Source organism: Erpetoichthys calabaricus, chromosome 16 (genome assembly GCF_900747795.2).
Source record: "Erpetoichthys calabaricus chromosome 16, fErpCal1.3, whole genome shotgun sequence".
Lineage (NCBI taxonomy): Eukaryota > Metazoa > Chordata > Cladistia > Polypteriformes > Polypteridae > Erpetoichthys > Erpetoichthys calabaricus.
Window position 1 is genome coordinate 36,933,950 of NC_041409.2, and position 288,358 is coordinate 37,222,307.

A 288,358-nucleotide genomic window follows, 5' to 3' on the forward strand; every position below is an offset into this window, starting at 1 on the left:
GCTTGGGGGAAAAATCCACCACATAACCTGACAGATGTGGCTTTGATACTGTAGTGTCTTTTTGTAGATTGCAGAAGAATGAAAAATACTTGAGAAGCATGAGGAAGAGTCCTTCACGGTGCAGAAGACCTTACGGATACAGCATTTGTAGAAAGTGTCTTCCAGAGAATGGATCCACACCGTAATAATATTCTGTGTTGACCCCACTATTCCTTGCAGTCTGTTGCTATAGCACATGATGCATTTTCTGTACCAGACCGTAATGAGGCTGGTCAGTACACTGCCGATGGTGCTTGTGTAACACGTGGTGAGAATCAGAGATGGGAGACTTGCTCACTTCAGTTCTCTTAGAAAGTGCTGAACCTTTTGAATTAATTTTTAGTTAATGAAGTGCTATTGTTAGTCCATGTGAGCTGCACACTGAGGAATTGATGCAGACTGAGATGTGGTCTGGGTGTTTTTTTCCTGATGTCAAAAATGAATTCTTTAGTCTTATCAATGTTGAGTGATAGCTTGTGGTCCCTACACCAAACGTCAGCTGTTCCATCTCCTCTCTACATGCTGACACATCATCCCTGCCTATCAAACCCAGTTGTGTCATCAGTGAACATGATGATGTAATTGAAGCTGTGTGTTAAGCCGCTTGAGGATCCCAAAGTCATACGTCCCAAACAGTCTCAAAAATGCCCACTAGATGGGAAAAATCCCATCAAAAATATCTGACTAGTAACACAGAGGGCTACATAAAGAAAGAGGTCTGAAATAACATGAAGCTCTGTGGAGCACAAGAAGGAGTTGCCAGCAGAAGAAATCCTAAGGGAATAAAGTCCCAACAATGCAGTAATCCAAAGGCGATGTCAATAAAAGAGGAGAAAGTCAAAAATCTAGAAAACACAATAAGCATAAGCAGAGAGAGAAAAGAAAAAAAACACTCAATGACTCCATGGTGCGTTTTATATGAATCGCCAGGACTGTGAGAAATGCGAGCCATCCCAGGAAGTGGTGGGCAGATGGGGAACCACCCACAAAGCACATGGAACGAAACAAAAAATACATAAATCCACAGAAAATAGTTCAATAACAATATTAACTTAAACAAAAGAATCAAAATTGAACAAAACAGAAATGGAGTGTTGTGACCCTTAGCGGTCACTTACGTTCTGTTAAATGCGAGCACAGATTGGACATTTGCTAAAAGGGAAAATTCCTGAAGTTCACATGAACCCAATTTTTACACTCTGTTCAATAATTTGTTTTGATGTGAAACATTTCTAGCCATGAATGCTTCATAGAACTCTTTAATCTGGTGTGAGGCAGCACCCCAAGGTGGCGAATGAGGGGTCTTGCCAAGCACATTAATTACGAAGCATTTCCACTTGAAACCACCAAATGTACAATGTAATTTAAATTTTTGACAGCTTTAAAGAGTAATTGGAAAAATGTTCAATTTCTCTCTAATCCATATCTCTGGATTTTCATTTTAAGTCCAGCATCGCCAGGAATGCCTTGTGACATTAAAATATGTCTGTCATATGCTTATAAGACAGTGCCAGAAATTGAACAGTCTACAAGAAGGCCTTTTTTGCTTGATATCTATTGAATTATTATTTCACAAGAGAAAAGGGGCTTTATGGGAACCTTGAAAGACTTGCACTGTCTGGCTTCTCCACCTGCTGTTCTTAACTGTTAAATGAGTAGACATTGAGGAGCAGCCATGAATAGACAAAGTACTGTCCATAACCAACATCAGCCGTGTTAAAATACGAAGTACACTGGAGTATAAGGCCAGCCATGAAAAGCCCCAGCAGTTTAAGTGTGCTCTGTGCAGTGCAATGTTTAACTTGTAAGAAAGTGTTATGTAAGGCCAGCTGTGTGTTTAAATGTGCCACCTGCTGGTGTGATTTATGCTGATTATTTAGTGTAAATTTTTCCTTGTATTGGGGGTTTTTGAGGTTGAGGATTCTGTTCCTTTTATTCATTGCTTGAAATTTGTAATGGTTTAGATTTTGTGTTTTGTTTTGCATTTTAGTTCCGCAGTCACTGCCATTTTCAGATTTTGTTGTTATGTCTGCTTCCTGGTGTTTCTGAAGATGTGGTGTCTGAAATTGGAAGCCATTTCTTTATCTGATCTGCGGATACCAAAACTCTCAAAAATACTTGTGTAAATTCTGCTCGCGTGTTACTTTAATTTTTGACTTTTTTGATTGTTCTCTCGACCTTGACTTTTGTCTCTTGTTTTGGCTTCAGTTTTATTTTTGCTTTTGAGCCTTTTTTTGTTGTTGTCTTGCGCACATCTTTGGGTTGTGCTCAAAAAGTTTATCTGCCAGTTCGCTGACAGAACAGCTGCTTTGTTACGTGAACTCTGTATTTATGTCGTTGCTCCTGTCTATATGCTCTAAGATGATGGTGCTCTACTTTCAGTGTGCACGTTTCTGGATATTCAAAAAAAAAAATAAAATCTGATGTGCTGCTTATTACAAAATAAGTCTTGGGGGTCCAATCTTTCCTTGTTTGAGGGTTGTGGCCACCTGGGGGCACTCGAGATCCCCAAACACACAACACAAAGGCTCAGAGACAGGTGTAAAAGCACAAAGGGTCTTTATTGCAGGAAATTCTTCCTTTAAGTGTTTCCCACATCACAGTCACATGTCCAATTATGCGCCAGGCAACTCTGTCTTCTTTCTCTCTCTGTCTCTGCCTCCTCCGTTCCTCCCACTACCCTTTGTCCTCCATCCTTCCGACTCTGGCTCTTGGAGTATTTATTGGATGCCACTTAAATGCTGTTTTTTTTTTACATATGTTTTCACAATTTTGGCAATTTTGCTGTTGGACCTGACATTGACTTGATGCGTTACTTCTTCACTCTCACGTCTTTTAAGATGGTGATGCGCATTCATGGAACCCAGCCTTCTGGATACTTTAAATCAGTACACGCTTTTGCTTTAGTTAGTAAGTTGCCTCTTCTTTGTCCTAAATCCCTTGGCCCATTGTCTCTTGTTCCTTCGTCACATTTTGGTCCACCTGGATTGTCTTTTTTTTCACTGTCGGGACACAATACAAAGAAACAGCAACAGAAGGCAAATCTGCAATGGCAACAGTCGCCATTCTTGGGCAGACTCTGCAGATCTACTGTTACTGCCAAAAGGCAGCAGCATCTGCAGAATTCATGCCAAAGAAGAATGAAGGTTGTGCATTTTCCCTTCTTAGTAGTTACTTGCTGTGTCGCTGTATATCAGTTCTGGGGTGCACTGCATTGGCTGCAAACAAGGATCCCATTACAATTTATTTCTTCAAAGGTCTCGTCAGCTTGTATAAACTGACCGAGTCTTTTCTTGATTCACTTCCATGTCTATTAATCCACTATGAGGAGGCTAAGGGGGTGCTGTGTTAAGTGCTTGGGAAATTTTTCAGCAATTTCCTACAGTAAGGGCAATTGCATTGTATTGTATCTATACAGAGCCTGTAGAGAGAGAGAGATAACTGTGTTACAGCCAGGACTGCAAGCAAGACATCACTCATTTATTCATATCTGCTCAGTATGACCCAATCAGACATGTGAAACGAATGGTGAGAAGCCGTCATTGAAAGTTAAGCTTATTAATGGACGGGGCACCCGGTGTGAACACTCAAGGAGGCAAAACTCCACGACCTGGAAATTGCAGTAAACACGCAGCTTAGCACAGCCCTGCCTGATGTTTGCCAGATGTGGCCCCAAACTGTTAACACCTCTGTTTCAGCAGCAGCTTCTCCGAGCTCTCAAGTGCTGGCTTTCAAAGCAAATGAGCGTGACTCCTGCCCTTTTCACTTCATGCTAACAACAGCGGGTCTGTTTTACTTTGAGGAGCACCAACTTTAAAAAAAATTGTTGATATTCCCAACTTCAATCAGCTCAGCAAATGAACTTTTGGGCCATGAAAGAAGCTACAGGCCAGCAGGCCTCACCTGGTATCAGATGACCTAGAAAAACATCCAGGAGAGAAATAGCAACTCCCTGTAATTGAATAAAAAAAAGAAGAAAATCCCCAAAGTGAATGAAACACCCAGCAAAAAGCAGCTGCTCGATGTGATGTGTTCATGTCGCTTCAGACTGGAAAGAGCACAAACCCACCCAAAGCCCCCACCGGGCAACCACAGGAAAGGGACAGCCAGCAAAACATTTCAGCTGCACAGCCTCATGTGGTCTCAATGGCTAGCAGCTCGCAAGATGAAAAGGCCTGCCTTAATATTAAAAATTCCTGGAGGTCCATAGTTGTCAGTTTACACTGTAAATGAATCAAACACGCATAGTGAAGCCGAAAGGAGCCGCCTGACTCCTCTTTGGTGACTCCATCAGCAGAAACACATTCAAATCAAATCCTTCATCTAGCACCGTCCTTGGTGAACACAATCTGAGCGTATGAGCAGGCGTTGAGAATCCCAGCTCAGACCTGAAAGCCAAGCAGCCTGCAGTTACGTGGATTCCATTTTGATTTATACTTTTTAATATTATATTTGAGATTTCACATCGACGCCTTTGTGTTTTGTGTTTTTATTACCTCACTATTGTGACTTATTTCTCACTTCTAATGTTGTTTTTCTTATTTTTAGACTTTTCAAAGTTAGATTTGTGATGTCACTTCAGCACCATTTTGTTTTTCTTACTGACATCCCCACCATTTTTCAAGACATCCAATTACTAACATTATTCTTTTGTAATACTTATCTTATCGTTTTGTTTGTGATGTCTTGTCGATTTTGGTTTGTTTTATATTTTTGTTGCCTCATCATTGTGACGAATTTCTCATTTTTGATCCTGTTTTTCTTATTTTTCTGCTTTTAATTTTAGATTTGTGGCACAACATTGTTTCCATTTTGTTTTGTGCATTTCTTACCTGCATCACCACCATTATTAAAAATACCTAATTACTAACATTATTCTTTTATAGCACATATTTTATCGTTATGTTTGTGATGTCATGTCGATTCTGTTTTGTTTTGTGGTTTTCTTACTGTTGTCATGACCACTTTTTTGATTTTTTTATCAATAATAATGTTGTTTTTCTTATTATACTGTTTAACCAATACAGCTATGTGCCACTTAAAGTCTGTTTGGGCACCTCCGACTGCATATACATCTGTGGTCCCATAAGGTTATAGTAGAGTTCAGAGAACAGGATGTAGGGGGTGTAATGGTGCACTTGTTTATAACGTGCCATTCGGTTCATCGGAGTGGAATGGTGGCTCTGAGGTAGGGATCTGCAGTGGCAATCGGAAGGTTGCTGGTTCAAATCATGTAAACACAAGAAGTGACTCCACTCCATTGGGCCTTTGAGCAAGGCCCTTAACCTGCAACTGCTCCATCCTGGGTATGACGTTAATCTTCATCCAGCCCTGCAAGGAGGCCCCCCAGCCTGCAGGAAAAAACTTGGGGATTGGTAGCAGGATTGGCATTCCATCAACTATAAAAAAAACATCCCACTGTTCCATGCCATCTGAACTAGTGTGGTGCTGAGGTGTCACCCGCCGCATGGCTGCACTTGGGTCCTAATCTGGGATCTTCAGGTGGTTTGTCATGTGGTGGGTGTATCAGCACATTTGGTTCGATGTGAATTGTGATTGAATGAATATAGTCTAGTCTAGCTTCAGCCGCACACAGGCATAACGTTTTTATGTACTAATGGTCAGTTGACTGAAACATTAGCAAATGAAGTAATACTTGACATGATACCGTGTGTCCTTTTCCTTATTCCTGTTTGTGGATGCAACTCCATAACAGTGTTGTAACGTAGCAACTCTATTAGCATGTGTTCAGTGATGTGACCTCGAAAATATGGCCACTGCGTAGTTAGAGCTTGAGGACCCCCCGTGTACTTCAGGTCTCCTGTATGGACACATTCTGGTTTTCTAGTGAACTAGAGTAGCAATGGGCAAAGTGTGCTGCCATTGTTTAACTGAAATCAGGAAATGTTCATGGCAGTACGTCAAACACGATTACTCATTTTGGCTGGAATCATGTTAATGTGAATATCACCAGCACAAGGGAATAAATAGCACAGTGAAATACAAACATTACTCCTTGTGCCACCTAAGTAACCTGTTCCTGGGCAAAAGCAATAACAAACAGCATTGCCTTTTTAATTTCTTCTGATCTCCGTCTAACTCCGTTGTAGATAATATAGATATAAAACACTGAGCCCCGGTACAACATTCCCTCTTGTCCATATTTCAGCCATGAGTCACACCAGCCATTTTTAAACAAGTACAGGCTGTAGTTGTACGTGACTTATCCAAGGCATCAGCCCTTGTTCTCACCACTATGTGGAAAAATGAGCTCACATATCCTCATATCGTCAAAGCACTGCACCTGCTGCTTCGGTCCCAAGCGAAATGGAGGTATAGTTAGCGCAAGCAGATCTACCCATTCTGCACACAATGTGGACACCTTCATTTTTCTTTAAAAAACATGAGAATAGAATGAATCAATTATTTTCTACATGCTGCACCCTTAATGGATCTTTATGTTATTATAGGATTTGTTTATTTTGTATTATTATGTACCAGTAACGGCGTACTGCACGATAACGTGCAGTGAATACACTTGACTCGAGCATTCCTAGTTTTCATCCTCTTTCTCCGTCTCTGTGTAGCATTCGTTTGCTGAGAGGTTGATGCGCTTGCTGCTTCCTGAGCAGCTCTTCTTTTCTCCACCTTAGCAGCCCGCTGCTTCTGTTATTTCGTTGGCATCTTTTCGCGTTAAAACTGATTAAGTTAGTTTTTGTGTTGCAATTACTTAGTACGTTTTCTTTAATTTTTCACTTAAGATGGCACTTAAGTCTTCAATCTGCCTCAACAATGATTAGTGAAGGTGGTGGGGAATAAGAACGGCGGCCAGACACATGCGCCGCAGTGCAGAGAGTTGAATCAACAATAAAATAAAATAAAAATAAAAAGAGTAATACAAATCATCGCCCTGAAAGAGGATAGTAGACGTCACGTAGTATATGTGTACCAAATTTCAAGTCAATAGGTGAAACGGTTTGCGAGCTACAGGTGATTTAAAATCCTGGACAGACAAACGAACAGCCACGGTAGCATATTATAGAAGAAGATTTGATGAACTTAAGAAGCAATATGTTATTTTTTGTAGGTTGCAGCAATATTAACAGACATTTTTTTTAAATAATACCTATCAATAGGTGTGTTGTTTAAAGCAGGGGTCCCCAACCCCCGGTCCGCGGCCCACTACCGGTCCGCAGCCGTCTGACAGCCGGGCCGCGAGAGAACTGCCGGCAACGGAGACTCACTCAGACTTTTCAGAACGCTTGGCGGGCGGGGCTTTGCAGCGGTGCAGAGAGAGGAGAGAGACCGAGGTGAGAGACTATTACAACAAAGTATTTTTATGGTCCCGACAGTTTCCCCATATGACACGAGTCTATAGAAATCACGTTACTACGAAGTACATTCCACAAATGCTTTCATTACAACGAAGTGACCTTGAAATGCTTGAACGAATCATCCACAGAGCAGTTAGATCTGTGGTCGCAGCTCAGATGTGCACGTTTGCACAACGATCCCCAAACAGAAACATTGTAAAAAAATCTCTTTCTTCGAACTTTCCTCGTACTGTTTTTTTTTTTTTTGCTGTTTTTGTTGTCTGTGGTTTTCAGTGATTCCTTTTGCTTATTGCTTGTCAACATTTGAAAAACATCCATTGGAATTTAACTCATTGTCACCCTCCTATAGAAACGGCAGACACGAAAAAAAGATTGCAGTGTTAATGTTTGTGATGTGCAAGAAAAATCTCAGATTGCAAACGTATGCGAACTGCTTAATAACTTTAATAATAATAGAAATGTTATGTAAATTGTGTATAAAAAACTGCCCCCCCAACCAACCCCCCCCCCCCCCCCCCCCGACCCCCCTGACCGGTCCGTGGAAAAATTTGCATCTAATAAAGTGGTCCTTGCTGTCAAAAAGGTTGGGGATCACTGGTTTAAAGAAAGAAAGGTATGTGTCTTTATTTGCATTCCACATGTGTTCAGGAAATTATGGCTAGTTTGCCACTCTTTACAAGTTAGTTTAAGTATTTCTTTTTTCAAGTTAACTTCATAATACATTAAAACAAATTTTATGTTCTCCATGTCTTTTTTTTCTTTCACTGTATCAAAAACGAATTGAACCGTAACTTCAAAACTGAGATACACACTGAACCATGATGACTTTTACGTACCACTACACCCCAGGACAAAGTGGATGTACCCGAATGTAGAAAACGCAACAGCTTCCCGCTCACAACATATGTATGTCATGTCTCTTTTGTACAAAGCAATTGTGCTGCGACTACCGTACTGCACTTTCTAAGTTTATTTTAATGTGAACTTTCCCTACTTACATGTATAACAGTGTGTGTTTTATCTCTTAGGCAGTGGCACCCAATCTTGCATATCACTGGTCCCTGGAGCATTGTAATGGTATCCTCCTTTATTTAGTCAAAACAGGCACACTGCAGTAGCCCATATAGCTTTGCTAAGTACAGTATATAAAATGGTGGTCACATAACATCCAAATAGCACAACATTGTATTTCACAGAATGTATCATGGAGGTTAAGCGGCGCATACCTGCACTTGTGTGACCTCACATTGCTACTGTTTTGTTTTTTGTCACCGTTTCTAAAGGGCCAAGATTATGGCCGAACTCACCATACCTTTTAATCCTTCATACAGCTCCGGCTCCATGAGTCAGCACATTATTGGCCGTCAGAGGAAGCAGCGAACACGACTTTGCTGGAAAGTCATCACATGCCCAGCGATTACCAGTCATATAAATCAACGTGGTCCTGATACAAGATCAGCAACTTCAGTCGGCAAGTCTTACGACTAGAAGTTTGCTTAACATTACGTCGGTTTTACGGTAGCTGCTGCTCAAGCTGGTGTGCGTGTTTCCAGAATGAGCAATTCCAGGTCTGTTCACTCTCTTTGTTCTGTGATTCCTACTCACCATGTGTCGGCATGGATCTTCTCCAAGCACTTAATGCTTCTGCCCAGATCCACAAAGTTGTGCCCATTAGGTTAATTGGTGAGTGCATACCACCCCAGTATGTGTAAGTGTGCCTGTTATAAATTGTGTCCCTGCTGTAAATAATGGACAGAACAGTGGCAGGGTGGCGGGTGTTTATTTTCCAGGTTAACCAGTAAATTTTGCAATTATTGTTTGCGGAGTTTGTCTTCAAGTACTTGTTTTTGCTGCCTTTTTCTGGTCATCTTGTCTGAAAATAATTAGCTGAAATATTATTTTCATTGGCTTCATGGAATTTCACTGGGTACAAGCTCCTGTTTTCCTTTCCCTGTAATGTTAAATATTAGGAGCCATTGTGCTAAGACAGGGCTGACTGAAGCTCTCAGTGACTGCATGCCAAAGCTTCACTGAGGTGGGCCTTTTCACTTCACCCTAAACCACGCTATAATATTATGACCTATTTCTGTCTTTCTGAGGAATAACTAATTGCCAGGACTGAACAAGTGAATGTTTCCAAACATCTAATGCGTCAGTAATGATTTGCTTCTCCATAATGGGTGGGAACATGTAAAGAGTGCCGTGACTTATGAGGGACCTCACTGTTTGCTGAGCGAATGGCCTTGTTACATGATTTGGCCGTCTAAGCATGCTCTTAAAGCTAAGAAACATCCCATCGAATTCTACACAGATCTGTGAATTCCCTCAAAGGAAGTGTGGACAAGGAGTTTTTTTCCCTTGACCCTATTCAGAAACGGCTTTGTTAGAGACAGTGCCAGATTTGCCACTTACAGGAGATAAATTTTAGCATAGCTGGGGGGGTGTTGTTATTCACCACACTAAATTGTGTTCCCTTCCTTGAGGTGGTTTCAGTTGCCATCTTAAGGATCACAGGACCGCTCAGCAAGTGAATGAGTAAAAAGTAAGATCCCTGTGCACCATGAGTGCACACGACTATGAAAGGAACTATACTTTGTGGAAATTTGATAAAGCAGAGAACAGAAATGGTGATAATCACACACCACACACAGATGGCCAAAGTAAGATATCTGTGGTTATTAATAACAGTGTTATAATTCAAGTGCCATTCGATAGCAAAGGTGGTGTGAGGCCTCCTGAAGGTTCCATAAGCCAGACCCGACCTTCCCAAAATTCCTAGAATCGGCCTCCACCCAACCAGTCAGACCTCCTAGCTGCACAGGGAGGATTTGGCCTACTTAGGCCAGAAATGAGTAACTGGCCTTCAAATGTCACAGAACTATAAAATACACAATCATATTCTTCAAGAGATGGTGACCATAATGTTGTGAACTGTGAGTAAGCACTAAAGAGTTTCAAAACACAAACTGCCAAACACTTCCAATAATGGCCACTAGAGGGGGATATCACCATCAAACCCTGGCTAGTAATAAGTGCAAGCAGTAAATCTTTGTAATATAAAAGATTTATTCTTGACAAATTATTTTTATATATATTTCTTCCAATCACAATGAAGTTCCATGGAGCACAAAGGCATATTGGAATTCCTTATAACAAGAAGGCAGTTAAAATCAAACCAATTCCAATACACATTCAAATAGCACATTCAAAACACAGAGGAGAAGATACAAAAATCTAGAAAATCACAAAGGACATTGAATTTATAAAAAGTACAAGAGTTCACCACTCCTAAGCAAATTCAAAATTAATCGTCGGGAACAATGGGAGACCCTCTGGATATGTGGGGTGGAAGGCCGTTCCTGGCGTTGACTGATAGGTTGCCCAGAGAAGGCACATAACAGAAGCAACGGTAATACTGCAAAATCGAATGCAAGGAAAAAAGCAAATCTTCTTCTTCTACTTTCGGCTGCTCCCATTTAGAGGTTGCCATAGCGGATCATCTTCTTCCATATCTTTCTGTCCTCTGCATCTTGTTCTGTTACACCCATCACCTGCATGTCCTCTCTCACCACATTCATAAACCTTCTCTTAGGCCTTCCTTTTTTCCTCATCCCTGTAGCTCTATTCTTAGCATCCTTCTCCCAATATACTCAGCATCTCTCCTCTGCAAATGTCCAAACCAACGCAATCTCACCTCTTTGACTTTGTCTCCCAACCGCCCAACCTGAGCTGACCCTCTAATGTACTAATTTCTAATCCTGTCCAACCTTGTCACACCCCAATGCAAATCTTAACATCTTTAACTCTGCTACCTGCAGCTCTGTCTCCTGATTTCTGGTCAATGCCGCCGTCTCCAACCCATATAACATAACTGATCTCACTACCGTCCTGTAGACCATCACTTTCACTCTTGCTGATATCCGTCTGTCACAAATTACTCTTGACTCTCTTCTTCAACCATTCCGCCCTGCCAGCACTCTCTTTTTCACTTCTCTTCCACAATCCCATTACTCTGTACTGTTGATCCCAAGTATTTAAACTCATGCACCTTCGCAATTCTACTCCTTGCATCCTTACCATTCCACTGACCTCCACTGACCACTGATCTCATTTACACACATGTATTCTGTCTTGTTCCTACTGACCTTAATTCCTCTCCTCTCTAGAGCATATCTCCACCTCTCCAGGGTCTCCTCAACCTGCTCCCTACTATCACTACAGATCACAATGTCATCAGCAAACATCGGTCCATGGGGACTCCTATCTAATCTTGTCTGTTAACCTGTCCATCACCATTGCAAATAAGAAAGGGCTCAGAGCCGATCCCTGATGTAATCCCACCTCCACCTTGAATGCATTTGTCATTCCTACCGCAGACCTCACCACTGTCACACTTCACTTATTCATGTCCTGTACAACTCTTACGTACTTCTCTGCCACTCCTGACTTCCTCATACAATACTACAACTCCTCTCGAGGCACTCTGTCATATGCTTTCTCCAGGTCCACAAAGACACAATGCAACTCCTTCTGGCCGTCTCTATACTTCTCCATCAACATCCTCAGAGCAATCATCGCATGTGTCCAACCTTTCATACAACTCATCATACCCCTTTTCTTTAGCCTTTGCCACCTCTCTCTTCCACTTGCGCCTTATCTCCTTGTACTCTTGTCTACTTTCTGCATCTCTGACTGTCCCACTTCTTCTTTGCCATTCTCTTCCTCTGTATACACTCCTGTACTTCCCCATTCCACCACCAGGTTTCCTTTTCCTACTTCCTCTGTCCAGATGTCATGCCAAGCACCCTTCTTGCTGTCATCCTTTCTACTTCGGCTGTAGTTTTCCAACTGTCTGGTAACTCTTCACTACCACCAAGTACCTGTATCACCTTCTCCCTAAACTCAACCTTGCAGTCTTCCTTCTTCAACTTCCACCATTTGATCTTGGCTCTACCCTCACTCTCTTAACTACACTTTCCCCTTCCACCACTTTGCAGTCTTCAATCTCCTTCAGATCAACTCTGCATAGGATGTAATCTACCTGTGTGCATCTTCCTCCACTCTTGTATGTAACCCTATGTTCCTCCCTCTTCTTAAAATACGTATTCACCACAGCCATGGCCATCCTTTTGGCAAAATCCACTATAATCTGACTTTCTTCATTCCTCTGCCTTGACACCATACCTACCCATCACCTCCTCATCTCCTCTATTTACTTCACCAACATGTCCATTGAATTCTGCTCCAATCAACAATTTCTGTCCCTTGGGTACACCGTTCATCACTTCATCCAACTCACTCCAAAAATCTTCTTTCTCAACCATCGCACACCCAACTTGTGGGGCATATGCACTAACAACATTCATCATCACACCTCCAATTTCCAGCTTCATAATCATTACTCTGCCTGACACTCTTTTCACCTCCAAAACACTCTTGACATACTGTTCCTTCAGAATAACCCCTACTCCATTTCTCCTCCCATCCACACCATGATAGAACAATTTGAATCCACCTCTGATCCACCTGGCCTTACTCCCCTTCCATTTAGTCTCTTGCATGCACAATATATCAACCTTCATTCTCTCCATCATATCTGCTAACTCTCTCCCCTTACCAGTCATACTGCCAACATTCAAAGTTCCTACCCTCAGTTCCACTCTCTTTACTTTCCTCCTCTCCTCCTGCCTCCGGACACATCTCCCCCCTCTTCTTCTTCTTCTTCTCCTACTTTGGCCAACAGTAGCCCAATTTCCACCAGCACCCTGTTGGCTAACAGTACTGGTGGTGGTCGTTGTTAACCCGGGGCTCGACCAATACGGTATGGAAATATGTATTATTGCCCGCATATTGATTTGGCAAAATTTTACAATGGATGCCATTCCTGACGTAACCCTCCCCATTTATCCAGGCTTGGGACTGGCACGAAGAAACACACTGGTTTGTGCATTCCCTGTGGCTGGGTTGCAAGGAACAATGCAAATAATTAACCATAAAGAAAATGAACCTAAAGGACATGAAATAAGGGGACAAACCCTGGCTGATATATAAATACATAAAACCTTTGGCTAGAAAGGGCGAGTGGCCAAGCAGACTCTTTAGAAATGAGAATATTTATTAAGAAAATCTTAAAAAGAATGAAAATGGCAAAAAAAAACCACAATTGGCATAAAAGACAATCTTAGGTTAACAAGTCTCATTACACAATACAAATGTCAAAATTAAGACTCGCAGCAGCAAAAAACAAAAAAACACACAAAATCCAGTCCTGGCTGTAATGTACTCAAAATAATTCAACGGACCACTGAAAGACCTGCTCTCAGCCTGTGAAGATAAAGGCTCAGGGTGGGCCTTCAGTGGTAACATCAAGGAGGCTCTGCCTTTTAAGGGTCCACCCACAAAGTACAAGGAACACAACAGGAAACGTGGCCACACATCGAAACTAAACTGCGTACTGATGACATATAAACAACATACGTGAGCAGAAACATAACAAATATCAAGCGTTAGCTCTGAGATGAAAGCCACATCTCCTACCAGAGTACCAGTTTAATTTGTTACACCATTCCAGATACAAAGCTTCATTTTAAACTGTAATTACAGTGGTTTGAATTTTATGACAGCTCAATCTGGCTCAGAGGACTTTTGAAGTTTATGATGTGACATTGAAAAAGTCCCATTTAATGTCACAAATTACAATATAATATACCTCCATCCTCTGATCCCCCACTATATTGTGAAATCAGTCCGATCAGGTTGGCAGCTGTTGATTATTTCTTATTATTATGGGGCTTACTAACTGCTACCCTGGTGTCCCCTTCCTTGACAATAACAAGACAGCACACTTATAATATGCTGATAAATGTGATTATTTTCACACCAAACCAAGACAAAAAATATAAAATTGTCATACATGTGAACAATGAGCATGACACAGTGTACACTGCACAAACAAGAGGTATCAGTCCAAAAAAGAATAATCCAGATGATATGCAAGTTCACTCTATAATCAGATGAAGCTCAGTTAAATGCAGTATGGAAAATGATCAAGCCTTCCAGATCAAAACCATATTTTATTCCCACCACATTTTCAATATCCTGCCAGAAGCCCAGTCCTCCAGGATAGCCCTCCCTAGTTTGTCTCACCATGACAAGTAAACAGTCCACCTCCGGATGGTCGAGGACAGGTTTCTGTACTCATAGGTGGTGTTTCCTCCAGCAAAATAAGCTTCTGTCTTCTCACACTTACTAAGGTCCTCTGAATTTGAAAATACTCTTCCTTCCTCCTCTTGTGTTATGAATCTCGAGAGTGCTGAAAACTTCCAAAATGGCCACCAGAAGGGGCAAACTTTCAAACCTGGGTAGCAACAAGACCAAACTTAGGATCTTTATTAAAAAAAGAAAGAAAAAAAAAGCTCAGTGGAGCACAAAAGGCAAAGGAGTTAAGGCAATAAGCAATAAGGCAGTCCAATGGCAAGCAACGTGCCAGTACTGAGTTCAAGAGGCAAAGTCAAAAACAGAGAGCAGGTTCAAACAATCACCACACCATAGGCACATTCAGAATGGACGTCAAGGGACTGTGGGTTGACCCCACCTTTATAGGGCTGAGGGCAGTCCCTGGTGGTGATAGGCAGGTGGCCCGCCTCTTGGGGAATCTCGCATAAAACTCACAGGAATGTTTTACTCCTGGATAGTTATATACAGAATGTTCAAGAGAGAGGAGATCCAGTGAACTGATAATATTAGCTTTGGTGGAGGGGAGTATAATATATATATATATTTACACATAAAAGTACACAGTTTTTTCCATAATATTTCCGATAAATCCAGTTGACCATCGACACTATAACCAAGACCCATAATCTTAAGAAATTTCCCAGGCAAAGCTGGCTAACACAGCTAGTGAAAAAAATAAAAAAAACAGTATAAAGTGTTTCAAATTCGAAACACAAACCAAAACCAGCAAACTGGTGCAGAAACAATGTCTGCACTTTAAAAAGTCCAAGATCTGATAACAAAGTGGTTCTAATTTTCTAACAATCCATGGTTCTGACCCAGCTGTTTCAGGGAAGGACCCCTGTCCCGTCCAGGTCTGTAGAAGAAAGTCCTTTTTCTTGGACAGAGTGAAGCAGCACTTTATAAGTAAAGCGGTGTCTTCATATACTGTAGGTAGTATTTCTCACAGGAAGCTGGAGTATTCATACTGGTTGTTGTTTCGATTAGGGATCTTTGAGCCACTCCTGTCTCTCATGAAGGTGAGAGCTGCAAAGTGCCCTTAGGGGGCCATCATCTGATGAAACGCTGGGTCCGGAATAGGAGGGTCTGCTGCGCAGTTTAGCGACTCCACACTAGTCTGATACGGTGATTGACATTTGTCCCTCAGTGTAAATAGCATACTGTATATTAGATAAATATACACTGAGGTGGAAAGTGGTTTGTGACCGTGAGACCATTATGGAAGGACAGATTGACATGCATTCCACCTGAGATGGTTCTTATTCCCTTACTCAGTTGGGGCAAAGAGAAATTGTATAGACAGAGCAAGACAGTTGTGGCAGTGCTTCTCTGGCATGGCTTCAGTTTGGATAAACACAGGACTGCATGTAAAGTGTTGTTCTGATGAGCTTCCCTGTTGGGATACATGAGTGCCATCGGGAGGCACTGCAGGGAGAGGAGTCCCTTGATTTATTTTAAATATGCCTAACCTGGAAGTGCTTCTGGGGGGCAAAGGTCTTGTACCATGTGGTAAAATGCATTTTAGGTTGGTGGCAGAGCACGAGTTTTTTTATGCTTTGGGTGGACATAGGCATACCTGGTAATGTGGACCAGCTGCCCCCGGGTGTTGATAAAGAAATTGGCTAAACATGAAAATACCCTTAAATAAAAGGGTCAGCCAGTTTCCTCATTAGCGCATTAGGGTTTGAACTTATACCCAGTTTTGTGTATTAAAAGATCCTAAGGTGTCAAAGAGCAAAGGAGAACAAGAAAGAACGAGAAAAGCCTGAGGTCAAGATAAGGAATGATATAAAAGAAACGAGAAGCTCAGGATCATGGCTGAGCTGGTGCTATAGTGTGGAGGCAAGTGCTCGGGAAGTGGCCTCAAGAGAAGTAAATGGACGGCACTCATGGGACAGAAACAAACATCCACTCCGGGTGGGCTCCCACTGCAGACAGAGGGATGGTGGCAGGAGAAAGTAGCAGGGCTCAGGGGATCTCCTGCTGCAGGCCATGGGATGATGGGATTGGAGGGATGACTGCGTTTGTCAGCAGGTGTCTCCTGCTGTTGTACAGACCAAAGTGAGTCTCAGGCACATGATTTTAGAAAGAAGTACAGAAAATTGGGATTTGTTTTAAATGGATCCTGACTGTGTTTTAACTGACCAGTTTGGATTATTTATTTATCTGTTTACAGTTTCTCCTCCACAAAACATTGTTTTAATTGGATGTTTTATTTAATTGAGAAGAGACTGCTCTGCACTGCACTTTGTTGCACACTGGAGGTTTGCTAAGTAACTATTCACAATGCACCATCTCTTGCTCTGTGTGTGTATGTGTCCTCGTTGTCCAGTTCATTCTTGGTCATGACTATCAGTGTTCCAGGCTCATGGAAGTATGCCATCTGTGGGAAACCCGGGCATTACACTCCAGTGGTACTTCCGGGTCCACCTCATTTCACTTTTAGAGTCAGAGTCAGAAGGAGGTGGACAATCCTTACCTGGAAGGAGTGGAAGATGTAAAGAATTGTGAATTGGAAGAAAAACTGGAATAGTGTGGTGGTTGCGTGTGATGTTAGGGGCTCTGAGTCGCCCCCTACAGGTCACAACACATGTATATGTCAATTAGAGAGGGAAAAATATTTGAAAAAATACAGTATGTATTTACATCAGCATTAGTACAAACATGTCTCCTGCTCGGTTCCATTCTGCTTGAGCACACTCGCTGTGTCGTATTAGCTCCATGTATTTAGAGCAGTGTTTCTGTCTAATTCAAGTGCTCCTCTCATAGGTTAACTTCTTTGATGGTGTTCCACAGCTCACTTCCTCACAAATTTACTTTTTTTTTAATATCCTCCATCAAAAATGGTGATGTGAAAGATGGTCAGTGATTTAAGCAATCTGCTTATTTAATTTAATTAGAAATTTGCTGCAACGTGAAGAGGAAATATGCAGCCTTTCAATATTTGGCCAAAGAATGTTCCTTGTGGGCAGCCGAGGCATGTCTGGGAGTATCAGATAGTTGAGAGCCAAGCGGGACGCAAAAAAGGGGGCTTTGTGGAGAAGGCTAGGGCCAGACCGAAAACCCAGACAGCCGCTTGCTGGCCTCTCTCAAAGCCCCATCTCACCATTACAGGTTCATTTGTCATAGCAGCTGGGCGCACGAGAACCAGTAAAAACTGGCTCATCTATCCCCTGACCTCGGTGAAGAAAGTGGCTCTTGTGTAGCGCTGAAAAACATTGCTTATCAGTTGACACTCCAGGAACTTGGAAGGCAATGTGGAGAGATGCATTATAAACGGTATTTTATGAGGTGTTTTCTTGTGTTTTGGCCTCTTCCTCAGTGGCTCATCTGTGCAAGTTTTAAAAGCAGTTGCAGTCTTAGTCCTCACTGTTTGCACCTGTGTCCACTTTAAGATCAAACAGAGTCAGCCCTCTACTCCCAGTGACTTTGAGTAGACATTTTCTTTAAAAGGTGTCCATCTTTAACAACTGACCTGAGGTACAGCTTTGTGGCCTCCCAGCTCCACTCTTAGTCACTCAAACTACAAGGTGACTTTTACAACCCTTGAAAAACTCAGGAATGGGCACTCTGTGTATGACCTTAGTGGCATTCATATTAAACTGCTTTAGTTTCCTAGGAAATCATTTTTTCACTATTTACCTTTACATTTTAAAGCAAAATATTTCTCTTCATTTTGAGCCTAGCAAGCCTAAGAGCAGCAAGAGTCACCTAGACTGTTAGAATTTCTTGACAGTGTTAACCCTCACTGCATCCATCCATTTTCATACCAGAGGGTCACTGGGAACTGGAGCCAAAGCTCATTAAATTATGTGCTTCTCACATTTCACCTCAGCCCGGGGCTGCATGTCGTCAGTCTCCGTAATGAGTGCAGAGTGAGCGGCCGTGCTGATGGATGTGAAACGACACTGGTGAAATGCTTCTTGTTCTAGTAAATCAGCGTCTACCGTGCTATCCACATCACTCACAATCCATACCCCCAGCACCTTTATAGGATGGAGCAGTTTCTTATGTGTACTTTATGACTTCACATTCTTGTTATGACCTTCCCCTCTCACTGGGAGAGTAAAAGAAGACTACACAGACTCCAGTAGTTGAAACTGATCCTGTCTGCCCCTTGAACTTTGTGCATCTCATTTTTACTTTGTTTATATGTTCAATTGCAGGACATCACCGGGGTACAACGCCTGTCACGTTTCATTTTTTTGCCAGTGCACAACACATATTGACCCCTTAAAAGGCTGAGCTGTTGGATTTGTTCAGGAAGTACACAACAGTCGAAGTCATACACAAAAGGAAACACCACGCAAGGGTCAAGCAAAGTATGTGGCTTCCACAACAACGTGACTAGCACGTGAATTACAACAACCTCTTCATAACTGTCCCCTCTGCCTTGGTAGAATTACTGGAATCTTAGCTTTGTGGAAACCACAAAAATCATCTGTAAAACATGAAAATCATCATTTTACTTCAAGGCCACTCGATTGTTTGTTTGGTTTCATTCAATGCCGGAGATCAGGTACTGTCTTTCCCTCTTTACAAGCATAATGTATCCCCGAAAACACCCTTGTAAGGCAAATTCTCATAACCAGCATTCATTTGAATGGGAGAAAGCATACGCATTCCTGAGTCCCACAAATGACATCCATTTTTTCTAAAAAAAAACACACGTTGATTGTAGTCTATGCTCAACCATATGGCTTTTACCGACTCCCCTTCAGCTTGTTTGTTGCTACTGTATTATGCAGTGCATACTGTCGAACACATAAGTATAAGGGGTATCTCATAGGTAAAGGTTTGGGTTGCTATGGAGGGAAAGAAGAGAGTGATGCATAGTTTGTACAGTTTCCGTTTCCTCTAGAATGAAAGAAAAGCCACCAGGATAAATGACATCACTTCCAGTATGATCACTACAGGCTTGTGTCTTCCAGTCTCTGAGAGATGCAACCAACACTGCAGCCAGAATTTGGCATTCATAGACGAATCGACTTTAGTGGCGGTTGGAGCTCCTATCTAAAGTTTAAAAACATTGTGAGAGCAGGAGTGTCACAGCGAGGGGACATCACATGGGGCATCCTGACAGAGCCCTAACTTTTCTTTGTTGTCCCCTTGTATTTTTTACAGTGGTGTAGTCAGCAGGATATTACCAGAAGAGATGAGCTTGTGGCGACAGTACCGGAAATGATGTCAGTCATCCTCCGGTGGCTTCTCTTCCATTCTAAAGGAAACAAACTGCGTTAATTCTGGTCATCACTCTCTCCCAGAAACAGCCTGGACCTTTATCTATAACACACTCCCAAGGCTCATGTGTCCAACAGTACTTAACATTTACAAATACGTACTATAATACTTATTGTTTATTTGTACAGTACTTTTCCTTTAATTAAAAAGAAATACAAGAACTGTACAATAAATATAGGAAAAATTACATTAATATCACACTTGGCAAACAGTTTGAGATTGAAGAGTAGAGGTGGAGTTGGTGGTGGTGGTGGTGGTGGCGTCACTACTCTGGGCTGGCTGATGATTGATTTGGTGAGAGAGAGAGATGGAAAGAAAAAAATAAAAGAGTAGGAGGTACCGACTTCTTCACACTCCATTGCTGGATTGTCCATGTCTTACTCCTTTTTCTCTTCTATTTCATTGGGAGGATGAGAGGGGCCAGAAGTTAGAGGTAAGGTCTTAGAATATGGTATTAGCAGCAGTAGTAGTAGTTGCCTAATGATATTATGCAAGTCTTCTTGGCTTCTGATAGCTTTCTTTCATTTAACACTCTGTATGTAGCAGTCAATAGAAAATGCTACACCGATTCTTGTAACTGCAAAAGGAAACTTTGTAATTTGACAAAGAGTATTAATTGATACTCATCGTAAGCACAAAACCTTGCAACTCGAACTCTCTAATCTTGGGGATACGTTTATACAGTGCCCTCCATAATGTTTGGGACAAATAAACATTTTTCTTTGATTTCCCCCTCTCCTCAACCATTTCAAATGACAAATCAAACAATTCCGACGTGATTAAAATGCACACTGCAGACTTTCATTTAAGGAGATTTGCATGCATTTCGTCACACCATGTAGAAATGACAATGTATTTTTCTACATGGTCCCCCCACTTCAGGACATCATAATGTTTGGGAAACTGGTGATTGTGATTCCTCAGGTGGGTTTCATTGCTTCATAAGATCCCTTGGCTTACTTCTACATTTTGGAGTTTGTAGTTCATGTTCAACATGAGATAAACCAATAAAAGTCAAAGAAGCCATGATAAGGCTAAAAAAACAGAATTAAACCATTTGAGACATCAATAAAAGCTTAGGATGACCAAAATCAACTGTCAGGAATATCATGGGACTAGTAGGCCAAGGAAGACCTCCATTGCTGATGACAGGTAAATCCTCACTGTGGTAAAGCAAAAGCCCTAAACAACAGATTAGAAAAAGTCTTCAGGAGGTTGATGTGTGTGTCAGAGACGGCTATCAGCAGAAGACTTCATGAACAGAATTACAGAGGCCACATAGCAAGGTGCAAACCACTAATTACCCACAAAAAGAGGATGGCCAGATTATAGTTTGCGGAAAAAAAAACTTCAGAGAACCTGCAGAATTCTGGAAAAAGATCTTGCAGACAGATGAAAAAAAGATGAACCTGCTTCAAAGTGATGGCAAAAGCAAAGTGTGAAGACGAAAAGATCCAAAGCAGACCACCTCATCTGTTAAACATGATACTGTAAGGATGTTATGGCTTGCGCATGTATGGCTGCCATAGGTCCTGGCACACTTCATTGATGAAGGAACTGCTGACGGCAGTGGCACAATGAATTCTGAGGTGTGTAGAAACATCTGATCTGCTCCAGTTCCAGTAAATGCCTCAAAACCCACTACTGATGCTCTGTGTAAGAAAGGACAGAGCCGACTAGACTTCCTTAGAAGGCTGACATCCTTCAACATCTGCAATAAGATGCTGCAGATGTTCTACCAGATGGCTGTGGCGAGCGCCCTCTTCTATGTGGTGGTGTGCTGGGGAGGCAGCATAAAAAAGAGAGATGCCTCACGCCTGGACAAACTGGTGAGGAACGCAGTGTTTCCGTAAGAGGCATTAGCTCTCTGGAAATGTGTTCTTTTCAATTGCGGTGTTTTAATAACCTGAATTTAAATAAAAAAAGTATTATCCCACCCAGCATGCAAAATGACGGTTACAAGCTTACACAACAAGTTAGGATAATTCTAGCTCTTTATTGACGGTTTCACGCGGCATTACAAACGGGAAGCTTATGACAGACATATCAAGCCGTGGGACTCTTGATCTGTGCAGTCCATCATTTTTCGTTGCCACGCTGAAAGGATTTTAGCTGGACAGAAGACATAATCTTCTGCTCGGCCTCGGACGGAAGACATACTCTTCCACCCGGAAGCTTCAAAGTGTTGGCCGTAGGTGTCCATCCTTATATTCAGTTGTTCCATGTTCAGGGTGCGTTTCTCTGGTTCCAAACAAGGACAGGAAGGATTCCAGCCCCACCTTCAAAAAATACAGGAGTAGCACAATGCCTATATACAGTTCTCATTCTCCCAACAAGGAAAGAAAATAGTGTACTGACAGAAGACAAAAATATACTGGTCTGTCTTTAGGCTGACTATTCAATTTTCCAGTTGTCTGTGGCTATCTAGTCCTGTGCTTGGCTCGGCAATTCTAAATGAAGATGCTGTGCCCTGTGTACCATATTTGGTCTGCCTGTATGAATGAGTCCATAACAGTGGGCACAGAGAATAGTGACATTAAACTTAATAAAAACACATAGTATAACAGGCAGGCTCTATTGCAGGCATGCAGCTAGACAGTTTGACATCTGTGGCAGAGCGATGGGCACTGAGCAGGCTCCTGTCAATCATGGAGAGTCCACTGTATCCACTAAACAGTATCATCTCCAGACAGAGGAGCAGCTTCAGCGACAGACTGCTGTCACCATCCTGCTCCACTGACAGACTGAGGAGATTGTTCCTTTCCCACACTATGCGACTGTTCAATTCCACCCAGGGGGGTAAATGTTAACATTATTCAAAGATATTTTTTGTCTGTATACCTGCATTGTTATCACTCTTTAATTTAATATTATCTTTATCAGTATGCTGCTGCTGGAGTATGTGAATTTCCCCTTGGGATTAATAAAGTATCTATCTATCTATCTATCTATCTATCTATCTATCTATCTATCTATCTATCTATCTATCTATCTATCTATCTATCTATCTATCTATCTATCTATCTATCTATCTATCTATCTATCTATCTATCTATCTATCTATCATCCTACAACAAGTTAATGATCCAAACATACTGCTGAGGCAACACAGGAGCTTTTCAAAGATATAAAATGGAAAATTCTTGAATGGATGAACCAGTCACCTGATTTAAATCCAATTCAATCTTCTTCTTCTTCTCTCGGCTGCTCCCATTTGGGGTTGCCAAAGCGAATCATCTTCTTCCATATGTTTCTGTACTCTGCATTTTGTTCTTTTACAACCTTCTCTTTGGCCTTCCTCTTTTTCTCTTGCCTGGCAGCTCTATCCTTAGCATCCTTCTCCCAATATACCCAGCATCTCTCCTCTGCACATGTCCAAACCAATGCAATCTCACCTCTCTGACTTTGTCTCCCAACCGTTCAACTTGAGCTGACCCTCTAATGTACTCATTTCTAATCCTATCCATCCTCGTCACACCCAATGCAAATCTTAGCATCTTTAACTCTGCCACCTCCAGCTCTGTCTCCTGCTTTCTGGTCAGTGCCACTGTCTCCAACCCATATAACATAGCTGGTCTCACCACCGTCCTGTAGACCATCCGTTTTACTCTTGCTGATATCCGTCGGTCACAAATTACTCCTGACACTCTTCTCCACCCATTCCACCCTGCCTGCACTCTCTTTTTCACCTCACTTCCACAATCCCCATTATTCTGTACTGTTGATCCCAAGTATTTAAACTCATCCAACTTCGCCAACTGTACTCCATGCATCTTCACAATTCCACTGATTTCCCTCTCATTTACACACATGCATTCTGTCTTGTTCCTACTGACCTTCATTCCTGTCCTCTCTAGAGCATATCTCCACCTTTCCAGGGTCTCCTTAACCTGCTCCCTACTATCGGTACAGATCACAATGTCATCAGCAAACATCATAGTCCACTGGGACTCCTGTCTAATCTCTAATCTCGTCTGTCAACCTGTCCATCACCATTGCAAATAAGAAAGGGCTCAGAACCGATCCTTGATGTAATTCCACCTCCACTTTGAATGCATCTGTCACTCCTACCGCAGACCTCACCACAGTCGCACTTCCCTTGTACATATCCTGTACAACTTTTACATACTTCTCTGCTACTCCCAACTTCCTCATACAATATCACAACTCCTCTTGAGGCACCCTGTCATATGCTTTCTCCAGGTCCACAAAGACACAATGCAAGTCCTTCTGGCCTTCTCTATACTTCTCCATTAACACCCTCAGAGCAAACATCACATCTGTGGTGCTCTTTCTTGGCATGAAACCATACTGCTGATCACTAATCATCACCTCACGTCTTAACCTAACTTCCATTACTCTTTCCCCTAACTTCATGCTGTGGCTCATCAATTTTAGTTAATTTTAGTTCATTTGTAGTTACTACAGTCCTGCACATCCCCCTTATTCTTAAATATCAGCACCAGTACACTTCTTCTCCACTCCTCAGGCATCCTCTCACTTTCCAAGATTCCATTAAACAATCTGGTTAAAAACTCCACTGCCATCTCTCCTGAACACCTCCATGCTTCCATAGGTATGTCATCTGGATCAACGGCCTTTCCATTCTTCATCCTCTTCATAGCTGTCCTTACTTCCTCCTTGCTAATCTGTTGCACTTCCTGATTCACTATCTCCACATCATCAAACCTCTTCTCTCTCTCATTCTCTTCATTCATAACCTAGCCTTAATCCCCTTCCATTTAGTCTCTTGCATGCACAATATATCAACCTTTCTTCTCTCCATCATATCGGCTAACCCTCTCCCCTTACCAGTCATACTGCCAACATTCAAAGTTCCTACCCTCATTTCCACTTTCTTTACCTTCCTCCTCTCCTCCTGCCTCCAGACACGTCTCCCCCCTCTTCTTCTCCTTCTTCTTCTTCTTCGGCCAACAGTAGCCCAATTTCCACCAGCACCCTGTTGACTAACGGTACTGGTGGCGGTCGTTGTTAACCCGGGGCTCGACCGATACAGTATGGAAATTTGTATTGTTTTCCGCATATTGATTTGGCAAAATTTTACACCGGATGCCCTTCCTGACGTAACCCTCCCCATTTATCCGGGCTTGGGACCGGCACAAAGAAACACACTGATTTGTGCATCCCCTGTGGCTGGGTTATTTAAATCTAATTCAGTAGGCCTTCCATATGCTAAAAAGAAAACTTTAAGGGGAAAAGCCCCCGAAATAAGCTTAGACTTTGGCTTAGACTTGAATCATCATTGCATGCAAGGGATCTGCGACCATGTCCTAAATATGATGGTTATAATAGACCTGTCTTTGCTGTGCCCTAAGCAGTGATTTCCTAGTTGGAAACAATTATTTCTAGTATAAGAATAATTAAACATGTACTACGAAGATATTTCAATGTTCCTTAAAAGTTTTGAAGAATCAGTATTCTAAGCTTACAGTTGGCTTGACATCTATTACAGAGCTGATCGTGTGGCGATTGGGTACTTGGAGACAGAAAAGGAAGGACAGGAATTGGGGGTTAGTACGTTTGAAAGAGACAATACTGCTGCAATAAATTATTTCATTGAAGGTCGCGCATGGCGTAGCAAGTATCTTGCGGGAGGCAGGGACAATCTCTGGATGGGGCGCCAGCTCGTCAATATCACTGCGCCACCGTGTTCCCATGTTTAATAACATGCTTTAACTCCTATCATCATGAAAATGATATCAAGTATACATCTCAATATTTTAATTATTGAGACAGCTGTAATATCACAAATGTAATGGATTCTGTGTCCTGTCAGACGAAGAGAAAGCCCGTTTCAGAAGCACATAGTGATTCACACAGATAGAGCACATAGAAGAACACATAGAATATGGCATTTTGCTTCTTTAGTTACGGTGGTATTTGAGAAACTAGTAAATTAAACAATTTTAAGATGAAGTTTATGATGTTCTACTTTAATGACAAAATAAACTACGTGATTAAAGTGGAAATTTTGAGATTAAAGTTGAAATTTCAAGCTTTTTTCCCCACTGTGTGCCTATTTTTTTTTCTTTTCTCTGTACCCTAATAAGTTTTCATATGACACTCAGAAGGTGGGCTAACACTCACCTTTTCACGGTGAGTTTGATATCTAACAACTTCTTTTTTATTTTGGGCACTGTGCGACTTTGTGAACTTGAGCTTTCGAGTTTCTCCAACACTCTATGTTACTTGATCAACTTCCTTTTGTTGTTTATACCACTGTTTAAACCAACAAATAGTATGTTTTCCTTGCCTCCACTTGGTATTCGCTGAAATTCTTCTATTTTCCCCTGTACTTTTGCCATTGTCTTTTCACAGAACACTGATCTTAAGGGCTATTTATATTGATTTCTGGGAGGATCTGGGAGAGGCGGAAGGCACATGCACAAGCGTTACATTTCACACACACCGGGATTTATGTAGCAAAAGAACGTGGAAGTTGGCGTACACACAGGTTTATGCATCTGGATTTTTTGTGCATATGCACATTTCTGTTTTTGTCTGTACGCCATGTTTTAGTGTGAATTCTACACACGGCGTTATGCATGAGGCCCCTGTTCTTTAAGTAGTTAATTGCTCTAAACCAGGCATGTCAAACTCACTACCATTGGTGGGCCACTTCGACTGCCATACGTGCGTCAGCGGGCCATACTGTAACAAATACTATTATACTATTATACAAAGTTACTGTAGCATTCTTTCCAATACTGAAAACTTTAAAAAATGTAACACATAAAGTTTAAAGTTAAAGAAAAGCAATTTATTTCCATGCGGTCTCCATACAACAGTGTAGAATTAGAGTCTTAACCTCTTAGCTAGGTCCTTATTATATTACTAGGCTCACCCTCCTTTTAAGGCGACCGACTTTTATCCTCAATTTGTGTGCGCTCCATGTGTACATCAGGCATGTAAGTGTAGGGAATGAGAACATCAAAGTGCCCAGTCATAACATCTCCCGAAAACCTAAGTTTTTTTTATCCCCTCGAGTGCCTGTCCAAACTTGGAGTGTAGGACTCCATAATAATATACTTGAAACTCATTGGGGAACAACTCTCCCGCTGCCATTAGCTCAGAAATGGTACCATAAGTTTGAGACTTTGACATTTCAGTGAGATACTGAAGCTCATTTGTTGGCCTATAAGAGATTCCTGACGGCATCATTCTAAATGGCTGAAACCTTGACCAATTACTTAAAACATGTCGCACAATGTCAGCCTGAATCTGTACCGCTAAAGACGGAGTTTCATGCACTAAATAAGCTATAGATGAGAATAAGCAAGCACCATCTCCCCTGATATTTACTACGCGGTGAGGCATTTGCACTCCATCAACATTAATTATTTCCAGAGACATAATTTTGTCTATTTTTCCAGTGCATCGCGCACAAAAGCAAAGGAACGATGGGAGCACCAGAACTCTGCTCACATCGCGTCGCTTCGTACCGCAAGCCGCAAGTAGTAAGTCTGTGATAAGCGGAATACCGCTACGCTTTGCACTCACGGGACGGAAGGACAATCCCGACCGCTTTTATATAGTGTCTTGATGATTGATATTCATTATATTATATTCATTGCTTATATAGGAGCCTTACAGTGTGAGATTTATTTCTTTTGTCCCGACACTTGGCATCTCTTGTTAGTAACCAGTTCGTCAATATCAGGCTTGAAATCTTGTGCAGCTGCAACTTTTATGAGGGATGAAAGGTGCTCGAAACGGTAAGTCTTGAGCGATGTGGGGTTTTGGTAGCTTTCATTAACAAAAACAATTGCTCACAATGGTAAGTGCTTCCGAACATTGACAGTACTCTAGATGCCAACTTACGGATCTGCACATACGAGGGTGGCAGGTAAGCATACAAGCCTGGCACACCAACTTCGTTGTATTTTGCCTTCAGAATAGAATCTGACTGCACTTCGATCAATTCCATTTGGATATTCTCAGGCGCATTCTCAACGTTGTAAGAGAACAGCGCAATGCCCTGTTTGTGTGAACTGAAATCACGAAAACGCTCACTGAATTCATTGCTCAGTAATTCAAGTTGGAAAACAAATCCTCCAAAAATGAAATTTTACTTTACTAAGTTTACTTCAAAGTTTATATTGTAAAATAAGCCGATATGCAAAAAGCCACCTGACCTACAATAATTATACAAACTCAAAATCACAAAAATATGTTAATAAACAACTCACCAACTTCTCGCGTCCACTTCAGATCTTCAGCTGTAGTCTGCACTAACTGTTCGTTATAATACTATCACAAAATTACATGAAACTAAAGCAAAAAACGTGAAAATATGCGAGCTATTACTACTCGTGATGGTCAGTTCTGCCCAGTGGTCAGTCTCAGCAGCCCAGCCAGTAGTGCAGCCTGCCAGGGGCGGCTCTAGGCTCGTGGCGGCCCTGGGCAGAGAAAGACTCGGTGGCCCCTTTGTCTGGCAATGTCAATATGGTATCTTATGAAAGCGTTGCGGACACTGCATATCCACCTCGTGCTCATGACACGCTTCTATATACGCGTGTCCGTAACTTGAAAACCAAGTGGCAGCCCATGATATTCTCATTACGGCAAAACATTATAATACTATATATAGCTTACTGCTCCGATTCTAGCGACATTTGTAAATACAGCGTACTAATTAACAAGAAACAGAATGTTTTTCGGCCACATTACCGTCAGCTGTGTTGTTATTTTCTCTTTCTGTTTTATATTCAACATATATTGGCGTGGCGGCCCCTGAGATTTGGCGGCACTGTGCAGGTGCACAGTTAGCACATGCCTAAGGCCACCCCTGTTGCAGCCTATGTTGCAGATGACGTTTCCGGTACCGTAATGCCATGGGAAAATGCGCTTTTGTCAGAAGGCAGAAGTACTGTCTTTTTCCGAAAATAAGACACTGTCTTACTTTCTTTTTTGGTCCAAAATACGCACTAGGGCTTATTTTCGGGGGAGGACAAAAATAAAAGTATATTTATATATTTTTATTTAATATTTATTTATTTTACACAGAATACAGAAATTAAAATTTATTCAATTACAGTCATGTCATCTTCTTCTGGAACATCGTCATAAATCAAATTCTGAATTCTGTTCTGATTTTCCTCCAAATCCATTTCCTGTTGAATCATTGGCCCGAATCTCTCATGTCTTGCAATACAGCTATCGTTAAATGAATACTTCTTGTCTAAGTAGCCTGTTCGTAGTGCATTGGAAACACAACTATCAGTTATTTTGTCCCATGAATTTTGTACCCAATTCACAACTTCCTGTAAGCCTCGTTTTACAAAATTACCTCGATGATTTCTCACCATTCTGTTTTCAATATATTCATTGATTTCCATCCGCAAATGATCCTTGAATGGCTTGTTTATTGCAATGTCAAGTGTCTGTACTCATTTTAACTGCGGTTAAAAATTATTCACTTTATAAAAAATAAAATGACGTATGAGGAAATAATCAGACTTACAAGACTGAAATGAACAAACGTTGTATCTGCACTGTCGCTCAATGTAGACTGCTGCCTTAACGAACAATTATTTATAGTGTGCGCCAACGACGCGTTCCATCGCATTCCGCATATGCATGCCCCCCTCCACCCCCTCCCCACCTCATTCGACCATACTCTGCGATACGCGCAACGCAGTACAACACAGCAGAGCAGAGCGGACACAATATTTATGTATTCATGCTGCCTTATGTTGTATTTTTAAGATAAATTCCAAGAATTAATTTGAAACGAACTGTAGAGGTAAACAATGAATTTCTCGGAATATTTTATTTCAAACATTTCTCTGAAATACGAGTATTAGGGAAGCTAAACATACTTAATACATCAACAGCATTTTTTAACGAATTCTTTTTTTCACATTATTTTAACTAGGGCTTATTTTCGGGGGAGGGCTTATATTACAAAAAGTTCCGAAAATCTCGATAGGGCTTATTTTCGGGGGATGTCTTATTTTCGGAAAAAGACGGTAAGAAAAGTCAATAAGTAACACCAAAAATGCAGAATGATTCAATCACAAACGATAGTAATCATTTTGTACAAGTTCAGTGCTAACTAGGATCTGTCATGCGGGCCGCACGGATTTCTGTTGTGGGCCGCGAGTTTGACATGCCTACTCTAAACAGTGACTTCCTGTTAGGAAATTCCTATTTCTACTATTAGAAACTGGTTTTGCATTATCAAGAGATCATGGAGTTACAGTATATTCACTTGTGCCAAAGCTTCAGTTTCAAGCTTGAAATACACTAAACAGTCCAATACAGTACAAGAATTAATCACAATTTTTAGTCATACTGTGATATGGATTTTTGGCCATACTGTCCACTCATACCACCCCTAACCAGTATGTACATCATACAGCAGAAATGGAAAATATAAATTGTGTGATGAATAGAGCTACTGGCAATGAAACAACCACATTATCCAGTTCATTAAGGATAACTTCCTGACAGGAAGTATGAATGTGGTGCTGCAAGGTGACCATCCATTTCCCTGTAGTTATCTTTAAGAGTCTTGGTGATGTGACTACCTCAGAAGATTCCGTGAAAATAATTAAGGTCAAAAGTGGCTTTTATAGTAATCCAAATAACAGTGACAAAGATTCATTTGAACACCTTCACTGGCATTGGGTCAGTTGGCAACCCCACTTTTACTTGGTCGGGGCCCCAACTTTGAGATCCTCAACCTAGCTGGAATGTAAATAAAAAACATTGATCAGAAAATGGATGTCTTTATAAAACATTTCATTATTAATCAACAGTTGGCACATATATCCAATCAAATGCAAATATATACAAAGTATAAATTACAACCAATTCATACATTTCTGTGTTGAGAGCCATGTGATATATTGGCCACAAGGAAATCCTATCCCATGGTAGAACAATTGTTTTAATTTTAATTTTACCATTAGCTTGATTCTCTATTCTGTTCCATCCTTCAGTTGATTGTTTTTCTCAGACATGCCAGTAAAGTGCTGCTAATTCATTTTTGTTTTGGTGAGATGGTCCTATTCGCCATTGCTAACTCTTAATTGTTCTCATCTGCCCTCGATTGTGTTCCTTCTATGTCTCCCCAGACTCCTTTTGTCTTCTTGTAGCTGATGACCTCTGCTTTTTATGTCAGCTTCTTCGCTTCCTCCAGTTTTCTCTTTATAACTGTGGAGTCACATATGGAAACACACTTCTGGCCACCACCACAATTTAGCATTCATGCAATTCAGGAGTCTCAAGTGTTGGCATATTTTGAATATTTTGACCCAAAACTGTCTCCAGAATTTGACTGTGTTGAGTTCACATTACAATTCCACTGTAACAAGGTGCCAATGTAGTCATCATCTGCTTTTTTTCTGTTTATACATCTGTAGCAGTGGTCATGGTAAGAATTAATTTAATTGTGTGTCTGTACCTGTTTAAACGTGCAAGAGCCTAATTGTCTGATCATACATTGATGTATTGGAGCAAATCTTATGATGCCTGCAGCGGGAATAATGACAGGAAAGGACCAATAAGAAACACGAATTGATAGTAAGGGGACGAGTCTAGGAAGGAATGAAGGTGTTAAAAACAGTGGTAATAAGAAAGTAAAACCGGAATTTTGTGGAAAAGATGAGATCCGGCAACAAACAGATATCGAAGAGGAAGATACAGACTACCTTATTCCAGCTAAAATGAAATTACTTGGAATAAGAACCATAAGCCTGTCTAAACCCTACTGGTAGGGCAAACTGTTTTTCCATACTTTCATTATTTGTAGAAGTAACATCCATCTGCATAGTCTTCACTATTCTCCATACAGTCCCACATTAAGTAATTTTGGGCATCTGTAGACTTATTGGAGTTTTTTTTTCTTTTTCATTTTTTATAATCATATCATTCTGGAATTGGTATAAATGTAAAGTATATTAATATACTTTTCTGCAGATCCACCTTTTTTGCACTTTTTCAGCAGAGAGCCCCATGCTCTCAAAATTCCAGCGTGGTAGGTTCAAACTCCAGCCCATGCACTGTTTATGTGGAGTTAACTCGTTCTTTCACTGTCTTTTAGCACCCCATAGTCATACAGGCAAGGTAAAGAAGCACACAGAGCAGCTCAGCACAAGCGAGTGTCGGAGTCTGCGTGAGTGTGTCCAGCAGTAGGGGGCCACAACACCCAGGGTTTGCTCCTGATTGTATCCCATGCTGCAAGGATGGCCTCTGTTATCACTGCTGAGGTTTTGTGCATTTTTTCTTGGCTTTGTCATTTTTTTTAGCAATTTTTAACTTCATTTTGAAACTGTGAATCCAGATATATTTCCTTTATTTTAAGGAGATTAATATTTGAGCCTTGTTTTAATTCTTTTTAATTTGGCCTTGAATGTTTATCACAGCAGCTTTTTGTTTTTAATGGGCACCATCATTTTAAAGAGCCGTTGCTATGATGTGACTGTGGGTTGCTAGAGGGCATGTCCCGGGGGTTGAGCCCTGTGATGTCACAGACATAATGGTAGTGAGCCTTTCGTCATGTTTGTGGGTGCTATCTGGATGTACTCATGAGTGTACTTGTTTGGAATTTCTGGTTCGCTAACTCTGGCTTGGCTCTTTTGGACTTTGGTTTTGAGACTTCTTTTTAGTTTGGATGAATGCTATTTAGTCTTTCTAGTAACAGAGTCATACATTGTTTTTGCACAGAATTGAAAATTGGAAACCAGTTTTGTTTAATTATTTTTGCTCATGTAGTAAATTTTATTGTTGTCGTTTTTATTGTATTCTAGAAATTATGAAGATCGTAGTTGCCCCATTTGGTGGCATAATGTTTTGCTATTATTGAGATATATTTAATTATTTATTACTTAACATTCTTCCGCAGCGACATTGTGTTATAGGTGTAGTCATTTTGGGGTGCCACATGTTGCTCAAGGGTGGTTACCAAAGGTAACCATCAAGGCAACCATATTTAAATCAGTATGTTTATATTGGTGACATAGCAATAAAGAATCACTTGTTGTAAAACAGAGAAACATTCTCTGTGACCTCAGTTAGTGATGGATATGAAATTTACCTTGAGGGAGGTTATTTCAAATTGTATATTCTCCTCTTTTAGGTTTCCATTAGTTGTTGTTTCTGATGGCAAAATAAATCCCAAATTTGAGTTATTGCAACAACTGCAGAGTCACACAGACTGGCAAGAAAACATCTTCACATCCGCAGCCTTCACATGTGAGTGCAGGTGGAGTTCAACATCAGTTTTAACTCTCCACTGGGTATTCCAATGAAAAATGTTCTGTGTTAGGAATAAACATACATTTATCCGCAGACCTTTCACAATCAACAACTAACAATAGCACATCAGTTGATGCCATTTTTACATCTCTTGAATTGGATTCTGCTTATTATGAAAGCTGCTGAGCCACCACAAGCCTTTAAAAGGCTCCGTTTTTACTACAGTACATGACAATGCAATAACGTGTGTTTTATGTGCCCTACTAATATATCTTATTACATTTCATTATCACTGTTTTTTTTAATATGACTCGTTTTTAAAGAATTATTTAATAAAGAAAAATGTCACTTTCTTTGATCAAGTAATTAGATAGATAAGGCACTATATGATAGATACTGTAGATAAATAGATAGACAGACATGAAAGGCACTATATAATAGATAGATAGATAGATAGATAGATAGATAGATAGATAGATAGATAGATAGATAGATAGATAGATAGATAGATAGATAGATAGATAGATAGATAGATAGATAGATAGATAGATAGATAGAAAAAGTGCTGTACAGCAAATAGATACGAACAAACTAATGAACTAACTAACTAGCTAATTAACCAACTATTTCACCCAGGGGAAAATTTAGCAAAAAATTAAAATGTTTTAACTTTGAAACAGTTAACTAAGCCCTGTGTTCATGATTGTTTCATTTTTTTAATTTTTTATTTAATTTTCTAGAATCAAAGTCATTTTGTATTGTGGGATTGCCTAATTCATTTTCAGCATTTTCAAACAGTGGACAATTATTTGTATCTTTCTTTTTGACAACATCCTGATTTTTGCAGGCACTGCCATTTGTGGCACAGTTCCCACTACACTGCTATAGCATTAGCTTGCTAATGTGTGACATTATTATCAAAATGGCATAAAAGGTCACTGCATATGTTTCTATGACTTCCAATATTAGGATAACAACAGAGAACCCTTTTGTGTGCTTTTGCTTTTCTTATTTATTGTGATTAACACGTTGACTGTTAAACGCGAGTTAACTCGTAGGAGGTGATCTACTGTGTGGACAGAGACCACCACCACCGCCACCTCCTACTCAGTTTCTCATAAGCTGTCCTCTGGGATTTAGTACAAACTACAAGCATATTTGTGAGCAATGGATGTACACTGAGTATAGCATGGCACCACAGAAACAGAAAATTTCACTTTGTTAGCTTTTTGTTATTAGCCTTATTTTGGATAACATTTTTCATAGAAACAATTTATATATGGAGAACTGCAACCATCTGAATATCTCTGGAAACTGCAACATTAGATTGCAACAAATTGTGGAGGATCTAAATTGTTAGACCCAGCCAAGTCCATACACAGATGATGTTCACAATGAATTTTCAGTTTCATTCACCAACTATTTGGTAACTCAAATAGATTGTTTTTAGAGTTTAGGGTTTTAGTGAATACAAAAATGCATTTAATTGGTAAATTAAGCTAATGCCCTGATTTTAGATTGGCACCAGGAACAGATTCACTTATCTTCATTGTGACAGTCAACATGTTAAACACTATTTTGACGTGGGCTTTAACTGCAATTTAGGGTTTTGTTTTTGATTTGGCAAAGAGATTGGTTAGAACTCTCACTTCCAAAGCTTTGACACACATTTATTTTCTGGTCCCTTTACCTTCCATCTGCTCTACAGAGCAACCTGAATATTGCGCAATGCATGCTAACTTGTCATTTCTTGGTTCCATTGTCTTCCTGCTGTCCTGTTTTAACTCATATTTAAGTGTTGATGGAGATAAATACCTCTGAACATGAACAGTAGAATCAGAGAGGAATCAACCTGATTTAAAGAAAAAAAAAGTTTCCATTCTTAATTTTTCTTAGGAAGAAATCATAAGTAATGACATTAAGAACTGTAGAGGTCAAGAGCCGCCAACCAGCTTCTGCATTGGTCAAAGCCAGGCTGCCACGCCATGCTGTTCTTTTACAATCCAGACACTGTCGATCACCCTGCCGCTCTGGAAAACACAATGCCACGGTGAGTACTGGAATGAACTAAGAAAATGGAAAACAAAGGTCTTTTAAGTGAAATTAAACAAAAAACTGAATACTTGAGTATTGCACTCCATGTCCAAGCAAGGCGGTTTCCTCTAGGGTTGTTCTGCTAAAGGTTAAATCTGCATTCTTATGCTGATTGCTTTCTTCCTTTTAGTATTTTTTATAACACATGTGCCTACAATCCCTTGACAGCTGCCAGCCGTCTATTTTTCATTTAAATTACCTGAATTTGTGTTAGAATAAGAAGCAGTCCTCCTGGCATTGCACACCATTTCAGTTTAGCTGACCATTCTGGAAGCCAAGCCACTTGCAGTTTGCCTGTTTTTTTATGAAGTCCATCAGTTGCACATAAAGGGCAAGGGCACATGTGGAGGTGATGCCAGTCCAATTCCAATAGGAAAGGCAACTTGTTTAAAGTTGGGGATATACTGGTGGTCCAGGACACTTTGAGGCAAAGCAAATTATTACGAAGTACACCACTTCCCACTGGCAGCACAGAATGCTAATTGAAGCTTCCAGTTGCTGTTTACTCAAAACATGGCTATTCAGCCTTTGGGTCTGCCACTATTTTAAAGGCTGTCTGTTTCTTCTTTTACTGTAGACAACCCCAAACCCCACTCAAATGACCCATCATGGACACACTTTTGAATATTAACCTCCTCCTGATAGGACAGTGTGAACCAGCTTTAGTCAGTCCAGACTCCACACTTCACGTTATCACCTACCTGGTCGTCTGAGACTTGCTCAATGTAGAGGTGTGTGCTGTTTAGCACCTGCATTCGTGTGTACCCATAATCAGTACTGCGGAATGCACTCCATTCTCGCGGCTTTGGGACAAACCCGTCATGTTCCTCTCTGCAACCCTATGGATGAGAACAGAGGTGTTATGATCTATGTGGTTTTCTAATTTAATTTTTCTTTTTTTCATTCTGATAAGGGACAACATCCTATGGAATTATGTGAGTTTAAGAATGCTTTGCCAGAGAATAGTCATAAAGAACAAACAAGATATCAGAAGCCTGAAAGGCAGAAGAATACCAAGTGACTGAACTGAAAAAGGGCAAACCATGAGATGTAAACCGAAAAGCAAAAGGCGAGTCAAGAAACCAAAACAACTGATTGCTACCTAACTACATTAGTCACTAACTAATAAGCAAACACTTGTTTTTATCCACTGAGGGTTAAGGTGTGTTGCCAGCATGGCCATATTTAACACGGAGGCAATTAGCTTGACCCCCGGGTTTACCCATAGTCACCTGAAAGATTCCACCAATCAGAAAACGCGAAGCACTAATGCGTTGCTGTAGCCATAAAACAAAGATGGACCATGTGATGTGCCGGTCGCGGTTTTGTGCATTTCATGGTCAAGTGACATATAACCGTAGAAAAAGATTAAATAAATAAAGAAATGTAAAAACATGAATCATGACAAGAGGCACACAGCTTTTGAGGATTTGATGCATTTCACCCAAGAGTACATAGTAGAGGTGACCTTTTTGACTTCTAACTGCCAAATACAAATGTTTATTGATCTTCTCTGGATTTTCATTATTAATATTTAAATTTAAATATTTATTTCTCTGTATTTCACATCATTGCATGTATTGTCCTGCCCATTTGGAAAATAATTAGTAAGCAATAAGAGACATGATTACTTCTGATTCAATCATTTTGCCCAGGGTTCACTTTGCTTGATCGCAGTTCCGTCCATTTGTGACTCTGAATTGGGCCCATTGTGGTTTAGCGTGGGTGAATAGCCCACAGAATCCTGTCTGGCCTAACAGCCAGTGCTGACAGGATGGGCTACAAACACCCCCAAATCGTGAATTGGATTAAGAGCATTTCATAATGTGTGTGTGTGTGTGTTTGTATCCTGCTCTGTAGCTCAATGGCTTCCTGTTACTTTATAGCACTGCATGAGCAAAGCACCATGTTGTCATAATCAGTTTTGGGCATAATCGTTTCACTTTTGGTCATTTGTTTTGCTATTACAGTTGTATTTTTGTATGGTTAATAATAATTAATGTTATTTTTGTGACACCATCGTGGCACACATCCAAAAACTCCAAGCATTTTGTATGGAGTATAAAGCCAGGAACACCCATTTTTCTCTGTTATTTTTTTAGATGGTAGCCATACTGTTTGTTAGTAACGGCGCTGGTTGCTATTTACATATTCATCACTGCTACCCTGCCATCACTTAGGATTTAAGGCAATTACCAGTGTCCAAACCTTTGGAATACATTTTTAAAATCTTTGCTTGTGATTCTTAGGATCCTGTTTAATATTTTTGTTGTTTCTTTTTGTCTGTTTATACCTTTTGGACTGTTTGTATTGTTATATTTGTTGTTGGGTCATTTTTATTTTTTAATTATCTGTACTATTATTATTATTTTGTTTAATGGGCAATGCGGTATTATAGGTTTATCAAGTCATTATTGTCATACTTACAGAGTACAGTGAAATTCATACTTGCCTGAGCTGATCAACATAAGCATCACTTCAGCACTCTCCAGTGCCATGAGTACTGAGTATGACTACCTTAGCTAAAAAAGTAGAAGGTGTCTGCATCTCTAAACCAATTATCAGTCATTAAAGTCATCTGAAGAATCTGCCCTTAAAATAATGTTTTTATTCTGCTCTTAAGGGATCGTACCAAGCATCTTTCGTGAGAATGCAACAAACAAAGCAGGAGACGAAATGTTAAAAGGGCTGGAAAATACAGTTGTCAGAAGAAAGTGAGATCAAAACCAAAAAAGCCCTAGAGCTAAAACTGTCTTTGGAGAGAAAAAAATGAAGCCAAAGTCAAAACCTGAAATTGTATCTATGATACCTTCATTAAAGCTACACTGGAATTCTTTTTAAGAGTGTTTGTAATTTACCAAAGGATACCGAACTAAACATTTGCTGCAATATTTATACTAGAAGGAAACCTGACATTACCGGCAGAGGTACTTCTAAAACACTGTTGAACAAAATGGCATTGGTACAACAAGAAACAGGAGGTTAAAATAAATTAAACTGATGAACCCCCTTCTACTTTAGCTGAATCATCTAAGGGTGACGTCAGAGCTAAGTCAGCAGTAGTACAAGCTGACGTGCCATTTTTCAAATGAGCAGCTTTAGTGTCGGCTATGGGAGAGCCTATAAAAAAGGCCACCCTGCCACAGTCACACCATCTAAAAGTAGTGCAGCTAAGCAAGCCATCCTCCTAAGGATTGTGAGCTTCCCAAAAGAGCGATGAAATGAGCAAAAATCCATTAGGTTAGTGGTCACAGACCCCTGTCTGCATTATCTTCAACTATAATTAATCCCATTAGAAAACAGCTGATAATTACGTTTACACAACAATTACACTTTTCAGATTTACTAAACCAGAACATTGTAATGCACTGCTCTGCTTGTCGATGTTTATGTTTTAACCCTGTTAGACTAATTAAACTTGCGACACAATGTAATCAGTTGCTTAAGACACATTTCCATACTTAACAACTAATCTTTACTAAGTAATTACTACTGATTACTAGTGTTAAATGACCAGATTCGTCAAAGCGGTTTTTGCTATGAATTTGCTGGTTTCATCAGTCACCTTATTCTCCACATTTTTGCCTTAAAATTCGCCATGCAGCTGGCTTGCACAAGATTGTTTTTCTCCAGTGGCTAATGGTGCTTTGCAAGCCCCACATGACATCACAGAGCTCTAGCAGCCATTTTAGTTGGGGATGTCACTACCCAATCTGGACTGCCTGCTCGATTTGCATGACGCTTGTGAAGAACTTGTCATACATGTGACTGTAAGCATATTCCACCTCGCACTTTATGGCATTACCAGATCTGCTTTGCACATGCATGAATAATTTTCAGCATATACACACATGCATGATGTCACTACCCAATCAGCACTCCAGCCAGGTTTGCGTTAAAAAAATAAAGAATCGATTGAGGTGTGCATTAGCTGACCATAAGGAAAATATTATTAAAATACTTTGTTCTGCATAGTTTTATTGTAATGTTGTGTCATTACTGCTCCTCACTATTTAGCGCAGATCGAGTAGCGACAGGGACAGACCCCAAGTATATAACACTAACGGGCACATCACAGACTCAGACTCAGGGAGGCATGGTGATGCAGTGGTTGGCACTGCTGCCTCACAGCTTGGGTTACATTTTCCTGCTGCAATAATAGTTGGCAGATGCTTCCCTAGCCCTCAGGGACACCATTGCACCAATATAGTCTACTCAGTGCTAGTTCACTTTCTCCTGCCCTTAGACCTTATTGTGTTTCACAGAGGTTTCCAGAATTCCTGAATATTTTTAGCTTTTTGCCAAACTCAAGGTGAAGCAAATTCAAAGGAGTTGGGTCATCACTACTGAATATTGTGCATTGTAATAATATAAAGAAATACAAAGAAAATTGACATCACTGCTGGTTCATCACATCAATGCTGTGTAATAACTTAGAGAAAATATTGCCTGTGCCAAAAATGATTTAATGTGAAAAGTTTGACGTCTTCATGTTTAAGTTGCTGATTAAATACTACCATCTGCTGTGTTTCAGACGGGGGTTCAAATTCATGTTTTAGGTCTGTTTTATTCATTCTTTATTCTTTTGTTTATGTTGATTATTTGCATTACTCTTTGTTTTTGATTGTGCCCCTCAGCTCCTGGTGGTTCATTTCAAATGCACTAGGGAGTTTTGGTGAGTTCTGTGATTTATTGATGTGCCTTGTGCTTTTTGTGATTTGTTCAGTGGCAGCTCGTTTATAGGCACTGTGGAACTGCAGCACCCCCTATTTCCACTTGATATTATCGATAACATTTAATATAATGTTTCCTTTTTTCTTTAATTCTTTCTTTATACTTGTACAATATATAATCCTTAAGCTTAATGTCAGTAGCCATCCCCCAGTTTATGAAAAAGATACAAAAATCTTTGTTAGGAACTGTGCGCTTCACAATTCCAGCGGCGTGGTGTTTGGCTGTTGTGCGCATGCGCACATAGGAAGCTGCACGCGAGGCAGCAAGGCAGAGAGAGCACTGTCGCTCCCGCAGTGCCGACCCTGGTGTGCTGGTGGAAGGTAGTGTTTTTTTTTTTCACTCCGCGTGTGTTGTGCTTAAAAACCGTGTACCATATTCTTGAATGTGATAAAGTGTAGAATTAGATTATTATCCTGCTTCCAGCTATTCTATTTGATTCATTTTTTTTCGGATTCTGAATAAATTTTCTTTTTATACATGTTTGTTTCCTTTTACACAATTTTAAAACAAAGGCTAAAAATTTTCTGGAGCAGCACCCCCACTAATTTTAGCTATGAGCCGCCACTGGATTTGTTGGATTATTTTTTTGGCCTTCAGCTCTGTTTTTTGACTTCACCTTGGGATTTTGCTTTGGGGCCTTGCATTGGATTGCCTTATGGCTATAGACAACCCCTTTATGCCTTTTGTGTACATCAAGAGCATCACATGTAGCATTATGGAAGTAAAACACACAAACAGGATCTTAACACAAGTCACCAATACAAATGCTTTTTATTGTGGGAAACGCTTCCTCAACAAGCTTTTGCTACCACAACCACAGTTATATGCACAGTAGCACACAGCAATACTCTTTCTTCTCTTTCAGCCTCTCTCTCTGCCTCCTCCACTCCTCCCAGAAATCTTTGTCTCCTTCCTCCCAACTTGGGCTCCTTTTAAGTAATCCCCGGAAGTACTTCTGCTGTCCCAAAGGTTTAGCCCAGGAGCACTTCCAGGAAAGGCAGGAGCCCCACAAAGTAGGCCTTGCTAGTCCCAGCAGTACACCCTGGCAGTACCCATGGAACCCAGTAGGGCTGAGCAAAATAACTCCAATCCCCATAATGCTCTGTGGGAATCTCTCGGGGAGACTATGCCCTGTGCATGCTCTCTCCCCCAGTCCTTCCATTCTAAGGGTCTCCCAGTAAGGTTTCTGGCTGTCCCTAACACTTTTTTATTTTTATAAAGTTTCTGTTTGCCCATTTATTTTTGGAAGCGGTTTTTAGATTTGGGACACCCACTGGTAAAACAGTCTGTGATAATCTCATTGCATTGTTATCAACTGATTTGCAAGTACTGACGTCACTGATAATCAGTTGTGTTAGAAATGTCATGCTCTGCTGACTGTTCTGACACATTGTAAAGTATTGGGAACAGTACAGTTGTTTAGTGACTTGATGGCAGATCATGAAAGGTTTCCTGGCCACCACTTTAACCTTTTTCTAATAAAAAACTCCTAGCCAAGGAGCTTGGAAACATGACTGAACTGAAGAAAAGGCATCAATATGTTTGTATGCCAGAGTTGTATCTGCCCGGCCGTTGGCACATTTCATTCCTGGATACATGCTTGTGCTGTCTTACTTTCTCACTAGTGCATGTTGCTAAGCTCTTGCCATGCAGGGCATATTCTCCTTAATTAAAAGATAAGTGTCTGTTTGTGTGTCCATCCAGTTGTTATGTCTCTGCCATTCCAACAGATCACACATCACAATCATTAACACTGCTTTTATGAATCCCATACCAAAAAAGCATATAACAGAGACACATTGCAAACATTAACTTGAGGTCTGCATTGATTATTTAGATTTCAACCTGTCTTAGAAGGATAGCACAGCTGGCTAACAAATAAAATGCTAAGTAGATACCAATAGTCAACAACTGCAGAAAATTCCTCCTGAAAACAAACTTGTCTGAAACTGTTTCAAGCATTTAGCGTTTGAAATGCATATCAGTTGTCCTCTAATGCCATTTGTTTCTTTTGTCATCTGCTCCATTTCTGCCCCTTTTTAAAATTGTTTGCATTACCTTTGAAATCTGAGTCGGACTGTTAGACGAGAGAAGGCTCCGGGCGCAGAAGTGTGAAAGCACCAAAAATCCCATATTTGCATTTTTTTTGACACGTCCTTACAGAGGTTATCTCAAAGTGCATCAGCCGTGACCTCAGGGAGTACTATGGCATGTCAGCTTAGACCCAGGTGCCTCTGCTCCTGGCATTTAGTCAAACATTCGGTATGGCTCCTTACCGCAGATCCTGTTATGATGTGCACTGGTGCTTTTGGATTGACATATGGCTGCTCCTTGCTGCCATTGAAAACCTAGAAAGAAGCAAACAGGAGGCTATAAATCAGACTTGTTCAGTTAAGAAACAGCCAGAAAATTCAAATGCAAGAACAGCACAAAAGTGGAGAAGCTAGTGTTTCCTCCACTCTATTTAGTTAAACACAGCTTTGGTCACATTCACAACAATTCACTTGCGAGGTAAGTTGGCTTGAGGCCCTGACTGCAGATTCGGCATAATACTCACTTAATACTCACCCAAAATATATAACAGAGAAGTTATGGAAGGGCATCTCCAGCAGGAATAGCCAAACACTTCTTTTAATAATGGAAGAAAATGTACACGAAGAACAGGCCAGAATCAAAACCAGGAGATCAATCACTTGAGTCATCGGAACCAAATCTGTTTGAATCTCCACAGTCAGTGATGACATCACACGACACAACATCCAGGATATGCCCCCTGGCAACCCATGTCATAGCAACAGGTGGCACTCACAAAACAAAGTAGTGAGGTTGAAAAATATAAAACAGTGATACACGAGTAAAGTTTAAATCAATAGATACAAAGTAAACACTGATGTATTTGGAATCTTCAGTATTCAAATCCTCAAAAAATGATCAGCATCTTAACACTAGAATTACTAAAGCCTATGAAAAAACTTGTAATCCTGGCCCACCTTAAACCCCTTTGCACCTCTCCGTCAGCGTCTTTTGTGTTGTAAATGTGTCAATCAACACAAGCAGCAAGCATCCTCCTATCCCATCTCCCCACCAATGCAGAAAATTCTCTCAGCTCAAGTCTGTTTACCTGCGTGTGAGTTGCTGGGAGTTGTATCGGGTAAATAATATATTGTTATTTGGAATACATGCATTCCATGTGTGTTCTGTGTCTACAACAATCTATGTAAACACATCGTTAAAACAGAAACTTTTTCAGAGTCAGAGAGGTGCGAACGGATTTAAGGTGGGCTGGAATTACAAGTTATTTTGTAGGCTTTAGTAATTCTAGTGTTAAGAAAAATTTGTTGGCTTTCGAAAAAGGAACAATGTCTACCAAGTCATGATGGACACATCCTATTTTGATTCATCTCCATTCTTTTAGGAAATACACAGGACCTCATTCTTGCCTCAAGTGTGCTTTTGTTCTTTTTCTTATCTTTTCACTATTTTTGTGTATATTTTGTTATTATCTCTTTGCTTTCTTTTTTATATTTTATTTCTTTGTAAAATTTGTTTTGTTGACTATTTTGACTATATTGACTATTTATAGTTCCTTCAGAAAGTCTTCAGACCCCATCACATTTATCACATTTTGTTATGTAGCATAACATAACATTGAAATAAGTATTCAGACCCTTCAATTAGTTGAATCCCCTTTGGCAGTGACTCTAACTTTACAAGCTTTACACTCCTGGATTTGGGGATTTTTCTGCATTTCGTCTCTGCAGATTCTCTCAGGCTTGGTCAGGTTGGATGAAAACCATCAGTGGGCAGCTATTTTTAGATCTTTCTAGAGATGTTCTTTTAGGTTCAAGTCCAGGCTCTGGCATGTCAAGTCGGGACATTCACCAAGTTGACCCTAAGTGTAGTTTTAGATCTTTCTAGAGATGTTCTTTTAGGTTCAAGTCCAGGCTCTAGCACAAGGGTTCCCAAAGTGGTCGATATTGACCCCCTGGGGTCGATTTGAACTTGCTAGGGGTCGATAGTTTCAATAAAAAATTTTGGGGGTCAACGACAGCAAAAATAGACCCCCTTACTACTGCTATTTGTTTGTTACTTCAAAATATCTATGATTCCAATAGGTACCTAATTAAGAAGTAAAATCATTTAAAAAAACACATTACATACCAAATTTGCGAACGAAAAGGTAAAATGTGTCATTAAAAGAGTCACACGTAAGAATGCATGAAAATACATGTAGCACAAACATGTCTGTTCATTGTCTTATGGAACATATCAAAGCAAGTGCGGATATGAAAAACCATTGCATGTAATTAGGGGGTCGACGGTTTTAAAAGTTTTTGGTAAAGGGGTCTGCGGCTGAAAAAAGTTTGGGAACCCTTGCTCTAGCATGTCAAGTTGGGACAATCACCAAGTTGACCCTAAGTGTGTTGACCCTTTGTGTGTAGATTTATTGTTCTGTTGGAAGGTGAACCTTCAGTCTACTCTGAGGTTCAGAGCACTTTGGAGCAGGCTTTCATTAAGGATATCTCTGTGCTTTCTCCATTTGCTTCCACCACTGTGCTTCACTGTTGAAGCAGTATTGCACAGATTATAGATGTGGTGCCTGGTTTTACTTCAGACATGGCACCTAGAGTTGAGGCTAGACAGTTGAATCTTAGTTTCATCAGACCAGAGAATCTTATTTCTCACAATCAGAGAGTCTTTTAGGTGCCAAACTCCAAGGGGGCTTCCATGTGTCTTTAATTAAGGAGAGGCTTCTGCCTGGCCACTCTGTCATGAAGCCCAGATGACTGGAGTGCTGCAGTGGTGGTTGTTCTTCTAGAAGTTTCTACATCTCCACAACCTGGATAAACCTTCTCTCTGCATGCTCAGTTTAGACAGGTGGATAGCTGTAGGAAGAGTCGTGGATGTTCTACTCTTCTTCCATTTAAGAATTATGGAGGCCACATTGCTGTTGGAAAACTTCAGTGTTGTAGGACTTTTTGTAGCCTTCCCCCGATTTGTGCCTCAACACAATCCTGTGTCTAAGCTCAGCAGGCAATTCCTTACACCACAAGGCTTAGTTTTTGCTCAATTGTGAGACCTTATATAAACAGGTGTGTGGCTTTCCTAATCAGTTCAGTCAGTTGAACTGACCACAGGTGGACTGCAAACAAGCTGTAGAACCATCTCAGCCATGGTCAATAGAATGGGATGCACCTGTGTCACATTTCAAGCGTCATAGCCAAGGGTCTGAATACATGAATCAATGTGATATTTTGGTTCTTTATTACTACATTTGTGTCATCTTCATATTTGTTATACATTTGCAAAGTTGTCTAAAATTCTATTTACACTTTTTCACCCTGAGGTATTGACTGTTGCTTGATGTGTGGAAAAAATGAATTTAAATGATTTTAACACTATCCTTCAACACAGGAACATGTGAAATAAGTGAAAGAGTCAGAATACTTTCTGAAGGTACTGTATTTGCTCTTGGTGTTTTGTGCATTTTCTGAATGTTGAGCCTAAGGGGGCAGGACCTCCTAGCAGAGCAGTTGTAGAATCACCCCCGGCCTTTAATTGATGCTGGGATTAATTTACGTCCTGCTCTCATTTAAACTGTCCTTCTGTGATTTCTGGTCTAGGGTTTTAGGATATTTCTAAAACATTCTGGAATTTTAACATTTTTAAATCATCCCCCCTCCTCTAACACACATGAGAAAGTTATTGAACATCATAAAGTTACTACCTGCAGCCTAAGGGCTCGTTTATACTTCACACTCAGAACGCGTACGCGCCTGCATCATGGCTTCCACGCGTTCTCAGCGTTCATTTGATGCATCCTCTGAGCAGGTCCACAGAAATTAATGCGACGCATACATGAGTTGCAGTACCAGCAAAAATTTGGGGGGCGCAGTGTGCTAAAAGTTGGAATGTGACATCATAGTCTCTGTTTACTATCTACATGTGACAGAAAGCCGCTTTGCAGATCCTACGAGATCGGTGTGCGCGCTTCGATGTTTGATAAATGGTTCGATGTGGTGAAGCAAAATGCCGACATACAGATGTATTCGTGGTGTTTTTATATTCAAGTTCATATTCCTGATCGTAATTACACAATACGTTTTAAAAGTCTCACTTACCGTCTTCTGTGCCGTCTTTTTTTCTGGGGCTTCCTCTGGTCCTGACAGCAGCAGATCGCCAGCAATAGATCACCACACTGAGCACATTAAGTCTATGATATTCCAACTCTCTGCACATTTAGAATCCTTAGATTTATACTTGATATCACTTTCATGATGAAAAACATTAAAGTATGTATATTACATTTTACAGATAAATCAGTAATTTCGTTTAAATAATGAATACTCGTAATAATTACACACATGGGGGTGACACAGTGGCGGAGCGTTGGCGCTGCTGTCTTGCAGGGAGTCACGTCGCTGGTATTCCCTGCCTGGAGTTTACAAGTTTTCCTGTTGGGTTTCCTCAGTGTGCTCCAGTTTTCTTCCAAAGATATGCAGATTTGGGAATTTGGTGCCGCTAAAATGACACTAGTGTATGTGTGTGCTTGTATTCACCTTGCGATGAGCTGAGGCCTCATCCAGGGATTGTTTCTCACTCGTGCCCAATGCTTGCTGGAATGGACACATCCGTGGATTTAATCAATAAACATCCCTTTCCGAGATATTGCGGTAAGGTGTCATCGGTATTTAATGGGTGTTCTAGGCAATTCACAACACAGAGAAGCCGAACATGTTCTCGCCGTGATAATATCTCGCACTGCCACCTGGCGGATTCCTCCAGATTTACGTAAAGTACACGCGCAATTATAAACGTATATATATTGCGTAGCAGGAGCATCCCCTGCAGCATGCATCGCATCGCGTGAAGTATAAATCCGGCCTAAGAGTCAAATGAGTCACCAAGTGGGAGAGCACATGAACTCCTGATGTTGTAACACACAAGAAGACTAAGCTGACGCTTGTTTGTTTCATTTACTTTATTGGCGCCATCACAGAAAGTGTGTTTAGTTGTAATTGTTTTTGTTATATTTGTGTAATCCCATCAGTGAATACAGATGAGCAGAAGTGGCCATTGAGGTGCTTGTGAAGTGTGTTTTCTATTGAGATTTTGGGTGCTTGTGCTCCTTTCCAGGCCGTGGTGCACCCAATTACCCATATGGCTTACCCAGCCCTGGTGGAACCAGAAAATCTGGGCATGTAAGAATGCCCAGCTTCATCTTTACAAGGATTAAAATACTGTAATGCCCCTAGTACCACTCACATCCCCTACTTGTAATTGTAAAGGAATAAAACAATACAGAGGAAGTCTGATGTAAAAACCATCTTTTAGGATGTTTCTTTGTTTAACAGCCTCTTTATCTATTCAAAACCACATTCTCATAACTTCAGGAGTGTGACAGCAATCTCACTTTAACTCTTTGACGTACAAATGCATATAACAACCTGTTTATTTAGACAAATGGCTTTTCTGTGTTATGAATGCTCTCTTTTTTGAAGAACTTTTTGAGTTGTCTGGATGGTGCATTAAGACAGTGTGCTGCTGGCTCCCAGAATATTCTGATTAAAATATAAACTTAGTCCGAGTGGGTCTCATAATCTCCTCCCTTAAAGAATCTACAAAATCCCTAATCTATAGGAATTCCACAACCTCCATTGACTCCCTAGATCTGTCTGATGTCTGTTGCCCTACTTACGATAGTTTTAAAAGGGTCACATTAACGTAATGCTTAAAAGTCACTCGCAGGCAGCACTTTTCATCATCATCCCAGTGAATACACACAGAAAGTAATCAGACCCCTTCACTTTCTGCACACTTTATCATGTTGCAAATTTGCCATTTTTGCCCATTTGTCTACAGTCAATAATCCATAATGACAAATGTGACTTCAGAAAGTTTTGCAAATTTATGAAAAATCAAATACTGAAATTTTGCATTCCTAGAATTATTCAGACCCCTTGCTGTGGCCCTCCAAATTGAGCTCAGGTTCCTGCTGTTCTCTTTAATTCTTCTTGAGATGTTTCTAGAACTTGACTGGAATTCATCTGTGGCAAACTGAACTGATTGGACATCATTTAGAAAAACACCCGTGTATCTGTCTGTAGAAGTTCCCACAATTTACACTGCATGTCAGGACAAACACCAAGCCATGAAGTCCAAGGAACTCTCTGTAGATCTCCGCCACCAAAGTATTGTTAGCTTTTAATGTTTCCAGGAGCACAGTGGCCTCATTAATTGTGAAATAGAAGATGTTTAGAACCACCAAGACTCTTCCTAGAGTTGGCTGTCTGCCCAAACTGAGTAACCAAGAAAGAAGGGCCCTGGTCAGGGAGGTGACCAAGTGCCCAGTGGTCACTCTAACAGAGCTTTATAAGTCCTTTGCTCAGAGGATAGATCCTGTTGGAAGTATGATCATCTCAGCAGCACTCTATCAATCAGGCATGTATGGTAGAGTGGCTAGATGGACGCAATGCATGTGAGGACTCCAAGACCATGAGGACAAACATGCTCTGTTCTGATAAAACAAAAATTGAACTCTTTGGGCAAAGCTTCAAGCACTATGTCTAGAGAAGACCAGGCACTAATCATTGCCTGCTTAATCCCACCTCTACAGTGAAGCATGGGGGTGGCGGCATCATGCTATTGGGGTGAAGGAATGGGGAGACTGGTTAGAATTGAATGAAGGCAGCCAAATACAGAGAGGTCCTTGAAATAAACCTGCTGAGAATGCACACCACCTCAGGCTGGGGCAACAATTCACTGTTCAGCAAGATAACCATGGAATGGCTTTGGGACAACTCTGAGTGTCCTTGAGTGGCGCAGCCAAAGTCCAGACTTAAACCCCATAGAACATGTGTGGAGAGACCTGAAGATGGCAGCTTACAAATGCTTGCCGTCCGACCTATCAGACCTTGTCCAAATCCAGGCGTGCAAAGCTTATAGAGACTTATCAAGAAGACTCAAAGCTGGAATTACTGGCAAAGGGGCTTCAGCAAAGTCCAGAATTAAGGCTCTAAGTGTTTCTGTGAAGGAGAGATTTCAGTTTTTGATTTTTAATAAATGTGCAAATCTTTATGTAAACATGTTTTCACTTCGTTAGTATGGGTTATGGAGTGGAGACTGATGGGCAAAAATGGCACATTTATCCATTTAGAATTAATAAAGTGTGAGGAAAGTTGAAGGGGTCGTTAGATTTTCTGAAGGCACTCTGTGTGTGGGTGTGTGTGCATGTGTGAGTGTGTGTGTGTATATAATGTTTAATGTAATAAATGAATGCTGGCACTAGTGTTATATGTTGATCAGGCTTGAACAGTACACACTCCTCATAGTTGGGTTCATTTTAAATAAATCAGCAAGTCACAGTTGCAGTGTTTTGAAAACATGGACTTCGGATGCCCTCATCTCACAAGCCTCAGATATACGCATCCCAGAGGAATGTCTTGTTTCCTTGATGGACTGAAGGCAGAAGTGAAATGAACAAAAGAAAAAAAAATGAAAAACACATGGGACTCAACCTTGGCGTGACTCTTAAACCCTGGAAATGGATCCTAGAACACCCAGCACTGATCGCGTTACAATGTCCTGCACAGTGTCCACCAAGTTTATTGCTCTATAAAATTTTCGTCTGGGAAAGAAAACTGGAGCTTAGGGCTGCCAGTTAAGTTGTGTTAGTAAATTGCTCAGATTTTCTTCATAAACGGAGAATTTTATATTTATCAGCAGGACAGATGTTATCTAAAGGATGGTGTCTTCCTGGGCTTTTAGCTACTTGTGTGCTTTTCATCCAGGGTTCATTTTGATTCACTGTCTTTTCCTTTTCTCACTGAAGTACCTTGGTAAATATTTAACTTACAGTGGAAAATTGCTTTGAACAGCAAAAAACTATATATTATGAGGTTCCAGTTTTTTAGATGAATACATTTGTACACTGCACTTATTGGATATTAATTAACTAAAATATTATTCAAAGCAACTCACTGAAATGAGTTGGAAAAGTTAGGTTTTTGGATATACAGAATTCAGTTTTGCATTTTAATATACAGTACATTTTGAAGATGTTATTTGTTTTTATCTTTATTTTTGAAATGCTTCCACACCAGTTGTTTTGTACCTTAGTTTGGATAATGGGTATCATCATTCTGTGTGTTTTTGCACAGGTCAAATTGTCTGCTCTGCCTGTTGCCATGTTATATCATTGCTCCCCCTTTCAATCACATCTATGTAAGATGGCGGTCACCGCTTTCAGTATTCAAGTTTCTTAGTTCCTGAGTATGTTCTGGATGTACATTTAAAGAAAAATTTTTTAGCTGTTAAAATTTCTTTTAAATACCAGACAGAAGAGCTAGCAGTTCTGCACTGTCACAACAGCCAAAGTCCACCTACTTTTTTAAGTCTACACTTCCCTGCTACAAAAACGAGGAAGGCAAAGTTATGATTTGGTTTTGTTTTACATTTTTTTTGTATCCTAACGTAAATGTTTTCTAGACTGTTTTCTGCTCATTTAGGGTTTTGACGCATACAGAGCTGGATTTTGAACATTGTTTTCTCTTAAATCAATTTGGAGATTACTTTTCCACGAATGGTGGCTTCATTTCCATGATGCGGTGACCCTTTGTTGGTGGACATGTGTTTTGGGATTTTGATCAGTGAATTCCCCATTAAATCGGTATAAAGGTCAGCAGTTAATATTTCCTGGTTTTCCAAGTTTACAGATAGAGACTTCAATTCGTGGTAAATGTATGTTTGGGTGGCATTTTACTGGCAGTATATTTAGTGTTTTGAATTCCTTCACTTTGTTTTCTGGGTTTTAAATTAGGCTTGATGACAGATCACACTAACTTTTGTTAACATACTTGGCAAACTTGTCATTTCCTGGTCTTTCATCAATAAAAAATTGCCTCATTCTTTTTCGTAATGGTAGGCGACATTGGACTGATTTCCCAGCCAGGATGTATGGCTTTTCCATCCTTTCCAAACTGCATGCTCTCCCAGTACATCAGGTGTCAGTGTCCCAGTGCCTGTACCCCCATGCACACGTAGACATACTGGGAACTATAGTTTCATTGGGCAGCCAAGAGGGAGCTCCCTTATTTTGAGGTACTTCCATGTGACCCAGAAGTGCTTCCTTCTTGTAATATTCTGGCACCAGCATAAACGTCCCAAAAATTAATACGTCAGCTGTGCCACATCTCTCCCTGAATACTGGAATAAGACCAAGGATACGGGAGATGCGAGTAACTCAAAACAGCGGTATTGATGATGGCATCAGGGTAAAGCAAAAATAACTATCATAACACACAAAAAGGGAGTTGAGCAACAGAAATGAAGATCTGAAGCCAGAACCCAAACACCTGAAGACCCTAACTGAGAGATTGAAGAAAAGGCACCAGGGCAAAATTTCATAAAATAACCAGAAACGTTAATAAACAAGGAAGTAGTGAGGGGTTTAGACAACAATAACAAAAAAATATTAGAGAACAAAGACATAGCCATAGCAGACTAGCATTCATCGCACCAGCCATTCTAATGCTTACCTGGAATCCATACACTGGCCATAGCCTCTCGTAACTGTGCTCGTGGGCCCACAGCTCCAGATCGACACCTGAACAATAACATGCATGACAGATGTAGGGCAGCACTTGGAATACTGTAATATACAGAATCAGTGAGACCCTCAGATCCCAAATATCTTAACCTTTGGGGCCTCATGAACTGTAATATTGCAGACCACTGCCCTGTTGAAGAAAGCCTGCATACACCTCATTACTTTAAAAAATGAAGAACAAATATAAATCTTGACATTCCATTCTATCCATTTTCTAAACCTACTGTTTCCATAACAGGGTCGCAGCAGGCAGGAGGGGTGCTAAGACCACTTTTCTTGTATGAGGATTTGCACTTATGTATGCACAGAAAGAAAACACCACATAGATGTCGATCTGAGAAACCACACTCATCCAGGGAGCCGTCTGGACAGCTTTCAAATGTCTCGGTATGCACAGATTTGTCCATGTTGAGATGTGCATGTGCTGCGGTGGGCAGAGTCGCGTAGCACCACAAACCCTGAGGTTGTGGGTTCAAATCCTGCTACTGACACTGAATGACCCTAAGCAAGTCACTTCACCTGCCTGGGCTCCAATTGGAAAACCAAAGGAAATGTAACCAATCGTATCTCAAATGTTGGAAGTCGTCTTGGATTTGGCATCAGCCAAGTAAGTAAATTTGGATGCTACAAACATATTGGAAGCAGAAACACAAATGTACATTGGATTGTGAGAGTATTTAGACTCCTTCACTTTTATCACATTTTATGTTGCAGTCTTCTGCTAAACTTAGGGCGGAGTGGTGGCTCTGAGGCTAAGGATCTGCGCTGGTATCCAAAAGGTTGCCGGTTCAAATCCCCGCCACTGCCAAAAGAGATCCTACTCTGCTGGGCCCTTGAGCAATGCCCTTAACCTGTAATTGCTCCAGGGGCGCTGTACAATGGCTGACCCTGCACTCTGACCCCAAGGGGTATGCGAAAACTAACAAATTCCTAATACAAGAAATTGTATAAGGCGAAATAAAGAACAAAAAAAAAAATCATTTAAAAAATTCTCACATCAAAAAACATTCAGTACCCCAGAATAACAAAAAGAAAATAGGATTTTAGATTTTTTTGCAAATCTATTAAAAATAAAAAAGTGAAGTATCACACTAATGGAAGTATTCAGACCCTTTACTATGACACTTGAAATGCAGCTGTACAGTATTGATCATTATTGAGATGTTTCTACACTTTGTTTGGAGTCCACCTGTGGTCAGTTGATTGGATTGTACTAATTAGGAAAGATGCACACCTGTATTTTATTGACGCAAAAACCAAGCCATGAGGTCAACGGAACTGTCTACGAAGACAGAGATTTGGGAAAATCCACAAAAATAATTTCTACAACGTTGAAGGTTCTCAAGAGCACAGTGGACTCCATAATTCTTACATGAAAGCCATGACCCTTTCTATAGCTGTCTACCTAACCAAACTGAACAATCAGGTGAGAATGGCCTAGAATGGTGGCCCAGAACCCAATGGTCACTCCAGTTGAGCTCAATAGAATCTGTGTGAACATGGGAGAAACATCCAGAAGGACAACCATCAATGCAGCACTCCATCGATCCGGGCATTATGACAGAGGAGCCAGACAGAAGCCTCCCCTCAGTAAAAGACACATGGAAGCCTCCTTGGAATTGGAGAAAGGTGCCTCAAGGACTCTCAAACTGTGAGAAACAAGATTCTCTGGCCTGATGAAACCAAGATTAGCGTCATGTCTGGAGGACAATACTTGCACAGTAACATTTCAGGGGTGAAGCACTTTGTTAGCAGCATCATTCTATATGGTTAGCTTATCAGTGACAGGAACTGGGTTTGAGGGAAGACTGAGCAGAGCACAACACAGAGATATCCTTAATGAAAGCCTGCTCAGGGCACTTTCAACCTCAGACTGGATTGGAGGTTCACCTTCCAACAGGACAATGACCCTAAGGACAAAGCAAGGACAATACTTGGGGACAACTCAGGGAGTGTCCTTGCGTAGCCCAGCCAGAGAACAGACTTGAACCTAACCAAGCATTTCTAGTGAGACCTGAAAGTAGCTATCCACCAATGGTCACCAATGGTCTCCATTCAGCCTGACAGAGCTTGAGGAGATCTGCAGAGACGAATGGCAGGCTTGTTGTGTCAAACCCAAGACATCTCCAGGCTGGAATGGCTACCAAAGGAGCTTCAAGTGGGTACTGAGTAACAGGTCTGAATACTTGGGTCAATGGGATATTTCAGCTTTTTTATTTTTAACAGATTCACTACAATTTTCTAAAATCCAATTTTTGCTTTTACATTCCTGGAGAATTGAGTGTTGCTTGATGGAGGAAAAAGTGAATTGAAATGATTTCAACACAAGGCTTCAACATAACAAAATATGTAAGAAGTCTGAATACTTCCTGATGGCTCTGTATATGTTTGTGTGTGGCAGCCACTGACTTGAAAATGCAGGGGGAGAGGACAACAATGCACTTGTGCACGTATGTGGGAGTCCTTACAGTCCTTGGACACACACACACACATCCTTACAGCAGGCCAATTCGAGATGACAATGACAACAAACTAGGCAGTGAAACCTAGGAAGACACAGACAGCAGGTATAAACTCCATAGCACTGGGTCAGGATTAAAATCTAGGCCTCTGCAGAATGTGAGCCAGCAGGGCAGGCAGCCGTAACACAGTGTGATATGCATATATCAATACAGTATGATGGGTAAACTGGATTAAGCAGGTTTGATAGTGAATGGGTCGGTGGACGGATGGATGTGAATGATTTCATCTAAGTTATTTTCTTACTACTTGGATTGGTTTATGAAGGATAGTCCGTCATATCTGAAGTGTAGCACATATTCTCATTCAACTGGCATTCCATCCGTTGGTCCTGTCTTGGGCCTGAACTGTCAAATTAAACTCCAACCCTAAATGACCCTTTATGGGACTGTTGGTTTATCTTGTATTTCATTTACCATTTTATTTAATCCTTACCTTGTATTGATTAGTCAAGTGTCATCTGTGAAAGGCATCAGAATAAACCAAACAATGAAATGATACATTGACTAGATGTGTAATGGCCTGGCACTAGGCTGTATAACTGTATTTGTCAAGCAATTACTTAATCTCCATCTCCTGTTGAACCCCATTTCCACCCAAGACTCGACACAGAAGTATAAATCAGCCTAAAGGTCGGCAACACCAGTTTGAGTTGGAGAGCCTGTTGCACTTAACTGCTGCAGTTAATGGACTTCAGATTATATAACTAGGAATTGGGGATAACCGATTACATGACTCCCTCATGACTTCTCAGCATGCTTTCAAAGCTCCACATCATGGCAGCCAATTAATGCACTACCTGACAGTGCTAGTAGCCGTTACAAATATTTTCCCAATATGGAGAGTTCAGCTGCTATTTCAGCCTGTCTATTCATTTTTCCATTCTGTCGAGAAACTGGACAGGCATGATGGTGTTGAATTTGCGCATTTCAAAATGCCCACTTTCCTTTCTTCCTTGTAGCCACATTGTATGTATTGTATTGTGCCTTAGAAGAGCTGGTCATGCATATTGCTGGAGCACAAAACCATGTGATCATCTAAGGATGAGAACCTTTAAGGACACACTGCCATTTTCATGCCAATATATTTTATGCCACTTGGCAGACTTTCTTTTCTTTGTTTTGAAAATGCCAGACAGACTTTTGGCTAAAGCAGCCCCTACTGTATTTTATATAGTGCCTTTCTCAATGTAAACATACAGCTACAAACAGGTGAAGTGGAAATGAATGCATCATGGAAGCACAATGGCTGCCTCATGATTCTGTGGCCCTGAGTTCAAATGCTAGTCTCTCCACTGTCTGATTGGTTTTGCCCATTCAGTTCAGTAGGTTCTCCAAGCTCCACTAGTATATTTATTTTCAGGTACCACTTGACCTCATTAAAAAAGCTGTTATCAGTTTACTTCGACTCCCATCTGGAGGTGGTTATACACAGAAACTCGCCATGGTTACCACAAGTGTAAATGCAAAGGCCTGTCCACATGTAAAATCCACAGACATGGAAGTTGGAAAGTCATCACATCTCTTTCCAGACACAGTTGAAACACTGGAGATGCCTTTTTAATGCCAGATGTAAATGTCATCTGATAAAAATATATTCAGATACAATCCAGATGCAGAACACTCATGACAGGTATAAAGGGGGCCTCATTTGGTGGAATCCAATCCATGCTATAACCATGGTATGTAGAATAAAAATGTACAGGATGATGTGCCTCAGCACTCCAGGGATCTCAGTATGATTAACAGCCAAATGCTGCCCACCTTCTCCCTGCTGAGTGGCAATTCTAAAATATCCAAATGTGTGTGCAGGTGGGTGCGTGGCTTGCAAATGACTGGTCTACTTGTGCCCACTGCTCCTGTTCACAATGGAAGCAGTCACAGAACTCATTTATGTCATCCATTTATCCCCAGACTGGTTCATTACAATGTCCTTTGATATTAAAATAATTTTGCTGTAGAGTAATTACACATATTTGGACCTTATCACTAAAGCGGTTAAAGTGCTATACAGTGGAAGGAGAAAAACACACAAATCCTTTGAAATTACCTGGTCGTGTACTTTAAAATGTGAGCTGATCTTCATGTAAGTCACAAGCATAAGCAAACGCAATATGCTTATGCTAGTAACACAAACAAATATAGGGTGGTCCAGATCTAATTATGCAATTTTCATTACGCTATAACTTATTAATTTTATTATATAGAAGATCACCCGAAAAATCCCGGACCATCTAGAAGTGTGCTAACTGACGACATGAAGAATCGTCTTCACGCCGAACTGGAATCGTCCCCGCATAAATCAAAGTCATCCAGACGATCTGGATCTGCATAATTAGATCTAGACCACCCTGTATAGTCTGTCATGTTTTTACTGACCACAATAGAGATTCACTGATCTTGAAATTGTCAACAATGCTGTGATCTTCACTCCCGATACCTTTGCAAGAGGATGAAGGCCCAAGTCTTTAGAGTCCTGGTGCTTCCTGTCTTGCTATATGTTTGCGAGACATGGACGCTATCCAGTGACCTGAGATGAAAACTGGACTTCTTTGGTACTGTGTCTCTTTGGAGAATCCTTGATACCACTGGTTTGACTTTGTGTCAGTTGGTCATGGATTCCCGAATGAGGCACATTACCTGCATTGTGAGGGAGCATCAGTTATGGCACTACGACTATGTGGCACGATTCCCCCAGGTAATCTGGGTATGGCAGATAGATGGTCATTTCTGGATGGTGGGACTGGATCATGTGTCTGCCTGGGGGGTTGCCAACCAGGATCCTGAGCTGTTTCGTCGCCCCAAAGGGTTTATTGTAAAATGCCTGGAGTGGCTAGGTTATTTTTAAAAACATATGGAAAATGCTTAACTGTAGAACAATTTCACATGGCAAATGCATATATACCATAACTATGAATAAATAACATGGACTTGCAAAATACCAATCTTATCTTTTAATTCTTAGCCTCTTATCATCAACATACAAACTAGCATGACTTTTGAATTGAATTTGAATGCTGGGGGAGTTTGAGTCAGCGTGAGTGTGCTCATGAGGTTACTCTCAATCTCACTGCCTTGAGGAAGTCAGATTACACAACTTTGAATCGCATGGGATGACAGTTAGGATTCCATGAGTCCCTCACAGCCTCTCCACACGGTTTCAGATTTTCAAAGAACAGAGAGCTCAATCCCAGTGCTGCCAGGATAGTAAGTGGTTCCCTATGACTCTGGACGACAGAGCTGTTGAAACAGACCTCTAACTCAACAATCAAATTATGCTCATTAATAAATGTCATTCATCTTACCATAAAGGTAGAAGAGCTCTTCTAGACCAGGTGCAGGAGGCTTTGTGTCGTTGCGGCCAAGTCGGACCTTTAGAAAAATAAATAAATGAAATGAGTGTTTGCTGTGAAAGGATATATATAAAACAAAGATGCCTTAATTCAAACAATAATTCATTTTCTGCAGCAACTTCCACATAGCAAGACAAGATCTTTACACAGTAGCCATGAAAACACCTCAAAGCAACACAATCACACAGCTAACTGATACATGATAAAACGCAAAGAGAACATGAGCCAACAAAAATAAGAATAATAATAATGAACATGTAAATGTGGCTATTACAGGTAGTCGTCAATTTACGACCTATGTGTCCCACAACCGTTCGACTTATAACCGCTACTGCGTCTCACGGGCAAACGACAGCTTTCTCTATGCCAGCTCCATATGCTGTGACTCATTCATCTTGATCTCAGTTTATTACCTGCAGGGGTTTCGACTACATTCAGTTACAATTGTCTTACAATTACAGAAAAAAAGCAATTGATCTTGACACAAAATGAAGGAGATCAAGCAGTATGAGGGAGGAAAGAAAGCGAATGCGATCGCATGTAACTTTAAGTTGTAACTAGCCAGTGTTTACCACATGTGCTGTACTGGTGTGCACTGGCTTTGAATCCAGTTAACCTCCAAAGCTTCTGTGTTGTGACTCTTTATATGTACCACCACGAAGGGATAATGAAACCAAATTGAACTCCTTTATCTGTTAATGTTTATTATAAACAGGGTGAAATGTTAAAACAACAACAGCATTTAATCGTATAGGTTTAGGTTTAGGTTTAGGTTTAGGTTTAGGTTTAGGTTTCTTTATTTAGTCATGTTTACACAGGAAAACATGAAATTTGCCTTCTCAGTTGCATCTAATAACAGGTAACAGACAGAATGAAATAAAACAGACAAATAGAAATAAGAAAGGTTAAGGTAAGGCAGTTAGATAAAACATATTTATACCAAAAAAAAAAAGGTAACAGGATATATATCAAAACCTTAAACATTATCTCCGATATTTCTTATTGAAAAGTCGTATGGCACTAGGAAGAAAGGAGTTTCTGGAGCGATTTGTGTGGGTTTTCAAAGCAACTATCCTTCCTGATTTACTGAAGTTTAGTTCTACATGTAATGGATGTCAGTCATCAGTTGAGATGATTTCCAGTTTCTTTAGCATTGCCCTCTGACACACACTAGTCAAACCATCTACATCAGCCCCAATAACTTTAGCTGCATACTTCGTAATCTGCTGGAGCTTTTTTGAGTTTTGGTTTGTCAGACTATTAAACCAGGCAATGAAACTGAAAGTGATCATGGACTGGATCATACTACGATAGAAGGACAACATGAGGTCCTTGTCTACTTTAAATAGTTTGAGTTTATGGAGGAGAAATAAGCGCTGGTTGCATTTAGAAAATAATTTTTTTTTTTTTTTTTTACAAGATGAAAAAAGAAAAAATATAAAAAACAGAAAACATATGAGTACTCAAGCTCTGTCGGTACAATGCCTTCTCTTACAGTTAACACAATGAACACTGGGAGAGGCAAACACTGTTGACGTAACATAACACAGGCACAGAAAGAATTTGTGAAGCTGTTCATGGTTTGACACCCATGCGAGCAACAGTAATAAAGAAACAAAATAATAAAATGAAAAAATCATTTACAAAAAAAAAAGATAGAAAATCAACACAATGTGCTAGGAATGATGATAAAAAGGATATAAAACAAACAATATGACTTAAGGGACTTATTATACAGTACTATTCATACATACGGTCAGGGTTGAATACATAGTGCGGCCCATCTTAGGTCCAGACCGACTTACAACCGATCAGTTGGAACTGAACATAATCACACGTCAAACGACTACTGTACTTTCATATTCAAAGGTACACAAAGTTTTATAAACATTGCCATGATGGCATAAAAGTCAGCATTTTATACTTTCTGGCCATCCAAGATATTAGCCTTCACCGTCTTTCTTATTATTAGTTTCAAAGTTGAGGTTATGACCTCTTTTGCCGCTGTCTGACTACAATTTATGTCTTGCTTTTTTTTTTTTGTGGCTTTGGTTTTGATTCTAGGTACACATCCTGATCTTTGTTTATTTAAGTTTAGCCTTCCCTATTGTGACCCCTGCCTGAATTTTGATCAGTCCATTGCCATCTCCTGAATACATTTTCTCTCTCAAAACTGCTGTCCCCCTGTGCAAGCTGTACAAGATTCAGGAGCCCATTTTGCTGGGCTTGTTAATATGTTGTGGCCACAGAAGTCACGTGTGATGAGGTCATCGGCACGATCCACATAAAGCTGGCATGGATTGTGGATAACTTCTAAAAGACTTATTGTGTACACCTACATAAAAGATTTTCTGTTTTTTTGACTAGCCTTGGCTTTTTCAGTTCTGACTTTTGATTTATGTGTGGGCTTTGGTGAAGGATTGTTTGTCCTTCTGGTTTTGACGCTTGTGTGTTGTTCTGTTTGATGTTTATCTCCTGGTCCTATTTATATGAGTTCTGGCACTTTATAAAATGAAGTTTGACTAAGTGCTATCAGTCATTTTAACTTCGTTTTTTGAAAAGAAAAAAAAAAACACATTTGGCAGTGGCCCATGTAAAAGACACCATATAAGACTACATAACTATGTCTCCTTTATGGTTTCTTGAAAGTTGTAGTTGTTGTTTATTAAATGTGTTTTTAGTTGCTTTATACAGCATAATGCCTAACAGTCACTTATAAAAGGCACTATATAAAATACCTGTGGTGGGCTGGCACCCTGCAGGGTTTGTTTCCTGCCTTGCACCCTGTGTTGGCTGAGATTGGCTCCAGCAGACCCCCGTGACCCACTAGTTAGGATATAGAGGGTCGGATAATGGATGGATATAAAATACACTTCAGTCTACGGGACTGTATGGACCCTCATTGCATCAGTCAGTCATTGTCCAACCCACTATATTCTAACATAGGGTCACGGGGGTCTGCTGGAGCCAATCCCAGCCAGCATAGGGCGCAAAGCAGGAACAAATCCCAGGCAGGGTGCCAACCCACCATAGGGCACACACACACACTAGGGACAATTTAGAATCATCAATGCACCTAACCTGTATGTCTTTGGAATGTGGGAAGAAACCAGAGCACCCGGAGGAAACCCACACAGACAAAGGGAGAACATGCAAACTCCACGCAGGGAGGACCTGGGAAGCGAACCCAGGTCTCCTTATTGTGAGGCAGCAGCGCTACCACTGTGCCACCGTGCCACCCCTCATTACATCATTTGGTCTTTATTGCTCAGAAGCAGTGTTTCATAATCTGGCTCATAAAGAGCTTTAAGGCACTGGTCTGTGTGAAAGACGCTATATAAGACTCCATACCTATGGCTACTCAGATGTCTTGTTTGGACGTTTTTCTTTCTTTCTTTCTTTCTTTCTTTCTTTCTTTCTTTCTTTCTTTCTTTCTTTCTTTCTTTCTTTCTTATTAAATGTCATAACCATAAAGCAAAATTCTTGTAAATATATTTAGTGCATTTCTGTTTTCCGCAGCTCAGTGTGTTTTATAATCTCTTTTTTGGCAACAGTCTGTGTGGAAGACGTGATAGACACAATATCTAAGTCCATAAAGGTTTCACTCCTGAATATTTTGTTTTTACTAAACGTGTTTTAAACTACTTGTCACTATGCTGCCTATGAAAGTCACTATAAAGGACCAGCCTTGACTTACTGGACACTCAGTGCCATACCAATAAATAATGTTTTATAAACCAGTAGTGGTCTCTGCTAAACGGGCCAAAGTTTCCTGTTCTGCTGTATCTTGAGATGAACTCTCCTTCTGCTCCAGAGTTAAATGTCTACCAGTTAGCTTATCTGTTCAAGACGAGGTGATCCCAGTGGAACTCTGTGTTCATTTTATGCAGAAAACTGCTTCTGTTCACTGGGGGTAGTGGAGAGGATCAACAAGACAGCATTCATGTGACCCCAGCAGAAACTGGAGGGACAACAAATAAAACTATGGAACATACCAAAGATGCATGGCAGGCCCCCCCAGACCCATACAGCCTCTACAGTCAATTATACTTTAAGTTCTCTAAACCAATGAAGAAGCCATAAAATGCTGATTTATGGAAAGCTCCACAAAACAGACCCCTCACAGCCCAGCACTGGATACAGTTACGGCTTTCCCTGGCTGGCGCCAGCATTTCCCAGGGATTATCTAATGACAGGGTGTTTATGGGTGTTCGGCTTGAGCCTTGTCACAGTTTTTGTTCTTTAGGTCAGATTGCAGATGACGCTCCCTGCTTTCAGATACTCTTTTTATTTTTTTAATCTCATTCTCTGATGAAGAGTGAAAATGGGGCTTTCTGTGCACAAAAAGAGCCAGTTGATTCAAGAGAGTAACCCCCATGTGGCGTAATCAGACAGAGACACTTGAACCCACAGGATATGACAGGATTATACACATCATTTTGATTTTAGAACCAAAAGCTTCTTTATTAAGACTGCGGACAAGTAACCTCATAGATCCTGGACATGCATGTATGTTATGTGACAGAAGGCTGGGACGTCTGTGCAGCCAGGATGCTTGGAAGGTGGAAGGACCGGGAGAGGACCAATACCTCCCCATGACACGAGAGGGCAACCGCCCTGGTTCGCAAGTGGGCTAAACGTTTGGAGCTGGGAAGCTCCACCTGGTTGGGGTATGTGGCCACCACCAGGGTCCGCCCAGACGTTCCTAGAGTCATGGACGGCAGCGCTTCCACCGCAACAGGAAGTGCTGCTAGGCCAGGAGGCAAATACACCCGGTGTGCTTCCGGGTGCTCAGGTAGCACTTCCACCACACCCAGAAGTGCTGCCGGAAGATCGTCAAGAAGCACCTGGAGCACATCCGAGTACTGCATAAAAGGGGCCGCCGCACTTCAGTCGAGGAGCCAGAGTTGGGAAGGAGCGAGACGAAGCTTACCAGAAAGGAGTGGAGGTGGCAAGAAAAGAAGAAGAGAAAAGGAAGAACTGTGAGTGATCGGTGCACTGTAATTGTCGAGGAAAATAAACATGTGTATTTTGGACATAAGCTGTCTTTGTGTCTGTCCCCGTCGAGGCTGGTTCTCACAGTAAGTAAAGAACGTACCTAATAACAATAACAATATCAGTGTCATGAAGTTCAATTTGGTGAAGCTCAATGCAAACATATAACTTAAGAAAAATAGTAGCTGACAATTCCCAATAGCCCACAAACAACCAATAAAACACACTTAGGTGTATTCATCGGAACGGTGCAGAAATGTTTAAGGTCAAGATGTTAAGTTCATGCATCTCTCAGCTTATTGATAAGAACTAGAGAATCCATTCCGATTCCAGGACGTTTTTCATTCCCGAAACTGCTGTAATTCCCGGGAAAATGGGACTGGCCAAGCTCGCATATATAATGTGTAAAAGTGTAAAAATCGATCAAGAAATAATACAGTTATAGTTGAAAATAATTAAGGTGGCGCCATTGCTGCAACTTGCACTTCATCAGACAACAGCTTTGAACAGCAACTTGAAATTGCAATGCATCAGTCTGTTGCATCTGCATTATCTGTGCCAAGAAAGTTGCCATCACAGAATGATGACAAGAAACTGGATGCATCAGTAAAAGCTGAAATGGCGGTGTTTCAGAGCAACGGCAAGCGCGGGCGTTGTTTAGAACAAGTGTATCAGTATCTGATGACTGTGCCGCCTACTTCAGTGGAGGCAGAGCGTGCTTTCTCAGTGGCTGGTGTACTCTGCATGAAGGTGCATTCTCGCCTGGACGACCGCACGCTGGACACGTTGTGCTTTCTACACTCTTATTACCGCAACTAAAGATACATGCACTTATATGACAGCATTAACTGCTTGTAGGTAAGGTTAGTCTTTTATTTGTGTCAACATATTGCAGTAGTTTTATTAAAAATAAGTGTCGGTCGTTCTAAAACCGTTCACATGTGAGATGCCCGTGCACTGTGTCATCCCCGGGAGCCCAGGATTCCCGGGAATGACATGCGGGATTCCCGAATTCCCAGGAATGGATAAACCCGTCCAGGAATGGACACCCTAATAAGAACTTTTACAAAATCTGAATTAACATGCTGTGTTTGGAATGGGCAAACAGTAACTTATAGACAGATAGAATGAACTAACTAACTAACTTTATTTTTTTACTGGGGGAAATTTGACTTTTTATAGAAGCTCTTTAAATAAATAAATGCAGCACACTGTCAGTTCACCAGCACCCACAGGGATTGGTAGATCCCAGATAAGAGTAGTTTCTGGTTGGCAAGTTTGCTTCTCACATATAACTTTACCTTACGAATTCCTGATGCGCTTGCACATACAGGCCCAGTTACATTCTCTTTATTTAGCTTGAACCTGTGAGCTACCTTTTCATTACCACCAGCCAAAGTATAATTGGGCAAACACTTCCTCATGAACCCAATCTCATCTGCATTATAAATCTGCTTTGCAGTCAAGTCATTTTCTTCAACCAATTCACTAAACACATTACGAAATGAAGCTGCAGCTTCAAATTCCACCGATTTCTGCTCACCTGACAAGTCTAGCTTACGACTGCCATGGCGAAAATTGAATCGAGAAAACCAGCCACTTGAAAATGAACACTGACTCTCATAATTTTACATCCAAAAATGGCAGCTGAATGTATTATAAGTTTAAGCTTACAATTCTGCAAAATCTATTTTATTTTAAGAATTATTTCTTCGATTTTTTGCTGGTTGCTCTAAACACACAGTATGGTCTGAACATACACCAGAATGACTAAAAATAAGAAAATTTAAAAAGAATCGTCTGGTAGAGAATGTCCGTCCATTTTCTGTCAGTTATCCAAGTCTAGCAGTCTGAACACAGATGGCCTAGATTTCCCTCTTCCCTGCCACCTGCTCCAACTCCTACGGGGGGGATACTGTGGTGTTCCCAGGCCAGCCAAAAGATATAATCTGTCTAGCGTGTCCTGGGTCTGCACTGAAGTCTCCCCCTGATTGAAAATACCCAAAACATCTCTACAGGGAGGTGTCCAGGAGGCATCCTAGTCAGATGCCTGAAACATCTAAAGTGCCTCATTATGATGCAGAGGAGCAGCAACTCTACTTTGAGGTCCTTTTGAATGTCTGCACTCCGCACCCTGTCTCTAAGGCTAAGACCAGACACCCAGTGGAGGAAGCTCATTTCTGTTGCTTCTGTCTGCATTCTAATTCTATCAGTCACTACCCAAAGCTCGGAACCATAAGTGAGGGCAGGTACACAGGTCGACCGGTAAATTGAGAGCTTTGTCTTTTAAGTTCAGCTATCTCTTTGTCATGACTGACCGGTACAGTGTCTACATAAATACTGACGCCACTCTGGTCTGCCTGTCAGTCTCCTGCTCCCACTCCCCCTCCCTACACTTGTGAACAAGACCCTGAGATACTTAAACTCCTCCACTTGAGGCAGTACCTCTTCCTCAACCTGGAGGGCCACTCCGCCCTTTTCCAGCTAAGAACCATGGCCTCAGACTTGGAGTTGCTGATTCACACTCGGCCAAAAGACATTCCAAGTGTCCCAGTGTCACCGAAGAATGAGTCTGACTTGCTGCCAGCAATGCGAACCAAGCTCTCACTCTAGACTTAATAGCTGGCCCAACAGGGAATTTCTACTCTACAAAATCTGGAATGAAATTCTTGGCCCCTCCTCAATGAATCCTAATGTTATATCTCACCTTTCACAGCAGTCCCCTTTTTGAAGCATGCTCCAAAGCAAACCATAACAGTGTCTGCTGACGATACTCACATAGCTTTCAAACAGGGTGCAGTCATCCTTGTCGTCATTGGAGCAGTACATCGGTCTGTGACCCATCGTTATAATCCACGGTCTCTCTCTCCGGTTCTCTGGCTTGTTTGCTTCCTGCAAGAGCAGATTGATGCTAAGCATGAAATATACACTGTAGTGTGTATGGTTTAGGATGCACGCAGAATGAAAAATGTTAAGGTTGGGCTTTGTCCACACTACCCAGTCTTAGTATAGAGCTTTTAAGAATTTGCTCAGTGTGTAAGTAAGACTAATGATTGCAATTAGATTAGGACTAAAATGTGAGAGAGCAGAAATCTTATTTTTAATAAAATAATAAATATCATATGTTTAGATTAGAATTAATTCAGCTGGCATAACTAAAATATGCCTGGAACTAAAGAGTAACTGAGTTTTAAGACTAATTCAAACATTGGTGGTATCATAAGTATTTGCTGGAAGAAACTCTTATGAACTGTCATAGGTCAAATAAATTAATACCAATTAAAGATGGTTACCTTAAGGTCCTTTTCAAGCCATTGGTATTGTCTGAAAAGCAAATCCAGCCCATAATCCAGGTAAAAATAAACTTCAGTGGAAAACGAAATGATGTGTGTAGGTCCAACATTCCAGCTGCAGAGCAGAGAATAAAAAAAAAAAATCAGATATCACTCTTCCTCTCCATGAGGTCTCAGGTTCAACTCCCACCATAACTGTCAAACTCCTGGGCTGATGGGGCAGCTTTGACTGCTTGTTATCTTTACTTGGGTATATTCATTGCAAGGCAGAGCATTCAGATTTGCAGCAGAATCAAACTTAAGTAACTGGGATTTCACAAATTACCAGCAAAAATGTTAAATGAGCTTCTACACTAAGAAAGCTGCTCTAAAGTACCTTCTTGTATGTTCTAATGATTATCGCTGAGCAGTTATTAAAGACACCTCTTTAGCATACAATGGAAAAATGAATTACCCAACTTGCATGACAGTGGTTTTGGTGACCATGAGGAAGAATGCCACTAGCCACCACTGCTAGTATACCATAATGCTGTGTGGGCATGAGAAATTATCAGAGAACTTGAACAGTGTGGGCAGGAGCTGGCTCAACATACCTTCTCAGTCTTATTCAGTCTTATATCTTGTACCTAATTCTCTGTAGGAAATGTCCTGACACCACACTCTGTTTGGGAGAAATTGGACAAACACTCTGCCAGAGAATGAATTTGCTCAGGTTCCACATCAAACATGGCAACACAGATGTTCCTGTAGCAGCCCACTTCAACAGCCATGGACACTGTGAGAGGGACTTTAAAGTCACAGTGCTTATGGGCAACTTCAGAACACAGCAAAAAAGAAAAGAATGGGAAGTTAAACTCATGCTAAAATTTAACATTGAATAGAGACATGGGTCTTATGGCCAGATATGAGGATTGTTTGCATCTCTCGGACTGACATAGACAACTTGTCTACAGACCCACATTGTATTGAAAAACTCATAAGAAACTTCAAAAGACTTTGCTGGACAGTTATCTTATCCAAAGATCTTGACTAGACATTGTTCTCCTCTCTTGCTTAATGAATCTTAGCCTGAAGAGGTCTATTAATTTTTTACATCTAAGATGTCTCACTTAAAGGTTTTCCAATGTTGTATCTGTCCTAAATTCTATATAAACACAGGGAACTCCAGTTTCTGTATTAAATCTTGCCCGAAGAAGGGGACTGAGTTGCCTTGATAGCTTGCATATTGTAACCTTTTTAGTTAGCCAATAAAAGGTGTCATTTTGCTTGACTTCTCACTACAGTCTTATTCACATACAGTAATTTTCCCAAAATAACACAAGTGGAGTTTTGCATGTCCATAATCTCTCCCTACCACACTACTTGGTTATTTATTACAGTATTTATCAACAATTCTGGTATCATGACCCACTTTTTCCTATGTAAGTCTCTTCACAACCCCGAAAATCGAATGTGATCGTCAAGAGTAGCTGGGGATGGCACCACTTGTCGAATCCAGAATGACTATCAGAGCATTAAATGTTCGATGATCAGTGTGGTGACCCCCCTCGAGCCACTACCATTATAAACAATGGCAACTCAGTAGCTGAGAAACACTGATTCATGCCCTATGTCCCTGGTTCTTTGCGTGAACTGTACACTGATGATAGGCATGTGTGCTTTTGGGACAAAATGACACATTTTATGGGGCATGAGATATTGTTCCTGTATGGGTGATTATTAGTTAAATACAATATCCCTTTCATCCTTTAAATTTTGAATTTTGCTATACAGAACTACCCACCCAGTTTGTCATCGGCCATTCAAGTGCATTGCTTAACACTAAGTGCTGCCAGGACAGACTCCATCTCCCCATGATATGGGTAATGGAAGAAGGTGGTTTGGAAAACGAGTGACTGAATCAATGAATGGCATGTCCAAATGTGTTTTCTAATGCCTCTTTTTGCTCAGAGACTCTCTGTATCGCCCATGTTTACACAAACGCCTACTTCATAAAGCCCACATTAAAGCATGAGAGTACTGTGGTAACCTTTGGAATTTAGCCCACCATGCAAAACTCAGCAATGTTCCCTTACCTGTACCAAAGGCTTTCAGTGTCTCCTGGCATGCTGAAACGGTTCCTGTAGTTTGAGAAATTGCTGCAAAAACAAAAAAGGAAGTGGAGGAAATGATGAGAGAAATGAAGCTGAAATAGCAGAGCTTAACATCATCTGGCAGGTACTGGACTGTCTCACAATAACATTTTCATCATGAAGCTTTGCCCAGTCCAGGAGCAACATAACTGGACCACTAAGACACAGCACTGCATGGTGGCCTCTGAAGGTTGCTGGACAACTGCCCACCCTGTATGGCACACTTAGTTGAGGAGCAAGGTTTTGGTCTCCAAGTTACAAGAATGACTTAACAAAGTTAGAGGGAGTCTGGGGGAAGAGCAGCGGCCTGTGAGCTGTGTGTAAGCGATGACAAAGGTGGAAGTTGAATCGTTTCAGTTTAAGTAATGTGGCCCCAACTCTTGGGCAACTCCCTAAAAATACATAGGAACATTACACAGACTAAAAAAATACAGCAGATGGTTAATAAAAATTGCATTAAAATAAATACTCAGTGATGAACAAAAAGGACACATCAATTTGAACCTCACCCAGGGGCGAGAAACTCTGGCTGAAATATAACGCATACGCACTTATATGCTGTGTACGACTGCTATAGCGCCACGTTGAATTCCGATTCCCTTTAAAGAGAACGTCAATCAAGGCATCCTCCCATTAGCCCCATGCAGTCCTGCTGACTGCTGGGAATTGAAGTTTTCTTGGCATTGAGCTCATTCCAATAATGGGCTTGTTTGTTGAAAAATCCTAAACAGCAACTCTGTACCCTAAGAGCCCAGCGATACTGATGTCTTCACATTGCTGTTTTTTATGGACCACAGCAAGTAATAAAACAACAAATAGGAACAGGGACGCAGACATGGCCACACTAACAGTACCACAGTATCAGCAGTGTGCTGTCGCAGTCTTTATCATCAGTGAGGTGATGTGCCATGCTGTCAGGTACTAACACTTGCATGGAGCAAAATTTATTTGTTTCCTAACAAAGTTTCTGCCTTCTTTCTCAAATTGTGCTGATTTAAAGGATGTGCTATCACTCCTTGTAGGATCCGCTGCTGTCTCTACAAATGTTTGCTTCATGAAGCCTGTAATCAAAATGTAACCATCCAAAACTGACAATCTAAATTGAGAATATTTAAATAAAAATGACAGATATCGCAGTCTTGACCTTGCATGAATGTGGCCATGGCAGACTGGTTTTTCAGGCTACTACCTGTTGTTTGGACACATTCAAATTCCCGTCAGTCAGATGGATGTATCTTTAACAATGTTTTGAATTAATATTACTGTGCTGTAAAAGATGAGATGATTGCTAGTACCGAAAATGAAAACAGAGGATGAGAAGGACTCCTCTGTGTGCTTTTCAGTGAGAACAGGGACCCAAGCCACTCTGTGTCCACTGCTGGGACCATCCTCTACTCTCTTTCTCTGGGTTTACTTTTTCTTGAAGTAATCCAAATTTTGCTCCTTTGTCAGTGTTGTAAACTTGAACTTTCTGGGAAGGAAACCTGGTGTAATTCAGCACAACAGTAGTATTTCACGAAACTTGCTGAGCTCTTGGGTTCCATTTTCATATGATTACTTCCTCCTTGAAAGCCACATTATGCAAACAGCTCTCCATCTGATCTGAAGTTGAAATGGCAGGATGCACAGTGAGGTAAACACAGCACTGGTATTTCCTGCCCATGTAACAAATCAATTTATTGAGCCCGGCTGTTTGTCGCCCAGCAGAGTCAAACTGCACAGAACAGAGTGCTTTCAGAGGACTTGCACGGCTGGCCCTTTCCTCAGCAGGGCTGAAGTCTCTCCAGGGCACAGGTGTTCATTAATGTATTTATCTTGGAACTCATTTCACTAGATTTTATGAAAATACATTTAAGGGGAAGTTTGAAGCTATGGCAACAAACTGGTGAACTATATACAGTGTGTATTGCTGTACTTCCCCAGCTTTTGATGAACAGCAGAACTGTTGTGTTCTGTTGTGTTTCCTCTGGTGTGGAACACCATCATCATCATTACTGGTTTAACAGCCATTTCACAAGTTTATCCTGGTTAGCTGGTTGTACCCCACATAAATCTTTTCCCTCCAGTCTTCATGGTCCTGTGCATTTTGTGGTACGAGACCCATACTTTTCATGTCATCTGACACCATTCCTCTTGGCCTCATCTCCTTCATCTCCATGTCAGTGCAAGTCTTCATCCCCTGCCTTTCGCTCCACATGCCCTAACCACCTAAGGCTGTGTCTCCTCTACACCAATTCTTTCTCCTAACTCAGCATTTCTTTTCTTTTATGCCAAGACAGTCCACACATCTATGTTATCATCCTCATCCCTGTTCTTTCTGGCTTTACTTCATGTTCTGCCTTCATCAGCCATGTCTCACTCCTTTACTGCTCGTCCTCACACAGCTTTTATAAACTTCACTTTTCAATGCCAGCGAGGCTTCTGGAATCCTCACCCTAGGATTGCTGTGCCTACACCAGGAGATGAGAGAGAATATGGTGAGAAAATAAAAATGCGTGGGTAGGACGTTGAAGGTCAAGAAGCATTTTGAAGATCTCACACCCTTTTTTTTTTACCATGTCTGGGACTTCCAGTCACAATACCAGACTAAATCCTTATCTGAAAGTGCAGTGGTGTTAGGATTGCTTATGAAACAAATTTGCCCAATAAAAGAGCAACTGTCACAGTGTCTGTTCAGTTGCTATATCTCTGTAATTCAAACCAATGGCACACCACATACATTTGTAATAATAAAATGCACTACATTTGTCATTCCAACAGATAGCACACCAGAAACATTCATATTAATGCATTTTATTATGTTCGTGACACGCCATCTGTTGAAAAGACAAATGCAATGCACTTTATTACTACCCACATTACAACATACATTACAGTAGATCAGTGGTTTTCAAACTTTTTATGTTGGTGGAGACCCATACTTTTTATATCCTTTTCATCTGATACCATCCCTCTTGGCATCATCCCCTTTATCTCCATATGAACATTTTTCTGTGCTGTAGGGGCTGGGTCCCACCTTGGAGTTGGTCTCCGTGTACCCGTCATAGACTGATAGCACGGCTAGTTTGCTTACAAATCAACTGATGTATTGAGCAGTGAATTTGTTCGATGTCTTTTTTTAAACCTGATATTTGCATCTTTGAGTCTCATTGTGCTAAAGCTCTAAGGCAGAGTTTCTTAAACTTTGGGTCGTGGGTTGTTACTGGTGGTCAGTGTTGGATTTAATGTGAATGACTCGCGTATCATTTGCAAATTGAGTCACACTGGGGTGCCACAGGTTGATTAAGTCTTACTTGATCCTGAAATTAGACCATTGGTGGCGATTCTCCAAGTGGGGGGCACTCAAACAATTGTCCTTGAATCTTCAAAGGGGACCAAGGTTGGGTTGCAACAAAAAAAAAAAAAAAAGTTGAAGAAGCCCTGCTCTGAAGAGTTGTGGCATTTCTTCTCCGAGACTCTCCTTCATGTCCAGAGATACTATGATCAACAGAAATATTTGAGAATATTCAGTTTGAAAACAAACATAGAAGCCCGGGCACTGGACACCCCCTGACAGTTTGTACAGATCATCTTTAAAAGACACACAGTGTTGAGCAGCCATCCAAAAAGTGCTAACCATCAACAAAAAACATTCTTAGTTCAAATCCGCCTCTCACTTTTTGCATTTTCCATAATTCTGATGTTTAAACAAACATCTTATTTTTTTATTGCTCTCCTACCTGTCCACAGGATACCAGATTGCTAAACATCATTGAAGGAAGGAGTTTAGAGACAGCAGAATAAGAAAACACAGAAGCAAACTATACAGGTGGAACAAGAACATGTCGTGTAAAAAAAAATCATCATGTGGGCAAGAGTGGGCTCCTCATGCAGCCCACCCAGTATTAAAGTAAATATGACAACTGCAGACAGTGTATGACAGAAATAATGGTGACCTCGACTGAGCGTACTGTAATGGTGGTGCTGTGTGTGCAGTGTGCAGGCTTTGAAAAATGTCACAACTTGAGCAGCACAGCTTTGTGGTTCTGGTTATGTTTACCCGTTATTATTGACATTCTTATTTAATTTTTATTTCATATTTTGTAACCTCTCTGGGCAATCTTTGTTTTTTTTATCTCAAGGAATTCATTTCTGTTTTTAGTTGTGTGACAGGCTGTGTGACGTTGTGTGACTGAGATTGTTGGTTCATATCCCACTACTGACATTGTGTGACTGAGATTGTTGGTTCATATCCCACTACTGACACTGTATGACCGTGAACAATTCACTTCACCTTCTTTGTTCCAATCTGGGAAAAAAAACACAAAAGAAATGTAACCAATTGTATCCCAAATGTTGAAAGTCGCCACGGATAAAGGTGTCAGCCAAATAAGTTTATGTAATTATTTTCTTTCTATTACTGTTTATAGATTGTTGTTTCAAGGCACCATTTTCTTTTGCCGTTTTAGCTAATTTCTATTGTAGTCCTTCTCATGTCTCACTGGAGTGTCATAACCTTTGATGTTATTTAGGGGCTTCTCATCCTGACTTGAACCATTCTTTTCAATTTTGGATTAAATAGAACTTATGCTAGCAACTTCTTTATTAGTGTGCTTCTAGTTTTTCAATCCACAGCCTTGTCATTTAAAGCTTTGATTTTCACATTACAGTTACAGTTTGGTTTGGTTGTCTTTTTGGAATGCGTCTTTACTATGTCACCTTCTCCCAGTCTGTCCCCGGAGAGATTTTTTCTCATGGAATTGTGTGGAAGACTTCAAGTCTTGGATGGCATTAAAATTTCTTGATTTTAATGTAAAGAAAACTGAGCTTGTGATGTTTGAACTCCATAGTGCCTACGATTGTAATCTTGGTCCACTAGCACCATACATTAAACTCTGTGTTAGGAACTTACAGTAGGTGGGATATTTGATTGTAACCTCAAGTTTGTAAACTCTGTTGTTTCTGCCCAACTACAAGTGTTAGCTAAGATGAAGCCCTTTTTTTGTCTTTTGCTGATCTTGAAAAGGCGAATCCTGCCATTAGTTGTTTGTGATTGGACTACTCTACTGTAATTCGTCATACACTAGGGTTACCCAGCAGCCCCTTTCTTGTCTACAACTGCACCTAAATGCCATGACTAGACTTTTGACAGGCACACGTAAGCGTGACCATGCTTGTCCTGTTCTGGCCTCCCTGCTTTGGCCTCTGGTCCTTTTAGGGATGATTTTACGGTGCTATTGTTTTTTTTTAGGGACCTAAATGGGTTTGCACCTTCCTATCTCTCCAATCATTTACAATTTTGTACTTCATCTCACCAACTTATGTCATCTGATCAGAAACTCTTAGTGGTGCCAAGGGCTCAACTAAAACTTACAGGTGACCGTACTGTTGCAACAGCCGCCCCAAGACTTTGGAACAAACTACTTGTTCATGTCAGGTCTGCCACAACTTTTTTGTTTTCAATCAAGGCTGAAAACAAATCTTTTCTTTTTGGCTTTTAATTAGGTTTGATTCCTGTAATATTTAACTGTGTTTTTTGTCTTTTGATTAACTTTATCCTGTCTTATAATGTACTGTAGCTCTTGTTACCTCATTTATTCTAATGTACAGTTAGAAATAAACTACACTGAACTAGACTCCCCTGCTTTGGCTTACAACGCACCGCTCCGTTCTTTGACTACGGCTCTGGCTACACGTCCTGAGCTTGCTTTGTTTTGTTTTTATCTTCCAGATGGTGGCGCAGTGGTAGCGCTGCTGCCTCGCAGTTAGGAGACCCGGGTTCGCTTCCCGGGTCCTCCCTGCGTGGAGTTTGCATGTTCTCCCCGTGTCTGCGTGGGTTTCCTCCGGGCGCTCCGGTTTCCTCCCACAGTCCAAAAACATGCAGGTTAGGTGGATTGGCGATTCTAAATTGGCCTTAGTGTGTGCTTGGTGTGTGGGTGTGTTTGTGTGTGTCCTGCGGTGGGTTGGCACCCTGCCCAGGATTGGTTCCTGCCTTGTGCCCTGTGTTGGCTGGGATTGGCTCCAGCAGACCCCCGTGACCCTGTGTTCGGATTCAACGGGTTGGAAAATGGATGGATGGATGGATGAAGGTTGCGATTCCTGTTTGAATTCAGACCAGTCAATGTCTTCTATTGATTTCATTGTTCATTAAAACTGTTTTTGCCCTGCACTAGCCGGAGGCCTGCAACCCGAAGAGGGTTACATAAAGCAAAGCAGCATGGCTAAGAATAATTTGAGATCTTATGAACATTTACATAGAAAAGACAATAGAGTTTTGTCTTATATTGACAAATAAAACATTCTAAAATAGTAGCAACTGATAGCTTTGTGGTTATTTGGATTCTCCCTTAGATGGAAAAACCAAAACCACAAAAATTCTCCAAAACACACTGATAGTAAACCAGCTTAAAAACACTTTTATTTGTTAATAATAATTAGTGATAATCATTACAAAGTCACTATAATAATTATTTGAATCATTACAAGATTATTATAATCATTCAATACAATTTATCAGACCAGACAATAAAGTGTGGCAGATGACCACAGGAGGCCTCAAAGACGGCTGACGACCACCAAGAGCAGATGAGCTGTCAGCTTCCTCCCGTTGTCGGCACAGGACATTTCTTTTTATAATTGTCACACTGGCCTGACCTGATAATAGCACAACTGGCAGAACGTTGTCAAGATAAGTGCTGCTCACAGGAGTCATGCTTACTCAACAGTTCTTATTTCAGCTTGTTCCACCTCAGATTACAGAGAAAACAAAGAACTATCACTGTTATGTGACCTTTGGTGTCACTCTGAACGTTATGACTTTATACTTTGAGGCCCAAATGGTTTTTACAGAAAATATCACAACCAAGCAGTGCAACTTAACACCAAAATAAAACCTGGTTATGGCCCGTATTGCATAAAAAGTTGGCAGAGTTTTATGTATTTGAAATATTGTTCGCCATCTGAGAAATCAGTTCCGCTACATGGGAACTGCTGGCCTCATAATTCTTGACACATTCAGTAGTTACACTTTCTGTTTTTATTTTTCTTACTCTTTCCCAAAGGGAAAGCTACAAAATTCTGCTAAAGTAAAAGCTACTGAAAATGAGAAAGCCATGAGTACAGTTAGGTGCTTCATTCGTTTTTCCATAGGAATCACATCCTTCCATCCATCCATCCATTATCCAACCCGCTATATCCTAACACAGGGTCACAGGGGTCTGCTGGAGCCAATCCCAGTCAAGGGATGTAAGGCAGGAAACATACCCCAGGCAGGGCGCCAGCCCACCGCAGGGCACACAAACACACACACACACACATACCAAGCACACACTAGGGACAACTTTAGGATCGCCAATGCACCTAACCTGCTTTGGACTGTGGGAGGAAACCGGAGCACCCAGAGAAAATCCACGCAGATACGTGGAGAACATGCAAACTCCACACAGGGAGGACCCGGGAAGCAAGCCTGGGTCTCCTAACTGCGAGGCAGTAGCGCTACCCACTGTGCCACCATGCCACACATAGGAATCACATGAAGCAAAAATCTTCAGTTGGATAAATGATATCTAAGACCACCCCTACAACTACAACCATCATTCAGTCCACGCAATTCATTTCAAGCAGCATCAGATGCAAGGCAGAAGTAAACTTGTGTCTTTTCAGGCCTTTACTATCCTCAGTGTAAGAGAGTGCTTCACATTTTCCACCCTGAATGTCCTTTGCCTTTTTCTCAGCCAGTTCCTTTGTGTGCTGATTCTTCAGTTTAGATTAAAGAAGCTTTCTTGACTCGTTGGGTTCATAGCTGGGGAGCTTGATGGGAACACGGCATGCCCTTTTATTCCAGTGATGCACCTGCTTCCTCACAACTCATACAGGTGGGTCTTGTGTTGTGCCAAATCTGCAGATACGAATGTGCACGTAAAATCCAAAACTTTTCCTTTTCAAATGAATCTTGGTTAACTTTCATCTGTCAACTTCCACTAGTTTTGCTGTCGATAAATACATAGCTGCTGTCACTAACGAGGAGCAATAATATTTTGTTCACCAAACAAGGAGGACCTAAACACATCAACGGAGTCAGAATTCCGAATGGAGGTGAGCAACTCATTTCACCAGCTAAGAGCAACATATGAAAAGAGTCATGGCTGAGATTTGATAGCAGGCAGAGGAGGCATCACCAGACGCCATTCATCAGCAGACCCGAGTGGTTGAAAAGGAGCACAGGACCTCAGAAGTGTCTCCATATAAACAGATGCTGTACCACTGACTGTAGGCAGACTTCAAGGATTTGAATTTAATATGTGCCACCACAAGAACTCAGTGTAGTGATTTGACAAGAGGAGTGAAATGTGCCCACCTCAGCAGGTTGAACGTCAGACATGCCGTTGGCATTTTGAACCATCTGTAGCCTCTTGGTGACACATGCTGGTACTCCTGGCAGTGGTGAGCTGCAGTAGTCCAGAAGTAACAAGACCAAAGCCTGGACTAGGAGTTGTGCTGCACACTCTGTCAGATATTCTAGAGTGAATTGACCATTCTTTAGATTCTGTATTGGGACTTCTAGGATTGCCAATTGCTTGCACTGTATGCATTTAGTGCACTTTGGAGCTTGATAGTGGCTTTTTTGTAAAATCAACCTTTATTTTGTATTTAGGGCGGCACGGTGGTGCAGTGGTAGCGCTGTTGCCTCGCAGTTAGGAGACCCGGGTTCACTTCCTGGGTCCACCCTGCGTGGAGCTTGCATGTTCTCCCTGTGTCTGTGTGGGTTTCCTCCGGGCGCTTCGGTTTCCTCCCACAGTCCAAAGACATGAAGGTTAGGTAGATTGGTGATTCTAAATTGGCCTTAGTGTGTGTGTGTTTACTGTACAACTAATCTTGTAATAATGTGCAAAAGTTCACTGACGACACGGCTATCGGTGCATCTGGAGTTGGCAGGAGGAGGAGTATAGGGACCTAATCAAGGACTTTGTTAAATGGTGCGACTCAAACCACCTACACCTGAACACCAGCAAAACCAAGGAGCTGGTGGTGGATTTTAGGAGGCCCAGACCCCACATGGACCCCGTGATCATCAGAGGTGACTGTGTGTAGAGGGTGCAGACCTATAAATACCTGGGAGTGCAGCTGGATGATAAATTGGACTGGACTGCTCTGTGTAAGAAAGGACAGAACCGGTTATACTTCCTTAGAAGGCTGGCGTCCTTCAACATCTGCAATAAGATGCTGCAGATGTTCTATCAGACGGTTGTGGCAAGTGCCCTCTTCTATGCGGTGGTGTGCTGGGGAGGCAGCATTAAGAAGAAGGACGCCTCACGCCTGGACAAACTGGTGAGGAAGGCAGGCTCCATTGTTGGCATGGAGCTGGACAGCTTGACATCTGTGGCAGAGCGACGGGTGCTCAGCAGGCTCCTATCAATTATGGAAAATCCACTGCATCCACTAAACAGTGTCATCTCCAGACAGAAGAGCAGCTTCAGCAACAAACTGCTGTCACTGTCCTGCTCCATTGATAGACTGAGAAGATCGTTCCTCCCCCAAACTTTGCGACTCTTCAGTTTCACCCGGGGGGGGTAAACGTTAACATTATTCAAAGTTACTGTCTGTTTTTACCTGCATTTTTATTACTCTTTAATTTAATATTGTTTTTTGTATCAGTATGCTGCTGCTGGAGTATGTGAATTTCCCCTTGGGATTAATAAAGTATCTATCTATCTATCTATCTATCTATCTATCTATCTATCTATCTATCTATCTATCTATCTATCTATCTATCTATCTATCTATCTATCTATCTATCTATCTATCTATCTATCTATCTATCTATCTATCTATCTATCTATCTTGGAAAGTTCCGGCATTTGCCATTGTATATAGCTGGAATTTGATGGTAAATCCTCCCCTAGTAGGCATTTTACAGTTTATGGACTCTCAGTTCATAACACAGATGCATTATTGTAGAGTTTTTGAGGGCATTTTTCCATTCCTGATTTTATTTTATAGTGTTTTCATTCTTTTGTCGTTGCAGTCTTGATTGCGTGAGGCTGCATTTTACCTCCCGTTTCACATCTGTAGATGCTTTCTTATCATAGCATTTCAAGTCATGATGTAACAGATGCTTGCTTATTTAATACCTAAGAATCTGAAGGAATCTGTCTATCCTTTAACTAAACATTGTTATATTAACATGTTTTTATTTGTTTTGTTTTTTTTAACATGAGGATTCTGTTTCTGAGGCTTATATACTGTTCAAAAAATGAAGGGAACACTTAATCATCCCAGTCTAACACCAAGTCAGTGAAGCTTCAGGGATATCAGTCTGAACTGTTAGGAAGCACAAGCGATTGTGAATCAACTTCACCTGCTTTGGAGCAAATGACAAGTGACAACAGGTGCACTGGAGAGGCAACAGCAAGACAACCACCAAAAAGGGAATGGTGGCCACAGACGATTGCTGTCTCCTTATCCTTCCTGACTGACTTTTATCTAGTTTTGCATTTTGCTTGTGTCCTCATCACTACTGGTAGCGTGAGGCGGTACCTGCAGCTGATTCAGGTTGAACAGGTAGTCCAACTTTTCCCAGGATGGGACATCCATATGTGCTATCTCAAGAACGTCTCAAGAGCATGGAGGATCTATAAGGAGACAGGTGATTACACAAGGAGAGCAGGACAGGGCCGTAGAAGGGCGTCAACCCAGCAACAGGACTGGTATCTGCTCCTTTGTGCAAGAAGGAACAGGAGGAACACTGCACTTACAAAAGAAAGCTTTTAATCAAAAAAATAAATGAGATTTGGTTAGAGTTCCAGAAACCCCCAAAACAAATGCTCAACCTTTTAAATTGATAAATGAACACCTATAAATAATTAGTAATGAGCCCAATTGAGAACAGTCATGAGTGACACTATAAACTGATAGCTGTCACAACTTCCATTATCGCTTGATGGATATACAACAGGCTGAAAGTTCTCTTAGTGTAATTAGTTTTTTTTCTAAATAGGCCTAAGGTGGGCTAATTTGTAGTACAATCACACAGGACAGACTAAATAGGTGGGATACATAGTCCAATAGTCAAAAGATACAGGCAAATCAAGACAATTCTGATAGCGAGTTTAGCCACAGTTAGCCTGCTATAAAAACAGAGATACGGTGAAATATCCCATCATTCTTCACAGTGTCAAGTCTCATGAGTACTGTATAGTCTTGCCACACAATCAAACAAGATTATTCGGAAGGCTTCCAGCCCGTAAAATCACATAGTGTGAACTTGCTGCCGATCAGCTATCAGTCCAAATGAGTCATTAAACCTAGGAGGTCACTCAATGTCCCAATATCGCAACATGTGAGAAAATTGCATCGTGGACAGTCATTCCTCGTCAGGCTTGAGAGGTCAAGTGAGCTCATTCAGGTTTAACGTTCCCACTGACAAATTAGGCAACAACTCCATGGTTATACTTTTCCAAGCCTGACAACAACATGTATGAGAAGGAGGACACATTAGCTGAGTTCTGGAAAAAGCAACAACCATTTTATGATGTTTCTTCAATTAAACGTCATGAAATAGTGAAGAACATTGAGCAGCTGCTACAATTTCATGGTAGCATTTCATGTTTATGCTTTTAATAGATTAGCATAAGTAACGTATTCCAGCATTAAAAGTTACACACTGGTCAAGTGAATACTGGTAATGAGCTTAGCTCCATGTTTGGCTGCTGTAAAAACAGTGAAATATCCCATCATCCTTCATGTTGTCAAATTGCATAAGTAATGTAACATCCTGCCCAGTCATCTGGTGATGCAGTCTCTCAGGAGATTGTCCTAAAGGTCTCAGGCCTTTCGTTGAGCCCACAAAGTCACATAGTGCATGTCTTCCTCTGAATCACTAAGTGTTAGAGGGCACCCAAATTCTGAGGAGATCTTACAGTGTAAGCCCACCGTTAATAATTATGTTATTAATGTAGAGGATCTTGTGTTAGTTCTGGTTGAACCAATTACATTCATTCTGCTTCATTCTGCTGCCACTAATTCTAAAAATATCAATTAGATGATTTCATTTCAGTCTTAGATTATCCAGTTGTGGGCAGCATGGTGAAGAAGCAGTTAGTGATGTTGCCTCAAACCTCCAAGGTCCTGGACTTGAGTCCCCATCCAATCAGTGGTGTTGATGTAGCTTACTGGGGTCTGCATGGCTGGTTTGCCACCCCTTAGAGACACGTTTCTTTTACATTAACTGGCATCTCTAAACTGTGGGTGTGCCATGTGTTGGTGTGGGCACCTTTCATATCACTGCTTCATTCTGTATCTGTGCTTTGTCTTCATGGCACTCTAAAATCTAAAACGGATGAAGTCACGTCCCATGCCAGCAGCAGAACCTGGACTTAACCTGCTAAAGTTATATTTTTCCTTGTTTGAAGTGTCATAAAATTAGTGAGTTTATGACGGACAATCATGTAAAATCATTTTGCATTGATTTTGTCTATAAACCTTGAAAGCTTAGCGGTACTCTCCATTATGAATTTGTTTCACACGACTGATAAAATAAAGCAAATTAAAAACCTGCGCGGGTGACAGAGAACAGAGGCAGGTGTGCCGATGTTAAGCGATAAGAGAGGACACCATTTTATTGATATTAATTTCACCTGCGCCGTGTCCTTCAGCACCTGTAGCACTAACACAGTGTTCTCTTCATTTGCCCAGAAAGGTGATGAGGACTGCACATCATGTCTTGCCATCAGTGGGGACAAATAACAAAGGGGTCTTGTGTCCCATGTATTCTGCACGGCGGGGTGTTGAGCTGCAGATATTGCACAAACTTCATTTTTAATAAATCTGTTCAGTGGTTCATCCATCTGCTCACTGAATTAGTTTAATTTGTTTATAGGCCAGCCTGTTCTGGTGGCATCAGGTCCACTCTTCTGCGAGATGCTGATCTGCACATTTTGGGTTATCATGGAGGTAACAGAGTGTGAAATGGGCTAGAAAAACAGAGTTACGGGAAATTGATAAATCATTTAAAAAAGTGACTCATGAGGGTCTTTATGTGGTATAATGTATCTCTTAATCTTTCAGAACAACATGGTCTGTAATGCTCAGAATCCAGAACTACTTAAATCAGCAACCCTGAACTCAAGGATTATGCTGGTATGTGACGCGTACATTCTTCATTGTAGAGTTAATAGCCACACATTTCTGGAATGTAGGAGGATGACCAGAGAGACAAAGTCACACAGACATGAGGAGAACATGCAAATCCAGTCTGCTGGAGCTGAGCTATCATTCCATTACATATTAAACAGATATACTGTGACATTCTCACAGACACGTAATCAAGTGCAGGATTGTGGGGGGCTGGAGGCTATCCTAGGTGATGTCCACATTACTACATTTTCGTTTAAAAACACAGATGGCATTTTTAACCTCCAGAAATGGAGACTTTTGAAAATTCTCTCCAGAGATGTGTACTTCTGAAAATGAAAACAGAGAGTTTTGAAAATGCAAACTCTTAGATTTGTTTGTGCTTACTATGCAGCCCTTCCCTGATTGGATCCCAGTCATTACAACATCTCATTCTGATTGGTCACCCTTCACAGAAGAAACCCCTATTCCAACACAGAAGACATAGAGGAGTCGCTTTCCTATATGAATCTAAATTGCATTTAAATTCTACCTACCTAAGCAAATGCAAATAATTTACTGATCGCTACAGTTTTCAGACTATAGTAAATCCTGTGACTTGGCAGTGTTACCAGCCATCCAAAGATTTTTTCGCTGAACAGCACATGCCCAGTATAGCATATATATATGCTATGTCATATGCGTTTCGGTTGTTTTTGTGGGTAAAAAAGAGATAATTTCATAAACAATGCGAAAATGATTGTATTTACTACTGGTGTCATCTCACGCACATTACACAAAAGCCTAAAGACATTACATATAAAGAAATACACAGGCGCAGAAAACTACACAAAGGAGCCATTTTAAATACATGTCACATAGTGCATAAAGTCCATAACCCAAACTCAGATCCCTAAAACAGTGTTTCTCAACCTTTCTGGTGGAGTGACACACTTTTTCTCATTTAAGTGTGCACATGACCATGAAAGCAGAGTGGGTGAGGGTTCCTCCTTGGTGTATCAAGTGCAATCGTCGCACTGCAAAACCCACTCGCGACCCACTGTTATTATAAACAATAGCAACTCACAACCAGGGCCGGATTTTCCTATAGGCTAACTAGGCTTCAGCCTAGGGCCTCAAGATCAAGAGGGGCCTACATTCAAATTGTTAGCAAAATTTTATTATCTTTCATGTAATTTACAAACTTAAAAATGGAAGGTGAAAGGGCCTCATAAGTGGAATAGCCTAGGGCCTCTTTTCATATAAATCCGGCCCTGCTCACAACACACAGGCAGTGGCCCGCAACCCTAAAAATAATTATGAGCCAGTGGATGAGAAACACTATGCTACAACACTTACCGTATATACTTGTGGATAAGTTCTCCCACGGATAAGTAGGGACTTGATTTTACCTTATAATTTCTGGTATTTTATAATGTCGGCCGTATAAGTTGAATGCAGAAAACTCACGCTATTGGTCCAAGAGATTATGATATGCTAACGCCCACCTGAGAGAGTAACCTCGGAGCACACTGCCTTTCTTTTCTGTGTGGGTGCGGCAATGCGCTGTATCAGCGTGTGCTCCTAACCTCTTTCTCTCTCTCTACCTATTGTGCCTATGTGACCATACAGTAATACCCAAACTATTCCGAAGCAATGTTTGCACTGATTTGTGTTTTTTGCATCTCACACCCTCATATACCTTTTTCGTAAGAGCATCCCTTATCTATGAAGGAGCATTCAATCAGAAGAAAATATGAAGCTGGTTTTAAATTAAACATCATTGAAGTAGTGAAAGAAATTGGTAACTGCGCTGCTGCAACAAAATTCTATGCATCTGAGAAACTGATGCGAGATTGGAGGAGGCAAGAAGATGTAAAAAAAAAATTAAGTGTTGCATTTTTCAATGGCCGTATAAGTCGGGGTCTGATTTCAAGACCCGACTTATACGTGAGTATATACGGTAAACACACACAACATAAAAGTGTCCTATGTTTTGGTCTAGGCCCATTATAGGAAGTAGCAATTGGACTATCCCAGAATAAATCTGGAATGATAACAATAACAATACATCTTCTTTATTTAGAGCCTCTCCTGTGTGCAGTGCAGTTATGTTGCATGGACGTCAGTCCTTATCAATAAGCAATCAGCTTGTTAATTGTCGAACTCCAAGCAGGCCTCCTTTCCCAGACAAGGTTTCCTTTTGTTTGAATTACAGACCCACAATCCCCAGGACATGCTTATTAGGTAAACTGTTGAATCCAAATTGGCCATGAATGTGTGAGTGGACCCTGAGATGTACTGGTTCCCCACTCAGCTCATTTCTGCGTTGCAATGCTACTAGGGCTATGGCCACACTACTACATTTTCATTTAAAAGAGGTATTTTTTAACTGGAAAGATCTCTGTCGACACTAGCATTTTCTCATTGTTTTGATCATTTCTAGTAAGTTTTGTAATTGTTTGTTTTTTTACTGCATACATCTTGATGCCATCCATATAGAATAGATGTGATCGGGTGTATTGTTGGTGTTGGTTTTGTGTCTGTATTGTGTGTTGTTTAATGTATTTGATAGTGGGTTTAGAGCGAGACACAACCAGAGGGGACTAAGGGAGTCTCGCTGGACGATGCCTTATCTTCTTTGTAATGAGTCTGTGTATAGAGGTATTGTTGATACGTCCAAGTAGTGTTATTCTCCAGTGTCCCATTAGTGTTTGTAGGCAGGGTACAAGTACAGGGTTTATCTTGTATAAGCTTAGTATTATTATTATTATTCTCTGACACTCTAATGCACAGCTCTCAGACCTGTTATTAGCTTGGCACCTAAGTCACCATCTTTTGGCCAGTAGGGGTTTAAATGACCTTTGTGGTTAAACTGGTGACAGACATTGCTATGGGTTCCTGTTATTTTCAGTGCAGCAGCATAGCATAGCCTCACACCCAGCGGCCACAACTGCTGGCCACATGCAGTCAGCTGCTTTCGACCTCTGAATAACAGCTCAATGCTGCCATCTTGTGTTAGACATGGTCATACTGCCACAGTGCTTAATTGATTTGCTGCCTGACCGTCCTTGCTTATGATAATTTAACAACAATATGAAATGCATGTCACGGCTTGTTTCTAATGCTAAAACACAGCATAGATTGAAAAAAAATAATTTTAAAAAACATGTTACAGAAATAAAATAAACTAAAACGCAAGTTCACTGCATGCTGCTTGGCCTTAACTGACTAAAAAACTTTTAACATACCACACATGCGGACTCTCACAGAACATTAGTCCTAAGGGTTTATCGCTATATCTTTCTATAAAGCCTCTGGCACCAAATATGAAGAACAGAATACAACAAAATGAAATAATGGACAATTTACAACTGCCCATCCCGGGTTATTCTTTGCCTTGCCTAATGCTGTTGGGTTAGGCTCCAGGTCATCATCACCCTAAATATAGATTATAGTGGTTCAGGTGACAATTCACTACACAAACTTAGAATTCTGGTGGTACAATTTCTAGTAGTGGTGCTGCCTCGGAGTTAGGAGACCTGGGTTCGCTTCCCAGGTCCTCCCTGCATGGAGTTTGCATGTTCCCCCTGTGTCTGCGTGGATTTCCTCCCACAGTCCAAAGACATTCAGGTCAGGTGCATTGGCGATTCTAAATTGTCCCTAGTGTGTGCTTGGTGTGTGGGTGGGTGTGTGTGCCCTGTGGTGGGCTAGCACCCTGCCCGGGGTTTGTTTCCTGCCTTGCGCCCTGTATTGGCTGGGATTGGCTCCAGCAGACCCCCGTGACCCTGTGTTCGGATTCAGCGGGTTGGAAAATGGATGGATGGATGGATGGATGGATGGATGATTTCTAGTTTCTCCAGCGCCATGATAAGGTCTGGGCTATAACTGTGATCCAAGGTGGAGAACAAACCTGGCATCGGCTGATGTGGACCTTCAAATGTAAAGCATCAATGGTTCACAAGCAGCATGGCCAACAATGACATCTTTTTTCTGCTACATTGTTACAAACTGGCTCTTTTGCATATGGAATTTGTGTGATTAGTTTCTTACCCTTTTGTGTTTGGTGAGTGAGAGATTTTGTAACAGTCTAAACTGATGAAAAAGCATTCATGAAATGAAATGATAGCCTCTCTTATTTAACAAATGCAACTTTTGAGACAGCTTATTTAAAAGATATAATAAAGTATCTTTCAAAAAATTAAACAAACTTGAAAAATGTATTACAGCTACCTCTCTGGTTTTGTTACAGGTTTTGAATATTAGGGATCATTTCTGGATTGGCATCTCATGCAATTTTCACTTCTGGGCATTTTTCTTGACACGTCTTGTGATGCAAACCAGGATGTTCTCGGGGTCATCAGGAGTTTTGGGTCTCTCGACAGCAGACCTCTCGCCCAGTTTACCCAGCCAGGGTTAATCTAGTCCCACTTTCTCCCCCATGGAACTCCTCTCCTAATCCACAGCGGCCTCTGTTGCTCTTTTATGGCTGTTCTCTTGTCAGGCCCATAGATGCCAAGATGGTAAGCGTTTTGCTGAAGGACTGGCCTGTGAACCCTCTGCAGCCTCCCTCAATCAGCTCGCACCTCTTCCACCTCTCATTTCCCCTGAACTGCCCCTCCAGCACTTCATATCTTGCTCTCTTCCCTTCACTGGCCTCTTGGATGTGATCCTCCCATGGAACAGTAAGCTCTATACAGTAAATATGGCCTGCTTGGAGGGTTTGGAGAGCAGGACAATGTCTGGTCTTAATGATGTTGCTGCAACTTATTCTGGTAACTTGAGTTGATTGTCTAGATGAACTCTCAGTTCCCAGTTTAGTGCTGTGGCCAGTAGATGTGCAGAGTGGAGTGTGCTGTTGCTGGCTTCTCCCATGCTGTAATAAAGGTGACAGTCCTCAATGGTGTTGGGTGATGGCACTGCTTATGGTGACTACTATGGCCCCCAGTATGTGCTTGTGCTGCCACCAGTATCTCCCCTCTGTCAGAACTGTCTTGGAGCAACAAAAGATATGCTCCGGGGTGATTTTCTCTGGGCAAAGTAGGCACGCTGGTGTCTCCACCATTCCCCAGCAGAATAGGTTGGAAGGACTTGTTAAAACATTGCAGACAGCCTGGAGCAAGAACCTCAAGCTATGGGGCCCAACCTTCCAAACCTCATCTTATGAGTCTTTGTGCTCCACCGCATGTTCTGATCTACTCCAGGCTCCTCAATCACTGCCCGCACCTCCTTTTACACTAGGGACCTCCTTTCCTTCATCTGTGCCTTATTGTAGTGCAAAAATATTTTTCTTTATTATTATTATTATTAGAGGTTGAGAGGTACGGTCTGGATATAGTCGGGCTCACCTCTACGCATTGTCTAGGCTCTGGAACTATTCCTCTTGAGAGATGCTGGACTTTGTTCCACTCTGGAGTTGCTGTGGGTGAGCGGCGTCGGGCAGGGTTGGGCTTGCTTATGGCCCCCCGGCTCGAGGCCTGTACGTTGGGGTTCTCCCCGTTGGACGAGAGGGTTGTTTCCCTATGCCTTCAAGTTAGGGGAAGGACTCTGACTGTTGTCTGCGCTTTTGCGCCGAACAGCAGTTCAGAGTACCCAGCCTTCTTGGAGTCCCTGGAAGAGGCGCTGCGAGGCGCAGCTCCCGGGGACTCTGTTGTCCTACTGGGAGACTTAAACGCTCACGTTGGCAACGACAGTGACACCTGGAGAGGTGTGATTGGGAGGAACGGCCTCCCTGATCTAAACTCGAGTGGTGTTTAGTTGTTGGATTTCTGTGCTGGCCATGGATTGTCCATAACGAACACCATGTTAGAGCATAAGGGTGTCCATAAGTGCACTTGGCGCCAGGATGCCCAAGGTCGCAGCTCGATGATCGACTTTGTAATCGTGTCATCAGATCTGTGACCTTATGTTTTGGACACTCGGGCGAAGAGAGGGGCTGAGCTGTCAACTGATCACCACCTGGTGGTAAGTTGGATCAGATGGTGGGAGAGGCTGCCGGACAGACCAGGCAGACCCAAATGAATAATGAGGGTCTGCTGGGAACGTCTGGCGGAGGAACCGGTCAGAAAGATCTTTAACTGCCACCTCTGGCAGAACTTCAACCTCATTCCGAGGGAGGCGAAGGACATTGAGTCTGAATGGGCCATGTTCCGAGCCTCCATTGTCAAAGCAGCAGAACGGAGCTGTGGCCACAAGGTTGTCAGTGCCTCTCGTGGCGGCAATCCACGAACCCGGTGGTGGACACCTAAGGTTCAAGAGGCCATCAAGCTGAAGAAAGACTCCTATCGGGTCTGGTTGACCAGTGGGACTCCGGAGGCAGTTGAGGGGTACCGGCGGGCCAAGCGTGTGGCGGCATCGGCTGTTGCAGAGGCAAAAACTCGGGCATGGAAGGAGTTTGGGGAAGCAATGGAAAACGACTTTCGGTCGGCACCAAGAAGGTTCTGGCAAACCATCAGGTGCCTCAGGAGGGGAAAGCGGTGCTCCACCAACACTGTGTACAGTGGAGATGGGGCCCCGCTGACTTCAACTGCAGACATTATTGACCGGTGGAAGGAATACTTCAAGGATCTTCTCAATCACACCAGCATGTCTTCCTTAAAGGAAGCAGAGCTGGAGGACTCTGGGGGAGCCCGTCCATAACAGGGGCTGAGGTCGCCGAGGTAGTTAAAAAGCTCTGAGGTGGCAGGGCCCCTGGGGTGGACGAGGTTCACCATGGGTTCCTCAAGGCTCTGGATGTTGTGGGGCTGTCCTGGTTGACACGTCTCTGCAACATGGCATGGACATCGGGGGCAGTGCCTCTGGATTGGCAAACCGGGGTGGTGGTTCCCTTTTTTAAGAAGGGTGACTGGAGGATGTGCTCCAACTATAGGGGGATCACACTCCTCAGCCTCCCTGGTAAGGTCTATTCAGGGGTGCTGGAGAAGAGAGTCCGGTCGATGGTCGAATCTCGGATTCAAGAGGAAAAATGCGGATTCCGTCCCGGCCGTGGAACACTGGACCAGCTCTACACCCTGGCCAGGATCCTGGAGGGGGCATGGGAGTTTGCCCAACCAGTCCACATGTGTTTTGTGGATTTGGAGAAGGCATTCGACCGTGTCCCTTGAAGCATCCTGTGGGGTGTGCTCCAAGAGTACGGGGTACAAGGCTCATTGTTACGAGCTATTCAGTCCCTGTACAGAAGGAGCAGGAGCTTGGTCCGCATTGCCGGTAATAAGTCAGACTCGTTTCCTGTTGAGGTTGGACTCCACCAGGGCTGCCCTTTGTCACCGATTCTGTGCTTAAGTTATATGGACAGAATTTCTAGGCGCAGCCAAAGAGTGGAGGGGGTCTTGTTCGGTGACCTCAGAATCTCATCTCTGCTATTTGTGGATGACGTGGCTCTGTTGGCTTCATCGGACAGTGACCTCCAGCTCACACTGGAGCGGTTCGCAGCCGAGTGCGAAGCAGCGGGGATGAGAGTCAGCACCTCTAAATCCGAGGCCATGGTTCTCAGCCGGAAAAGGGTGGAATGCTCTCTCCGGGTTGGGAACACAGTACTGCCTCAAGTGGAGGAGTTCAAGTATCTCAGGGTCTTGTTCACGAGTGAGGGAAGAATGGAGTGGGAGGTTGACAGACGGATCGGTGCGGCATCCACAGGGGGTTCTGTGGGTTCTGCAACAGTCCGTCGTGGTGAAGAGAGAGCTGAGCCAAAAGACGAGGCTGTTGATTTACCAGTCGATCTACGTTCCTACCCTCACCTATGGCCACAAGCTTTGGGTAGTGACCAAAAGAGCAAGATCGCAGATACAAGCGGGCCGAAATGAGTTTTCTCCGCAGGGTGGCTGGACTTTCCCTTAGAGACAGGGTGAGGAGTTCAGTTATCTGGGAGAGACTCGGAGCAGAGTCTTGAGAGGAGTCAGTTGAGGTGGTTCGGGCATCTGGTTAGGATGCACCCTGGGAGAAGGCCATGGGACCGACCCAGGACACGCTGGAGGGATTATATGTCCCGGCTGGCCTTGGAACGTCTCAAGGTCCTCCCAGAGGAGCTGGAGGAGGTGGCCGGGGAGAGGTAGGTCTGGGCTTCCCTGCTTAGGCCCCCGCAACCCGACCTCGGATAAGTGGTGGATAATGGATGGATGGATGGATGGATGGATGGATGGATGGATGGATGGATATTAGATTTTTTTAGGTTACTGTGCATTGTTTTGGTTATGGACACCAGCATTTTCAGATTCTAGTCACCGGGACCTACAGTATCTCCAGGTTGCCAGAAGGCACATCGCTTTATGTGATACTTTATATTCTAGCATTTTTCCGAGATTAGGATAAATACTAAAAAAAAAATCTTTTATGCCTGTCTTTTTCAGCATTCTGGTTCTGAACTTCTAGCTTTTATTCACACTTCCTGATTAGTGTTTTGGTTTTGATGATGGACCTAAAGGCTTTTTTTTCGTTACGACTTTTTTCTAGTTTCATTTCGCGTTTCATCTCCTGGTCTATTTTAAAATTCTCATTGCTCGGTTCTCTAGCAGTACACAGGCTTAGAGCAGAAGGAATACAGCAGCTAGCAGAGATGAAGAGGGATGATGGATATGGCATAGACTGAGGAAGGCAAGGAACCTAACCGTGATTTTTTCAAAATCGTCAAAGACGCTGACAAAGATGATCTAACATCTAATGAAATTGTAATGGGGTAAATAGTCTTCTGTTGTTAGTAAGTTTGTTGGTTTTGTTAAGCAAATGTGAACATCATGAGTATTAGCAACTCAGTGGCAAGTGCTTGAGACTTTGAACTCAAGCTAAAGTGACCAAGTTACGTCAAATCAGGCTTGAGCTGGCATTCTAAGTATAAGTAGAGAGAGCATTCACTCAGCATATGTAACTTGTGGAGAAAAAACAACAGAGGACAAGAGAACTGTGGTATTTCACACCAGCCAAGCAAAAGCTGTATGTGGGGTGACAACAAAATCAACAATTTGTAATGTCAACACTCTGCGATTTTTCAGGTAAGGAGGACAGATGTTTCAAAATAAGGTAGCCATTTAAGGTAAGGAAGACAGAGCATTCGAGGTGTCAGGGCTTCACGAGAGGGACGATGTGTTAATGTTGATTAGCACATGCAAGTGAGAATTTCACTGGACTCTGTACTCGTGACAGTAATAACCCAGTAAACCAATAAGAAGAGTGTATTAAAATACAGAACTTCATTTTACCTAATAGTATGCACAGATTAGCTTACCTGATGCAATATTGGTGGTGTTTGGTACTGTATCTCTGTAGATCAATATTGTTACATTATATTTACCAATCCAACTATTGAGGCCAATATACAGTATATAATTATTTAAAATATACGTTGTGGTGGGCGGCCGGGTCCCATGCCTGCCTGGGATGTCCCTTCTACATATGTTCCAGGAGAGCAACCATGGGCGTCTCACTACCTCCCCCGGGACATTTGGTGGCAGGCTCCCTGGGTGACGATGGTGCCTCAGTTTCCAGCAGGGTTTCATGGGAGATGGAGTTCTCCACAACCCAGTGGGGTTCTGGGATGGCCGCCAGGGGGTGCTGCATGGATCCCGGAGCCCACCTGGACATCTCTACAGCCATGCCTGGAAGTGCAATTAGCCACAGGTGATCAAGCACCTGGAGCACTTCCGGGTGGGCTATAAAAAGGGTCAGCATCCACCACGAGGACGAGGTTGCCTGGGAGGAGTGGTGGTGCCAAGGTGGAGAGTTGTGTGTCTTATTTAACTGCTTTTGGAACTGTGTATTACCTGTGGGTCACGGGGAAGATGTGTGGTCACAGGGGAAGAAAAGTAAAAATTCTGTGTGCTTCTACACGTGCCTCTGGGTCAGTATGTGCCAGGTCGGGCGCTATATAGTGCCTTTCCCACAATGTATGTAAACATTTTTATTGATTGCATTCTCAGCCTTTTATTTCAACTCATAAAAGAACTTGCTCAAAGTGGTTTTAGGTATTTTTTACCTTTTATTTTATATTTGATTGTTATTTACTGATAAGCACTCAAGTGGGTAACACTGAAGTAGCAGCTTTTTTCAGAGTAATTTGTGCCGGTGTCTGCTCTGCTCATCATTAATTGTTTGTATTCAGGTGCAACTAAGAAAACAAACCCCTTAGAAAAAGTGAATTAAAAAAAATAACAAAACAAAGTAAACATTCAAAGATACAGAATATATACAAATATGTCTTAAATCCCAGTAAGTGTATATCTCATGCTACTGCACTTTTTCGTAAATGCAAAATAAATAACGGGTCAGCTAATTAAAGAATGAAATCAATTAAAGATAACAAAGACAGACTGATTGAGTAACTGGTTGGAATAAAAACCTGCAGCTACAGAGGGCTCTGAGGGCTGAACATTGAGAATCAGTGCTCTAAATCACCCCCAACTTACAGGGTCTGAAATCACTCACAGTTTAACGCTGGTGTTAAACATTTTCCATTCCACTCAAGGCAGCTTAGCCACCATATCACACCTTTGTCATCAGGAATGTGTGGTTTTTAGTGAGTTTCATCACATTACTGATCATCCTCCCACTCCCTACTAAACCTGTCATCTCAGCCAGTGCCTCTTATTTGGGCTTCCCCTTATTTATTCACAGCTAACCTACAATGTGGGCCTATCATCCAAGGTGTATTTATTCATTCACTTGTTTTTTGAAACCTGTTTTTAAGTAATGGGTTATAATAATAATAATAATACATTTTATTTATTTGTAGGCGCCTTTGCAAACACTCAAGGACACCGAACAATAGATAAAACACAGATTATAAACAAAACTAAAATACAAAAATTTAAATCAGACAGGACAATTGTAATCAAAGAGAAAAAGCAGTCTTAAACAAATGAGTTTTAAGTTTATATTTGAAAAGTGAAAATGATTCAATATTTCTAAGCTCAGATGGTAGTGAGTTCCAAAGCTGGGGTGCAGAGCAACTGAATGCTCTACTCCCCATAGTAGTAAAATGGACAAAGGGGACAGTCAAGTGGATGGAGGAAGAGGATCTAAGGGTACAGGAGGGAATAATAATAATAATAATTTTTTGCATTTATATAGCGCTTTTCTCACTACTCAAAGCACTTAGCAATTGCAGGTTAAGGGCCTTGCTTAAGGGCCCAACAGAGCAGAGTCCCTTTTGGAATTTACGGGATTTGAACCGGCAACCTTCCGATTGCCAGTGCAGATCCCTAGCCTCAGAGCCACCACTCGGAGGAGGTGAGACAGATATGGAGGGGCAAGGTTGTGGATAGCCTTAAAAGTTAACAGAAGAATTTTGAATTGAATGCGGAACTTAACTGGAAGCCAGTGAAGCTGCTGCAAAACGGGAGTGATATGGTAAACAGAGGGGATTCTAGTAATGATACGGGCAGCTGAATTCTGGACCGGTTGAAGCTACTAAAGAGATTTGCGAGAAAGACCAAAGAAAAGAGAACTGCAATAATCCAGACGAGAAGTGACAAGGCTATGAACAAGGATAGCAGTGGTGTGGGGAGTGAGGGAGGGGCAAATACGATTAATGTTACGCAAGTGGAAATATGCAGACCGGGAGATGTTATTAATGTGGGACAGAAAGGATAAAGTACTGTCAAGGATGACATTCATAGGCAGCTTTTTCATAAGTAACACACCTGATGAAGACTATACAGCTGAAATGGCGCATCTCCAAATAACAAACCAGGCATGTGAAGCAGAGGGAGAACCAAAAAAGAAATACAGTATTGTGTCAGAAATTGACCACAGCACCCTGAGACTGCAGAATTCATAGCCATATACTGTAGAGTAGTGCCACTTGCCAAAGTAAGGAATACATACACTACTCTGAATAGCCTTCCCATCCTCCCTTCCTCCTTCTTAAGTAGAACTGCATGCCGCGGCTTGTTGCTCTGTTCTCCGCAGGCCCACCGTGTGGTCTGAGTGAAACCAGAGCAGACTGCTGTGGAGAACGGAACACCAGGACGCAACCCATATTTGGGTTATGTAATGTCAGGGTAATTACCATGACTTCTATTAGACTAGGGGGGTGCAGGGGACTGGGGGAGGAGGGGGGTTGCGCATGGGAGGTGGTAGCCAAACATAACAGACTACCACTTCTATCTCAAGTTGCAAATTCCTCTACACACAAACTGAAAACAGAATGTGTTTGTGTGATTTTCAGATGGCATTTCAGTTAGAAGGGGAACGTGTGGCTCAGAAATACATATTTGACGCATATTTTCCAGAAATGAAGGACTGCTTTGAACCTAGTGGCAATAACATTAGAAGTATGAAATAAATAAATGTAAACTGTGAGGCATAGAGTAGTGGAGCCCCCAGACCAATACTGAAGCCCCCAGCTTTGGACACTGTCTCAATTACATGGTGTGACAAATGGATTCAGTGACCACCTCCTGGTTATCATAATTCTGTGTATCCAATCACATTTTTGTCTCTGCATCCTCCTTGAACCACTACTGTTGTACAGCTCCATGGACTTGAGTTCTGCTCTGGTCAGTATGGGAATATTTTACTCATGTCTTTGGAGACTTTAATTTTAGAATTAGAATGAGAAGTGCGATGCTATTTTTATCTCCAACCACACCCCTTTGATCATGGAGCTTAAATCATTATGCCGCACATATTCATCTTGCAGCTGGCATCTTAACCCACTTTTATTAGCAGACAAAAAGTGTACAGAATTTATATCCAAGCCAATCGATTTTTTTAGAGACAAATACATCCTTAGAGGTCTCTGCAGGAACACTCTGGGAAACTCTGAAAGCTTTCTGAAGAGAACAGATTATCTCATATTTTTCCCACAAAAATAAATTGGAAACCAAGAAGGCATTAGAGCTAATCAGTAAAATTACTAGAATAGATCAAGAACATGCCAGGTGTCCAAATGAGGCACTTGATAAGAAAAGACAGGCTTTGCATTCAGAACTCAACCTCTTGACAACAAAAGAAACAGAACAACTCATTTTTAAATAACATCATTACTATGAACATGGAGAGAAGGCTAATAAGATCTTAGTGTAACAAATCCACAAGTTTGCAATGCAATAGCAGTAATCATCAACACAGACTGAGATAGAATCATTAGCCATAAAAAATATAATGCACACATTTAGAGACTACTATAAGTCATTATATTCTACTCAGTTTAAAGAAGACAAAATACAGTCTAATGTGTTTTTGGATGCATTACAGGTACCACAACAGTGCAGAGGAAATGGATAAACCTCTGGCACTCTCAGAATTTCTAGACACTATAAACTCACTTCAGAGTGGGAAAGCAGCAGGCCCTGATGGCTACCCTGCTGAATTTTATTGAAACAACTCAATTAAGTTTGCTCACCTTTTATTAGCCAAATTAACAGAAGCTAAAGACAATAAAATTCTACCTCAAACTTTTCACCAAGCATTAATTACCCTCTTTCCTAAGAAAAATAAGGACTTATTACATACAGACCAATCTCACTTCAGAATAATGATGTTAAGATTCTCTCCAAAGTCCTAGCTAGAAGGATTGAGAAAGTGCTCCCTTTGGTAATATCACAAGACCAAACTGGATTTATTAAAGGCAGACACTTAGCTTCTAATCTTCAACGCCTGTTTAATGTAATATATTCACTCACAAAGTCTAAAACCCTGGAAATATTATTATCGTTGGATGCAGAAAAAGCATTTGATGTGGTTGAATGGGACTACCTTTTCACTGCATTGAAGAAATTTTGGTTTTGCCCGAACATATGTGCATGGATCAAACTACTGTATACCAGTCCAGAAGCTTCAGTTTGTATTAACAGCATTATTTCAGACTACTTCAAACTAGAACATGGTACTAGACAAGGATGCCCCCGTCACCTCTGCTATTTGCAGTCTCCATTGAGCCACTGGCAGTTCACTGTTGAAATGCTTATGAGATATAAGGGGATTATCAGAGAAGGACTTGAACAGAAAAATTCTCAATATGCAGATGATATGGTACTGTATATATCAGATCCACAATAAACTTTGCCTGCAGCCCTAATCACATTAGCAGAATTTCAAAAGATTTCTGGACTCAAAATTAATTTGAATAAAAGTGTGATCTTTCCAGTGAATTCTCAAGCACACAATATTAGAGTGGACACCTTCCCTTTTATCATTGCAGATCAGTTTAAATACCAAGGGTTACACATCACAAACAAAATTTTGCTGTCTGCATGGAAAAGCTTAAGCAAGACTTGCATAGATTATCTACCCTTCATCTCACTTTAGCAGGAAAAATTAACATTGTTAAGATGAATATCCTTCCTAAGCTTTTTTATTCTATTCACAAAGCATTCCCATATACATTAAGAAATCATTTTAAGAAGTTAGATTCAATAATAACCTGGTGACTCTACAAAGACCTAAGGCAGTCGGTGGCATTGCTCTACCTAGCATTCAGTGTTATTACTGGGTGGCAAATATACAAGTTATAAAAACCTGGACATTAACACAAATAGATGAACATACACAGGCTTGGTCATCAATAGAAATAAAATCCTGCAGGATTTCTTATATTCCTTGCTTTGTACCCCAGTAAATACAAGTTATCGCCAATATACTAACAATCCAGTTGTGCTTCATTCACTCAGAAAATAGAACCAATGTAGGATGTACTTCAAGATAGAGAAGCTTTTATCTGTTACATCTCTGCACGATAACCACCTTTTTCCATCTTCTCAAACTTACACAGTCTTTAATGTTTGAAAAACGTACGGGATTAAATCAGTTAGATATTTATACATAGATAGTCTTATGGACTCAGACAGCATTTCTGTAATATATAAAAACATTTTAACATTTCAGACAAGGAGTGAAAGGCAGCCACGCACAGAATTCACTCGAGCTCCATATGCACAAAGCATACAATTATTCAACTTAAAATCTTTTATCAAGCACATCTATCTTATTTAATATTGTCCAAAATGTTTCCAGGCCAAGTTCCAACTTGCGAATGTTGCAATCGAGCTCCAGCCTCATTGGGCCATATTTTTTGGGCGTGCACCAAATGAACATCTTTCTGGACAAAAATCTTTAAATGCCTTTCAGACAGCTTTGGTGTCACAATCTCTTCTAATCCATTAACAGCTGTGTTTGGTGTACTTCAGATGGGCTTACTAGCATGTAGACTTATCTTGCTCAACTGGAAGAATCCTAACCCACCTCTGTTAAGTCAGTGGGTAACTGAATTATATATTATCTGAAATTAATAAAAATCTAATTCTCACTTAGAGGATCTGTGCAAATTTTTTTTTAAAACCTGGAAGATGTTCTAATCAATAACATTTTAGAATAAGCATTTAAACTGAGGAAATTGATTTTCTCCCCTTTTTTTTTCTTCCTACTCTTAAAGTTTTACTCTGTCTGTTGGCCTAGCTCTCTTTCCCATGGGTGGGGATTGATATGAACTTAGTTTTGTCAAGTTTGACTTGCTTGTATGGAATGTTACTTGCTTTTAATAAATTCCATACAATAATTTTAGAATTCTGAATTTCCACTTAGAAAGAGAACTCAACTACTTAAAAGTTGTCACATTTGATTATTATGAAACTTTGAAATAGAATGGATTTAATTTGGTCTTTCTAACTACAGAAGAAGACAGTAATATTAAAGTGTAAACAAATCTCTGCAAAGTGGTCTAAATTAATTACAAATATAAGACACAAAATAATTGATCACCTAAGTATTCACCCCTTCGAGTCAGTTCTTAGTAGATCAGCCATGACAGCCTTGAGTGAGTGTGTACAGGTCTGTCTGTTACTCTCAGGTTTACACACATGCCACACATGCTCTCTTCCATTTTTCTTCATTCTTCTTTGCTAAACTGATCAAGTTCTGTCAGGTGTCATGAAGAACGTGAGTGAACAGTCTTTGTCAAGTTCAGCCACAAGTTCTCAGTTGGGTTGAGATCTGGACTCTGACTCTGCCCTTTCAGGACATTAACATTTTTGTTTTTAAGTCATTACTGAGTAACTTTGGTTTAATGATTGTGGTTGTTGTCTTGCTGGAAAACAAATATCGAAAAGTGCAGGTTTCTTGCAGACTCTATAAGGTTTTCCTCCAGGATTTCACTGGGTTTTGCTGTATTTATTTTACCTTCACAAGCTTTCCAGGGCCTTCTGCAGAGAAGCATCCCTAAAGCCTGATGCTGCCACCACCCTGCTTCACAGTGAGGATACAGCTACTGGAGAAGTAACTAATTACTTGTAATTAATTTAGATGACATTGAAGAGATCTGTATTTTAGTTTGACATTAACGAATCTTCTTCTGTTGACCATCATCAAAGAAGACAAATGAAATTCAATGGGATTTAATGATGAATAGCAATAAAATGTGAAAACTTCCAAGTTTATAAATAGTTTTATAGACAGTGCATCTTTATTGAAGAACTGCTTCTGGGGTCTCTGGTTACTGAAAAACTCCAGTTTTTGTTAGTGACTATTTTGTTTTCTGACTCCTTCCAGCATTTTTGTTTTTCTCTCATTTATCTTGTAATAGCCAAAGTACCCAGCATCGCCAGTATAAATAAGCAAGACAAAAGCTATCTTTTGGAAATGCAACATGGGTAAACACAACCAATGAGACAAAATCTGTAATCCTGAGAAGCAAATTGTTATCCAAACTGATTGAAAAGAAAAAGCTGGATGTACTCGTGGTCTCAGATGAGACTCTGCTTTGGCCGCTACAAAACTTTGTCCGAGCCGATGACTACACCCTCACCTCAGCCCCCAGAGCACTTCAACTGCCTGGTGGGTCGGTGCTGTTATAGCCCCTCTTCCAAATACAACATATAGCCTAAACTTTAAGTTGGATCGACAGCAAGGCAAATGCAAATTTTGTGAAAATCATTTTTGTGTGTGATTAGCGAACAAACAAATAGACATCTAAATTGACTTATGATTTTATATATATAGATTAGTGAAACATGGGGACCTTTTGTCCTCAAAGAAACGGGAATTGAAAGGGCTGACGTTCACCAATATAAGGATATTCTTGATCGTGAATTCTGAATGCACAGGCGCCATGTCATGCAGAAGCAGCGACAGAGGATCATATGGACACAAAAGATAAGGAGCTGCTGACACTGTGTATGTGTTGTGTGGTCCTCAAATTAAAGTGAATTGGAAAACATAGTCAGTGGTGTTGTAATGTGGAAGCCAAAAATGAAAGAAATGTTTCATGAACAAAAGAAGAGAGCATTGAAAATGAAAGGCAAACCAGTGCAGGAATGTGATAAAATATTCAACCAAAAAGCTTGAAGTACTGTGCCTTATAATCTATTATCACAGGGTTTATTCTTCATCAATTTGCCTTCTGTTTATAAAGGCTTGGGCATTAGGGCTGTTGAATGGAATATACAGATATATAGAACTTTATTTGTACCCAGGGGAAATATGGATTTTTAGAGAAGCTTAATAAATAAATATAGACAAGACATACTATGGTCTGAACACACACCTGAATGACTTAAAAGGAATTAAAATTTTAAAAACAAAGAAAACTTCTGACTTGACAGTCCAAGTTCCAGTGAGGCACTATACAGTCATATTGCGATTGGTATGAAGGAGCCACCTTTAGTGTTTCTTTACACACTTTTGCTGAATGTTCTCAGTGTTGGTGTGTCAGAGAGGATGTGCAGCATTGTTCATAATGGCACTCAGTTTTGTCTTCATTCTCCCCTTTGCCATGACCTCCAGATGGTCCAGAGTGTGTCCCATAACTAAGCCTGCCCTTTAAATTAGTTTGCTGATTCAGTGGGGGTCTCTTGAAGTGATGATACCAGGACAGCACTCCACTCCACACTGGCCATCACAGATTTATAGAAGATCTGAAGGATGTCACTTCCCACATTAAAGGAGCAGAGTTTCCTAAGGAATAAGAGTCTGCTCTGCCCTTTTTAGTTCCTCTGGGTTATGAGACCAGTCTAGCCTGTCACTCTAATAATATCATCCTAAATAAACAAGGAGATATTTATGGATTTTTAGACCACTGAAGTATTTGTTTAAGTGTTTTGTCTGAATTGATATGTACACTGTTGAACTTGCCAGACGTCTGTGTGTGGTTTTTGCTTTTCTTCACCCTCAACTCATTTGATTCTGTCCGATATCCACCATGTCCTGGGAAATTTTCAATAGAGACTGCTGTGGATACATAACATAATAAACTGTTTTATGCCAGCTGTGCCATACGTGTGTGTTTGTGGCCGTGCATTTCCTGTCAGGCAATGCTCACTGCCACATCTTCAGTGGCCATGAGAAGGAGCTGAAGCCCAATTTGGGGGCTACCATGTGCAGGACATTCAATTCATGGGCCATGTTGTGGGTGTCATGGTATAAGCTGTCGACTGAGACCAAGATCAAGCTTCAAAGGCGGGTTTTTCCATGACAGGCCGACAACCCTTAGCATTTTATATACAGTAGATTTGAATCCATTTTCATATTTTGTTTGAAATGTAATGTGCCTTGCATCGATAACCAATGTGAAAGATACTATATAAAAGAATTCACTAATTTACATGTTAAATTCCAAAAGACTGTGTGCAAACAGAAATTTGTTTCCAGCTTTCCAAGAGCCAATCAGACAGCCGAGTAGAGTCAAGGTTCAGGGAGGCTTGATACAAGGTCATAACCCAACATTTTTACCCTAAATCCAATCAAGGGTCACAATAGATCAAAAGCACTGGCTAAAGGGCTGGAAAGAACCACACACAAAGGGGGCAGGACCCAATTGCGCACACTCACACTGGGGCCATTCGGAAACCGCCTGATAACCTAAACAGCATGTTCATGGGGATCTGAGGGGAAAAAAGAGAACATTGGGAGGTAAAATGCACACACACCCAGAAAGTGGACATCTATAATGCTTAATCTGTGACATATACCAGACCAGTGCTCTTTTACATGCTGTGAGAATTAACTCATAAAGGATCTCTCAAGAAATTTGTGTTTCTGGATACTCACTAGGCTTGCTCGTGATTTCCTGGGCACGTCATGTAAGGAACGTAAGCAGCTATAGACTGAATCTGCCGCATGAATTCATCTCCAATTCTCGCATTGTCCTGAATGATGAAGAAAAAAAAAAGATACAAAGATTGAACATTGAACAGTCTTAAAGAGCTCACATGAAAAAGAACAACAGTAGCAAATGTTCAGTAAATGCTTATGTACAGTTTGCAGTCACACTGGTGAGCACAGTCTGTCACCTCTGGGGTCTGGTGTAAAAATGGCACAAGGGAAGGAGATGGAGGTTGACACAGTGGCTCCCACCCTAGCCAGGTAGACCTTGAACAAATGAAGGATGTATAACGTCATCAAAACACTGCATGCAACCTGAAAGGGCACAGCACCAGGAACAAGTTGTCACTTAGACCAGCTCAGGCACTATCCATGCTCATGTCTGTAATTCCTATGTTCCTATCTTGCTATAAATGCGAACAACCAACTTCATTAATGGGGTGCCCCAACCGTTCTTCCAGCTTCTTTATTTTTGGCCGTACGGCATCTTTACAATATGATCGGTTTTCATTGGCAGTGCACAGTCTGTTTGCATTCCATGACTCATACAGGAGTTCAGTATAATTAAGTAAAATGCAGGCTGGATTCCTTGGAGATCTCATGTGGAAAAAATGTGGTGTACTTTGAATTGGTCGCCATCTGTTACATAGGCTTTCCTAAGTTCACTCATTTGTTTGATATTTTACATCAATTCTGTCATAAAGATCATCAGAACATGTGCAAATCAGAAACAATGGGTGACAATGGAGGTACGTGCACTGTTAAAAGCCTGTAATGATGCCTTTAGATCAGATGACAAGGTAGCCCATAGGACATCCAGGGAAAACCTGTCTTGGGGCATCACAGCAGCCAAGTAAGAGCATGGCAAAAAATGCATAACCACATAGTCACAACCATCATACCCATGCCGAAGACGTCCTCTGTCTCTTGCCTTAATTCCTATCACCCTATAGCACTCCCACCTGTCATCATGAAGAGACTAGTGATGGGCCACCTGAAAGCCAGACTTCCCACATCCTATGACTCCCTCCAGTTTGCCTATCGCTTGAACAGTTCCACTGACAATGCCATATTATCCACTCTTCTTCTGGCTCTGTCTTGTCTGGACAAAAGAGACACATTGTAGACTTTAAGGTCAGCATTCAGCACCATCATCCCTTAGAAGATCATAGGGAAGTCTAGGGGGCTTTGCCCCCTGCTTGCTTTGCTCGCCAACCCCCCAGCCTGCGTCTCTGCCACTCACATATGTGGATTTCACTTTTACCAAACAACAAAGCTTTTAATTCTCACCGATATGCCACTTCATTGGAAAGAAACACTACTTTTCCCTAATGGCAACACGAATTAGATGATCTACAAGTCTCCGACTTAAAGTTTAAAGCCGAACAATATCTACATACTTCTGTCATATCACCTACAGTATGTCCATATATTCGATCTCTTTTTGCTGTTCTGTTATTTCACTGAGTAAAAATTTACGTTTGTTAGTGCTAATGTGATCTTTACTATCAGTTTTTTGAGACTTTTGAATTTTAGTACTTTAATAATCTCTAACCTGCTCTGCATGTGTATCGTGCCAACATTTTTGAACCTCTTTTCAACTTTCTACTTTGTCTACTACTATTTGTTTTTTATTTCTGACCCCGCTTGGAGCTGAGAGGGCAGGAACTGTGTCGACAATTGAAGTGATTGGACCGTGGGCGTGGTTGTAAATGTTTGAGAGAGATAATTTCAGGTCCAGCAAGAGATAATTTCTCATCTCGTGGGACTTGAAATTATCTCAGAGAAAGTCTTGTCCCAAGATTTCCTTTTATAATAGAGAGATGAGTCTGCTAGGCTGTAACACTTTCTGATACAACGGGATTCAGTATTTTCTGACACAGAAACCCCTGACAGTCCCAATCAAAAACATCATCTTCTGTATGTATTGTCATGCACGCGTGCATAGGGAGCCGCTTAAAGACCCGACGAGCAACGTACTATATCGTGCCAGGGGACAAGGGCGGGGAACTAACCTCTCTTTCTTTATTTCCACAGAAAAAACGTGACAACGCCGCCTTGAATGCACACGGATTCCCTAACCAAGTGCTATCACTTCCGCATTCCTTCCTTCCATTTGGGCCACTTCTGGTAACGTCATGACTCCCATCCATCACCACGGTTCCTCCCCAGCATTCCATCTGCCTATTTCCGGTTCCACCCCATAAATTGTCCCCCATGCGCCTTTCATGCTGTCTGTTGTACTGGATAAGTGAAGATTGACCATAATTTTGCAGAGTATATGGGGCCGGAAACCCCAAACCTTTATACTTGTTTGTGCTTCTTTTTACAGTATGTATATGTATACTCAGGCCACTTCTGCTCAGTCTGCTGATTCAAAATTGTATGGCTGTGTACAGCTCTAACACTATCATTAGGTTTGTGGATGACACAACGATGGCACAGCAATGGAGATGAATCAGCTTACAGAATACAGATATGATGACTGGCAGACTGTTGACTTCAGGAAAGCCCATCCTGTCCACATGCCAATGCACACTGAGAGCTCTACAGTGGACTTGGTCAAGAGCACCACATTCCTTGGTGTGCACCTGCTAGCTAACTTTACTTGGTTAACTAACACCACCTCCACAGCCAAGAAGGTGCAGCAGTGTCTACACTTCCTTCGACAGCTGAGGAAAGCATATCTCACCATATTTTACAAGGGCACCCTCGACACCGTTCTGACTAGCTGCATCACCGTCTGGTTTGGGAACTGCAATGTCTCTGACCGCAGGGTCCAACAGCGGGGACTGCACACTACAGAAAAGATTGTTGGGACCACTCTGCTCTCCAGTAAAGACATCCTTGTAAAGCGTTGCATCTGCAAAGCCTACAGCATTGTCATGGACCACTCCCACCCCACTCAGGGTCTCTTTGTCCCATTTCCGTCTGGCAGAAGGTACTGTAGCATCCAAACCAGCTCTGTCAGGTTCTGCAGCAGCTTCTACCTCTTGGTTGTCTGGACTCTGAACTCTGTGCTGCCCCCGCTCCCTACCCTCAGATCTGCACCTAGCTGATTATTTATATGTAGTGCATTTGTTGCACTTGATACTACTATTGTTTTTTATTATTAATTATTGCCATTATTAAATTATTATGATCTTTTACTTGCCATTTATTTACTTATTTAGTTAGTTCTCTACCTGTTTTGCACTTGTCCTCTGTTTCTGTATATGTTGCACCGTGGTGGTCCTGTTGAATGTTATTTTGTACCACTGTATGCTGCAATACAGCATATGGATGGTATGACAATAAAGCCACTTGAATTGAAACATTAGTACAGGAGGCCCTGTCCTGTGTGTGTGTTCGACACACGCATGTCTCACAGTGGTGTGTATTACTGTGGCAGTAATCATGGGGAGGACAAGCCCTCAGATGCCTGAGACACATCATCAGCGTGGTCCCAATTAGCAGCAGTGTTTCTGTAGCTTAGCAGGGTCTTACAGAGCTGTGCAGAGGAAAAAGGATTTCAAATGGCATGGATGTGTGCACAGTACTCCATACCGGCAAACAAATGGCCTGCACAGTACAGATGGGCATTTCAAATACTGAAGCGTTGGCTTAGCCTGCTGAATACTCAGATGCTTGATTACTAAGCATTTCCTTTATCCAGCTCATGTTATGTTTCCTTCGTTTCCACCTCCCTGAGCACTTAAAAGGTATAAAGAACTTAGCATTAATGAATGTATTACTGTCCAGTTATATTATTTAGATGATCCATCTACTTATAAACTAATACAGTATATGTCTGTATGTACAGAATTATGTCTTTGTAATTTTCATAAATATATGTACAACTCTATGATAGTCAGTGTGATTTTCTATGCTGTGGGGTGCTGGGCTGGTAACATCACTTCAAGAGAGGCCCACCAAATCAACAAGCTACTTATAAGGGCAACCTCAGTTACGGGGCACACTCTGGACCCCCTGCAGGTCGTAGTGGATGAGAAAAAGAAGACAAAACGGAGTGTCATTATGAACAATGTTACACATCCTCTCTCTAACACACTAAGGCTGAGGACTTTCAGGCAATAAATTCTTAAACAGAAGTGCGTCAAGAAACACTCCTAGGGCTCCTTCCTATACTTTGGCATACATTTTTCTAATGTTTTGATTTTTAAAATAAGAAACCCATGATACCACTCAGTCATTCATTCATTCTTTTCATTCATTGTCAAACCCATCTGATCTTGTTTGGAAATAAGTGCGTAGGATCTTACGGTTGATCTTTAGCTTACATCAACTGTTCTAAATAAATCAAGATACAATATTACAATCTATATATAATTCTGAAGTGTTCTCTATGACAGAATTTTGCAAAAATTTGAAGGTTTATCCTTTGTTATGGGCGGCACAGTGGCGCAGTGGGTAGCGCTGCTGCCTCGCAGTAAGGAGACCTGGGTTCGCTTCCCGGGTCCTCCCTGCGTGGAGTTTGCATGTTCTCCCCGTGTCTGCGTGGGTTTCCTCTGGGTGCTCCGGCTTCCTCCCACAGTCCAAAGACATGCAGGTTAGGTGCAGTGGTGATTCTAAATTGTCCGTAGTGTGTGCTTGGTGTGTGGGTGTGTGTGTATGCCCTGCGGTGGGCTGGCGCCCTGCCCAGGGTTTGTTTCCTGCCTTGTGCCCTTTGTTGGCTGGGATTGGCTCCAGCAGACCCCTGTGACCCTGTAGTTAGGACATAGCGGGCTGGATAATGGATGGATGGATGGATCCTTTGTCATCCCCTTCTAATGGTGTCACCCAGTGCCTCCAACTCGAAGGTGCCCACATGGTATCTGCACGCTGCATTGTTTAACAACAGAATGAGCAACTCTCTGCTAAGGAGTTCTGTTCGTCAAGTTCCTCAGGGGCCTGCGTGGGTCTTAATTGGCCTTGATTACCGTACTGGGTGACACTAAACCCTAGTGATGCCACTGCACCTACTGCGGGATGTTCTTTCACTGCCTGCTGCCTGTGTTGTCACCTGTCATGCAAGTAAATATGTCATTGTATGGTCTACCCATGACAGCAAGTGTAGGCTTGAGGTTGTCATACTCTGATTTACCAAATCCCTCTGGGTTAGGGTTGATTTATGAAGACTTCAGTTTCCCACTTTTGGTTCTGATTACCAAGCTCATTGTTGCACAAATGTGAAGGACCAGGAAACAGCTTACTATCTACTAAGAATGTGAACTTCGGAATGTCAAACATACCTCTTCCATGTCGTAGGCAAAGTCACCTGTAAAACAGAGAACACTTCATCAGTTTTGGTTTTGAAGTCCTGTAAATTTTAAAACAAAATGTGATTTATCAGCAGAATTTAACTCACAGTTGTCAAGGTTTAAAAAAATAACATTTTATTTTGTACTTTTTCTGTACAGATTCATTATAGAGAACAGGTGTTTTAATAAACATCAACACTGTGAACAGTTTAATCCAGTGAACAGAAGTTTTTGCAGAATTCAGACAGACAGAACATTCAAGAATTGATAATGGAAAGTAATTTTTATATTTTTATTTAAAATTTTCTTTATAAAATGCATCAAACAAATACAGAATAATGGACAGAAAGGTAGACACTCATTCAAATGTTCGTGCTTATAAACTAATGTTATTGTATTGGCTTTGCTAGACCAGTAGATCTCATTAAATCTGGTGCTTCAAGAAGTTTGAAACCGGGAATGACACCCAGAGAGAACACTTGAGAATTATATATACTATAGATGGTAATATTGTATTTTACTCTTTAGTCTACATTGTTTTTAAACATTTCATGTAAGCTACATATTAACTGTAAGATCCTACGCACTTATTTCAGAACAGGATTAAGTAGGTTTTACACTGAATGAAAAGAATGAATGAATAACTGAGTGGTATTGTGTGTTTCTTATTTTAAAAATTAAGACATTAGAAAAATTGTGATGAGAACATGCCATTCAATTCAATAAGCCCGTCCACCTTATTCACTTCCAAAATAACATCAAGGTCTGAAGGACCCTGAAGTCCTGAACTCCACCACACTACTTGGTCATCTCTACCACTTGTTCAAAGTCTGCCCCTAATAAGTTTCCAACAGTGCCTACATGTTCTTGTTGCAGCATTTATTATAAAGTCCCAACTGGAATCCACTGTACTAATTCCTTTCATAATTTTAAACACTTCAATCAGATATCCTCCTAATGTCTCTTTGTTTAAACTGAAGGTACAACTCCTTCAGTCTCTCCTCATAACTCAGACCTCTCAGTCCAGGATCAGCCTTCTCTGGACTTCCTCTAGTGCAGCTGTGTCTTTTTTGTAATTTGGAGACCATAAGCATACACATCACTTCAGGTGAGGCCTCACTAGTGTGACCTCCTTAGACTTGTACTCCACACATTGGGGGCTCTATATAACCTAACAGTCTGTTAGCCTTCTTCATAGCTTCTGATAGTGGCCCCTGTGACTCTCAGGTCCTTCTCATAAGGTCTGCTTTCAAGTTTCAGACCCCCCCATTGTGTATTCAAATCTAACATTTATGTACTTCCTACATGTGATACTTTACATTTACTGACATTAAATCTCAACTGCCACAAATCTGGCCAAGCCTATCTGCTGCCAGGCCCCTCTGTAATAATTTAGCTGATTCTACATCATCTGGCCTTTCACCTAGCTTGGTGTCCTCTGCAAATATCACCAGCTTATTGATTTTAGTCTTGTCCAGATCATTTATATAAATTACACTGACCCCTGAGGGACACCATTTTTAACATCAGAACATTTATAAGTTAAGCGACAGGAGTTGTTGTTTTTTATTTTCAATTAAAGTTCTTTTTTATGTCTTCCTTGTGTAATTTAAAGTAGATTTCACATGTCTATCATGTTTATTATGTTCTGTTTATAGTATTTCAGTATCATGCAGTCTATTTTCAGTGTAATGTCATGTGTTCCCCTAAGTTCATTGTTCTTGTAGGTGGTTCCTCAAGAGGCGGGACCGCCTGTCCACCTCCATGAGGAACTGCCCCCTGCCCCTATAAAGGCTGAGGAGACCCACAGGTCAAAAGCTGTTTGTTTCATCTTTTAAGCTTAATGTGGTGACCTTTCTTGTGTTTTCTCATCATTAAAATAATCTGGTTCCAGATAAATTAAATAAAAAGCTCATGTACTGTCGTGTGTGCATCATTGAGTATTAGATTAGCAAGAATCAAGTACTTCATGAATAAAATGTTAATTCATATTTATAATTACACCTCAAGAATTAGGAAAGACTAGTTAGAAGACTATGAAAAACGCCTGTAAAAATATGTTAACATCTGCACCAAGTGCCAGTGGACTGTGTGCCTGGCATCTACAGCTAAGGCTGCTGAGTTTGGCCATATGATTGTATCCACCAATGGCATAAATGTGATTAACCCCTTTGTCCCTGCAGTTTCTCAACAGTACAGTGAGTGGTAACATGGTTGCCATATTTACTAAATGTAGTGTTGTGGTACAGAGTGGTCCAAAGTATAAAAGTGTAAGTTGTCTCGATGCATGCTCAATAATCCAGGTAAGGAAATTCTAGAAAGGTGATTCAGTTCATCTGGACATACTGTAGTTCTTTTCCAGGGAGATACGTTACATCACTCATCCAAGTGACTTCCTTAGTCTCAGTTGACTGCAGGTTTCTCCAACCTTATAAACAGTACCTTTGCATAATGACCGAAACTAGCACCACTGACTAACAATGGGCCGTGTGATCAATGACATACAAACTGTCCATTTATCAATGGCCATGAGTACCATTCACAGAGAGTTTGGGAATGGCTACAATCACAGCATTGTAAGATGGAAAATGGATTTTCATGGGAAAAGTTTGTCTCTGCTTAGTGACAAAAACACTTATGTTTAAAACGAGATCCAAGTTGTGGTTACAGGAAAAAGGTGATAGATTGTCTGAAGCAGTTAGTGCATGACAATGCTATTGACCTCATACCACAGATTATACCCAGGGGAAGCTATACCAAGTCTGTATGGTTTACCAAAGATACATAAACAGGATGCACCGTTAAGACCCATTGTCTGCATGATCAATTCGGTTACATATAACATCTCAAAGTTCCTGGCCTCAACCCGTTGGTAGGCAGCTCAAAACACCATATTCAGAACACTTTGAATTTTGTGGAGAAGGTGAGAGATGTCATTATGGAGGCAGAGGAAACTATGGTCTTGTATGATGTTACATATCTATTCACTTGCGTTCCAGTTACAGAAGCAGTGGAGGTGGTCCATAAGAGATTACAGGATGACCCCACACTCAGTAAAAGGACCACTCTCAGCACCGACCAAGTGTGTCTGCTCTTGGAACTGTGTCTTCAATCCACATATTTCATATACAAAGGACAGTACTACAGACAGAAACATAGGTGTGCCATGGGTTCCCCAGTTTCACTTATTGTGGCCAATCTGTATATGGAAGAAGTGGAAAAGATGGTGAAATTTCCATCAACAATGGGGGACATTTGAAAGTTGATGTGTACCATAAACCAACGCATACAGATCAGTATTTAAGGTTTGACTCTCACCATCCATTAGAGCACAAAATAGGTGTCATCAGGACTCTACAACACAGAGCAAACACCATACCCACAGACACAGCAGCCAGGGAAGCCGAAGAACATATCAAAAAGGCCCTGAGAAAATGTGGTTATCCCAGCTGGACTTTTGTCAAAGTAGGGAAGACACCTAAAGAATGCTCTAAGCAATCCAGAAGAGAGGAAGGACAACCGCTGCCTAAGCGAAAACCTTCGGTGATCCCTTATGTGTCAGGAGTATCGGAACAGCTGAGATGCATTTTTTCAAAACACCAGGGACATCATGTATAAACTGTGCGTATGCACAAAAATGTTGTGTAAGAACGTTTCCACGTTCAAATCGCGATGTATAAAACCTAAACTTGGCGTAAAGCCATGCACATTTCCACGGTAGCTCATACCCTGCCGTACGCAAGTTTTCTGCTCGGTTTTGCAGACTGGTGGCACCCAGCGTCAAAGTAGTGCTACTGTACCTGTGTGGTTATCTTTTCTTTTTTTAGATCCACATCCCTGACGTGGCTTTATAAATGCACTGAAATTAACCGCTGTCACACACGTGCGCATGGGAGGCAGCTAAAGGGCTTGAGTAAGAGCAGTTCTGAGACAAACTGGGATGTGGCAGAGTGCACTGACTCTTTTTATCCCTTGCCTGCAGACCATTCACGAGAGATCCCACCTGGTCCTTTTGACGCCATTTCCAGGACCGAGCCAATGGAAGGAGACCTTGCCGGCTCTGGCCCCTGTAATGTCACATCCGGGCTCGCACCAATGACAGAAGACCTTCATGACCCCGACCCCTTTGACCTCACTTACTGTCTTCCCCTTTAAAAGTCTCCACCTTTTCCCTGTTCCCTCAGTTCTGTGTTGGACTCAGTTTTGTGCACATCAGTGCTATTTCTATTGAAAGCAACTTTGCAGCCAGGAAACCAAATTATACGGGTGGCTGCCCCAAACCTTTTCACGACTCTTATGTCTGGTTTTTGTGACACAGCATATTGTTTATTAGTTTAATGTATCTGATTGTAATTAACCTGTAACAATATAATGGTCCACAGAATAGTCAAACTATTCCAAATACCATAACTGCTTTAGCGTTGTTACTCTCACTGCACCTCGGATCCCAAATCGGATCATCTTTTCCATATTACTCTCACTGCACCACTCGGAGTATTTATATCACTGTATCTGAGTGTGAATCACAGCTGTACAGCAGCTGATCAGAAAGAGAATTATCGGTACACAGCATCAAGCACACGCCATGCTGTCTATTTGAACTGCTCTCATAAAGCAAATGCTTCAGAGCCTTTCCTGTACTGACCACGCAGTTCAGAAACAGTTTCATCCGAAGAACTCTAAATGCACTCAATCAGTCCATCAAGTGCTCCTTGTAGAACTGTTTGTACTTATAAGTACAATTACCTCACTGTAAACTTGCGATACAGTTATAATATTGCACAACCTGAGCCACTTTATAAAGCGCGTATTTACATATGATGACAATATCATTTTTAAAATGAAATGCATCAAAATATGTTTATTATATTATACAGATAAAACTTTAACTACACAGTGCCGCAGCGCTAGCAAGCTGCTGGCGCTCCGTTCACAGATTGTTCCTGCCTCGTGCTGTATTCTTGCTGGGGCTGATGCGACACTGGAAGGATAGATGGATAGAATAATTAAACATGTACTACGAAGATATTTCAATGTTCCTTAAAAGTTTTGAAGAATCGCCGTTCTAAGCTTACAGGTGACTTAACGTCTATTACAGAGTTGATTGTGTGGCGATTGGGTATTTGGAGAAAGAAAATTAAGGACAGGAATTGGAGGTTAGTATACATTTGAAAGAGACAGTACTGGTACAATGAAGTATTTCATCGAAGGTTATGCATGGCACACCAAGCATCTTGCGTGAGACATGAACAATCACTGCGCCACCATGTTCCCATGTTTAATAACATGCTTTAACTACTATCATCATGAAAATGATATCAAGTATATATCTCAGTACTTTAATTGTTCAGAGAGCTGTAATATCACGAATGTAATGGATTCTCTGTCCTGTCGGAGGAAGAGAAAGCCCGGAAGCACATAGTTATTCACACACATAGAGCACATAGAAGATCAAATACAAAACAAAGCATTTAACGTGCTACTTTAGTTAAGATGGGATTGAGAAACTAGTAAATTAAATGATTTTAAGATAAAGTTTATGATGTTCTACTTTAATGACAAAATAAATAAATGTGATTAAAGTGGAAATTCAGAGATTAAAGTAGACATTTTGTGCTTTTTTCCAACTGTGTGCCTTATTTTTTCTCTGTACCCTAATAAACTTCCATATGACACTCAGACGGTGGGCTACGACTCGCCTTTTCACGGCAACTTTGATATCTGACAACTTCTTTTTTTATTTCGGGTACTGTGCGACTTTGTGAACTTGAGCTTTCGAGTTTCTACGACATGCTATGTCACTTGATCGACTTCCTTTTGTTGTTTATACCACTGTTTAAACCAACAAATAGTAAGTTTTTCTTTGCCTCCACTTGGTATTCGCTGAAATTCTTCTATTTACCTCTTGCTTTTGCCATTGCCTTTTCACAGAAGGCTGAGTTTAAGGGCTATTTATATTGATTTGCATATTCAAAGAGGTGTAATTCTGGGAGGAGTTGGGGCGTGAGAGCAGGCGCATGCACGTGCATTACTTTCACACTGACCGGGATTTATGGAGCGGAAGAACATGGAAGTTGGAGTACGCACAGATTTATACACCCAGATTTTTTTTGTGTGTAAGCACATTTCCGCTTTTGTCCATACACCATCTTATAATGCGAATTCTATGCACGGCGTGATACATGAGGCCCCAGGTCTCGGTGGCTTTCAAACCCCAAAACATGCTACGGCAAAAACTGGTCCAACCCAAGGACCAGGTGCCCCGGCACAGACAGATTAATATAGTTTACGCAGTTAAGTGCCATGAGGATTGCCGTGAATTATACATTGGGGAAACCAAGCAACCACTGGCGAAGTGGATGGCACAACACAGAAGAGCTACCTCGTCAGGCCAGGACTCCACAGTCTATTTACACCTACAGGACAGTGGTCACTCTTTCAGTGATGAAGATGTGCACATCCTGGACAGGGAGGAACGCTGGTTTGAGCGAGGAGTCAAGGAGGCCATTTACGTGAAAAAGGAACAACCATCTCTGAACCGAGGAGGGGGCCTTTGTTTAGAATTTTTGTAAACAATTTTTTTGAGTTGCTTACTTCATTGTAATGATTTGTTGGGATCCTGAACACATTCATGACATTCGTTTTTTGTTTTGTTTTCATTTTGATATACTAGATATCAGTGGTGGCAAACTGAAAAAACACTTCATAGCTCAGGAGAAAAGTAAAGAAAAAACACACACACAAACTGTAATGTTGCCTACACACAGAGCGCTTCAAGTTGTGTGAAAAGCGTTATATAAATGTAAAGAATCAGGGTTAGGGTTAGTGGTAGTGGTAGTGGTAGTGCTGCTCCCACGCAGTTAGGAGACCCGGGTTCACTTCACGGGTCCTCCCTGCATGGAGAGCGCTTTGAGTAGTAAGAAAAGCGCTATATAAATGTAAAGAATTATTATCATTAGTAGTAGTAGTAGTAGTGTAGTCAGAAATGTGTTGGTGGGTGAGCATACATGAAACTTGGTGGGTGAATAAAATTTCACCCAGATAAGACAGTTTATAGAAGTTGACCACCAGCAGCCAAATGAGGGGGATCCTCTAAGAAATCCCTGCTCAGTAATGCATATAACGTTGGAAGATGCAGGCACACAAATTCAAAGACTCAGCCATCTGGGTATGGTCTTACAATGATGCAAAAAACAACAAAAAAAATTTAACTGGCATGACAGCACCCAGACTATAGACACCAATAATAGCCTACAGTGAACAACACTGTCAAGTGAATATTTTTCTTCCTCTGGAGCTCTTGCTCAGTTAAACATTCTTAACCTGCATAACCTTAACAAAAAAAAAAGGCCTATTACTAAAGCACACTAAGTGAATAAAACACACGATGTATAAAAACAAAACACAAAGTCTTTGCATGTTTTGTAATTATACAGGACGGTGTTTGGTCCTACAGTACAACACGAATTATATAAAGATGTACAGTTACTACATCAGATCGGCTATAAGTATAATAATGTCAATAGCATGATATACTGGAAAGCATTCTCAGAGGATTTCAGAAATTCCATTTATTGTCAACATTACGATAAAACACAATATTTTAGACATGTCTATAATATTGCTCAAGGCCACTGTCATCATTATTTTTCCTTAACATTTAACCAGTTGCTAAGGCACACAAGTTTGTTCACATTTTCAGATGCCAGAGTAGATCTCTTTTTGTGCACAATATGACTAAGAAAATAAAAGGCAGCTGCACAATGTAGCATGGAACAAGAGTATCAAAGATTGATTTTGAAAAGCTTTCAAAAATAACAAACCACCTGAATTACAATATCCTAAGTCTGTTGTCAGGTTGTATGCAAATAATTTTTGTTGTTTGTAATTATTAATATTTGGTTTCTATTTTATGAAATAAATAACATTACTTAGCACAACATTGAATTGCTTCTGTGATTACTTGTCATAAATATTTTGAATTCTTATAGTTGCAGGAGCTGTAGAATGCCCTTTGAAGGCCCTTTGTTATCAAGGCAGCTGTTGTTACATTACAGGTTTAGCCACCACAGCGTTTTCAACCTTTTTTTCAACCAAGTGATCCCTTACATAAAATAACATTAAAAACTCATGAAGTTAAAAATCTCAGGAACTGATCACCTTGCAAATAACAGACAAAAAGACCTGCCCTTTCTGTTTTCATAGCTAGCTTACCATTTGTCATAACAAGAGCCGGAAAAAGTCAGTGTGTAAGCTCATCCTTGATCACTTGCCTTTTGCTGAATGCTTAAGTCAGATTAGTCCTGTCCAAGTTCCTTTATCAACTTTTTTTTTTCAAGTGAACAGTTTATGAAGGGGTGTTCCATTAAAAAAATAACCAAATTTTCTTTAGTTTCTGAAGTTGTCATCAAAGTTGTGATCACTTATCTGTAGTTACATAACATTAAAGCTGGGTGTGAACTGTGAACCATTGATGTCAACTTGACATAGTCCGTCGATGATTGTCGAATCACATTAGATTAAAAAAACCTCAAACAATACTAATTTGCTGTCAATAAATGTGGGAGTGTTTGGGGTGCAGAGTACTGCGTCCCTGGAAACATCTGAAAGCAACCAATTAAAGGGCAGCATCAGGTCACCTGCTTGACAAAAGATCAAGGACTTACATGGACTCTCATTTGGCTGGCATCCTTCAATCTGGAGATATAGGAATTCACACAGAGTTTTTTTTTTTTTTATTCACACAGAAATTAAATAAATACAAGTCAGGAGCAATTTGTAATGGATGTTGACCTGTGCTGACACCAGGAACGTTGTGCAAATAAACAAATTTATTTCATGCTTATTTCAAATTACCTCATTAATTTAAGTAGAGTTATTAAAATATATTAGTGCAAAAGGAGAGAAAGGAAAAAGCCACAAGAAGTGACCTTGTAACAGTTCACGTAATTGATACCCATCGGTTTGACCCTTGTGACCTCAACCCTAGCCGTCTCATCTTAGGGAGTCAGATTCAGGAGGCAGTAGGCAGAACTCACTTGGAAGAGCTGAAAGAGAGAAAGACTGTCTACTTTGTGTATTGTTAGGATATTTTGACAGTGTTCATTATTTGTTGGTATTGGAGGAAATAAAACCCTTTATTTTAAAGAATAGAGTTGTGTTGGGTGCTATTGTGTCTGCAGTTTGGGGCTTAGTGGTGCCCCCTTGTGGTTACAATGGTATTACTACTTTTTTCTACATTTACTTGTTATGAATGAAGATTTTGTTTTGGTTTGACAAAAGATTGCTCTGGTTTTCAGGTTTTGTCTTGACTTGTTAACTGACATACGTTTGATCTCCGGGGTCCTCATTTATAAAACTATGTGTGGATTTGATATGTGCATATCAAAAACAATGAAAATGTGTTGCATACGGCAAAAAAAAATAGATTTATAAAACCTGGCATATGTGCATTTCTACGCAATTTACCCCTCATGAATCCCACTCTCCTACTAAATATGCGTACGTGAACATGCTTCAAACACCACAATGAAACATTCATATATGGAGCATCAACCTCACACATCTGCAGTCACTGAGCTACAGAAATTCATTGGCCCCCACCTGATGCATCAGGACTCTGCCACCTGCACTGAAGAGAGTCTGGCTGTGCTCCGCAACTGAGGGCACAAGATCATGTTTGGCATTATAACGCCTCTCCTCTGTGTTCTGGGGGTCAGGAAAGGCATTTGCTTCTTTTATATTATTGTATAATGCAGAAAACGTATTTGAGAAAATTAACTGACATCTTACCAATGTGTAAAATGAAGTCATACATGCCAATCTGGGTATCCTTCTGTAGCCGAGCTAAAGACTGAGGATTTTCATTACCCAGATCTCCAAAAAGTGCAAACCTGGGGCTCCAGTTGTTGCCTTCCTTAATGGTGTTGAAGAAGAGAATCTCACTCCAGCCCTCCTCACTGCCACAGTGATAAACTGTAAAGAAAAGCGATTTATAAAGACAATTTTATATATAGTAGAATATGACATATTCTTTGACTGCAGTGGTGCCCCTGCTTCTTTTCAACACTGTATATTGCTGAAACACTGGAATCCTTCATCAATGTTTTGAATTTTATAGATTCACTTTGTAGCCTGAGGATTAAAGACATTTTTGAACTACAGTAGGCAATGCCCAAAGAGTCCATGGATGCAGATGCTGCTTTTTAATACAAATATATATTTATATATATATATATATATATATATATATATATATATATATATATATATATATATATATATATATATATATATATACATACAGTTAGGTCCATAAATATTTGCACAGAGACAACTTCTTTCTAATTTTGGTTCTGTACATTACCACAATGAATTTTAAATGAAACAACTCCGATGCAGTTGAAGTGCAGACTTTCAGCTTTAATTCAGTGGGGTGAATAAAACGATTGCATAAAAATGTGAGGCAACTAAAGCATTTTTTAACACAATCCCTTCATTTCAGGTGCTCAAAAGTAATTGGACAATTGACTCAAAGGCTATTTCATGGGCAGGTGTGGGCAAGTCCATTGTTATGTCATTATCAATTAAGCAGATAAAAGGCCTGGAGTTGATTTGAGGTGTGGTGCTTGCATGTGGAACATTTTGCTGTTAACAGATATCATGCGGTCAAATGAGCTCTCCATGCAGGTGAAAGAAGCCATTCTTAAGCTGCGAAAACAGAAAAACCCACCCGAGAAATTGCTACAATATTACGAGTGGCAAAATCTACAGTTTGGTACATCCTGAGAAAGAAAGCAAGCACTGGTGAACTCAGCAATGCAAAGACGTGGACGTCCACGGAAGACAACAGTGGTGGATGATCGCAGAATAATTTCCATGGTGAAGAGAAACCCCTTCGCAGCAGCCGACCAAGTGAACAACACTCTCCAGGGGGTAGGCATATCGATATCCAAGTCTACCATAAGGAGAAGACTGCATGAAAGTAAATACAGAGGGTGCACTGCAAGGTGCAAGCCACTCATAAGCCTCAAGAATAGAAAGGCTAGATTGGACTTTGCTAAAGAACATCTAAAAAGCCAGCACAGTTCTGGAAAAACATTCTTTGGACAGATGAAACCAAGATCAACCTCTACCAGAATGATGGCAAGAAAAAAGTATGGAAAAGGCGTGGAACAGCTCATTATCCAAAGCATACCACATCATCTGTAAAACACGGTGGAGGCAGTGTGATGGCTTGGGTGTACATGGCTGCCAGTGGCACTGGGCCACTGGTGTTTATTGATGATGTGACACAGGACAGAAGCAGCCAAATGAATTCTGAGGTGTTCAGAGACATACTGTCTGCTCAAATCCAGCTAAATGCAGTCAAATTGATTGGGCGGCGTTTCATGATACAGATGGACAATGACCCAAAACATACAGCCAAAGCAACCAGGAGTTTATTAAAGCAAAGAAGTGGAAAATTCTTGAATGGCCAAGTCAGTCACCTGATCTTAACCCAATTAAGCATGCATTTCACTTGTTGAAGAATAAACTTCAGACAGAAAGGCCCACAAACAAACAGCAACTGAAAGCCACTGCAGTAAAGGCCTAGCAGAACATTAAAAGGGAGGAAACCCAGCATCTGGTGATGTCCATGAGTTCAAGACTTCAGGCTGTCATTGCCAGCAAAGGGTTTTCAACCAAGTATTAGAAATTAACATTTTATTTCCAGTTATTTAATTTGTCCAATTACTTTTGAGCCCCTGAAATGAAGGGATTGTGTTAAAAAATGCTTTAGTTACCTCACATTTTCATTCAATCGTTTTGTTCACCCCACTGAATTAAAGCTGAAAGTCTGCACTTCAACTGCATCTGAGTTGTTTCATTTAAAATTCATTGTGGTAATGTACAGAACCAAAATTAGAAAAAAGTTGTCTCTGTCCAAATATTTATGGACCTAACTGTATATATATATACTGTTTATTGTGAGGGATTGCCGGCCGTGTATCCCGGCCAACATCCCCAGACCGCTAGATGGAGCCATCCCTGCAACATGGAAGGGCCCTGAATTCCAGCAGGGCATCATGGAACTTGGAGTCTTTCATCACAGCCTTGCTGGTTACCATGGGGGCCACCGGAGGATGCTGCAGGGAGGCCCAGGGACTTATAATTTCCATATAGCCCGGAAGTAATTCACAATCCCGGAAACAGAAGAAATGATATACTTCCGGGCTGAAGAAAAGAAGAGTTCTGATCTGACCCAGAAGTGCTAGGAATCACATGGACTGTGGGGATCAGAAGCACTTCCGGGTCAAAGACTTTAAAAGGACTGTGGGAAATCCCAGCAGGGAGCCGAGTTGGGAGGAAGGGTGACTGAGCTGCTGGGAGTGGAGGATTATTGTTATTGTGAATTATTATAGTGATTATTGGTTTATTATTAGAGTATTGTGGAGTAGTGGTGCTTTGTGCACTTATTTATAATAATAAATTCAATATTTAGATTTTATCTGGTGTCTGACATGGTGTCCGAGGGTTCAAGGGAGCAAGAGCGCCCTCTATCTGTCACAATATATATATATTGTGATAAGGGACGTGTATAGCACCCGACCCAGCACAGACTTACACAAAGCCACGTGTTAAAGTACAAAAAGACGTTATTTTTCTTCAGCTGGAGGGCACATCTTCCCCGTGAACCCTCCAGCCACAACACAGTCCCAAGCACAGTAACAAACACAAATCACAACCCTTCTTCTGGCACCACCACTCCTCCCAGGCAACCTCGTCCTCTTCCTCCCGATTCTGGCCCTGAGTGGTGGTTGCCGGTCCTTTTTATAGCCCACCCGGAAGTGCTCCAGGTGCTTGATCACCTGTTCCTGATTGCACTTATGGACGGGGCTGTAGAGTTGTCCAAGCTGGCTCCGGGATCCATGCAGCACCCCCTGGCGGCCACCCCAGATCCCCACAGGGTTGTCCCATGGAACCCTGCAAGAAACTGAGGCACCATCATCAGCCAGGGAGGCTGCCACCAAGAGTCCCAGGGGAAGTACTGAGGAGCCCATGGCTGCTCCCCCGGAACATAAGTAGAAGGGGCGTTCTGGCCGGGCATGGGACCCGTTTGCCCGCCACAATATATATATATATATAATAAAAGAAAATCTTTAGACGGGACAAGACTATTGCCAAGAGATTTTTTCAAGTCCCGTCATCCTCTCAACCATTTCAGGTTAACGGTCCATGCCCACAGTCCTCTCACCTCTCATTAGTGTGAATGCTTTTGTCAGACACAGTTCCTGCGCTCTTAGCTCTTATACATTTTTTACATTTCCTCACTTTAAGTTCCTAATAAAAGAAGACTTATTATGTCCAAATCTTATTGAAGAATTTCATCCGGAAGGGTTATCAACAGAAGAAATGAGTACACAGGCAATCCTAGCACCAAGAAATGATGAAGTCAAACAAATTAACGGCAAACGATTGGTTACATGGCAAATTGGTTAAATGCATATCAATAGACTATGCTGAAACAGTTGGTGGTGATTGTGTGGAAGATGAAAACATCAACTTACAATACCCTGTAGAATATCTACAACCGTTAACACCGGTCTTCCACCAGCCGAGTTACTGTCGAAAGAAGGATGTGTCGTAATGTTATCGCATAATTTACGTATGAGTGATGGGCTTATGCAATAGGACAAGATTAGATAGATAGATATATAGATAGATAGATAGATAGATAGATAGATAGATAGATAGATAGATAGATAGATAGATAGATAGATAGATAGATAGATAGATAGATAGATAGATAGATAGATAGATAGATAGATAGATAGATAGATAGATACTTTATTAATCCCAAGGGGAAATTCACATACTCCAGCAGCAGCATACTGATACAAAAAACAATATTAAATTAAAGAGTAATAAAAATGCAGGTAAAAACAGACAGTAACTTTGAATAATGTTAACGTTTACCCCCCCGGGTGAAATTGAAGAGTCGCAAAGTTTGGGGGAGGAACGATCTTCTCAGTCTATCAATGGAGCAGGACAGTGACAGCAGTTTGTTGCTGAAGCTGCTCTTCTGTCTGGAGATGACACTGTTTAGTGGATGCAGTGGATTTTCCATAATTGATAGGAGCCTGCTGAGCACCCGTCGCTCTGCCACAGATGTCAAGCTGTCCAGCTCCATGCCAACAATGGAGCCTGCCTTCCTCACCAGTTTGTCCAGGCGTGAGGCGTCCTTCTTCTTAATGCTGCCTCCCCAGCACACCACCGCATAGAAGAGGGCACTTGCCACAACCGTCTGATAGAACATCTGCAGCATCTTATTGCAGATGTTGAAGGACGCCAGCCTTCTAAGGAAGTATAACCGGTTCTGTCCTTTCTTACACAGAGCAGTCCAGTCCAATTTATCATCCAGCTGCACTCCCAGGTATTTATAGGTCTGCACCCTCTACACACAGTCACCTCTGATGATCACGGGGTCCATGTGGGGTCTGGGCCTCCTAAAATCCACCACCAGCTCCTTGGTTTTGCTGGTGTTCAGGTGTAGGTGGTTTGAGTCGCACCATTTAACAAAGTCCTTGATTAGGTCCCTATACTCCTCCTCCTGCCAACTCCAGATGCAGCCCACGATAGCCGTGTCGTCAGTGAACTTTTGCACATTATTACAAGATTAGTTGTACAGTAATCCCTCCTCCATCGCAGGGGTTGCGTTCCAGACCCCCCCGCGAAAGGTGAAAATCCGCGAAGTAGAAACCATATGTTTATATGGTTATGGTCACAGATTTGCACAGAAACACAGGAGGTTGTAGAGAGACAGGAACGTTATTCAAACACTGCAAACAAACATTTGTCTCTTTTTCAAAAGTTTAAACTGTGCTCCATGACAAGACAGAGATGACAGTGCCGTCTCACAATTAAAAGAATGCAAACATATCTTCCTCTTCAAAGGAGTGCGCGTCAGGAGCAGAGACTGTCAGAAAGAGAGAGGAAAGCAAACAAATCAATAGGGCTGTTTGGCTTTTAAGTATGCAAAGCACCGCGTCACAAAGCTGTTGAAGGCGGCAGCTCACACCCCCTCCGTCAGGAGCAGAGAAAGAGAGAGAGAGAGACAGAGAAAAACAAACAATCAAAAATCAATACGTGCCCTTCGAGCTTTTAAGTATGCGAAGCACCATGCAGCATGTCGCTTCACGAAGCAGCTGCACAGAAGGTAGCAACGTGAAGATAATCTTTCAGCATTTTTAGACGAGCGTCCCTATCATCTAGGTGTGCGAACAGCCCCCCTGCTCAATCCCCCTACGTCAGGATCAGAGAAAGTCAGCGCAAGAGAGAGAGAGAGAAAAGTAAGTTCGGTAGCTTCTCAGCCATCTGCCAATAGCATCCCTTGTATGAAATCAACTGGGCAAACCAACTGAGGAAGCATGTACCAGAAATTAAAAGACCCATTGTCCGCAGAAATCCGCGAACCAGCAAAAAATCCACGATATATATTTAAATATGCTTACATATAAAATCCGCGATAGAGTGAAGCCGCAAAAGGCGAAGCGCGATATAGCAAGGGATTACTGTAATGTATAACTGCCCGTGAGTGAATATCGTTTCTTTCTCTCTAATAAATAAACTGAGTTTTTCAAATGTTTATCTCTGTGATTTGCTAATTGTCATAGCAAAAGCTATTCTAATGGGAAACTGTAAACATTTTAATATGAATGGCATATCAAGATCTCCTTTGGTACCTAATTTTATCCACAGAAGATGTACTACCTTACCTTTCTTGTCTCCTGTTAAAATTTTAGATGTCAGAATTGTTCGACCAATTTTGAATACAGTATATATATATATATACAGAGAGAGAGAGAATTTTTGAATGTACATACAAAAAACTGTTCATTTTTTTTCTTTTAGCAAACAAAGTAACAAATAACAACAGCCTCAATTATAGACAAAAGATTACAGATGCGGAGTTACACAAAGAAGATGAAATGTGCTTAGTTGCTTACACAGACACAATACTGTCATTTTCCAGGCCATCTGTAGCTGTAGATAGATAGATTATTAATTAGTTACCCCATATGTACATGTGTACTTGTTATGTAGTAATGTGTGCTTTTGTGTTTTATTGTATTTGAATTATTTTTCATGTTTTTATGTAATTTCTGTTATGTTTGTCTATAATTTAGTACTTGTGTCCTGTAACTTTAAATGTTCTAATATTCCTTGTTATTTGTGGGTGGAGCCTCAGGAGGTAGGGCCACCCTGACATCACCACTCCTGAGACCTTCCTGCCTGAGGAAATTTCAACACAGTTAATCTATGATAAAATAAAACAGTAACGTCTGTGATTGTGCACATTCCGTCTGACCAATCTGATTCGCTAGTTTGGCTTTGGTGTGATTGGTCAGTGTGGCTTTGGTGACGCGATTGAAAGAGGAAGTGCAAGTGACACACAAAGAGGAGTGAAGACATAGGAGGCACACTGAGAGTGTCACCTTCAATGATGGAAAGTATAAAAGTGGGCAGGAGACAAGAAGGGCACTGTGAAAATAATGACAGAATCTAAGTAGCAGGCTTTATGGGATTGTGCTCAACAGAAGGAGTGGCGGTCTAGAGATGTTCAGACACACAGTACTGAGGAATGGTGCAAGAGACTACAAATATTTTTAAACTATTTTGTTACCTGTTCTTCAACAAGTAGCCTGGCTAAAGAAATATAAAGTTACTCCACTATCATGATGGTGACGTCTTTGTCTCATTTTCATGGCTGTGGTCAGATTGTTTACTGTTGTCAGTCAGGTGATCTGCACCAGCCATATCTCTGTGTGCATTTAACATGCTGGTGCTCCTAGTTTTGACCCAAAAATAACTTGCAAAATAACCATGTCTTTTATTTAGCAAAGCCTAAAAAAGTGTTCTGATTTGACTATGAATTTATTTGTGTTACTGGACTTCTATATTTTATTTGTTTCTTGATTTTTAACCTCATGCCTGACTGAAAGGTAAAGAAGAGGAAACGGTAAAGTTTGGGACCATGGACTGGTCTCCAACTGGCAGTCCATGGGCTTCCACCAGGAGGGTCATCAGGGTAAAAATGTGGGATGGAGGGAGATATTGAAGCTACATAATGCTGAGTTTGCAGACGATCTCACAACCCATTTTATAAATCCCTGCTAAGCCGCTCACACCTAATGATTCCCATACAGTGAAAGTGAACAGAAAAGCAGCTGCAGAGCTTTAGCTGGGAGACCATCATGCATCTCTTTGCGCTCTGAATTTTGGCAAAGGAGAAATATTTAAATAGCTTAAAATTCAAGCCATAAGGTTTCAATTTCAGAGTAAATGAACTGTGGTGTGCTGCCTGCCTGACTACAGCCTGAGCTTACTGTATGTGGGCTATGAAGCAAAACCATTAGCCCCACAGTGTTTATTTTAAAAAGAAGCACTGCATTTATCCACAACAGGCCAGTCAGCCGAAAGCACGCTTTCATTTTGGGCCCTCGCGCTGTGAGCACACTGTATGGTATTGGCTTCATTTCTTTGGTTAATGAACATTCAGGCATTTGAACTGTGACATTAAAACTTGCCAATTACTTTGTACCACGTGTTTTATAGAAAGAGTTTTGAAAGAGCCTTTGCCACAATTTGACCACTGCAATCTTCCACAATGGAAATTAACAAATTCAGAACGTTTTAGGTTTAAAAGGGGATGACAGCCCTTTGCGCATGTCCTCAGTGGGCCAAGCAAATCCAACAAGCTATGCATCCAAAAAAAAAAAAAAAAAAAGAACAGTAACAGATTCAAGTTCTCCACAAGTGTAGTTGTAGTCTTTTTCATACATAGAACAAAATTTTAATGAAAATGAACATTTAGTGGTCGCTCCATTTGGTAGTTTTTAGATCGCCAGGCACCGCCTTTGATGAAGTTGGAATATTCTTGCAGTGGTTTACAACCAGCTGAAGAACAAACTGTTCCTGTTCTTTGTCTTTTCTCAGTATGTCATTGCACTTTTAGCTGTGGCATTCACTACCATCATGACAGTTCATAAAATTAATTGAAGATTGGATCATCTGTCCACTGCTCTGGTGGTTCCTTGAGAAACAACTGACAGCTTCCTTTGTCTTTTTCACTAATGACATCAAAGAAGGATGTTGTTCTTTCTGTTAGGGGATCCTCCAGCTTCAGCTGCTCAGATTCACCTGTCAGCTTGAGACGTCAAGGAATGTCTTGTAATGGTGGCCACTGCAGGCTTTGCACCACTTTTTCCTTTGTTTATGCAGAGACTGTCATCAAAAAGGTGCTAAGAAAGAACCAACCCAAAAGTGTGGACCCATCTCCCAATAATACCATCTTGCAGCACCTGTGGGACCCAACAATGCAACCCTACAGAACCATAACTCCCATGTTGCCCTGCAGTTGCCCAAACAGGGGTTCAACAGAAAGGATGCTACCCTCCAGTGTATAGGGAAATGACATGAGCACAGTAAACAGCCTCACAGTGCCCCTCACTCACCATGGTCTCCCAGCTGGGAAAGGGAACATTAGTCATCCTAGTCGGAATGCCCCCACAGGGACCTTACATTTTACTACCTTCCCTGCTGGGTAAGGAAATCTCATTCATTCCAGCCCGGACACCAGTTCAGGTACATCTTCCAGTTGCTTGGCTAAAACCATACCCTGTGTCAGCCCTCTGTCCTGGTATGGGAATGGGGACCACCTCCATCAGGATGCCTGTCCCTGATTATCCGAGGTAATGTGGAGCAATGCTACCTTGGATAGCTGTCAACTCAGATAAACAAAATAGCGTTGTACTGGCAAAATGGCACAGAGAAGATGGGGGGCTGATACAGACAGAGGTCAGCTGACGTCACCAGGAAGGGCACCATTCAGTGTTGAGAGATGAGTGCAGTGTGGCTGACCAGGTGGAACTCTCCCTGAGTGAAAAAGTGGGTTTGCAGCTCACCACCGGAAATTCACCACAGCGCAAATCTTCAAATTGAGCTGCTTTGTGGTGTCATTCCAAAGCAATTCATTTGGTGATAATGGTGGGATTTGCACTGTGGGTGGGTAGAGCATAGTGGCGATGCTGCGCAGAGAAGGTGGAGGCCTGATACAGAAAGAGATCAGCTGACGTCACTAGGGAAGCGCACTGCTCACACTGGTCAGAGACAGGCTCTGGACAGCTGAGGGATGGACCTCTCCATTTAGCTAATGTGGCAGACTGCCCTCCTCTGAGCCAGAGAACACTGATTCAAAGTTCCCACCAGCAGTTCTCCACAATGCTTTGAAATATATAAACACAAAAATCCCAAGTAAACCAAACAGCAAAGCAGGTGTACATGGCCAACACTGGTGAAACCCTGACAATAACCAAGGGGTGAGTGAGTCCCACCCACATTCCCACAGTCTCCGCCTCCTCGAACAATCGCTCGATGAAGTCTAGTATTTACACACTCAGTAACAGTATTCATGGCAAAACTTTTATGAACTGTAAAGAAAGCAGTGTGTAACACTTACAGGGTCGCCTAGGATAATGTGGAACCTCGGGAATTTGGGGTGTGGATAATTGGGGTTCTACTGCATATATAAAATTATATATGCTGACTGACAAGATATTCTTGGCTACTTGCAGACTAACAACAGATTAATGATTTTCACTCATACATAAATCGTAGGGCTCAGAGGTCCAAAAGAATGTTCAGCAAGTTAATTTAAATGTGAAAAAAATCTGAGAGGACCACAATGATGACAGGCATTCAATAAGGTGGAAATGGCCATGGACTACTGTGGTTACAGAACGGCGCAAATGGTGGCACTTTTGACTGCGAGACTGCATGATGATATGAGTCCCGGATGATGCTGATGTTTTATTTATTGTTTCATATACAAAAATAATGCCTATGCAGAAGAACAAATATCAACACTACACACTTACTACAATAAAATCAGCTCTTAATATAGGAAAAATATTTTCACCCATCGTTTCAAAAATTTCAAGATATTCAGAATGTTTGGTATTTCCATTATTGGCTTCTTTTGTTTTATGATGAGTATTTATTTTATTTATTGATTTGTTTGTTTTTATTGATGCAACACATAATCGCATCATTGCTGTCTTCTGCTGATTACATTTCCTTTAAGACCTTCATCATATGATCAGCTTAATAAGTCACTTGACAAAATTGACTCTGCACATTTTTCTATAGAGGATACAAGAGAGGATATGTGGAGATATTTTGGGAAAACAGTAGAATTTCATGCCAGATAAGGGGACGTGCAATGCCGTCTTCATAATAAATGCTAGCAGAAAGGTCGAATCCAATACAGAAGGACTTATATGTTGACTACATCGATTACGTAAAAGCATTTGACAGAGTTCAACCCAAAACGCTAGTAGACGTGTTGAATCTGCTAGACATTGATGGGAAAGAATTAGAGTTAATCATGAATTTGCATTGGAATCAGTGTGTAGCCATATGTATTGTCAGAACAATCACGATTGAGTAGAAATAAAACACAGGGTACAACAAGACTGTATTCTCTCACTAAATCTTTTCACACTTTATATTAGAGATGGTTATGTGGGAAATCAAAATGCTTGAAGGGGAGAAAGTGAGAAAAGGGCTTGACAATTAACCAGGAGAAGGCCTCCTGCATGGACTTCTCAAAATCAAAAGATACACCAACCTGCAATGTTATAGTCAAAGGATGAGCAAGTTGAAGACTAACTACTAACTAACAGGAAGTGCAAGAAGGAAATTAATCGGAGGATAGGGATTGAAGAAAGCATCTTTCGAAGCTTGGAGAAGGTTTTGATAACAAGATCAATTAGTATACTCACTTAAGTTCCATCTAATGAAATGCTACATCCGGTTGACACTTTGACATGGGAGTGAAAGTTGGATTATCACCAAGAACATGATACATATCGCATGGGTCGAGAGAGTCTCTAGTCATGAAGTTTTACGAGCAGTGAATATGTAAAGATGTTTAATGAGAACAATTGTAACAAGTGAGATTTGGCTTCTAGGGCACACCTTGAGGAAGAACAAGTTAGAGACATTAGTCCTGAGAGGTCGTATAAATGGCAGAGGGAGACAAAGATTACCCCTACTTAGACTGGATGATTGATGGCTGTGGTAGAGTACGAAATATCAGAATTATGAGGTTTTGTTAAAATAGACAGGAGAATCAGTTTGTTGTCCAGCGTCTGACTTGGCACTCACATTAGACTGGATCCCTTAAGATTGTCATTGTTCTTTATTAGTTCACATGTCCAACTGCATTCTTCATCATTGCTCACTAGCTGTCTCAGTCCATGATTGGTTTATTGCTTAAATCTTAGAGCACATGCATCATCTTTTTAAAATGAATTTGGCAGATTGTAACTGCAAAGCCTACAACGTCACTCATGACACACTCACTCAAGGGTGTCATTCTTCACATTCACAAGTCAATGCTTTTGTTGCACACTGTACTAATAAAATGTATTGAATTTTTCATTCCAACAGTTGGCATGTACAACCAACACTTCAACCTAATAAAGAAATGTTATAATAGAAAAACAGGAAATAAAAAGGCCAATAGAAAAATCACTAATCCCACCAGAGCCACATGACTGTTATATTGATGGTCTGACCATAGGGGTTGTGAGGGACCAATAGATGCCCCTGCCAGGATGGGTCCTGCTCCCTTGCCTGGCTAGGAGACCCTGGGAAAAGAAAGACAACTGGGAAGCACAGGAGACAAGGGCACAAGAAGATGCTGCAGCAGCAGCCACACTGGATTTGGTGTCCCAACAAACCTGGAAGGACACACGGATTGGGCTTGTGTACTGGGAACGCTGGGACCAGACATAAGTGCAGGGTCACAAACTAGTGACCTGAGAGGGCCAGCATGTCCCATTTATTGCTGTTATTGAAAACTGTTATTAATTTACAAAATTCATTTCTGCACTCATTTTGCTGCATACAGGATGGCAGATCACCAGAATGTTTAATTGTCTTGAATAAGAGTCTGATTCCCTCAATCATTCTTTATTTCCTATATTTTTTCTATTTACATATTTCTTTATTAAGTTATAGTGTCAGTTTCTCTCTCACTACAGTTATACAGCATTTAGTATAGAATTATCAAGAGCAGCACTCATGTTTACGACGTGCCATCTATTGGAATGAAAAATGGAATGCATTTTATTGCTATGTGCATTATAAAATAAATTCTACCAGGTAGCGCATTGCAATCAGTAACACTGCATACGCCTAACAGAGTGTATCAGCTTGTACCAGTAACCCCGCAATTCTCGAAAGAATAGCAAATCCAAGAATGGCAATCACTTTCTGTTCCCTCCGATATTTGGAGGGATGCAGTATCATGGAGGGTGGGTGCATCCTGGGACATTTTTCATTTAATTAAATAAACATATTTGTACTAAAGCGGTTTCTTTTGGAGCTGTGACGCATCTGGTTCTGGTGTTTCAGAAGCGCGTTGTAGGCGCCTTCGTTTATTGTTTTTATCCATGCAGTCTGTTTTTTGTGTTTCTATGGCTGTGTCGTCAGGTAGAAGTTGTTTGCTGATGGCGGCAGATTCGCGTGCTGAAGTGACCATGGCAGCGGATCCGTGCATGGAGGGCTACATTACTAAACGAAGGTGGTATATGCGGTGGTGTGGGCGGTCGCGTTCGGGCGGCTGTACAACCTGGCGTGCACGCTTTACCTCAGGTTTAGTTCACAGGTCGTAGCCATACGGGCTCGTTTTTGTATTTCTAATCGGTGAGCTGTTTCTTTTTGGAGCCGTGACTCTTTTGCCTGTGCTGTGTCAGAAGCACGTTGTGGGCGCCTTCCACTGGGTTTGACTCTGTTCCTGAAGCGCGTTGTAGGAGCCTCTGTGTATTGTTTTTATCCATGCAGTCTCGTTTTGTGTTTTTGTGTGGCTGTGTCGTTAGGTAGACGTCGTTTGCTGTTAGGAATCATAATTGAACTTACTTTTAATACTGAATTACCGTTATGTGATTCAAATACACCATAGGAATCATAATTCAACTTACTTTTAATACTGAATTACTGTTATGTGATTCAAATATGCCACACTGACTGCTGGCACAGTGGATTAGAGCAAGTTTAGTTTACAGGTTGTGTTGTTTGGGCGCCACCTACTGACTCTGGGAAGCGGCTGGGTTTGACTCTGGGGTCCGCCATCCGTGCATAAATTAAACTGTCGTTTAGTAATATAGATAATACAGATTTATGATTTTAAATTTATCACTCCAGCCCATAAGTAAATGCTATTAGTACCATCCTGATAACTTTGTTATCCATATTACAAGAAAAAACAAAATGGTTTGCACAGTGCTACCCTTAATTACTGTTATTATTGTAATGGCACTGCAGCTGGCACTGAAGCTGCTTGTCTGAATTGTGAATGCCAGGGTGTACTGCTGCTGACTCAGTGCTGCCATTACAGTAGGTTTATGTACATAAATAGGAGAGTGCCCTCACGTGTCTCAACATGCTAAAAGCCCAAAGAATTCAGACTTATGCCAAATAATGCACTATATTCTCAGAAATGAATGATGATTATAGGAAGAAAATAAAGTTATGAAGGAGCAATCATATCCAAGGGTTAAATGTGAGCCCAATCATAGGGGCAGGGGTGCCCTATGCAACCCCAGGGCAAGTAGATCACTGTGGTCACTAAGGGGGGGGATTGGCTACCTTCTGTGATGCTGGTGGAATGCTGAAGACTGCCTTGCAAGGTGGAATTCATCTCTGTCTGTCTGGGGTGGTCCTGCTAGAGGTCTCAATCATCAGTGACACACAGAGGAACTCTCCATATGCTGGTGTGGATATTTTATTCATTTTCTGGTACTTTGACAAACAGACAGTCCTCCACTCCCTCTGCTGCATACACACATCCAAAGTGTTGGGGGCCCAGGGTCTATAGGGCACAAGTGAGGTGCCAAACCTGCGTAGCACCCCAGTCCGTCGCAGGGCACATTCCCTTACACACCAACATTTGTGCCAATTTACATTTGTCAATGATCCTGACACATATGAGTTTGAAACGTGAAAGAAAACTGTAGTCAGTGAAGAAAAATGCACACAGACATTGGGGGAGAGCATGGAAACACCACACAGATGGCATGCAGGACTGCATTTGAACCCAGTCTCCTGGAGCAACATCATTGTGCCACCACGCTGACCCACAGACACATGTATAAGTGAAGCTATTAGGGGAAAGGTAACTCCATGCTGAAAATAAAAAGAACTTTAGTAACACTACTCATCACCCACATGACGGCACTGCTGACAAGTCGAGGTTTATCATTACGGCAATAGACTCCCACCCGCTCCAGCACAGCCCACTGCTGAATGTTACATAACGTCTCCACACGGCTTGTTCTTTCCATGTGATAAATGCATCGTTTCACTTATCCAACCCTAAAGGCGTTCTTGTCGACTTTCTGCCAACGCCACTCCAAAAAGGCACTGCTTCTGATCCTGAGGTTTACCTTCATGTTTTTTCAATTTACACAGCAGAATGCCTGCAACCTTGGCAGCTCCCACAAAATTTGCCAACCACAGAATGAATTCCTTGGCACGCATGCACAGCACACCTAATCCTTCCCTGGCAAACATACATACCGTAGGCCAAGCCAGGCTCGAGGTCTCGCAGAGTAACCCGATGGATGAATAGGCTTCTCTTCTCTGTTCCCCCATCTTCAAACATGGCACAGCTTCCCTGGGTCACCTTATCAAACAGCTTTCCACCCCACACGCCATATTCCACCAGAGTGTCCGTCTTGTTAAAGGTTGTCCAGGTAATGACCATTGATCGAGGATTACCTAAATACAAATAAAGTCCAGAATCAGGAAGATTTTCAATTAATTCTGCTAAACTCAGTGTTACATAGTATCTTTGAGGTCAAACAACTTCCCAAAATGCTCTTCATACTCAGGGCACTCCACATTTTAACAGTGGGGTTAGATGGCCTACCCAGTGGCAGGGATTATGCTTGACGTGACAACCCGATGGGTTCAAGTGTAGAATGCTAGCCAATGACCTACTCTTTCTTTTATTTCTCTCTCATCTCATCTCCTCAACTGATTTTCCTGAAGAGAGTTGGGGTAGCAGTAGGCCAAACCGGTCAGCCCAGACTTCCCAGCCCAGCTACAGATTCCAACTCTTCCTTTGGAATTCCCTGGCCTTCCCAAGCCAGCCAAGAGTTATAACCCCTCCAGAGTGTCCTGGGTCTGCTGCAAGGTCTCCACTTAGTGGGAGTACAGGTACAGTGCCTGCACAACAGCTGGCGCCTCTCCATTTTGTTGGTTGATCTCTTGTTCCCTTCTTCCATGTTTCATGAACATGATCCCAAGATACTTGAGCTTCTCCCACTCACCTGAAGAGAGCAATCCACTCTTTTCTGAGAAAGAACCATGATCTCAGACTTGGAAGTGCTGATCTGTATCTCAGCCACTTCACACTCAGCACTGAAACACTCAAGTGCACGGCAAAGAAGACCGTCAGATGAGTCCAAGAGGACAGCATCATCTGAATAAAGCAACAATGCTACCCCTAGCCTTCCCAACTGGACACCTACAACTCCTTGGCTGCATCTTGATATTCTGTCCATGAAACCCACAAACAGGATTGGTGATAAGACACAGCCTTGACAGAGTAGGACACCCAAAGTGAATGAATTCGACTTAACACCAAGTATTCATACACAACTCTCACTGCATTCATGTAGGAAATGAACAGTACACAAGAGCAGCCCCTTACCCCACATCCCTGCAGCACCTCTCACAACATATGCCAAAGAAACATGGTCGTACACTGTTTCCAAATCTGCACAAAAAAAGTATTTCTGCAGTATGTGTCTGTAATGACTGGAGGCTCCGCAGTCCTAAGTTCAAATCCTGGCTTGGTCAGTGACTGTGTGTGATTTGCACCATCTCTCCATGTCCATGTAAATCTTCCAAACACATAAAGGTTTAAGTTGCTCAATCTAAATTTATATGGGGGTGCGGGTGAACTTGGGTGTGCACTGCCTTCTGACTTTTTGCAACTTTGACATACAAAATGAGTAATTAGCTCAGATAAACTTCAATTGTTGTTTCATTTAATCATAGGTAACATTACTGATTTAGTTATTGCTATCTGCTGTCAATGGAAGGACAAAATGAAAGTTTAGAGAAATTCATAGGTGCAAGTGATATATTCACAGGTTCAGTTTAAAGTACTGTATCTGAATATTCAGCTTCATTTTGACCATGCATTCACTGCATTAAGTATGTTTATTAAGTACATTATGTAGCAGCAGTTGCAGTTTTTATTTTATTATTATTATTAGTAGCCACCTGGGGGACATTCTTAAGACATGACCAGACCACCTCATCTAGAGGTGCACATGCACGTAGACATGGTGCCCCTTCACAAAAAAAGAAGACCCCACAATTACTTCTGAAAGAACCTGAAAGTGACAAAAGTCATTGGCTCCCATTATTGTTTATTTCGTATTTAACAAAAATCAGACTTTGCTTTAGAGTTTGGATTCATCAGAATATGTAAAATAAGAACACAAAAAACAAAAACAATGGGACTCTTAACCTAATATTTTCCTTAACAATCACTGCAAACAAGCGATTCCTGGAGCTCTCCATGAGTCTTCTGCACCAGTCCACAAGTAGTCTGGCCTGCTGTGCCTGAGCAAACTACTCCAGCAGTGTCGGGTTTGAAAAGGGGGTCTTCTGCAGTCAGCAGGTTTCAGTTCTTTCCACAGATGTTCCACATGATTCAGATCAGGGCTCACTGAAGGCCACTTCACAATAGTCCAGTGTTTTATTCTTAGCCATTCTTGAGTGTTTTTAGCTGTGTCTTTTGGCTCATGACATGCAACTGAGACATAGCACCCTGACACTGGGCAGTACGTTTTGCTGCAGAATGTCCTGATAGTCTTGAGATGTCATTGTTGCCTGCATTTCCTGCACAGACTCAAGGCACCTGTGCCAGAAACAGCAAGGTGCCCCCAAAACATAAGTGAGCCTCCTCCACGTTTCACAGTAGCTATGGTGTTCTTTTCTTTGAAAGCTTAATTTATTCATCTGTGGACATACAGCTGATGTGATTTGCCAAAAAGCTCCAGTTTGGTCTCATCTGTCCAAAAGACATTCTCCCAGAAGCATTGCAGCTTGTCAATATGAATTTGAACAAATTCCAGGATGTTTTTTTTTTATGTGGCGTCCTCTTGGGTCTTCTTCCATTGAGCCCACTGTCACTCAAATGGTGTGAAAAGAGACCGATGGACCTGGACCTTGGAGTTCAGCTTGTATTTCTTTGAAAGTTGTTTTTGTCTACCATTCTCACTGTCCTTCTGGGGTCAATTTTCCTCTTATAGCCGTGTCCTGGGAGGTTGGCTACAGTCCAATGGACCTTCAACTTCTTAGTAATATATTCAACTGTTGTCACAGGAACATCAGGCTGCTTGGAGATGGTCTTCTAACCTTTGCCTTTAACATGTTTGTCTATCATTTTCTTTCTGATCTCCTCAGACAACTCTCTCCTTTGCTTTCTCTGCTCCATGTTCAGTGTGGGATACACAATGCCACCAAACAGCAGACTGAAGACTTTTCACCATTTAAATTGTCTGAATGGCTGATTGCACAATTGGGAGACGTGTATGATACTAAAGATGGAAAACAACTAATTTGAAAAAACACTAGGTGTACCAACAAATGTGTCCTGGCCATTTTAGAATATGTTTGTAGAATAATCAATGCTTGATCTCTTGTCACACTTACTTTGCTTTACTCAATGACATCTCAAAAGCATGCATACAGGGGATGACTGCTTTTCACTTAAAGTCACTTTTTAGGAGGCAGACAGCACCTTTTAATGAGCTTTTGGGTACCAACAAATTTGTCCACATCTGTATCTATATTATTAGTAGTAGTCATTGTATTTTATATTCTCATTAGTTTTAGTAGCAGTAGTAGTAGATGTTGTATTTTATATTATTATTATTAGTAATAAATGTTTATATTTATGTTTATGTATTATTTATTTATATATTTTTTGTTCAAATTAAAGCTCTTATAAGAAATACTAATGTAGAAGATTCGGAGAGGGGTGAGTTGGGTAGTTTGGGAGGCCCAAGATGAAGGTTCCACTTAGGGCCTCAGTGGTCACGGCTGGCATATCCGGTAAGCACAGGTCCCTAAATGCATGACATGACTGAAACAGACTAATGCTAATGCTAAGACTGCTAATGTTGCCCCCAGTAATCGCCTTGCCTATGATGTTCCCACCAATGACTCTGTTGTTATCAGTGATGGCTGAGAACCACTACATACCACTTGTGTATCTTACAGTGCTAAGCTTTTCTGCTATGGAATGACAGCTCGATAGGTGATTTACGCAGCATTGTCAGCATGGAAAAGTAATTCCACAGCCCAACAGGTCTCCAACAGGTTTTCACCTGTATTGTTTTAGGATTAATGGTGTGATTTATGCCCAACTAATGGACAAAGAAGACATTTTACCAAAAACTTTGTATACAAAGAAATGTTTAGTCCTTAGTACTGTATTTATACAAAAGACCAGAGATTTAGTTTTATACAATCACAAACCATAAAATAAAGAAATTAATAATAAAAATTAAATACACTATGAACAAACTTTCACTTGACACTTCCAATAATACAGGCTCTCTTTCTGCTCTGTCAAACGATTCTGCATTTAGAAACGGTATATCCTGCAATCCTAATATCACGATAAGTCAATGATTCGCTTTTCCTGTTTATTACTTCCGTTCTTTTCCTGTTTTACCATTGTATCAGTTCGTTAATCTATACATATAGGTGATATAACATTACTGTATAATTTAAATAAACATAAATATTAAATCCACCCCTACATTTATGACTACATCCATTAGTACCAGGTGCAAATGACCAGGGGACTGTTTTGCTGCATCACAGCCTGGGCAACTCACCATTATATAATCCACTAGGAATTCTTCATTGTACCAGAAAGTGCTTGAGGATAATATGTGGCCATCTCTCAGAAGATTGAAGCTCAACTGAAAGTGGGCCTTGCAAAATAACAATGACCTTAAACATACCAGTACATCCCCAAAGGAATAGCTGAAAAGAACTAAATGGAGGGATCTGTAATGGCCAAGTCAAAGCCTGAATCTGAATCATGTTGAGATGCTTTGGGGGGGATCTGACACAGACTGTGGACAGAAGACACCCCTCAAACATCACGCAGCTGAAAGAATTCTGCATGGAGGAATGGGAAAAACTTTCTCCCAGTCGATGTCAGGGACTGCTAGACAGTTACAACAAGCACTGATTTGAGGGGGCAGCGGCAGGTATCGGAGCCAGGGGTGGATTTGGTTTTTCCATAGACAGAAATGCCATATTTCCATTGTGCAATGAGTAATTTGAAGCTGGGCTGAGAACTCGTGTCATCTGATATCTTCAAAGCAATGAGATCCCACCACTTCAGTCATTAAGTGTCATATACTTGCCAATTTGAAGTAGTTAATTGTGTCCCTGGCTTTAGGCTGCTTACCTGGATAAGACAAATGGATCTGCTCAGGCTGAAGACCAACAGGTGGAACACTTCTCACTAGAGTGATGTAGAAAGTGAGGAACAGCCATATTTGATCTGAAGTGAACATCTCTGACATTTTTCTTCCTAGAGAGAATTCAAAAACCATAAACATTAAGTTAATAACCTTGGGCAGAAATCATTTTCATGCAGGCCTAAAAAGGATCTTATGAGTTCTGCTGAGAAGTGTGCTTTGCTGACCTGGATCAACATTCCTCATATCGCAGCATTCTTTCCTAGAAAGCAATCAGAGACCCATCCCATGGCCCCAAATTTCTTTCATTTGGTTCTAATTTCACCTTCAATCTGTTTACAATGTCTCCACTTTTGGCAACTTGCACACAAATCTCAGCCAGTAGCTGCATATTATGTCCAGCTCAGAGGAATAGTGAGGACTACAGAATTATCTCATCCCTGAGTGATCAAGCTGGAGAGTAACAACATGAGGAGCAGTGAGAGGTTTGGGCCATGTAATCCCTGTATCCAGTTTCTTATACATAGCTTCAGAGCTTACTAACATGGCGACCAAACAGCAAGAAACTGAGAGAAAATCAAAATGTCAGGACTAATGGCACACACAAGCAAACCAAAGTATTTCCATCAAATAAAAGAGCAAATTCAAAACAAAGCAAAAGCTGGACAGCACTAGTGGGCTGTCTGAGATGGTGGGTATGAAGGCACTGACAGCATTCAGGGTTGAATCTCTCAACAAAAAAGGCTCAATCTTGACTTTGAAGAGGAGAGCAACTGAGTCAGTCCAAGGATGGGGAAAGAATAAAGGAGTCCCATTTGGCAAAAGACCACTCACCAGCATGAATAATTCAGACGTACGGCAAAATTGTACACTGCTACTGTCAAGTTTCAGGCCTGTAAGGGCAAAGTCTTCTGGTTATGTGACTGGAGAAATAAAAAGAAAGCAATCTGCCCAAGGAGACTGCTTAGCATTTAATAATTGACAGGAGCTTGGGGATTCGGTTAAAGATTACTTCACACCTGAATTCTTCCATGTGTCTGTGGTTCTCTGTGTGAAGAAACACTTCCTAATGTTTTTGTGAAATTTACCCTTAACAACTGTGTCCCCATATTCTTGATGAACTCATTTTAAAATAACAGTCTTGATCCACTGTACTAATTCCCTTCATAATTTAAACACTTCAATCATGTCACCTCTTAATCTTTTTTTGTTTAAAATGAAAAGGCTCAGCTCTTTTAATCTTTCTTCATAGTTCATCCCCTGCATGCCTGGAATCACCCTAATAATAATAATTCTTTGCATTTATATAGTGCTTTTCTCACTACTCAAAGCGCTCAGCAATTGTAGGTTAAGGGCCTTGCTTAAGGGCCCAACAGAGCAAAGTCCCTTTTGGCATTTACGGGATTCGAACCGGCAACCTTCCAATTGCCAGTGCAGATCCCTAGCCTCAGAGCCACCCTAGTCGCTCTTCTGTGGACTTTTTCTAGTGCTGCTACATTATAATGTTGGTATGACTGCAATCACGGTTGCAATGTTACAACCTGCCTGCTGTTGTGTTACATATTCATCTAACTCCGCCCAGCCTGCTGCCACACACTTGTCTAGCTCCACCCACCTGCTATCACACACTCATCTGGCTCCGCCCAGCCTGCTGCCACACACTTGTCTAGCTCCGCCCAGCCTGCTGCCATACACTCATCTGGCTCTGCCCAGCCTGCTGCCACACACTTGTCTAGCTCCGCCCAGCCTGCTGCCACACACTCATCTGGCTCCGTCCAGCCTGCTGTCACACACTTGTCTAGCTCCACCCAGCCTGCTGCCACACACTCATCTAGCTCCGCCCAGCCTGCTGCCACACACTCACCTGGATCCTCCCAGCCTGCTGTCACACACTTGTCTAGCTCCACCCAGCCTGCTGCCACACACTCATCTGGCTCCACCCACGACATGAAGCAGTCACTCACTGTTGCCTTATAATCCTTCTCATTGAAAGCTTTCTCCACTTTGCTGCATTGCTTTCTTGTAAACTTAATAATAGAATGAGTAATTTATAACATATTTTTACATTTATGAACCCTACGCACCCAAACGTTTGTCAGATTTTTAGGGGTCCAGAAGGTTAAATGGAGGGGTCCCAGATTACACACCTTCCTTTTAATGAGGAAATGAAGTAACCATGCCTCACAACCTGCCTTTCACTCATCAACAAACTTACAGCTTCCTGAGAAAAAAGCACAAAATTGCAACTGTGGCAGTTTTCAAAGATGTCTCCATCTTGTTTCAAATCACCACCAATAACTACAGTAAACCTACTTAATGAGAGCTTACCAGTTGGAATATTGAGTTCCTAACTTTTCTACCACTTCTGTTCCTCTTTCAGATTCATGCTAACAAAGCCTTTTCAATAAAACATCGCTCAAGCGGAGTATTAAGGTTTCTGCCCTCATTTCCCACACTGAGATGTCTCTTGAAAATGTTTTTTTTTCTTCTGTACCTTTAAAAGAGCAGCAGGTATCAAAGATGACAAATGGAGTTGGTGGGCTAAATAAATTTTTCATGGCTTGACGTTTTTAAAATGTCCTTCAAGCTGAAGCACAGGGCCCTGCCAGTACCCTGATGCATCAGCCGCACTTTATGGTAAACTCTGTTAGTTTCACATCACTTTTCTTTTGAGATGTAGGTAAAGACTGTTAAAAAAATTACAGTAATGTGGGAAGTCTTCTGACCAACATGTTCAGTTTACAGAAGTGCAGTCAGCTTTTTAAAGAATTTAGTTTGCACTCTAAGTTTATTATGTTGTGGAAATCTGCAAAAAATGTAGAAAAATTTGAACTTTTCTAGAAAGTGTATAAATAAATACAGTACAGTATCTAAAAAGCAAAATGAAATGCATGATGAAATATTTTTAAATGCATTGGACAGCTTGACTGACTTTATGCATTTTTTACATTTTTTTTTAATTTTATTATTTATTCCTCCATTTTGTAGTACTAGGGTGTTGTACCGTGTTAGCCATTATGAAAGTAGAGAAAACCCAAGCAAAATGACACCTTTTATTGGCTAACTAAAAAGATTACAATATGCAAGTTTTCGAGGCAACTCAGGCCCCTTCTTCAGGCAAAATGGAGGCTTTCTTCCTCCATTTTCAAATTAGCTTGCACTCCGCGATTTACTGTTTCTATGAGCGGTTGCCGGTTATAGGGTTATATTCTTAAAATAATAAGCAAAGTAAATCAGGTGTAACAAAAATACCATTACAGACTACGTAGCAGTGCATCCTCCGTCCACATGTGTCTTTCCGTCTTATGTTCTGTCCGTCTTGGTCTTTGCTACCATATGGCCTTTAAACAGAGTACTGAAACATGAAGCATGTCCGTCTCAATATGGCTGCTTAGATGGACTTGTCTTCATCAGGAAGAGATGGCAAGAGAGAGAAAGAAAAGGGGAATGACCAACTTATACCATGCCTATCATGAATCCTAGTCCAAATATGCATGGGCCACACTACCTTGGTTCATCCAATCCTGTTTTAGCATGACCGGACCAATGGGATACAGAGTGGGTAATCGTAAACAGCCACGTTTCAGTCCTCCAGACCCTGCTTCATACCAGCTGGACATTTCAAGGCCTTCCTGCAGCGGATGGCTTATAGGCTCATGTAATGTCCAAACAGAGTCACTCTTGCCAAACCGGTTCAATGCACACCTCCAGCTCCCCGCCATAAGCTAAAGCTTTGGGGAAAGGAAATTTATATTGGTTTATCTTAAGAAAGCTACTTCTTTCACAACAGGAAAAACATTAAAACAAGTGCTGTTTGTCCAGTCCTTAAATCAGTTCATTTCATTTGTATGTTTGAATTTCTGAGCATTTTTAATCCCCATTACATCATGGGGTCTGACACAATGACACTGCCAGTATAAGACATAACAGCACAGACACATCAGCGTCCAGGTTTTGTCTTCCGACTCCCACAGGTGCAAATGTGATGAATGGCAGCATCTTACTGCTGCTGTGAATGTAGTGAGCGCTATCATTTGTACCATCCCTGAAATAAAAAGGAAAAACTGGAACGACCTCAGGGTAGAAGTGGTGAAGAAGCAGATCACTCCTCATCGGCAGGGTGTCAATGCAACAGGAGTGTTTAAGAGGCACGTCTATGCTCTCGGATTTCAATCTGCGAATGGTATCTGTCATTACAGATGCCTTACTAAGCGGCATTATGCCGGAGCAGTCTGGAGATACAGGTGTGGCAGATGAGACAGCTGTAATAAACTAAAGCACTAATAAAATTTATACAGTTGCCAAAAGGTCAGTAGGGTGCGAGATCATCTGGCTGCAGACCTTCATTGGCTGGTAGCGCACTCTCCCACCTGATACATCCAGACACCTCCATCTGTGGTGCGCTCTTCACCTGATCGTGTGCAGTATTGTAGCACCTCTCCTCTGCACTTTATCACCTGGCATATGCAGAAACATGATTGCTGTTACAATGAACACAGACCATATGAAACAGTGAGGGTTCAGACAGCTACCTACAAGCCAGCAGTCCTGGCCAGCACCATCATCTACAGAACATCATCTGCCAAAGCTGTTAAAATGAATAATTAATGTGTTGACCCAGGCCACTGAGCCACGGTGTTTGTCATTTTCATCTTGGCATCACAAATAACACCGTTAATAAATTGTCACCGCTTATGGTTATCAAAATCAGCTTCATTTTTGCTAGAGTGCATTAAAGTGGCACGATTGCATCAGGAAAATTGCTGCAACTTGCCTTTTTATGTTGGCAAGTACACCCACCCCATACAGAAACTGAAAGTTGCACCTTGTTTATTGGCTTACATCACAGCGAGCTGAAGTTTGGCTGAGATATCCCAGAACTATTAGTTATTTCTCTCTGTTAGATGTATGTTGCCAGAAAGCCAACTGTTGTTAATGCTGGATATGAACAGGTAGAGCCTGATTTCCAGAAGTCTGCCTTTCTAATGTTGGGGCCAGCTCAACACTTAGTACGACAGTTCCAATAAATCGGTTCATAAGCCATTGATTATTGGTTGGTTGGGGATGGATCCTACTGGTCCCAAAGCACTCATTTTATATTTATATTTATATATTATTGCATAGTGGTCAAATAGCACCAAACAAGCTGAGTGGTATCAGATCATTAGGTTGTACAGCATGAGATTTAGAGCGTTGTGGATCCAGGAAGGGAATCATGTCTGTGTTTATACATAATGCTATTACTGAAAGCAAGGGATTGCATTTGTTTCTAATCCTAAGAAGTGACAACAGGTAGGCAATATAAACCGAGGAACACCAAAAAAGTAAGCCTCCCTAATTTTCAGTGATCATAAGAAATGTAAGGATTTACTTCATGAGGTAGAAGCACATAATAAACAGGAATAGTTTAGTAAAATATCTATTAAAATGTGTGCGTCAATTAAAATTTTTAAAGTTAAAATTTTCTCGATCGTAATAAGACATTTGTCATTTTTCACTCAGGTCCATAGAAGATTAGACCCCTAGTAAAGGATCAAAAATCAAAACTAACATCCTGTTCGTAATTGCTGGCCTTGAAATAATCTAAAATGATACGCCACATGTATCTGTTTGAAATATGTCATTTTTAACCTTCTGGGAGTGACGTTTAGAGGGCTAGGACCACCAGTATAAACATAACATATAAATATCAAAAATATGATCATATTCACAATCAGCAACCTTGAAATAGCATAAAGTGACAGTCCACATGCCTGTATTGCCAGTCCCCATTTTTTCAAAATTCGTGAAAAGGGGTAACTTAGAGTCCTTGCATCCTATTAGGGGTTTAACCCCTTGATTCAGATGATGTTGCATGCACATCTCCAGGTCTTTCTAATCATTTTTGCTGAAGACCCTTATTGGTTTATTCTTTATCACAAGGGTGTAATTTACTGCACAAAGTATGGTCCTAAAAATGGATGTAAAGAGCTCAAAATGAGTGGGACCCCAAAAAACTTGATGTCTTGCATAACTACACATCAAGATGTCTTGAACAGTATATCATTTGTGGGGGGTTTCTTGTACCATTGTATCAGGATGTGCCAGAAAAAAAAAGCTGAAGAGATTTTGAATGTGTTCATATACAATTCTTATGAATACATTAGAGTCTGTACATCATATTCATCACTTTTGAGGTTTGATATGTTTGACCCGTCAACGCACATTCAAATAACGACTTGGTGAGAATAAATTATTCCACCTTTGAGTCGTCATTTAGCTGGTTTGGCAGTATTTCCCTACTTGATCAAGGGTTCACGGTTTCCCACTTTCTTTGTTACGTACGCATGGGTCAGAGTTACTGTAAATGTACACAAGCTTTCACATCAACTTTTGCGAGGACAGTGGCATTCTTTTCATGTTTACCCAAGTTTATAAACCTGACCCCAGGTCCTTACTAACAAAGTCAACTTAATTACACCATCAGAAGTACCAAAAGTGACACTTAAAAGAGCAGTCAAGTGCTACAATCAAATCTATACTGCAAATATGGGAAAAGAGAATAAAGCCTGGCCGTGAGTGTAAAATTGTCATATTTTTAAAAATTTTCATTTTGTCCAAATGACCCAGGATGAACTGAATTTACAGGGCAATTAACATTGAAAGTATTCTGTCTTGGAGATTTCTTCCTGTATTGTACTATCTAAGTGGAATACTTGTCATATCTCAGTCAGAGTTTTTCCTTATCTTCCTATGGGGTTCAGATTCATGTTTTATGCTGTCTTTGTTAATTTTTTATTATTTTGTGTGTATCAGATTTACTTATGTTTAACCGCTTTGAATATGTTTATGTTTCAGTGTCTCAGTGCTGTTCCATGTGTGTTGTGGGTGGTTCCCCCATGGGGCAGGGCCACCTTCCAGTCACTCCAAGCAGCTGCCCTCTGCCTATAAATCCAGACAGTCTCCCACAGTTCCTGATGGTTCAATGTGGATGTGCTAGGAATTCGGTGAGTTTAAGCATGTTTATTGTTATTTTGTGATGTATTGGATTCCCAGATTTTCAATCTTCTGCTCTCTTTTTGACTTTGTACCTGGAATATGTATTGACGTTGTGTTTGCTTTGCTTTATTGTTTCAGGCAATTCTTTTATGCCTTTTGTGCTCTTTTAGAGTTCTACAGTATTACACAGCATGTTTGTGAAAAATAAATCTTATTTTATAAAGATTCTGTGTTTGTCGGGAAATCCCCCCTAGTAGGCATTTTTTTTGGAAGTGGTTCTGGGACTCCCAGTTCATGACAATACCGAAAAGTGATATGCCGTATAAGCATTGCTCATTATCAGTGCTTGTAAGTTCAAAGTGCGAAAGTAGATCAACCCATTAATGGACTTTATAAGTCTCAGAAATCCTGCGGTTATACAGAGCCCAAAGTGAAAATGCATCAGTGAGTAAACATTATCATAAATAAATAAACCTATAAAACAACATCAGAAGTGCACCTCATCAAAACAGAGACTTGGGTGCCAGATTAATCTTTTATCTTTTCATTATGCATTACACAAATATTGTCATACGATGCTTACATCTTATATCCTTCCCTCAAATAAACTTAATACCCCCAATTCCAGAGAATCAAAACACATGTGTGTGCAATAAGCAGTCACACGGCTCGCTTGTAGTTCATATTTTCACCATATGCTTGTAGAGGGGCTGCTGACAAGCTGTCGTTTGAATGTAGCACCTACTGTATGTGTCTGCCATTGCATCTCTCAGAGTGCCTGGTGAGAATAGACCTCCTCGGTCACAGGACTGTGCATCCAGTGAAGCCCTTAGTCTCTCTGTTACTTGACTCAGGACCAACATTTTTTTCCCTCGATTTGCTTAAGTTCACCTCCAATTCTCCTATGTGTTTCAGAACTGGTCAGGTCTGTTTATCAAAGTGCAATGTCTAATAGGAAGCAGCACAAAAAAACATAAATCAAGAGTCTTTACAAACCCAAATTTCTCTGTATCCTGACGGCCCCATGTGGATATAATTAATAAAACTCTGACATGTACAAAATAGGCATCTGCAATAAAGATTACATTATATCTCTCTTACATCAGCAAGGTCTCACACTTCAGGTATCAACATTGCTAATTTTAGAGGAAGCGATTTCCACCAGTTTTTTAATTTATTCAGTGCCTTACAGAATAACCCCAAATGCCTTACCTAAATTGGAATTTGAATTTGACAGGCAGCATGGGGTAGTGGCCAAGGCATTTGGACATCAACCCACAAGGCCACTGTGTGATCCTGATCACGTCACTCCTCTGCTGTTTGGCCCAACTGTGGCTCATGTTAACCACTGCAGTACCCCATGGTCTTGTAAGTCACCTTGGGTACAAGCGTCTGCCAAATCCCCAGTAATAATAGTAATAGCTTAAGCACTGCAAGACCTAGCTCTGAATGATCCTTGTGTTCCGGGTGCCAGGGCCGCATTCTTCATTGACCATGCTGATAGCGGCAGCATTTTCTTGTGAAACAAAATACTGTTTTCTTCCGTAGCAGTTTGCAGCTGGCATGCTGTATTCACTTTATGGAAACTTTAAAATGATCGAGTTTCTCTTTTTTCCGTAAACACGCAGCCACATTGATTTGAGGGTGGCAGTAATAGCTTCCATTTACAAAATTAAACAGCAAAACATGTGAATGCACTTTGGTAGCAAATTAGAAGCAGTGTTGTGTTCAGCCCAGCAGGAGATCAACCGTGACCTGTGGTTTTAACACACATGTTTCCTTATAAAAATGCTTGCAAAAATAGACTGAATTTACTATTTCAGGCTATTGAAAAATATCTGCCCAGTGACAGTTGTGCAAAGAAGCTAACAACAGAATTTTGTATAAAAAAATAAATCGGTACTACTGAGGCATATTTGGTTGATTGGCACCTCTGAAATCAAAGTCACATTATACAACTTCTAGTTGTAGAATATGTCTGACTTACAGACTGCAGTTGCTGTTTTGTCACCGGACTGTGTCAGTTTATATGACTGCAAATCGCTGGGCATGTCAAATTTACCAACTGCATGATCATTTTCCAACATAGTTGTGCTCTTCCCTTTTTGTGGCAGCCATAACGTCATGCCTGGTAGAACCGATGATGCACAAAGGGTTAACGGGTATGGCAAGTTCAGCGCCAACCTCTATCTTTGTTCTTCTTTTTGATTTTGTTGTGGTACGTAAAACACAAGGCATCAGACAGTCGAGCTTCTCTTGTCTATGTGAATTTCAAAACACATGCATTCCTTATTCCTTATTCCTCGTCGCTACATTTTAGGCATTGTACTTTCGGCTGAGCATATATTGGTTGTTAGCTATCTTGCACACTCAGCCGTCTCTACAAATTAATATCATCATTTTGTCGAATCGAGTCACGGTCTAGTCGGAGTGAGTCTCTGGGCATGTCAGATCATACGACTGACTTTGGTTGCATGACGCCACTGACTGCCTCCAACTCACTAAGATTATGTAAATAAAGGTAATGACTGTAAATTACTGGAATAGTCATCTAAGGTGACAGGACCTTAAGTGGGAGTGAGTGCCCTCCGTACAACTGCTGCCCCATCCAGGTTGGGTTTCTGTCTGATGCTTTTAAGATCAGCAACAACCCCCACCACACTATGTTGAACTTAGGTGGGATTAGAAAATGGACAGAAGAGCGGAAACACCACAGCTCAATACAACACATCTGATCCTATCAAGGCCAAGGCAGTAGTGCATGTCTTCTGTGTGAACATGTTTTAAAAATAAACACTTCATGTTTTCCTGATTATGTGTTCACTTTAATGTATTTTAAAGATAGTAAGACATTGAATCTTGAAACGCTAGCAAGTGTAGTTAACATTTCAGCATAAACTTATGCATACCATGTGGTGTCAGCGATAGTTTAGGAAATGAAAAATGCAATGCTGACACCCTGCAGCTGAAGAATACTTAATGTGTAATGGTACAAGTTCCATTCTACAAAACAGTGCAGGGGGACTAGTTTAAATGAGGGAGACTCCACATTTTTGAGTGATACTCCGGTCTCCCCACATTCCCAGGTTTTACAGTATCACAATTATAAGTTTATCCCTGCTCAGGATTTCATTCAGGGTGGTGCCCCCACATGATCTTGATGGTTCCCTGAAAGTCAGTAAGATGGAGGTGGTCCAGGAAATACATTTTTAAAACTAGGGGGCTCTGCCCCCTGCTCGCTTCGCTCGCCCACCCCCAAGTTTGGTTAACCGGATATACAATTTAAAGATATTGTTATTTTTATGGGAATTGTTGCATATGCATTATTTTCACATTTACTTTAAAATTTTAGTAAAAACAATATTTGGAATTAACGTTTCTTCAAGATTGAATTTTGATCCTGTGTTTGGACTTACAGCGTGACAACGTAACGTATAAATGCCTGTGAGTGAATATCATTTCTTTCTCTCTAATAAATAAAACGACTTTTTCAAATGTTTGTCCATGCTCTTTCTTCTTTGCTTAGTTATTGACATGTCATCTAGAATGTATAAAATTATAGACCTGATAAAATTTATAAGAGCTGAGAGCACAGGAACTGTGTCTGACAAAAGCATTCACATGACTGAGGTTAGATGACCGTGGTCTTATTTGAAAATGGTTGTAAGTAATGTGTGACTTGAAAGAATCTAATGGCTAATGTCACCGTCTTGCGGGACTTGCTTCCAAAGTTTGTAAGTATGGCGTGACTTGAAAGAATCTCATGTTAAAAGTCTCCGTCTCACGGGACTTCATACCACGCCAACATTTTTGGAATCTTTTAATTCTCACTGGCAACACGAATTAGACGATCTACAAGTCTCCAACTTAAAGTTTAAATCAAAACAATATATTCAATCTCTTTTCGCTGTTCCGTTACAGTATTTCACCAAGTAGTAATCAAACCATCGGTAATGCGATCTTTACTATCCTTTTATTGTGACTTTCGAATTTTCGTACCTCCATTATCTCTAACCTGCTCTGCATGTGTACCGCGCCAACATTTTTGAATTCTTTATGACAATCTACTTTGTCATCTACTCTTTGTCTTTTATTTCCGGCCCTGGGCGTGGCACAAAGACTCATCTCACGGTAAGTGTAAGTGTCTCTCCTAGAAAATCATGTCTCGTCTCCTTCCAAGATTTTTTTACAAAAGAGAGACATTCGGTGGTGTTGTAAATCAGTCAGTGCCTATTACTGAGTTTATTAGAACATATTGTAGCAGAGTCAGAAAGCTGTTTACACACAGGACTGTGCAAATGTCACAATTTGGTTTTGTTGTTGGTTCTTTCAGCTCATTCAGAGATTTAATGGTTCTATCTTGGACTTGAATCAGGGTTTTTTGAGGGCAAGGATTCCATTCCTGATGTCATTTTCGTAATGGTTTAGGTGTTCTTTGTGATGTCATGGATACCATTTTAGGTCCTTTGATTACTGCCATTTTGAGTACCCATCATTAAGTCTGCTGCCTTTCTTTTTAGAGGCTTGAGTGACCTGTTTGTAATCTGGGCAGGGGGTTCCTGTCCTTATCTTATCTGCAGTTGCCAAAAAACCTTGGATAATATTCCTCTTGCATGTTTTGTTGGGTTTTGACCTTTTTGCTTGTTCCTTGACTATGCATTTTGTGTCACACTTTGGCTTTGGTTGCTATTTTTTAATTTACTGGCTGTGACCCTTTTTTGCTGTCTTTATGCGCATCTCCCGGTTTTACTCAAACATTTACCTGTCATCTCACTGTCAGGACAGCAAAATGCTGGGGTTATGAAAACACGCCAACATGGAAGGAGAAGGCAGGGGAATCTGAAAAAAAAAGTGTGGAGAATTTTACAAAAAACAAAAAAATCCCACAAAAGCATTAGGCCTTGCTGGAGCTGGGTTTTTTTCTCAGAGGTAATGATGAAAAGTGTAGAGATGATGCCAATACTGTGATGCTTACAGTGTTTGTGATTGGAATTGCAGGATGCTACCCACGTCTTCTTTCCTGTTCTGATTTAAGAGTCCAAAAGCAAAAGAACCCCAAAAAATGCTCAAAAATACTTTTAAAAATGGCCATTTGGGGGGACTTGCCACCAGACCCTGGCTAAATATGATGTATACAAATGCTCTGCCTGCAAAAGGCAGTTCCTAAGGCAACCAAGTCCAAATACAGAATCCAAAGAATGGTCAGAAAACAGAGCAGAAGAGGTCAAGAATCCAGAAAAATCACAAAAACATAGCAGAACACAAAAAAGAACACTCACTAGCTCCTTAGTGCATTCAAAATGAACCACCAGGAACTGTGGGTGAGCCTCGCCTTTATAAGGCTAAGGGCAGTCCTTGGCGGTGATGGATAGCTATCCCCACCTCCTGGGGAACAACTCACAAAACACACAGCACATAACATAGAGAACAAAGCAGATAAGTAACAAAAGTAACATTAGTATAAATGAATGACACAAAAAATTAACAAAAAGGACATATAACAAATAACTGAACCAAAGCTGGAGAAGAATCCTGGCTGAAACATAACATTTCCCAGTTAGTATTTTTGTTTTGGTGGCATTTCCTGTACCTGTCAAAATAGGAAGGTGAACTTGTCAGACTCTTCTGATTTCCATTCTTCGCTGTACCCCCCTATGTTGTCTCCTAATGGTCACACAGGTTCCTGCACATATTTCTTGCCTGTCCAGTTTTCACTGTTTTCACTGAAGTGATTTGGGCAGAATGTGCTCTGCTTCTGTGCCACAAACCAGCCTGTCCTATAGAATCATGTTTACCTCTCAGAAGGAAATGTAAGGAAATTCACTTAGAAATGAAATACAAAAGCTGTACTTCAGCAAATCATGTTGAGCGATACTGAATTGGATCATGAGAGTGCAGACGTAACTCTGTACATGTGACAGTTTTAACCCTATGAGATGTCAAAAATAAGCGTAGGTCCAAACCATGAAATCTGTTACTCAGGCAACTAAAACAAAATGTAAGACAAAAGATGAAGTTTTAATTCAGAAGCAAAAGATCAAAAACTGAAAGTTCTATCAAAATAGCAAAGCAGCAAGTTTTTTCATGGTTATCCAACAATCTAGGATGGCACAGACATTTACATGCCAGCTTTTATATCAATGCACTGGTGACACAACAACCAAGCCACAACCCTAGCAACACATCTCGACAATGGTACAATGAAATGGCAGTGCCTCTAAAAAAAAAAGAACACAAACAATGGCATCACAAAAAAAGTCATTACGTTTTAACTATGTTAAATATCCATAAGGTCTTTTAGTTTTTAAAATAAAAGGGTAGTGGGTGTGGATATGCGCTGCTGTGAAACTTTGCAGCCATGGAGTAGCTGGTGGGGAGGCGAATCAACTGCTTGTTAACGTCCAGGCATGATCAGCTCCGCTGTTCCCCACTGACACTCTACGGGTCATTAAGGCAAAGCACCTGCACCCACAAGAGCATAAAAGGAACCCAGGCAGATTAGGGAAATAGCTGATAAGTGAAAAGAGATTGGGAAAGAAAGAAGGGAGAAGGCTCAAACATGAGAGTTTTGTTGATAAGAAAGAGCAAATACACTCAGGTGAGCAAGCCTATGCAGTGGGCAGGAGGCTTGGCGGTTGGGAGTTGGCCCCTTGGTGAGCGAAACAAATGGTCCTCTTGTGATAGGGTCACTCCTGTTGAGCATCCAGGGAGCAGGAGTGGCTGAAGGACTTTGGGATGTTGTTCTATTGTTGCCAGGGACAAAGACGTAGGATGATAGAGCAGGACTTGGGCATCCCAGCAATGACCGGATGAGGTGGATGAGATGCAAGCCAGTTTTAAAGGTTGACTACGTTTGTCGGTGTCTTGGCAACCCCAGCATCACAATCTATCAGAGGGAATTTGAAACACCAGGACTGGAATCTTCATATATAAAACCCCCAAAGACATCCACATAAAGTAAAGTGGATTATAGCATCAAGGTGACTTATTGTAAATTCTTACTAGTCAGCAGGAGTGTGAAGGGGCTGACAGAAGGAGCCATCGATTGGCCAGTACATTAAAAGAAATCACCACTCTGAGGGAATGCCATGAATCTTATTAATACATATGACAAATGCCTTAGAACAGGTGTGTCGAGAATGACATCCTTGAGTGAGAGCAGCAGGAAAGATGTCATAGGTGTTGTGGACTGATATTACACTCTATTGAATTCATTTCATTTACATGACAATTCCACCTTAGATTTAAGTGCTAGACTAATGGTCCATGATTTTTTATTGTGAATTTGGCCAGCGAGTAAAAAATAACAATAAAACTGAAAAGTCCAAAAAACAAAAGACTGGAAAAGCAAAAGTAAAAACAAATCCAGCAATGCTGAAAACCTAATAACAAAATTATGTTGCTACGCAACAAAAAATAGCAAACGTAACCACAACTACTTCTTTGGGCCTTCATGGTCTGCACATAGGAGAGGCCGAGTAGGTGTGGGGATACCCACAAGCTCCTGGTCATCTGCCTGAATGGCAAAAAGACAGGAAAAAAATATTTTGAGTACCAAGACCAAGACATGAGAGGAAAATAACAAAGTCTAAAACAAGTAAGGGTCCAAGCTGGAAGACATAATAAGAGCACAATAACCAAATCTCAATATGTAGAAGACAAAGTTCCAAAGTAACATGCAAAGGCCTGCCTTCTTCAAAAAGATTTTCATTTTAACTGCTGCAATCAAGTAATCTAAAAATGTGAACAACTCTAGTTGTGCACCAGCATATTAAATAGTGGTGGTTGGGTGACTGCCTGTCCTGCCATGTAGTAGCAACAGAGCTCCAATTTCAACAACAATATGGACGGCACCATAGTAAACAATAGATTGTGATGCTGATTCCTTTACAAATTCAAGTACTAAAAAGTAAACAAACATTAAAAATATTCATAACACAAATAAATAAAGCAAAAAAAAAAAAACACATACTGAAACATAAAATAAGAACATTATAGAGCTGGTTAAGTTTCATACGTTTAGATTATGAAGACAATAGTGTGACTTGGGCTTTGTTCATAACGCAGCTAAAACTGACGTGATTCTGATTTTTGGCTTATAAGAAACATTTTTTGTTTGTTTGATTGTTCAAATTAATTTTGCAAGTGAACCAAATTCAACAGGAGTGTGTATGGATGTCTAAAATGAGTGTGTTGCACAAATACAAAACGAATCTAAACAAACTTGTCAAACCGATGTGAGTTAATAGGCAGCAAGCTGTCTACTTCATATATTTTCTGTGCAGAATATCTTCACATTTGTCAGCTCACAATGAGAAGGCATTCTACTTTTAAATAGCAGAGACGGGTTTTGGGAATCCGAACAGGAGATAAGATGTGGTCAAAACGTGGAGAAAGGTTAAAAAATGGGAGCTTGTAAGTACAGCAACCAAGGCCGAGATGTGAGACTGAAATTAAAGTTGAAAAATTCAAACACAAGATTGTTACAGAGAAAATGTAAAGGTTGTATAAGAAAACAAAATGCAAGCAAAAATAGGGATTATCTGCAAACTCAGATACAGGAGTGCTGAAAGTGTGACCTTTTAACCTGTGGTGAATTAGTGTAAGTGTCAAAACCAGTGCCTGAAATGGAGATACAGTACATACAGTAGGTGCCGGTACTCTGTGTTTAAAACTGATTTCTTAATAGTGCCGGGAAAGGGTCTAACTTGGAATTTCATGCGCTGAGATTTATATCAGGTTATGGACGCCTACATATATTAACCTTGGATCGACATGCAAGATGCAGGGTGTTGGGAGTATTGAGCGCAAACATAATTGTTAATTTTAATCAGAGATTAAGGTTTAGATTGGTTAATGGTGTGGTGCCAGTACTCCTGTAGTAATAGGTTTGGAGTGTGCCACCGTAATCTGTGAAGTTTATTTCAAACCCATTAATAACCTGACAGGATGAAACTGGCCAGGAAGATGGAGAGAAACATGTGAAAAAACGACCCAGACAGGCTATTTCACAAAGCTGATGTTTACTAAACCAATGTATGGCCAGAGTGACCAAGGGCCACTGTCTGCAGTGGCCATGAGTGATTAGAAAAGGGGAAGGTATTATTTGGGCACAGTCCAGAAACAACACAGACAGCTCATATAGCAGTTGCCCATACCTGGCAAGGTTCATAACAAATTCTATGAATATGTAAATATGTGACGAAGATCCATCACAATGCCAGAAGCCATCTCCATTACGCCGAACACTCTGATGGATTGGGCACATATAGTTGTCAGTATTCCCCACTGAAGAACTGGATGACAACTGTACATTCCATTGGCTTCTCTCCAGGCTGGAAATGGATGTATAAATAAATGTAATATGGAGGTGAAAGCTACATTTTAATGCAAGTTAAATACAAGTGTCTCTTTTTATATATATTTCTCTTGTCTCATTATTTCTGCTCTGGTTACAAAAGGCATGGGTATACTGTAAGGATGGAGTCTGTTCTGCAGCAATAAAGAACACAATCCCAGGGAGCAAGCGCCCCTGCTGCAGACAACTCCATACCAGCACATTATGGCCCACTTCAAGCCCTGATTCTGTTTTTGGTGTTGACCTTTTGCTTTTACACCTTTTGACTCTTTGTTTTGGCTTTGGATACTGTGCTTTTGACGTCCCAATATTCAACTTCCTTTCTGTCCTTTGGCTCTGTCTCTTGTTCTGGTTACTTAATTATAACCGAACATGCTACCAGCAAAGAGCAAACAGCAGGGGATGTACATTTCCAGACATCTTTGATTCAATCGTTTAAAAGCAGGTCTCATTTAAGTTGAATATGTCTACATCCAGTTCAGCACCAGACACAAAGGTGGTCTCAATTCACTTTGAAAAGTTCATTTGAGCTTTGTTTGCTGCTCACACTTACCTAAAAAGATTGAATCTGGGTCACAAGTGAAATTAAGGGAATTGAGCTGCACAGAGAAAAACTTTGCCTGTTGTGCCTGTGTATGTGCAACAATTCAGCTCTCTAAATGGGCAACAGAATGCAGAAGGACTACAGAGATCATGGCCAGAACATGAATGATGGGCACCAGTAGCTTTGATCTGAATCTGGGGGGTGTGATAGGTATGGATTGTCCACGAGGAATTCCATAATTAATGACAGGGTTACGCATAAATGTCAAGAAAACATAACTGGGACTTTTATAAAAACAGCAGTATGCCTTTGTAGTGCTTCATGGGGGCTATGACTGCACTTTTAACTCTAGCCAAGTCAGAAGTTTCTACCTTTTTAGAAATTCTTGTGTTAGTTTGTTATAATATTTATTTATTTAAATGTATTTGTTGAGCTTCGTTAAAAAGCTCACTTTAGACCTTGCAACAAATAAAGTACTATTAATCAATCAATCTATAAATGTATCATATTATCTTGGGTCAGCGGTCACTATTACCGTACCCCCCTTTTAAGTTTAGATTTGTGTGGACTGCAGTTCTGATTGAGTGCCTTTAACCTTGAATGTCTTTATTTCTCTTCTGTCACAAAATCCTATTTTTCATGGAATACCATTTGTGCCAAAATAAAATAAAACAAATGGAAACTATGAAATATATAATCAGATGCAAAAGTCCAGGGAGAAAGTCATCGAATTATTATGAAGTACAAAGTTATCATTGTATTATTCTTACAGATTTTATTTCAAAATGGCCATATTTTTAAACACCGTTTTTATTTCACAACACGACTTTTCCGAGTGACTCTTTTAATGCCCCCACTGTTTATTTCAGTTTGCCTATTTTCATGATGGTTTCATCACTGTAGACCAATGGCTACATCTGTTCCTGCAGGTCAGTGATTTGCTATTGATTGGTTTTGCCTGATAGTAGATGGTGGGTTACCAAATATCTTTAGTGCTACTTTCCTCACAGTCAAACTGACAAAACATCAAGGTAGTAAGAGTTGTGATAGTTAGTTTTGCAGATGAAATAAGTAGAGATCTCTAATTTAATGTATCGTAACTATACCAAGAAATGGTGCATTTACTAAACAGTAATAAACTGCATATTAAATTTACAGATTCTTACTGAGTGCATTTACACGCACTTTAATAACTCCAGTATTCACAGAAACATGGTTACAAAAATGCCACATACTGTTTACCCTTATTCTGGTTAAAGAAACTAGGATATTGGTCACAGAAAAAGCTTGTAGATTTCTCTGCGAGTAACCAGGATATATCGCCATGTACACCCTTAACCAGGTTGCAGTTAAGGATTTAGTAGTCCACACATGTCTGCCACACTTTGTTAAACTGTGTGTTCCTTTACTTTGCACACGAGTCCAGCAGCCATGGGTAGAAAATGTTGAATGTGACCAGAAGCCATGGGTAGAAAACAGTGGAAGTGTACACAAACATATATTTGCTCAGGTGATCGCATTATGCCTTCTCATGGTCTCAGTATTTCAGAAATTGCTAAATTTATGTTGATAAGCTGAACATACAGTGCTAAGCTCAGCAACACAACCTCGGGAGGCACAGGCTCCATGCTTGTTTTCAGATTTATGGCTGGCCATTGATGATGTCTAATCTCTTTTTAGCACAATTTTTAGTATTTTGCCAAACTATAAGTGAACTTGTGTGAGTAAATGGAGGTTTCTGCCTTAACCAGGTTAGTCATCTTATACTGGTTTTGTTTGTGCATCTAAACGCATTTGCTGCTCATAGTAAATGCCTGTTAAAAGAGGACCCGCTGCTACTCTTCTGCTCTTCCATCTCCTTAATGTAATACTAACATGTTACCGTTGCTCAATTGAACAACTGAACGCTGTGTCCGCACAGAAGGTCATCTGGAAGTATGTTACCTGGAATTTCCAGCCTTGGGCATTCAATATTAATTGGGTCCTTTGTGACATCTTCATGAGCGCCTTATGTATGTACACGGTGTTCAGCAAGTCCAGTAAACTACTAAGGACTTGTTCATCAATATTTTGAAGGGCACTAATCTGTCTGAGCATTTCCAAAGTCTGGTCAGTTCATCTCAAAACAGCATTATGTGTTAAATGATCATAGTCTGTTCAAACTAACCACCCCGACTTTCAACTGTCTCTGTGTGTTCGCCAGATGGAACACAGGCAGCACTAAAAATCTTCAGCAGCCTCCAGCTTACAATCAGGGAAAAGTAATCGAAAGCAAAAGATTGGCCAATAGGAACATGTTCAGCTGGGTGGGCTTGTTCTTGACTGACAAGTGATGAAACCATCATGCAAAGAGGCATTTTGAAATAAACAGTGCAAGCATTAAAATGGTCCGTCACGAAAGTCACATTGTGAAATAAAAACAGTCCTTAAAAATGAAGCCACTTTGGAATAAAACCTATAATAATATTAAAACGATGACACTTTATTTCAGAATAATTAGAGGATTTTTATTTAATTGTCTGTGTGTGTGACTTGTGTGGTTTTTTTTTTACAAATAATGGACTCATTGGTATATATACTGGCATAGTGAAATGCCCATTCATTAAAATGGGCTTAATGGTACAATGTTAAGTTCATTTCGATCACATTGTGCATTTACGAGCCTCTGTTCACCACATATGCCTCACATCACTTTTTCTTTGTGCTTCTTGTTGCCTTCCTTCATCAGCAATTTCAGCTTTGTTGTAGACGATGAGCGACGTGATGCAGAGATGTATGCAGCATGGTTTACTGTTTTATGATGGCCATTTGCACATGTTCAAGGACGCTGGCCAGACAGACAACTTATCACACTTATATATACACACACCTAGAAAAAGTGAATCACATTGATCATTTCATCACAATGGCGCCTGTCACGGGGTGGGATGTATTAGGCAGCAAGTGAACAGTCCATTCATGAAGGTGATGTGTTGGGCAAGCATGAGGATCTGACAGACTCTGACAAGGGTCAAATTGTGATGCCTAGACGACTGATCAGAGCATCTTCGAAACAGCAGGTCTTGTGTGGTATTTTCAGTATCAAAAGTGGTCCAAGGAAGGACAATCGGCAAAAGGGTCATTGGTGCCCAAGGCACCATGATGTGTGTGGAGAGTGAAGGCTAGCTCGTCTGATACAATCCCCCAGAAGAGCTACTGTAGCACAAATGGCTGACAAGCTTAATTCTGACCATGAGAGAAAAGTGTCAGAGCACAAAGTGCATCTCAGCTTGCCACGTAGCCTTATAACGGTCAGAGAGACCATGCTGACCCCTGTCCACAGCCGAAAGTGCCTACAATGAGCTTACGAGTGTCAGAACCGGACTGTGAAGCAATGGAAGAAAGTGGCCTAATGTGAAGAATCACGTTTTCTTTTAGATCATGTGGACAGCCAGATGTGTGTGCAACATTTACCTGTGGAAGAGATGGCAGCAGGAGGCAGTATGGGAAGAAGGCAAGCTGGCAGAAGCAGTGTGATGCTCTCTTTGATGTTCTTCCTGGAAACCTTGGGTCCTAGCATTCGTGTGACTGTGACTTTGACATGTACCACCTACCTAAAGATTGTTCCAGACCACGTACAACCCTTCATGGTAATGGTATTCTCTGATGGCAGTGGCTTCTTTCTGCACATGATGTGCCCTGACACGCTGCAAAAATTCTCCAGGAATTGTTTTGAGGAAAATGACAAAGAGTTCAAGGAGTTGACTCTGTGGGATGTGCAGTAAAAACAAGTCCAATGCATGAAGAATCTGTTGCTAACGTCTTGGTGCCAGAATACCACAGGACACCTTCAGAGTCCTGAAGGTGGAGTCCATGTCTCGACAGGTCAGAGATGTTTTGGGGGCATGTAGTTTTAATGTTGAGGCCGATTAGTGTATATCTGCATTTTTTTATGTGATTATTTATTTTATTTTAGGCACAAACGGTATTCCATAGATGTGTCTTTATTCTTGCTCAGTTTCTGGCTACTCTGGTTTTCACCACTTCACACACTAATCAGCTCTCTCCGTCTTCGCCGCTAGATGTCGCTGCGTCACTAGAGGTAATTGAGCAGACGCAACGTTTCTTGCCACTAGGCCGCGCTATTTGTGGGGTTTGATGCCAACAAACGACCCGTCGAGTTTGAATGGTGTGGGCTTGGCCGCCGCTACCGCAGCCTCGCAAGCAGAGGCGCTCGTTTTAAACCCAGAATACGGAAAAAGAGAGGCCTCCGCGTTCAGAAAGACTGAAAAAAGAGCAGCGGCTCAGGATGTAGCGGTGAGTGGCCTCACGGCCCCGTCGGATCGCAGCACCTACTTGAATCCTTGCGCTCCTACGAGGAACTTCGGACATTCTAGTCGCGGGGAATGTGCGACCCCGTCTAGTCCTGGCGCTTGGCTCCCGGTGTCGCGCGGGTGGGGGAGGATGTGCAGGCCGCTGCGCTTCTCTTCTCTTCAGCTCGGCCTCTCGGGTTTTGCCTTTTGGCGATCAGCGCTCGTGCCTGATTTGAGCCGAGATGAGAGCTTTATTCGCGTCTCACCATATTGTTCGAGGGAAAAAGTGACAAGAAATTCGGGAAGTGCTGCGGCATTGTGGGTAATTTGGGCAGCCTTGCGTGGCGCTTTAGCCGCGGGCCGCCATGGAGAAGATGGGACTGCAGGTGAATGGACCACGGCCGGCTCGGGATGGGGTCTTTTTTAATTTATTGTTTGATGATGGACAGGGCTGGACTGAATATCTGCCTCTGTTCAGGAAGAATAAAACAAAAATAAGAAAAACGTGGCTGTCAGGTTTGGATATGGGGGTGGGGGGGGCGGCGGCTCGAAGATTGTTAGCCGCCCTGTGAATTCACAGAGTCCCCTTGCGTCTTCTTTGTGTGCACGGCAAATAGGAGTCAGCGGTTGACAGAGCCAGGCAGCCGGCGATCGCACACGCAGTTCGTCACGCCTTGAGGAGGCACCTGTCTGAAGGAAGACCCTTCGCTTAATGGGATAACCTTAATTAGGTTAAGGAGATCAACAGGTATAAGGCAGGGGCACCCCGATCGAGCACCATGCCAGCATGAAACTTGTGTGCTAAGGTGGCAGCCATTAAAAGCATCAGAATCGAAGAAATGCTGTGTTGAGGACAGGCGCCTTATTATTGGTGGATGGCAGCTTTCAGAAAGTTAGTGAACAAAGCAGAGCTTTAGTCTGTTCAGCAAAAAATAACTGAATCAGATCCTGTAAGCTCCCCAATCTTTTGACTGTTCTAATATTTCCTTGCACGTGTCAAAAAGTTGTAAAAAAAATAAATAAATAAGGTCAAGGAGCTGCAGCCTTAATTCTGCCAATTCATTGTGGGTCCATAGCTTTGCATATGCAAAGGCATATTAAATACCAAATGTTACATTAGGGAAACATGTTTAAGTATGTATTTGAAAATTGAACGGTATCTCTGCCCCAAGTTGTTTTTTTTTTCTTTTGTCATTTATTTTTCATCCTTGAATTGTCTAAAGTCTGGAATGTGCTGTTACTACAATGTATGATTTTGCTTGAATGATAAGTAAAATAGGTCAGTTAAGAAAAAGAGTGTTGTATTTAATTGTCTTATGTTGCCTCAAACCATATTATATTCTGTCGTATTCCTGGGAAAATTACTTTATCATAATCTTTTCTTGTGTATCGATGGCTTATCGTTAATACAACATTAGTAGGCCAGAGGTTTACAACCGTACAAAATATTACCAGGCTCCTTCTCACTGGATGTAAGCACTTAATGAGGGCTCACTGACTTAAAAATCAGGCATTGACGCTGCCGCCCAAATCAAATCATTTCAATTTCTGTGGGCTGCTGCTACTCAGTGGGGTTTTCCCATATGAAAATCAAATCAATTCCAGTCTTGGTCCTGAGAATGGTTTTCAAAAAACATTGATGTCAATAGAATTTAAACAAACGCACAAAGCACTACAATAAAGATTCCGACTGATTCATTCTTTTTGAATGACACTTTTCAGTAAATCATTTGATTCGTTTCATTGGTGCTCAGTGGGAGTGCTGAAGCGCATGTGTGTTGTTATGTTTTGCTGATGCTGACAGATGTTTAAAGCACTTCTGCAAGAACCACCTGAATTGTGAGTCTCTACTGCTTCACTTATGTTTCTTCTGAATTCAAACCTTATCAATATCAGAAAATACAAACTGTCACATATGATCCTCTCATTCATCAGACAAGTACAATGCAGTCTCAGCACAATTATATTGAACTGTATTAACTGTTTTGTACAATTTGGTATTGAAATTTTTTTCAAAATAAATATATAAACAATACCGAAACTTAAACAAATTCATGCCACTTTGTACATTCAACCAATTAGTCACGTGAAACTATATCTAAAAATATTTTAATTTCTAACAGTTATTTGCTCATAGCTTTAGCACACATTTTTACAGTATAATCACTGTATTGTGCATGTATCATTATCTGATTCTTTAGAGTTAAATTCAGTCATTAACCACGAATGAGCCTCATCTTTATTTGTGAGTCTGCAATGTACCATGTTGTTTTAATTATGCATGTTAAATGTGTTGTGCTTTGTGTACAGGAACAGGACAATGTCTTTTGAATTACCATTCTGTTTAACATATTGTATATACAGTAGCCACACTACCTGTCAAAGACATGTAATGACATTCTTTTTTTTTTTTTTAATATTTGCCCTTTTTTTTTATTTAAATAAATACAGTATATGCTGTCTCTTGCCACTGTTGAAGTGGTTGCTCTGAAGCCAGGGATTTTCTCCGGCAATCGGAAAGTTGTTGTTTTGAATCCTGTAAATGGCAGAAGTGATTCTAGTCCGTTGGCCCCTTGAGCAAGGCCCTTAACCTGCGATTGCTCTGTCCTGGGTATGACATTAGTCTGCGTCCGGTCCTTCAAGCAGGTTCTCCAACTTGCAGGGAAAACTCAGGAGTTTTTAACAGGATTGGCATTCCAGCCACCATAAAAACCTCGCATTGTCCTAGTGTGATGCTGAGGTGTCACTGTCCCAATCCTGGTGGTTTGTCGTGTGGTGGGTGTGGCAACGTGCTATTAGTGCATGCTCCCAACCTTTCTCTCTTGCCCCTTGTGTACCTTCAGCACTTTTCCTTGGTATTCTCGAGTATCTGAACCTCTCAGATGCATTCCCGTCAAATCTGCTTTTCAGACCCTGTCATTATTTTCAAAGGCTCCTTCCCATCTTTGAAGGCGAATCTCTCAGTGGGCCTCGTATGCCATTCATCCTCCTCATGTGTCTCACACTTCTTTTAATGGTGTCACCAAAGCCAAACTGACCAGTCAGTTTGCTCTGAGGGACTGGACACATAGACCTTAGTATTTTATTGTGTAGTAGATACACATATATTCAAAATGATGTATACATTTTTAAATTTTATATTTGTGAGGCCACTCCGCCCCCAAATTTTACATATGTGCCAGCACCTAATCCTAAAATTGAATCAAATTAATTCACTTAAACGGGTAGTTTGAAAGAAGTGATTTAGTGAAGTGAATCGACAGGATCATCACTAGTAATGATTCTGTGTTAGCATGCTGTTGAACAAATGGGCAATTCAAGTTTCTGAACTGGAGATTTCCTGTGTACACCCTGTAAAGTTGGAGCACCAAGTTGGACAACTGAAGAAAAACAAAGCTACCAGAATTTTATGAGTTGTGAAATAATTTTGACCTTTCACCTCAGTCAATTGTGTAAAAAAATATTTATAACCTGGCCAGCCATAAATGTCATTTTTGTGGTTGAGGTGTGTTTGGGTCGATGTCATACGCTACCAGTCCAAAGTCTGGACACACCCAGAAATGTTTGTTATTGATAGAGATCGATACCATTTTTATGAAGATACTGTTACATTTATTCCTCCCACTACACATTGATTCTTTTATCCTCCTATGCAGTTGTCCATCTTTGTCTTCTCCTTTTTCTAATTTAGTTAGATCTATTTCACTCTATTCTCTCAGGACAGTAATAGCCACCATTGTATGAAATCGTAAGGTTCTTGGCAATCTGTCACATGGTATCACCTTTGTTCTGCAAAAAACAAGCAAATAAACTGGCATGTTTGTTGAGAAAGCCATTTCATTTTGACCATTTTTGAACCCAGAACTGAACTCCTGGAATGCCAGGACCTTGTAACCCAAGTGAACAGGATAACCAGTTTCAGCGGTGCTAATGCAGTTAGGAAGGTTTCTCTAATAACCAATTCGCATTAACACAGGAATAATTAAGGATACGCTATGGGAGTTGACCATTAGGACAGTGAAGGAATGGCTGCTGAAAATAGGGCTTTGAGTCCTATGTGAATAATAAATAAAAAATAAGTAATGTCAAGCAGTGATGACCATTTTTAACACTAGTAATGTTTTGGCTGTATTTTTTAATTAATTCAGTGGTATATTTTAAAAATATGTATCCATTTCTGTGAAAAACATGAAATTTTCCATATGTGTCCAAGCTTTTGACTGGTAGTGTACACATTGAAAAGGTTTAGATTGTAGACCAAGTATCAAATCAAGAGGGCCATTAAGTTTGTGCCCAACTCATGTAAACAGACTGAAGTGGGAAGGTGAAATGTCACGAGTCAGAACTTTAAAAACCTGAGTAGAGCATGAATGTAGCAAGGAGTGGCCCCAGCCATCCTAAACTCCAAAAGGCAGACTAGTATTAACACAGTAGGGTACAGTAAACCAAAGAACAGCATCAAGTCCGGGCCACCAGAACAAAACAAGCCAAAATGGATTAAAGGTCTTGAAGTCCATGTTGATTAGTGCAGGTATAAGGCCATGTTAAGCAAATGCTGCACACTGTATTGATCACTGCACAGTGGTAGCTCTGCTGCCTTGCAGTAAGTATATCAGGGTTCACGTCCCAGGACCTCCCTTCGTGGAGTTTGCATGTTTTCCCTGTGTCTGCGTAGTTTTCCTCTGGGTGCTTCAGTTTCCTCCCACAGTCCAAAGACATGCAGATTACATGAATTGGCTAAATGCTTAACTGACCTGTGTGTATGTTCACCTTGCTATGGACTGGCACCTTGTGCCCAATGCTTGCTGAGGTTGGCTCCAGCAACCCTATTCAGGACTAAGCAGGGTTGAAAATAACTGACTCACTTACTAACAGGGCAGAACAGTAACAAGGCAGGCAACTCATACAGTATACAAACAGTGGTAGGTGTGAGACACACACAATTGCAACAAGGCAGATAGAGGGAGAGATGAGGAGAAGAGCTCACCCCATATGCAGCTACCTCGGTAAACTTGACTAAAGCGTCATTTTGTGAGCTAAACGTTGTTGCATCTTTCCATAACTTCCTATCATTTGTTAGCCTGTTCCGTTTCCATTCAGTATGTGTCATTCTTCCACTGTAATATCAGCTTGACACAACTTTCCAGGCCCATCTGTAATTAATGTTGCAGAAATTATTTTCAACCATTTTCTAAAATCTGTACTGTCAAGTTTTTGAAAGTGAGACTGTCTGCTTTGTAATTATCAAGTCCACGTTAATGACTTTGAATGTACACACAGGATCCCACCTAAGCTAATGTTGAGTTACTGCCAGCACCAGCTGCCCACTCTGGGTATGGATGGCAGCTGTCATTCTGACAGGTCACATATTTAATTCGTTGTAAGTTCACAAGTATTTGGCTGTGATTTTAAATGCAATACAGTAATTTTTCACATTACAGAATCCATAAAGTGACCATCCTAGCAGTCAGTTTAGCAAGTACAGCCCCTCAAGGTCAGATTTAACGATGGGTCTGAATGTTTGTGGCATTCATGAGTATGTGTGCATGTCTACTGGTGGGTATGTGGTGAAGCTGGCACCTCAGTCTCTAGCTGCGCACTAACTCTTTTTAGCCTGGTGCCAGCCGTACCTGATCTCACTTCACAAAAGGGGATTGTCATCCAGTGAAAATAAAATTGTTTTCAGTTTAAATCTCTTATGACCTCTCAAATATTTACTCATGTAGACCTGCACAAGTCGATTAATAACGCATGCATGAAACAACATACCCAGTGTCCCCTTGTACTCAGTAGTTTATGTGCTTTGTTTTAGTAAATAGCAAAAATTATAAATAGTTCAAGTGTCTTGACAGTTTTCAGTACTGAAAATTTATTGGAATCCTACACCTCCATGTTCATACTACAACAGATTATGGAAAATGGCGCTCACTCAGGTCCGTGCCTGCTTACTCAAGTGTTGGTCCTCGTAGCAACACATTGATGTTTATTTTTAGAGGGGCCTAATGTCAACCCAAAATAACACCCCAACCGTACAAACATTAAAACATGAGGCAGAGAAAAAAATATAGACATTGATAAGAAAATTAAGACAGTTGGCTCTTCATGCGGGTTTAATACTGATCATAAACAGCGCTGCTGAGACATCATCTCTGTCGAAAGAAGAGCCGGCATCATGGCAGAAGTTCATACAATTCAGAGCAAAGGTCCAAAGAATGGAAGGCTTGATGACTTTCAGCTAGACGGTACTCAAATGTTAAACAGTGACATCATCGGAATCCATAGCTGCTGTTGATCACATCTTGTAATGTTTTATTTAAGTGTTCTTTACAGTTTTCAGTTTGCACCCTTTTCTTTAGCACTGATCAGAAATTCTGGGAATATCTAGGGCTGTGGTTTATTCATGTTTGTTTTTTATTTCTCTCTGGTTGTTTACTTTTAAAAAGGCCTTGTTTGGCACCTCATTTCTGCTGATAGTGCATGGCTTCTCCACTTGGATGGAGCAGTCATGTAAGGTACCAGCTTTCTTACAAAAATGTTTCCATCTCTGTAAAATCAGCATCTTTTAACAAGTTGATTATTGTCAGAAAATTCCACCTTACCCATGATGTGTGTAGCCTGATATCTGCCTGAACGCCACCTTCTTGCATCTCCTAGCGAGTCAGCAGAGCTCACAAGCTCTCTTTAACCCTGGGGAAGTTTAAAGTTGTTTCCTTAATTAGGAAAATAGATAAAATGCTGTTACTTGTAGTAGTAGATGCAACTCTGAGTTTCTTGGGCCAGTTAAATGGGCACAAATATGTCATTGACAAACAATGTGCCTTACAACTTAACCCATGGTGGGACACCATGGTAGTTCAAGGCACAAGTGCTCACAGCTATACTTTTGCTTTAGAGCTGTTGTTTAGCCAAGGATGAACCTGCAAAGAACCCACTGTGAGACAAAGGGTCCATGCAGACTCGGCACACAAGTTTGCTGGGAGGAAAGTGTGAATACTAGTTCATGTAGCTGTGAGTTAGCAGCACTGAATACTGTGCTGCTGTTGTTCATAGAATGTCTTGAATGTCTTTGCTGAATTGAACTCTTTGTCTAGTGGTCAATATTATAATTGATAAACTGAAATGCTGCATGGATCAGGTAGTCAGGCAGAGAATGTGAAATTACATGTTGATTCACTGCCATGGATACATAGTTGAAAGGGTCATTTAAGCTAGGGGGCTTGTCAAATTTGAGGATAGCAGTTGCCGATCTCTTAGTCTGAGTATTTCAGGTTACATGTCTAGAAATCAGAGGACTTGACAGATTAGATGATCCTGTAATGGTTATGCAGTACAGTTTTTCTTTTCTAAAATATCACAGACTTGACCATTTTTCTGTCAGCGTGCTGCCTGACAGAGTCAGTGCCCATATGAACGTTCAGAGTGAGAGTTCAGCTGCAGTCTTTTCTCCATTCTGTTGTGGCACATAAAACACGAGACATCAGACAGACAAACTTCTGTTCTGTTTGCGTGGTCCTACAAATCTGTGTTCCTTATTGCTTATCGCTGCACTAGAAGCATTTTATTTCCAGCTGAGCACTCAGTGGTTCTCAGTTCTTACACACACAGAGCCTTCCTCTACAACATAAAGGAAAGTTTTAGTATTTTTTAAAGGCAAAGTTATTTCTTTACAGGCACAGCATATATGCATTTACCACATGAAATTGTGTTTGTGAGTTAATTTTCTTCTATAAATTTTAAAAAATACAGAGCCAGTCCAGGCATTTTACAGTGAACCTTATGGGGCACAGGGCATGAAAGATAAAAACTTACTGAATACGTTAATCAGTGCAAGAAATGGTTTTAAAAAGCTAACAACAGAGCTAGCGTGAAGCATAAGATTTTTTAATAGCCTGAAAAAGCAGCAGAGTACATGTTTTATTAGCCTTAAAAATGTATACTAGTCTTTTCTGTAAAATACAACTGATTAATATTAAGATAAACAAAATCTCTTGTGTGGTTAGAATCCCACTTTGTGTTTCACAGCCTATAACAGTCCTGCCCTGAAATCTGAGTCTGTTTCCTAAATTGTATCAGTTATTTTAAAGTTGAAGCCACAAATGCATACATGCAACGAGCCATTTTAACATTTAATGCCTCATACTAATTCCTGTTTTATTTGTGATAGATTCTACTTTCAAAGCTACCAAAGAGAAATCTGTAATTATGTGACCCCTCAGTTCTGTGACACTTACCTTCCTTTATTTTTTGGAGTTTTCAGTTAGATATGTCAGCAATTCAGTTATGATTTGATATTCTGTGTTGTTGTATGTTTTATTGTCCTACAGAAAACATAAAACTGCTGATCTGAATGTTGCTGTATGTTTCCAATATCATCTTAAAGTGGCATCCAACCACTCCCTCATTTCTAGTGCTTTTTAACATAGCAACTTAAGAAATGCAGGAGTTTTCTTTTAATTCAACCTGTGTTTCTTCCAGGCTTTTGGAGTATTATGGCATCTGGAGATCATCATGTTCACAAAGGGGAATATGATCTTGTGGAAGCTTGGTTCTTCCATTGTCCTAAATCAAACATGCTGCCTTCCTGGACCAAGAACATGAAGGAGGTAAGGTGAACAGCACTGCATTTAGGATATGTAAGAATGTCTGTCATTAGCAGGGTGGGATTTAGCTTTTGAAAATTAAGACGACCCCTAAGTACAGGACTTTTATACGCTGTAGATTGCTTTATGCTTTTTTATTATCAGCTTAGATGAAATACTAGATTTTGGGTTCACTGTTATCCCGACACACCATATAGGTAATGAACCCACTTCATTATAAATATCAGTCTGTGAGATATTGTAGTTGCAGATGAAGATTGTGGTGACCAGAAAGTTTTCTGCTGGGTCAGCTTAGAAAATGTTGCTTACTGATAATCATGTGCTAAAAGCAAAATACCTGAAGAAGGGGCCTGAGTTGCCTTGTAAGCTTGCATATTGTAATCTTTTTATTCAGCCAATAAAAGGGGTCATTTTGCTTGACTTCTCACTACATTTATAATGGCTAACACGGTACAACACCCTTGTACGATAAGAATATAAGGAAAAATACTGAAATTATAAGCTAGTGTGGAAGCAAAAGATGTGAAGGCAGATGTAGTGAAGATAGTAGATGGAGGGAAACATGTAGCAGGTGAATTGAAAGTTGGGTTGAGCAAAATTCATTATTTAAGAAATGTGTGTTAAAGCCACTATTGCAGTGTTCAGAGCTTTTATTTGTTTTACCATAACCTCAACTGAAAAAGTAAAATACACAAAATCTCTGCTGATCTTTTTAAGAGCTACTACATCAACTCTTGTCCATGTTCATTTTGACAATACATTCTGATTTAGTTTTTGTCTTAGTCTTCTGACTAAATTGAATTTTAATTTTAGTCATGTTAGTCATTTAAGTATTGTTAGTTTTAGTCTAGTTTTAGTAGACAAAAAGTGAATTTTAGTCAAAAAAAGTAAATTGGTTTTAGTTATCTAAAAGTAAATTAGTCAAACAGTCAAACTCGGATGGATATCTTGTTAAACGTGAATATGTATAGATTATACTGTACCTCTAAACTATTATGGTAACATGTACACTATTGAGCCAAACCACATGCAGTGATTATTGAACATAAAATGCGTAGTAGGTGTGTAAAGGATTTACTCCTAAGCATCCTGGTCAGATAAAGGCGGTTCTGCTCTGTCATCACAGTTTTTTGGCCTTCAACATGCTTTAGTTATGCTGTTATAAGATTTTACCAAAAGAAAGCTGGACCAAGTAACACACATTTAATTTCAGCATCGGGTTTATAAAGAATGAGATCTTCTGATTTATATGACCATGTGCACACTTTGCAGTAAGGAGACTGTGGAAGATTGTGGGTTCGCTTCCCGGTTCCTCCCTGTGTGGATAGCGCTTTGAGTACTGAGAAAAGCGCTATATAAATGTAATGAATTATTATTTTTATTATTTTAAATTTATTCTGATATTTTGTTCTCCCTGCTTAAAGTAATACTAAAAATACAAATTCAATAATTATTATATCTGAACTTTTGATTTAGTGAATTCCAAAATATTTTCAAATACTTATATTTATACAAACCCTTAAAAGCTGATTTTTGTAACAAAATACTTTTAAAATCTGGTTTATCAGAGAATCACTCAGTTAGGTTTGCAGCGTTTGCTATTGTAAGATTTATATTTACATCGTTAACTTGTTCAAAACTCACTAAAGAGTAATTTTTTACATAATCCAATATTTCAGAACTCTTGTAAAGAGCCTTTGCTGTGCTGTTTCCAAAGTACCTGATATGAGTAATCAGACTTTTTTACTTAGCCTGCGTGCACAATTACAAAAGTTACCTGTAGTCAGTCATAACTGAGAGACTGCATTACATTCACTAACGCTATATTCTAATATATAACATCATAATTGCTTTTGCTACATTCTTCACATTTTAGGGGTTATGTTCGTAAACTTTAGTCTTCTCTCAGAAACCAAACAAATAACAAATTTAGTGTTTGTAGATTTGTATCACAAACATATCGTATTAATTGGGAGATGTGCTTCATGCACTGAAATCCTAAATACATTTTATGTTAGTATTAACAAATTTAGCAGTTGCATTTCATCAATGATGTAGAAAAGCCAGATAGCCACTTTGTTTGAAACTTGCCTCGATGTTTAATTGCTATGACTGTTTCATCACCACCATTGTGTGGATGTGTGGACGAACAGGTGTAAATGTGCTCATTACAATCAAAGAACGACTGTGAAGCTTCCGTTCCTTTATCAGGACTGTGTAGGACACTGTATTAAAAGTGATTAATCCCCCCGTCATTTCATCAAATGCGTGACATTACAAGCTAAACAGGTACAACTCACATCTGAGGCTGAGCGCATCTGATTGTGCTCTCGAAGCTGCACAATTCTGTTTCTTAGGTAACTCGTAAAAGGATTCAGCTGGCAATAACAAAATCATGTGCGTCTGTGTTTTGGCTTTTTCTTTCTTTTCTTTTATTTTTTTTTAATTAATAAGCACATTTTCCCCAGCTGCACTTGACGCACGCATTAGTATTAGCAGGGTGAACAAGAGCCAGAGGTAATGGTATTGGCATCAGGCAAGTCGCCACCTAGATACCATTGCATACCTTGCCATGCATCTCAGGATGGCGCCCCTCTAGAAACCTCTAAGGTTTGTGGTTTGCTTTCTTGTGAGCTTCATTCCACATGGCTTACACTGGGTTTTATTTTTGTCAGAGAGCTTCACACTACTCATTGTCCAGTTGTCTGTTTTAATTTTCATTTTGTTTAGTTTTCATCAACTATGATTTTAAAAGTGTTTGTCTTAGTTTTCATCATTACAGGTGAATTTTTATTTCGTTTTTTGTTCGCTTTTTGTCACAGAAAAAATGTAGTGTGCAATTGGTATCTGAAATTGGGGTAACTACAATACACAAAACAGAACACAAGTGACCCTCTTCACAAAGCTAGATGACCAATCTATTGTTGACTACAAGGAAATACTCTTCTCTCTGACCTGCCTGTTATCTTTTTTATTTTCTAATATTGAATGTGGTTCCATGTTACGTGACAAGTCCCCTAATTGGGTAACAAGGTTTCTCCAGTTTGTTGTGCCAGCAGTTACCTCTTTTGTGGAGCATTCATGTGAAATTACCCACTGGACAACATATAATACACTTCTGTCCCATAGAGTGTGAATATGGCAGAAGAGGACCATCCATTCCCTAAGAAATAATGAAATGAAAGTATTTAAAGCGATTTTAAAATTCAGACAACACATATATAAAAGAATTAATTTTGTGGTTAATTTTTGTGTTTTGTGCAGGAAGTGTTAATTTGATAGTTTCATAAAAAACAACTAATGCAAGTGCAAAAGTCGCTATAAGGTGAAACAAATGAGCTGTATGCAATATTTTGTACAAGAGATAACCAAAGAAATCACCTTGTTGGGGCAAACACGCATTCCCTTTGTTTATGCAGCAGTGTGTCAGCTTTGTGTCAGGTTGCTGCAAGGGCCAAGGTTAGACTAGGAGAAAATATGATAGTGGTGTGATGAGAAATGAGGCTGTGGAGGCCAGAAAGGACACTGTCAACATTTTTTTATCTATATAAGGGTACAATAATATATATATATATATATATAATTTTTTTCTTTTCTATTGTTGACCTTCTCACTTTAAAATTTGTCAAACAACAGTTTATTTTATCTGTTCCAAAGTATTTGTTGCTATTGTAGCCACTAAGGGAGAACAAGAACTGACCTGTTCCCCATCCCCCCTATGGCTGGTTTATTTAAATCATGGATTAATCTACTTTACACTAGTCCAGAAGCCTCTGTCCATATTAATAACACAAACTGAAATTCTTAAAAATTAGAACAAGGTGCTTGACAAAGGTGCCCACTATAATCAGTGCTTTTTATGATCTTGTTATGCTTTTCTTTTTTTTCTTTATATTTCTAATTTTCTTTTGTCTTTATTGATTTTTATGTAAATGTTTGCATCTGTTAATTTATTTGTTTGATTGAGTAGCATGCCCTTATGTGTTTAAAAAAAAAAAAAAAAAAAATATATATATATATATATATATATATATATATATATATATATATATATATATATATATATATATAATATAAAATAAAAAAGAAATAATTTGATGATTTCAGAGCACTATGCCACCCTCACTCAGGTGTTCTGTCAGGACAGGAGACAACATTAGTGTCTAGTGGCTGTCTACTTCACTTGTCTTACGTGGAGATCAAATAAATGGCTGCTGATTAGTAATCCCATGGTACTTCTCCAAACTTTATACATATATTGTAGCCCATCAGTAAATGGACTGTGTTGAGTGCTTCATGTGTATGTGTACACTCCTGTTATCAGGTGAAGCAGACTGGCAATGCCATGAAGGTTAAAGGTGCCCTCAGAGAAATCAGAGCTAAATGGCTTCCTCTTCCTCAAAGGCTCTGATCTCTTAAAGGTTCAAACCTCCAAATCTCTACAGGAGAGGGGGCAGTTGAGCCAGAACTCGGCCCACTTTCACAACCTTATAAAACTGGCAATGATCAGTAAATAACAAATAAAGGATGCAAACCGGCCACTTCTGATCTCTAACTGATCGATTTAATCCTCCACTTGCAGTGGCTAATTGCTTTTTTTTTTGTTGTTGTTGTTACTTTTTTTTTTTTTATTTTAAATTTCTCTTTTCTTTTGATATCCTGGCATACAAGGCTCGCTAGTTTATACATGAGTGGATGTTGTTAGACAATTCTCATTCTGTAGAAAACGTGCAAAAAGCAATTAAATGTGAAGCAGTGTTAAAAGAGTAAACACTGAAGAATTCAACTTACATGTTCTGATGCCCCCATATTTGGAGTGTTGTGTGCATTTTTGGTTAGATGAATTTCTGAATTAAAACGGGTATATTCTGCTCTGAAAAAAGAAGAATGAAAATGAATTAACCTGAACTCCTTTGGCCTTTAACAGAGACGGTGATGTGAGGAGCTAATGCTGGTTTACTGGCTTTGATAGATTAAATGGAATGGAGCTGAATTATTTCAGCAAGCTAGTGAATTACATACTTTGGGGGGGGAAAAAAAGCAAAGAGACAAAAAAAAAGGGATCCACCCCATATATTCACAACAATATTTACAGACTGAATAAATGACTGAGTAGTAACAGAAGACTGAGTCCAAGTAGGGACTAACTGACAAGGAAAAGTGGCTGGAAAGGAGGAAGAGGTGTGTCCAATGGGCTATAGACAGAAGTGTGGTCAAGAGCAGAGCAGGGACTGGATTTGGAACTAGAGTCTGTTTGAGTGGTGGGTTTATGATTAGGCAGGCTTCCCTTCAGATGATCTACACAGGAGGCAGAAAAGATGTTGGTGCACTCTGTCATCCCCTGATCCAGCATACCATATTCAGCCAAGGCCACTGACTGCCTCCCATGTGCTCGTGTGTCACAATAGTTAAATATAGTGAAGGAAATTAAGACATCGCGAATATGAGGTAGAAATCAGGAATTGGATTATTAGAATATAAAATCACAAATGGGATCCTCAAAGTTAAACAGTCACTTTGATGCCTCTAAAGGACAGGGTCGTGATAAAATATTGGGGTATCTTAGCTAATCAAGCTTACTTGCCTGATAACCTGGGGGGTATTTTTCGTACGTGGATTATTCGTTTAGCCGGATGTAATTGTTGACGATTTGGCATGATCCTGGATCTGTCGGTTTTTCGAAACTCTTGCTGGAAGTGTTGTCATAGCAACGCATCCTAATCCTCAAACCTGCTGGGAGCAGGTTTGTTCTATGTAAACAAGGATTAGCTCATACACTTAATCAGTGTCCGTTGCGTGGAATTCATTCAGTCATGAATGAGCGACCAATTGATATCGGTGCGCAAATTATAAGACGAGAATTTCATATAGAGAGTGGTTTTGCACGATCAGCAAGATCCTTTATTGCTCCCGGAGGAAGTTCTTTTCGAAAGATACCGCTTTAGCTGAGGGGGAATATTGTACCCCCCTCCTAAATTTATTAGGACCTTATATTCGAAGTCAAACTCGGCAAAGTCGGGCTCTCACAACCACACAGACAGGATGCATTGCTTTGAGGTTTTTTGCAAGCGGCACTTTTTTTATATACTGTAGGCGATGCAGAAAATCTATCTAAAAGTGCAGTTTGCCAGGCAATTCGTAAAGTCTGTTTGCCTCTGAAAGATTTCCTTCGGGTTTTCATTGTGTTTCCTGGACACCTGCAGCCTAACATTCTCATTACCCAGGATTTCCAAATGTGATTGGGGCACATGAGACTGATCACAGTGGAGTTTGATCAAACATTATTTGGAAAATGTACCTCTCCTCCTGATGAATAATCAGACACAGTGTCTTTATCAAATATTTGACCTTTGCCAATATCTCGTTGGTCAGACACAGGTTCTAGGGATATGACATTCCCTGCAACTGACCCGACAAAAAAAGAGGGCTATAAGGAAAATACCTATGGCACACATTGAGGACAAATATATGCAATGACCATCCTTTACCTGAAATGAAGTGACCACTGGTTCTGAGGAGGAGCTTCCCCATGGAATGTCCTCAGAAACAGGGCGATGGGCATTTTGCTGGAGAGCGAAGTCTTCTGCAGGGGGTTAGGTCTGGACCGCATGGACCTCCAGCTGTTTTTTGCTTGTCTGCCTTCTTATTAGCTTTAAAATTAATGTTCTTTACATTATATATGATTCTTTATGTCAACAATTCTTTAAATAGTTATATACTAATATTTACCAGTTTTAAATATATTCTTGTACTTCACTTTAACCTGTTCCCGAGTTCTCCTTGTGCTCACGTTTGATCTGGAATTATGACATATTAAATAATAATTAATCTGACACATAGGAAATGAAACGCTGCTTTCAGTAAGTACAATGAACACACATTTAATTTGTCGGCCACTTTTTGCCAGCCGACTTTTCTGGTTTAGGCTGCTTTTACAGTGTTACCCCTTGTGCATATTAAATCTTGAAATTCTTCATGTCCTTCGAATGAAAGGTCTTGCTCCGCTTGTGTGAAAAAAAATGCGCCCATTCTTTCGTCATTTTGTTACAGCCTATCATGTTTTCTAGACTCAATATATATGGGCTTTTCAATCAGCGCGGGCGCGCGCATTCATCTTGGATGATTAGATCCAGCTAGACTAATCTACTACACGGTTGCGTTTGAAAAACCGACTTATCCCGGATGAGTTTCACTGGCATTAACTCATCCAAGATGAGGCATCTGATCTCGGATGATTTAAGCGAAAATACCCCCCAGGTCTCCACTTGTGTGTAAACAGCTGCTTTGTTAACATTTATTTGTTAGGTTCGGCTGCGGTTGAACACTGGAGTTCTCCTACACTTGCTTCTTTGAAACTGCCCCCATTCTGCATTGCGATGACTGACTGGCACTGTCACCCACTTAAATTCATAGATTAGAACCTTAGATTATGGCTCGTATTAAGAGCATTATTCCTCCCAGTTTGGATTAGGACCAGTTTCTGTCTCTCTCTACTTTATCTCTGTTGCTCTATGGTCTAAGTCATCTTGTGACTAAGGATGCCTGTGTTTGAATGCTGTGCTCGGTCTCCCCCTCATGCCGTCTTTACCATGACTGTTTTCGCCCTGACACTTCAAATACCATCATCGAGTTTATGAATGACACAACAGTAGTGGGTTTAATCACAAAAACAATGAAACAGCCTAGAGGGTGGAGATACAGAAGTTGTTGAGGTAGTGTGAAGAAAATAAATTGTATCCTAACATAAAAAGATCAATCAAAATCATTAAAGATTTAAAAAAAAAAAAAATCTCAAAGGACAGAACTTGCATCAACTTTGATCAGGAATGAACCTGTGAAAAGAGTGTCCATGTTAAAATTTTTGGGGGATATCATTACCCATGTCTGCCTTGGTTTGCTAACACCTCCATTATAGTAAGGAAAGCACAGAAACAAATTTACTATTTCAGGCAGCTGAGGAGAGTAAACTTGCTCCAGAAGCGAAGCTGCTGTTCATCTTCTTCAGGTTGGCTATAGAAAACCTGTTAACTTACTGGAACCCAGCTTGGTATGTATGACTAGAGCTGATCACCTAGCTCTTCAACTGGTTATTAAAACAGCCCAGAACTTTGAGCAATTGAAGACATTTATAGATCACTGTACTTGAAGAGGCCATTTAACAATATAATTAATGATTTGTTTCACCCTCGTGACCATCTGTTTGATCTTCAGCCATCTAATATGCTTTACAGAACAGGTTCAGAAACGGTTTTTATTCACGGGCTGTCCTTCAATTGAATTTCAAATCTAAGTAAGGTTATTATTGCTATTCAAACAATAATGCAATAATTCCCTTTTTTGAATAACATAAAGGTGCAATATTTTAAGTGCAATAAGTGTTTCTTGTACTTATGATATATTCTGCTCTTGTATGATTTTTTTCCTTTTTGTTTAATATATTTGGCATTGACTTGAGTAGTTACTGATATAATCTTGTTGTGAAAAACACAATGACAATATTTTAATGCTCTAGCTCAGGGGTCTCCATCCTTTTTCCCCCCCCCCGAGAGCTACTTTTACAAAATGAAAATGGCCGAGAGCTACACATGTTTTCTAACATTTATTCTCATTGTTTATTTTTTTTATTGTAATCATTCCATGCAAATAGATCAATTTTTGCAAAAAAAAAAGGATTGAAAACAAATCAACCCCCACCCCTGAGAAAGAGAGCATGGCTAACGGAATAAAACTTAAAAATAGTAAAAAAATAAATAAATTGATGAGTTTAATAGGCAGATACAGATAAATGGAGAAGTAAAAGAAATGGGGAGAGAATCTACTTCCTCAGTGCTTTAAGAGCTTATTCTAAAATATTATTGATTAGATCCTTCCAGGTTTTGAAAAAGTTCTGCACAGATGCTCTAAGTGAGAATTTGATTTTTTACCAATTTCAAATAATATAAAACATCAGTTACCCACTGACTTAAAAGAGGAGAGTTAGGATTCTTCCAGTTTAGCAAGAGAAGTCTGCATGCCAATAGTGTAGTGAAGGCAATCGCAGTTTGTTTGTCCTTCTCCACTTTAAGCCCATCTGGAAGAACACCAAACACAGCTGTTAGTGGATTAGGAGGGATTGTGACACCAAGGCTGTCTGAAAGGCACTAAAAATGTTTGTCCAGAATGAAGTTAATTTGGTGCAGGCCCAAAACATGTGACTCAGTGAGGCTGGAGCTTGATTGCAGCGTTCACAGGTTGGATCTTGCCCTGGAAACATTTTGGACAATTTCAAGCGAGACAGATGTGCTCGATATATAATTTTGAGTTGAATAATTGTATGCTTTGCGCATATGGAGCTTGAATGAATTCTCTGCATTGCTACCTTCCGCTCCTTTTCTGATATGTTGAGTGAGAGATCCTTTTCCCATTGTCCTCTTGGATCTTTGAAAGGGAGGGACTGTAAAATATTTTTATATATTGCAAAAATGCTGTCTGAGTCCTTGAGACTGAGCAATATTTTTTCCAGCATAGAGGAAGGTGGGAGATGGGGAAAATCGGGAAGGTTCTGTTTGACAAAATTTCTAATTTGAAGATAGTGAAAGAAATGTGTGGCTGGAAAATTAAATTTGGAATTTAATTATTCTTGGGATGCAAAGATGTTATCTATATAAAGATCTCTAAGCAATTTAATCCCAAATGTTTTCCAGATATTAAAAACTGCATGAGAACCACCTTTTTCAACCTTCGCAAACATATGCAGAGGTGCCACAGCTAAAAGATTCTCCATCTTAAAGTGCTTTCTACATTAATTCCATATTCTGAGTGAGTGAAGCACAATTGGGTTATTAGTATATTGGCCATAACTTGCATTTATTGGGGCACAAAGCAGGGAATATAGGGAAGTACTGCAGGATTTTATTTCTATTGCGGACCAAGCCTATGTATGTTCATCTATTTGTGTCCAGGTTTTTATAGCTTGTATGTTTGCTGCCCAGTAATAAAACTGAAAGTTAAGTAGAGCCATGCCATCTTCTGTCTTAGGTCTTTGTAGGGTCGCTCTATGCATACGTGGATGCTTTAGGTTCCAAATAAATGAGGTTATGGTTGAATCTAATTGCTTAAAGAATGATTTATTGATTTATATTGGAATGTTTTGAAATAAAAAGAGAAGCTTAGGAAGGATATTCATCTTAACAATGTTAATTCTTCCAGCTGGTGTGAGATGGAGGGTTGACCATCTATGCAAGTCTTGCTTTTTTTTTTCATACAGACGGCGAAATTTTGTTGATAAAGAGCTTTATGTTTACTTGTGATATTTACCCCATGGTATTTAAACTGATCTGCAATAATAAAAGGGAAGGTGTCCAATCTAATATTGTATGCTTGAGAATTCACTGGAAAGAGCACACTTTTATTCAAATTAATTCCGAGACCAGGGATCTTTTGAAATTCTGTAAGTGCTGTTAAGACTGCAGGCACAGTATTTTGTGGGTCTGATATATACAAAACCATATCATCTGCATATCGAGAAATTTTTTGTTCCAGTCCTTCTCTGATAATCCCCTTTATCAACAGTGAACTGCCAGTGGTTCAGTGGTGATTGCAGATAGCAGTGGTGACAAGGGGCATCCTTGTCTGGTACCACATTCTAGTTTAAAGTAGTCTGAGGAAATGTTAATACAAACTGAAGCTTCTGGATTGGTATACAGTAGTTTGATCCATGCACAAATATTCAGGCCAAACCCAAATTTCTCTAATGTAGTGAAAAGGTAGTTCCATTCAATCATATCAAATGCTTTTTCTGCATCCAACAGTAATAATATCTCCGAGGTGTTTGACTTTGCAGGTGAATATATTACATTAAACAGGCGTCGGAGATTGGAAGCTAAGTATCTGCTTTTCATAAATCCAGTTTGATCTTGTGATATTACCGAAGGCAGCACTTTCTCCATCCTTCTAGCTAGGACTGGAGAGTATCTTAACATCATCATTCAGAAGTGAAATTGGTCTGTTTGATGCACATTGTAATAAGTCCTTGTTTTGTTTAGGAAAGACAGTGATTAATGCTTGGCGAAAAGTTTGAGGTAGAATTTGAATGTCTGTAGCTTCTGTAAATGTTGCTAATAAGAGGGGAGCTAGCTGAGTGGAGAATTCGACTGGGTAGCCATCAGGGCCTGCTGCTTTCCCGCTCTGAAGTGACTTTATAGCATCTAGTAATTCTGATAGTTCCAGAAGTTTATCCAATTCCTCTGCAATAAAAGTATCTATTTGTGGTATCTGTAATGTATCCAAAAATGCATTAGATTGTGTATTGTCTTCTTTGAACTTAGTAGAATATAAGGATTTATAGTAGTTTCTAAATGTGTGCATTATATTTTTATGGTCAATGATTTTATCTCCGTTCGTGTTGGTGATTGCTGGGATTGTATTGCGAACTTTTTGCTTGTGGATTTGTTGAGCTAAGAGCTTATTAGCTTTCTCTCCGTGTTCATAGTAATGATATCTTGATTTTAAAATGAGTTGCTCAGTTTCTTTGGTTGTTAAGAGGTTGAGCTCTGAATGCAAAGCCTGTCTTTTCCTATGAAGAGCCTCGCTTGGACACCTGGCATGTTCTTGATCTATTCTAGTAATTTCGCTGGTTAGCTCTGATACCTTCTTGGTTTTTAATTTATTTCTGTGGAAAAGATATGAAATAATCTGTCCTCTTAAGAAGCCCAGAATTCTCACACCTCTAGTTTTCTTTGTAAAGCTGGAATGGAACACTTGGCCAGTCCAGTCTTTTTGCAGCCAGAACTGATCTTTGCTTAATAAGTGGGTCTCCTATAAAAATACTATTTTAGCGTTTAGACCTGTTAGGTGAGAGAATACTTTGTTTCTCTTTAATTCGTGATTCAGGCCTTTAATATTCCAGCTCACACAGTTAACTGTTTAATTATGGAGATATTGATTCTGAATTATTTATGTCATTTTATAGTCTTAACTGGAAGTGAGATAGCTTTAACCTTTATTTCCAATTTTCCCATGAGTTATTTCCATGCAGCCTATTGTTACGTTGGAAGTTATAATTATAAGGATTAAAAGGATAGATTAGATATAGCTTGCTCTCTTTCTCTCCCCCCCCACCCCCCCATTTTGCCTCCCCACGTGAGGCTGGACCCCACTTCACAAAGTCCCAGTCCTCTGACATACCTAGCTTATTTCAACCCAAACAAACTGAATAGGCTTGTTTTGCCGGAAAATTTACAAAATGTTGGTGCCCACAACTCACATTTTGCATTAAAACATCACAAAAAATATTTAGTTCACCTGCAAGTGCATTTTGTATGTCTGTATACATTTTCTAGTGCATCTCTCACTATTGAATTAAAACATGAATGTTGTCAAAACAAAACAATGCAAATACAGAGATATGTCTTATTCATTTGTCATTTTGTTACATGTCACTGTTTCACTTTACAAGAGTATTAACATGTCCAGTTGTATGTGTGATTTTTTTTTTTTTTTTAGTTAGTGAGATGACTGGCACTGCATGGAGTCAACAAGAGAGGTGTATGGTGGAGTGTAGCCACTTAGGTTCAGTCTTATGGAGTCATTTAAATATTCATCTGTCAGTCTTGTTCTGAACTTGGATTTCATGACATTCATGTCAGAAAAGGCCGACTCACAGAGGTATGTAGACCCAAACAAAGCAGACATTTTCAGAGCTGCTTGGTGAAGATTCTTCTAGATATCTGGATCTACTAAGCTCCAGAAATGCTGAGAATGCTGTTGAGACTTTAACTGCACATTATTTTGAAGGTTTACTAATATATAACATACAATCCAATGTTTGACTGTCCGCTTTAAACGAGAGAACTACTTAATGGATTTAGATCGGGTTTTTTCTATAATTTGCTTGAACATTCTGGTTCATTTTGCGACGTCTCTCATTTCACTATGCATCGTAGTTCGCTTGCAAAACCGATTTATTTGCACGAATCCGAGAAAAAGTCAGCGGGGGGGCTTTCCACACTCACTCACTCACCAGCTTTGGGACATGTTCCTTAACTCCGCTTAGCTAGTGAACGAGAGAACAATTGAATTCAACTTTGTTTGATATTTAAAAATTTAAGTGTATGCCACACTGAAAAGATAGATTGCAATTCAGATTGTGGATCGTGATATGATTTTTTGGAAAGATCGCCCACCCCTAATTTGACTAATCAAGTTTTCAAAGTTATGTAGGATTCATTAACCCTTTGGCGAGCTACTTGAAAATGGGTTGTGAGCTACCGGTAGCTCATGAGCGACGTGTTGGAGACCCCTGCTGTAGCTTTTGCAGACTTTCAGTACTTTTTCATCTGCCTCTGTTCACTTATGTAACTTTCATTTTTACTATTTCAGTATTTCTATTGACTTAGTAATTATGTATGCTTTGTAACCCAGATAGTCAGACTGCTTGAGAGGTGTCATATAAAGTAGTTTTAAGCAGCATTTAAAAAAATTAAAAGGCTGAACTACCTCCATATACTGTATCAAGTCAAACACTCATTAATGAAAGTTTCTCTTCTAGCATGTGTATTCAATTATCTCTGTCCTTAACTATTTTAGATTTTATTTCTAACATTTGGGAGAATGACATGTTAGGGGAAGAAAAGGCACATAAGAATGTGAAAAAGAAGTTCCACCGTCTGTTCCCGTGCTTGTATTTACAGTGCACTTTCTATTGCTAATATTTCCTTTGTCACTGTTTGGGTAATTCAGGAGAGGCGAGTCAGGTGTGTCCTTTGGCAGGTTCTTCAAGTTTTAGACCAGTTAAACAGCAAACACATTCACAGGGAATTAAATGCACCAACTCAGCAATGATTTGGTGTAACCAAATAATGCTGCTGTATGAGAAGATAAGTAGCTTTTAGCAATTTGCTGCCTTGTTACAAAAATCAAAATGAGCCCTACTTGTTAAAATATATTATAAGAGAAAACACAGCCTACTAAGCTCAGCTGCAGAACAGATGTTGAGTGTGCATTGCTGTTATATTTTGAAGTCTTTGATGCTTCTTCCTATGACTGACCAAACTACTTCTTTCCTGGTGAACGTTGAAGGATAGCAGTCTTTGGGTTTCATTTGCCTTAATGGGCCAAAGCAGTGATTGGGCCACCAATGTGCCTGTCTTCTTGTGCTGCTGTGCTATCAACATTTTTTCCTGTAGTGTTCCAGTATTTTTGTAAACATGATGGAAAACTTAAGACATTTTTACCTGCCAATGAGAACATCCTAAAACAATAAGACCTTCCCACAAGGAAACTTTTCATGAGAGAATGCATCTCTTAGTATGTGATATGATGTTTTAGGGTCAGAATTTGTATTTGAGGTTGGTCAGAATTTGTATTGTACAGAATCTCCTAGTATTGTTTTGAATTTACTCCACACGGCCTCATTGTGAAGACCCTCCACTCTGGTATTCTTTTCAATGACTCCATTCTCCTTCTTGGTATTTTTTTTGTTTGTTCCATTACCGACAGAGTTGTCGTGTGTATACAGTATGAGTTAATCATCAAATTGGCAGCAATGAAGTGGTCCCATATTCAACTAATGTCCTGTCTTTTCAGTCTGCTTACGTAGTGCTTGACCAAAAAGCTGATGCTTTTCATTAAGGCTATAATGGAGGATGTCATATTTCACGACTAAGGATCACAGTTTGAGTTTTTTATTGGGCTTCAAAAGTATCCAAAAGTTGACATTTTGCAACAGCCAATCTATGTGCAGCATTATTTTTTTTTCTGTACTCTGTGATGACACAAGAAAGATGAAACATTGAACAGACATTTGTGCTGTCTCCAGACTTCCATGAATTTTTCCTCTGTTTGCGCAATTGACAACTGTTTTCGTTTGTTTCTTCATAATATCCAAGCCATTTGATTTTTGTTACTGAGGCTGAGTCACTGGGTTTGCTGCACAGGTGGTCACGAGTGTGTGTGCTGTGACTGTTCACTATTCACTAAAATTATGCTAACTTAAACTGTGGTAGAAAATTGTATTAAATGTTGTGTATTGTGTAATGGTAGACGTCTGCACAATTTCATGGTCAGCTGCCCTTTGAAACTGTTATGTTTGATTGGCACTTCCTGGCCGACTTCTGGAGCTGTGTTGTACTGGAGTGTGTGGGTGTTTTACTGGAAGATGTTTCACATTTCAATCATTAAGTTTTGAAAAATTATACAGCCTGTTATAGATATACTGGTTAATATTTTAAAATTTTATTGTCAAATAATACATGAAGGAGTTTGAATGTATTTTGTCATTCAAATGTCTAAGTGGCACAACAATGAGATCTGGCCATAAGTAAAGTAGACCATACAGGAACATGGCTGTTCAAAATGGTTGAATATAATTGCAGTGTATTATTTGTAGATAATGTGTCTGTCAGTGTAGTAATAGTGTTTACAATTTATGGTTGTGATTTTTCTTTAAAAGTCTCTATGCCAGTTACAAGAGTTGTTCTTCCACAGCTCCAAAGAGATGCTGGATGAGTAGATTGACTCCATGTGAATGAGCCCTGCAGTTCTCATGCGTTCTGTCCAGCACCTCGACTGTCCATCAGTTTAAAATGTTGTGTTATGTTACCTTAAATGGCTGTCCTCAAGAGGATATGGCCACTGGCAGCCTCAGAGAAAAATTTTATTTTGTGATATTTGAACTAATAAAGTAAAGCAATTCACAAAGTGTGGTTTTCAGAGTGTAGGAGAAATTGGCTGGTGTAGCTGAACAGCAGGTGTGCCATCTTGCTAACTATACAATACATTGTTGCCTGCATACAGTGGTTAACAAAGCGGCACTTGATTGTTAAAAGTCATCTGGGAGCAGACAGGAAGAATCCACAAGAAAAATGGATTAAAAAAATAAAACATATCTGTTGTTTCAGGACTGTGGCTAATAATGTCCACTTTGTTTCATAATATTTTTCTTGACAGATTCATGGCAATGAATGATTTCAATTATGAAAAGCCCACAAACTAAGGAAGTGCTTGATGTTGGTGTTTGACAAAAGTTGTTTTTTATACAGCACACAATATGGCTGTTCACAGAAACACTTTGAGTAATGTAAGGCACATCATCTGCTCTATGTGACAGAAATGCTGCAATGAAAGGAAAGTAGTAAGGCAGTGTTTATTTAGATGGAGTTAATTTGCACAAACAAGCTTTTTTTATACAAATTTTCTTGACTTCATAAATTGATTTGACAGCTCATGATATTATATGCTGACCTTTTCAGATCAGGGCAACAGAATTGTCACAAATTTCAAGAATGGTGGCTTTTAATAACCGAGAATATCTGTAGTACTAGGGTGTTGTACTGTGTTAGTCATTGTGGATGCAATGAGAAGTCAAGCAAAATGACACCTTTTACTGGCTAACTGAACAGATTAAAATATGCAAGTGATCTTACCTGAAGAAGGGGCCTGCATGTTGTAATCTGTTCAATTAGATATTAAAAGGTGTCATTTTGCTTGACTATTTATAATAACCAAGAACAGAGATTACAGAGGAAGAGTGTGGTCCATGCTACACTCAGCACAACAGAAAACATGCTGTGAGTACTTAGAAAGCTTGCTATGATATCTGCTGTATTGTTTATATGGTGTTATCTTTGTTTTATATAGAATGTGAGGGCCTTAGTTACAATTACACATTGAATATTTTATTTAGCACAAGCTGTGTTAACTGGCATTTCCTGGGAAATTTTGTAAGACTATTGGTGTAATAGTGATGTTTATTAATCGGGTGTATCAGAACTACTGTGTAACTGAGTACTTTTCTGTATTCAATATCTGTAGCATTTTTTGTTGTTTTTAAGTGTTTCAGGCTTTCGACCTAGGACTTGAACCCCCAGCCTTAAGGATTCAAATCTGTCTACAGACACTGTGTGACCATGAGCAAGTCACTTTACCTGCCTATGCTCCAGTGGGAAGCTGCAACGCAAATATTATGAGTTGCCTTGGATAAAGGCATTAGTTAAATAATTAATAATAATAATAATATTCCGTGACTGGAGCTGCTTACTCTTTAACACTCTGTATATGATTGTCTATGAGGAAAAAAATCCTGCCTTAGACCAGTTCCTGCTTCTCCTAGTGACTTGGCTTTTGTTGATGATTGTTGAAAAACAAAATTTTGCCAGAAAGTGTATTCTTTTGAATTGAAATGGGTAATCAGCCAGAATAATGGAAAATATGAGTATATATTATCATAATTATATGCATGACTCTTTTGTTTTTGTCACTCACTAAAGTACAGTATTTGTTTTTGTGTTTTTCATCACTTGTTTGTAGTCTCTCTTTAAAGTCTGCAGATGTAAATGTATATGGAAAGCATTGCTTGAAGTTGAAGCCCATAAGCGCTGGTACCCTGTGTGTTACAATGATGTATTAATGTGAAGAGTGTGGAGCATTTCGCCATTCAAAATTCAAGCTGCAATTTATAAGGCTGATGTTCTCCCTTGTCGTTTGCAACACCATGATTGAATAGCTCTTTTTGGTGCTCTCCATTAATATATTGAGCACCGCAATCAAATGTAGGGTGAGAGGTAGGTCGGTTTTCAGTACTGATCTGGTGATCAACGCCAAATTTCAGCATTTTAGCTAAACTGAAAAGGGGAGTGACTCAATCAGTCAACTTTGCATTATACAGTATATCTATAGATTTAATGAACATTATCTTAAGATACTTCACTAAAACTCTGCTTTTCTTTTAAGAAATGAAAGGTGAATTGACTCAGTGTGGCATATTGTTGCCAAGGTTTGAATTCTGGTGCTGTTTCTGTTAACTATTTTCCTTTTTCTACTCTCATTCCTTTCATTTCTGCAGGCTTATTTTTTAAAAGAAGAAATAGAAGAAGAGTATTCCACAAAGAAAAGGTGAGGTGCTACTTTGGGTGGCTCATTGCTCATAGGTTTTGTGATGTATTGCACTTGAATGTCTACTTAAGGCATGTTTGTGTGGAATTCCTTTTTTTGTGGTTTTAACACTTGAGATTTTGTTTCTGTTTATTCCTTGAAAACAACTTTCTGTTGGGAAGTCTAGTGCAGTTCTCTCCATATTTGTTATTAGTGCACTGGCCAGTATTCAGGAGGTGGTGTTACCAAGATTAGCAGTGAAGAACTACTCAGCATGCAGCCTATAGTGGACTCCTCTACTATCAACCTACAGTACCTCCTTTGGCTCTAATTAAAAAACAAAACAAAATATTCAAAGGATCACAAAGATTTTAGAATATGTTTCCCTTGTGTAGTTGTGAAATGCTCCCAGTTCTCACCAGCAACTTAGTTTTTTTCCCCTCCCCTACCGAAGCCTGGTTCAAATGAATAAACACAGAGCTTGTGTCAAAGGTAAACATCCATTGGGTGCAGTATGTTATACTGCAATATGCCAAGCAATTCTCTCATGTAATTTACTAAAAAAAAAAAAAAATGGCAGATTTGAGGAAATGTAATTAATCAGAATAGCTGTTTTTTTTTAAGATCCAAACAGTTTCACTTAAAGCTTTTTATTTTCAAAAAAGGAAACATTTAAGGTCACTTATAGGGAAAAATAATTCAGTGAAGGGGAAGTTCCCATCTGAAATGGTAAAATTGTTTTGGGAGAGTCAAATGCAAGGCCTCAAACCCTTAAAAGTGTTTTGTGCTGTTTTTTGTTACATATCAATTTGCCTTTCTCCTTTCCCTTTTATATCCATCCATCCATCCATTTCCCAACCCGCTGAATCCGAACACAGGGTCACGGGGGTCTGCTGGAGCCAATCCCAGCCAACAAAGGGCACAAGGCAGGAACCAATCCTGGGCAGGGTGCCAACCCACCGCAGGACACACACAAACACACCAAGCACACACTAGGGCCAATTTAGAATCGCCAATCCACCTAACCTTCATGTCTTTGGACTGTGGGAGGAAACCGGAGCGCCTTTCCTTTTCTAAAGAATTCAAAAATGATTTTTGTATGTGTTGACCTACATAAACCCATCCTATAGTGCATTTGCTTGATGCTGAGTTAATTGGGTAAGCTGGAGCGATACCAGTAATTTCCCATTGTGATGGTGTCTACTGTTTTGGATTTGCACCTGTTTGTTTCTGACCCAACAATTAATGGAATGCATGAAAATATTTCTGACATTTGAATGCGTGAAAAATTATATTCAGCAATAAAACACTTATCCAGATGCTGTCATTGAGGAAAATGTGGTCATATGTAGATAGACATGTTATACACATTGTGTTTTCTTTTTTGCTTAATAAACAGATCTCCAGTTGGTTTGAATATATACAACAGCTTTAAGGTGAAGAAAGTTCTGGTCATCAGAAAGAAAGGAACGCGCCAGGCTGTGCATACCATTGCAAAACTAAAGCAGCCCCTTGTCCGCTGGGGCTGTGACATGGCAAACAAGGAAAATGAACTGTCCTGTGCAGGTGGCCTTCATGAACGACTGCACAACGATCGCTACTCATTAGCTCTGAGCTCTGGAGAAACCACTAAAATGGATGGAGCAGTGTCAAAGTATAATGATTATTTGGCAGAGGTAAATGTACCAGTCATTTTATTCTTTTTTGTGAGTTCTTAGAGGTAATGCCCACATGTACATGCTGGTGAATTCTTGGACCCAAGATTAGTAAGCAGCTGTGATGTGTACTGCATGAAATTATTCATCTATTTCCTCTGAAGGCTCTTAATTTCTTCTCAGAGTGTAAAGGTTCACTGCTACTTAACTGATAACCATAAATTGACCTGGCAAGTCTGCATGAGTTGCCAACTGGTGTCTTCTGTGGTTACTTCATGCCATATACATAATGCCATCGTGAGTAGCTTTGATTACCTACCACAATGGAATGGCATATTCATTGATCTTTTTTAAGTCCAGCTTAATTCATCTAGATGTTGTCAGGCCATTGAAGCAAGGTAGGAAAATATGTTAATAAGTGGATTAGTTCAATTCAGATATTTGTAGAGGAAGTAATGTATACTTTTTTTTATACAATACAATAATACAATACAGTTTATTTTTGTATATCCCAAAATCACACAGGAAGTGCCGCAATGGGCTTTAACAGGCCCTGCCTCTTGACAGCACCCCAGCCTTGACTCTCTATGAAGACAAGGAAAAACCCCCAAAAAAACCTAGTAGGGAAAAATGGAAGAAACCTTGGGAAAGGCAGTTCAAAGAGAGACCCCTTTCCAGGTAGATTGGGCGTGCAGTGGGTGTCAAAAGAAGGGGGTCAATACAATACAATACAGTACAGTACACAGAACAATTTCTCAATATAGTAAGAAATAAAAAAAAAATATATAAATTTTAGAAGTACAGAGTAGAATTTAACAGTAGATGATATATCCCATAATAAGATTTGTATAGAGTCCTGGAGACCTCATCCTTCAAGCTGCCTCCCCCATTTGGCCATTCCACAGCTGAAACAGTGCTGGGCCAGCCAATCCGATGAAAGGACCCCTCTCTCCCACGATTCCTGCGATCCTCCATCTGGGATGACTTTTCCTTAGGCAGGCAAAACAACTTGGCAGGTGGGCCATGGCACCAAGTGCCACATTTATAGTTACGTGTTTATGACAAGTGGAAGGAACATAATTATTTCTCTAGTGTTAGACCCCAGATCATTTCCTGGCTCTCAGACAGTTCACAGGTGATGTTAAATTAATGTTTTTTGAAATCTTGTTTGGTTTAGTCCTGATTGATTTAGCCATCATCTTTGTCAACCGCTGTTCAATTTTTTTAACTGTGCAACTGTACTTCCTGGCTACATGTGAAGTAAATTTCAAACTAAACATTTGTCAATAGGAATGTCTAATTTATCAAATTTTATGGTAAGTTCATTAGAACGTGTTGAATCACAGGTGAAATCTGTCATTCACCTGTATACTTACCAGTACAACAACCGCCACCCCTCCTTTAACCGCCACCTTATCGTGGTGGAGGGGTTTGCGTGTCCCAATGATCCTAGGATCCTAGGAGCTCTGTTGTCCGGGGCTTTATGCCCCTGGTAGGGCCACCCAAGGCAAACTGGTCCTAGGTGAGGGATGAGACAAAGTGCGGTTAAACAAAACCTCCTATGATGAAAAACAATTTTGGACTGTGTTTTCCCTTGCCCGGACGCGGGTCACCGGGGCCCCACTCTGGAGCCAGGCCTGGAGGTGGGGCTCGATGGCGAGCGCCTGGTGGCCGGGCCTGCACCCATGGGGCTCGGCCGGGCACAGCCCGAAGAGGCAACGTGGGTCCCCCTTCCCAAGGGCTCACCACCTATGGGAGGGGCCAAGGAGTGCAGTGTGAGTTGGGTGGTGGCCGAAGGCGGGGACCTTGGCGGTCCGATCCTCGGCTACAGAAGCTGGCTCTTGGGACGTGGAATGTCACCTCTCTGAAGGGGAAGGAGCCTGAGCTAGTGCGCGAAGTTGAGAGGTTCCGGCTAGATATAGTCGGACTCACCTCGACGCACAGCTTGGACTCTGGAACCAATCTCCTTGAGAGGGGCTGGACTCTCTACCACTCTGGAGTTGCCCCCGGTGAGAGGCGCCGAGCGGGTGTGGGTATACTTATTGCCCCCCGACTTGGAGCCTGTACATTGGGGTTTACCCCAGTGGACGAGAGGGTAGCCTCCCTTCGCCTTTGGGTGGGGGGACGGGTCCTAACTGTTGTTTGTGCGTATGTACCGAACAGCAGTTCAGAGTACCCACCCTTTTTGGAGTCCCTGGAGGGGGTGCTAGAGGGCATACCTTCTGGGGACTCCCTCGTTCTGCTGGGAGACTTCAATGCTCACGTGGGCAATGACAGTGAGACCTGGAAGGGCGTGATTGGGAGGAATGGCCCCCCCGATCTGAACCCGAGAGGTGTTTTGTTATTGGACTTCTGTGCTCGTCACGAATTGTCCATAACGAACACCATGTTCAAGCATAGGGGTGTTCATATGTGCACTTGGCACCAGGACACCCTAGGCCTCAGTTCGATTATCGACTTCGTGGTCATGTCGTCGGACTTGCGGCCACATGTCTTGGACACTCGGGTGAAGAGAGGGGCGGAGCTGTCAACTGATCACCACCTGGTGGTGAGTTGGCTTCGATGGTGGGGGAGGATGCCGGCCAGGCCTGGTAGGCCCAAACGTGTTGTGAGGGTCTGCTGGGAATGTCTGGCAGAGCCCCCTGTCAGAAGTAGCTTCGACTCCCACTTCCGGCAGAACTTCGACCACATCCCGAGGGAGGTGGGGGACATTGAGTCCGAATGGGCCATGTTCCGTGCCTCTATTGTTGAGGCGGCTGACCGGAGCTGTGGCCGTAAGGTGGTCGGTGCCTGTCGTGGCGGCAATCCCCAAACCCGTTGGTGGACACCGGCGGTGAAGGATACCGTCAAGCTGAACAAGGAGTCCTACGGGACCCTTTTGTCCTGTGGGACTCTGGAGGCAGCTGATAGGTACCGGCAGGCCAAGCAGAATGCGGCTTTGGTGGTTGCTGAGGCAAAAACTCGGGCGTGGGAGGAGTTTGGGGAGGCCATGGAGAACGACTTTCTGACGGCTTCAAGGAGATTCTGGTCCACCATCCGGCGTCTCAGGAAGGGGAAGCAGTGCAGTGTCAACACTGTATATGGTGGGGATGGTGCGCTGCTGACCTCGACTCGGGACGTTGTGGGTCGGTGGGGGGAGTACTTCGAAGACCTCCTCAATCACATTAACATGCCTTCCAATGAGGAAGCAGAGCCTGGGAACTCAGAGGTGGGCTCCCCCATCTCTGGGACTGAGGTCACCGAGGTGGTCAAAAAACTCCTTGGTGGCAGGGCCCCGGGGGTGGATGAGATACGCCCGGAGTTCCTCAAGGCTCTGGATGTTGTAGGACTGTCTTGGTTGACACGCCTCTGCAACATCGCATGGACATCAGGGACATTCTTTAAGAAGGGGGATCGGAGGGTGTGTTCCAACTACAGAGGGATCACACTCCTCAGCCTCCCTGGAAAAGTCTATTCAGGTGTCCTGGAGAGGAGGGTCCGTCGGATAGTCGAGCCTCGGATTCAGGAGGAACAGTGTGGTTTTCGTCCTGGTCGCGGAACAGTGGACCAGCTCTATACCCTTAGCAGGGTCCTGGAGGGTGCATGGGAGTTTGCCCAAACAGTCTACATATGTTTTGTGGACTTGGAAAAGGCATTCGACCGTGTCCCTCGGGGAATCCTGTGGGGGGTACTCCGAGAGTATGGGGTACCGGCCCCCCTGATAAGGGCTGTTCGGTCCCTGTACGATTGGTGCCAGAGCCTGGTCCGCATTGCCAGCAGTAAGTCGAACCCGTTTCCAGTGAGAGTTGGACTCCGCCAGGGCTGCCCTTTGTCACCGATTCTGTTCATAACTTTTATGGACAGAATTTCTAGGCGCAGCCAGGGCGTTGAGGGGGTCCGGTTTGGTGGGCTCAGGATTGGGTCACTGCTTTTTGCAGATGATGTTGTCCTGTTTGCTTCATCAGGCCGTGATCTTCAGCTCTCTCTGGATCAGTTTGCAGCCGAGTGTGAAGCGGCTGGGATGAGAATCAGCACCTCCAAATCCGAGACCATGGTCCTCAAGCCGGAAAAGGGTGGAGTGCCCTCTCAGGGTTGGTAGCGAGATCCTGCCCCAAGTGGAGGAGTTCAAGTATCTCGGGGTCTTGTTCACGAGTGAGGGAAGAATGGAGCGTGAGATCGACAGGCGGATCGGTGCGGCATCCGCAGTAATGTGGGCGCTGCATCGGTCTGTCGTGGTAAAAAAGGAGCTGAGCCGCAAGGCAAAGCTCTCAATTTACCAGTCGATCTATGTTCCTACCCTCACCTATGGTCATGAGCTATGGGTAGTGACCGAAAGAACGAGATCGCGAATACAAGCGGCTGAAATGAGTTTCCTCCGCAGGGTGTCTGGGCTTTCCCTTAAAGATAGGGTGAGAAGCTCAGTCATCCGGGAGGGGCTCAGAGTAGAGCCGCTGCTCCTCCGCATCGAGAGGAGTCAGATGAGGTGGCTCAGGCATCTGATCAGGATGCCTCCTGGACGCCTCCCTGGTGAGGTGTTCCGGGCACGTCTAACCGGGAGGAGGCCCCGGGGAAGACCCAGGGCACGTTGGAGGGACTATGTCTCCCGGCTGGCCTGGAAACACCTCGGGATTCTCCCGGAAGAGCTAGAAGAAGTGGCCGGGGAGAGGGAAGTCTGGGCATCTCAGCTCAAGCTGCTGCCCCCGCGACCCAGCCTCGGATAAGCGGGAGACAATGGATGGATGGATGGACAACAGGAGATATGCGCTCTCACCAAAATTCTATTTGCATGGGTTTGATGCAACATTCATTGTCTGTTTATATGTACTGTTTTAATATATTGTAACTTCTGTGAAAAGTTAAAGTTTCCCCTTTGAAGAAATAAATTACTGTTTTTCTGACTGTCTATCTATACAGTGCATTTAATCGAATGGTGTCTGTTGAGTTTATTTTTGACAAACACTTCTGTAATGGACTGCCGCACCTTCCATGATTGGTTGCAGCCTGAACAGCCTGTAGCCACTCATGACCCTAAATTGGATTAAATAGGTTTCAGTATGTCAAGCTATGTTGCTTCTTCCACAATACCACTTCCAGCCTGTTGTGGAACATCCAGTGTGTTAATACAGAGATTTAACTTTCCGGATAAAATATCATGTTCTTACGTGAGGTTCTGTTGATTTGCACTCATGATGTTAACAGCATCAAGAGGTAAACTACTGCATGTTTGACCTGTTTTGTGTGTTCAATGTGGGTCACTCATGCCTATTACTTTATTAAAGTTATATGCATTTTGTATTATGAAATACTCTATTAGTAGTCTCCTTTCATACCACACCGTGTATAGGAGTAGACAGAATTTTTTTTCCCTGTGTATTTTACTTTTGATTTGGTATATACTGTAGGTAAAGTTTGTGTTTTTTATATTTAAGCATTTTGAAGGGGGCTAGAATTTCTCACTTACAAAGTATTCACATCATTGTTGCTTTATTTTCTTTGTTTTTACTTTAACTTCTTTTTCTTTTTTTTTTATTTGGCTAGATATCCAAAGATCATGACACAATGACGCAAGTGCTCTTCGGAAGAAACTTAAAATTGAATGTAGCTCTCACCCTCTGGAGGAGAAATGCTGGTGAACTTGTTGCCTACCTGATAAGGTAATCAAACATGGTAGTTATCAGAATGGCAGGTGCCTTTGTTAAAGTTTAGAAATGATGTTCTTGTTGGCACGCACTTACATATAATATAAGAACAGCCCCCTGCATGCTATAGATATTATTTTTAAGTAAAATAAATATGACCACAAAAATATGAAGGTAGGCCTTATTTTGGAGTGATACTGTTTGCAGAGGAATGTTTTTTTAGGAATTTTGCTTGGCTCAAAAAAGTCTCAGACCACTGAAGGTTCCATTTTGAGTTAAAAATGTGATGGCATAAACTTGACAGATTAGGTTTTGTAAATATTTTACCAACCTGAATACTTTTTATTTAAAACAAAATTATATCCATGCCTTGTTAAGTGCTCTTTCTGCCTAATGTCAGATTAATTTTGAAGATAACTTGTACAAATTTTTGTATTCTTTGAAAGATCTATAGACGTGCATTGTATTTTTGATTAATTATCCCACAGTGACATAAAGAATTGTTAACCAAGTCAATAATAACTTAACATCTCTTTGAAATAAAAGTATTTGTTTATATGGCAACAAAAATATGTTCTCATCTGTGCAAATAAGCTGTAAGTCAATTAAAAAAATAATTACTTCAGTGGCAGGGAATTGTGTGGATTTTAGAATGGATTAGCAAGAGGCTGTTTCTAAATAGTGCCGTTACTGAAGGGGCAGCAGTAACAGAATGTCATAAAAGCCACCAGGCAAGTCGCACTGGCTTTGCTATTGGTAAGGGACAGTCTGACAGTATGGCAGTAACATTTCGCATGTAATAATCAATTATATATGTAACAGATGCTTATTTTCTGTTGTGTTCGTGTTAGAGGCAGGAACAGAATCATCAGTCCATGATATCGCTTCATAATTCCTCAATCTGCATTTGGTCTGGCATTTTAGGAGTCATTGGTTTGGCAGATTAATTATGTTTTTCAAGCTTATATCTGAATGGAAATGTACATACCGTAACTGTAAACTTAAAACAAAAAATGCAGTGTAGAAAGTTTACAAGTGCAAACACTAACAACAAGGAAAATGCAGTTTAAAGAAAAAAAATCCAACTGTTTAAATTGAGATATTTAGAGGAAAGGCATTGGTTAAGTGACCTGCTTTCATTAAGTGTTTTAACGTGTATCTTAAATGTACCATACCCACTACTCTGGTTGTTTTCTTGTTTTCTTTCCCTTGTAACTTAAGCTTTTCTTTCTTAATTACTGATTTCAGAATTCAGGATACGGGAGTGCTTGTAGATTGTTTACCTGTAATTACTAAAAGGTAAGGGTAATCTTAATTTTTAACAAATGTAACTGACCAGGGATGTACATCATCTGAATCATTTTAGTTAGAATAAGGATAATTAAACTGTCATCTGAATCCAAAGTAGATGTTTTTTTTTAGTCATACTTTAGTCATTACTTGGCTCATTTTTTGTTTTGTATTCACATTGGTTTTTTTTTGCTTTATAAATATTAAGGAGATAACATTGGGTTGGAATATACAAGAGCCTAAAGCCATAACCAGAAAATAACATGTTTGCTTTCTAGGATGTGATGCTGCCAATGTAAACTTTTAAAAAGCCATTAAGTATGATAAAATAGATGGGTATGGTACCTGCCTTGTCACCAAGAATGCCAAGTGTAGCCATTTAGCCACTGTTCCCCACATCAAGCAACAAAAACTCCCAGTGGAAATGGTTTAGAAAATTGATAGAAGGATCAGTTAAAGCAAAAAGCAGAATAAAAGTTACAGGATAGTGAAGGTGAGATTTAGAGCGTTATCTTGTTTATCATATTATTATAATAAACCATTGCTTTTCAATATATAAACATACAAAATAGGGTTGCAAATAATGATTATTTTGATAATTGATTAATGTGGCAATTATTTTCTGCATGAAGTGGAACTTTTCACCAAATAAACAGGTTTGCATAATATTTTCAGGTTTTTTTTTTATGAACTATTTTTAGATATTTTGAACAAAGTGTAGGTTTTGTATAGCATTTGTATAGTAATGCATTGAAAATGAATAGTAATAAATAGAAATAAAACACTTAGTAGCAGTTCTGGCTGTGCAGTGAACATACACATTTTCCTTAAAAACACAACATCCATCCATCCATCCATTTTCCAACCCGCTGAATCCGAACACAGGGTCACGGGGGTCTGCTGGAGCCAATCCCAACCAACACAGGGCACAAGGCAGGAACCAATCCCAGGCAGGGTGCCAACCCACCGCAGGGCACACACAAACACACCCACACACCAAGCACACACTAGGGCCAATTTAGAATCGCCAATCCACCTAACCAGCATGTCTTTGGACTGTGGGAGGAAACCCACGCAGACACGGGGAGAACATGCAAACTCCTCAAAGGGAGGACCCGGGAAGTGAACCTGGGTCTCCTAACTGCGAGGCAGCAGCACTACCACTGTGCCACCATGCCGCCTAAAAACACAACAGTTTTCAATAAATTATCTAAACTTGTAATTTGACTTATGTATTCTGAATCACACACCTCAAAATAAAACATGAAATTTAAGTCATGTTTTCTTTTCAGTTTCTGTGAAAGAGACGGTTTATTGGCAAAGCATCATGTATATGTCTGACCACTACAAAAGAATCTGATGCACCAAAGTTAATTCATTAGGATTTTTCTTTTTTTTTTTTTTTTTTGTAAGTCTGCAGTAATGTTTGAAATTAGTTCAGCACAATGAACATCGTTGTCATGTGTTGGGGAAATTGTGCAGACTGTATGCCTTTTGCAGCAAAACAAGTGGTTTCATTTGTTCTCCTTTTGCTATTTAATATGCCAAATTAACTTTAACTGAAAGTTCATATCTTTTTGTATCATCACTTGTCTTTTTTGTGTCTGGAAACCTTTTACCATTGCAGATTCTTTGGCACATTTGCTTGCAGCCAACACACTGTTGCGGCCTGCTGCATGTCATTTGCTTTTGGCAGTGTGCTGTTAGATTTTCACGTTTGAAACTGTGTGATCCTGACACAAAATCTCTTTTACCTGTTAAACTAGGCTTGCTGCAGCAGTACTTGTACATCATCGCGTCTTCCTCCAGATTGTATAAAAACTATTTGAAGACTGATAGCCAATTAGTCTGAAACTTTCACCTTTCTACCCCGCTCCTGCCCTTTTACTTGGAATGAGCGCTGTGCCTTTCAGTTGCAGTTGATGTGCTGTGGGATACACCGCTGCACTCTGCGTGGACAGGGACACAGGTTTCTTTACAACCATTTTTTGTAAATACACATGCCCGATAATGTTACATGTGTTTGTAAGCATGTAATGCAGCATCATAAGTTTAGCAGAGTGACCGCATCAATAAAAAAAAAAAAATATGGTATGCAGAAATCTGAATGTTGAGTAGCATAGTGGTAATGATGTAATAATTTAGTCATATATGCTAGTGTTTTGTTTTTTTTTTTTTTGCATTGTAGTGGGCCAACTATAACTCAAAATATTATTTAAACTGAAAGTCATTTCATTATGCCTAGGCTAGCAAACACTGTGTCCATATAACTGTATCACATAACGCTAAAGAAATATTCAGCTTACTGGGATGACGGAAAGTCTTCCTCCTCCACAGAGCCTGTAATGGTGGGTTTCCTGTTCAGATGTTTCTGCATATCCGTTGTGCTCTCGTACAATACGAGGACTGACCTACATATTTTACAAATCACCCCCATGTGTTTTTGTTTTTTGTTTTTGCATTCAGAGTAAAGTTTTCCCAAACTCTGGAAGTCTTAGGTTACATCGTCTTTACTGGCACTTATTACTGTCTGCCTTTTTTTAAATGTGTTCACAAGTGGACAAAGTAGTAACGCAGATGCCACAATGTACTTGGCCTAATGATGTACGGTATTCAAATAATCGATGAATGTGATCATTGCCAGAATTTAAAATAATCGATTGTGACGATTAGTTGTTGCAACCCAATTGTATGAAATAATCACCATCCCATGACACAGATCAACACATAAAGAAGAGATGGCAGATTGGCACCAGATTTGACCTTAAAAACTTAAATGTCAAGTTACAATATAAGGAACAAAAAAAGTTATCTTGTTGTTTAAAATGCTTAAGAGAAAAAAGGATGCAACCTGTTGTAGATGTGATGGTTGTGTCGTATATATACGTATATATAATATAAACTCACATGCACACAAGGAGGGATCGAAAACTTCATGGAGTTTTTGGAGAAAAAAAAAAAAACCTTTATTATTCAAATTACAACAGTTCTCTTTTAGTCACTGTCAAACTGTTTAACCTTGAGATGCAATCGACTTACAGAGTCAGATCAGCTCATTCTTATTTGGTCAAATGATGCATCTTGCTGGTTGGCTATCTTTTATTCCAACTAGGTAGAAGGGGCGGAGCTTGAATAGTTAGTGACATCACGTGTTGTCTGGCTGCTGTTCCTCCATTCTAAAGAGGTTACCAGAGACTGCTTGAAAAAACGTTAAACCCCATTGAAATACCCCTCGTCTACACTTTAAATAGTCTATTATAGACTCGCCAGTCCTGAGTGTGGGAAAATACAGTGGTGTGAAAAACTATTTGCCCCCTTCCTGATTTCTTATTCTTTTGCATGTTTGTCACACAAAATGTTTCTGATCATCAAACACATTTAACCATTAGTCAAATATAACACAAGTAAACACAAAATGCAGTTTGTAAATGGTGGTTTTTATTATTTAGGGAGAAAAAAAAATCCAAACCTACATGGTCCTGTGTGAAAAAGTAATTGCCTCCTGAACCTAATAACTGGTTGGGCCACCCTTAGCAGCAATAACTGCAATCAAGCGTTTGCGATAACTTGCAATGAGTCTTTTACAGCGCTCTGGAGGAATTTTGGCCCACTCATCTTTGCAAAATTGTTGTAATTCAGCTTTATTTGAGGGTTTTCTAGCATGAACCACCTTTTTAAGGTCATGCCATAGCATCTCAATTGGATTCAGGTCAGGACTTTGACTAGGCCACTCCAAAGTCTTCAGTTTGTTTTTCTTCAGCCATTCAGAGGTGGATTTGCTGGTGTGTTTTGGGTCATTGTCCTGTTGCAGCACCCAAGATCGCTTCAGCTTGAGTTGACGAACAGATGGCCGGACATTCTCCTTCAGAATTTTTTGGTAGACAGTAGAATTCATGGTTCCATCTATCACAGCAAGCCTTCCAGGTCCTGAAGCAGCAAAACAACCCCAGACCATCACACTACCACCACCATATTTTACTGTTGGTATGATGTTCTTTTTCTGAAATGCTGTGTTCCTTTTACGCCAGATGTAACGGGACATTTGCCTTCCAAAAAGTTCAACTTTTGTCTCATCAGTCCACAAGGTATTTTCCCAAAAGTCTTGGCAATCATTGAGATGTTTCTTAGCAAAATTGAAACGAGCCCTAATGTTCTTTTTGCTTAACAGTGGTTTGCGTCTTGGAAATCTGCCATGCAGGACGTTTTTGCCCAGTCTCTTTCTTATGGTGGAGTCGTGAACACTGACCTTAATTGAGGCAAGTGAGGCCTGCAGTTCTTTAGACATTGTCCTGGGGTCTTTTGTGACCTCTCGGATGAGTCGTCTCTGCGCTCTTGGGGTAATTTTGGTCGGCCGGCCACTCCTGGGAAGGTTCACCACTGTTCCATGTTTTTGCCATTTGTGGATAATGGCTCTCACTGTGGTTCGCTGGAGTCCCAAAGCTTTAGAAATGGCTTTATAACCTTTACCAGACTGATAGATCTCAATTACTTCTGTTCTCATTTGTTCCTGAATTTCTTTGGATCTTGGCATGATGTCTAGCTTTTGAGGTGCTTTTGGTCTACTTCTCTGTGTCAGGCAGCTCCTATTTAAGTGATTTCTTGATTGAAACAGGTGTGGCAGTAATCAGGCCTGGGGGTGGCTACGGAAATTGAACTCAGGCGTGATACACCACAATTAGGTTATTTTTTAACAAGGGGGCAATTACTTTTTCACACAGGGCCATGTAGGTTTGGATTTTTTTTCTCCCTAAATAATAAACACCATCATTTAAAAACTGCATTTTGTGTTTACTTGTGTTATATTTGACTAATGGTTAAATGTGTTTGATGATCAGAAACATTTTGTGTGACAAACATGCAAAAGAATAAGAAATCAGGAAGGGGGCAAATAGTTTTTCACACCACTGTATATACAGAAAGAGTATTTTTTTTTCTCTGTTCAAGCACAGGTTAAGTGACTTGGCTAGAATCACACAGTGAGCCAGATTAAGTAAGCAACTTCGGGCTACACCACACAGCAGGAGGCCAAATTCTGGTCGTTGATTAGTCCTATCAAATGGTGATTGTAAAGTCCTATTCACCTAAACAGCATAAGCAATATGTGTGTGTTTTAAACATTACACGAGAGGTAGGTTGTTATTTTTGTTCTCAATCTAAAGTGCTGACTTCACTGAGTAACAGTCAGGAATCTTCATGCAGAGCTGAAGCTTACCACCAATTAGAGCGAAATATGAGGACATATAGGCTGATCGTATTACCCAAAACGATCATTTAGGTGGAAAAGACAAAAAGGACAATCATAGAATGCATAAAGTATGGTCTAACATTATGATATTCTTTGATCAAAAATGGTAATTGTCATCTGTGTGTCCACTTCCAGTATTCATTCCACATCCGGTTTTAGGTTCTGTTGCTCCTGTACTGTAGTTCTGAGATTTTAACTGTCAAGGCCAAGCTCAGTTTAAGTCAGTAATGAAAAGAATTAAATGGTTAACCTAGGGTAGCATTAATTGTGTTTTTATTGCTTTCCAGCCTTCAAGAGGAGAAGCCATGCATGTCTGTTGGTTGCTGTGTCGACCTTTTTCCACTAGTCAAAAATATGCTAAGAAGCTCATTTGAAGAGTAAGCGTCTTTAATTCTGTGTTTGTTTCTGTGTTTAAATTTATATATGGTTCTGAAAATGTTGAGGGGATGTGGCAACATCTAAAAAAGATAAGCTGGGACAAACTTAAACAGAGACAGTCATGTAGCAATAAAATATGTTTTAAACTAAAACCGTTCAAGTGCTATTCAAGAAAACGTTTTAACATTAAATTTCTGAAGCTGTAAGAAATTAAAGTCAACTCGGTAGTGGATAAAGGTGTATGGCTGAAAATGTGAAAGATGACCCAAAGTGGCTCTATTAGTGTTTTAGTAGTAAAAGAGTGGTCAATTAGAAGAAGAATGTCAGGAAAAGTAATGGCTAACTAATATAACAACAGCAAATTCGTGAATGCTGTAAATTCCTTTTTTGTCAGGTTTTTATGTAGAAAGAAGTTGATAATTCCTATCAATTAGAGACTTTTAAAGAGGCTCTTAGTGATTTTATATTTGGAGAATGAGAAACATTTTTGTTTGATGTCAGCCTTTAAAATTCAAGTAATCGCTGTGTACCAGGATACATTTGTTTTGGTTCCATGATCTGTATTCAACAAATTGATGCTGACTTGTCACTGGTGAGCTGTTCACCACAGAGGAGGAAGTGGAAGACGCCAGTGGCTCAAATAAATAAAACATATTTGATAACGTGTATGGTTCGTGGCATCTCAGAAAAACCTAATTCTGACTGGCGTTTTACAGAAGATGCTATACTACCGTTATGACGTATGCTTAGCCTGTGCCTACTATCTTGTGATTTTCACTTTAAAACAGTGTTACACTGAGAACATTTTAAGTTACAACAGTATCCAGCATAACACAAACATGCCTGATGAACTATTTTGCCCTGGTTTCTGTCAAATGCCAGGTAGATGCTTTTCATATTTACACTATTTTATGTCTCTATATGTTAAACTAACTTTAAGCCTCAGTCACGGACCTGAAAAGGGCACCTCACACAATCTCATGAGAAGTCAATTGCATGTGTTTGTATTGACATTTGTCTGTTTTCCAGAACCTCCGCAGCTTCTGCTTTAAGAGGATTCAGACAATGAGTGACTCGTTGACATGTATACAAATAATGCAACAGTTCAAGTGTGTTTGTGTTAAAAGTTTTAGTAAAAATTCAAAGCAAAACAAAATTCAAAGGGAAAAATTGATAATATAAAAGAAGATATTCTGTTCTATCCATGGGTTCTGCCTTTAATAGGAATGGTATATTCTGCAATCCTAATATCATAACATATAGATTGCCTTTTCCTGTTTTTTACTTATATTCTCTTTCTGTTCCAGTTTTGTACCATTGTGCTCATTTTACTAAACTTGCTTTTTGCTAGTAGGTATATTAATGTAAAAATTACTAAAGAAAAGATTAGCCAACACAGGTCGAGTAAAGATGCATTATTGAGAAGTCAGCATGAGCTTAGAAAGATGTCTATGAGGAAATAACAAAAGAATATAATCAGAGAGGTGCATGTGATATTATTTATCAGAATTTTTCAAAAGGCTTTTGATAAGGAACCACACATGAGAGGCTAGGAGTCAAACTACAAATTGGGAAATCAAGATACAATGTGTGGATGAGGCAAAATTGGTTTAAACACTTAAAAGAAAGGGTTACAGTGTGAGGTGAAGATCATTTACAGAAAGTCATAATTCTGACATCAAAGGAATATTTTATTGTATCTCAGATTTATGAAATGAACGCAAGTGCAGGCAGCCATCCATCCCACAAGTACAAAAAGCTCAGGTAAACAGAGCAATGTCCCAGCAAAGTCCAACAAATGAAACCACCGAAATGCCTGAAGAATGTCATTGTCAGAATTTTTAAAGATTGATGGTATTTCACCATTGAGTCACTCAGTTAGTCAGACACCTAAAGATGGCATAACTGGAGCACATTGGTGACTAAAAGCTACTGTCCGAACACTGACCAGAGTGTACATTTTGTTGTGGTTGGGTATCATTTTACTTTGTTTTCTTAAGCACAATATGTAGAAAAGATCCATAATTTGGGACTTCATTCATCTGGAAAAATTAAGGTTTGCATTATAAACATCCATGTCAGGTATTTGAATCTTATTTTGCCCAGTGAAAGATTTAGTAAATGTAATTTTTTGGGGTTTTTTTTTTTTTTTTTTGTTATATTTATCCTTTCAGATACTTGGTAGTTGGTTTGCACTGGGTTCAGTCAGTCATTAAAAAATGGTGGCCAGAGCTGTCTGAGAAAGGAAAATGTACAAGTGATGGACACCCAGAAGACAGGTATGTATGTTCTGGTTTTTAAAAAGTATACTTCCACCTCCATTATAAAGCACAACAGTGAGCTAGTTATATTTTTATACTTATCAAATATGTTTCAGTTAATAATGTAATTTCTTTTGGCAAAATTAATATATACCCTTATTGTGAAGAAATACGTTTAACTTGAAAAACATTGAACTTATCCTTTAATGTTGTTTCGCAAGATTGATGTGCTATGCTGGAGTGAAGGACCTTTTCTCGTCATAATTCTAAAATTCTCAAAACATGGTCTAATGTCCTAGATTGGCTGAATGTGAATAAGGGAATGACTCTGACATGGAGAAGTGGAGTAGATTATGAATGAATGTATCAAGCAATTAGGGAATAATCTTTTAATGTTTTTTTCTTTCACTTCTTAATGGGTGTTTTTGAATCAACTACTTCTTTATTAATAATTATGTGTTGCCTTATATCAGAGCTTGCATCCATCTTCTAAACCTGCATATCCAGAGCAGAGAAACTGGTGCCTATCCCAGCAAGCGTCAGGCGTAGAGCAGAAAGAATCCCTGGACAGGGCGCCAGTGCGACTTGAGCACCGTTCTCATTTTAGAGCACCAGTGCGACTTGAGCACCGTTCTCATTTTTGCTACCATTGTGCCACCCTTCAGATCTTGCAGTTGTTTCTAAATAGCTCCAGATTAAATGGAGCATCAGAGCAAGAAGCTCTATTCATTCAGTGCATGGTTGGTGAGTTAATCTGTAACAGTTAGCAGATATAGATTTGAAAACATTTAATCTGCTCTGAAAACATCTGCCAAAACTCTGTAGAAAGCATTTAAAGAGTATCTTTGAGGAAAAGTAACACGCTGTGTCTTGTACAAACAGATATTAAAAACCAGAGTGGCGGCAGATTTAATGATGGTATAAACTTGATTTGCTGTTAACAAGACTTCCCACTGCTGATCTCTACTAAAAGATCACCACAAGAAACTCTGGTACTATTATTTAAGTCATACAAACACTTGTTGCAGAAATCAGTCATTTGACCTGCACAGAAATTATTGAAACTAGAAAACAAACATATTTATGAAACGTTAAGATGTTTTGCTCATCTAAATGTTATAAATGTTAGAGTGAAAGTCATACTTGTATGTGCTTATCAACATGCTGAATATTGAGTCTTCAGGCTGTGATTACAGTAATCCCTCACTTATCACGGGAGATAGGTTCCAAGACCGACCGCGATAACTGAATTTCCGCGAAGTAGGGACACTATATTTATTTAATTATTTAACGTGTATTTGGACGTTTTTTAAACCCTCCCTGTATTGTTTACAACCCACCATTTACTCTATTAAAAACAGGGACAACTGCTAAGCAATATGAAATCGGTAGATAAGTTTACACTTACTGTATAGCGAAGTACACGTAGCAGCTTGTAGGCGGTCATGACGTCGTCGACCTTGTTGCAAAGATTCCTAAAGCAGATTCCATCCAGACTACTGCCTTATCTCGTCCACTTGCAACTCGTTTTGCACCCTGGTTAAAGGACACTGCGGCCGTAGATCTTATATGCTTTTCCTCCTTTTTAAATAAAAAGAATCGATGTCCTGCAGCGGTGTAGCTGTTCCCTTCCTTCAACATATCCAAAACTTTTACCTTTTCTGCAATCATATGCATCTTCTGTTGGTGCTTGGACACGGCCCCTGAAGCATTAGCACGTTAATGATGAATGAGTGAGATGAGACTTCCTGGTTAATACAACACTCCATCACTGAGCCAATCAGCAGCACACAGGAACTTAACTGCGTGCTCTGATTGGGTAGCTTCTCAGTCATCCGCCAATAGCATCTCTTGTATGAAATCAACTGGGCAAACCAACTGAGGAAGCAAGTAAAAAGACCCATTGTCCGCAGAAACCCGCGAAGCAGCGAAAAATCCGCGTTATGAATTTAGATATGCTTACATATAAAATCCGCGAAGTCGTGAATCCGCGAAAAGTGAACCGCGAAGTAGCGAGGGATTACTGTACTATACTTGATGTAAATATCTGATTGACTATAAATCTCAGGCAGAATAAGAGATCCCACAACTCCAGGCACCATACCATGTACAGATGAGCTGGATAACCTGGTAGGTTTTAAAAGCTGTTGGTCAGTGTGGCATAGTGGGTAAGGCTAAAGATCTCAAAACTTGAGGCCATGGGATCAAATCCTGGTGCTGACACTGACTGACCTTAAGCAAGTCACTTCATGTGCCTGTGCTGTAATTGGAAAAAACAAAATGTAACCAGGTGAATCTTAGATATTGTAAGTCGCCTTGCATAAAGGCATCAGCCAAACAAATAACAGTAATCTTCACAAAGATCTTGACTGTTCAAATGCCTGTTTTGCACAATTATGTTAAGACAAAAACTTTGTTAAATTACATCCATTAGTGTAAGCAAAAGGGCTGTGCTCTTGTCAAGATACTGTTTAAAGTCCTCTAGTAAATATTCAAGATTGCAGTTATTCATCTTTAGCTGTGACTAAAAGAGGAGACTCCCTTGTGTGTTTTTGTACATTACGATTTAGAGTTTTGTGGGTTGAGCCCAGGTTATTGAATATTCTGTATCTTGAGAAATGTTCTACTGTTGTCTAACTGAGCACTGTGTGTGCCCCTTTTGGTGCCTACTGGGCGACATTATGGTTTTGTTTGCCCTGGTTGTTTTTAGGTCAGGTCACTACCAGATATTTCTTTATGTAGTCTTGTCACCAGCGTTTGTTGGCCCAATTAGTTTCATGTCAGCAGTAAATCTGATCATGTGATAGTCAACATAGGGACTTAACAGTCATGGGTGAAAACTGAGTACTTACTATGTCTAGTGTAGCAGTCTTGAGGGGATCCGTTGTTTAAAATCTACATGACATGGTTGAAAATTTGTTGCATACTTTTTACTACCTGCCTATGGAATGGAGTTATTACTAGTATTTCAAAGTTTGCAGAAAAGCCACTGAATGATGGACATTCAGGTATGTTATTCTGGAGTTCTTGGGCAGCAGTGCTGTTTTGCTTTTCTTAAAACATTCCTGTGTTACAGACTTGGTATTTCTTCCATATCTTAAGCACTTTATGTACACATCATATAAGTTTAAAATCTGGCGGGTGGAATGGCAACATATACAATGTTGAAGTACATGAAGTCCATTTGCACTAAATCTTTTTTTCGTTTATTTTTTATTTTATTTTAGGAATATTCAAGTAATGAAGAAGCACCTGCATGAATTATGGGAGCATGGCTGTCATTTATGTTTTGCTCCAGGAACTACTGGTGAATTAGCAAAGGTACTGTACGGCTCCTTTAAGTCTGCGATGACGCTTAGATTCATCTATGTGTATCATGCAGTGAGAATCTGATTTATTTAAAACTGTCACACAAAAATACTCTGGTTTAAGCTATTTTGGGTTTCAATGAATAAACAGCAGGTGCAGTCGAAGGGAGTCATCCATCAAAGTTTATTCAGCCATCTTCCTAGCTCAAACATTTGGTAATGAGACTGTTTGTCTTAAAAAGATTTAAAGTGTTTTTTATTACTTTACGTGATAAGCTTTAAAAAATGACTTTTGTTGTTGCTATGAAAACCATTCTGTAATTTTCAGAGTGACTGTATGTAATCATTGTGCAGTTCCTAGCAGGTAGACGGCCTTGAAACATGACACACAATTGAGCTCAGTAAGCCCAGTAATGAGAGAGAGTGCGGCAAACAAACATTTCAAAGACTGATTTGGTATTTGGAGGCATGTTATCACAAGATAAATTAGGCTAAATAAACTAGAGACCTCCCAATTCACAAGTGGCAGGTGTTAAAGCAGTCTGTTAATGTGGATTTGTTACCAGTTCACTCCTTCAGTATAGTAATTATGCAGTAAAGATTCAAAGGCAGTTATTTTTGACAGGGTTTAAATTTAGAGGTTCTGAACTTGAGGAAATAAGTGACACATCTAAAGATAATTACATTTAGTTATATTAATGTAGTGGTTTTCTAGGCACTCTGAGCACTTTACAGAGATCATAGGGGAGCCACTCCAGCCACCACCAATGTAAGAGATAAGGGATGATTAGGTGGCCAGAATGACCAGTTTGTAGTGTGCAGTTTATCCTGGACTCTAGTAACCCCCTTCTCCTTTCGAAAGATGCCCAGGGATCTCTTATGACCACAGAGAGACAGAACTTCAGCTTTATGTTTTATCCAAAGGATGGCACCAATTTTACAGTACTGTGTCATTCAGATCCACACACAGACCACAGGGTAAGTGCCCCCTGATGGCCATTCCAGCACCTCTTCCAGCAGCAACCTAAGGTTCCCTGGTTTGTCTCTGATGCAAGTATTGGGTGAGCCCAAACATGCTTAGCTGGTGGTGGAATACCTCTAGTGAAGTGCAAGCTGGATGAACAGCTGAGCTTGTTGTCTGTACTGGGACTCCCATGACAAGCGGTCCACAGCTTAGCACTGTTATCAGATATTTCAGACACTGTAAATGTGACTATTGCATGTATATAATGTTCTTTGGGGGTGGGGGGGACTGGAAACCACTGATGAAAATATTGCCAAATTCTCAGCAAAGCAAATTTTATGACAAGTTGCTGTGTTCCCACAATGTGCATTGTGTTTGCCTCTTTTTGACAGATTGTCTTTTTAATTTCATGTTTCCTGCACATTAAAGATTTGACACAAATAATTTATAGATGTCAGACTGTTAGAACAATTGTGAGGAGAGCGGTCTATTCAACTGGCAAGCTCCTTTTTTATCTTATCAGATGAACTAGCCTGAATGGTATCAAGAAACTTTGTAGGTTCTTTTCTTAAGGGAGGATAGGAGAAAGTGTCAAAACCAGCCAAGAGCTCTTACCCGTGTCTCTGTCCCTGGTGTACCCCACATAATCGACTCCTGAGGCAGGCTGCTCACTGAATGGCTCTGTCTTTCTGTACTTCAAACTAGTTTACCATTAATGGAGGGCTTCAAAAGAGCATCCTCTCACCCCTTTAAGGGACCACAGCTATACAAGGAATGGACAATCTAGCTTCTCCGCTCCACCGTTAGCAGATGGAGACATTTATTTAAACTTTCACTTAAACATTATATTTATTTCCCTCAAAACCGATAGCAGTAAATATAAAGCGATACAAAGAATCATACAACCTTAGTGGGTTCATTTAATGTTACTCGCAACAGCAAGACACTAATGACAATTTCTCAGATGGTCCAGTTCCTTAGTTACAAATTATGTGCAGTGTGTACTCAAAACAGATCTTTTGCTGGAAAGGGGTCTCTGCTGAGTGTGCATTATTACCTGGCGGTTTTTTAGCCAGACAGAATCTTAGCTGAGCTTTTTGCAAAAGTGTCAGAAAAGCAGCTGAAGGAGTACTCTTTTCTATTAGGTGTCCTTTATTCTAATAAAAAAGAGCATCAGCTCCCTTTATTCTTGCCCATAATGAGCACACTGATGAAGCTCCTAATTTGCTTGTTTTCAGCACCGTGACATTTTACAGTTTTCACAAAACATGCAGAACATCTTATAAATTTCTTATCATAAGATCAAGGTTATTTTTTCCCATGGGAATGAACAATTGCACTTTCCAATTAAGCAAACTATTCTGAATCCCATTTCTCCTTCCCAGCATGCACTGCACTCCTGTTCAGCTTGAAAAGACTTCCAGGCTAGGGAATAATAGTTGAAAAGGTTAAGAAGTCTGTCGTAGAAGTGGGTTTGTTTGTTTGTTTTAACTTTTATTTTCCTACTTTTCCACCAGGATATTGAATCATATTTATCACAGCTGCGCTGACACCTGACTCAACAGAAGAAACCACTACATGCATGGCCCAGAGGTCCATAGCCGGCGTTGACAGTGACTCTGAACCGGCAAATAATGAGTGGGACCTCAACAAAATAAAACTAAATCGCTTCAAGGGTGCACCGCCTCCAAATTGTCCCCTTTCAGCTTGAGTAAAAGGACTACTTCACATTGAAGTGGTGAATCTGCTGAATTATTTTTAAAGAGGACGACACATGGGCAGTAAGAGAGACACTAAGCAAGGCGTTGTTTAAAAGGACACTGCTTAAGTCTGGGAGGTAAATAAAGCCTTAGAGGTGCCAACGTGTGTTCCTGTCTGCTTGTTGTGTTGGGCAGTGCGTTTGTATAGAATGTATTAATAAACTTTTCCAGGTTTCAAATCTCGCTATCCTGAACTTGAACATTTTGTTTCACAGGACTTTTTTTCTAAGTTATTGGATTGCTTGTCTTTTGCCTGTTATTGTAAAAGACTGTATCATGTACATAACCACTGTTAATATGATGACAATATTAAAAGAAAAATTCAAACTACCTGTTGTTGCGTTAAAACTAGAACTGAATGACTTTATCAATAAGCTATCATGGTTTGGTTGCATAAACAGCCTCGCCCATGCAAATAAATATTCAGAAATCAGGAAAATTAGGAGCTGAAATCTTTGCCAAAATGGTGAGACTATTTATTTATAAGAACCTATTTCAAACAATGGATTCTTCTTTTTAATCTCATTAACACACCATTTTAACAGATGCTTTTACAGAAAACACTAAACACGGCTGAAATAGCGGCATGTAGTAGAATGTAGGCGAAGAGCTCGGAAGTTGCCTGTAGGACTTGCCTGAAGAGTCTTGAGGCATTTCTTAAAACAAAGTCTTATGATTAAAGATGTTTGCACTTTCTAAAAAAGAAAATTAAGTCAAAAGCTAATATAAAATAAATAGCACTAACAAAATTTTAAAACAGTACAGATTGCGACTTTTTTAGCTGTCTGAAATATTGAGAATGTGGATTGATTGCCTTTGTTTTTGGTCTTTTTACTAGTTTTAAAACACGCAGACATTTGCAATTATATGCAAAGGTTGTGTGTGTATAACAATGAAGGTTTCATTTTGGAACTTTTATACATTTCAATAAAGATGTTTATATTAAAAAACAAGTTGATGTTATTTTTTCCTTAATGTGTTCAGTGAGTCTTCACCTCCGCCATTGCATGTGAAATTGTAATTCAGTAAAGTCACTGATGTTTCTTCTGTTTCTCTTTCAGTTCTGTGCCATTGTTTGCCTCCTTGGGATGTGATATTTGCTCATCTTTTTTAACTTTTCATTTTCAGTTTTATCACTGAAGCACATTCTGTCTCAGCTGTGTGTGCTCTTTCTAGTTTAGTATATATATATATTTTTTTTTTCCCAGACTTCATTTCGTTTCAGTGCTTGTTTACGGTGTTCCTGTTGGTACTTGTGATGCTGTCATCAGCTGCCTTAGTCACCACACAGTTCTACACTAAATGTACATACAACTTCCCATAGGATTGAAATGTTTCGGTCTGTGCCCTGCTGGGAGTGTTGGCTCCACAAATGGGCCAGGTCCAGTGCTGGGAGTCACACTGTGGGAAAATCATTCCGATTACAATGCCACCTGAAAGCCATGACAGTGACAAGATAACGGCAACCAAACCACAATAGTTTTACATTTAGCTTGTATTAAAGTATTCCTTTCAGGATTCAATCCATGTAAGGCACTGCAGGCGTAACTCCATTGAGTATCAGCACTATGAATGATCCTGCAGAGGTGTAATGCCCGCATCCTTGGCTCTGCCCTCTTGCAAGGGCATTGATGGTCACGACCAAGGAGGAGCCAGCGTGAGGGATGAGATTTACTTGTCAAAAGGCACTAACAGTTTATTACAGTTAAAGTGCATTTGTATATATGCAAACGGTACAGTTATTTAATAAATAAATAATCCATAAAATTGTCATCAAAAGTCAATCCATTAAAAACATGATTCATTAAATAGGTTAAAATCCAGTACAGAAAAGTAAAGTTGCTACATATCGTGCTGTAAACTCTTTCTTAGTCCTCTACATCAGTGGTCCCCAACCTTTTTGACAGCAAGGACCACTTTATGAGATGCAAATTTTTCCACGGACCGGTCGGGGGAGTTTTATACACAATTTACATAACATTTCTATTATTATTAAAGTTATTAAGCAGTTTGCATACGTTTGCAACCTGAGATTTTTCTTCTTTTTTTGCATATAACAAAGACATATGCTTTACATTTGCCAATCCAACAGATTGCACATCACAAACATTAACACTGCTATCTTTTTTTCGTGTCTGCTGTTTCTATAGGAGGGTGACAATGAGTTAAATTCCAATGGATGTTTTTCAAATGTTGACAAGCAATAAGCAAAAGGAATCACTGAAAACCACAGACAACAAAAACAGCAAAAAAAAAAAAAAAACAGTACGAGGAAAGTTCGAAGAAAGAAATTTTTTTACAATGTTTCTGTTTGGGGATCGTTGTGCAAACGTGCACATCTGAGCTGCGACCACAGATCTAACTGCTCTGTGGATGATTCGTTCAAGCATTTCAAGGTCACTTTGTTGTAATGAAAGCATCTGTTGAATGTACTTCGTAGTAACGTGATTTCTATAGACTCATGTCATAAGGGGAAACTGTCAGGACCGTAACAATACTTTGTTGTAATAGTCTCTCTCCTCTCTCTGCACCGCTGCAAAGCCCCGCCAGCCAAGCGTTCTGAAAAGTCTGAGTGAGTCGCCGTTGCCGGCAGTTCTCTCGCGGCCCGGCTGTCAGACGGCTGCGGACCGGTAGTGGGCCGTGGACTGGGGGTTGGGGACCCCTGCTCTACATGATCCGGGGCGTTTCATGGACTTGGCCCACCACATCCTTCTGATCTGTCACCTCACTTGGTACCCACAGACCCTGAACTGACAACTCCCTGGGCACCGTGACACCTCTTGGATGCCACTGTATCAGGACCCCAACCTTGCTCCTGCTCTCATGGCCTCTCTCACCAGCTCTGACTTTCAGCTTTGTCAGCTGCAGAGAGCGAACCCACCTCCCAGAGCCCCCTAGCCCTTTGTCCTCCTCCTCCCCATAAACTAATCAGCTGGCCTTTCCTGCCCAATCATCCTTGTTTTTCCTTTCCCTAAAATCAGTAATTGTTCTCCCTTTCAGTTTCTTTCTGTTTTCTTCCTACTCGATCTCTTTGCACTGACCCCGCTCCCTTGTATCCTATGAATCGTGCTCTTCTGGTGCTCTCTGATTTTTGTGCTGCTGTCGGCTGGCAATCACTAATGAATGGTTACTTGTGCTGGCATGTGCACATCTCGTAATAACACTGGCTAAAACAATGGGATGTGCCGCTACTAAAAGTATTATACAATTAGAACAAACTACACCCTAAGTCTGCACTCTCACTTGGTGGGGATATGAAACTTGAAGACTGCAGCTTCTGAGCTCATTACCGCAACTAGAAATTACAGGAGATAACAAATTACACAACTTAGTGGCAACTTCTTAGCACAATTCCACCTTTCCAGAGAATCACAAACTCGCCCTTTCTACTGATAGCCAGTTACGTGCTGATTGACCTTTCCAGTGATGTACTAATGCTTTCCACATATGATAAGTTTAGCTGCAATCTCAGCCTTTTCTTCTTTTTTTTCCCATTTGGTTATAGTGTGTAAAGAATGAGACAAAGTACACACTTCACCAGCTTCATTGCCAGTGCATTGCACGCATTATAATTCCAGCTGAGCACTCACTGACAGCCATCTGTATGCCTTCAAACAAAATCTAACCTGTTTGTTTTAGTCGGTGTGCGTTGCAGACTGAGTCTCTGGGTATGTCAGACTAGATGACCGGTGGTGACTCGAGCGCTACCTGACTGACTTGCTAAGATTGTTAACTAAGTCTGTAAAAATTGTGTAGTCTGACAAGGCATTTAGCTGAGGCACTCTGGGTATGACTGCTGTTATCCTTCTCAGATGCAGTCAGAGTGTTCATCAAAGTCTGGAGACGACCACAGTTCTAAATTCCAAGTGCTGAGCAGGTTGTTGGTTAAAAGATGTGAAGTAATATAGTTTCAGAACCTCAAAGGACCTTCAGTTTCAGGCCTACAATCTTTTCTGCTGTCCGAGTGACCCGCTGCAGTTTACAGTGGTGTGAAAAACTATTTGCCCCCTTCCTGATTTCTTATTCTTTTGCATGTTTGTCACACAAAATGTTTCTGATCATCAAACACATTTAACCATTAGTCAAATATAACACAAGTAAACACAAAATGCAGTTTGTAAATGGTGGTTTTTATTATTTAGGGAGAAAAAAAAATCCAAACCTACATGGCCCTGTGTGAAAAAGTAATTGCCCCCTGAACCTAATAACTGGTTGGGCCACCCTTAGCAGCAATAACTGCAATCAAGCGTTTGCGATAACTTGCAATGAGTCTTTTACAGCACTCTGGAGGAATTTTGGCCCACTCATCTTTGCAAAATTGTTGTAATTCAGCTTTATTTGAGGGTTTTCTAGCATGAACCGCCTTTTTAAGGTCATGCCATAGCATCTCAATTGGATTCAGGTCAGGACTTTGACTAGGCCACTTCAAAGTCTTCATTTTGTTTTTCTTCAGCCATTCAGAGGTGGATTTGCTGGTGTGTTTTGGGTCATTGTCCTGTTGCAGCACCCAAGATCGCTTCAGCTTGAGTTGACGAACAGATGGCCGGACATTCTCCTTCAGGATTTTTTGGTAGACAGTAGAATTCATGGTTCCATCTATCACAGCAAGCCTTCCAGGTCCTGAAGTAGCAAAACAACCCCAGACCATCACACTACCACCACCATATTTTACTGTTGGTATGATGTTCTTTTTCTGAAATGCTGTGTTCCTTTTACGCCAGATGTAACGGGACATTTGCCTTCCAAAAAGTTCAACTTTTGACTCATCAGTCCACAAGGTATTTTCCCAAAAGTCTTGGCAATCATTGAGATGTTTCTTAGCAAAATTGAGACGAGCCCTAATGTTCTTTTTGCTTAACAGTGGTTTGCGTCTTGGAAATCTGCCATGCAGGCCGTTTTTGCCCAGTCTCTTTCTTATGGTGGAGTCGTGAACACTGACCTTAATTGAGGCAAGTGAGGCCTGCAGTTCTTTAGACGTTGTCCTGGGGTCTTTTGTGACCTCTCGGATGAGTCGTCTCTGCGCTCTTGGGGTAATTTTGGTCGGCCGGCCACTCCTGGGAAGGTTCACCACTGTTCCATGTTTTTGCCATTTGTGGATAATGGCTCTCACTGTGGTTCGCTGGAGTCCCAAAGCTTTAGAAATGGCTTTATAACCTTTACCAGACTGATAGATCTCAATTACTTCTGTTCTCATTTGTTCCTGAATTTCTTTGGATCTTGGCATGATGTCTAGCTTTTGAGGTGCTTTTGGTCTACTTCTCTGTGTCAGGCAGCTCCTATTTAAGTGATTTCTTGATTGAAACAGGTGTGGCAGTAATCAGGCCTGGGGGTGGCTACGGAAATTGAACTCAGGTGTGATACACCACAGTTAGGTTATTTTTTAACAAGGGGGCAATTACTTTTTCACACAGGGCCATGTAGGTTTGGATTTTTTTTCTCCCTAAATAATAAAAACCATCATTGAAAAACTGCATTTTGTGTTTACTTGTGTTATATTTGACTAATGGTTAAATGTGTTTGATGATCAGAAACATTTTGTGTGACAAACATGCAAAAGAATAAGAAATCAGGAAGGGGGCAAATAGTTTTTCACACCACTGTATGTGACCTGATACACTGACATTCCAGACTGCTATGGAGAAAGCGGCTTTCAGTCAGGCAGAACTTTTAATGCTGTACATTTTACATTTACATTTACATTGTTCTTTTTATGAAATACAGTTTTCTTTAGTAAAACATATTGAATGTATGCTAATTGACTGTATTGAAGTTTGGTATTTTTTCTTACTAGATGAATGAAGTTTATTTTAATAATAAAAATATCTATCATGTAGTATATGGTGTTAAGCTTATCTATTTATTAAATTGTGCTTCTATCATCTGCAAATAACCTGGTGCTCAATCCCACCAAGACAGCAGACATGGTAATTGACTTTTACAAACGGTAGTTACAGGCTTTCTCCCTAGTAATGAATGATTCTGCAGTCTATGTGGTGGAAGCTTTGCAATTTTTGGGCACAACTATCACAAACACTCTTAGCTGGGACATTAACGCCACTTCCATCACTAAGAAGGGTCAGCAGCAGTTCTACTAAATATGCTAATTAAAGTTGAACATTTCCCCGCCAGTCCTGGTACAATTTTACAAATCCATAATTGAAAGTGTGATCAAATTCTCCATTTTTGACTGGTTTTACTCTGTAACAGTCTATTCCAAAGATAAATGTTGTGAGGTCTGCCGAGATAATAACTGGCTGTGCTCCTCCACCAGTTGCAAACCTGTAGGCACCTAATGTCACTAAACGTGACAAAACCATGGACTCATCTCATCTGGGGCCTCATGTATAAATGGTGTGTACGCACAAAAATGTTGCATAAGCCCATTTCCATGCTCAAATCGCGATGTATAAAACCTAAACTTGCCGTTAAGGCAAGCACATTTTCACGCTAGTTAAATGCTTGGCATACGCAAGTTCTCCACTCATTTTCCAAACTGGCGGCACCCAGCATCAAAGCAGTGCTTTTGTTCCAGTGTGGTTTCCCTTTCTTTTTTAGATCCACATCCCTGACACAGCTTTATAAATACAGTGAACGTAACCACATATTGTTTATTAGTTTAATGCATCTGATTGTAATTAACCTGTAACAATATAATGGTCCACAGAATGGTCAAACTATTCTAAATACCATAACTGCTTTAGCGTTGTTACTCTCACTGCACCTTCTTCTTCTTCTTTCAGCTGCTCCTGTTAGGGGTTGCCACAGCGGATCGTTTTTTTCCATATTACTGTCACTGCACCATTCAGAGTGTTTATATCACTGTATCTGAGTGTGGAATCACAGCTCTACAGCAGTTGATCAGAAAGAGAATTATCAGTATACAGCATCAAGCACACGCTGCCTCAGCCATGCTGCCTATTTGAACTGCTCTCATACGACAAACGCTTCAGAGCCTTTCCTGTACAGACCTCGCGCGGTTCAGAAACAGTTTCATCCCAAGAACTTTAAATGCACTCAATCAGTCCATCAAGTGCTCCTTGTAGAACTGTTTGTACTTATAAGTACAATTACCTCACTGTAAACTTGCACTACAGTTATAATAGTATATATCTATCTATCTATCTATCTAATATTGCACAATCTGAGCCACTTTATAAGGCACGTATTTACATATGATGACTATCATTTTAAGATGAAATGCAGCAAAATATGTTTATTATATTATACAGATAAAACTTCATTTAAATAATCTGTATTTTTAATAATTACCCATGTGAGGACACAGTGTTGCAGCACCTAGGAAGGATCTGGCGCTCCGTTCACAGATTGTTTCTGCCTCGCGCTGTATTCTTGCTGGGGCTGGCGCGACACTGGAAGGATAGAATAATTAAACATGTACTATGAAGATATTTCAATGTTCCTTAAAAGTTCTGAGAAATCGGCGTTCTACGCTTACAGATGGCTTCACGTCTATTACAGAGCTGATTGTGTGGTGATTGGGTATTTGGAGAAAGAAAAGTAAGGACATGAATTGGAGGTTAGTACGTTTGAAACAGACAGTACTGCTGCAATAAAGTATTCCATCGAAGGTCGCGCATGGCGCAGCAAGCATCTTGCGTCAGACATGAACAATCACTGCGCCACCGTGTTCCCATGTTTAATGTAATGCTTTAACTCCTATCATCATGAAAATGATATCACGTATACATCTCAGTATTTTAATTATTCAGAGAGCTGTAATATTATGAATGTAATGGATTCTGTGTCCTGTCGGAGGAAGACAAACCCATTTAAGAAGCACGTAGTGCACATAGAAGATCAAATACAAAACAAAGCATTTAACGTGCTACTTTAGGTTTGACGGGATTTGAGAAACTAGTAAATTAAACGATTTTAAGATGAAGTTTATGATGTTCTACTTTAATGACAAAATAAACTACATGATTAACGTGGAAATTTCGAGATTAAAGTTGACATTTCGTGCTTTTTTTCCCCCACTGTGTGCCTATTTTTTTTGTCTCTGTACCCTAATAAGCTTTCATATGACACTCAGACGGTGGGTTACGACTTGCCTTTTCACTGCGACTTTGATATCTGACAACTTCTTTTTTATTTTGGGCACTGTGCGACTTTATGAACTTGAGCTTTCAAGTTTCTCCGATACTCTATGTCACTCGATCAACTTCCTTTTGTTGTAGATACCACTGTTTAAACCAACAAATAGTACGTTTTTTCTTGCCTCCACTTGGTATTCGCTGAAATTCTTCTATTTTCCCCCGTGCTTTTGTCATTGCCTTTTCACAGAACACTGAGCTTAAGGGCTATTTATATTGATTTGCATATTTAAAGAGGCGTAATTCTGGGAGGAGTTTGGGGAGTGGCAGCAGGCACGTGCACGTGCGTTACTTTTCACGCTGGAGCGGAAAAACGTGGAAGTTGGCGAACGTACAGATTTATGCATCTGGATTTTTTTTGTGCGTACGCACATTTCCGCTTTTGTCCTTATGCCATGTTTTAGTGTGAATTCTACGCACGGCGTTATGCATGAGGCCCCAGGTCTGGTAAACGCTTCAGGTCAATTCAAACTAAAACTAGCAGACACCTAAACAGGTTCTTTCCCTGAGCCATAGCCCTCACAAACCAGTTATTAGGCTGCTGTCCTCCTTAGTTACCCGTGTGTTCTATCATATTCTGTATAAAGGTGTGTGTCTGTACAGTATATAGACATGTAGGTGTCACACACCCCGTCATCATTTCTATCTATCTATCTATCTATATTATAGTGTGTATTATTTAGTCTTGTTGGGTATTTATTATAGAGTGCTTCTTCCTCTGTCAGTCCATCTATCCTTTTTTTCGTGCCCTGTCAGCACGAGCTCATACAGCGACTCTTCAATGTCAGTGTCGTTGCACAGTCCCACGACACAGGAGGTTTTTTGTTTCGTGTGGCGCTGCTTGGAAGTGTAGTTTTTTTTGTCCCATTAACTGCACAAGCGTGGCTGAATGTGGCGGCACGTGGACCATGTGACAGTGCGCACGAACATGTTTCCGGCGTTGGCGGCTGGACTTTAGCATTTTTGTTGAGGTACGCCAGTTCAACTTTATTTAACATCCAAATGGCCAAAGTGTAGACACTGGTTTCTTCTGATGTTGATTTTTATTATCATACAAAACGGCCTAAATGTGCCACCATGAGCCAGACACGAAACTAAACACAGCCTCATTCACCTTAATAAATACACACCGCGAAAACGGCACTACACGACTGAGTTGCCTCAAAAGCTTGCAATCTTTTTAGTTAGCCAATAAAAGGTGTCATTTTGCTTGGCTTTTCTTAACGAGGCATCAAACACAAAAATCATCTACTATGTAAAAACCAAAAAAAAAAAATCGGAATCAAAGCCACCGGAAAAAAAATAAAACACATAACAGAGCTGTCGAGAAAAAACACTAAACAAATACCAGTGTGCCCATGAAAACATCTCGTACATACGTGAAAGTATCCCGTATGAACGTGAAAGTATCTCGTACATACACGATATTTTCACGTACAGTCATGGCCGAAATTATCAGCACCCCTGGAATTTTCCCAGAAAATGCACCATTTCTCCCAGAAAATTATTGCAATTACAAATGTTTTGGTATACACGTTTATTTCCTTTGTGCGCATTGGAACAACACAAAAAACAGAGAAAAAAAGCCAAATCTGACATCATGTCACATAGAACTCCAAAAATGGGTCAGACAAAATTATTGGCACCCTTTCAAAATTGTGGGTAAATCGTTTTATTTCAAGCATATGATGCTCGTTTGAACTCACCTGTGGCAAGAAACAGGTGCTGGCAATCTAGCAATCACACCTGAAGCCAGTTAAAATGGAGAAAAGTTGACTCAACCTTTCTGTTGTGTGTCTGAGTGTGCCACACTAAGCATGGAGAACAGAAAGAAGAGCAGAGAATTGTCTGAGGACTTGAGAACAAAAATTGTGGAAAAATATCAACAATCTCAAGGCTACAAGTCCATCTCTAGAGATCTTCTTGTTTCTTTGTCCACTGTGGGCAACATAATCAAGAAGTTCACAACACATGGCACTGTAGCTAATCTCCCTGGACGTGGACGGAAGAGAAAAATTGATAAAAGACTGCAATGAAGGACAGTCTGAATGGTGGATAAACAGCCCCAATCAACTTCAAAACATCTTCAAGCTGTTCTGCAGACTCAGGGTGCAACAGTGTCAGCTCGAACTATCCGTCGACATCTGAACGAAATGAAACGCTATGGCAGGAGAGCCAGGAGGACCCCACTGCTGACACAGAAACATAAAAAAGCCAGACTGGAGTTTGCCAAAATGTACTTGAAGAAGCCAAAATCCTTCTGGGCGAACGTCTTGTGGACAGATGAGACCAAGGTAGAGCTTTTTGCTAAAGCTCATCATTCTACTGTTTACAGAAAACGGAATGAGGCCTACGAAGAAAAGAACACAGTACCTCCAGTCAAACATGGTGGAGGTTCTAAGATGTTTTGCGGATGTTTTGCTGCCTCTGGCACTGGATGCTTTGACTGTGTGCAAGGCATCATGAAATCTGTAGACTACCAAAAGATATTGGGGCGCAATGTAGGGCCCAGTGTCAGAAAGCTGGGTCTGTGTCAGAGGTCATGGGTGTTCCAGCAGGACAATGACCCCAAACATACCTCTAAAAGCACTCAGAAATGGTTGAAGACAAAGCACTGGAGAGTTCTGAAGTGGCCAGCAATGAGTCCGGATCTAAATCCGATTGAACACTTATGGAGAGATCTCAAAATTGCTGTTGGGAGAAGGCGCCCTTCAAATCTGAGAGACCTTGAGCAGTTTGCAAAAGAAGAGTGGTCGGAAATTCCAGTTGAGAGGTGTAACAAGCTTGTTGATGGTTATAGGAAGCGCTTGATTTCAGTTATTTTTTTCCAAAGTGCGTGCAACCAAATATTAAGTAGAGGGTGCCAATAATTTTGTCCAGCCCGGTTTTTGAGTTTTGTGCAAAATGATGTCAGATTTGGCTTTTTTTCTCTGTTTTTTTGTGTTGTTCCAATGCACATAAAGGAAATAAACGTGTATACCGAAACATTTGTAATTGCAACAATTTTCTGGGATAAATGGTGCATTTTCAAGGAAAATTCTAGGGGTGCCAATAATTTCGGCCATGACTGTCCGTACGAGATAAGTGTTGTCCCAATTTTTTTTTTCACTGTGCGGTTCAGAGCTTCCGTATGCCCTAAAAAGTGCAGCGATCCAACAAAAAAATAGAAATAAGAGTCAAAAGAGCGAAAACGGTACAACGGGGTGAAAAAACACAAAACGTAAGGCAGCCTCGATATCCGCTGACAAACGATTCAAGCGGCCCCATCACACAACGCCAACACCGTCCAACGTACAACGACGACAAAAAAAACACTTTCTCTGCACAAACTCCACACATTACCACACCTGCCATCAAAACACAAGACTGTGAGCCGAAAGATGAAAAAGCACAAGGGAGTGAAAAACGACTACTAAACCTGTCGGCCTCACCGACGCCCCATTTAAATCCTTAGCCTCGATGACAGCACCTTGAGCTAAAACAAAACGGAAAAAACAAGTAACAACGATTCGACTTGGCCTACCCACCGTCTCCTCCGCTCGCACGCTCCACACTCACCTCTACACCCATAGACATATATAGATAGACGCCGCATTCACTGTGTTGCCCAGTAGACACGATGCATCAGCGAATCTGCCATATTGCGAGTGGCAAAGGTGCCATTTAAACTAATACAGGTAGACGTGGACACCGGGTTTTCTGATGAAAAAACAGTAACATCTAAAACAGTATCGTTTACATACAACAGATTTTGGCGAATCGTTTAAATGCAATTATTTATATCCATTTACACACTAATAATGGCAATTATTAAATAATAATAATAATAATATTATTATTAGATAATTCCTCCCATATAAGTAACATTTCGGGGACTGCCTTCTTCTATCTTCGAAACATTTCCAGACTTTGTCCTGTTCTTACGCAACACAGTACTGAAGTATTGTTTAATGCCCGAGTCACGTCACGTATAAATTACTGTAATGCTATTCTATCTGGCATCCCACAAAAACTCATCCATCGCTTACAGCTTCTTCAAAATTCTGCTGCCAGGATAAAAACCTGCTGTTCTACAGTAAATCCACTGAACATATTACACGTATTCTCTCTCAACTTCCCTGTTAACTACAGAATACAATACAAAATACCGCTCTTACAGACTGACACTCCTCTCACTCACTCAGATCCTCATCTGCAGCTCTACTTTCTGTACCGCACGTCAGACTCTGTTCTATGGGAGCTCGAGCGTCTCTCATTGTGCTCCTCAACTCTGGAATTCTCTTCCCTGTCATATCCGTCAGCTCGATTCAATAACACATTTTAAAACTACCCTCAAAATTTATCTTTTCAAACTGGCATACCAATTGTCAATTTTGCACTGTTACTGCCAGTTATCTTTGTTTGTCTTTCTTTTAACAGTGAAATGATACACTCAATGACAAAAACAAACAATTTCACTCATTCCTCTCTCTCTCTCTCTCTCTCACACACACACACACACACACACAATGTGGTTACTTAAATATATACAGGATAGGATCTAAAATCCTTGAAACAGAACTGTCTTACTTAGCTTTTTCCGTGTGTTGCCACTCTGTAATGTGAAAGTATTCAGTCTGGCAATATGGTGCAGCCTTAGTTTGTGGAAGACAGACACAACTAAAGACATGAACATAAAATGATGGTTGTCAATTTCAAACTGTGTTTCCTCAATGTGCTCCTTGAGAAAAAACACATCATCTGAACCAATCTCAGCCCAAACAAACTGATTGATCAAAGATACACTGACAGCTTGTCCTAATGTCGACTGTTGGATAACACGCTCAGCTACTTTGACCACCTTGACTAAACCCTCAGAAGGAATCATCAAACCTCCTTTGTTTTTTTTAATGTTAGCAAGTGGTTGCTTTGATTATATGATGCCGGTATGGCATCTGTTACCAAACTAGCACGGCACACATCACAGGACACTTTCTCAAAATTCCGTCTAAGGGCTACCTCCCAATGCTTACTGAGGTGGATTTCTTTGGGAAACCTTCAAAGTTTGAGAAATGTTAACAACTAACAACAATCTGCATAGTTAGTGACTAAATACGTTTAGCCAAAACGTTGTTTGGAGGCTCACTTGAGCACATAAATGCATAGCTTTGCTATCTTAGCCTGGCGTATTTAAAGTTAAGATTATAAAACGGGATTTTCTAATGGCCAAATATAACCAAAACAATTGTTCTTCTTTACCTATGAAATGTAATCCCCCGGGATCTGGTTTGGAGCGTACAGCAGTTTGTACAATCCCATGAAGCACATGCGTGAGGCATCTTTATCCATTACTTCATGCCACAGCAGTGCCACTCGCAATATGGCGGCGACGTTGACGTACGATGCTGCTGCTCATGCGGCTTCTAGTAATTTTATGTCTATGTCTCACCCGAGGCGTGACCTTCCATCCAATACGACAAAGGAGGTGGAGACGGACACGCCTCCTCGCCCCAGCATCGGAAAATGTAAAAAGAAAAATAGACGTGAGCGGCCGTTGACAGACTCCAAGTGCACAACTGAAAAAAAAACAAAATGACAAGCCCAACTAAAAACGGCAGCAAGGACACTGCAGACCGCCCAAATCGCGAGTCACACTCCAAGTACAACCACAGGCCATGCGGGATCCCAAATCGGGTGAAACGATAGCTCGCCGGATAGAGCAGTTACTTCAGGAGTCTCGGGATACGGGTTCGAATCCCATCTGAGACTCGTGTTTGAACACACGCCCACAATTCGTCGTCCGGACGATTTCTTACCTTGTGCTAATAGTGGTGTTATTGGTACACTCCTCACGACTCCCAAACTGGGTAGGTGAAGCACACCCTGCGTCTGAGACTCCGCCGCTCGCGTAGCTCCACTGGATGTGAGCTGTACTCTCAAAGTCCGTCGTCACTGGAGAAACAGCAGCTCGAATCCCACCCCGAGGACTTACCAGAAAAAGGTGGAGACAGTTGCTAAAATTATAAATAACAGTAAATGCATAAAATACAGGTATATTCCAGTAGAGCATTAGTCTGGTCAAGGAACCAAAGGGTACAAATAAAACCTACCGTCACCAGATTCTGGCCTTTATGGACATCCTCAATAGAAAGATCAAATGACTTGGCTCATAGCAGACAACTTCTGTCTCAAACACAGTGGCACTGGCAACAGTGCCCAGTCCTGAGCATAGCAGCTGCAACACAGAGGCATCGCGACATGCAACTGCTAAGAAAGAAAAATAATTAAAGGAGGTGCATTGAAACATCAGGATGGTCAAGTAACAAAATGCCCTCCTTATTTATTAATCAGCACATCCACATCCACCCTTCAAAACTGAAACAAAAAACGATAAAAAAAAAAGTCACACAAGCAGGAAATGAGAATGGCCAACATCAAATATCTTCCTTTTGTAAACATGACGTGATTTGATTTGAAGTTTCTGCTTCTCTTTGCACACACCACAACCCTCAGGCACCAGGCTCTACAATGAGGTGGTCTTGATCCCTGCATGCTGATTGGTGCCAAGCTGCTCAGGCAGAGATCTGGACAGGGACACCAAATCAGACCACGTTATGCTTGTTTTTTACTTACTGATCATTCCTGTTAGTTACCTGCTTGGACCTTGTGAGCAGACTGGACTGCACATCAGGACCTTTCCAGTTATGGAGTGCCATGCCACAGACTGGCCACCCCTGACAAAAACGACACAGTTAGTGAAAGTGAAAAGAATGAAATACAACCCCTGCAAGTTGTTACAGGCAGTGCTACACTTCATTCCATGACCTCATGCACCCAGAATAAAAACCTTAATATAACAGCACCCAAGACTTGTGGAGCAAACAGCACAGCTTCTGGGGTCTTTCAGTTCCAGAGATGAGGAGAATGTCCTCCCATTCCTCCTTGCAGAGGTCCTCCAGTTCAGAGATGTTTGTTGGCCATTTTGCATGTAATGAAAGCTTCAGGTCTACCCCCAGATGTTTGATGGGGTGCAGAGACTGCAATGGTCATTCCAAAAGCTACAGATCATCATTCTCCTTTCAATCTGAGTCTCTGCCTGGACTCCATGACATTGGCTTCCAGAATGTTCCATTACACAGTGGAATGCATTGTTTCCTCTACATATGCAATGTCCCCTGTGCCAGTGGCTGCCACACAATCCCAAAGCATAATGAGCCCACCCGTGTTTTTCCGGATGTCCTTTTCATGAATTTTGGCCTCTGGTGATTGTGGCCAAGCTTCTCAGTCTTAACAAACAAACAGACAGACGATGAGGCAAGTCTGTAACTGCCGACCCCTTACCCAGCTGGCAGCCACACTACCAGGTCCTGTGGCCCGGATGAATTACTGAGAAAACCTATCAATACCAAGCCGTACCTCTAACAAATAATAATTTTCCCTCCTCCCCAATCGACGGTTAAAGACTAGCAAATGAAAGCAAATATGTAAAATAAGTGTGGGAATATATTAAATACAATACAATGACAGATACAAGAATATAAATTCGCGACGTAAAATACATATACAGTACTGTACAAAAGTTTTAGGCAGGTGTGAAAAAATGCTGTAAACAAAGAATGCGTTCAGAAATATAAATAATGATTGTTTATTGTTATCAATTTACAAAATGCAAAGTGAGCGAACAAAAGAAAAATCTAAACCAAATCAATATTTGGTGTTACTACCTTTTGCCTTCAAACCAGCATCAATTCTTATAGGTACACTTGCACAGTCAGGGATTTTGTAGGATTCTAGTCAGGTGTCTGATCAACCAATTATACCAAACAGGTGCTAATGATCATCAATGTCGCACGTAGGTTGAAGCACAGTCATTAACTGAAACAGAAACAGCTGTGTAGGAGGCTTAAAACTGGGTGAGGAACAGCCAAACTCTGCTACCAAGGTGAGGTTGTGGAAGACAGTTTCATGTCATGGCAAGATTGAGCACAGCAACAAGACACAAGGTAGTTATACTGCATCAGCAAGGTCTCTCCCAGACAAAGACTTCAAAGCAGAATGGGATTTCAAGATGTGCTGTTGAAGCTCTTTTGAAGAAGCACAAAGAAACGGGGAACGTTGAGGATCGTAGACGCAGTGGTCGGCCAAGGAAACTTAGTGCAGCAGATGAAAAACACATCAAGCTTATTACCCTTCGAAATCGGAAGATGTCCAGCAGTGTCATCAGCTCAGAACTGGCAGAAACCAGTGGGACTCAGGTACACCCATCTACTGTCCGGAAAGGTCTGGCCAGAAGTGGTCTTCATGGAAAAGTTGCAGCCAAAAAGCCATACCTCCGACATGGGAACAAGGCCAAGTGACTCAAGTATGCACGAAAACATAGGAACTGGGGTGCAGAAAAATGGCAACAGGTGCTCTGGACTGATGAGTCAAAATTTGAAATATTTGGCTATAGCAGAAGGCAATTTGTTCGTTGAAGGGCTGAAGAGCGGTACAATGAGTGTCTGCAGGCAACAGTGAAGCATGGTGGAGGTTCCTTGAACGTTTGGGGCTGCATTTCTGCAAATGGAGTTGGAGATTTGGTCAGGATTAATGGTGTTCTCAATGCTGCGAAATACAGGCAGATACTTATCCATCATGCAATACCATCAGGCAGGTGTATGATTGGCCCCAAATTTATTCTGCAGCAGGACAACAACCCCAAACATACAGCCAAAGTCATTAAGAACTATCTTCAGCGTAAAGAAGAACAAGAAGTCCTGGAAGTGATGGTGTGGCCCCCACAGAGCCCTGATCTCAACATCATCGAGAGTGTCTGGGATTACATGAAGAGACAGAAGGATGTGAGGAAGCCTACATCCACAGAAGATCTGTGGTTAGTTCTCCAAGATGTTTGGAACAACCTTCCAGCCGAGTTCCTTCAAAAACTGTGTGCAAGTGTACCTAGAAGAATTGATGCTGTTTTGAAGGCAAAGGGTGGTCACACCAAATATTGATTTGATTTAGATTTCTCTTTTGTTCATTCACTGCATTTTGTTGATTAATGAAAACAAATGATTAGCACTTCCATTTTTGAAAGCATTATTTGTTTACAGCATTTTTTCACACCTGCCTAAAACTTTTGCACAGTACTGTATATACAGTATATATATATATATATACTGTGTGTGTGTGTGTGTGTGTATATATATATATATATATATATATATATATATATATATATATATATGATCTATCCCTCCACCAAAGCAGCTAAGTGAAAACAACACCTGTATAATTACAAAACCTCTCTTGCCCCTGCAAACGTGTAACAAACACAAAACACAAAATATAGCAATGTATGAGTACTGACTGACAATGAACGTGAAATTGAGTCTGGGTAAATCACTGTCCAGAATATGGATGACTGATCAAAATGGATGTGTTTGAATCTCCTGAATAAAACAGAACGACCTCACTGTGCTTCCTCGGCAAATGGTGGATCATAATGTCCAACCCCGGGGTTTCTGGCGATGATGGTGTTGTCGTGATTTCGGCGGAATGAGAATCAAACTGGAACCAGGCACAATGTAAAGAATAGCAGAATAATGTTGATCGGTTGTCGGTGCTTGCAATCTCCATCTCTCTCCCTCTCCTTTCTCCTTTCCTTCCTGATGGTTTAAATAATGATGAGCCAGATGTAACTGTTAAAATCCCGGTCCTAACGTGTCCAGGGAATCACTGCCTCCATGCAACACCTTTCCCCATTTCTTATTACGGGAACAACAGTTAAACAGACACACATTAGTTTACTGTAAATGGGGTGCTGAGACGAGACGCGACTGGGTGCAACACAATAAACAACAATACCTATGTGGCCCCGCTACAAGTCTCTTATCAATTCTTAAGGCAACGTTACATGTCATGTTATGCTGTGAACTTCAACTTCATGACCCTCGTGTGGAGACTGCCTTGGTGCAAACATGGCTCCATGGGACACTGCAGCACCACTCCATGGCCGGCTGACAAGCAGGACATGTGCAGCAATTTGGGGGGTTGCTAGACCTTTCAATCTGTAGTTCTTACCAACGTCTCTCTTGATCTTCCAGGTCTTTTCTTGACTTGCATTGTTGTTCTCAACTGCTGTTTCTTCATCAAATTTAAAAAAGTAGAAACTGGAAGCAGAAAGTGCCTCCATCTTTTCTTATGGCCTTTTCCAGCCCTGATGTTTCAGACTCTGCGAGTTCAGAAGATGAGCAACAAGCCCATGGATAGCCCAAGTTACCTGATGGCTGGACAAGCCGAGAGGAGCGATGCAGCTCTGGACTTGCACTGGACCTCCTGATGACGGCTCCTGACCGGTCACCTCAGGCCTAACGCATCGATGAGGTTCTGGGATGAGCCCACACTTTGGCACAGTCACATTGCTGTTGCTGCATTTTATTTTCTTTGTTTCCATATTTAAGTTTGTAGAATTAAATGTCACAGTGTTGTAGAAACTGCCAAAGGGCTTGTGTTGGAATGGCTGCTGGCTTCAGGGGTCGTACTTCACACTTTTCACTTCAAACATCCACAAAGGATGTCACTGTCATGGAGTGCCCAACTCTGACTGAACACTGCATATGTGTTTGTGCCAGCAATTGTGGTCAGAATGAAAAAAATGAAATAAAGCAATTTCCTCATAAAACTGGTAAGCTGAAGGTAAGCTGACAAGGGCCTAGCACGGCCAAGAGGACCAAGCAACACAGCGAAAACGAAACACAAACCAGGGGACGGTCACAAGGCCCCCAGCCTGTCCAGGTGTGGAAATGCCTGTCATTCGCTGCACGCTTTTATTCTTTTTCATCTGTTCAACGACAGGCCTGCACTTTAGGTACAGTCGTGTGAAAAAGTAAGTGCCCCCCATGTGAACCTGTGGACCTTTTCAACATATCTGCACAGACAAACAGTCCACCTTCATGCAAAGAGAGCCTACAGAGGACGGTGATCAACTTGAATCAAAACACAACAAAAATGGGCCTTGTCATATATTTAGCCATCAAAAAATTAATAAATGTGATGTTCTACTGAGGAAACAGTAACCCCACCCTTGGCCTCAGAACCTGGCATTCTCTTAACACTTACTAAACATTTCGGTACTGAAGACACCAGTTTATCACATGGCCCAGGTGGAAATTGGTTTTTGTTGTCACATTTTGCAGGCAGGCCGGTCAAGCACCCAGACCCTCATCCTATATAGCCATGCCTTTGTGCTTTTGCTTTGTCTTGCTGAAATATGCACTGGCATTTATGAAAAGATGTCAGTCTTGAAGGCAGCATTTGTTGCTCCAAAATGTGTATGTATATTTCGGCATTCATTAGGCCTTCTCAGAATTGCAAGCACAACCACATTCAGTCATATGAAAAGGTTTGGGAACCCCTCTTAATTCTTTGGATTTTTGTTTATCGTTGGCTGAGCTTTCAAAGTAGCAACTTCCTTTTAATAGATGACATGCCTTATGGAAACAGTAGTATTTCAGCAGTGACATTAAGTTTATTGGATGAACAGAAAATATGCAATATACATCATAACAAAATTAGACAGGTGCATAAATTTGGGCATCCCAACAGAGATATTATATCGATACTTAGTTGAGCCTCCTTTTGCAAGTATAACAGCCTCTAGACGCCTCCTATAGACTTTGATGTGAGTCTGGATTCTGGATGGAGGTATTTTTGACCATTCTTCCATACAAAATCTGTCCAGTTCAGTTAAATTTGATGGCTGCCAAGCATGGACAGCCTGCTTCAAATCATCCCATAGATTTTCGATGATATTCAAGTCAGGGGACTATCACGGCCATTCTAGAACATTGTACTTCTCCCTCTGCATGAATGCCTTTGTAGATTTCAAACTGTGTTTTGGGTCATTGTCTTGTTGGAATATCCAACCCCTGCGTAACTTCAACTTTGTGACTGATACTTGAACATTATCCTGAAGAATTTGTTGATATTGGGTTGAATTCATCTGACCCTCGACTTTAACAAGGGCCCCAGTTCCTGAACTAGCCACACAGCCCCATAGCATGATGGAACCTCCACCAAATTTGACAGTAGGTAGCAGGTGTTTTTCTTGGAATGCGGTGTTCTTCTTCCGCCATGCAAAGTGCTTTTTGTTATGACCAAATAACTCAATTTTTGTCTCATCAGTCCAAAGCACTTTGTTCCAAAATGAATCCGGCTTGTCTAAATGAGCATTTACATACAACAAGCGACTCTGTTTGTGACGTGAGTGCAGAAAAGGCTTCTTTCTCATCACCCTGCCATACAGATGTTCTTTGTGCAAATTGCGCTGAATTGTAGAACGATGTACAGATACACCATCTGCAGCAAGATGTTTTTGCAGGTCTTTGGAGGTGATCTGTGGGTTGTCTGTAACCATTCTCACAATCCTGCGCATATGCCGCTCCTGTATTTTACTTGGCCTGCCAGACCTGCTGGGTTTAACATCAACTGTGCCTGTGGCCTTCCATTTCCTGATTACACTCCTTACAGTTGAAACTGACAGTTTAAACCTCTGAGATGGCTTTTTGTAGCCTTCCCCTAAACCATGAGACTGAACAATCTTCGTTTTCAGATCTTTTGAGAGTTGCTTTGAGGATCCCATGCTGTCACTCTTCAGAGGAGAGTCAAAGGGAAGCACAACTTGCAATTGACCACCTTAAATACCTTTTCTCATGATTGGACACACCTGTCTATGAAGTTCAAGGCTTAACAAGCTGATCCAACCAATTTGGTGTTGCAAGTAATCAGTATTGAGCAGTTACATGCATTCAAATCAGCAAAATTACAAGGGGACCCACATTTCTGCACAGCCAGTTTTTCACATTTGATTTAATTTCATACAACTAAATACTGCTTCACTAAAAATCTTTGTTCACAAAACACCCCAGTACTCAGATGTTCCTAGGAAATGAAAGACATACCACTGTTATCTTTTTTGTTGAAAGTAGAGTCAATTATTATGCAGGCTGAGAGGGGTTCCCAAACTTTTTCATATGACTGTATGTTTTATGCTTTTAAATGGTTATTCTGATAACACTAAACCTGTCATTTCTTGCTACATTTAAATATTTACATAAAATATCCAGATATCTGCACAATGTTTAAATCCACATGATACAATACTTACCTTCCCAAAGGCAGACGCTGTGACAGGTTGACTGTTATACGGGTACATAAGGCCCTTTTCAAATCTAAGCATCCCGAGGTAAAGAACGTAACACAGCAAAGCTAACAGTCAACACAAAACAAGGCAGAGCGGCCTTTAGCTTCCCAACAATAGGCCATGGAGATCTTATTACTGAGAGAGAAGCGTGGAAATGAACCGTCTTTTAGGGCCTGGTATACTTTATTAGGGAATTCTTAACAACAACTTGCTGCAGCCTCCTAGTGGTCCGTAGCCATACATCACAGGCCTGGGGCTATACAGAAGTATAACTTCAATACACTGTACAATAAAAAGTGACAATAAACAAAGAAGATACTCTTGTCAGACTCATAATTCTGGCAATATTGACCGTCTCTTTGGTTATACCATCCCATTATGACAACAACTTTTGATAAAAGATCTATAAAAATCCCTGCACTCTGCTTATTATTAACGCTTGCACAAGTTCCCATAGGTAGCACAGCACAGGTCATGAGGTGGTAAGACTTTTAACGGCTCGGCTCTTTGTCAATGTGACTGCAGGTGCACTGGCAAGTCCTTAACTGTCCCTCCTGTAATGACACTTCCGTTACCAGTGGGTTGCTCACACAGCCCATGCTTTGAAAGTTATGCTGTAATGTGGCTTTGGGAGTATCGGGGGTACCGCGGCATAGAAAGTTCAAAGTACTGTACTTAAGTATGAACGATGACGACGTAAGTCACTGCAATTTCTTTTTCTTCAGGATGGTCAACAGTGTCAACAGCATTTTTTAACCTATACCAAAATTCAATTATTATTCTACATATTTGATTTGATATACTTTTATTAATCTCCAAGGGGAAATTGTCTTTTCACATGACCACTGGAGGTCAGAGCGCAGGGCCAATCATTGTACAGCACCCATAATGCCCACTCTTCCTTTATTTTGGGCCCACCCTTTAAGTATAGAAGGCTCGCACCTATGGAATGCTAATTTAATATTTAACTGGCCTTAAGTAATCTCTGATATAAAATCTAATGTACTGAACTTATGCATTTCTTCCAATTTGCAGTACAGCTAAGGATCATGGGAGGTCAAAGTATATCCTGGCAGCACAGTAGGAAACAACTCTGAACAGGGCAGTGGTCCATTGCAGGTGTCACTCAAGCACGCACGCACACACACACACACGCACACACACGCACACACACACACACACTCTCATCATTCTACAGTGCCAATCTGGAGTGGCCATTTTAAATAACCTGCTCGTCCTTTTGCGTGGGCAACGAGATCTGAAGCGCCCAGCACAATACCAAAAAATAAAATAAAAAAGAAAACGGCTCATAACCAGGTGCAGGATTGAAATCCAACAAGTTCAAGTCGTGAATGACACGTATATATTATACGACTCAATAACTCTGCCCATTTCCTTTCCTGGATCTTTCTGGGCAGTATTTTTATTTTTAAATACACCTATCTTCAATTACACTTGGACTGTTTACAATGGAACTTGAGATATCGGAAATTACACTTTCATTAAAACAAATTTAAGGTATCATCAAGAATTCTAATTTTCAATAAGCAAAAAAAAAAATATATAAATATCTATAATCAGAAACAGCAACTGCAGATAAAAGTTTCGGCATGTCTCAGCAATGCTAATATCATTATTGAGCAGAGGAAGGCTCTCATGGCACTCATTAAGGATGACATCATCATCATATAGCGGGTTGGAGAATGACTGACTGACATCATCATCCTTCTGGCAGACAAAGGGAGGTGCACAGTGCTAAACCAGATGGACTATCATGAGAAAATTTTGTCTCTGCTTAGTCACAAAAACACTTATGAACACCTAAAACGAGATCCAAGTAGTGGTTACAGGAAAAAGGAAATAGATTGTCTCAAGCAGTTAGTGTATGACAAATGCTATTGACCGGACATCATACCACAGATTATACCCAGGGAAAGCTACACCAAATCTGTATGGTTTACTGAAGATACATAAACAGGATGCACCGTTAAGACCCATTGTCTGCATGATCAATTCAGTTACATATAACATCTCTCAAAGTTCCTGGCCTCAACCCGTTGGTAGGCAGCTCAAAACACCATATTCAGAACACTTTGGATTTTGTGGAGAAGGTGAGAGATGTCATTATGGAGGCAGAGGAAACTATGGTCTCATATGATGTTACATCTCTATTCACTTGCGTTCCAGTTACAGAAGCAGTGGTGGTGGTCCATAAGAGATTACAGGATGACCCCACACTCAGTAAAAGGACCACTCTCAGCACCGACCAAGTGTGTCTGCTCTTGGAACTGTGTCTTCAATCTACATATTTTATATACAAAGGCCAGTACTACAGACAGAAACATAGGTGCACAATGGGTTTCCCAGTTTCACCTATTGTGGCCAATCTGTATATGGAAGAAGTGGAAAAGAGGGCGCTATTATCCTATCCTGGAACACCACCGAGCCATTGGTTCAGGTATGTGGACGACACCTGGGTGAAAATCAAATCTCAGGAGGTACCACAATTCACTGACCATATCAACTCAGTAGACAAACACATCCAGTTCACCAGGGAGGATGAAATGTGACAGGCTAGCTTTCTTAGATTGTGAAATTTCCATCAGCAATGGGGGACATTTGAAAGTTGATGTGTACCATAAACCAATGCATACGGATCAGTATTTAAGGTTTGACTCTCACCATCTGCTAGAGCACAAAATAGGTGTCATCAGGACTCTGCAACACAGAGCAAACACCATACCCACAGACACAGCAGACAGGGAAGCAGAAGAACATCATATCAAAAAGGCCCTGAGAAAATGTGGTTATTCCAGCTGGACTTTTGTCAAAGCAGAGAAGACACCTAAAGAATGCTCTAAGCAATCCAGGAGAGGAGGAGGACAACCACTGCCTAAGCGAAAACCTTTGGTGATCCTTTATGTGTCAGGAGTATTGGAACATTTCTTCAAAACACCAGGTCTTGATGGCTTTCAAACCCCAAAACACGCTACGGCAAAAACTGGTCCACCCCAAGGATCAGGTGCCCCAGCACAGACAGAGTAATATAGTTTAAGCAGTTAAGTGCCAAGAGGATTGCCGTGAATTATACATTGGGGAAACGAAACAACCACTGGTGAAGCGGATGACACAACACAGAAGCGCTACCTTGTCAGGCCAGGACTCCGCAGTCTATTTACACCTACAGGACAGTGGTCACTCTTTCAGTGATAAAGATGTGCACATCCTGGACAGGGAGGAATGCTGGTTTAAGCGAGGAGTCAAGGAGGCCATTTACGTGAAAATGGAACGATCATCTCTGAACCGAGGAGGGGGCCTAAGGGTACATCTTTCACCATCTTACAATGCGGTGATTGCAGCCATTCTCCAACGCTCTGTGAATGGTACTCATGGCCATTGAGTCAACAGTGCTAGTTTCAGTAATTATGCAAAGGTACTGTTTATAAGGTTGGAGAAACCTGCAGTCAACTGAGACTGAGGAAGTCACTTGGATGAGCGATGTAACATATCTCTCTGGAAAAGAACCATGTCCAGATGAACTGAATCAACTTTCTAGAACAAATATCTATAATTAAACGAACATAAAAGACAAACAGAAAAATCCATTTGGTTACTACAGATACAAGCAGAATTCCTAATATCTCAAATTCAAAATCTGACTGGACACAATTTAATGATTTACTGACACCTCAAATTGGAATTGAACATTAAATATAACTCACTTAGTCCTAAATGTGTTTCCATTAATGTCACTGACTTTGTCATTCATTATTTAGTTGAATTATTCCTTTGAGAATTCTAAAGACCTGACTGAGCCCCCCACTCAACACTAATAAAGAAGCCATTTGCTCAGGTGAGGCCCCCCTGTATTTGACCAGCCGCATTGTTCAGTCTGCTCAGAGCTTCCCTTCATTTATCACACGTTGTGGTTTTCACCTCCCCAGATGTCAGCTTTTCAGAGAGGCTTCAGGTGATACCAACAGAATGAATGAATGAATGGGTGCAGCAGGTGAGCTGGTTTGGGTTTTCTGCTCCTTACACTCAAGTCCCATACTTTGATACATTCTTATTTATTACAACATCACCAATACGACTCAACACTTAGCCACCACCACAACACTTCATATGCCTTCTGTACACTGCCCTGACGATGACAACGCTCTGTTACCATACACTTCTACATGCTCTCAAAGCCATTAAATCAGCTTGAAAAGTTAAGCACAGTGTCATGTTTTCCATAATATCTTAGTGTTTTGTCTTTCCACTGCCTATTTTTGTGTAGATGTGCAAGAAATTAAAATAATAATAATAACTGGGTAATTATCCAAAGCAATGAAATACAAATTGAGTTAATTTCAAGGCATCTACACCCTCCTCAAAATTCATATGGAAATGGTGTGTTTGGTCACTCAAATAAACACATGCTACCAGCTTGATACTCGCTCGAAATTCTTCTTCAGCACTTCCTCTGCTGGGATGATCAATCATTGTTCCTTCTCATATTTTAAAGGGCCCTGTGATCACAAAGACCTGCAATAGTTGAGATTTTGGAGATCACTTGAAGCAGTTCTGGATCTGAAATCATAAAGAGACCGATATACGACTGTCATACCTGATGGGACGAGAGAGCTCTTAACAGCCTGGTGGGCCTCCATCAAACTGCTGCACTGTTGACTGACCCGAGTGCCGTTTACCACGTTTCATATCATCCATCCACACACACTTTCAGGTGTGGTAGGGAGCAGTAAGGCAGTTTGATTTAGCTGCTGTGGTAGAAATTTAACATCTTATTAAAGAAAGAAGCATTCTCTAATAGGACAAATCAGTAATCAGGCAGGAGAAAAGCTGTTCATTGTATCATTTATTTACTCCTCAGCAAAGTGCCTTGGAGGGATCATTCATCAAAAGCAGTCTGTTATAGCCTGGTCAGAGAAACAAAGAACAGAGGTTCATTTTATAAACTGTTGAATTTACATACAGTGTCAATCAATGCATACATTTTACTCTGGTTGGTTCATTGGTTTACACCCAAATATTTATATAAAGTAAAAGTCTATTATATTATATTCTGGTTCTTCTTATACCTTTTGAGATGAGCAACCACCCTTGAAATTTCTGTGCATATAACAATTGTCCATTCTGATTGTTTACAGCACATCTGCTCATTTCTTAGTCATCTCTTAGTCTCTTTCTGTTCATTTTGTATATTATATCAGCCTGGAACATTATTTCTCAGTATTTTTCCTAAACAAGTTCTTATATTTCAGTGTACATTTTATTGTTCACTTGACCTTTATCTGGTTTCCTGGTGTGCCTGAACAGGTTTCTGACATTTTTTAACCCTTTATGCGATTTCTTTAAGATGAATGCTGTGTTACCCTAAAATTATTCTTCCACACTGCTTGAGTCAGGCCACCCCAAGCGTTCACCACACTGTCTGGGCAGTCACTCCCTCACGTTACGCAGGCTTAGGAGAGCAAGGAGATCTTATGGTGGCAAGAAGAGACAAGAGGCACAAGTGAGGTTCTTCAAAGGATCAAACACGAGCTTAAGACTTCAGGTACAGTAATACAAAAGAGGGCTGGAAGATGGAAAAACACAGCGTAACATGTGAGGAGAGGACATGAAGGCTAAGAGGAGGTGAGAAGATGAAACACAGAAGGGGGGTGAAGCACAATTTAAGGAAAAGAAAGTGGAAATCAAACCTGAGAAACTAAACACAAAGGCAAGAAAAACCAGAGACAAGCACGTCACGGCTCAAGAAGATGTAACGAGACCTTCGTGAAAATGCAAATCTGCATACGCATTCTTGGAAAGAGGCAGCCATGCAGACAGACATTTTTAATAAACAATTTGCTTGCAAAGTTCCAGGATATGCTTTGTGTGAGGCTAATAAATAAACAAGGAAAAGCTGAATTAATACAATACAAAATATTTTTTTCTCTGTTGACCGCAGTGTCTGTAACTAATGTTAAAATTAGGGCTGCTGAATAATTGTTGTTAACATTCTATGTCAAATCAACTGATTTTCCAGAAATCCCACGCACTTAAGTCTGAAATAATTCAGACAAAAACACAATGTGTTCCCATGTTATCCAGGAGACACCCTGTCAGATTATTTTGATGTAAGATCAATAGACACAGCCAATGTTGTGAGGGGAGAGAGGTGGCACATTTGACAAGGCTTTGTTTTTTCATCAATTTCACAAGACCACATCTCCAGAACTCAACCACCTAGCAGGCTCAAATATTGCATCCTGCTGCCTTTATTAGGTATAGTACGTAACAGAAGCAAAAGATGTGGTCCAGATGACACCACTTGGTAAGAGCAGACCTTCAAAAATGGAATAAAAATCTGTGTCTTTGGATTTACGTTTAATTTAAAACCAGCTTCATATTTTCTTCTGATCGAATGCTCCATCGTAGATAAAGGATGCTCTTACGATAAAGGTGTATGAGGGTGTGAGATACACAAAACACAAAAGAGTGCAAATGTCGCTTCAGAATAGTTTGGTTATTACTGTGTGGTCACGTAGGCACAATACACAAAAAAAGGCAGTGTGCTCTGTGGTTACTCTCTCAGGTGAGCGTTAGCATATCATAATCCCTTGTACCGATTGCATGAGTTTTCCACATTCAACTTATACAACCGACATTATAAAATATCAAAATTATACGGTAAAATCAAGTCCCGACTTATCTGCGAGTATATACAGTATTTTTCCTGTATCCTACAAGGTCTCCTGTTTCTCATAAAGCAAGTCTTACTTTTCGTATGTGAATCTTTCATTTTTATTTTCCATTCTAAACATGGGTTAAATTCACCATTTGTCAGTAATGATACTTATCACTAACTTGGGTATAGGAATAATGGAAAAAAAGAAATCACCAAAGCACAGCACATGAACAACAGCTGCTTGATTTATCATTAAATACAACACGAATTATAATGAAATGTTAACATCTTGGTGTTGCAGCAGCAGGACTGTGACCCATTTCATTTCTGTTTCAAGTGTGGCGTGTAAGGCATCTTTGTCTTTGAGATCAAGATGGTATTGTAGCCTCACACTGACCGTTGTAGGTGGACTAAGCAGTGCAGTGACACATTGTAATGGCAACCCAACAAATATTGTCTCTAGGTGGCCAATGGAAAGACTGTGAGGATAGTTTGGATGCATGAAACATATCAGGATATTGGCTTCCGTCTCACTTTTGTCACAAATCACACCAATCCAACATTTTTATCACACATGCGCCCAACATAACCTCCAATAGGACACCCTGTCTAGTGTGAGGGACACATCTTCTCCATTAGGAGTATGATCATGAGAGGGCAGGGTCTCAGCTGCTGCTTCAGTGGTGAATATTCAGACTCTCAATTGACTGTCTTCACCAGACACCTGGCTGACTTTGAGTTTGCCATCTTCTAGGGATGTAACAGTGCTGTTCTCGAGTACCGGGTACTCTTTTGGCCATAGAGAATCGCATTCTCTGTTCAGCAACATGAGACAACATTTGATATGAAACAAAGGTTTGACATTTTTGATAACTTACTGATTGAAAACTCAATGATTACCATTACTGAGACATGGAGCATTCAGCCTGTGTTGAGGATGGAAAATAAACATGAACGATTTCCATAAGAAAAGTAAGGTTTGTGTTTTGAGAAAGAAGGGACAATGTAGAATATATTTTTAAAATGATTTGCAAATTTCCACATGCCGTTAGGGTGCTCTGAATATGAAATCCAAAATGATCAAAAAGGATTTGAGAGGTCTGCTGTTCAAACCCTGATACAGTTACTTTTTCTGTTTATTGCTTTTTCAGAAAACCTATATAGTTATCTGAATAAGAAAAAAAAAAACAAAATCTGTGTTGGTTACAAATATGTGTTTCTGAGGCCCAAACATAGCTAAACCAAAAACTCAAATTAAACTTTGGTCATTTTCAAGGGGTTGCTTTGACCATGCAGGGTCATCCTGACCAAATGTTTTAATTTTGTCACATACTATAACAATTAACGTAGCAGCGTACAAAATCTGAGCCCACTTGGTGGTTTAGTTTTTGTGCTATGGACTTATGAAATTTGATGAAATAATGAGGCCGGATAAAATCGATACCTCTCTCCTTGGTAAACTGGCTGTACATTGGACAGTATTGATCTTACATCAGAAACATTTACAGGGTGTCTCCTGACATGACCCATGGGCAATTAACACATTATAAATTTATATAATAAAATTAAATGCAACCCTTACATGTGTTAATTTAATTCAGTTAATTTGACTGCTCATCACATGTTGTTAATGAAGGCCAGGACCACATGAATTCAAGTCTAATAATAATAATAATAGTAGCAAGTCACTGGCACTTGATCATTTCTTATGTTGTTTCTTAATAATGAACTTAATCCACACAAACCAGTAGAGCCGCTACTCATCCCTTAGGAGACTGTCCGGTATTGGAATATAAATTGTGGTTCCCCACATTTTCATACACATCGTGTCATTTTACATACATATATATATATATATATATATATATATATATATATATATATACACATACATACAGTGGGGCAAAAAAGAATTTAGTCAGCCACCAATTGTGCAAGTTCTCCCACTTAAAAAGATGAGAGAGGCCTGTAATTTTCATCATAGGTATACCTCAACTATGAGAGACAAAATGAGAAGAAAAATCCAGAAAATCACATTGTCTGATTTTAAAGAATTTATTTGCAAATTATGGTGGAAAATAAGTATTTGGTCACCTACAAACAAGCAAGATTTCTGGCTCTCACAGACCTGTAACTTCTTCTGTAAGAGGATCGTCTGTACTCCACTCGTTACCTGTATTAATGGCACCTGTTTGAACTCGTGCTCAATATAAAGACACCTGTCCACAACCTCAAACAGTCACACTCCAAACTCCACTATGGCCAAGACCAAAGAGCTGTCAAAGGACACCAGAAACAAAATTGTAGACCTGCACCAGGCTGGGAAGACTGAATCTGCAATAGGTAAGCAGCTTGGTGTGAAGAAATCAACTGTGGGAGCAATTATTAGAAAATGGAAGACATACAAGACCACTGATAATCTCCCTCGATCTGGGGCTCCACGCAAGATCTCACCCCGTGGGGTCAAAATGATCACAAGAACGGTGAGCAAAAATCCCAGAACCACACGGGGGGACCTAGTGAATGACTTGCAGAGAGCTGGGACCAAAGTAACAAAGGCTACCATCAGTAACACACTACACCGCCAGGGACTCAAATCCTGCAGTGCCAGACGTGTCCCCCTGCTTAAGCCAGTACATGTGCAGGAAGTTTGCTAGAGAGCATTTGGATGATCCAGAAGAGGATTAGGAGAATGTCATATGGTCAGATGAAACCAAAATAGAACTTTTTGGTAAAAACTCTACTCGTCGTGTTTGGAGGAGAAAGAATGCTGAGTTGCATCCAAAGAACACCATACCTACTGTAAAGCATGGTGGTGGAAACATCATGCTTTGGGGCTGTTTTTCTGCAAAGGGACCAGGACGACTGATCCGTGTAAAGGAAAGAATAAATGGGGCCATGTATCATCAGATTTTGAGTGAAAACCTCCTTCCATCAGCAAGGGCATTGAAGATGAAACGTGGCTGGGTCTTTGAGCATGACAATGATCCCACACACACCACCCGGGTAACAAAGGAGTGGCTTTGTAAGAAGCATTTCAAGGGCCTGGAGTGGCCTAGCCAGTCTCCTGATCTCAACCCCATAGAAAATCTTTGGAGGGAGTTGAAAGTCCGTGTTGCCCAGCGACAGCCCCAAAACATCACTGCTCTAGAGGAGATCTGCATGGAGGAATGGGCCAAAATACCAGCAACAGTGTGTGAAAACCTTGTGAAGACTTACAGAAAACATTTGACCTGTGTCATTGCCAACAAAGGGTATATAACAAAGTATTGAGATGAACTTTTGTTATTGACCAAATACTTTTTTTCCACCATAATTTGCAAATAAATTCTTCAAAAATCAGACAATGTGATTTTCTGGATTTTTTTTTCTCATTTTGTCTCATAGTTGAGGTATACCTATGATGAAAATTACAGGCCTCTCTCATCTTTTTAAGTGGGAGAACTTGCACAATTGGTGACTGACTAAATACTTTTTTGCCCCACTGTGTATATATACATACACACACACACACACACACACACACATATCTATATATAAAAGCTCTTGAAAGTACAGAGAATAAAACCCAGCCACAGGGGATGCACAAATCAATGTGTTTCTTCGTGCCGGTCCCAAGCCTGGATAAATGGGGAGGGTTACGTCAGGAAGGGCATCCGGTGTAAAATTTTGCCAAATCAATATGCGGACAACAATACAAATTTCCATACCGAATTGGTCGAGCCCCGGGTTGACAACGAGCGCCACCAGTACTGTTAGTCAACAGGGTGCTGGCAGAAATTGGGCTACTGTTGGCCAAAGAAAAAGAAGAAGAAGAAGGGTGGGGTGGGGAGATGTGTCCGGAGGCAGGAGGGGAGGAGGAAGGTAAAGAGAGTGGAACCGAGGCTTGAATGTTGGCAGTATGACTGGTAAGGGGAGAGAGTTAGCTGATATGATGGAGAGAAAGAAGGCTGATATATTGTGCATGCAAGAAACAAATGGAAGGGGAGTAAGGCCATGTGGATCGGAGGTGGATTCAAATTGTTCTATCATGGTGTGGATGGGAGGAGAAATGGAGTAGGGGTTATTCTGAAGGAACAGTATGTCAAGAGTGTTTTGGAGGTGAAAAGAGTGTCAGACAGAGTAATGATTATGAAGCTGGAAATTGGAGGTGTGATGATGAATGTTGTTAGTGCATATGTACCACAAGGTGGGTGTGCAATGGATGAGAAAGAAGATTTCTGGAGTGAGTTGGATGAAGTGATGAACAGTGTACACAAGGGACAGAAAGTGGTGATTGGAGCAGATTTCAATGGACATGTTGGTGAAGGGAACAGAGGAGACGAGGAGGTGATGGGTAGGTATGGTGTCAAGGAGAGGCATGAAGAAGGCCAAAGGATAGTGGATTTTGCCAAAAGGATGGACATGGCTGTGGTGAATACATATTTTAAAAAGAGGAAGGAACATAGGGATACGTACAAGAGTGGAGGAAGATGCACACATGTAGATTACATCCTATGCAGAAGAGTCAATCTGAAGGAGATTGAAGACTGCAAAGTAGTGGCAAGGGAAAGTGTAGTTAAGCAGCATAGGATGGTGGTCTGTAGGATGACATTGGAGATCAAGAAGAGGAAGAGAGTGAGGGCAGAGCCAAGGATCAGATGGTGGAAGTTGAAAAAGGAAGAGTGAAAGGTTGAGGTTAGGGAGAAGGTGAGACAGGCACTGGGTGGTAGTGAAGAATTACCAGAGAGATGGGAAATTACAGCAGATGTAGTAAGGGTGACAGCAAGAAGGGTGCTTGGCGTGACATCTGGACAGAGGAAGGAGGAAAAGGAAACCTGGTGGTGCAATGGGGAAGTACAGGAGAGTATACAGAGGAAGAGGATGGCAAAGAAGTGGGATAGTCAGAGAGATGCAGAAAGCAAACAAGAGTACAAGGAGATAAGGCGCAAGGTGAAGAGAGAGGTGGCAAAGGCTAAAGAAAAGGCATATGAGTTGTATGAGAGGTTGGACACTAAGGAGGGAGAAAAGGACCTGTACTGATTGGCTAGACAGAGGGACCGAGCTGGGAAAGATGTGCAGCAGGTTAGGGTAGTAAAGGATAAAGATGGAAACATACTCACAAGCGAGGAGAATGTCTTGAGCAGATGGAAAGAGTACTTTGAGAGGCTGATGAATAAAGAGAACAAGAGAGAGAAAACAGGTTGGATGATGTGGAGATAGTGAATCAGGAAGTGCAACAGAAGTGAGGTGATTAGTGAGCAGCAGTATGGTTTCATGCCAAGAAAGAGCACCACAGACACGATGTTTGCTCTGAGGATGTTGATGGAGAAGTATAGAGAAGGCCAGAAGGAGTTGCATTGCGTCTTTGTAGACCTGGAGAAAGCATATGACAGGGTGCCTCGAGAGGAGTTGTGGTATTATATGAGGAAGTCAGGAGTGGCAGAGAAGTACGTAAGAGTATGTACAGGATATGTACAAGGGAAGTGCGACAGTGGTGAGGTCTGCAGTAGGAGTGACGGATGCATTCAAGTTGGAGGTGGAATTACATCAGGGATCGGCTCTGAGCCCTTTTTATTTGCAATGGTGATGGGCAGGCTGACAGACGAGATAAGAGAGGAGTCCTCGTGGACTACGATGTTTGCTGATGACATTGTGATCTGTAGCGAGAGTAGGGAGCAGGTTGAGGAGACCCTGGAGAGGTGGAGATATGCTCTGGAGAGGAGAGGAATGAAGGTCAGTAGGAACAAGACAGAATGCATGAGTGTGAATGAGAGGGAGGTCAGTTGAATGGTGAGGATGCAGGGAGTAGAGTTGGCAAAGTTGGATGAGTTTAAATACTTGGGATCAACAGTACAGAGTAATGGGGATTGTGGAAGAAAGGTGAAAAAGAGAGTGCAGGCAGGGTGGAATGGGTGGAGAAGAGTGTCAGGAGTAATTTTTTACAGACGGTTATCAGCAAGAGTGAAAGGGAAGGTCTACAGGACGGTAGCGAGACCAGCTATGTTACACGGGTTGGAGACGGTGGCACTGACCAGAAAGCAGGAGACAGAGCTGGAGGTGGCAGAGTTAAAGATGCGAAGATTTGCATTGGCCGTGACGAGGATGGATAGGATTAGAAATGAGTACATTAGAGGGTCAGCTCAAGTTGGATGGTTGGGAGACAAAGTCAGAGAGGCGAGATTGCGTTGGTTTGGAGATGTGCAGAGGAGAGATGCTGGGTATATTGGGAGAAGGATGCTAAGGATAGAGCTGCCAGGGAAGAGGAAAAGAGGAAGGCCTAAGTGAAGGTTTATGGATGTGGTGAGAGAGGACATGCAGGTGATGGGTGTAACAGAACAAGATGCAGAGGACAGAAAGATAAAGATGATCCGCTGTGGCAACCCCTAATAGGAGCAGCCAAAAGAAGAAGTAAGTGCAGAGAATAATATGAGATCAACTAAAATCAAGCCAGTTATAAAAAAGTAATGATTTAAAATTGTGCCCACTGTAGCCTACATTATAACCGATATTACACTGGAACCAATAAAACTAACCAATAATTTACTGCGAAATGATCAGGCTAATTTTTCCACCCATTTTGGATGAAAGATAAGGTAGACTACATTTACATTTATTTGCTTTGCAGACAGATTTAGCCAAAGCCTTGCAGTAAGGAGAACAGGGTTGGCATTGTGGGCCCTGCCGGTGTAGAGTCTGCATGGTCTCCACATGTGTGTGTGGGTATCCTCTGGGTGCTCCAGTTTACTCCCACTTTCCAAAGACAAGCAGGTGAGGTGAACTGGTGACACTAAATTGGCTATAAGGTGTGTTTGGGGTGTGGGTAGGTGTTTGCCCTGCGATGGACTGGCACCCTGTCCAGGGTTTTCTTCTGCCTTGTGCTAGCTGGGATAAGCTCCGGTGCCACCACAGCCCTGGTCAGGATTAAGTGGGTACAACAATGACATGACACAACTTAAAAAGAAGGTCAATATATTCAGTCTGAAGAAGGTTTGAAGTGTAGCAGGACAGGTTACAAAACTTCATCAACACAAGTAAAGAGCTATGCAGCTAGCATAACACAACAATGATCAACTAATAATATGACAGACATCCAGAGATCAAAAAACAAACAAACAAACAAACATGAACAATCTAACATATTCACAGAACAGTAGAGGTTTTCAATCCCATCTTCAACACATTGAGAAATTCAGCAGTCCAAAAAAGTGCACCAAATAGGAGCCACACATGTAAAGAGTATGGACTGATATTTGATGCCATGCAGGGGTGGCATCACCAGACACTGATAACTGGCAGAACAGAGTTGGTGAGAAGGAGCATAGCACCTCACCAGGGCCTCCACACACAACAGGCGCTGACCCATCGACTGCCAGCATGAAGGATGTGAACGTAATGTGTGCCGTCACCAGGAGCCAGTGAACAGATCTGAAGCGAGGACTGGCATGTGCCCATCTTGGAAGGATGATTATGGGCTGCTGCATTTCAGACCATCTGCAGTGGCTTGATGGCACAGGTGGGTCATCCTAATCCAGACATGGCAGACCAAAGCCTAAACCAAAAATTGCAATGCATACACAGCCAAAGAATGTGGATGTTGTACAGATTCAAAAATGATACATTTGATGGCAATGTGGAATTTAAGACCTATAAATAAATAGCCCCATGAGATACATATTTAGTTTTTTTTCCCATCACTATTTAAAAGCCTAATCTACACACATTTTCAATCTACTTAATGACTTCTCCTCTCCAAGGCCCTCATTTTTAAAACTAGGCATGGATATAAGAATGAAAATGTATATAATCCAAAAAAAGAAAAAAAAAATCAGATTAATAAAACCTGGCATATGTGCATTTCTATGGATTAATTTTTTCAAAGAAAAGTCATTATTATTTGTCAAGGTGATTATTAACAATCCACTAAAAGGTGCATTGGCCTTTAGCAAACTGCAAGTATCAGTCTGTCCTAGAAACACTTTACTGCTTAGGCATCTACAGAAAAGAAAAAACTTTTTAGGCAAAACTTGTTAGCATTTGACCAAAAGGGTCACCACTCAGAAACTTGTGAGCCGGATCGGTGGAATTGCCTCTCAAATTCATTAAAAAAAAAAAAATCAATAGAATATGGCGGGTCTGCATTTGGCAGGAAAAACGCTGCAGAACTTTGACAGAGCCGGGATCTCTGCGGCCCGCTCTCTAGTCAGACAGCGTAATTCACCGAAACACAAGTAGTTGGTAGAGGAGCAGCAGCTCCCAAAGAGGAGTCAAAGCAGCCAGACCCTCCGTCCAGTAGCTGCAAAGCCTGGGTCTCACCCTGTGGGTGTCAATTACAAAAGTACTGAGGTGACCTCTCCAGGGTTTGCAGATCAAAAGAAAGTGTAATTGTAAAATCCCATATCATATCAAGATACTTTAAAGTTCCAGGCAAAAACAAAAAAACTAATACTGAAGTGCAATAGTAATGGCTCTTATGTCTAATGAAGCCATTAATCTGTCTGCTAAATAAATAAATAAACCGAAGAAGATCAAATATTTCAATCTGACGTGCTGAAGCCTGAAGAAATGGTGGGCAGAAAAAGAAAAAAAAGCCCCCTCACCTAACGACAAGACTGGAATGACGGAGGACCAAGTTCACTTCAACAATCACAGTCTGAAAAGGAGAACGAGGCAAACTGAAAGTCAAGTTGCTGCTACATTTCCGTATCATTGACAATAAGAACTGAAGAACCTCCACCAACATGGAGCCCAAGAAGATAGCAACCCAGTGCTGTGATAAAGAAATCAGACTGAAGTGAAGTGTCTTGTCAGAGGATTGAAAGAACTGTGTGGTGAGCTGAAGCACAATGATAGTGGATGGCTGCACATAAAACTGTGTGTCCATTTTAAAGAAACCCAGGAAAAAAAAAAAAAGACAATATTAGAGTGATGCTGGATGTTACCGAATCAATAAAACAAAGAAACTCATGAAAATGGCACACTTTTTCAGAAGCAAAAATGAGAGAAAACACAGCATTTACAAAACAATTTAACCCCATATAGTGCCCATTTAAATGTATATACTCATTCTTTATACATCACACTACGATAACCCGGCCAGTGAATTTGACCATGGAAGCATGTTGGGCCGGCCAAAACCCAACGCTTTCACAAAGTTCACAAAGTTGTTTGAATAAGCAGCTAGTTTGCACAAATTGTGTGAAAAAGTAACTGGAAGCCAATAAGACGCTAAAGCGAATAAGTAGCTAATTCCAGCCTTGGATTCTAACTGAATGTACCTCTCATGTGATTCTGAAAAACAGCAAATGTGACTTCAGGAACTAGGGTATGAACTTTCAAACCACATCCCACGACTAACTGAAGGAGCAAATCGTATGAACCGTGGGAGCGATCGTTCAAACTCCCAAGATGAGCTGGAGAAAATTTGCCAGGATTTGTCGACAGGGCGAAGGGTTTTGGCGTACAGCGGGTTCTTTTTTTCACAAAAGCCAAAATGGAACAAATGTGTTGCGTCTTTCACGCTCGTTGATGCGTCGGATTTTTTTTTCCTGCAAAGGAACCGACGTAGAGAGTGGACACAATGGCTCTTAAAACATCCCTGTGACTTCTTTGTACACACCAAGCTGTTGCAGTTGTTCACCTTGTTTCAAAATTAGTTAAAATTGTCCAATTGTCCCTTCTAGTTCACATTTTAGTTCTGTCTGAGGCTAAGGATCTGCACCGGCAATCAGAAGGTTTCTGGTTTGAATCCCACAAACGCCAGAAGTGACTCTTGAATGAAAATTGTCATACCCAGGATGGAGCAAATACTGGTTAAGGGTCTGCCTCATGTTGCAGGGAAAAACTCTGGGTTGGCAGGATAGGAACTCTTGTCAATGTAAAAATCCTCACAAGGTTGCACTCGGGTCCCAATCCAGCTGGTTTGTTGTGTGGTGGGTGTGCCAATGTGTTATCAGTGCATGCCCTCAACCGCCTCCCAATTTGGCAAACTCTTGCAATACGATGGAAATTTAGGACTAAATTTGATGTCAGTAACGCCAGAATCCAAGGAATACAATTACACACTCAAAAGAGTAATTTAGTGAACAGCGTTTTTTTGTATTTGGTACTCTATTAATCCCCAAAGGGGGAACAGTCTTTTTATGTGACCTTTGGGGGTCAGAGCGCAGGGTCAGCCATTCATTGTACAGCGCTCCAGGAGCAATTTTCAGATTAAGGGCCATACTCAAGGACCCAACTGAGTAGAATCTCTTCTGGCAGCAACCTTCCAAATGTCAAAGCAGATCCTTAGCCTCAGAGCCAACATATGTATAACAGTGAGATTCTAGACTGATTTGTAATTCATATGTTTCTACAGACAGCTGATAAACAAATGGAGCTGGGAACTCTCTTGTATTTACAAGCTTATGTCTACTCCTTGCATGTGTCTGACCAGCTGTGCTTTTTCACAGAATATCTTAACATTTCCACTTCTATCTAGTTTCTGTAAAGCTTCTTGCTGAGTGTTTGCCAATGATGAAGATGTCTTAAGATCTCAAACCTAGCATTTGTACAGAGTATTTAGTTTATGGGCTATAAATAGCCGGCAGCTCCATCACAATGCCCGTCACCATTTTCGGGTCAGGACACGGCCCAGTGAGCTCGCTCCCAGGTCTGGCTGATGCTTCTGATCCCCAGCGTTACATGTGCTTTAGGTCACTCATAGAGAATACCACATGAACCTCAGCCCAGAGTATTGACAATTCCAGTATTTTCATATTAAATGTTTTCACTCATGACACTTCTTCTGTAGGCCCACAGGAAAAGGAGAAAAAAAAAAGATTAAATATATATTTCATGAGAAAAACAATGATAGAATTAGAGTAATTTTATAAATTAAATGTTTATTTAAACAGCAAAAACTATAACAAATATACTTTGCAAAATGAGCATTTTAATATTCAACACAAGAAAGCATTAACTGAAATTTTGTCAAAGTAAAGGTAAGATTTTTTAATCCATTTGAAAACATCACTATTTTCCAAGGAGACCGCAGCTGAAAAATAAAAAGCAACTTTGACACACTTGCATCTTGGTAATGTAATAACACTGTCAGGCTTAACAAATTATAAAATCAGAAACTAAATATAAACATTGCCCAAAAACACATTTTAGTGACACAGTCTTACAGTTTGAATTTTTAGAAGCTCTTTCTCAGACTTCAGCAAGGCGACACGATGTTCCTGAGGGACAGTTCTTCTACTGCCAGACTTGCAGCTGTAGATCAATGGTTTACTCGGTAACATTAAGGACAACCTTTGAATTTATCATACCAAGTGAAACTTCACAGTCAGTGAATAAACACACCAGTAGTTTCTGAATTGCATTTGATAATATTTTAGCTGCAAATGAACTCAATTTGTAATGCATTTTCAGCCAAACAGTCATGGCATTGAATTACATGTCAGACATCAATTTCAATCACTTGGTGTAGGGATCACAAACATTTAACTCTCGCCAATTATTCCGCTAACCTGCTTCCCATAACTTTTTTTTTTCTGGGTCTTGATAATCTTGAGTATGTGAATTCTAAAGCGAGCATGTAGTGTTGACTGGTTTGTCTTCATGGGGTAGCTTTGGACTTCTTGCTTTTGCTCTTTTTGTCTTTCTTCTTTAGCCCATCCATATGAGCTCTTAAAAGATTAGAATACGCCTAAAGAAGACACAAAGTGACATTGTCCTTCATTTATTGGTTATGAAGTGCATATAGAGAATTAATTCACAATCAGTGGCCACAAACAAACCATAAGCTGGTGACAACTCCTATACTAAACTGCAAGGGCAAGCTGGCTTACCAGACAGAACGAGTCACATGACACTCTCAGACACGACCAATTACTACTCCTCCCTCAAGCCTTCACCATTTCCAGTGAAAATATAAAAGTGCGGAAACGTTTTGAACATCCCTCGTATTTATAATTTGATTAATTGGGAATTTCCATTGTTTTAATGTTCATTTGCTAATATTCTATTTTCAATGTGTTAATATTAAAGCTTTTTATAATTCTGCTGCAGAAATTCTTCCCTATTTGTGCCTTTAATGAGCATCTCCTAATTGCTTTAGGTTTATGGTATTTGTTATATTTTTGCTAGCTCAACCCAGTTGGCCTCCCGAGATTTTTCAATACCTGCACAATAAGAATGTCCAGACGTTCCTTTGCTCTTAGCCAATTTAATGAAAACGCATCCTTTCATCCAGAGATACATTTCACTGTTTCTTTACCAAAACTGCCTTTTGCTCTGAAATTGTTACACTGCTGCTTTGTGCACATGCTGTCATAAAGCTTCGAACAGGAAGAGCATTTATGATTTTTGATGGTTGCAACACTACTACAGCATATACTATGAAAGTGATTAGACAGAGCAGGTTCTTGTTAATCGCTCTTTATTAAACTCATGTTAAACCAGGATGGACATGCTTGGCAAAGAGCTACTACATTTACATTAAAGACCGACTATAGTCTATAGAGGAAGAGAAATGTTTTGATTTGAAATTATTGAGCAACCACAGTGGACAGTATCTATTAGTAAAGATATTACATATTTATATTAAAATTTTAAATAAACCTTGTTCAAAGAAAGCCTATCATTGGTAATTTGAAAATATTTTCAACCTGCTTATCCAGTTCAAGGCTTCTGAGAGGAATCAAACAATCCATCCCTCTTTTATGAGAGATAACCTTCAAGTAAATGCTTCTTTTGGAAGATATAATATATCTCAGTATTGTACTGCATGCTGTAAATCATGGTTATTGTACACAAGTTAAATCAAAGCATAAACATTTGATGGTAAGCAAATGCTGTGAGTGATGGCTATGAGATGAGGGGTTTCTGTCTCTTAATGACTTTTGTTAGCAGTGCTTGACTTTCACTTGGGTTTCTACATTGTTTCCCTTTCCCACCATCATTAAGTAAGTTAGCATAGCTTTAATGAATGTCTTTGTAGCGCACCTGCTTCATAACCCTAAAACAATCCATCAGTACTTAAGGCATCTGAATTACCGTAAAAGTACAACATTCCACAAGACACATCACCAAATGTACACAAGACAAAAACATTTAAAGTTAGGCTTACCATCTGGAATTTTATAACTTCTTTAGAGCTCACCTGAAAAACAAACAGACCACACTATCAGACTGTCACATTATATTTCCTAAACTAACAAATGTGAAGTTCAGATTTTAATTTCTTAGTAGCTGGTCTTTTGACATTTTACGGACACATCAATATTCAAGGCTTTTACTTTACAGTGGGTGGACGGCTTCAGCCGTCACTCGGGAGCCTTGGTGGCCACATACACATGTTGGTAAAAAGTCCTTCTGAAAGAGCTAGTATTGTAAAGGCTTTAAGAGAAGACACTGGAGGCAAAAAACTATACCTACCACTGTAGTGATCTTCTTTTTTCCATCAGTTGCTCGGAGGAGACATTTATTGTCTGCTGGTTCAAATGTTTCTGGATGGCCTTTCCTTGGGACTGGTTTTGTCCTTCCATCATCTGCAACAACAGAAATATTTAAGCATTTAGGCATGGTGGGCCTGTCCATTAGGTGGTGGCAGATGTAATCTGTTTTCTGAAGGTTGCAGCAAAATATCACATTGCTAATGAATTCCTTAAACAATCTATACATTTTCCTTACAACATGATAGTAAATATGTATATGAAAGCTACTTATTTTTGCAGGTTACAAACCTATACCCAATATTCTGATGTGGCCCTGCAAAGCAAACAACATAACCCCATAAAAATGAATATAGAATTGCCTAAAACACTTATCTAATCAGGAAGAAAGAAGTTAACAGAAAATAAAATGATACTATAAAACAAGATGTATACAGTCGTCTTTGTATGGATAAGCATTTCAGAAACACAATAGTGCTCCTCCTCTTGATCAGTAGTCCAGATCTAACTATGCAACTTTTAATGCAATGCAAAGTAATAATTGCATAATTAGATCTGGACCACCCTGTACTGTGTGTATCTACTGTTAAACAAGATCTCTGTCACATAGGCCTTTCCCTTTCTTATCAGCCATAAAGTCAAAATCGGAGACGCTCAAGTCACCTGAAAGGCCGTTCCTAGCAATTGTTACTGTAACATCTGCCCTTCCAATCTGTATTTTTGTGACAATCACAATCACAACTGAACAACATTCAAAATAAATTTAAAAATAGTCATGTCTGGCCCTGCCTCTAAAAAAAAAAAAAAAAAAAAAAAACACAATGATACAACTTCTTAAATACACACACTCTCACCTGCTGGCAAGACTGTCCAGGTCACAGTCATAGATACTTGAATTTCAGTTTGTCCTCTCCTTTATACTTAAAATTCAATTAAACTATCAAATGTAACACACACGAAACCTGTTTGCGTTCATTTCCATGCAAAGCAAATGGATATTGGGAATGATGTCACTGCTCATTGTTATAAAAGTATTTAATGACCATGCCGTCATGCAGGAAACTGCTAAATCATATGTCATTTGTTCCTATAAATTTTATACATGGCCAGTCCGTGGTTCCATGTGAAACGTTTGCAGTGTAATCAGGGATGGGGTATAAAGATAATGCATTTCACAAGACACTGTCTATATTTAGTTTTGTATTTACAATTTTAAAGAGATGAAATGCATGAATCAGTGACTTTTTTTTTTTTTTTTCAAAGCATCAATAAAACTGCTTTTGCTTGATGTTCCATTAAAGAATGATTTGATGCCAAATGGTTTCCCGTCTGTCCTACGTAAACGTATATGCTTTCTCACTTACAAACAACAGAAAGACAATCAATAACTACTTTCTATTTTCCCAGCAGTATACCGAGTTGACTGCTCAAATGAAAAAACAGATCTGTAACTTAATGTAAAATGTTTCAAAAATCACCATATTGCATGAACTCTTCAGTGTAGATGGGTTCTCCCACCCATCTCTGTCTGAGCATGTTGCATCTTATTACTTGACAGCCCATGGTAAATTTCTCATTCCTGGTAGCAAAAGACCTACCTGTTTATAACTTATTTCTGCATTTTAAACTTCAAGAAAAACACTCTACAGCACCAACTCAGAACAACAGGATTATTAGTGGTGGCTCTCTGGCTAAAAGATCTATGCTGGTAACTCTAAAGTTGCCAGTTCAAATCCCAACAGTGCCAGAAGGAATGCTATTCGATTGGGCCCTTGAGCAAGGCCCTTAACCTGCAATTGCTCCAGTGCAAATAACTGACCACGCCCTTGGACCCCAAAGCTTCTCTCTCCCACTCTGTGAATCTCTGGAGAGTAAGTAGGGGTATGTGAAAAACTACAAATTCCTAGTGCAACAAATTGTATATGGCAAATAAAGTGAATCGTCATCATTTGATGAACATCTCTTGTAAAGACGATCTCCCTCAGGCAGTGGCATATATGGCCACTTAGCTTGTGCCACAGTGTTTATCCCCCAGCCATAGAAATAAAATAAAGTTTAATATTGTTAATTTCTCTCCTCTTCTCCACGAGATACTAAAAGGCAACCAACTGGGAATTGATATTGCATTGATGTCCTATAGCCCTCTGTGGTCCTAACCTTGGACTAAGGAGTTATACCAAATAACCATTCATTTTTGTAGTTTGTTATATTGTTAGATGCTCATGGCCATTCTAAAAATTTCTAAAGAAATTAAATATACATCAATAAAATGTTTTTTTACAGTAACAAATCTAAAGAAAATAAATGGACGTGTAAATCATGGAAGGTTTTTCGATCAAACAAATGGATTATTATTACTGATGAAGGCAAATTAAATAAAAATTAACATGACATACTTTGAAAAACAAACATTAGGCATGATGCAGTATTTTTATTATTACTTTTTTTTTTTTTTTTTTTTACTACTAATGCAGCTCTCTTATCAGTTTTTTTCTGTACATTTGCAAACTTTCATTATAATGTCAAAAATTGTTAGTAGAAGAAAGTCAGTTGTAAATGTAGCACCCCTGCTAAAATACTTGAACTTGTTTAATCTGCCATATTTGAGAGGGATATGGCAGGAGAATCATTAAGTACTTCCACTGTCATTTGTGGAACATGAACATTAAACATGCAATTAATTTGTAAATAATGCACTTGACTAAGGAGAACCTCCCTCCTCAACTGAGAGGGTTTCAAGACCTTTTAAGTGCCATATGTTTGGCAGATCCCCTTATCTTATCCAAGGCCTCTGTAAAGGCTGTCAAGGACTCCTCTGCAACTGTATGTCTCGTATTTTGCTCTCTGTTCCTACAGCCCCTGGTATGAATTGGTGTCTCTTGCCTTTGGTCATAAATATACTTCCTTTGATGTCCTCAAGGACTTGATGCACTATTTAAATGAAAGAATAACAGAGCCACCAGAATCCTTCCTTTTTGGTAGGGAGAACCCAAAAATGTGTTCTTACCTTCTTCCTTGTTAGTGAACCCTAGCCTGAAGGAGTCTATTAATTTTTTACATGTAAGATTTCTCACTTAAAGATTCACCAATGTTGTTTCTTGTCCTAGTGTGTATATAAACACAGGGAACTTCAGTTTCTGTATTACATCTTGCCTGAAGAAGGGCCCTGAGTTAGTTAGGTAGATATAGATACTTTATTAATCCCAAGGGGAAATTCACAATATTGTATTTTGTATTGCATATTGTAATCTTTTTAGTTAGCCAATAAAAGATGTCATTTTGCTTCACTTTTCACTTCATTGTTAGCCAAAAAGACAAAAATTACCCAAATAAGTCAATTCAGGAGTTTCAGCAGTGTTTCTGACTGGCACAGTAAGAATAACAAACGGCCATTCACAGTTTTCTCTTGGCCATCATGCTACAGTAGGATTAAACCACATATACAGTATAAGAATATCTGCAACCTATGCTTAACAGTAGTAATAAAATCCACAAGCTCTCATTGCTCCTTAAAGCCTTGAGACACAAAGTTACAAAGCACATGGTCATAATAAAATGGAAATATGACACAAAAAAAATTAAAAAACAAATTGTCATTTGTTCATAAAGATATAAATCAGGGGTTCTCACCTTTTTCCTTGACATATCACCACCAGAAACTGAAAATGTTTCAAAAGAGGCTACTGAACCAAAAATTAAAGGTGTTATATCTTTATCTGCACCCCCTGCCCTACCCTATTCATAATAGTGTGATTTGAGAAGATCAAAACAGAACACAGGACACTAGCTCTGCTCTAACTAAAGCCAATGTCACATTACATGACTTCTAGTCATAGGGGATATCAAACTTGACAACTGCTGTTGCCAATTTTTCCAAAGTATCACAAGCTCACCCCCTACATGTGACAGGCAGTCGCACACTGCCCGACAGAGCTGGTGCTAACAAAGCTTTACCAGGTGTGGCAAGTTCAGCCACAATCTCGGCTCTTTTTATTCCTCATTTGTTTCTGCAGAGGTATGTAAAACATAAGCCAGACAGCTTAACCTCATGTTTTTAAGGTCCAAAACACACACATTCTTTTTCCTCATAGATGAATTATATGCATTATAATTTTGGCTGAGTGCTCACTGGTTCTCAAATCCTGCAAACAAAGAGTCCAATCAACAATTTCAGACAAAGTCAAATTTATTTGATTTTCTCAGGGCTAGTCACAGGATGGTTGCACCAAGTCTCTGGGTTTATCAAACTACACAAATGAGATTCACAGGCACATACTAAAACTGCCCCGACTCGCTAAGGTTACATAAATGAAGTCTGTGACTGAAAATGACTGTAAAAAGTGTGTAATATGACAAGAGCCTTAACATTATAAATACAGAGTATGACAGATTTTCTAAACCTTTACCAGGCAATCTCAGTTTGTTTTTGCACTTTGTTTATCCACAAAAGGAAACAGACACACTGTTCAAAAACTTGCACACAGAAAAGAAATGGTAATTAAAGCCAAAGGTCTGCAACACTGTGGAGGAAATGTCACAGTTGAATCAGCACTGGTTTCAACCCAGGATGAATTGTGTAATTATCCAATTGTAAAAAGAACAACCTTACAGCATTTCCATCATAACAACAAGCCTGTCCTCTTTATGTTTTCACACCTACAGTATGTTGACATTAAATGAGTTAGCCATCAGTGAGTTAATTATCTTAATTTGAGTTATCTAGCACAGGACTGTGGGCAGTTTGTCCTTTTTCTTGTAGCAACAGGCTCAAGGGCAGTAAGGAATCAGCCCAGTATGCTGTGCCTTTTCTTTGTAGGACATGCACTCACTCTCACACAAACTCAGACAATTTAGAGAGCTGCCAATCAATTTGATTTCTTGTCTAAATGCCATGACAGAAACATGGAGTCCCTTCAGAAAATCTATGCAATTTGTATTCTTTTGAGAAAAATTCTTCATTTGGAAGTGCACTATTACCAATTAGGCCCATCTGTTGTACACAAACAGAGCACACCATCGTAAAACTGTTTATGACACGCTTAAGAATTCAAAATAAAAAGAAAGACAGCACTGGGGCACTCGGGGTTAGACATTATATGCAAGTACTCTGCTAAAGATTTTCTTTTTTTTTTTGTAGAAAAAGAGGGCTAAAGGACTTTCAATTGGCAAATAAAATTAAAAATAAGCGCGCTGCCTTTCACTCTATGTTTAATTAGGACTGTGTTAAGATGAAGTAAAGAAAATTCTCACTTTCTACCCACTGTGATATGTATATGGCCGGCCGTTCATCCCAGCCAATACCCCCAGGCTGCCAGGTGGAGCTCTCCTTGCAGCATGGAGGTGCCCTGAATACCAGCAGGGAATCATGGCCAGTGGAGTTTTCCTTTAAAGCCCTGCTGGATACCTTGGGGGCCAACAGAGGACACTGCAGGGAGGCCCAGAGACTATTACGTGCCCTATAACCCAGAAGTACGTCTTAGTCACAGCGACAGGAGGGATGACGTACTTCCGGGATGAAAAGAAGACACTTTGATCTGACCCGAAGTGCTAGGAAGTCGCATGGACTGCAGGTTCAGAAGCAATTCCGGGTGACGGACTATAAAAGGACTGTGGGAGATCCCAGACGTCGAGGTGAGCTGGGTGGAAGGGTGGCAACGTGTCTGGGAGAGTGGAGGATTGATTGTTTATTGTGTATTGGTGTATTTATGAGTATAGTGGAGTGGAGGGTGCTTTGTGCACATTATATTCCGAATAAAAATTATTATTGGACTTTTATCTGGTGTGTCACACCAGGTTTTGAGGAAAAACAACATTGACTCATTTTGGAAATGCACTAATAAAATGTCCATTATCCAAATGCTGTACTTGACGTCCTTTCAGAGGGATGGACTCACTTTTTCATTTGCCCCGGTCACTTCACTACTGACTGTGTTGTCCATCAATCACACACAAGTGTAGCCTTACATGATGCATTTCTTTTTATGTATGAAAACTTAAAATATACATCTACCCAAAGACAAACCAAACTGCAGGATTGCCAAAATCAAGTGTAATATGCACTTGTTAAAAAAAATATGAGAAAAGTCAATTAAACTAGCTCATATTGTACCTGAAGTTCATAGGCCATCTGGAAGTTAACTGGTCCTGGGACATGAGATGGTATGGTATCCCTCACTACCCAAAATGCTTTGATCACAACTCATGCAGTTCTCCCCGGTTCCTGACATCCTCGGGTAGAGCTGCCAATTGTTAGCTAGTTGTACAGTGATTATTCTTAAAAACAAGATGAGGTACGTACAGGTAGACTGACAACACAGCAAGTTTGTTAAGGAATTTCGCGCAACACAAAAATGTGAAATGAGGAACATCATGACCCCAATTAGCTTATTGGGTTCATCTTGCATACTGAGTGAGAGCATAGCCATCACGGTCAAGTAGCTTCCAATTTCTCATTTGGGCCAAACTAATTATATCTCTCCCCTCAACTTCCATGTCATTGCGACAGTGCAGGTCAGCTCCACGCTCCCACTTCTGTTTTGGGAGCCTCTTGAACCAGACACTGTCGATAATACAAAACAGATGAGCCAGACAGATAGGAACACTCAACAAAGCAAGGGGTAGGTGCATAAAAGTGCAAGGAAGTGCTTTAATAAAGTGTTTTTATTAAAACAATTCAAAAAATTAAAGAGTGTTCCAAAATGCAGTGCTTCATAAACTCCAAAAAATAAATAATCCATAAAAACAGGGAACCTCCATGCAATTAAACTCTAGAATTTAAAACAATAATAAAACCACCAGTCACTGAGTCCATGTTCCATCCCATGAACCCAGCACAATGCCCTCTTCATCTTCCCGGCTCACCCACTCATCGTTCACCTGGCAGAGACACCAGTATCTGCGGTCCTCTCCACCTGACCCTGCCTTGGCTGCCTTAAGCAGCATTGGCCTGACCACTCGGGGTCGGTTTTCGTCTCATGTTCCTTCTTGCTCGTTCTGGCACACCTTGGATCCCTAGAGGGAACTCCACCACAACACTCCACACCACTAAATCAGTGGGGACAATCTGCCCTAGAATGCCAATCCTTCGTGCTGCCTTTCCCTAATTCCTGGATGGCTCATCCTGCCACTCCACCCAATGCTGTTCTCATGGCTCTGTTCTCCCTTCTGTCCCATGCAGGCTCCTTTTATACTACTGTTCCTAATGGGGTGAAGGTGTGAACGTGCCACACCCATCGAGGAATTAATAAGGCACCTGCCTGATGGGCTTGCTCACTCACTTGTATCTTCGCAATTAGGCAGGCACCCCCAGCCATCTTATAAACGAAGCACACTCACACTTGATTACAGTCTGCACTCTTGCGGGTTACGATTATTTATTTAAAACCAGTAAACCCCCGATTCTCTAAAGAATCGCAAATCCAAGAATGGCAATTACTTTCAGTTCCCTCCAATCTTAGTAGGGATGAAAAATCATGGCGGGTGGAAGCATCCTGGGAAAGTTTTCATTTAATCAAATAAATATATTTGTACTAAAGCAGTTTCTTTTTGGAGCCGTGACTCCTTTGGTTCTGGTGTTTCAGAAGCGTGTTGTATGCGCCTTCATTCATTGTTTTTATCTATGCAGTCTTGTTTTTGTTTTTCTATGGGTGTGTTGTTAGCTAGAAGTTGTTTGCTGTTAGGAATCGTAATTGAACTTACTTTTAACACTGAATTACCTTAATGTGATTCAAATAAGCCACACTGACAGCTGCCACACTGAGTGCTGGCACAGTGGATTAGAGCACACTGACTGGTGGCACTGTGTAGTGGAGTAGCTGCTGGTACTGTGGAGTGGAGAACACTGACCGCAGGCACTGTGGAGTAGCTACCACTACCTCAAGTTTAAATACACAGACATATATAGATAGACGGCGCATTCACTGCATTTCCCAGTAGACATGATACATCAGCCTTATTGCAAGTGGCAAAAGTACCATTTAAACTAACACAGGTAGATGTGGAAACCGGGTTTTCTGTTGAAAAAACAATAACGTTTAAAACAGTTTCGTTTACATACAACAGATTGTGGCGAATCGTTTAAATGCAATTATGTATATCCATTTATACACTAATAATGGCAATTATTAAATAATAATAATTATAATTATTATTAATCATTCCTCCCATATAAGTAACATTTCGGGGACTGCCTTCTATCTTCGAAACATTTCCAGACTTTGTCCTGTTCTTACGCAACACAGTACTGAAGTATTGGTTAATGACCGAGTCACCTCACGTATAGATTACTGTAATGCTATTCTATTTGGCATGCCACAAAAACGTATCCATCGCTTACCATCCATCCATTGTCCAACCCGCTGAATCCGAACACAGGGTCACGGGGGTCTGGTGGAGCCAACCCCAGCCAACACAGGGCACAAGGCAGGAACCAATCCCGGGCAGGGTGCCAACCCACCACAGGACACACACACCAAGCACACACTAGGGCCAATTAGAATCGCCAATCCACCTAACCTGCATGTCTTTGGACTGTGGGAGGAAACCCACGCAGACACGGGGAGAACATGCAAACTCCACGCAGGGAGGACCCGGGAAGCAAACCCAGGTCCCCAGGTCTCCCAACTGCGAGGCAGCAGTGCTACCCACTGCGCCACCGTGCCGCCCTCCATCGCTTACAACTTCTTCAAAATTCTGCTGGCAGGATAATATCCTGCTGTTGTAAATCCACTGAACATATTACACCTATTCTCTCTCAACTTCACTGGCTCCCTGTTAACTACAGAATACAATACTAAATACTGTTCTTAACATTTAAAGCTTTCCACAACCTCACTGATCTCCTCCAGACTTACACTCCTCTCGCTCACTCAGATCCTGTAATTTGAAAGTATTCAGTCTGGCAATATGGTGCAGCCTTAGTTTGTGGAAGACAAACACAACTAAAGACATGAGCATAAAATGATGGTTGTCAATTTCAAACTGTGTTTCCTCAATGTGTTTCTTGACAAAAAACATCAAGTTTGAGTAATGTTAACAGCTAACAACGATCTACATAGTGACTAAATACGTTTACTAAAACGTTGTTTGGAGGCTCACTTGAGCACATAAATGCATAGCTTTGCTAGCTTAGCTAAAGTAAAGACTATAAAACAGGATTTTCTAATAGCCAAATATAACCAAAACAATTGTTCAGCCTTACCTATGAAATGTAATCCCCTGGGATCTGGTTTGGAGTGTACAGCGGTTTGTACAATCCCAAGCAGCACACTATTCATTACTTCACTCCACAGCAGTGCCACTCACAATACGGCAGCGACGTTGACGTACAATTCTGCTAGTCATGAAGCGTCTAGTTATTCTATGTCTATGTTTAAATATGTCACCATGGCAACTTGTTGGTGTGCACGCTTTACCTCAAGTTTAGTTTACAGGTTGTGTTGTGTTGTTTGGGCGCCACTTACTGACTCTGGGAAGCCACTGGGTTTGACTCTGGGCCGCTGTGCGAGTGCGCTTTTGGTACTGGGTTTGACTCTGGGCCGCTGTGCGAGTGTGCTTTTGGTACGGGTTGCGTCTGGCATCCATGCATATATACAACCCTCGTAAACATTACTAAACGAAGGTTTTATATGTGGTGGTGTGCGTGTTCGGGCGGCGGTTGTATTGTGACCTGAAGTTTAGTTTACAGGTTGTGTTGTGTTGTTTGGGCACTACCTACCGAGTCTGGGAAGCCGCTGGGTTTGACTCTGGGGCACTGAGTCGCAGTGCGCGTATGCTTTGGTGCGTCCGGCATCTGTGCATATATACAACCTTTGTTTAGTAATATAGATCAGCACAGAGCCACGGACCATCTACCACAGCCATGGGTTCAAAATCATCAATCTCCACAATTTTCATCAGTGAACTTCTAACAAATTACCCAAAATCTTATATACTTCAAGCTGTGATAACCGACATCGTGTGCAACTGTTTGTCACTAGATACCTTTGTCCTGCTAAAGTGGGCATGTACCCCATCTGCCAGCTAACGTTCCAAGACAGATTTTAGATTTGATTTTTTTTTTTTTTTTTTTATTTAAAAACAATACACACCCCACAATCACTCATTGTGTTCATTTAACTGTATTTCATTTACAAGTTTGGTATATCTGCTTTGTACACAGATGGACTAACTATATAACGTATTTTAAGCACAGTGTAAGATTGTTTCTACAAAAACAGCTTTCTATGTTGACCAACGTCACATATAATTTGACAGCACAACAACTGACAGCAATTATGGGTGAAGAGAAAAAGAGACCAAAACAAAAAAAAAAAAAAAAAAAAGGGTCAAAGAAATCATTGTTTTCTGAAAGTATTGCTGTATTTCCTGCTTAAAAATAGCCTGTACCTCTAAGAACATCTAGAACAGTGCTTCCCAACCCGTGTGCCGTGAGCACAGACTAAGGGTGCCGTTGCCAGGTGTCAGAGTATAAAAAAAATTTGATTTGAACTGATAATAATAATACCAGTTACACCTCAAGACTAAAGTCTTGCTACTTGTGTGCTTTAATACAGTCCAGCGTGCATCCTATTTCAACTGCAGTCTGATGAATTAATAAATATTACCTCTAATTTACTTACTTGCCACAGGGTAAGTGACGTTACTTCCTGTTGTCTGTTTGGTTTTTTTTTTTTTTGCACCAAAAATGGCCGACTGTAGTGAAAGTCGTAAACGTAAAAACAGCAGCAGCATCAATGACCTCAATGAAAATGATAATGCGGGGAGCAGTGAAGTTGCAAAAACGAAAACACAATACTATCAGGACAGTTACTTGAATTATGGGTTTACATTTGTTGACAAAAAAGGTATTCAGCACCCACGATGTTTGTTGTGTGGTGATATCCTTGCAAATGAAGCCACGGTTCCAAGCAAATTGCAACGTCACTTTCAAACCAAACACCAGAATGCAAATAACAAGAACTCGGCATATTTTAGGCGTTTAATGGACAGCCAGCAGAAGCAAGCACAGCTGTTTATGAAAACTGTTTCGGTGTCAGACAAAGCCCAGTTGGCTAGTTTTGAAGTCGCAGAACTGGTTGCCATGGCAACGAAACCACACACCATAGTCGAATCTTTGATTATGCCAGCATGCAAGATAATGGTGAAAACGATGCTTGGTGACGATGCAGAAAAAGTGATATCCAAAATGCCATCGTCAAACAAGACCGTTTTTAGGAGGAAAGAAGCCAGGTGATCTGACATCAACAACAACGTGTGCGTTTTACTTCAGACCTGTAAACGATTTGCTCTGCAGATCGATGAGTCTACAGATGTTAGTGGAAAATCCCAGTTGCTGGCCTTTGTAAGGTGTTCGAACAATACAGAAATGTTGGAACAGTTTCTGTTTTGCAAGGAACTTATTGAAACAAAGGGAGAAGATGTATTTAAACATGTCTGCACGTTTTTCAGTGAGAATGATTTGTTGTGGGAATGGTGTGTTGCCATTTGCACAGATGGTGCTCCTTCTATGACCGGCAAAATGCGTGGTTTCATGGCATTTGCTAAGCGTGAAAATCCGAACATAATCACCACGCATTGTTTCATACATAGAGAAGCACTTGTGAGCAAGACGCTGGGAACTGAACTGCAGTCAGTTTTAGATCAGGGATTAAAATTGTTAACTTCATCAAAGTCCATCCAGTCAAGTGCAGACTGTTTGAGACACTGTGCAAAGACATGGGATCAGAACATTACACTCTGCTAATGCATACAGAAGTCAGATGGCTGTCAAGAGGTAAAGTTCTGTCACGGGTGTATGAACTGAGAGATGAACTCCGCCAGTTCTTTCTCAATGAACAAGCAAACAATGACTTCGTGACACTGTTGGCTGATCCAACATGGTGCAGTAAACTTGCATATCTCGTTGACATTTTTGAAGTATTGAATGCATTGAATTCGGGCATGCAGGGCAATGATTCGAACATACTGTTACTGACAAGCTGCAAGCTTTCTGTCGTAAACTTCTGATGTGGACAAGTGAAATAGAAACAACCCATTTAATTTGCACGTTTCCTCGTGCAGTACAGGCTGATCCTGGCGCCGTCGTGTTGCATGATGTCATTGTTAAGCATTTGTCACAGTTGGGAGACAATTTACAACATTACTTTCCAAGTTTAGACATCCCTGGCAATGACTGGATAAGGAACCCATTCCATCAGCAGTTGGACTTGTCTAACTTACAGATGACAGAGAAAGAACAGCTACTTGACATTGCGAGTGACCGAACATTACAGCTGAAGTTTAAGGACATGAATTTAACAGAGTTTTGGATTATGGTTGAAAAGGAACGTCCCGTGTGAGGTGCTAAGGCTATCGGCATACTTATTCCATTCTGCACCACTTATCTGTGTGAAAAGGCATTCTCGGCATTGACACTACTGAAGACAAAACACAGAGGATGTTTACTGTCAGTTGAAAATGACTTACGAGTGTGTTTGTCAACTGCAGTTTGAAAGTTTGTCAATATGAGCTCAAATTCTCTTCGAAGCCAGCCTTCGCATTAATTATGACGTTATAGTCTGCTTTGTGCCTTGTGACTTATTGCACTTTTCATGTTTGTGTTGTGTTCAAGTTTTTCATTTGAGACTGGTTTACTGGCAATTTATTTTTGTTACCTTTGTAAATGCAAAAATGTATAGTTGATACGCCTTATAAAAATAGGAATCTCATTCTACTCAACTGATGAGTTAAGATTAAATTGTTAATTTGAGTAGTTACATATCAGAGTGAAGGGGTGCCATTAGCTGAAAAGATTTCACTAAAGGTGCCATGGTTTGGGAGAGGTTGGGAAGCACTGATCTAGAAAGCAGTCATTTTAAATGTGCTGTGATGTACTTTACATCTTCACTGAAAATAGACGTGTCTAACACGCACAGATCAAAAGAAAAAAACGTTTTCTATGAGTTTGTGAGCTGGTTGGCGAAGTGGCCCCACATAGTCAAAGTACATACTAAAGGCTTAAGTTACAATCTATAACATTTTTTTTTAGCAATACCACTTTTCACCATCATAAGTGTGGTGGAAGTGTACCTACCATAGAAGCAGATAAATATTTTGTATGTCTATTTGTAAACTAGACGAAGCCAATGTAGTATTAGTGTTTCAGTACATCTGTTTTACTTCATTGATGAGAACAGCAGTGCTTTGCCATTTACCAAAATAAGCTACCCCTCAGTCTTTAGGACTGACTCAGGATGACAAATTTATGGCAAGTGGGATGGAGTATCAGACCAGTTTGGCAAGCGTAACTGTGTTTGGACTTGCACCAGCCTATAAGCTATCCATAGCAGGAAAGCCATAAACTGCCTAAACAAACCAACTGGAGGATGAGCAGAGACTGAGCTATTCCATTAGTGAATCTCCCAGGAAAGTGTGTTTGACAGGAGTTACACAGAGACAATAAAGAGAGAGACTTGCAAAGGCCTGCCATATTGCATCTGGACAAACCCAGACCAGATGATAACCTGAAGAAAGCAGGCTGCCTGGGCCTGTGCAGATGACAAGCGGACCAGGAATAATTGAATGCAACTATAGGTTATGTGCCACATGAATTGGTTGTATGGTTTTGGTTTAAAAGCTACATTCTATATGCTTGTACAGCACTAGTTATAATAAAATTATCGATAATACATATTTAAAGATGTAGCTCTTTCTCCTGCTTGTTCCTTCACTATGTCTAACCATCTGAGGTTATAGATAAAGAAAGGAAGGCATAGGAAGTGTTGAACTGAAGTAGTGTACCTCACCACAGACTGGTAAGTGTATGGGATTTTAGACATTTTGGTTACGCCTAAACAATACAATAAAAAATGGAAAACAGGGTCACCATAGAACCATGCACTGCAAAACAATAAGGCAGTATAACACACACACACAAAAAAACACAGTTTCCATTTATCAAAATCACTAAAATGATAAAACCACAGCACAAGTACAAATGCTAATACAATATGGGCAGAAACTTGGAGCAGCCTGTAAACCATTAGAGAATAGAAAATAATGACATTTGAAGAAACTGGTAAATATTGGCATAATGAGCACAGATAATTAACTCAGGAAGAACAGTTATAAAAAAATAAATATGTTACAACTGGTGAGGCTTCTCTAACAAACAACAGAAAGTTGTTCCTAGTTGGTACATGTTTTCCCTGTGGCTCATCTGGGATTACCCAATGCAAATGAAACAGATTACCTAAATATCAAGGACGCTTACAACACTTGTATTTACTAATGCTAAATGGTAGGCTTGCTGGCGCAGTGGTAGCGCTGCTGCCTTGCAGTAAGAAAGATTTGCATCCTGGGTCCTCCCTGTGTCGAGTTTCCTTCAGGTACAGCTGTTCCTCCCACAGTGATTTGGCAAACACTAGTGTGAATGTGTGTGGATTCACTTTTGATGGACTGGTGTCCTGTTCAGGGATTATTCCTGTGCCCTATATGCTGTACGGGATGGATTCCAGCATCCCTGTACACTGTTTAGGACTAAGTGGGTTAGGAAATGACATGTTATAGTTGTCAAATTCACAAATTAACCAAAATCCAATTTAACAGAAAGAAAGAGCATTGAGTAGAAATGTAAACTCAAAAAAAAACGTTACTGTCATGGATAAATAAAAATGAACGAATCTTTGTTCAAACCTGCTTATTGAATAATCCAACACAAACTTTTGTCTGTAATTATGTTAAATTGTGAAAAAGTTTTATATACTCACATTTTTTCAGTGTGATGTAAATACTTCCACTTGTTCTACATTTCTGGAACAGACGGGTGAGTTCTGTTAAAAACTGCAAAAAAAAGAAATAAAAGAAAAACAACACCGTATAATTAACAATAACTCAAGTAGTATTCATGTACAGAAACCATACCTGTACTTGAACAGACTGGAAAGTGCTGCTTATGAAAATGAGCAACGCAACAAGACAATATGAAAAATCTGAAGCATGAGGCCGAGACAGGTTCATGATGGCAGACAGTTTTGTCACCCCTTAAGTGGAAATGTTCCTAATGACACAATATACTGAGTAGGAGACATGGCAGAAGATAGCTTTCTGAGATTTTAAAGGTTTGAAATAATGATGCTTTACCAAGTTTCAAAAACAGGAACTCTCTTTAAATCCAAGGTAACATCTGCTTAACCCAAGGCTAGCACAAAAGTCAAATTATGTAGCAGGCATGTCTCATGTCCACATCTGCAGATATGCAGTATCTAATGAAGTTTGTAAAGATTTTATCTTCAATTTGATTACTACTCTAGCAGCTTTCACTTAATTGAAGAGTCTGTGCTGTTGAAAATATGAATAGCCATTTCAGGTCATCTATGTAACGGACTACTCACTTAGTGACGCATTACACCAATAATGATTTAAAGCAGAACGGCAAGTACCAAGAGCTTTTGTGTGTGAGAATGCTAAATACTCAAATGTTCATGAAGTTCTACATGGCATGGTACTCAGTCACACAACTACTCCCCAACTAACACCCAGCCAATGGTAGCCCAGAACAAGAAACAAGACCTCTAACAAAAGAAGCCTGAAGAAGGCAATACAACCTATGGAGAGTAACAAAATAACTACAGTTAGCTAAACAGCAGCCATGCCCATCAGGTACATTTGGCCAAAGCACTTAAAAAACATCTCCTCTTTTGACAAAATCTTGTTGTACTCATTTATGCCACTAGAAGGGTCAGGATATGCAAAAGAGCTCGAGTCCACTGGAGTGTATTCCACTATGCACACTTGGCAATTAAGGCTTGCATAAATTAAGACACCACACTCAAATGAGCCAGTTCCACATCCACAAGAGAGGATTTGGCCAAGTTACCCTTGGTAACCATGGCAACTAAATGCCATGTCTTAGCCTGGTCTATTTTTGAAGCCTTCCCTACGACACACATTTACCACAGGTGACGTTTCTTTTCTTTCTCTCTTTCTTTCTTTAAACAAACAGTTTAGCACACAGATCACACCAGCCAGCTTCTTCCCTGTACTATTATTAACTACTGGTCTCGAGTGCACTCTGATAGCCCTCCAACCACTCACTACAGACAGCCCACTCGTTCTTCTCCCCATTGTATTGTAACCTCAAATGCAGGATAAGATGACATGAGGGACAGTTCTGGCATTTTCTTCCCCCAACCACAGACAATACATACTCTGCTCCTAACGTAGTAATGCCGTCTAGTGGGATAGAACTATGACATGTTGCTTGGAGACAGGCTTTAACTTTGTCTCCTGCTTTCATGCACCAGTTCCATTTTGCTCTTTGTTTTAAGTGCTGAAATAAACTGGAAGTGCTGCCAATTTTAACTGCTATCGTCTTTTTGCAAACTTTGCATTTAGTTTCTTTGACATCCGATCTTTCATATTTGAACCAGTTCCAAAAAACTGGCTTAACGTTAAATCATTTCTCCGGAATGAGTGCATTCTTTGTAAGAGGAGCTCTGCTCATCATTTTCTTCACATAAATATTATAACGCTCCTTCCTGGATATGCTGCTGCTGGAGTATGTGAATTTCCCCATGGGATTAATAAAGTATCTATCTATCTATCTATGAGGAACAAAACCACAATGACAGATGTGCAGAAATCAAACAGATTTAATTCTACCAACAAAGACATTCAAAGAAGCTATAATGCAATCAGTAACAGCCCTCCAGTTGTTATGGCCATGGGAGATGCCATCACTTAGATCCCTCACTCCTAGCTTTCTTTTAAGCAATCTGCACTTTCAGCCTCTTGTTTTGAAGTCATGGCAGTCTGTTGGAGCTTTACCTGTCACAATCCCATAGTCTCCATTCAGCTCTGGCACGGCAGACACTTCACCGTCCCACACATAGCCTAGCTTGAAGTACTAACACTACCCAAACTGAAAAGTGCACCAATTCCTCTTGGTGCCCCGTTTTCAGTCCCAATCGATGCCCCTTGGCATCTCGGTTGCTACTTTGCATTGAGAGCAGGCTAATGCAGCTCCTCTGTGCCCACCTCCAACCCAAGGGGGTGCTCTGAGCAGCCCTATTTGCAGGCCCCTTGTCAGTACTTGGCACTTTAGGTATCCTGCATTGTGGAGACTTTTGGCGGGGTTGTTACATTATGTTGTGACTGTACCAACATGACGAGCGGATTTAACTGAGGTGATTGCTCAACTGTTTGCCTGTACCATTTGGTTAACAACATTAAAAAAAAGTTTGTTTGAATATTATTTTAAAACATTAGTTTGAATTAAATGATTTAATCAGAAAACCAAAATACAAAAAAACTGCCCAGCCCTAGACAGTCATTGATTCTTTATTAATTCAAATGATGAGGATAATAATGACAATTCTAATGATTCGGCTGTTTGCTGGAAGTAACACATCAGTTTTGTTAACACACCCATGTGTGTGTGTCTCTCTCTCTGGTTTTCATTCCACTTCCCAAAGGTGTAAACGTTAATATCTGACTTTAAATTGGCCCAATGTCATGGACTTTGGTCCAAGATGAAGCGACATCCCATCTAGGTGCCCTGCTCAGGATGCTATAGGAATAAACACTAGAGTTTTAAGAAAAAGGACTAATGCAAGTTAACACCTGTGGCTTCTCTCATAACTTTTTATAAATAAATCAATCAATGAATAAAAATATGAAAATATGCTAATGTCTAACACTCAATGCTGAAGTTAAATTTCAGCCTTTACTACCAAAGTAATCAACGAGAGAAAAATTAGGAACCAAAAGAATAGGAGAAGAAACAACAGAAAAAACAAGACCAACAGTATTCTTTGATGATGATCAGTAGCAGTAATGACTGTCGGTACTGTCATTTGTACAGTGAAATACTTTCTTGCACATCTAAACAACATACAGGACTTTTTTGGTATTTTGTGACCCACCGCTGCCTGGCACACAAAGCAAATGAACCTCCAGATCTACACCTGTGGAATGTTATCCATTTCCTTCCGAAGGACCTGACCAAGCTGGTAGCCACTATCAGGCCAAGTATCACATATCCAGAGATTGGGTATCCCAAAGGCACTCCATGGTGCGAACGTCAAAAGAAATGGTAGGCCAAGAAAGTGCCCATTCCCACAAGTTTGTGTGTGTGTTTGGCAAGTTCTAATGCCTCACTGCACAAGCTGGATCTGGATTGCTGGACAAAGAGCTACAAACAAGCGACAGCTTTTTCTAAAAGTACATGAGCACAAAAGTACATGTTTTCTCATTCTAGAATTTGTGACATCTCCCCACTGCAGTTTGACTGACTGGGCGATCACTCAGATGAATAACTTTGCAAGCAGTATTCTGTAATGGAGGAACCACAGGCAAAAATATATTACACACAAGTCACATTCTGCTCTACACAAAATGTGCAAAAGAGAGCAGAATTCAATTTTGCCTATTTAGGCATGGTTTCTGCATCCACACACATGTATTTTACACACACATTACACGACCTACGACTATGTCACCTTCTTGGAGATATTAGGAATCTCTGACTGGACTTAACAAGTGCCACCATTTTCAAGTGTATCATCACATTAGCCAACCAAAAATCACATAGATCCATACTGCTGTTTTCAAATTAGGTGACAAGACATCAAGTAAGCCACCACATGGCCAGTCTCAGGACACCACAGACATGCATTACATGTGGCACAGCTTTCAGGTCATCACCAATTGCAAAATAAAAAACACACAACTTGGCTGTGACAGGATCATTGCCCTCCCTGGATGTGCTGAAGGTTTTCTATGCACCAAATAACGTGCCTATGAAGAAATCAACCCTTCATCTAACAACCAGCTGGCAAGAAGAACTCTTCCCACAGAAAACCCATTCAAGGCTGCTGGACTAGACAATATACATTATCACATACTCAGGGAAAACACAGACCAACTGCCTTATGTTCTTACAGAAACTGACATCTTTGTAACCCTGGTGGCTATCCCCAAGTGAATCCCATCCTTTAATCAATACGAAATACTTTGAGAGACTAGTCACAGGCCACATCCTCCCGATACTTTAAAGCAGGAGTCTCCAACACATCACTCATGAGTTACTGGTAGCTCGCAACCCCTTTCAGGGTAGCTTGCCAAAGGGTTAATGAATCCTACATAAATTTGAAAACTTGATTAATCAAATTAAGGGTGGGCAATCTTTCCAAAAAATCATATCACGATCCACAATCTGAATTGCAATCTATCTTTCAGTGTGGCATACACTTAAGAGAATATCCGTACTCAAACTAATCAAGACCTAAGTAACACTTTATTTTAAATATCAAACAAAGTTCAATTCAATTGTTCTCTCGTTCACTAGCTAAGTGGAGTTAAGGAATACGTCCCGAAGCTGCAAGTGAGTGAGGACAGTGCCCCCAAGCCCGTTGTGTCGATCTCGGATTTGCGCAAATAAATCGGTACCGCACACGAACTATGATACATAGCGAAATGAGAGAAGTCGCAAAATCAACCATAATGTTCAAGCAAATTATAGAAAAAAAAAAGATCTAAATCTGTTAAGTAGTTCAGACAGACAGACATTGGATTTTATATATTATATATTAGTAAACCTTCAAAATAATGTGCAGTTAAAGTCTCAACAGCATTCTCAGCATTTCTGGAGCTTAGTAGATCCAGATAACTATAAGAATCTTCACCAAGCAGCTCTGAAAATGTCTGCTTTGTTTGGGTCTCCATACCTCTGTGAGTCGGCCTTTTCCAACATAAATGTCATGAAATCAAAGTTCAGAATGTAAGACTGACAGATGAACATTTAAATGACTCCATAAGAGTGAACCTAAATGGCTACACTCCACCATGCAGCTCTCTTGTTGACTCCATGCAGTACCAGTCATCTGACTAACTAAAAAACACATCACACATGCAACTGGACTTGTGAATACTCTTGTGAAGTGAAACAGTGACATGTAACAAAATGACAATATGAATAAGTCATATCTGAGTATTTCGAATTGCATTGTTTTGTTTTGACAGCATTCATGTTTTAATTCAATAGCATGAGATACACTAGAAAATGCATACAGACATACAAAATGCACTTGCAGGTGAACTAAAAATATTTTTGTGATGTTTTAATGCAAAATGTGAGTTGTGGGCACCAACATTTTGTAAATGTTCAGTCAAAACAAGCTTATTCAGTTTGTTTGGATTGAAATAAACATGAGTAGCTCTCGGCCATTTTCATTTTGTAAAAGTAGCTTTCAGGGGAAAAAAGGTTGGAGACCCCTTCTTTAAAGTATGTATTTCACCTTCCAAGCCACTTAAGATGCCATGGTGCCCTTTTATTAACTTATTGATGTGGTGGGCCTCTCTTGAAGTGATGTTACCAGACAAACACACCACAGCATAATCAGTATTACTCATCTGTCCCTTACCAACCTGGACAAAAAGAGCACTTTTGCAATTAGCAAACTTGACGATGTTGTACAAATGCTATGTAAAATGCCTGCAATTCCCTGCAGCCACAGGAGTACTGTCTCACTGGGCAGTTTCAGCTGTTGCTCCGAGGCAGCCTGGAAAAAGAAGATGAAGCAGTGGATTGAAAAGGGAACTGTAAAACACAAGAGGATTGGGATTACCTTGTGCCTTTTTGTTTCACTGCCTTCACCCTTCAATTGATTTACAATTACATTCACCTCGAGGATCACAGTTTTCACAAGATATGTGTTCTTACTCTGTCATTCACACGCACACTCACATTTGTGTGGTTTCATCCGAGTTGGGAAACGTCTTAATCTTTGGAGCACCCCAACGTTCTACAAATTGTCACTGAACAACTGCATCACGGTAAGACAAATCCTGACAATTCACTCAGGAGGCTGTTCACTGGCGATCTTGTTTCATTAATCGCTGTAGTCTGCATTTGAGAAACTGGACTATGATGCAAGTGTTTACGTTTATTGACCACTGTTGCCTTTGTGTCTGTGTTTTGTTTAATAGTGATTGCCATCTAAGTTTTTTGGATTGGATTCTGCATGTCCTATATTTAATTGTTTTTGCTTCTTTCACTGTTTATTTAATACATTCTTTTTCATTTGATTGAACTGCCATTTACGTGCCTCTGGGTGAGGGAGTGTAAATGGAGTTAGGGCTAGGTGTGCTCCTGGGGGCCCCCCAAAATAAAATACACAAAAAACAGTTATAAAATGTTGTGAATCTGAGCACCTTGCATCCCATACAATCCATATTACTAACCGAGAAAAAACCGGATATGGACGCAGGGACACGGCGATGGGACCATGAGACGTACTGCGCAGTCGTATCCACCGCGAACGAAGGAGTCACGGACCAAGAATGAAAGAGCTCAACTAACGTGAATGAGAAATGAAGCAACAACGCGCCCATAGCTACCACTAACGACACAAAAAAAGAGGATTCCCCCCACCCCCCCCAGAGTCACACGTAAGAGGCCACGGAGGCCCACAGGTCCACAAAGATAGTACGGAAGCCATGGGAAAGTACGAAAGCCGCAAGCGCCCACAACGCGACACAGCCACACAAAAAAGAGGCTTCTGCGCTGCAATACCCCGAGTCAAACGTAAGAGGCTACGGAGGCCCCACAGGTCCACAAAGATAGTATGGAAGATGCGGGAAAGCACGAAAGGGGCAAGCGCTTCCAACGCGCTTCTGAACTAAACGTCCACACTACACAGCATGGTCCACGTGCTTCTCACACACCGCAAACATAAACATCAGTACAGAAAACACACAGATCCAGACTCCACAACATATGTGGATCGTCTACGCGCTTCGAACACACCGACGTATAACTACAACGCGCTTCTGAACTAAACGTTCACACCACACAGCATGGTCCGGGTAATAAAAATAAACGAACTCTCCGTATTAAACGTACAGCATCCTCACACGTCCAAACCATATATCATATGGGAATCACATTACAGTGACGCATTATTAACAGTACAACCACAGAAAACGGTCCGTATTAACAGTAAGTGCAATTATCCATATTACTAACTGTAGACAACGGATAACTAATGGAGTCACGTTCACAGCTCCAAAACAATCCAGCTCAACTAACGGAACTACAAAAACGTGCCCGCATGGATAGAAAAAATAAACGTCAGCACCTACAACGTGCGCCTGAAACCGCGGAAGCAAAACTGTCTCGGCTCCAAAAACAAACCGCTCCACTAACGGAGCTACAAAAAAGAGCCCGCATGGACAAATACAATGAACGTAGACGCCTACAACGCGCATCTGAAACTGCGGAAACAAAGCGGGCACGGGTTCAAAACGAAAGACCACAACTGACAGAGATACAAACACGAGCCCGCCGGGATACAATCAATGAACGCAGGTGCCTACGACGGGCGTCTGAAATGCCGCAAGCAAAAGAGGCAGGGCTCCAAAGAGAAAGAGCTCAACTCACGGGGCTACAAAAAACAGCGCGCCTGAATAAAAACAATGAACGCAGGCGCCTACTACGCGGCTCTCAAACAGCAGAGGCAATAGATAAACAGCAAACAAAGGAACGACAAACATCCACTAAACAATTCCACCAATTAGCTAACAACGCATTCTGTAATGAATCCACTATTAATGAACATTCATTAGGATTAATGAATATCATTTGCTGTCATTGTCATTCACTTAACTTCCCTGAAGAAACGACTGGCAATACAACTAATGAGTTTACACGTTGTTGTCAAAAGGGTCAGGTTAGACTGCCTCCTTTAGATGAATATCCTCAATATCTACATAAACTTCTAACTAACAATGTGCCCGAAAGTAAAAACTTTATGGACTGCATTAGATCCTACAATAGTTCATTTGCTTTTGCATCTACCGGAGTAAATATCAGGCCACCGGCTGGCAATGGCCCATACTGCTTTTGCGTATGTGGACAAATATTACATCAGATTGGAACAGTGCATCCTAAGCCAGATCACGAACGCAAATATGCACAGATCTACGTCTTATGGGTTCTTTACATCCTTTGTTCATCATCTACACCTTTACACTCCAATATATCTCATACATACATCAATGTATTTCGGGTTACCCAACACCGGGGGTTGGCGAGCAAAGCGAGCAGGGGGCGGAGCCCCCAAGTGTGATTCTAACACAATGACGAGCCTAATCAAAACCTCTAGAAGACCAGCACAAAAAGAAAATGCTCACTGCTAACGTGGATGAGACAAAAACAGGCAATTGTCGAATTGCGCCGATTACACACCACTACACATTAACAGTCCATCTCAGAGATGGTCAGGAGCATTGTTTGGCAGTCTCATCAGTTATGGCCTCCCTTTGTGTCAATTTCATATTGTGCTTGAGGAGTGCAGCTGTGTTGTTCACTGGTAAAGGAAATGTAACCAGTACAAAAGGCTAAGACAGGAGTGGACAAAAAATTGTAAATGCATATAGTAGGCTGCTGAACTAGCAGCTTAGCAAACCTGATAATCCATGTACACATTCTGGTAGCCCAGCTTTATATATAGGACGCAGGCGACTTTCAACTTTTTACAGCAACGTTTATTTGTAAAGTTTTGCTGTACACAAGTGCATAGCAGTCTTCTACCACTATATAAACACAATTGGGATTTTTGGTCTTGTCCGTTGCGGGAGATGGAAAGTGGAGCTCCGTTAGCATCAGTGTTATTTTGTCTATTATTTCTTATTATCCCGAGGTATCCTGTATTTACCCAACCCAAGGAGGTTCTATTACAGTATATGCAAGCATATATAAACATGACCGATAAGGGGCTCAGAAAGAAACGGAAAAGAAACCTAAAGCTACATCCAAGCCTAGACAGGCAAGTCCAAGTTCAATGTACGGCCTTTCAGAGACTGGGCTTTCGCCTGTCTGTTCCAGGTCAAACTTCTTGGGACCACAGTGCATCGTCTCCAGTTGAGAGAGAAAATGGAAGCGAATGTGCAAGTGATGCAGTTCATGATAGCTCACCAATTCCAGAAGATCACTTGAAACTGGAAATGGCTTTGCAGTCTGCGCTTTCATCCACTCCTCGCGAGCCGGGAGCATCGGCTGTAATAGGGCTTGCCACTTCACCTACGGTGCACGAAAGCAGAAATGATACGTCCAAACTGAAGGTAATGATCGCTGAGCTCAAGCAAGAGATAAAGAAAGAAAGAAATGGTATGCACAAGACAAGCGAGAAGCTGCGGCAGGATAATAAAGATTTGGAGAAACGTGTATATAATTGCATTGAGACAGCCTTTAAAAGGTATGCTGGACAAAATTGAGGAGCACAATCAGGAAAATGTGTCTAAACTGAGAGCACTTGCTGAAGACGTTAAGTAGACATTCACGACTCGAATTGAAACAGCCAAACATTTAACATCCACCACTGATGGAAAAGCAACAGCTGCAAAATCTGAATGCAAAAAATTCCAAGACAGACTTGCTGCTCTGGAATATGGAGGCAAAAGGAATAATATTAGAATTGAAGGTCTACCTGAGAACCGTGAAAGTCCAAACCCAGTGAAATTCATAGCTGAACTATTCTCCAAAATAATTGGAGAGGACTTTAAATCAGACACCAAGATAGCAGCAGCTTACCGCATACAGGGATCCAACACCTCTAAACCTAGGACTTATTGTGAGCTTTGAGAAACTGCAATCTAAACGTAATGTCACTTCTCAGACAGAAATGAGGGATTATACAGTATTTGAAAATAACCTCATTCATATTTTCCCTGATTTCTCACCCTCAACAGCTGCTAAACGTGCCTCTTTTATAATATTAAACAGCACATACGGAAAGCCAATATCAGATACAGCCTCTTCTATCCTGCCAAACTTAAAGTGGATATTCAAGGCAAACATTACATCTTTACCACTACGGAGGAAGCAGATAAAGAGTTAAGAAAGCTGATCCTGACACTTTCCTGAAATACGATTGTGAGTCGCATCCTGTCATGGCATCGAAAAGAAGATATCACCGTACTGTCTGATCCACTTGTAATGATACTGGTACCGTAATTATACATCCTTTTCCATTGCCGGTCACTTTCTGTTTATGTTTTAATTACAATTATATACACGTTTATGTATGTCTGTGTGGAAGAAATTTCCTTTAGAATAGTATAAAAAAAAAAAAAAAAGTTGACTGTTTAACATTGTACCGTTGGTTTATTATTGTTGTTATTACTGTATTAGGGTTTACTATGCTTATCCAGGGCCACTTTTTAAACACCATTCCCTGGGTCTACAATCTTAATATTTCAAGACTGCTTAAGATTATATTTTATGCTTATAGTATTTAGACTGTATTGGCAATAAATATCTCAATTTTAATCCTCATACGCCGCTCCTGGGGGGCTTGTTTTGTTTTGGACGTGCTCTGCCTCAAGGTATGTCAGAGGACTGGGAGGTTGTGAAGTGTGGTCCAGCCTCACGTGGGGAGAGAGGGAGAGGGAGAGAGAGAGAGAGAGAGAGAGAGCAAGCTATATCTAATCTATCATTTTAATCCTTATAATTATAAATTACCAATGTAACAATAGACTGCATGGCAATAACCCCTGGAAAAATTGGAAATTAAGGTCAAAGCTGTCTCACTTTTGGTTTTAAGACTACAAAATGACATCAAAAATTCAGAATCAATGTCTCCAAGATGGGACAGTTAACTTTGTGCGCTCGAATGTTAAAGGCCTGAATCCCGAATTAAAAAAGAGGGGTGGGGGTTGATTTGTTTTCAATCCTATTTTTGTAAAATTGATCTATTTGTATGGAATGCTGTGTGATTTCAATAAAAATTATAATTATATATATATTAAAAAAAACAACAACAATTGGCACTTTGGAAGAAAATATTTTGTAAATTGAGGATTTTTAAAGGGTTATGCCATGTTGATGTGTGGTCTTTTTTCAATGTACACAGTTTTTTCAAAAACAAACAAATACTACATTATGGGGTTCACTGGCCTATTTACACCCCACCTATTATTTTATCTGTTAAAACAAGTACAAGTTTGACCTTCGAGGTTATTTTGAGGTGCAGTGTGTCCTTTACAGTGTCAGACAACTTTAAGTATAAAAGGTGCATTAAACATTATCAAGCTTGAACCATTGAGTCCTCATTTTAGTACAGATGACGTTTAGGCCTCAAAAAGTGTGTTCACGCTCTGCGAGAAGGAGCATTGTCTTGGCCTTCAGTATGCCTATTAGGAGCCCATAGCTGCTAATGGCAGGCATCTTACCTTTTTTAATATGACATTCCTCCCCATGACTTCAGAAGGCAAGATCTGTTTGTAATGTAGTATGGTCCTCTGATTTCCAAAAGTTAATGTCCATTTCTTAAGGCTGAACACTTGAAAATTTGCGACGGGAGCATTATTGGAACACGTTATCAACAAGCTGCGGATTATGTCAGATCATTGTGTCAGCAGTAGTAAGTAAGGCCTTTCAGTCGAAGAGTTCTCTGCTGCTGCACTGTACGCTTTTGTCTCCAAGTTAGAGATGTGTACTTTACAGAAATTCAATTACTACACCCCACATTTTACACAATGAATGTACCCACAAACATATTCATATTCAAAAGAACTAGTAGTCTGCAGAAGGAATACAAACCTACAACTGTAGAGCAACGAGAAACAAACAAGGATTTAAAATGGCCAAATTACAGTCCAGATGTCAACCCCGGTAAAGTGTTTTTTGCAGGAGCTCAGTAGACTCTCTGGTACCTTGATAAAAATTAATAAATTCAGGTTTATATGTAATAGAAAACACAACGCAATTCTAGTTTCTCTACCCCCTTTTCAATGATCCCATTTCCTGAAACCCTGTGGAAAGGACTGAGTGCACAAACTACTGAATCTGGGCCTGTACTCGCTCCCCCCTCAGTGTTGCCAGGTCTTGGGGAAAAAAAAAAAAAAGATAGATCAAGGATAGCCGAAACATCACATTGTTGCTCAGAAACATAGCCCTGTACCTGATGTAGCCAAAGTGACACGCCGGAAAGAGGGGGCGTGGCAGAGTCGATTAGGTACATACCATCAAAGCACTGGGTAGGGGAAGGGGTGGAGAAGGGGAGGGGGGGGTCTGGGGTCACCCTCATGGATTTTACAAGTACGGACAACAGGAAAAGGGGTGCTGGATGGATGGATGGATGGAATGCAGGGTAATAATGTGGAAAAGGAGGAGTGGGGTTAAAAAAAATAGTCCAAAATACCACTTTGTATTTAGAAGTGGGCAGGAAAACCACGCACATGCCAGCCCTACTCCCCACCCTCATCTTTCTTTATGGTGGATTATAATTTTTAGGTACAGAATTTCTAGGTGCTGCCAATAAGCCTTGGGTGTCTGGTTTGATGACCTCAGGCCTGCATCTCTGCTTTTTGTGGAAAACGCGGTCCTGCTGGCTTCATCGGGCTGTGACCAGAGACGTGTACAGAGGTGGTTTGCAGCGGAGAGGAGGATCAGCACTTCCAAGACGGACATCACTGTTCTAAGTCAGAAAAATGTGGAGTGCTCTCAAAAGCTGGAGATGAAGGGCTGCCTCAAACAGAGTTGTTGTTTTAAGTATCTTGGGGTTTTATTCGTGAGCCGGGAGATTGAATCCCAGATTGGAGTGTTGTCCAGTCAAAGAGCTGTTGTACCGGTCAGTCACAGTGAAGAGTGAGCTCAGCTCAAAGAGTATGTTATCGATTTAATTTCTGATCTGCGTTTCTATAACCATGAGCTTTGGGTAGCGGTCGAAAGATCTACATGACGGATACAAACAGCAGAAATGAGCTTCAATTGCAGGGTGTCTGGGCTCAGTCTTAGAAACAGGGGGGAGGAGCTCAAAGTAGAGATTCAGCTCGTCCACATTGGAAGGAGCCAGTTGAGGGGTCTCGGGTATCTGATTATAGGGTTCGTACAAGCGGAGTTGTTTCAGACGTCACACCAAGTGGACACCTCTGCAGAACTAAGGCACACAACCCGGACCCGAATACGCGGTACAAAATGGAGAAATGTATATCTATTTCATAAAGAACGATCAAGAGTAAGGTGAGATATAGGTTTGTCGAATAAGCCTGGGCACCTAAACTGAAACTTTGTGGTTAAGGCTTTAGATATCAAACCCTGAGGCTGTGTGACCATGAACAAATCACTTCACCTATCCGTGCTCCACTGGAAACACAAAGGAGATGTGAACAATTACTGTATATCTCAAATTGTATAAATCGCATTGGGCAAGTGCGTCAGCCAAATAATTAAATGTGATCGAGTGCCACGTTTGCCAGGGAATGGGCAACCAAAACGGCAATAGAACAAAAAGGGTTCGCAAATCTGTGAAACATGCGGAGGCCCAACACGATTTAATATTCCACGTTGCCACGCCATGCTGCGGATGGGAGACGAGGCCAAGTTTATTAGTAAATGGAATTCGTGTACCACCGAGGAAAACAAAATATTTTCTAAATATTATTCAGCTTTAATGAAGTAAATCAATAGACATTTTCAAACATCGCTCTATTAAGGATAGATCATTATGAAAAAGAACATTTTGAACAGTGAAAAGTAAAAACACAAACTCACATTAACGCATTTCCATTAAAAAGGGGAAACTTAAGAGTATGAAAAATCAATAACGCTTTGAAGTATAAAAAAGTGTCCAAAACACAACGAGCCTTACCGAGTCGTTTTCCAGCAGCACCATTGCTTTTAGACAACAACAGATGCTCGCCTTAGGATGAGCTCAGCTTAACGCAAGCAGCCCGCCGCGAGCCGGAAATAAACATTCATCTCAGGACCTTTCCTCTTTGACCTGAATCGGTTAACCACTGGCGTTGTAGAAACGAGGTAGGACGTAGAAGGCGCTTGCTAATTGGCCGAAAGCGTAAGATGCGTATAGCAGACGCTCTTGATTGGAGAAGGGTCCGGCTCCAGGCAATTGTATCCGGCTGCAGGTCGCAGACTCGGCCTTCCACGCCCCCAACATTTAGTGTCTGTCCTCTGACACATTGATTTACTTGCAAGAAAGGAACGTGGATTAACACTGTAACCCTAAAAGATGATAAAATCGTTATTAATATGCCTTCGTCCGATCATGAGACCAGAATCCGAGTTTCTGTTTATATTATTATTGTTGTAGTTCTTTTTAGATTGAAAAAAATCAATTTCATAACACGATTCAGGGTTCGATAGTTAAAGAAAGAGGACATATTTTTTAGATTAAGGAAACACCATACTAAATATGCATGTGGTTGTTCTAACTTCTATTATAGTGAATTCTATCATTTAAAATACTTGAAATTATTGTTACATTATTTCTGGAAAATCCTTCAAAAAAAGGGAAAGTTCCGTTAATGACATTAATTTATTATGTTGCAAAATGAGTGATGATCAAAGCCATGTAAAAGAAAAGAAGAAAAACAAAAACGCTTTTAAAATTGTTTGTATTGTACAATGTTTAAAATAATACAGCATATGTGGGGACCTTCATCCTCCATTGTCTGTCTTGAAATGTGTTTTCTTAATTTTATTCTACACTGCAGTTACAATACTGATAAATTTCAAGTGGTGTTAAACTTTCAGACGTTTTCCTGGTTTTTAACTTTAATGCATAATTGTTTTCCCTGTGAATATTAAAGGAGCGTCAGAGACATACTGCATAAAAATAAATGCATGTTTTGGTAAATAGTTTTAAAATTATATCACGAGTGAGTAAGGTGTTTAATACTTGAAGTACCAACATTTATTAAATGATTCTGTATTTTGAAAACCCTGAGTGGAGTCAGCATGTTCTCCTCGTGTCTGCATGGTTTCTTCCTGGTGCTCTGGTTTTCTTCCTCAGACGTAAAGGTTAGGTGTATTGGTGTTGCTAAAAATTGGCACTAGTGTGTGTTTGGTGTGTGTATGTCCGCCCTGCAATGCAAGGGCTCCCTGACGAGGGTTTGTTCCTGCCTTGCGCCCTATGCTGGCTTAGATAGGCTTCAACACCCTACCCGGTGACCCTGTTCAGGACTGAGTGGTTTAAACAATGAATGAATTAAATCTTGGTTACCCTTAAACAATTTATTATGGTTATATATGAATTTTTACAGAGTGTAAAAATATGTTTTAAACTTTTGGTTAAGATGCCTTCATTCAGATATAAGAAATATCCTTTTCTCTGGAATGGCTTGCCTTATTATGTTAGATCTACTCCAATACTGACCATTTTAAGTCAAAGTCAATGAAGTCTTATTTCTTCTCACTAGCACTTGACCCTGTAAGACGCTGACATTATGTTTGTATAAGTTAGGTCATGTATATGCATGATTATAAATACAGTATGTATGTATGACTGTGGACATTTAGAGTTTATCTTTTATGTAATGGTTATTCTTGCAGCTATGTAATGTGTACATACTGTATATTTTAACTGCTTCTTTTACCATTTTTTGTACAGCATTTCAGTTCAGTTTTGGCTGTTTAAAATGCTGTTTATAAATAAAATTTGCCTTGCCTTAAAAACATTATTTTAATGCATAACAATAATAAATGCAGATCTGAGACAGTAGCTTAAAAATGAAGCTGGTTTGCAACATTTATTAGCAAAAAGTTAAACAAAATATAAAAAAAAGAACTAGAATTATAGGTATAGAACAATGAGGGACATGTACGTTCATGTTACATTTTCTTACAAAACAAAGTAATTTTTCTTTTTCCTCTCATATTATCTAAAAACAGATGTATATCTTCCATATCTGAAAAAAAGGAAGGTAAATGGTTCAAGGACATATTCCCCCTCCTCTTCTTCTGGAAATTCAGCTAACAAATCAAATTTTTGAAGGGCCTCCTCTATGTTGTCCTTCTCCATTGAGAGTAATGAAGGGAGTGAGACTTGCCCTTTGAAGACAGAATTATTCTCAGTACACCACTTCTCTGCCTCCAGAAGATGCTGAAGAATTTTGTGTTGCTGTAATATTTAAGAAAAAAAAATCTGTAAATGGTCATCATAAAGCTTAAATAGAAATTAAAACTATAGTCTGTAATGTCTTGAAGGAGTCCAAATTGGTATTACTAGTGCATCCTACATGTGAGAATTGGCCTAAAATGAGAACAAATTGGTTAGTACTTTGAATATTGCAAAAATGATGGTCTCATTATATATGAAATGATAACTTCTTACAGGTAAACTTTGCAATGGATCAAGATTTCTTGGAGGCCCCCAAGTACCAGTGACATACAAATCTGCCATGTAAATGTCTTTCCCCTGCACAGAACAATTCAAAACCTAAATGTATAAATTTAGTTTCTTCTGTATATCAAAATACCAGTACAAACATCAAAAATAGAAATATTTCACCATCCTCAGTGGAAGTGTATATTCATTAACAGTAGGAACATACCTTTAGACTCGAATTGTTGCACCAAGTGTAAGCATGCATTACCAATCTATAAAACAGAAGCTAAATCCATCCATCCATCCATTTTCCAACCCGCTGAATCCGAACACAGGGTCACGGGGGTCTGCTGGAGCCAATCCCAGCCAACACAGGGCACAAGGCAGGAAACAATCCTGGGCAGGGTGCCAACCCACTGCAGGACACACACAAACACACCCACACACCAAGCACACACTAGGGCCAATTTAGAATCACCAATCCACCTAACCTGCATGTCTTTGGACTGTGGGAGGAAACCGGAGCACCCGGAGGAAACCCATGCAGACACGGGGAGAACATGCAAACTCCACACAGGGAGGACCCGGGAAGCGAACCCGGGTCCCCAGGTCTCCCAACTGCGAGGCAGCAGCGCTACCCACTGCGCCACCGTGCCGCCCCAGAAGCTAAATGTTAAGAATTATTTATAACATGCCATATAATGCAGTAATTGCTTGACAACTTACAGTGGATTCCATCCAAGATTCTGGTCCAATTGTCTTAAAATCTGATCTTGTCAACCAGACTCCTCCCACTTCCAAAAGTCTCTCAGTCTGTGACAGTTTGCTATCCATTACAAACCTGATCTGTGGCAAAATAGCAAATGACCATTGTACAATTTCCATTAAACATACAAATTTCCTTTAACATAAACTGCCCACATCTTAATATTATGCATATGCTGTGGCATAGCATGCTTCAAGTACATACCATTTTCTCCTGCATGGGGTGTAACATAAATCCCCAAGATATTCTGTTTGCTTTCACATTCTGCAGACTTGTGAGACCTTCACAATGAATTCCACATTGACCTGGAATACACACAAAACAGTATTAGTTTAGGTTGCAACACACACTTACACTCACAAATTTGTCATTTTCACCATTAAATGCGACTGCAGTGGCTGGACAGGCTGCTTGAAATGTTCCTGGGTGACTTATTGAATGCACTGGGGATGTAATTGCTTGATGAACAGCTGATGGAGATGGAGGAGAAGGAGCTAAAGAAGCTGCTTGCAGAGCTGCAAAACAGTTTTTTCAAGTAAAAGAGGAGACATTTCAATACAATATTTTTGAACATGACATGATAGATAGATAGATAGATAGATAGATAGATAGATAGATAGATAGATAGATAGATAGATAGATAGATAGATAGATAGATAGATAGATAGATAGATAGATAGATAGATAGAACGAACTGCCTTTCCAGTAGAATCGACAAATCTTTCTCAGCTCAGCCAGTGCCTTCTGATTGACACTCTGATTGTGTTGATGTATAATGGATCTCATCAGGAACACATGAGCAGACGGAGAGAGCATATTCTGAAATTAATTGTTTTTTCGCATCTCTGCAAAAAGCTGCTCTGCCCTCTGATAATTTATCCTCCCTTGCAATTCTGGAACCAATGAAATTCTTCTCAGCACATCCTTCTCATCCTTTGTGTTGTATTGGTGGAATGTATCATACAGAGCATAGTGCTCAGCGGATCCTGTGACAGGATGACCATTTGAATCAGGTGTGACTTTTTTAGCATTGAGCCAAGGCAAATTTATTTATTTTTAAGTTTTCTTTAACTGCCATTTTTTCAATGTTGTCACAGGTTGCCTCTGCTAGTCGTCCTTCATTTGGATTAAATAAAGGTCTCTCTGGCTCCCGCAACTTGCAGTGGTTTACCAAACCCCTGGCAAAGTCATAAACAACCACATTTGGAATATGCATCCAGGACAGCAACATATCAGCATAGTCTCTTGGACTTTCTGCCCTGATGTTGAATTTAACAGAGCAGACTACTCCACATGGACACATGATCACTGCCCAGCCACCATTTCAAACATAAAACAGAATCAACATAAGTATTGCTGTACATAAAATCATCAGATATAAATAGCTTTTAACACCAAAAACAAGACATAGTAACAAACCTCCACTCACCCCAAACCTTCTAAAACACCTTGTCATATGTGCTTCGAGTTTGCATTTTTGCCCTTAAGCGCGTGACAAGATCCATTTTTGAGCTCTTAGAGTCAAGGCTTGCATTGTTTACAAAGTTTTCTGATGGTGTTAACCTTTAGAAATGACAATAATGAGAAAGTAGCACCTTTTAATAACAAAAACTCCTCATACTGTTGTGTATAGTAATTTACCTTTTTAAATTCATGACTTCATTTGTGAGACGCTCCTCTGTAATATCCATGTCACGTTCATCTTGGGACTTATTTGACACATGTACTTTAGCATACTCTGTGTTAGCAACAATGTGACCTGCTCTGGTTTGGGGTCCTATCCAAGGTGCCCATTGATGGTAACTTGGCAAAATGACAAAAGGACTATCACGGTTGCCTGGAAAAAGGGAAAAGACTTCAAAATCGACCCTTTCAAATTACATTCAGGCAGCTGTTAACAAGTAAAAATGTCAAGAGCTTACATTTCACAAAGCCTCTACCAAGAATTTCTCTTTCCACGGACTTCCAATAGTCTTCCATATCCACCTCCCCTTTAAAATCTGGTGGGGGTTCTTTCACGTCACTTGCTGAAAAAAAAAAAGATTTTTATTATAATGGCTCATTGTTGTTTATTGCCACACTATCCCTCGAGCACAGAAACTCTGGGACTGAAGTCCTGCTGTCCTCTGCAAAGAATGGCTCAACCAGGCATGCATGTACTCAGGAAGTCCTTACCAGCCATTTTAAAGACACCCTTTTTGTGTAAGTCCATGATAACAATAGGAGGATGATGCCCACAGTGCACACAAGAGAAATTATAATCATGGGACATCACTGCCTCAAAATGTAGGTATGCATGCAATATGGCATTATGACTTGGGTAGGGCACTTCATTAGTTTTTTCAAGGCTGCTTATGACCCTTTCAACAGCTGTGTGACTCTAAATGTGGAGAAAAAAAACATGTTCAGGCAATAAGACAAGAATATATACTGTATATATATATTTCAGAAACTTTTCTAAAATTCAGCAGTCACAATGTACATACAGACAGCATTCCCAGTATGAAATACAGTAATGCTAAAATGTAATGGTAAATTACATATATCTTTATTACATTGCTATGAGAAAAATAATAAAAATAAGTACAATGATTAAGTACAATGATTAAGTACAATGTCTAGTATACATTGCCAGGTGGACAGCACAGGTGAGTGAGGGAGTAATCACAGTAAGTGATCAACACAGGAAAGTATTTCCATTACATTAAGAATGTAAAACTAAGCTATAATGTGTTTCGAATATATGGTTTTGGTTTTTATTATTTTTAAAATCTTCTGTGTACTTGACTCTACCTGGTAAAATCTACTGAGATGAATGCCTTCATTTAGATTGGTAAAGTACCTGAATTGAATTACGCAAAAAAAGACACAGATGGATGCTCATAATGATATGGTCATCAAAATTATGTAAGCCATCTTTCCATTCTTGATAACGGAAGAAACTGTCACAAAGTCCACATCATCTGTAATATGTGGAAACATCTTAAAAAAAAAAAAGAGAAAAGCAGGCAGAAATAATTCAACATAATAATAATAATAATAATAATAATTCATTACATTTATATAGCGCTTTTCTCAGTACTCAAAGTCACTATAAAACTACAATATGAATAAGTTTGATAGGTAGCTGTACACATGGAGGTGCTATAGTTTTGCACATCACATCAAATAAATAAGAAATCTTAGTTTAAGAGACCAAAGACAACAACAGAATACAAATAATACTTAAAAAATACTTACATATTTGACAAAAAACTGTTTACAACATAATATGACAAACCTGTAACAATACCAGAGAACATGATGACCTTTCCTTTATGGGTAATAGGAACTGGATCAGACAAAGGAACCTTCCCAGGGCACTGGGCACAAAATGTCTCATATGGAATCAAGTGCATTGGGAAGTCACCCATTTTTGGTGTGGCACAAACTTCCCAAGGCAAAACATCTGGGATTATTTTATTCCTCTGAATGTACTGCACAAGTCTTACAAGTAAATGGCCTCTAGGAGGATAGCAAACATCACATGACTGTTGTTCAGAATCATAGGAGCCACTGTAAATGGTGACAGAGTCAAAAACATCATTTCCTGTTGTCTTAACTTTTTTAAAGTGTTCAGGGTGTGTTTGAAATAAATGCCATTTAGATATAGCCTTGTGTATACATGAAGATACAGGCTTGCAAGAGGCACAGTGCCAGGTATTCAATTTCTTGTTATAATGGACCATCACCCTCTCCAAACGAGACCTGAATGATATACGTGGTTCAAACACTGATAGATATATTTGTGATTTTTCTTCTCCAAGAGAAATCTCTTTACTTAATGGCGTCTGCTGTGTTTCTGCCATCTGTTTACGATGTAAACATGTTTTCATTGTCTCTTTACCAAACCATTTTGCTTGTATCATTCTAGTTAATACTTCTTCCTGAAGTGTAATGTCTGGCATAGCAGTAACTGGAGAGAAGGCCAAAGACCTTAGATGGAAGCATTCAAATCCCATGAATCCACTCCTTTGAGAAAATTCTGATGCTCGTTTGCATTTCTCTAACTCTCAGATCACAACATGTTTAGCTCCCCATGTGCACTTTTGAACATGAATGGGGTATCTAGGTCCAGTGGAAGTTTTTGCCACTGCAAAAATGCCCCTTCTAGAATCAATACAAATCGAAGGAAGCCTGTTATATTCATTTATTTCAATGTTTGTTGAGGAATGTTGTCTTTTTATATGTAACTTGAGATTTTTTTTGTACAACCTCAAATTACAAAAGGAACAAAATATCTTCTTCTCTTTTACATGTTGTAGAATTTGTGATCCTCTAAAATTAGTGACAGGCGCTGCTGAACTCACATTGATTGTAGCAATGGAGGGCACAGTCTCTTTGAGAGAAGTACTGGGATATTCTCTCTGGTGGGCACAGCAGGGGCAGTCTCTCTAGTGGGCATGGGTGTGACCAATTTTTGACATTTTTGTAAGTGAGTTAAAAACCTTTGTCTTTTGACAATGACTTTTAAACACAAACAACAATGGAAATGGCCACTTGTGACACACCCTGTGTTGCATCTGTAGATAGTAAAACCTGCCAAACAATGGAAATGCAGGATTAGTTCAGCTCTTGAAACTTTATTTGAAAAGCTCTAATTCAAACATCTAACAATCAATATTGCTTGCAAGTAAAGTAGCCTATCGCCGTTTTTTAAATTAAACACACTTGCATACACAACTGGCATAATTACCTGCATAATTTACAACATGGTCTTTATGGCTCTGAAGGTGAGACTACATGATGCTATAGTCTCCTTTCTTTTTGCAAAGTGGGCACTTGTACATATTGTGATATTTAATCAGTGTTGGTTTTATATTCTCTCCGTAAATTGAGAAATGTGGCTGTGGAAATCAAGACAATAATAATATGTAATTCTAATTTGGCAGAAAGCGCTATCGTTCTTTTATAAATATATAGCTAACTTAACACTTCAACTACAGAAAATTCAAGTTAAATATCTAACAAACGTTAATGAAGACGATACACATATACCTCTCATTATTGTACACTAACACTGCACATACACTACATAACATCACATAAATAAGTTAAAATGTTAATACTGCTGAAATAGTAAGACATGACTCTTTAAAACAAATAATACATGAAAGGAAAAGAATTAATTAAAGCGATATGTTTTAAAATAGGACATCTAGCCAATGTTATAATGACAATAAACACAAAACACTTGGATTCGTAGCGTACGCTATTTATAATTGTACATTAGTTTTGTTTAATGGCTCTGAAGTTTCTATAAACATACCAAGCTTTTTATTCTGTGAGTCCATACCTCATTTTGTTGTGCCATTATTCCGTAAATGTTTTCAGCTCCTTTTCGAAAAACTGTACAACTGCTCTTCTCTTTCTATTTTTAATACCATGTGATGTCGTGGGCGTGCAGCTGTGGAAGGCCGGGGGCATGGAAGGCAAAGTCTGCGACCTGCAGCTGGATACAGTTGGGGCTTCATTGGCTTACTTGCACTCCTCATTGAACGCAACCTAAATACGCAGAAAGTCAAATTACCGAAAAGCTCGGAACATTCAGAAGTCTGTACTAATGCCGGGTATTTTAAAGAGCCGGCTACAAAGAGATTTGACACCCGTATTGGAGGTATCTTGCTAACCAGAACGCAAAGTATTTCATGTTTGCCAGTCCTTTTTTGTCAAATGTCTTTAACTTTATGTGTAAGTAGTGAAAACTCAAGCAAAATGACACCCAGGGCCTGAGTTGCCTCGAAAGCTTGCATATTGTAATCTTTTTAGTTAGCCAATAAAAGGTGTCATTTTTCATGACTTTTCACAACATTCTTAATGGCCAACACGGTACAACCCCCTAGTACTTTATATGAAAAATATATTTCACTATATAAGAAAGGGAGACACGGCGAAATCTTTTGAAGAGGAAGGGCGAATACTAGTGACTGAGTCTTTCAACGGTACTCTGAAATTAAAGACATTAGAATAATTTGTTAAAATCATCTTGTGCTTGGTTTAAGGCACAGGTGTCGAACTCCAGTCCTCGAGAGCCGCAGTGGCTGCATGTTTTCATTCTAACCGTCTTCTTCATTAGTGAGCCGTTTTTACTGCTAATTAACTTCTTTTGCTTTAGTTTTAATTAACTTGACTCAGGCCCCTTAATTGTCTCTTTTTCCTTAATTAGTAGCCAAACAATAATGAGACATCAAACAAGCCACCATATGACCAGCTCACCTGTGCCCATCACACAATATCTGAAAATAAATAAAGGTGAACTTCTCAGTAAAGTTGATCTCTCAGGTCACCAAAACATTTTGGAAATGTTCTTAGAAAAAACAGAAAAATCAACAGATTTGGAAATGTCTGCTGTGGCAGAATGAGAGCAGCAACAAGCCATTGAATTAAATAACGGGCTTAATTAATAGCAAGAATCAGCTTCTCATTAAGAGACTGTTTGGAGTGAAATTGGTTGGAGTTTGAAATCCCAGTTTAGCTGGTCATCTGTTGGCTCGTTTCACGTCTCATTTCTGTTTGGCTGTCATTTAATGAAGAAAGGAATCAATTCAGAGGACTGACTCCTTAAAAACAGGACTATGAAATGAAGGGAAAAGGAGATAATTAGCAGTGAAAACTGCTCGCTGATTAGGAAAAGGGTTAGAATGAAAACCTGTAGCCACTGCGGCCCTCCAGGCCCGGAGTTCGACACCCCTGGACTAAGGTCTCTTCATTTTTTTGTTAACATTTTAAAAGAAACTGTATACCAGTATCAATGTGTGATTGCTGATATGGCCAAACTACCAAGTAAAGTTTTCTCATTTCATTAGCAACTACTTCTGAAAATAAGTTTACTCTGATTAACACCCCGATGTGATATAATAATTGCATTACTCATAAACGTAAATGTAAATCACTTTTAATCAAAACATTTAGTTAATTTGTCATTTGTTGGATAGTATGGGAGATGTGTAGGTGGAGATAGCGGGTGACATCATCCTTTCCGCTGTTGCTAAATTACAAACACAACACCCTGAGGCGCTTGTGCTAATCGCTGGAGATTTTAACCATGTGACACTGGACAAAACACTACCTGCCTTCTCTCAGTATGTGGACTCAGAGTGTAACACCTGGGTAAATAGTACTATTGACCTACTGTATGCAAACGTTAAAGACGCATACAGTGCCACTCCGCTGCCTGCGCTTGGGAAAGCAGATCATAACCTGGTTCTGCTTCAGCCTCACTACAAACCAAGAGTGACGGAGCTACCTACAACCACACACTCATTCAGGAAGTGGTCCCCGGAGGCAGAACAGTCTCTGAGAGACTGTTTTGGAACTACAGACTGGGATATCCTGCAGGGGTCACATAGTGAGAACATTGAGGAGGTTATTGACTGCACTACTGACTACATCAACTTCTGTATGGACATTGTAGTTCTAGTAAGAACAGTACGCTGCTATGCTAACAAAAAGCCATGGATTACAAGTGACATCAAGGGCCTTTTGAACCAGAAGAAAAGTGCTTTTAAAGGCAGTGATCAGCATGAGCTCAAGCGCGTGCAGAAGGAACTCTGAGTCCAACACAGGGTGGCGAAGGAGCAGTACAGGAGAAAGCTGGAGCAGAAGTTGCAGAATAACAGCATGAAGGAAGTGTGGGATGGGATGAAGATCATCACTGGCTGCAGCTCGAAGCGGGGTGCCACCATCAAGAGAGACGTGGAGAGAGCAAACCAGATGAACAACTTCTTTAACAGGTATGACCACTCTAACCCACTCTCACCTCTGAGTACTGCACCCTCCACCCATCCTTCTGCTGATACCAGCATAGGAGTTTCCCCCCACCCAGCAGCCCAGGTAAGCAGAGAGCTGAGGAGACTTCGTGCCAGCAAAGCAGTGGGTCCAGATGGAGTATCGCCACGACTGCTGAAGGCCTGTGCGTTGGAGCTGGGGAGTCCTCTACAGCGCATCTTCAACCTGAGCCTGGAACAGGGGGTAGTCCCAAGGCGTTGGAAAACATCTTGCATCACCCCAGTCCCAAAGGTATCACGTCCTAGTGAGCTGAATGACATCCGGCCTGTCGCTCTGACATCACATGTGATGAAGACCATGGAGCGGCTGCTGCTTCACCACCTGAGGCCACAGGTCCGCCACGCCCTCAACCCTCTGCAGTTCGCATATCAGGAGAAGGTGGGAGCGGAGGATGCCATCAACTGTATGCTACACCGATCCCTCTCCCACTTGGACAGAGGCAGTGGTGCTGTAAGAATTATGTTTCTGGACTTCTGTAGCGCCTTCAGCACCATCCAACCTCTGCTCCTTAGGGACAAGCTGACAGAGATGGGAGTAGATTCATACCTGGTGGCATGGATCGTGGACTGTCTTAAAGACAGACTTCAGTATGTACGTCTCGGGAACTGCAGGTCTGACATTGTCAGCAACACAGGAGCGCCGCAGGGGACTGTACTTTCTCCGGTCCTGTTCAGCCTATATACAGCGGACTTCCAATAGAACTCGGAGTCCTGCCACGTGCAAATGTTCGCTGACGACACTGCTATTGTGAGTTGCATCAAGAGTGGGCAAGAGGAGGAGTATAGGAACCTCATCAAGGACTTTGTTAAATGGTGCGACTCAAACCACCTACACCTGAACACCAGCAAAACCAAGGAGCTGGTGGTGGATTTTAGGAGACCCAGGCCCCTCATGGACCCCGTGTTCATTAGAGGTGACTGTGTGCAGAGGGTGCAGACCTATATATACCTGGGAGTGCAGTTGGATGATAAATTGGACTGGACTGCCAATACTGATGCGCTGTGTAAGAAAGGACAGAGCCGACTATACTTCCTTAGAAGGCTGGTGTCCTTCAACATCTGCAATAAGATGCTGCAGATGTCCTATTAGACGGTTGTGGCAAGCGCCCTCTTCTACGCGGTGGTGTGCTGGGGAGGCAGCATAAAGAAGAAGGACGCCTCATACCTGGACAAACTGGTGAGGAAGGTAGGCTCTATTGTAGGCATGGAGCTGGACAGATTAACAACTGTGGCAGAGTGACGGGCACTGAGCAGGCTCCTGTCAATCATGGAGAATCCACTGCATCCACTAAACAGTATCATCTCCAGACAGGAGCAGCTTCAGCGACAGACTGAGGAGATCGTTCCTCCCCCATACTATGCGACGTAAACGTTAAAATTATACAAAGTTATTGTCTTTTTTACCTGTATTTTTATCACTCTTTAATTTAATATTGTTCTTTATCAGTATGCTGCTGCTGGAGTATGTGAATTTCCCCTTGGGATTAATAAAGTATCTATCTATGTATCTATGTGTTACTGTTTGGAGACTCTTGCTTGAATTGTCCTCTAAAGCAATACAGTCTTGAAATTATTTCAGTAATAATTCAATAAGTTAATTCATCTTCAACATACTTGGGAACTAATTTGAAATACAGTACCTATTTATTGATATCTTTTGCCTTGGTTGGACGTGCAATTTTTTTTATTCAATAAGAGCATCACTTCCAAAAAACCTTTCCTAGTTTAGGCAGAAGAGTATTCTAAATCTAAATTTAGAATAAATTTCTAAATTCTAAATCCATCTCTAGGACTGAGGTCACCGAGGTGGTCAAAAAACTCCTTGGTGGCAGGGCCCCGGGGGTGGATGAGATACGCCCGGAGTTCCTCAAGGCTCTGGATGATGTAGGACGGTCTTGGTTGACACGTCTCTGCAACATTGCATGGACATCGGGGACAGTGCCTCTGGATTGGCAGACCAGGATGGTGGTCCCCCTCTTTAAGACGGTGGACCAGAGGGTGTGTTCCAACTACAGAGGGATCACACTCCTCAGCCTCCCTGGAAAAGTCTATTCAGGGGTTCTGGAGAGGAGGGTCCGTCGGATAGTCGAACCTCGGATTCAGGAGGAACAGTGTGGTTTTCGTCCTGGTTGCGGAACAGTGGACCAGCTCTACACCCTCAGCAGAGTCCTGGAGGGTGCATGGGAGTTCACCCAACCAGCCTACATGTGTTTTGTGGACTTGGAAAAGGCGTTCGACCGTGTCCCTCGGGGAATCCTGTGGGGGGTACTCCGGGAGTATGGGGTACCGGACCCCCTGATAAGGGCTGTTCGGTCCCTTTACAACCAGTGTCAGAGCTTGGTCCGCATTGCCGGCAGTAAGTCGAACCCGTTTCCAGTGAGAGTTGGACTCCGCCAGGGCTGCTCTTTGTCACCCATTCTGTTCATAACTTTTATGGACAGAATTTCTAGGCGCAGCCA

At 40.6% G+C, this 288,358-nt stretch overlaps 4 protein-coding genes and 1 pseudogene across 5 annotated transcripts; 1 reads left to right on the forward strand and 4 right to left on the reverse strand.

Annotated features, from left to right (window-relative positions):
- Positions 1–30,600: 30,600 nt before the first annotated feature.
- acp7 (acid phosphatase 7, tartrate resistant (putative)) lies at positions 30,601–156,423 on the reverse strand. Of its 2 annotated transcripts, XM_028822214.2 has the most exons (14): positions 155,946–156,423; positions 134,718–134,843; positions 129,785–129,985; positions 114,950–115,132; positions 105,149–105,174; positions 99,864–99,961; positions 67,746–67,808; positions 65,671–65,785; positions 65,156–65,269; positions 57,335–57,401; positions 51,440–51,507; positions 42,179–42,250; positions 35,870–36,007; positions 30,601–35,104 (listed from the first exon to the last, which is right to left on the reverse strand). In XM_028822214.2, exons 2-14 carry the CDS (start codon positions 134,833–134,835, stop codon positions 35,039–35,041), a joined length of 1,329 nt encoding a protein of 442 aa, XP_028678047.1. In that variant the 5' UTR covers positions 134,836–134,843; positions 155,946–156,423; the 3' UTR covers positions 30,601–35,038. The 2 variants fall into 2 exon arrangements, 1 of the variants encoding a protein (XP_028678047.1); XR_007933681.1 differs by lacking the exon at positions 51,440–51,507.
- katnbl1 (katanin p80 subunit B-like 1) lies at positions 155,765–205,784 on the forward strand. The gene is made up of 10 exons (XM_028822217.2): positions 155,765–155,906; positions 164,378–164,505; positions 182,324–182,373; positions 183,752–184,028; positions 189,525–189,640; positions 190,874–190,924; positions 196,448–196,537; positions 198,713–198,817; positions 202,027–202,120; positions 204,589–205,784. The coding sequence occupies exons 2-10, from the start codon at positions 164,392–164,394 to the stop codon at positions 204,619–204,621; spliced, it is 930 nt and encodes a 309-aa protein (XP_028678050.1). The 5' UTR covers positions 155,765–155,906; positions 164,378–164,391; the 3' UTR covers positions 204,622–205,784.
- Positions 205,785–243,625: 37,841 nt separating this feature from the next.
- srp14 (signal recognition particle 14) lies at positions 243,626–274,986 on the reverse strand. The gene is made up of 5 exons (XM_028821893.2): positions 274,833–274,986; positions 260,949–261,021; positions 246,185–246,297; positions 245,877–245,909; positions 243,626–244,454 (listed from the first exon to the last, which is right to left on the reverse strand). Exons 1-5 carry the CDS (start codon positions 274,854–274,856, stop codon positions 244,365–244,367), a joined length of 333 nt encoding a protein of 110 aa, XP_028677726.1. The 5' UTR covers positions 274,857–274,986; the 3' UTR covers positions 243,626–244,364.
- Positions 274,987–278,452: 3,466 nt separating this feature from the next.
- LOC127526048 (uncharacterized) lies at positions 278,453–281,050 on the reverse strand. Its single transcript, XM_051920023.1, has 5 exons — positions 280,916–281,050; positions 280,249–280,453; positions 279,996–280,100; positions 279,715–279,910; positions 278,453–278,588 (listed from the first exon to the last, which is right to left on the reverse strand). Exons 1-5 carry the CDS (start codon positions 280,955–280,957, stop codon positions 278,453–278,455), a joined length of 684 nt encoding a protein of 227 aa, XP_051775983.1. The 5' UTR covers positions 280,958–281,050.
- On the reverse strand, positions 281,033–283,426 carry LOC127526049 (uncharacterized; annotated as a pseudogene).
- Positions 283,427–288,358: the final 4,932 nt, after the last annotated feature.

Bases quoted from the DNA above. Each gene is read 5' to 3' on its own strand.
- acp7 (XM_028822214.2), bottom strand. From the start codon at position 134,835: ATGTCAGAGATGTTCACTTCAGATCAAATATGGCTGTTCCTCACTTTC. The intron at 42,251-51,439 runs GTAAGCATTAGA...GCTTCTTTCTAG, and splicing joins GGCCAGTGTATGGATTCCAG to GTTTTCAATGGCAGCAAGGA. The intron at 36,008-42,178 runs GTAAGGAGCCAT...TCTCATCCATAG, and splicing joins ACATCATAACAGGATCTGCG to GGTTGCAGAGAGGAACATGA.
- katnbl1 (XM_028822217.2), top strand. From the start codon at position 164,392: ATGGCATCTGGAGATCATCATGTTCACAAAGGGGAATATGATCTTGTG. The intron at 182,374-183,751 runs GTGAGGTGCTAC...CTTAATAAACAG, and splicing joins GAGTATTCCACAAAGAAAAG to ATCTCCAGTTGGTTTGAATA. The intron at 184,029-189,524 runs GTAAATGTACCA...TTATTTGGCTAG, and splicing joins ATAATGATTATTTGGCAGAG to ATATCCAAAGATCATGACAC.
- srp14 (XM_028821893.2), bottom strand. From the start codon at position 274,856: ATGGTGCTGCTGGAAAACGACTCG. The intron at 261,022-274,832 runs GTAAGGCTCGTT...TTTTTTTTGCAG, and splicing joins TGCTGCTGGAAAACGACTCG to TTTTTAACAGAACTCACCCG. The intron at 246,298-260,948 runs GTGAGTATATAA...CTGTTGTTGCAG, and splicing joins TTACATCACACTGAAAAAAT to ATGATGGAAGGACAAAACCA.
- LOC127526048 (XM_051920023.1), bottom strand. From the start codon at position 280,957: ATGAGCATCCATCTGTGTCTTTTTTTGCGTAATTCAATTCAG. The intron at 280,101-280,248 runs GTAAGGACTTCC...TTTTTTTTTCAG, and splicing joins GGGTGTCTTTAAAATGGCTG to CAAGTGACGTGAAAGAACCC. The intron at 279,911-279,995 runs GTAAGCTCTTGA...CCCTTTTTCCAG, and splicing joins TGGTAGAGGCTTTGTGAAAT to GCAACCGTGATAGTCCTTTT.